The 288,358-nt window shown below is 46.5% G+C and overlaps 5 protein-coding genes across 6 annotated transcripts; 2 read left to right on the top strand and 3 right to left on the bottom strand.

Moving 5' to 3' along the window:
* Positions 1 to 74,896: 74,896 nt before the first annotated feature.
* LOC8042180 (atypical protein kinase C) lies at positions 74,897 to 131,110 on the bottom strand. The gene is made up of 18 exons (XM_029983194.4): positions 130,742 to 131,110; positions 121,226 to 121,347; positions 116,756 to 116,845; positions 116,605 to 116,655; positions 114,808 to 114,893; positions 113,996 to 114,127; positions 111,427 to 111,544; positions 110,234 to 110,358; positions 109,736 to 109,897; positions 108,963 to 109,060; positions 104,635 to 104,771; positions 102,135 to 102,220; positions 99,145 to 99,232; positions 95,651 to 95,776; positions 94,046 to 94,125; positions 93,136 to 93,225; positions 89,311 to 89,426; positions 74,897 to 77,374 (listed from the first exon to the last, which is right to left on the bottom strand). Exons 1-18 carry the CDS (start codon positions 130,789 to 130,791, stop codon positions 77,287 to 77,289), a joined length of 1,845 nt encoding a protein of 614 aa, XP_029839054.1. The 5' UTR covers positions 130,792 to 131,110; the 3' UTR covers positions 74,897 to 77,286.
* A 780-nt stretch (positions 131,111 to 131,890) lies between these two features.
* LOC8042179 (acetyl-coenzyme A transporter 1) lies at positions 131,891 to 161,542 on the top strand. 2 transcript variants are annotated; one of them, XM_029983196.4, is made up of 10 exons: positions 131,891 to 132,062; positions 136,232 to 136,499; positions 143,151 to 143,455; positions 144,469 to 144,623; positions 151,017 to 151,216; positions 151,967 to 152,151; positions 155,731 to 155,851; positions 157,141 to 157,362; positions 160,068 to 160,247; positions 160,567 to 161,542. In XM_029983196.4, exons 1-9 carry the CDS (start codon positions 132,043 to 132,045, stop codon positions 160,224 to 160,226), a joined length of 1,635 nt encoding a protein of 544 aa, XP_029839056.3. In that variant the 5' UTR covers positions 131,891 to 132,042; the 3' UTR covers positions 160,227 to 160,247; positions 160,567 to 161,542. The 2 variants fall into 2 exon arrangements, with proteins under 2 accessions (XP_029839056.3, XP_040356058.2); XM_040500124.2 differs by having other exon boundaries at positions 131,922 to 132,062; positions 160,068 to 161,542.
* On the bottom strand, positions 161,491 to 188,974 carry LOC8042178 (transmembrane protein 201). Its single transcript, XM_002415297.5, has 10 exons — positions 188,764 to 188,974; positions 188,297 to 188,414; positions 185,119 to 185,310; positions 182,558 to 182,740; positions 181,362 to 181,594; positions 177,436 to 177,645; positions 170,084 to 170,340; positions 166,325 to 166,660; positions 164,785 to 165,111; positions 161,491 to 162,661 (listed from the first exon to the last, which is right to left on the bottom strand). The coding sequence occupies exons 1-10, from the start codon at positions 188,832 to 188,834 to the stop codon at positions 162,531 to 162,533; spliced, it is 2,058 nt and encodes a 685-aa protein (XP_002415342.4). The 5' UTR covers positions 188,835 to 188,974; the 3' UTR covers positions 161,491 to 162,530.
* A 2,357-nt stretch (positions 188,975 to 191,331) lies between these two features.
* LOC8042176 (4-hydroxybutyrate coenzyme A transferase) lies at positions 191,332 to 218,139 on the top strand. The gene is made up of 7 exons (XM_029976308.4): positions 191,332 to 191,852; positions 201,923 to 202,075; positions 204,998 to 205,237; positions 207,238 to 207,426; positions 209,012 to 209,227; positions 213,720 to 213,857; positions 217,056 to 218,139. The coding sequence occupies exons 1-7, from the start codon at positions 191,666 to 191,668 to the stop codon at positions 217,367 to 217,369; spliced, it is 1,437 nt and encodes a 478-aa protein (XP_029832168.1). The 5' UTR covers positions 191,332 to 191,665; the 3' UTR covers positions 217,370 to 218,139.
* An 8,667-nt stretch (positions 218,140 to 226,806) lies between these two features.
* Positions 226,807 to 281,635, bottom strand: LOC8042177 (arginine-glutamic acid dipeptide repeats protein). Its single transcript, XM_042290799.1, is given in 24 exon segments — positions 226,807 to 229,653; positions 234,743 to 234,915; positions 239,965 to 240,057; positions 240,059 to 240,210; positions 240,286 to 240,299; positions 241,989 to 242,291; positions 244,817 to 245,049; positions 246,770 to 246,886; positions 246,973 to 247,117; positions 248,041 to 248,576; positions 248,578 to 248,626; positions 248,628 to 249,089; positions 249,091 to 249,279; positions 249,281 to 249,505; positions 250,714 to 250,957; positions 253,059 to 253,380; positions 254,767 to 254,925; positions 256,521 to 256,744; positions 257,375 to 257,470; positions 257,730 to 257,874; positions 259,732 to 259,812; positions 261,862 to 262,060; positions 263,366 to 263,729; positions 281,510 to 281,635. Coding segments are annotated over 23 exon segments (4,383 nt in total). The 5' UTR covers positions 263,440 to 263,729; positions 281,510 to 281,635; the 3' UTR covers positions 226,807 to 229,505.
* Between the last annotated feature and the right edge of the window lie 6,723 nt (positions 281,636 to 288,358).

The raw sequence follows: 288,358 nt of genomic DNA, 5'->3' as shown, positions 1-288,358 counted from the left end.
TGGCCGTTTCGATCGGGATGAGCATCGTACCGGCGTGCGGTCGTGTATCACTACTGCGTGGTACACGTTTAAGACCCCAGGCTAGCGGTTGTACGATGCTGGCTAAATTGCTCATCTACAGCGATTGACTCGTAGCAATTTTGAAATGGCTGACCAACTACACGCTGTAATTATTATTTCCCAGCTTACCATGATGTGTTTCCGTAGATTAGAGTTTCTTCTTCCTGCTGATGGCAATGTGTTTTTTTTTTCTTTTTTTGTCAAGCAAAGTATGCGTCCTCCTTAATGCCTTGAATTTTAAACATTCCATTAAAAGATGACCATGGAAACGACGGGCATTCCATGACCGAAAACTCAACCAGTCAGAAAGAAAGTGGCGGTTACGGGTTATCGATCGCTCATGGCCCGTGGGTATGACTATCTCTAAAAAAAAAAGGGTGTCATGGGGTACACCCATAGGGGGTGTAAGTGCTTGTCACATATACTACACCCTTTGGGGGAATACAAGTGCACCCTAAATATGGGAGTACGTGTACACCCGTTGGTGTGGTGCACATGTACACCTTTTTCTACAGAAATCTCGCTCGAAGGGAACACAGGTGCACCCCATTCGATGGTGTACGGCTACACCTCTTTCTACACCCGCTTCACTCAAACGGAACACAGATGCACCCCAGTCGATGGTGTACCATTGCACCTCTTCATACACCCGCTTCACTCAAAGGGAACACAGACGCACCCCACTCAATAGTGTACCATTACTCCCCTTTCTACACCTACTGCTCTCAAAGGGAACACAGGAGCACCCCGCTCAATAGTGTACTGTTACACCTCTTTCTACAATCGCTGAAATCGAAGAGAACACAGATGCACCCGATTCAAAGGTGCATGGTTAAACCACTTTATGCACCCGTTTTATAACTTCATAAACCTATTTAAGACATCAAGAAAAACAGTAAAAAATGTATGCGCCCCGGTGATTGCAAAAAGGCAGGTAAACGGACACACGGTATTGTTTTCAAATCTCATAGAAGTTTATTAGACAGCCTATTCCGTAAACAAGTACAAACTTGCAACCAATCCGTGATATCTGAAGACGTACAAAGAAGATTTTACACAACTGAAAAGATTACTAAGCAAACAAGAACCGGGGGTGAGTCTTAGATAGTGTCCATTCTGCCAGCAGCCCGTAGATTTATTTCCACAAATATCCACCGGCGGTCGCCGTTAATTCATCAAACGACGTTTTGTCGACAGCTCAGATGAGCTTTTCTATTTTAGCTTCTCTCCTTTCTTTTCTTGTAACGAGCCGCCTCAGAATGTATCCGCAAAGTGACGTGTATAGGTAGGACAGGTGGGCTAACATTTTTGTAATGAGCCGCCGGAGACTGTCGCCACGAAGCGGCGCGAACGGGTCGGCTGGGTCAGTGAGCACGCGCCTCAGAGACACACGCGCGACAAAATGCCGCTACAGCGTTCATTTTGCGTAACGAGTGACGATGAAACGTTAGTGTCGATGAAACGTGTCTACAAAACGTGTATCGACAAAAACGTGTTTTCACAAAACGCCAGGAGAATAAGAAAGTCAGTATTCCACCTGCAGTTGTCACATGATTGTATGCAGCTAATGGCAGGCGACTGCCGATAGAATTTCGGGAAAATTATTCTCCCGGCTGATAGAAAATAGACACTGCCTAATTCTAGAGGTAATCCGGAACGGAACGGTCAATCGTTGCAAAGGAGTAGGTTGCAGTGCACTTACGATGAAAATACCGGACTTGATATATATGTAATCCGATATATATGTCGACACAGGCACTGCAGAACCACACAAACACAAAAACGAAAAGAAAGGGGTCCGTGAAGATTCAACACGATGTGACCGAAGCAGTAATTTGCCGAACCGAACACTAAACACATCACATAACTTCCTTGGGCTTTTTTGAAGAAATCTCCTGTTGCCGATACACGCGTAGGACTTTTCAAACACTGGAAATCTTGGTACACTCGAATACGTTGTCGCGGGCGAAATCTACGGCAGCCCCGCTGGTCGCAGCACAGCACACAAGCAACTAGGCCGGGAAGCAGACATTCCGAGGTCGAAAAAAGCTACTACGTCATCCGTGAAACCCTTACCACATGATCATGCTCCTGCTGTATCCGCGCTCAGACAGAGGAGTCGAGGGATAAAAAAAGCCTTCGGTTCATTGGTCCGGGAACTGCGCGCCTTCTTCCATGCTTTCAGCTTAGAGAGAGAAAGAAAAAAAAATGAGTATGAAAATTGCAGCTCCTTCAAGGCCAAAAGGGGCCACCCTCGCAAAGGCTTATCTTCAGGGGCAACCCAACAATGAAAGGATTTGTCGCTTATATGCTCTTAAAAGTTCGAGCCAAAGTTAATAGTGCAGTGGATGCTATTCGTGGCCTTGGCCTTGAGGCTGGTGCCGTGCTCTGCCTTATCTCCAGCTTGGAGACTGTAGTCACGTGATCCTACCCGGAGACCCGACTGGCCTAAAACAAGCACAGCGCCCACTCTACTGTCAATACCGAGGGAACACGATAGCTCCGTACTTCCTAAGAAACTGCCCATCCCAAAGAGTGACCCCCATGGGGGAATCCAAGCACAAGCTGATCGGGGCGCGTGGCTAGCGTGGCGGTGCATTGGTACACCTAGATGTTTTTGAGGGAGAGGAGGATGCTCAATGTCGGTGTACAAGCACACTGGCTGGGCAACGGAGGGTGCGTCTATCAGGAAAAGGGTGCATGAGCGCCTGATGCACCCGACTACACCCTTTTTTTCTTAGAGTGTGAACTTAGGTAGCCTCAACGGGCGACTTGTCTCTCAGCTGTAGATGAGCAATTTAGCCAATGCAGTACAACCGCAAACCTGGGGTTTCTAACGTGCACCACGCACTGCAGTAGTGATACACGACCGCATGCCGTTACGATGCTCATCCAGTGCGAAACGGGCCGGCAGCGGTGGGGATTGAACCCGGGAACCCTGGGTAAGCTGAGACTAGACGCTCCGCCTTCAGCGCAAGATCGCTGGCTTCCGAAGTGCTTTGGTTGCGCGTGCCCACCCGTTCACACTTGTGTTAGCAAGGGCATGCAGCTCGCGATGAAGGCAGAGCTTCTAGTCTCAGCATGAACGGAGTATACTGCATAGACCACTGGGCCACCGATCTCCCTAGAAAATGCGTGCTGAGCTCCAGACATTGTTCGGCTATTCTGATCACGGCAGTGGTTGGACGCGAGCCGCTATACACTCACTACCCGAGTGTCCGCCGAGGCATTGATTGTTTCGAGTCAAACTCGAGCGCTCACGCAGTTGGTTTCGATGCCACAATTATGTCATCAAGCTTTGTGAAGGCAAGACTAAAAGAAATAGTCCCCTTTTATCCTCGCAATTTCACCGCGAGAAAGAAGCTTCTGGATCAGTGGCGATCTGTGCGAGTATACTTGGGCCAAAATAGGACCAAGCGTGCCTCCGCAAAGTCATGAACATTCCAACCCGATATCGTTTCATGACCCCTTTAACACCACTCTAACTCGGCTTCAAGCTAACCAGGTTAGCTCTCCGCCTTCCATTTTCTTTTCGGTTGTTCCCCTTTCTGCTTACATCGGATGTGCCCGATGTAGGCAGGAGTCTAATAACATTCAGTCCTTGAAACTTCCCGAGTCAGCTTCGCAGTTCGCGCGAGCTGTCGCATAGGTTTCATCGAAACGGCCCGAATCTGATTGGTTTTGGCCCGATCGACCGAACGCTTCCCGCGTCTTGTTTGCCATCCCGCGGATCAAGTCGGCTCGCTCGATCGCCGCGTTCGGACTCTGCGTGCCGCGTTGGCTTCGGTCAGCGCGGTCTGCCCATCGTCCGCGATAGGCTCTGGCGGCGGTGTGTGCGCTGGACACGCAAGGCAAAGATCGAGATTACGCCGCTGCAGGCTTTCCGCTCCCTCCCACTTCCCCTGGCCCTCTGCTTTTTCTCTCGCTTTTTTTCCTTTCGTTATTTTAGTTGTTTGGCTCCGCTCTCTGGTAGTTGTGCGTAGAGCCGCGTTGTTGTTTGCGTCTGCCTCCGTTTTACGCTGCTCTGCAGAAGCTCGCCGGGGAACGCGCAAACAGATTGCGGGGACTGCACGGAGCTGCGCGCGAAGTTGTGCAGGAGAGCGGCTTTCATATCGCCTGTCTTTTGTTTGTTTGTTGTTTGCTGCTCTTCGCCTCGCGATGCGCGGGGCTTGTGTTTGTTTGTTGGGCGCTCGCTGAGCCGGAACTTTCGCACTGATCCTTCCATTTTCTTTTACGTGTTTTGTGCTCGCTACGCACACGGCGCGGGGGCACGAAATGAGGAAAAGGGTGCGCGCGCACCGCACTGCGCAGAAAAGTGCGGCCGAGTGCACGCACTAGGGAGCCTTCAAGCACGTACAACATAGAAACACGCGAGTCCGCGCACGCGCACGCACGCGCTCACGCGCGCACGTGCGAGACGCCTACATCTTGTAGGCGGGCGCGCACACACGAACGCAACGGAGATAAACGCTTACACGAACTTACACACAGACATGTATGTGTGTTCACACAGGCACATACACGCACAGCACCGTACGTACAGATAAACATGGGTGCATCTGCTCCAAGTGCAACCAACCAATTGGCGAAAAAAAGAAAACACCAAGCGAACACGGATGCTGAACAGCAAAGAAAAGTTCAGCGATCGATTAAATGTACGAAATCTGGTCTCTCTCGCTCGCTTGTTGAGTCGATCTAGCTGGCCGGAAACGGTTATCTGAAACAGATTTAAATGTAGTGATACCAGTGAGTAGCGGACGATAATACAGACCAGTGTCTGCCCTGTTCCATGGGCGCCGCCATTTATTTTTTTATTTTTTTATTTTTTTTAGTCTTATTGGGGGAAAGGGGCTGCGAGTTTTGCATGACTCCGTTTCTTGAGGAACATTTGCACATGTCGTAGTGCAAGGACATAAATGCATAATCACGAAGCCCCAAGATCTCGAAGCTCCAAGAACAACACCTATGCCAAGAATGTTGTAGGAAGCAAAACTATCCTTATATGCGTAGCCCCTGTCTTCATAAGAGGGGCTGCGCATAAAACAAGTTTTGGCCCCTTTTGCTCAGCCCCTCTTGAGCTTGAGATAACAATTTCTTCTTATCTCTGGACGCTAGGAATTCGGACACTCCCCCCCCCCTCCCCTCCACAAACACACACACACACACACACATGCCTAGAAAAGCTTTCATTTTCTACGACGGTTGCTTCGGCTACTACGGCGAGCAGGCGGGGTGCTGATTCTGCAGAAAGAAAGCCAAGGAGCAAAAACAGGAAGTCTCTTCGTGGACAATTTTTTTCTTTTTGCGAACAACATTGACGCTTGTTCGCAGTTCTCATCTGTTCGGTATAAAAAAAAAAATAATGAAAACAAAAAGGAAAGACAGTCCCCGCTTAGCTTCCGAGGAAGATCGAAAAAAAAAAAAAGCACGCACAAAAAAAAGTGCTTCCCCTTTTACCTTTGTCGGCTGACGTCAAGAACTGAAGCGACGGAAGCAATGGCTGGGACGTACGCAGCTTACCGAGACATTTTATCCACTCTCCATTAAAAACCAACGCTAAAAAAAAAAAAAAAAAAAAATCAATTGTCTTATATATATATGTTTTGTTATGTTAGTAATTTCAAATATAATTGAATAAAAGCACTAAAACTGCATTTAAAACGAACATAGTAGCGCGAAATTTGCCAAAACCCGACATTCACGTTCAAGAAAAAAAAAAGTCTCTTCGTGGCAGCGGTTTATTCCAAATAAATGTTGGCTGCTTTTAACGTATTTTACGGGTTGACGGAAAACGGGAAAAAAACATTATTATTATTATTATTATTATTATTATTATAGTCATTGCCGGCGTATAAGAAACGTGGGGCATGGCATATCATATGTCTTCATTATATGCGCCCCACCCCTTTTCTCACAACAAAACTAAAATTTACAAAAAAAAAGGACACGCTTTCACACAGTATTTTTTTCAATAGAACATGTAACGCTCTATTATATTGATAACAACGCATTATATGTGTGCGCATGATGTGCCGCTTATGTGTGTGTGCGTTCGTGAGTGTGAGTGCGTGCGATCACGCGTGTGTGTTTGTGTCCGCGTATGTTTGTGTGCGCTTGTGTGTCTGTGTGTGTGAGTGCGTGTCCGACCTAAAAGTTATCGCATTTCTCCTGCCCCGAGATTCGAGACTCCGTCTCCCCCGAAGTAACATATCTGCAAGTAAACAAGTGGATTTAGAAAAGACGTAGATGATCAAAAACAAGAACACACTTTATGTAAAAAAAAGTTGTTGAGTAACCTGGAGGAGAAGAGAAGAGTAGATAATTTCGCTACACTTCCCCGGTTGTGTCTAAGCACTGCATGCTTACAAGTTTTACGCCTTTTTTGTTTTGCGTGGATATATCGTTTGTTTATTAAACTTCAAGTGGTGCACTGGCCCAAACTGCTTCCCTCCATTTTTCTAACAAGACCTCCAAAATTCGAGCAGAAGGGTATTGAAAGTTGGAAGCGTGCCTCCGCTAAAGGAGGAGAGCTACAGTATCGCCTGCTATAGGGCCTGCATTACAGAGTGTCCAACTGTTCGATCCAGGTCAGGTGGTGTATGGGCCGCGTTTGCAATACGAGCGGCGAGGAAGTGCATTACGCGTCGATCGTCTGCAAACGTCTGTCCGCTTGACCGTCTGCTTTCCACCCCGGTACGCAAAAACGCAGCGCATGCGCACTTGTGCACTTGCGACCAATCTCCTCAAGAGGTGTCACTCCATTATAAACTCTCTCTCCCTCTTCACTTATAGCCTCTTCAACGAATACTAACGAATGCCTCCCCGATCGCATCAACGGACGCCAACTTTGCAGCGTTTCCTGTAGTTCATTCAAAAATTATAAGCAATTTTTTTCTTTTACGTTTTCGATAAGAAACTTTTGTCCATTTCCGGTAGCAGAAAACTTTAATCTCCATGTATTGCGCGCTTCGTTGGCCGCCATCTTCTCTTTGAGACAACCGTATATGTCCCCTATCGTTTGAATGAGACAACCGTATGTTCCGAAATTTTGGTATCATGGTTCCAACTGCTAGGACTTTTCAAGGCTTTTAAAATGTTTTATTATGTTTGATTGTTTTTTTTAAGCAATAGAAACAAATTGAAAACTGCAATCTATACTTTCGCAACAAGAAAAACTAAAACGCTACTGGCAGGTGCCATCTTGAAAGCTGTTGAGTAAGGCGTGTGCCATAGAGTTATTATAATGCGAAACGCGCGCCGCTTTTGAGTCGAAAAGATTGTCTGCTAAAGACGCTGGCTCTCGGCGCCGTATGCTCGTTCGTTGCGCCATCTCTTGTGTCCCGTGCGAAACGGCGCCGTGCTCTTTGAAGACCGGTGGCGACGCAGCGTTTCCATAGGAGCTAAGCCTTTTTTTTTTTTTTTTTTTTTTACTTTTTCCTTGGGAAAATTCGCTCTTTGCAAATTTTACAAAAAAAAAAAAAAAAAAGAAATGCACCATCTGTGGGCAACGCTGCACTAAGTCGGAGCGCGATAGGTTAAGAAACCGAATTTTTTCGGTCGATTTAAAGAGCCTGGCGTCTCCTTGTATCACCCTGTAGTACGCACAGATGTACGTATACTTTCTCAGGTTCTCTTCCTTGATCCGCACTCTTTCTTTCCGGTTAATATGACCCTAAGCTTCGAGAATGCACTCTCAACGCTAACAGTGGACACTGGCAGGCTGAGGAGATGAAGCGCTGCCTGAGACAAAATCGGACAATCAACCGATTGTGACCGCCGAAAGAGACATGCACGGTGCGACGTTTTGAGGTACAACACAACACGCAGAGCTTGCATCAAGTCAGTCTTCCTTACAACGAGTTTGAAAACACGCTAGTGCATGGCGAAGTCATGGGGCATTTCGGTCTTCACGTTCCGATCGATGATGTGCACATTAAACGAAAACGTCGTGATGGCATCCGTGCATCCCATACAACCTGACACGTTTCGATAGGCACTCGTTCCACTTTTGCCACGGCTCTGCGGTGCGACAGGCCTTTTCCGGTTAAAACTGAATTTTAGAAAATGAATTCGACAAACTTTTATCGGTTTAAATCGAAAATGCCAAACCTAAAAACTGACCTTTTCGGTTAAAACGGAATTTCCGAAAATAGATTCGGCGTACTTTCATCGGTTTTTATTGGTTTAAACCGAAAACTCCGAACCCTAGTTATATGTAAACGGGGGCTCACGTAGAAATTTTGTCTTTTCTCTCGTATCCTTCGATATGTAACTTCTTTTTATCACCACCGTTCACGCCCCGTTCTCACGCAATTTTAGCTTTCTGCGATGCGTATAGCGAGTATTCACTGGCGGCGATAGATGTGTGCGCGAACGCTGAGCGCGTGCTAAAGGCGAGCATGCACAGTTCTTTTGCAACGCGCATTCCGCACCATCAAGAGCGCCGGTCTTAGCAGCCTATTGATGTGAGCTCGTTCTGAGCATGCGCTCTAAACAGCACCCACAAATATGGCGCCTAACGAATACTTTATGTGGGCCGAAAAGACGGGTTTCATACCCGGTATTTTTCAGATATTCCAAGCGTAATGCGGTACTCTCGAGGCATATACTTCCAGCGTACTTCTTTTTTGCTTCATGACAATGCACAATTAATCCACTTTTTTTTTTTGCGTATCTTTTTTTTTTTTTGTTAACGTCCTTTCTTTTCCGCACTGCCGCAGCGACCGGGCATCGCATGGAGCGATCATCAGAGGCGCAATAACCATTTCCCGCGTCAAAGCCTCCCTTTGTTAGCAGATGGAGCGGAGCGCGGACAAGCAGACGACGACGACGTCAACGACGAACCACCCGCGGCGGAGTGCAGCGTGACCGAGAAAAAATGACTGGCAATCCGTGCTCCTCGCTGCTGCCTTATGTGTCTATACTCTATTTCATCTTATGATGTACCGCAAGAAAGGCTACAAGCGCGAGCTCCTTGCTCTGGGGCCACGTGTCTGGGGCGGATCTTGGCGGCACAAGCTCTCGTGCATTAGGGGCAGCTGCCAAAGCTATGATCTCGCGCTTCTAGCCTTCGCTGCGTTACAACATAAGGTGAAACGGAGTATAGATCCGAGAGTACGATTCTAAATATTCAGTCGGGATCACGTGGTTTATGGGCCGTGTTTGAAGCTGCGATGATTAATTTCGGCAAAAGCCGCAACACCTCCTCGATATATAAAGCTGACGGGACCAATGATACAGAATCAAAAACGCACAAACATTGTGTTCGTCACGTTTCTGTACATGTTCCATATAATCGCTGAACCAATCATGTACAGGGAAAACACGGTGACTTGGGATTTTGACACTGATTGACCCCATCAGCTCGCGGAGCGTCGTCTGCGTCCAGACTACACCGCCTTCCGAACGCAGCAAAACGACATTTGTCGTAGAATTTTGCTGCGTTATTAAGGGACCCACAGATTGGACACGACTGCTGAGCGTTTGGTTCGGACTCGTGTACCCCCTGATTGATCACGAGTTCCGGCAGAATTAACGCTGAAGCAGCATTCGTGTCGACTGTGGGCGATGGCCTTCTTTAGTGACGCAGGACCATTCGGCACCAACGCGTGAAACACGCGCGAGCAAAAACCGCGTCGCGTCGCGCTGCTGAGCGGCGTAACCAATAGCAACCGGTACTGACGCTGTGACGTGGTGGCGCGCCGCAGCGCCGCCGAGCGACGTATTGCGCGCGGAAAATCGCGCAGCAAAAGTATACTTGTAGTTCATCACACCCAGCACCACTTGTAACCACTTGTCACCGATCGCGATGCACATGGTTCTTTAACCATATTAAAAAAAAAAAAAAAAAAAAAACATCTGAATAGGGTGCGATTCGGAGAACTTGAAATCTAGCCAAACACGACATACAAGCAACATATACTAGAATAATATTTATGAGATTTGACAATGAAGAAAACGCCGTGACAAAATAAGGCGTTGACGAACGCCCGTACAAATTGCTTTTCAAAAGTCAGTCACCTTATAGTAGTCCCAAAAGCTCGAATATAGACCCCTTTCGATATTCACGTGCCGATTATTAGAAAGTCGAAAGCACTGCACAATGGCGGAACAACTGCATCGAAGAACGTGCGAGTCATGCCATAAGATAGCAAACGTCGGAGCGGGGCCAACGCTACGAGCCGACGAGCCACTCAAACAGCGTCGAAAGTGCAACGTCATCGCGCTCATCACCTTTTTCTGTGGGTTTGTTCTTTAGCGAGTGCGAATAACTGTTAGAATTGAATAGCACTGCGTCATTTATAGCCTTCAGAGCTCCACACTCTAAGAAAAAAACGGGTGTAGTCGGGTGTATCAGCAGCACATGCACCCCTTTCCTGAAAGATGCACCCTCCGTTGCCCAGCCAGTGTATTAGTGCACCGACAATGAGCATCCTCCTCTCCCTTAAAAACCTCTAGGTGTACGCGCCCCAACCAGCCTGTGCTTGGATGCCTTCTTGGGGGTCACTTTTGGGTTGGGCAGTTTCTTAGGAAGTATTGAACTGCTTTGTTCACTCGGTATTGACAGTAGAGCAGACGCTATGCTTGTTTTAGGCCAATCGGGGCTCCGCGTAGGATCACGTGACTACAGTCTCTAAGCTAGAGATAAGGCAGAGCACGGCACCTGCCTGAAGGCCAAGGCCACGGGTAGCATCCACTGCGCTGTTAACTTTGGGTCGAACTTTCAAGAGGATATAGGGGACAAATCCTCTAGCTGCGTTCATTGTAGGGATAACCCTGAAGATAAGCCTTCGCGAGGGCAGCCACTTTTGGCCTTGAAGGAGCTGCTATTTTCGTATACTCCTCTCCTTTCTTTCTCTCCCTAAGCTGAAAGCGTGGAAGAGGCTACGCAGTCGTCGGACCAATGGACCGGAGGATTTTTTTATCCCTTGAGTCCGCTGTCTGGGCGCGCGTAATGGCAGGAGCGTGATCATGTGGCAAAGGTTTCACGGGTGACGTAGTAGCTCTTTCCGATCCGGGAATGTCTGATTCTCGTCCTAGTTTCATCTGTACTGTGCTGCGACCAGCGGGGCTGCCAGAGATTTCGTCCGTGACAACGTATTCGAGTGTACCAAGGCTTCCAGTGCTTGAAAAGTCTAACGTACATCGGCAACAAGCGATTTCTTCAAAAAAGCCCAAGGAATTCATGTGATGCGTTTAGTGTTCGGTTTGGCAAATTACTTCTTCTGCCAAATCGTGTTGAATCTTCACAGACCCCTTTCTTTCCGTGTTTGTGTTTGTGTAGTTCTGCAGTGCCCGTGTCAACATCTATCTCGGATTACATATTTCAAGCCCGGTATTTTCATCGTAAGTGCGCTGCAACCTACTCGTTTGCAGCAATTGACCGTTCCGTTCCGGATTACGTCTGAACTTAGGCAATGTCTATTTCCTAGCAGCCGGGAGAATAATTTCTCCGAAATTCTATCGGCAGTCGCCGGCCATTAGCTGTCTACAATCATGTGATAACTGCAGGTGACATTCTTATTCTCCCGGGCGTTTTGTGAACACGCGTTTCATGGACACCTTTTCGTTGATACACGTTTTCTAGACACGTTTCGTCGACATTAACGTTTCACCGTTGCTCGTTACGCGAAATACACGCTGTAGGGACATTTAGTCGTGCGTGTGTCTCTGAGGCGCGTGCTCACCGACCCAGCCCACCCGTTCCCGTCGCTTCTTGGCGACAGTATGTGGCGGCTCATTAAAAAAATGTTTACCCTACCTGTGATACCCGTATATATCACCTCGCGCATATAGTCTGGGGCGGCTCATTGCAAAAAGAAAAAAAGAAGAGATGCTTATAGAGGAAAGCTAACCTCAGCTGTCGATGAATCGTCGTTCGATGAAGTGATTATATCGCCAATGAGTGACGACTGCCGCCACGATTTCAGGCAAATAATTCTGCCGGCTGCCGAGACAATAGACACTACACTCTAAGAAAAAAGATGGTCTCAAAGGACTAACGGCAGCATTTGGTCCTCTGAACCCCCATTTGCTCCCCGAAGAGACCATCTGGTTCGAGCTAGGTACCGTGCGCAAATCCTGGGGACTAACTGTACTCGACCAGGACTAACCAAAAGGCGCGCGGCAGCAAAAGCAGCGAAAGGCGCGGGGGAGCAAGAGCGCGGGAGCAAAAGACGCGCGGACAAGATGGCGGCGTCTGCTTCATCGCCGATGGCCCAGGTTAGCCACGCACTTACTGTTTCGGAACGCATAGGGAAGTATCCACAGACAATCGTAGCATCAAAAATTGCAAGAGGGGGCATGTTTAATGGTTGAAGCTGACTTTATAACGATCGCAGCCTCCGTACCAGCACGTCGTGGAAGCCGCCGCTGACTCAAGCGCAGCCATTGTTGATGCACTGGCCATTTTGAGCATTGTCCTGGCGTCCTTCCCCTTCGCATACTTTTTAACGTGCTTTGAAAGCGTTTATATTTTCTTTTTGGTTTAACTGGAACGTAGAAAAATGTTTTTACCACTTAGCACGTGGTAAAAACATTTCCAAAGCCAAAAAAGATGAATTCTGGTTTCTTTTTTTTTTTTCTTTACAATCTTTTTTTTTTTTTTTTTTTTTTCGCAAGAGACGATGGGGTTGCCACGGAGACGCGCATGCGCGCAGTGGGGGAGCTATGCGGGGAAGCGAGAACATGGCTGCTGGGAGCCTATGGGGACGCTGTTTTATAGACTGTCACAAATAATTACTGCGTGTACCTTTACCTCTTAGTAAGAGATACACTCCTTGAAAAGTTTAGCAACAATATTGGAGAACAATATTAGTGCGAAAGCAGCACCATATTTGTAACGTCGTTCACGGTTGAGATGGTCACTGACAAAACGACTCCTCTCATATGATCGGTATAAAAGGCGCATGGGTAGGCTTTGGTGAGACGATTGAAATAGCGTGTCGTCGCGTGTGTGTTGTGTGTGTCATCTGTGTTCTAATTCCTTGTCTATGTTAAAATGTGTATAACGTGTGCAAATGTGAAATAAGCGTTGTTCGTATGTGAATGTAATGAGCGCGGAAACGATCTGCCCCAGCGATACTATATTTTTTTACAAACTTTGAATTTTACGTTGACTAGCGCCACCTGGGTGTGTAAGCGCGCAATTTGGTACTAAATAAGGTAAGGGCGCAACATTTAGTCCCAGGGGCCTAAATGTAAGGCTGCAAAAGTTACTCCTGGCGGTTCAACTTTGAGGGACTAACGGTAGGGGAGCAAGGGTTGCTCCCGTCACCGTTGCTCCCTTAGGGGACCAATGGTTGTGTCAGCACATTTGCTCCCTTGGGGGTGCAAGTCACACTCCCATTTCTCTTAGAGTGTACCTAAGAATCACCCCGGTTCTTGTTCGCTCAGTAATCTCCGCAGTTGTGTAACAGCTTCGTTGTACATCTTCACATATTACAGATTGCTTGCACGTTTGTACTTGTTTACGGAAGACTGTCTAATAAACTTATAGGAGATTTGAAAACAATTCGTTGTGTCTGTTTACCTGCCTTTTTGCAACCACCTGGGCGCGTACATTTTTTACAGGTTTCCTTGAGGTGGGTGCACAAAGTGGTGTAATGGTACATCATTGAATGAGGTGTATGTATGTCGCATATGAGTTGGTGAGTGTAAAAAACGGTGTAATAGTAAACCCTGTTGGCGGGTGTATCTCTGTTCCCTATGAGCGGCGTAGGTGTAAACAGCGGTGTAATAGCAAACCCTGTTGGTGGGTGTAGAGAAGAGAATACTTGTACACCTTAAATTGGGGTGTACCTGCACACCGAAACGACAGTGAGTGTGTAAGAGAGGAGTAGTGACACACCCCAGTATGGGGTGTATCTGTGCACCCCCGAATGCTGAAGGTGTATAAAAGGGTGCACATATGCACCCCTAAGGAGGGTGTATATATGCACCTCGTTTTGAGGTGTACTTGTTATGGCGCACCGTGAATTCACGAGGGCGCCCATCAAACCATTCGGCCAATCTTGGCCGCGACACGATCACATGGTCGTGTTGCCGCGGGGTCGATCGGGATCTCGAATTCGGCTCCCGACGCGCCGCTTTCTCTCCTAGCCACTGGAGGGCGCTGCAGGCGCCCCCGTGGCAGGCGAGGAGAAACCTCCTCGCCCATCGAGATATATACTCGGTGGGGCAGGGGGCGAGAGGCCTCAAAGAACTCCGGACGAGACGGAGACGCAGGCAGGCAAGTGGGTGGCGACCGGATCTAGGATATCGCGGGACGCGAGGCCTAAGGCCTTCTTTGTGTTTAGCGTTGGGCTTAACGCGCGGTTGTAAATATTTGTATAATGTAACTTGTATTTGTATTTTAGATTGAGTGTTTTGTAGCGTTGTGTGTTTTTGTACCAATAAACTGGGAGCGGAATCCCGCTCCCGTGAAAGAACCAGGCTGGACTCGGGTTGTTGACGGACCACGTGGGAAACGGCGAATCGGCGGCGGTACGCGAATTCCTACAAATGGCGCATCAACGTTGGGGCAGGCGAGCCGTAATTACGGTCGCAACGTCCGTCGACGACACTGCGTGAAAGTTCACGCGGGGCGGTCCCCCTGGTTGGCGGGTCTATACCGCGGCACTTTGAAGTTGGAAAAGGCACGTCCAAACAAGTGTTCGGGATGGCCGCGGGTAATTTCGCGCTAACAGATTTGATGTTTTTGGCTGACGTCGCGACGACACAAGCGGAAAAAGAGCGACGGCTCTCGGGGTTGGCGGAGGGGAACGCCGCGGAGATGACCGTAGTGCGGAGTCCGGAAACGCCGGCGGTATCGCCAGTAGTGTCTATGCCGCAAAGCACGGAGATGTCCCGTGAATCCACGGCGTTGGTTGCGGCGTTCGCTCAGGCCTTACAGAGCATGCAGAGGCAAACGCCACCGCCGAAAACCCTCATCCGCATTCCGGTGCCGGAGTACAGCGGACACAGCGATCGAGCTCTGAGCGCGACCGACTTCTTGCTGGAAATCCAGCGATATCGGAAGGCTACCGGCCTGACCGAGACGGAGACGCTAGGCAGGGTTCTGCCGGTGGCTCTTGTAGGCCCAGCAGCCAGGTGGCATCGCCTTGTGGGCGCGTCAGCCGGAACACTCGACGAGTTCACGGCCCTCTTCCGGCAAGAGTTCTTGCCGGCAGACTACCTGCCAAGAATGCGCAGGGAACTGGAGGAAAGAACGCAGGCTCCCGCTGAGCCCTTTGCTGAGTACCTGCGGGCAATGCAGGAACTCCTGCAGATCGCCGATCCGAATGCTACGAACCAGGAGCAGGTCGAGCGGGTGGTGAGGCAGGCGCATCCCACCTTTTCGCGGTATCTGCGTGGGCGCCCATTCGGAAGTCTGAGTGAGCTCGCGCAGGAGGCACGCAAGGTTCAGGCCGACATACTGGCGGAGCGCAGGTACCACCTTCCCCCAGCACCAATCGACACGCTCGAACCCCGATGCGCGTGGCACGGGCCGGTGCCACGTGGGTGTCGACGGGGGGAAGCCGCAATGGCGGCGGCCAGCGGCTTCCCCCCCGCCAACCCCGAGCGGGAATCCCTGGGAGCTCACAGATGACGCCTTGGAGCCAGGATCACGCCGAGGAGGGAGCGCGGCCGTCCACGCGGCGGAATTCCGGCCGACCGGCGCACCACGGATCGCCGCAGCCCAGGAGCAGTCTGCCGCCGACCCGCTGCCACAAAGGGGTGAGCGCATCGCACGTCCCACTGGGGAGAGTCCTATCCCAGGTTGGCGAGGCCGCTGCTTTCGGTGCCACGAAATCGGGCACTATAGGCGCGACTGCACAAGGGAGATACCGGGAAACGGAGGAGGCCGCCGATAAAGTTATCGGCGGCGAAACAGACCAACGAGCGGGTCCCCGACACCCCATCGACTGTATGCGTGCCGACGGCGTATCGAGTCGGAACAGTGACAAGCACCGCGGCCCCATTTATTTCCCTGACGGTGGCGGGAAAGGAGTTCGCAGCTCTTCTGGATAGCGGGGCTAGTGCGTCGCTAATTGGGGACGAGGTCCTCAGGCATCTCCAACAGAAGTCCGTTCGGGTGAGGCATGGGGAGACCACTTTCCAGTTGGCTTGTGGGTCGACGACCTCGAGGGGAGCAGTGCGTCTCGTGGTACGTTGGAATCAACGGGCGCAGAGACAGCGGTTCGTCCATTTGGCCGGGCTGACAGTACCCATCATTCTGGGACGGGATTTCCTGGCCCACACCGGCATCATCATTGACGTGGCAAGTGGCGGGTACCGAGAGGGGGCACATGCACCCCTTTCAAGTTTCCGAGAGCACTCTATGGGGGCCATGGCGGCAGCGCTGAGAAAAGCGACAGAACAGGAAAGAACCGACCGCGACGACGCCATGAGTCACCCAACTCCGAGCTCCGCTGAGCACTGCGACGGAATGGGCCACCCGTTGGCCAATGCCGATGGACTGTCTCGACCAGAGCGAGAGAGGTTGGCGGCTTTGCTGCACAACTTTGACGAAATGTTTACCGAACAGCCGGGCTGCACTAAGCAGGTGCAACATCGCATTGAAACTGGGGACGCACGCCCTTGGAAGTCCAATCCGCGTCCTGTGAGCCTGGCGAAGCGAAAAGCGATAGATGCCGCAGTCGATGAGCTCCTGAAGTCGGGAATCATTCGCCGGTCATCAGGACCCTGGGGATTCCCGGTGGTTTTGGTGCCCAAGAAGAACGGAACATCGAGACTCTGCGTCGATTATCGGCGCTTGAACGCGGTGACCGTAAAAGATGCGTATCCATTTCCGAGCATCGAAGAAATCATCTCGAATCTGGGGAAGGCGAAGTATTTCACTACCCTCGACGCAAGCAAAGGCTACCTCCAAGTGGAGATGAGCCCGGGCGACGAAAGCAAAACTGCATTCGTGTGTCACCGAGGCTTGTTCGAGTTCACTCGGATGCCGTTCGGATTAACAGGTGCACCGATGACATTTCAGCGGTTGATCGACGGGGTGCTCGGAGATGCCAAGTGGCAGCACGCGCTCGCGTACCTGGACGACATCATTGTGTACTCGGAAACTTTCGAGGACCACCTTCGTCACCTCGAGGACGTGTTGCGCAAACTGCGGATCGCCGGCCTCACACTTAACCCGACTAAAGCCCAAATTGGAGCTTCTGAGATCAGCTTGTTGGGATTCCGGATCGAGAGAGGAAAGGTTTCCCCCGACGCGGACAAGTTGCGGGCGATCTTGGAGTTCCCAGTCCCTACCGATGTCGGGGGAGTGCGCCGTTTTCTCGGCATGATAGGATACTACCGAGCCTACATCCCGAACTGTGCAGCCATGCAGGCACCCCTCACGCAATTGCTGAGGAAAGCGGCTCCCTAGAGCTGGGTGGCGGCGCAGGAGGAGGCGTTCCTCCAGCTGACCGAGGCCTTGGCGCGTACAGCATCCCTCAAACTGCCAGACCTGAATAGGCCCTTCACGATCCAGACGGACGCCAGCGACCAGGGACTCGGCGCGGTACTCTTGCAGGAGACAGAGGGAGAGATCCGCCCGGTGGCATTTGCCAGCCGGGCGCTGAACCCGGCAGAGAAGAACTACACGGTGAGTGAGCGCGAATGCCTCGCCATCATTTTTGCTCTTAAGAAGTTCGATCATTATGTCGAGGGGACGGAATTCACGATCGAGACGGACCATATGGCCCTCGCGTGGCTCTCCCGAATCAAGGAACCCGCCGGAAGACTGGCGCGCTGGGCCTTGACACTGCAGAAGTACGAGTACCGAATTCGGTACCGGAAGGGCACGACAAATGTGGTGGCCGACGCGCTCTCCCGCGCACCCGTGGATCCCCCACCGCGCGAGACAGCAGACTGCGGAGGCGGGGCCATCCCCCGGGAGACGGGAAATCCCGCCTCGAGCTCCGCTCGCCACTGTGGCGGCGTCGCGCAGCTGGCTGAGGCGATTACCTCACTGGGACCGGCGTTCAACCGAACGGAACTGTTCGAAGCGCAGCAGCGCGATTCTTTTTGTCGCGCTATCTTCGACCGGCTCAGGCAAGAGATGGATCCTGACCAGACAGGCGGAGAGACGCTGCGGCACTCCGGAACACCGAGAGGGCCAAGTGCCACCGCCCAGGAGTCAGACATTGAAGCAGGTGAGCTGGAGTCTTACCTGATCGATGGGGACGGCGTCCTGCTGCGCTACTTCCCGGAAGAGAGCGATTCAAGTGAGTCGTTCAAGACCGTGATTCCCCGCGATCTCAGAGTGGCAGCGCTGCGTCACTACCACGATGCGGACGGTCACGGCAGTGCACCGAAGTCGTGGCATAAGCTGCGCCGTTTCGCTACCTGGCCGGGCATGAAGGGGCAGCTGTGCCGTTATGTCCGTAGCTGCGCAGTGTGCCAAGAGCGCAAGCCCAGGGGCGGCAGACCACCCGGCCTGCTCGAGCCCATCGTGAGTACGCGGCCATGGGAGATCGCGGCCTGCGACTTGATGGGACCCCTGCCGCGGTCAAGCGGAGGCTATCAACATGTGTTGGTAGTCACTTGCCACTTCACCGGATTCGTCGAGATGTTTCCAATGCGGAAGGTGACAGCCAAGGGAGTCCTGAGCAGGCTGTCCGAAGTCTGGTGTCGCTACGGGTTCCCCGAGAGACTGGTGAGTGACAACGCCTCGATATTTTGCTCGAAAGTCTTCGCGGCAACCTGCCAGGCCCTCGGAATTAAGCATTGTAAGACTTCGTGTTACCATCCACAAGCAAATGTGACCGAGCGGCGGAACCGCGACATCAAGCCGCTGCTCGGGGCGTATGCTCGTAAGCAGCGGGACTGGGATCTGCACTTGGATTCGATTTCGTTTGCATTGCGGTCCAACCTCAACCGCAGCACTGGGTTCACGCCGGCGCTTTTGAACTTCGGCAGAGAACTCTCTACGCCGACCGATGCGGTTCTTCGCCCGCGACAGAGCGCGGCCAGGGCGGTGCCCTCGCACGAGGATTTCGCGACGCGCACAAGAGAGCGACTGTCGCGGGCGCTGGACGCCGCCCGCGGAAACAGGGCTCGCGCGCGGGCGGAGCAGAAGAACACCTATGACAAAGCGCACCGCGATGCGCAGTTCGAGGTGGGCGACACCGTTCTGCGGCGAAGTCACGTGCAGAGTGATGCGAGTAAGTTCTTCTCGGCGGCGTTGGCTCCCAAGTGGGTTGGCCCCTTTGTCATCGATTCCAAGAAGTCTCGACTGACATACACGCTGAGGGACCAGAATTCTGATCTCGTCCGCGGGACAGTTCACATCGGCGAACTGAAACCCTTTTTCCCCAGAGAAGGAAATGAGCCGGTCAAGCGGCCGCAAAGGGGCATTCGCGGGCACCAACGATCTCAGGAGTTCCTGGGACCACCGCGGCACAGCTACAACACGCGTAGCCGGAGGCAACCCGATGGGATCGGAACCTCGTAGAGTGCGTGGCCCGGGAAAGGGAAGAAGAGGGGGGAACGATCCGAAATCGGCGTTCCCGGCATTGTGTTTTTGTTTTTCTTTGTGGGTGGGGGAGGGGTGTCTCGGAACCCTCAGTGTTAGTTTTTGTTTCTTGTTTTGCTGTGGAATGTTTTTCTTTTTTTTTTTTTGTTTGTGCGGCGTTGCTGTTGGTGTTGGGGTACTGCTCCCTCGCTGGGCGCGCGCCTTGGACTTTTCCCAGCTTGTGCGTCATCGGCCCTGCGGCTGCTGCTTCGAGACGCAACGTGGTGTGCACCAAATGGTCCTCTCTGGGAGAGGATGAAAGGAGGAGTCGCCGTTTGGACAAACACCAGCCTGGGCTGAACTCCTCGTCTTCGGGCAGCGTATTCCCCGGCCGGAACCACAGCTCGGGGAGCCTCGTTGGACGCCCGCGACGCCACACAGGACGCCGGGGTGCAGTTCTCAGTGACATTGGACTTCCAGCCCCACATCGCTCAGGGAGGGCTGTCGCAGCTGGGTCGCAACCACAGTCCCTCTCCAGTGCAGCACTTCCTGGGGGGGGGGGGGGGGGGCAGTCTCATGGTGGCCAGGCACACTGCTGAAGGACCCCGTTGCCCCGGAGGTTGCCGCCAAGCCGAAGTCGACAAAGTCTACTGTGAGGTGTGCGGTGGCCGCGCACCCCAGGTCTCGGGCGAACTGATGGACCTCAGTGAGGACGACCCATGGGACCAGCGGTGTGTGTGTGCGTGTGGGGGGGTCTCCAGGCCAAACCAAGCGACGGTGTTGTCAGCAGCCTAGCCGTACGTCTGAATTCCGGCGTACTTCGATTTTTAGGAGAGGGGAGTATGGCGCACCGTGAATTCACGAGGGCGCCCATCAAACCATTCGGCCAATCTTGGCCGCGACACGATCACATGGTCGTGTTGCCGCGGGGTCGATCGGGATCTCGAATTCGGCTCCCGACGCGCCGCTTTCTCTCCTAGCCACTGGAGGGCGCTGCAGGCGCCCCCGTGGCAGGCGAGGAGAAACCTCCTCGCCCATCGAGATATATACTCGGTGGGGCAGGGGGCGAGAGGCCTCAAAGAACTCCGGACGAGACGGAGACGCAGGCAGGCAAGTGGGTGGCGACCGGATCTAGGATATCGCGGGACGCGAGGCCTAAGGCCTTCTTTGTGTTTAGCGTTGGGCTTAACGCGCGGTTGTAAATATTTGTATAATGTAACTTGTATTTGTATTTTAGATTGAGTGTTTTGTAGCGTTGTGTGTTTTTGTACCAATAAACTGGGAGCGGAATCCCGCTCCCGTGAAAGAACCAGGCTGGACTCGGGTTGTTGACGGACCACGTGGGAAACGGCGAATCGGCGGCGGTACGCGAATTCCTACATTGTACACCTTTATGGGTGTAGTACATGTGGCAGCACTTACACCCCCTGTGGGTGTACCCACTACACCCTTTTTTTTAGAGTGCAGGGGAAAGCAAAACCTACTGATTCTCTTTGCAGTGTTGATGCTGGGAATGAAGCTGCGCTGTTCGATTCGAACCACTATATTCGTACACCCCTACAATGTTTTTTTTTTTTTTTTTTTTTTTTTTTAGTGTGCCGTGACGTTGAGGTTTTAGTCCGCCACTGTGCAGCTAGGGATTCCACGGCTGCCATAAAAGGGCAGTATTTCGAAAGGGGTCTATTGCCGCTCCAACGGCGGTGATAAAAGATCATGCTCGGCCACGGTGTGCTCGACTAAATCAAGCCCCCTCGATTTAGTGAATCGAAGGTAACGAAAAAGGACCAGCGTCTTTTCCCCTCTCAGCTTTCTGCTTTCGAAGACGTTCGCTTTTTCTGGTGTGGAGAAGCTGTGCAGCGCCGCCATTAGAGGGTCTGGTTGGGCTCAGCACAGGCCGGGTAGACTGAGGTAGGCTGCCTCAATGTCCTACACAGGGTGATGCCACCCTTTGTGGTAACCACGGTGGCAGTAACCGATGCTGACAGCACGCGCTCACGGGTAAAATACAAAGAAATCGACGAAAACAAAATGTCGCCATAGCACAGCCACCGCCACAAACTCGTGCAGGGGCACGCTCTTTCACGCGCTTTTGAAAAAAAAAAAAAAATGTGTAACACAAATTGCCCAGATGTCTCCAACCCACCGTGCTCCACCCGTCTCCACCCTAAGCAAAGCACATATGAAGGCACCCTAGACTGAGGCTTTCGGAAATTATCTATTACTTCCTACTGCGTTGACTACTGCAGAGCATAGCGTGTAACTACGCTCCTAGCGTGTTTTTTGGTGATTTGCAAAATTTAGCAGTCTGTGCAGTACGCATTTCAGGGTATCATGTGAATTCTTGGAATGCCCACATTCGGCACAAACCAGACAGCTTAAAATAACAAACCGATGAACGAGATCTCGTCGGTTGCAAACAAGGCATCGGGCCGCCGCCATGTTCCCACTCGTATGAGGAAGCACGTGCAACCTCAAGCTTGCCAAAGCTACATTCACGCGCACGCCGCACGAGCTTGCACGTATGGGGCACCAGTCGGGACGCCATGTTTGCGAACGTATATAGACCCTTTCAGGCAACATTTCATGGGCGCCGCCATCTTGGCGTCACGTGACCCTGCCGCCATAGCCGCCCTTCAGTTTCTCGCCGTTCCTCCGCGCTGTGTGCTGCACCGGCCCCTACCGGAGCTTTGTTTTCGCGTTCTTTTACGTTCCGCGTTGAAATCTTGTGTTTTCTTTAGGTCTTTTCGATATTTCGGGCTTTCATTTAATCATTTGATATCTATATTTTAACATATCTCTTGTAATTTCTTATTTATGAAATGGAATCGGACAGCGAACGGATCGACGATGCACGATTATGGCTTCAGAGACCATGTAAGTTCATCCCATTCAAACGTTTTTCTCGCTAATAAAGGCAGTCAACACCATTGCGACATATGCAAATTTCAACTGACGTATTAAGGCTATCCAGTCGTGCTTCTCGCTGCATGTGCGCGCTTGTTTCCGTAAAGCCGACCTGCATGTAAGCGATTTAGGGTGCGACGAGACGAGCGACGGCGACAACGACGAGAGTCAGCGACGAAGATTTCTCACTGTCGCCTGTTGCATCGCTCGGTTTTTTGGGTTTTTAGAAAACGTCGCTCACCGTCTTGGTCGCTTGCTCCCGTCGCTTGCATGCGGTTTGCCTCGTCGCGCGAGTGCCCGAGCGACAGCGAAGGGGGTCACCGTCGCTTGTCTCGTTACTCGCCGAATCGCTTGCACGCGGTTTATACTTAATATCGAGGCGCCAATGGTTCACTGCTGTGTGCATGGAAATTAATTGAGTATAAACCGCATGTAAGTGATTTGGCGAGCGACCAGATAAGCGACGGCGACCCGCTTTGCTGTCGCTCTGTCAGTCGCGCGACGAGGCAAACCGCATGAAAGTGACGGAGCAAGCGACCAAGACGGTAAGCGACGTTCTCTAACCCCCCCCCCCCCCCCCCCCCCAAAAAAAAAAAAAAAAAAAAAACGAGCGATGCAACAGGCGACAGTATTTGTAAATAAAAAAAATCTCCGTCGCTCGTCTCGTCGCACGCTAAATCGCTGACATGCGGGTCGGCTTTACGGAAACGAGCGCGCACATGCAGCGAGAAGCACGACCGCGATAGCCTTACTGCGTCAGTTGCAATTTGCATATATCGTAATAGTGTTGACTGCCCTTTATTAGCGACAAAAACGTAAGACTGGGATGAACTTACATGGTCATTGAAGCCTCATAAGTATCGTCGACCCATTCGCTGTCCGATTCCATTCCATAAATAGAGAGTTTTAGTAGATCGTTCCCATGACTCCGATAATGATACCCGATACTCCGCCACCGCTTTCCTTTCGCATGAATAGTATCGTTATCGGGGCTATCGGAGGTATCGGAACGATCTACTAAAACTCTCTAATAAGAAAATACAAGAGCTATGTCGAAATATAAATATCAAGTGATTAAATGAAAGTTCTAAATAGTGAAAAGACCCAAAGAAAGTGCAAGATTTCAACGCGGAACGTAAATGAACACGAAAACGAAGCTCCGGTAGTGGCCTGTGCAGCACACAACGCGGAGCAACGGCGAGGAACTGAAGGTCGGCTATGGCGGCCCGGAAAGCGCGCGAAGGGCGCGCCGACTGGTGGCAGCTCGAGTAACTGACTCGCTGAAAGCGTCTATAGCTTATTAAAAAGCTAAAAAAAAAAAACCGGCGGCTGAAAGAAAAGAAAAAAAGCGCAGACACAAAAGTAGTTATCGAATGACGAATGAAAGAGGTCCGAAAAAACGTCTTTACTCTGTGTCACTACTCGTGTGCAGAGTAGGCGAAGCCAGCGCCAGGCGAAGAGAGAGAAAGAGAGAGCGAGCACTAGGAAGGCGGGACAGGAGGGGAGGGCAGTGGAGGGCGAGGGGAGAAAGGAAGAGCACTAGGAACATTAGAGAGGAGAGGAGGCTTCTCTTTTCCTCCCCAGCTCTCCTGTAGTGCTTGCCCTTACCCCCCTCGCCTGGCGTTGTCTTCACCTGTACTGCACGCAACTAGTGGCACGGAGTATAGTAAGGATGTCGTACCACGCCCCGGTACACAGCCGTACTGTGGAGATGAGATTATACGACGATTATCAAGAAAACTGGCTATGGAAGCCAAAATGTGCTTTTCTAGAATTTGCGATATGCAGGACAGAATCGAAATGGGGCGATATGAGGACAGCAGATTACGAGGGCAACCTTTGTAGATAGGTACCACGATTGCAGTTTTTAGATCGCGTCAGGTAAACAACCAGAACGCATGAATCCGTTTATCATGGCTTCCAAAACGTTTCTGACGCGCAGCTCTCGTAGGAGAGCAACGTCGTCCCGTGTTGAAAATCGCAGTCGCGAGGATGCCGCATGGCTACTAGAACATCTGCAAGCGCATCAAAATGATCGCAGAAGTCTATGGTAGATATACCATCAACTCCTGGCGATTTGTTTCTTTTGAAAGCAAATAAAATAGACTGTAACTCAGCTCGCGAAAGTGTAGGAAGAAAAGCAGATGACGGGAGTTATATTCGTGTCATAAGCATTGGAAACATTGTCCCCTGAGTATTAGAAATGGAAGTGGCGAAATGTTGAACGAAGGAATTTGCAGTGGTGGCTAAACTGGACCCAAAGTTATTTTTTAGCAGGTCAGAGACACTTTTTTGAGCGACTCCGTGAAGCTCTATAATTATGGACCCTGTCTCCCCAGAGTTGAAGCGAGCGTTGAAAAATTTTTGGAGTCAAATGATTACGTTTAACAGAACCTATTAGCGCATCTACAAGAATACGAGAGGCCTTGAATTCCGCTCTCAACTCCTCATTTCTGGGCGCACGTAAGCTACGTTTTCATAGAACTTCTTTATTTTTGATAGTCAAGCCATATGTCCCGATCTAGGCTTTTTACTTTAAAGGGATGGTGAAACAAGATTTGGATTTCAGAAAACAATGCAGGAGATGTAGGCGGGACGCTACAATCCATACAAAACTACTCGCAAAGCGATATCTCGAATGAACGGCTGTATTTTTGAAAGAAGAAATCGAGATCGAACCAGGCCGACGAGGCGCGTGACGTCAAGATACCTGTCTCTTTGCTTCGCTCCCTCAAGGCGGCGAGGCGGAGAAGACGCGAGGCCGTTGCCTCTCCTTCTCGGAGAAACATGATTTCTGTCAAATGCGCCTCCTTAAAAAAGAAAAAAAAAAAAAAAATACGGTCGTTCGTTCGAGATACGCTATATGAGTGATGTTTTGGTGTTTGTAGTATCCCGCTGCACGCTTTTGCCGCGAGTTTCGTGGAATTCAGATTTCGGTTCAGCATCCCTTTAAAAAACGTGGGGTGCTTTTTTTCTTTCTTGTTTTTTGTTTGATGAGTTTCCGAAGGTCGCCAACAGGTTTTTGAAAAGAAAGACTCCGGCGACTCAACTACATGCGACTCCTCGTGCAAATGGTCGCTCGCCTTTCTGCACCGGCGCCTCCTCCTCCTCGCGTCTTTTCCTTCTCGCAGCTGTATGACGTACTCGGTTTTCTCCGGAGATAAAGATATCACGTGCGAATACACCATTAGGGACGGTAAATGAGTCTTCGCTTGTTCGAGAAAGCTAGGTAATCAACCTTGTGTGCATGACAACAAACTCACAAGGATTTCGACTACCCCGTTTTTGAGAATGGATTAAGACAAAACGGAAAGAGCCCGCGGAGTGACTCCTGGTTCGGAGGTGCCGTACGATCGTGCTTGCGTCCCGATAACGTGCGGCGGCATCTCGTGTTCGCCACTCATTCGTTAAACACACCACCTGTTTTTACCGGTAGCTTTCTGCACCGTTGTTTTCTACGTTTACAATCTAACGAAGTTCGTGCCCACGACTGGTCACACAAAGCAAGACTATCGAGCTTTTTCTCATAGCCTTTGCTCCCTCGCCAAGTGAAATGCGGGTAAGAGACACCTCAAACGTAGATGCTGGCGAGCTTGTACCACCCAATGCTTTAAAATCTGGATCGAAGGTACAAACAACGAACAGAAACATGCCATAATCTAACATCGGTAAGCACATTTCCAATCTGTAGACTAATGCCTCGTTTACGAACATATTCCAGAAATATTTGCCGGAGTAAAAAGCCAATTTATGAACAGTAAAAAAACAAGCCGCGCAACTCGCGATGCACCAAAAAGCAGGAACAACGTGATTTGTATGCGCACAAAGCAAATGTTGCTCAGCATGTTTGTCAGCAAACCATCGAAGTATTTACGTTGCAAGAGCTTACACTAAACGCCAGCCTTATCTTAAACAAACAGTCCGGCGGAGCCTTCTAGTTACATCGACAAATGTCGGGCACAAAAGATTGTGCAACATTGATTGTTGCTTCCTGGGGGCCGGGGCGTGTTTATTCATTGGTTCATTCATTTATTGATACTGTAATCCCTTGCACGGGGCTATTACAGGGATGAAAAAAAAAAAGACGACAACAAACAAACATGTACGCTTACATGCAAGCCTACACAAAGTAATTTCGGCAGTTTACGGAACGGATCACTTCGTGGTTTTGAAACATTTCTTTGCACAAGCTATAGGGGTTTTAATTTGTAGCACATACAACAATATCAGTCATATGCTCCAGAAATTCATTTAGCGACACAGATGACACAGCGGAAATCATGTAACATATTCCAATCTTTTAATAACCCCCGGTAAAAAAAAAAAAATACTGTACTCGAAGCAATCGTTTTTAACAGATGGATTAGGAATGTATATGCTATGACGATGTCTTGAGGATTCGGTGGAGCAAATTTCAAAGTAACCAGATTTCTTCATCTTTACGCAATTATGAATATTCTGAAAACGAAATGTTAACTTTTGATATTTCGTTCTTGATTCAAATGTAGGTCAAATGCGAGTTCACATAGTTTTGTGGGAGAATGAACGTGGCTGGTATTTAATAAAAATAAACCTGGATGGCGAGTCGCTGAATTTTCTCCAGCTCAGTGCAATTTGAAACGGTATATGGGTCCCATAAAATTTTAAAATACTCGATGACGGGTCCCACCAGTGTCGTATAAGCCAGACTTTTTATTTCAGGAGTTGCAATAGTCAAGATTCATCGAAGGCATCACATCCTTTATTAGCTCTGATGCATCCGCTATCAATGTGAGTGTTTCATTTTAGATCTGGAGTAAACATTAAGCCTAAGTATTTATGTTGTATTACTCTTTCAAGCTCAGCGCCCGCAATGCAATAATTATAAGCCAAAACATTTTTCTTTTTTGTAATAGACATGAACGCTGATTTTCAGGGTTTAGCACCATTTGCCAATTGTTACACCACTCCTTAATTTATTCTAAGTCACAGTTTAATTCGATTTGATCATCTGGTGTTTCAATATTATTTTAAACCACACAATTGTCGGCGAATAGTTTGATTGGAACTGAGATGTCATTACGCAGATCATTAATAAAAAATAAAAAAATAACAGGACCCAAGACACTCCCCTGAGGTACGCCTGAAACAACTGGGGACAGAGTGGATTTGCTTCCCCCAAATTTAACATATATACTGTCCGCGTGATTAAAGATAGAGAGGAAAACCACTTCGTGATGGCTGGATTTTTAAAGGCAGCACTGAATTAACAATTTTGGGTGAGATACTTTGTCAAACGCTTTTGCGAAATCCAGAAATACTATATCAGTTTGACCACGACAGTTTATCCTTTGAGTGAGATGAACGAAACCACACGCACATGCCAATCAAACACGGCACTAACATGCGTGGAGTCAAATTGCGTCTGTGGTGATATCCTGCAATATTCCCTCCTAAACGCTGGAATTTAAATTTGCGGCCAACGCATAAGACAAGCCGGTGCCCCTTTGAGTGGGTCGCGTGTTCAAATACCAGGGATTGAAAAAGAAGTTGGACAGCATACTGATATTTTCTTAGAGTAAAATAAAGCTGAATACTTCTGCTTGTCGCATGACGGTGTCATGCGACAAAGGCAGTGGTGCACGTGAACTTTGCCAGTGCAGTTGTATTGCACTGGTTAAATTTCTTCTCTAGAGCTGAGAGGCAGGTCACCCGTTGAGGCGTACCAACTTAAACAACACAATTTGTTTATATGGAATTCGTAAATGAGGGTGCGTGATTGGTTTTGATTGGTGTTGGCTGTTATGTATATATGTGTTCTGTTTCTATATGCCAGTGTATTGTATAAATTTAGAGCTAAAATGGGCAGGTAATTATCAGCGAACTACATCTCTGGTATTAATCGCTTTAAAACTTTTCTTTCAACCTAAAAAAAGGAAAAAAAACTTTTTATATTGATATATATATTACCCTGTCCACGTTTCCCTGTTTGCTCCTTCCCCAGGATGAGGAGGATCTTCTGCCTTGCAGAATCTCTTGTCTGGTCGTCGGCCTTTAAAAAAAAAAAATAAGATGGGTTTAACTTTCTGATTTTTATTACTTGTATATGTTAGTAATAACAGAAAAGCGCTGCTCAACAAAAAACAACAACAACGACAAGCAACGCGTTTTTGAGCGAGCGCGCGTCACGCTGTCCAGAAAGGGCCTGCCCGGAGGACAGCTAGCGGCATCTATCGAGCTTTCTGAGCGGAAAATGATGTCTACATCGGATGAGACTCGCCACAAAAGTGACGTCACGCGATAATGTCACGTGTCTGATACGTTTATGCTTCGCTACAGTTCAATCCCCACCCCTGCCCGTTTCGATCTGGATGAGCATCGTACCGGCGTGCGGTTTTGTATCACTACTGCGTGGTGCACGTTAAAGACCCCAGGCTAGCGGTTGTACTGCACTGGTTAAATTGCTCATGCACGGCGAGTGACTCGTCGCAACTTTGGAATGGCTGACCAATTACACGCTGTCTAAAAATCCACACAACCCCAATTATTATTATTTCTGCTGCTCTGTCGACTGCAGCGCTGCAATTGTTGTTTAAGGCCCGTTCACACTCTTGCGACCTAGTAAGACCGAGACAGACCAGACCGGTTTTTAAGCTTTTTGCGACTCCTTAGGACCGGATGCGATGCAGCGGAGCCGGTCCTAAGAGATAGCAAGAGGCTTAAAAACCGGTCTGGTCTCTCTCGGTCTTACTCGGTCGCAAGAGTGTGAACGGGTTTTTACACGCGCAGCCTCACAAGTTCCCGATGTCGAGTCGCGCCGGTCCAAACACTCCCACGTATTCTAGTACACTGTAGTAGAGTCTATATAACGTACGTGAATGTACGCTAGATGTTCAACTGGCGCTAGTGCCTGTCTATGCGTCTTCCGGGAGGAAAATTGAAGCAGATAGCAGGCAGCCAGTCTATACTTTTGCGGTGCTACTGTGCATTCCTATGGGAAAACGCCCGTGCATTTTGTCTCTTCGCTGGAAAATAACATGGATAACCTTTGTTATTTGGGTCGTACATAATATTATGTACCTTTATTAACATTGTAAAATTGTAATTGCCTTAGTTACAGCGTTTTTCTTTCCCAGTGAACGACGTTGAACTTCCAAACCTCCGTTCCATAGCAGGCATGTGAAAACGAGCGACGATTCTGAGCAAAGTAACAATCAAAAGGAATGTAGATTATTTTCAAAGTTCGCCAGCATTCCGGTGATGCTTATATATTGCTAATATGCAAGTCGTCACATAAATGAAAATGACCCCGTCGTGCATTTTCAGGGCGGTTAAAAACATTCAAAACGCAAAGAACAAGGTATGCGAGCCACGCCAGGTGTGTTCTCTTATTACTTCCTATGCCGGGCAGCTTTTATCGGGCGCGTGTTCTCTCGCTTTTGGAGTGCAGCTCTTAAGCGCGATCCAAACCAACGCTTCTTTTTGCGCCTGTAGGTCGCGCGGCTGCGGATGTGACGTATTTTCGTGACGTCGCGCCGCTTCTTCGCTCCTTCCGGGCGCGCACAAGAAAGTTGGTTGATTTCAACTTCTTTCTCAACGCGCACAAAAACGCGCGGTGACGTAGCAGGGCGCTCCTGTGTCCCGGCCAATCGGTGGAGGGCAAGCTAGTTCCGGCTCCGCGTTTCTCGCCGTCTGGCTGCCCTCTCCTCCCCCCCTTTTATTCTCTTCCAACATGACAACGCGATCTCTCTCTCTCTCTTTCTCTCGCCGTCTGGCCGGCCAGTCTGTCGCAGTTGCACTTTGCTTGTGCGCTCGTGCCTGCGTGCGCGCGTGCGCGCTCGCCCGAAGTTTCGCCCGTCCAAACCAAAGCGCATGGTTCTGACTCAGAAAGCGCGCCCGGAAACAGCGAAAACGCCACGAAATGCGTCACATCCGCAGCCGCACGACCTACAGGCGCAAAAAGAAGCGTTGGTTTGGATCGCGCTTTAGGGGCCCGTTTCCAGCCTGAGCGGCGTCGGCATCGGCGTCGGCGTAACCGGGGGGGGGGGGGGGGGGGGGGGTCACGTGACCCCCCCCGTCACGTGACCCCCTCCCCCGAGATCACGTGACCCCCGGGATCACGTGACTACCCGCAGGTGACGTGACCCCTTTCAGTACCCTTCCCTACTCCTCCTCAAGAGCTGCGCTCCAATTCGGCGTTACAGGGATTTGTAAACGGCTTTCATTTTTTTCCTTTTTTTTTTTTTAAGATTTCGAGCGTTCGAGTGATATTCTGAACGCAGAACAAGCATCTTCGCACACATGCATGAGCAGAAAGACTTATTTATTTTTTTGTTTTTATCGTCTGCTTGCACAAGGAGTTACTTATCCAGTGTTACTGCGTAGTTCTTGCTGTCTCTCTTGGTTTTCCCCACGTCCTTCGTTCGTTTGGCACGTATATCCCCTATGCTGGAAAGCGCCGACGCCGTGTTCGCGCTGTGTCCGACAGTGCACATTTATACATCTACGAAGCGGTTTTGGCACCTTTTTTAATGCCATAAATTTGAAGGAAAAAAAAAAAAAAAACTGCCGAACTGACCAGTGATTTTGTGTGCCTGATTGAGAAATTTTCCAATCTACCTAGTGCATACGAATTATTCGTGATCTCTGCTCTTATAATCGTGCGCAGAAAAAAGATGCACTCGTTTTTTTTTATATATATATATCTATATATAGAAATACATCATCGGAAGTCAATTTCCCACTGGTTCTGTTCGTTCTGTTTCTTCGACTTTTATGTTTTTTTCTACCCCAGTCTCAGGTATATTCAACATGGTTCCCACTGGTTGCTGTCTCAAAGTGCTGGATATCCTAACTTATCCAAGTACCGCTATTGTTTGATCTTGCCGCGGGCGCTCCTATTGGGTGCCGGCGACGCGTCGCCATATTTGCAACTGCACACTAACGCCATTTCAACCTCTAGCGTGCATTATAATAACTCTATGTTCCGCAAGCATCTCCAGACCCTTCCCAGCCTCTACGCCCACTTTCCTCCTCGTCACGCCGCTACGTCACGCATGCGCTCTCGCGACCAATCTCCGCAGGAGGTGTCCGCCATTAAATTGCAAACGTTCCCCAAGATTTGAGTTGCTTCCTCCTTTAAATCGAGGCTCTCTAGTCGCTGCTGCCGCTGCATACGCCGCCTGGCGTCACCATGCGTCGGTGCTGACAGAGTCCACCGTCAATAATGGTTGCAGGGCGCGCGAGGCGGACCTGCTGTAACAAAGCTGCCGCCGCACGCGACATTACATAAAGAGGACAACGGGAACAAGGACGTATACGGTCCCATCCACATCCCTTCAATGGCGGCTGCAGCGGAGATGTCGAGATAAAGCTAATCACCCGCCACAGCCGGATGCGAGTGGGCACGGAACGCTGCGCACTCCCCGCAAGGTGCAAGCGACAACAACCCTTTGGGCACGCCATAAAAACCCCTTCACCTTTTCTTTTTTTTCGGTCATTTTGTTAGTGTGTGGACTTCTACCGAAATATGACGTTTCGTGAGAGCGTGAATAATGTTTTGCGAAAAAGAAGAAAAAACATACAATAAACGTCTACAAAAAAAAAAGTAAATAATAATGATTTGAGCAGATGAGAGGCGGGAGGTCGTCGGTCCGCCTTTGAGGTGTTGCGATGGCACTGGTTCACTGCGCCGCATGGATACTTGGTACTTTTGGTTACATACCTACTTCGGTATGTCTACATCCACACCGCTTCCACCGCATTGTGGCCTGCAGTATCCTGTAAACAAATAAAATATATAAAAAAAATTCTGTCTGAGCAGGATAAATATGGCTGCTAACCTGGGGTCTTTAAGCTGCACAGCGTAGTACTCATCAGACGACATCTCAAAGTAAGCGAACTTGCGCAGTTCTCACTTTTGCCTGCTGGTTCTCTTCTTTTTTTTTTTTTTCGGAGGGGGGGGGGGGGGGGGGGGTCATTGCCGGGCGGCGGAGAAAAGCTCACCGGAGAAAAGCTCACCGGAGAAAAGCTCACCGGAGATAAGCTCACCGGAGAAAAGCTCACCGCAAAACCGGCAAATGCGGAGAAAAGCTCACCAGCCTCTGAGCGAATGCAAAAAAAAGCTCACCGATTGAATCACCCATTCTGTATATTAATGATGCCGCAAGGGAGGGCACAAAATCAGAACATCGTAAACCGGTAAAAAAGACAACAATTATTTGACAACTGACAGTGTGCCGTTGGTAGCTCTGTCAAATAAAGAGGTTTGTTCTTTGCGAGCTAATATGAATAGCGGTGTGTGAACCGTTTCAGTTCCGAATGTTGTGTAGTGCCTAATAGATAAGTAGGTGTTTGTTGATGTAATCAGTGTCGGCTACGTCGTGTTCTTTCTGTTAATTCCACTAACAAAACTTTAGTTGCGAGAACAGATTCGTCCTGTCGTGTTTGTTGCCTTCACTCCGTCGTCGTCGCTCGAGCGGTTTTCATCATGTATGACGTTTACCAACTCGCCCTATTCGTATACCTTACAGAAGACTACTTCTGAGTAACAATGGTGCCAGTGTGCAGCTCTGAAGGTCATGGGTAACTCGCCGTAGAAGGGCACTATCACACGAAGGGAACGTCTGGAAACGCCAGCACGTTTTGTAGCCGTTCCGGCTACAAAACGTGCATGTCCGTGGAAGACGTTCTATCCTGTTTTCAAAGGTTAACAAAAGCTTCAAAGAGGAATTCAGGTACCGCGTTGTTGCGCACGCACTTTCGGAAGTTCACCATTGACAGTTTTGCATCTGAGATTTTATGCAGACATTAAATTTTCGAACTTTTTCCTGTTCTTCAAGTTCATAATCTTTTGAGTTGGGCTTTCGTTGCCTACAGAGTAAGCCACAGAAAACACTCGCCCGCAATTATTAATTTGGGAGAAATATACCCAATAAGCTTAACAAATAATACAAAAAAGGGCATTTTTTTTTACAAAGCTGACGAATTTTAATGATAATAAATTGATATATGTTACGCATGATCCAAAAGCCTCCATATAAAGAGAGGAAAAAAAAATCGGTCAGCTTTCCTCCGCATACGCTCAATGGCCGGTGAGCTTTTCTCCGCATCCGCCGGTTTTGCGGTGAGCTTTTCTCCGGTGAGCTTATCTCCGGTGAGCTTTTCTCCGGTGAGCTTTTCTTCGGGATTCGTCATTGCCAGTGCCTCGTTACTGACTTTAATGCGTTCATTGCGATGATTCCTGGTCCTTGGCTCTCAGAAACACGTGTCCGTTGTTCTAGGTGACGGAAGCCCTACCTGGCAGTATCTGACCAAACTTGGGGCGGTAAAATGGCCGAAATCTGAAACGAGCCTCTGTACGAATGGAATTCAACACCTCGCCATTTCGACTGACGAATGTCACGACACATCTTGCGCTTTTCCGTGTGTCGTGTGCGTGCGTGTGCGTGTATGTGTGCGTTTACGTGTATGTATGTTCGTGTGCATGTTTGCCTGTGTATGCGGGCGTGTGTGTGTGACACTGTATACTTATGTGTGTGCGTGTGTTTCTCTCTCACCTTACAGATGTAACTGCTCGATCGAAGCACCGACGCACACTTTTTGCCTATGACCTCTGAACCAATGACATCGATGTGCGTGCGCGTGTGTGTGTGTATTACTTCTTTTTGTGTCTGTTTTTATGGCCCGTTTTATGCTGGGTCTGCTCCCACGAGCCCCCACAGGCATTGATCACTTTTGACGCTCAACTCGACGTAACTGCACACGTGGTTAACGACTACGACTACAATTATCGCAATTAATTATAATCGCTAAATTACATTTCCGTCTTCTGTGCTTCCCGTAGCCAGGATCAGCCCACATTCCAACGCTGTATATATCTGGCAAAACGATCGTTCCCGCAGGTCGGTCTTGCTGCAACCGTGGCTAATGTTCCCAACCTCAAAATCTCGCAGCATTACAGGTCGTCGCACTCACCAAAAATAAAACAGATGTTGTACAAAAAAAAGAAAAAAGTCGAGCATTTTGGAGATTGTTTTTTCTGGTTATATAAGTGTTTTATGCCACCACACAACACACGGCCCCCCCCCCCCCCCCCCCTTTTCTTTCAACAAAACATTTGAATCGGTATAATTTTATTTCAATATCGATCTTTTTCTCTTCCTTTTGATAGTAATAAATGTGATTATTTATTCAGAATATACAGTAGAATTTACCCTTATACAAATAACATGCCAGTCTTGTGGATTGTCCTTATATCTCACTGACGAACTAAAAAAAAAAAGATGAGTGTATAAGACGTATGGAAGACATGCTGAGAAACTCAGGCACAGGAGGAGACGAGAACGCGCGAGGACTTCAAAGCGCCGAACTCTGATTGGAAGGATTAGTGAATAGAGGCAAACCCTAGCAGCACAGATGTCCTATACACATCCACAGGACATCCCTGGAACGTCAGGACATCCTGAGGATATCCGGAGGACCATATGTGCTGCTTGGCAAGACTAGCTCCCTCTGCCCTCCTCAAAACAGAGCGAACTAGGGTGCCTACATGTTTCCGCTAACGGCGGAAACACCCCTGGAGCGAACTACATAGAAGAGAGTCGTCCGCTCCTCGCGCGTTTTCTCGCGTTCGAACGCCGGACGTCGGCGTTCTGCGTTTGGCATTCGAACGCCAGTCCCTGCGGGAAGAGCGGACAGCGCTCTTGTTCTCTCTGATTGAATGGAGGCTTCGGGTAGAGAGACATAGGCATCTGGATTTTTCGTCCACTTACTGAGCCTCCCTCTCAGAGCTCGACTCTCTGACGACCCCGCGCGCGCTCTCGTCAACTTTTTTGTTGGACGCTGTCAAGGCTAGCGGAGTTTCCGCAGCGTCGTTCCAACGCACACAACGCTGCCAAAGGTATGCGGCGAGCAAGTTCGTCTGCTTTTTGCGCAGGAGTTGCGGTGACGTCAGAAAGAAGCCGAGCTCCGATTGGCTCTGATTGAAGGACAGTGGCTCAAGGCAGCCTGCCTTTGTGGTCTACCCACCATCATTCAATCAGAGCTCGTCGTTCTGACGTCACCACAACACCCGCAAAAGAAGCAGACGAACTTGCGCTCCGCTTAAATATGCGCGAGCGCGTGGCTTCGTCTGGCGTCCCCTAATAGCGGCGAGATGTTTCGGTGGCGCCCTCGTTTGGTTACCTTTCGTGACGTCGTTACCTTGTGAACAACAAGTTCGATGGTGCATGTAATGGGCATGGTGGAAGCCTCAAATCATGGCGCTCTCAAAGCAACACTGCCAACACCGTCGAAATTGAAGTTCTTACATTCCTCTTATTTCCGTCAATGAGACATCCTTTGCTGACGTCATAGTCAGCATTCGGCCAATTGGGATGGGCCGACCAGAGCGACGCTTTCGATCGCTAACGTCGCCGAATGAGGCGCAAGACGACGCACGTGTTCGCGTAGCAGTTTTTGCGGCTACAGCACTCTATACGCGTGGCCTTGACGTCCTACAGAATATTTTTCCGCATAATTTCTTTGAGGTTTTGTAGGTATCGAGTAAGAGCGTTTGGCACTCTGTGAGTCGGCGGGTATAAGCCTCTGCACTCTGTTAGAAAAAAATAAATAAATACGCATACAGGTGTTGGTCAGGATCTCACGCCGATGTTACTCCATAAAGCCACACGCTCCAGATTGAGCCGCTATTGCCGACCTTCTCTTGTCTTACCAAGATGCAGAGCCACTGAAGCGGGAGTTGACGAGCCTCCACAAAGGCCTATGCTGGGGACAAGGACACAGTAGCACCTAAAGTGGCAATAACCTGCCCTACTGTGGCAATGATGAGGTGAAACGAACGGAATAAGAGGAAACCTGAAGGTCGGTTATGGGAGCGCCCATGCACAGCTGCCTGAAAACGTCTATAAAGGAAGCCGTGGCACAAGTGGCTGGCACGGAAACCGAAACGCAAGAAAACGCAGACGGCGATACTTCTTGTTAAACATGGCGTAATTCCTAAAAAAAGAAAAAGAAAGTTACACCACAGAAAGCCAAAATGACAATTATCAAAAAAAAAAAAAAAAAAAAAACCCACAAGAAACGGGGGAAAAAAGGGAGAAACATCTGCGAGGAAGGCAAACAAGCGGTCGCCGACGCAGAAGACGATTACGAAGGCAGTAGGTGGCGGTAATGAGCAGACGGGAAGGCGATTGAGAAATGGAGGCGGAAGAAAACGAGTAAAATGAAACGGCAGACGCGTCTCTGAGCCGCGAGGCGCCAGACAATCGGGGAAAGTGGGCACGATAAAGTTCATTCCAGTTATCTTCTTTATATCCGGCATCCCCGCCGACTTCAGAGAACCGGTTCGATGAGCGCTGCCTTTGTTTTTTTCACGCGATAGTCACGCTGGATGGATGGGTACACATGCCTTCGGCTGAATTCCATCTTAATCGGGCTGCGGCTTGCGTCACCTAGCCAGTGTTTTTAATTTCGACAGTTCACCTCTGCCTAACATAAACGAGGATTTGCGGCGAAAAGTTTGGGTATCGCCACCTGGTGGACTTTTTTCACAACCCAGAGTGAGGATACTTGATCTTCTTCTGCTGGTGCAAGCACGTGCAATGCCAAGCTGCTATGCACTATAAAGATTAAGACATAACCGCTTGGGTAGCACGTGCACTACCCACAGTGATGACAAAAGAAGCGTCCCAAGCGAGCTTCTCACCGCGAATAAAGTGCGGATAGAAACGGAGGGGGAGAATGAAATGAGAGCGGACGTCAGAGGGCGAGCTCTGATTGGAAGGAGACCCGAATGCTTTGTCTCTTTCTCTCCAATCAGAGCGAACAAGAGCCGTCGTCTGTTCTTAGCTAGCTTTTCTACCCACTAATCTTTCCCACCGAAGCTCGGCACTCTTGATGTCTCTGCGCGCTCTCATTTTCTCCCCTCCCTCAGTTTCTCTCAGCATATGCGACGGACGTGCCTTTTCGCAACCGGGTATCAGCTCTTTCCATCCCGTGGATTGACAGGAAAATAATAAGAAATTTGTATTCTTCTTTCGACATACGCCACCAGCCACCAGTAAGACAACCTAATCCTTGGTTGTCTCCGCCTTCTAAGCGTCTGCTTTCCCCTGGCTGTTCTCAAACTTGAATGCATTTAGCTAGAGTGCCTTCATGTGCGCTTCGCATAGAGTGATGCCAACTGCCTGTTTCCCTTTCCCACACCCTCTTCCACCGCCATTTTGTTTCTCTCATTGTTTCCCCGTGCGCCGAAAAGTGGCCTTTGTGTCCATCGGTAATCCCATCCGAGGGGGAAAATGCTAATCCTCCCTGCGTGGGTTCCACAACGCTGCTCCGAACTTCTGAGATAAGGTGCTTGTTTCCGGGAGGGTTATAAGCCCCACGGATTATCGTCGAGGAACAAAATGGCTGCTGGTTTGTCGGCGAGTGGTATTACAAAGGATGGCATCACCCTAGCAAAGCGCACATGAAGGCTCCCTACATTTAGCAAATCAGTCTCGCTTGGGGAACTGTGGCATGACGCGCTTTAAAAAAATTATGTTCGAGTGGTCCGGTTGTAGCACCCCGAGAGGCAATCGCTTGCGAATGAGAAAGCTTTATCGGGCAAAAAGATGCTCCGCTGACAGGCGCCATATATGTGGTCAGTGCAAGGTGTCATTTAAATCGTGGCTGGTCTATGGCGCCGCTTCGTTGCGAATACCAGCGAAACGACCCCAGCTTTGGAGTCTAGATTTACTTCAGCATATCTAATTACTCGGAAACGCAGTAGATGGCGCCGGTCAGGAGCTCTTCATTAAACGACAGTGTATTATAGAGCGCTCCGATCACGTGAAGCCTTAGTCCAGATCAGGCCGCAGGTCGCTGACCCAGAATCACATGCTATAATCTGGTTTCAGCCTAAGAGGAACGGGCGTTGTAAGCAGTGTCCCTCAATGACACGGTATAATTTTTTCTCCTTCCATATTCTGTGTAGTTTTAAAAATATCAAGGCTCAAAGTTTGGTTTCAGGCGTGTATACGGCAAAGCCGAAACTATCTGCTAGTGGGATGGCATCACTAATCATCAGCCGTTGTGCTGGAAATGCGACATGCGCGTAAGGTTGTGCTAGATTCTCGGCGACTGGCGGTGAACGTTAATTCTGTGTATAAACTCTGAGAATCACTAGAAAAAACATGATTACAGCGCTGGTCGAATACCTGAATGTGGACACTTCCGAGGTAATACCACGGCACAAAAATCGCAGGGTATGAGCATTCTCTTGTTTATTAATTTGATTGCCATTAAAGCAATAATTTGCTAAATGCATCACCAAGAGAATAGAGAACCTTACGCACACACCGTAGATGGGTACTTGTTGACAGCAAGGTTCTTTCTTGGTATCTTCTGTTTTCACGTGGTGCTTAGGGATTCATCGCTGAGCAGCCGGAGGAAAGGCACGCCAGGAGTCTTCCCCGATGTTGACAGACGATTCGGGACGCAACAATACACCATTGGACCACGAGAAACAGACCCCTTTGTGCTGCAGGGTTAGCAGGGTGGAACAGCGAGAGTAGTTTAAGAATAGTAGGGTGGCAGCACCCCCATGCAGAGAGATACACTTGCTTTGTCTGGTGACGGAAAAGGCCGCATGAAAAAGAAGCGTGCGAATCCAGTCCGGCCGTGGCGGTACAACCAATCAACCGCAGCTCCACCGCGACGTGACGTCACGGGAATGCTGCGCCAGTGTTCATTGACTAAAAGCTAACCCGCTTGCCGCCCGCTAGAGAGCGCTGGTCGCATCTTTAAAATCGGTTTTAAGGGAGTACTCGGCTTCAGTTTAACGTAATTTTTCAGCCGTGATCATATTTCATCCCACTAAAGCGATACCAGTCATTTATTTTGGTTTCGCTTTCGACCGTAGTTGCTCTTAAAGGGGCGGTGCAATGATTTTAACACTGAACGAATGTGCAGCTTGTATTTTTTATATTGTTTACTTCGGCATAAGTAAGAGAAAAGTGCCACCATACCCCAAAATACCTCTATTTCGCTGCGTAATCGCAAAATAAAAAACGCTTTTTTTCCCAACCTGCGGCCACATGGTGGCCGCAAATGGAACCTGTGGTGTGACGTCATTCGGAGTGGTTTTTGTAAGTGATAGTGTTAGGCAATTGTAAGCTTGATTTAAGGTAAAGTTTAAAAAAATCTTGTTGTTTAGGCATGCAGAAACGCTTCAAAAGCCTAATATTGCCGCTAAAAGGGTATGAATTATTTGTGGCGCCATCTACCGCAAGTCAACAAAACCTGCCGTCGCCGACATATCCGTCGACGCTCGAGGCGCCTACGGCGGCTACACGAGCAACCCGGATGTTTTGTCTTTCCCTCGCTCGACGGAGTGCGTTGGTCGTGGTCCGTAGTATCGTGGTATCGTTATTGTTCCTGGTGTCTCGACCTCGACTTCGACTTCGACTGCCCGCCGCGTCGCAAGCATCTTGCGCTCGACGTCGCTCAGGCCGTCCGCCCATGCCGCCATGTTGGTCGGGAATCGGCGGGAGAGCGGGAGAGCGGCGAGGCCTGGCGAGCCGGCGAGCGCTGGGGAAACAGGAGCCAGAAGAACCCAACCGGAAACCAACGCCACTCCGAATGACGTCACAGGCGAAGCTGGTGCCGCTTCAATGTTGAGTTGAGGGGTGCCGGAGATACCAATTTCTTTTATTTTTTTTAATGAAAACTAGGGCAAGCATGAAAGAATAGTTTTCGGTCCTTCGTTTTATATGTGGCCGGGATCAATTCCCGCAATTAATTAGCCAAAGTCCGCAAATTGTTGCATCGCCTCGCGCGCCCGAAGTCACTCTCAAACCCAAGGGCCCCTAATACCGTACACAATATTATTGTACAAGTCAAAGAGCAAGCAAGCATGATGAGGCATACTTTGGGGATGGATCTATATTTTATGATTGTATTTTACCTATATTGATTAAAGTGAAATGTTCTTTGGTTAGTTGCTCCGGATTTCGTGAAGCCGCATTTCTCGAGGCCGCGGCCCGTGATGTCCCATAACGCAACGCGCGCAGTGTTGCATTATGGGGCATCACAAACCTACAAACCAATTCAGTTTCTCAGCTAAATTTAGCGGGGAAGTTGAATTGGTGTATACGTCACGTTACGTCAATTTCCCTCTAAATTTAGCGGTAAAATTAACGTCCCGTGATCTACACACCAATTCAATTTCCCCGCTAAATTTAGCGGGGAAATTGACGTCACGTGACCTGATGCCACATGTTCTATACGTTGATTTAATTTCTCCTCTAAATTTTGCAGAAAAATTAACGCTACGTGACCTGCACACCAATTGAGTTTTCCAGCTAAATTTAGCGTGGATATTGACGTCACGTGACTTGGAGTCATGTGATGCTAGAACGTCTCACGTATGCAACACAATTGCCCAGCAGTAATTCGCCATAGAGTTTTTTTAGTAATCATTTTAGCTTGTTTTTGTATATTTTGCTTTTTTGCTGTCACGTATACATTTTTGTTATATTTTTCTATTTCGTCTACTGCCCCCCCCTCCTCCCCTCCTCCTTGGAGGGTTTTGGGGGGCATTTCGAACAGCTAAATTAATGAGAACATATGATGTCTTCATTTTTCAGCTCCTTCAGCTTCTACTCTACGTTGCGATTTGGTTAATAAAACCCGCACTGTCACGCCAGTATATGCGCCGCGGAGAAATGTCACTGCTCATGAGAAGCACGCGGAAGTGCGTCTTTTGTCTAAGAACTTCAGTCAAAATGTCTTAGTGCGAACTGCGAAAGCGTTGTCCCGTGCAGCTCTTCGTTCGTATTGTCGTCGCACATGGACACTTGAACGCCACCGACGCAGAGCAGGCAAACAAGCGGTGAAGGCAAACGAACCAACGAACAATGCAGACCATTGTCCCGTGAATCTCCGTTATCATGGCACGAAGTGTGCATAAGAAAAGAACTCTCATCAAGCCATGTTACAGTGAGAGTAAAGTTACTGATCCGTTGCTTCGTTGGGAGGAAGAGCAACTTGTCCCCACGTATACCTCGGCGAAGCAAAGGCAGACATTTTGGAGACAGACAGCTGTTTGATAGGATGAGAGTAAAAACAAAGTTGTGTTTTCTCTTCAAACCATCAGAGGATATACGTACCAGGGCTTTTTGCTACAACTACGTGCACGGCACGGAGTTGTAGCAAAAATTGCCACTGCCCTCCTTGCTATGTACTTCACCTTTTCGACTTCCCCAGATAAAAGCATGCAGTTAATCCAACCACAGGCGTTCGCCCGTCCCCTCTCTCTGAGTGATCCACTGCGCAGATCCCAGCGCGATGGACGCAGTCTTCGCTCTGGCCCATTCACAACGTGCTGCTTGGGATGCGACTGCGTATTGCAGTAGCAGCGCGACGGTGCGGTGCGACGAACGGCGACTGCCGAGCACAAAGTCCGGGTTCCTTGACGACGGTCCGCGCGTGTTCAAGAAATTCCTCCGCGGGTCGGCGGTCGGCCGCGTTGGTGACGCGCAGTGACGCCGGAATCCTTCGCTTGCTATTCGCTGACGCGTAAAGAGATGCCCCTCCCTTTTTCCGGGCTCATCTCAGAAAGGGGGGCGTGCCGGGGACTTTGATAGCAATTTTAGCAGGGAAATCCGCCGCGCATGACCGTAATTTTATGATTTTTAGGATCCTTAGGGCATGTAGATTGAGTTACCGCCATAAATAGATCATCGCAGAACGATCCGGAGGGCCCCTTTAACTAATGTCAAACCTGAATATTTGATGGAGTTCAAATACTACCACCGTACCAACTCGCCCGGTTATTCTTTCTGTCAAAGAATAATAGCCAATAGTAATAAACAAATAAATGCGAACTATTAGTTGGTTACAAAGACGTAATTGGTGCAGTGCAGCCCTACGCTACTCTACTCTTTTAATGATATCAAATAATGTGTAAATGTATAGGGCAGTTCATAGCAACCATTTATGCCCGACCCACTATATTGAGTTTTTTCTTTATATAAAAGTTATATGAAAAAAAGTGCTCTTCCTAAATTAAGCCGCACCACTGAATGTACAATAGCGTGTAACGTTTATGTATGTTCTCAGCAAAAGAAAAGGATGCATTAAAAAAAGGCCAATCATTTTGTTTTCTCTCTGTTAGAGCTTCTTTCACGTACACGCACAATGTGGGTGCCTACGTCTAAAAGAGTGGAATTGACATTTCCTGCAGGGCTGGAAGGCCTGACTCAGTTTGGCTAGCAGCTTGAAACCTATGGGAACCTGGGGAACTGAACCACAAGAGTGAGAGTGACACCCGCCTTGCACTCCTGAACGATGGCACCATGAGGAAGGGGGAGCTGCCCTAAAGTGAATGCAATAGCAGATGGGTCGTTCCAGTGTACCCCTATACAGATGATACCAAGCAGAAAATAATTAATAAATGTGTTATTAAAAACATGGAATGTGAATGGCACGGACAAGAAGCAGGAGATCAAAACAGCGCTGTGTTGTGTTCATATCCTCTGTTCCCATATTCTTCATGATTTCTTTTCAATAATTGGCTACTAACTAGTCCAATCATCACCACTAGTCAATAAAAGTATGCTGCTCTTTATTAGTATGCATTAACACCGTGCTTGCAGTTGAATCCTACAGTCATTTATTAATGGTCAAAAACAAAAAGGGGGGTGCAAGCTAGCTAAACAGGCTAAACACATAATTTATTAAAGACGGGTTCTCTGAAGGATGACACAAACGCAGAGAAGTATCAAACACAGCTGAGTATTAATGGGAAAAAATGAATAGGCGACCCATAAAAGAAAACGCAGGAGAAGACATGAAGTCAGTCTTTACAATTCCTCTTCTGCTTGCCACCACTTTACAAAGGGAATTCCTTCCTGGGCCTTACAGCGTTTTACTGTTCACAACCCCTGACATACCCAAGGACAGTAAACATAAAAAAGCAACCTACTAACATTTGGGTAAATATGGTTGAACAAACAACAGGGAATGCCTTGAGTTTTCAACCTAGGAAATAAAAAATATGCACAACATCAAGATTACAAAAAAAACAAAAAAAAAACAGACGGACGCATCACACCTGTTTCTAACAAAAATATAGGCCAAGAAACTTCTTCCACTCAATGGCAAAACACAGGGAAGGCACTAATAGATTTCTAGGTTTCATTATTGTTAGTGATTCTTTCAGTATACCCTTGTGGTCACTCTCTTTAGTCAAAATTATTTCATCATCATCATTCATTAAATCATCATCACGGTTGTGTTCTTTAAAGGGGTACGGAAACAAAAATTGAAATATTCAAGTTTCGTTCGGAAGCGAATCAAGTATGAGGGATAATAACCGTAAATGATAATCGCACGTTTGTATTTTGAACGACTGGCTATATTTTTCGTTCCAAACGGTGCACTCGAGCAAACGCTCGAAGAGAAGCGAACGGAGAGCGCGATGCGTCATGGGATATCCGGCGCAAACGAAAGCAGAAATAAAAGATTCCCCGCTTTCGTGGAGTAGCAAGGCAGGCGTGGTTATCAGCTTTGCCCTTGGTGGCGCTGGCAGCGTTGTGGTGGTGTCAATAGGGAGTTTTCGTAGATCGTTTTCGCCGTCCCGCAACGCCCTCCGCAATCCGCTACGATAGCGGGAACTCCACAGTCAAGGCTATCGGCGCGCAGGCGCAGTAGCAACTTTTTCGTTGCGGAACGCCTAGCGGAGGGGGCAGCGCGGTCTACGAAAACTCCCTAATAGCGTCAGCGCGTTACAACCGAGCCGTTCGAAGTACCCGTGGCGTGACGAGCGTGTGGGTGGCCCACGTGGGCTGGCCCAACGAGCACGTAGCTTCCACAACACTGTCAGCTTAGGGCTGAACGGGGTGGGGAAAGCAACTTTTGTTCGAGTTTTAAGCGACGGGCTAATCTTCTAGGGGGAGAATGGCTGTTTCCGGCTGCACGAACGGGGGTCCGAAAATGAGGGGAGTCCATCCTTTCCGTCTTCTTGGACCGTGTGGTACAATGCGCGATTTGTGAGTTGAGCCAGATGCGCGTAGGAGACAAGTGATAAGCGAAGCGTGGGTTGCCTGCAATCCTCTGATGGTGAATTCCGCTCGCAGATCTCGAGCGCTCCAAAAGCGCTCCATTTGGAGCGCGCATATTCCGCTCGCAGATCTGGCTCGAGTTGGTCATCTTCCGCTCGTAGATCTCTGGCAGCGCCCGCTCCACGGAGCGCCCCAAACCCCGCCGAACTTGCTATGCGGGAGTTGACAGATCTCTCCGGAAGTTGACAGGGCGGCCCACGTGATTTCCGTCTAAATTGGCAGTGCGCATGCGCGGCGAGGTTGGAGAGGACTCGGCGGGCCGGTCGTGGCGTCGAGTTGGATCTGTGTGGGTGCGTCGGTTGTCTACGCGGGATTGTGACGGCTCGAACGCTTCTACCTCGCGTACATCAGGGATACAAAGCCGGGACTGTGGAGCGTGGTAAATCGTAAGCGCTGACATCTGTGATCGTGAGAGGAAGAACGACAGAAAAGCCGGGGGCAGACGCAAGGTTAGGCCTGTTCATTCTGCAGCCATGATTGTTTACCTTTTTACACTGCATTCCGCCGGCGCTTTACCGTGAAATAAAGCAAGAAGTGACTAGGCAACGACCGCACAAGTGATTGTTTCTTACCTGTGTCTTTATTAAAGTCGTACCAGAAATCTGAACTCCACCGCTGGCAATCGTTCTTCGTGCCCCGCCGCTTCGAGGCGGCCGAAAGGTATGCGACGGTACCGAACGCGGACATTCGTGATTTGTGACATGGGCGCCGTGGTATGTATAATTTCGCCCGGCCTGTGTCGCGTGTTATTTCTGCAGCTAAGCAGTGACAGTCGTCACTGGTCATCGGAAAGATCAGTCGGTTGAGGCGTTGGTGGGCTTGTCAAGTTCGAGCAGCGGCCATTTTTAACGGCGGAGGGGGAAGCCGGGAAGCGGTGGGAAGGAGGGGTGTGGGGGAGGTCGCTCCAAAAATGCAAGTTTATCTTCCCCTCGTCGATTCGGAGCGGGTCCCAGGGAGCGAAATTTTGCCTCCCTCGCGGATTTTTTAAAGCGCTCCGGATCTACGAGTGGAATTCACCATGAGACAAACAAAACATGTCACTTGATCTCCAAACAGGAAAGCTTTACATGCTTCGTTTGTGGCAGACCATGATGTTCACAATGGTTTAGCCGTGCAGTGCGATGCTTGGGGCCACTGCTTGCTCACTTAGAGTTTGAGAAAGGGGGGTGCCGTAGCACTTCCCAATAGACCGATCTCACGAGGAGTTGCGCGACGCCACCGCTGCCGCGGTGCATCCTGGTACCTGTAGTTCTCCCCAGTTTTCCGGCCGCGTCGGCGCGCATTGTACGCCCGGCGTTTGGGAATTTTCGGGTTAGCACGAGACTTTTAGCCAGGTGTTGACTCATGGTTTTCAATCGGTGGCTTCACATGGTTGTATGCCACGGAGCTATAATAACAGCACCAGGCAAAAAGGCGCAAGAAAGAAGCATGGCAAAGAAAGGTCGACAGAGCCGGATAGAGCGGCAGGAAAAATAGCGTTTTACGATTTGTTTCGCGGTTTACTTCATAATTTATATCCAATTATTGCACGTCAGCTAAAATATGTAAGATTACAGGGCACGAGACATAGACCGTGCCGAAGTGTTCCGTAAGCTGGAATCTCTCTGACCATTTGCTCCGTAGCAGCCTAATCGTTGGTCTATCTCAAATAGGACCTCCACACTGCTTTGCGGAGGCCGTTTATAATACACTTCTTACCTGGTGTATTCTGGTGGTTATAACTGTTATTGCGACGACATGTTTCAAGCACAACTGTGCTTCAAAAGATCAGGACAATCACTAAAAAAGAGCAGCGATTCTCGATATGCACCACTTGATATAAAACAACTTTTTTCGAAAGCAGCCTTCATTTTTTTCCCATGCCAACGCGAAAAGATTACATAACGCAATTTAGAAGTGCAACACGTACTTACCGCCAAAAAATATAACAATTACACATATATATAACAATTACAATATATAACATTACAATATAACAACCCATTTTGTGGTGGTCTATTAGGCTGGTGTTACTGATCCATTCTGCATTAGCACCAGTCGAGACCGCAGAAAAAAGCTTCCCCCGTCGGGCGACTGTTAGCGTTCGGATCTTGCGCAAAGAAAATAAAACTGAATAGAAACTGTGCACGAAAAATCCTCTCCACCCCAAGCTTTCAGGTATCTGGCATGGTTGCTTCTTTTTGATAGATGCCAATTATTACGGCGCGTGAGGCATGGCCTTTCTGTAGATCAGTTCTTTGTGTGCAGGCTTCTCCCGCTGTTTATCTGTACTCTGTCACACAGGCGTCAGCCAGAATGCAACAACTTTTAGAAAACTATCGCTGACCGAAAGTCTATTTAGCTCCTCTTACTTGATGGCTGATTAAACGTTATGCACAAGACTGAGCACCACCAAGCTCAGTTTTTCATAATATTTGATGCTGTTCCGTGGTGCTACACCGAGCCGATGGTCCCTCGAATTTTTTTGTTTTTTGCTATTGCACTAGATGTTCACTTTTTTGCAAGGTAATTGAGACGTCCAAGGAGTCAAAATGCTCAAGTAGTATCGCCGTTTTTTTTTTTTTTTTTTTTTCGCGGCCGCAGTGGGATTACTTTGTGAACGGCAGTGGGCTCACGCGTTCACGAAGATGAAGAAGCAGACGACGACGAAGCAGACGACAAAGCGATTCTAAAGCGATAAGACGACTGAAACTGCTTTTCTGCACTTGCTGAGGGAGGTAAGGCATCACAAACAACACAATCTTATGAAGTCAAAACATGCAAGAGAATCAAGGTGATACCGGGGCGTGCCAAATGATAATCTATGATGATGTACGTGCGCGCAGCCGTATGTAGCCGGGAAGCCGGGAAGGGATGACTATAAGTAGCATGGCGGCGGCACCACTTCCGGGATGCGCGCGCCTGCGCAGTTCGCTTGGTGACATCGGTCGGGGTTTATGATGTGGCTTGCAAGGAGCTCTTTTGTATTACTTTATGAAGTGAGTTGTGTTTAGTGTGACTCATTATTTCTTTATCACATGCCTCGTATGTGGTGATGTGGCAATCCCTCTAAGTGAAAAAAGTGTAAATGTGTTCAGTAAACATGATAAGCTGTAAATCATGTAATAATAATATAAGAATATGCAATACCATATATGATTTTTGTACAATTTACAAGTTCTGATATATGTATTGGACACATTCCAATGAAATCTTCACTGGGGTCTATACTTCATTTCATCCTTCGTCCGAGCGCGGCGGAAGCTACCAGCCAATCCAGCGCCGAGAGAGCGTCATGTGACCTTGTACTCCATATAACCAAAACGTCGCATGATACTCTCCCGTCGCCAGATTGGCTGGAGTGGCCCAGCATCCACTGGGCCACCCCAGCAGGTGCCCATTTCATGCCAAGCACCCTTTACCAAGGGTGTTAGCAAGCACCCTTTATGAAGGGTGCTTGCCTGAACGCCATATATAAGGGTGTTAGCCCAGGGACAAACTGATTTACACCCTTAAGTGTGTAAAAACTTTTACTGTGTACTCAAGGCTTTTCTTTCCCATTAGTGCCAGTAAGCTTGTGTAAACTGAAAAATATTGTAACTGAAGAGTAGAGAGTTTTAGTAGATCGCTCCCATGACTCCGATAACGATACCCGATACTCCGCCACCACCTCCCTTGCGCATGCATAGTATCGTTATCGGGGCTATCGAGGTATCGGAACGATCTACTAAAACTCTCTATTGTTGCACTGTCCCTTCACCTAAAGTTACTTCTTTTTATTTTTTCTTTACTGCTGCACTACCGGGGGCTCTTAATGGTGGGACAACATACCATCCCTGAACCCACGACGACTGGAATGGTGGTCGCAACCAGCGTCGTAAGACTTAGTACTCAAAAAGGTCCAATAAATATTGAGCAGACTTGCAGCAGCTTCGCGTGTCATTACTATGTAAAAGTTTCTGGGGTTGAGTTCTCAAACTTGACCTCCCGAAACTCTTGACAGTCTTCTGAGGAACTCCCGAATTTTCTGGCAGTCTGTCATAAATTATGTATTAAGTGTATAACTACAGCCACTTTCGGCCAGTGACTGGCCGGAAGTCAATGGCTAGTGGCTGGTCAAACGTGAATGGCCAGTGGCTGGCCGAAAGTGACTGCCAAAGGTGAATGGCCATTCTCTGGCCTAAAGTGATTGGCCAGCCACTGGACAAAGGTGAATGGCCAGTCACTGGCCTAAAGTGAATGGCCAGTCACTGGCCTAAAGTGAATGGCCAGCGACTGGCATAAAGTGAATGGCAAGTCACCAGACGAGGACGAAAACACTGCTATTGCCGAGCACTTTGGCCAAGCTTGGGCCATCGAAAATCTGGTTGGCCATAGTACACTTGCCAGCGATGGCCCATTCACAACGTGCTGCTTGGGTCCTCCCCAATCCGCGGTACCCATCTGCGGGGACACCAAGACGCGCGGCGCCAGATGCATGATAGACGGGAGCCTCTGGTTCCAGGCTCGCCCAGTTCGCCGAACTGTCTGACTCGTGGCGCTGGCTCTAACCTTGAAGGCATCAACCTCAGGGAAGGAACGCAGGCATTGGAATTTCAAGCCGACCCCTTGGGGTGCTATGACCAAGCCTATGTTTCTACGATATACAGGTTTTCCCAGCACCTAATATTTCGACGAGTCTCGCACGGATAGCATGCTTTCTTGGCCATCCGGTGGCCGTTTTTCTATTTCTTTTCTGATCACGGATCTAAGTTTGAAAACATCAGACTGACGGATTTTTTTTTTCTAGGGAAGAAAAATAGCTTTCAATTCATAACCAGAGAAACTATACGTGTTTGCTCGACTTAGTGAAGCCTTTTATATATGTAGCAGCGTTGCCATTGGGCGGTCAGTGAAAGTAGTCAGAACACAAGTCGAAAGTAGCCAAAAGTAGCCATATTATTGATGTTTGCTCCGAATTTGTCGCCACCGTGTTTCTAAAAAAAAAAAAAAAAGCGACGAGGATTTGCAGATTGTCAGATGGCGAGGACGTTTTCATGTGCAGCCTCAGTCCGAACTTCAGTCGTCCGGTTTCATCTTGCTCTCAGTTAAATTTTTGTTACCGAAATTTGAGAAAACGCGCACTCAGAATCTTGATATGAAAGTGAGAGCATTTTTCAGAGTACCTTTTGCGAAATGGGGAAAAGAAAATACGCCAGAAACGGCCGAAATTCATGCCAGTAGGTTAGACAGGTTGTTTAGTCCAAGGCGCTATATAGTGCCGGATTTCAGATTCTCTCATGAGAAGAACATCCCAAAAAAGTGAGACGGTAGTTTCATTATGTGTGCGCGGCCCTTGGCACTCGCTGTGGTTTCTGCGTTCATGGCAGGGAGCCTTCGCTAGTGCGGACGGAGCAAAATTGGCAGCCGTAGTTGCATCTGTAGCCAAAAGGAGCAAGGAAGCCAACTTCAATTTTTGAAACAATATGTACCGTAAAACCAGAACAATAGAAGGACACAACACGAAGCGTTTATCGCTTTGTGTTGTGTCCCTTTTCTTTTGGGTCTGTTTATGGCGCACATTGTTCTGAGGATCATGTACCAACCAGCCCATCTTCCCATTTTAACTCCATTTTTGGTCGCCAGACATGCTCGAAAGTAGCCAATTTGGCGCAAACTAGCTACCAACGTCAACACTTATCTGTAAAGACATGCCGGTTCGAAATGAGAGAGAGAGAGAGAGAGAGAGAGAGGAGAGGAGAGAGGGAGGAGTATAGGGGGTACCACGGTACCACTCAGAGCCATATATACGACTCTGATACCACTGGTACCATATACAGCTGAGACAGACATTGAGACACTCCATTGGCGCTGACTAATTTCCCACCGTCTAAATATACATACAACTAATTTTAAGATGGTTGTCGGTGGCTAGGGCACGATACTGCCAAACGAAGGCCTGAAAAGACGGGCTCCAAGACGCTAGTGATGCTTTCACTACAGGTGACGAGAAAGGTAGATAAGGCCGAAATGATGCAACAGTTGTCCGACGAGCGCAACCGGAAGGAATGATCCGCGACTTGACGGGACAGAGAGCTCATACCCCATAATCTTATCGCGTATCTACACGTGGTTGACGTGCAATGCTTCACGTAGTCGGGAAAATTTGTTACGCAATGTCACTTTTAGATTACAACGTCCACGCGTCCTTGCCAGTCACAACCGGGATAAACTCAAGGAGAAGTGAAAGGTTTTTGACTTGGGCCGACGTGATCATCAGCAAGCGACGCTTGGGAGTCGCCAACAAGCGACAAATGAACATATTCTCAGTGCTGGGAAGGACTCAAAGTACATTAGTACTACTCCAAGTAGGTTTAGAAAACTTGTACTTAACTTGAAGTGCATTCTCTTACTATGGTACTTTCCGAGGAAAGTACAACTCCAGACTTCAAAGTACATTCACAGCATTCTTGTTAAATTTGTTTACCAAAATACCGCTTCATAAACTCTGAGGCCGGTTTACTTTACCTAATACCTATTCACCGCCGTTTCCGATAATATACTGATACACTCGCGATTACACCTGGGGCAATGCACAGCGGTTTAAAAAAAGAACACTGTACAGGGGAATGGGAGGGCATCATGATACCTATATTGTGTTAAAGGGTACTTGTAGTTTACTTTGAAAGCACATTGCGCCCGATGTACTTACTACTTTACTTCAAGTACACAACCTTTCATTTACTTTGTACTTGAAGTGCTTTTTAAATGTACTTTATCCAGAACTGGATGTTTGAGAGATTTCTAGAGAAGATTGTTCGGGTTGCCAAAAGGCCGGTGTTACGAGCCACAAACAAATTTTACGTGGGACCATATTGCAAGCTGGGGGTCGGGCTTGGCTATTTTGGGCCAGATAAGGTTAAGTTAGGTTAAGTTAATTCTTGTGATTATTAGCGACGAAATTAAACTATCTGAGGCGGCTTGTCCAGCTTGTTTCCCACAGAGGTCGGTGCTTTGGCGACTTGCAAGATCGACGGCACCTAGCGGCTGGAACAGAAAGCGACATGTTCGCACACTGGCCTTTTGGCACAGCTCCTGGCGGTGTAAAGACAAAGCCGTGAAAGTACGTGCGAAAACACGTGATGAAAATCGCCATAACCCAACACAAGACATTGAAGACTCCAGCGAAACCCAAGCCCCATAGCAGTAACCGCCGAGAAGCAGAGAAAGTCGTTTCGCCACTGTCGTCTGCTTGGCTCTCGTATGAGCTTCACGCGCTAAGCAATTGCGGTTCACCGGTGTCGCAATAAAATAAGGAAAGAACAAAGACATGAAAACATATTTGTACAATTTCCTTCATTCGCGAAATGAAAAACAAAACCTCGCAAAACTTGTAGTTAGAACCACCAGCTGGAGTAGATTTACGAGATAAAGGTGGCCACAAAAGATGTCCCAGCAAAAGAGAAACCTATACGAATGCCTAGAAACTGTTTTTTTTTTTATTTGTTAACCAAGGCGAATATTAGAGCCTTGCGCATTTGAAACATCCATCAATTCAGATGTCATTACACAGGTTATCTAACGTCATTGGTCGTGCTAATAAGTCAGGCAAAACGTAAATATTGCGAATATTTAGAATTTCCTCTTCGCATAGTATCGGTTTAAATTCGCATATACACCCATCTATAGGCTATCACGTAACTTTTTGTAGGTTCCCAATCAAAATGATAATTGAAATATAATAAGCCATAAATCAGAACACGAGCCTACCCGAACAACTCTATTTCTTGCCATCGCCATTTTATGCCGAAGTGTAGTCGGGTCATATCTTACCATCACGCCCCTGAGACTTTTCGACCCAACTGCTAGAATCAAGCTTTCTCTTGAAAAAGAACGTGCCCCGTGGACTTGTAATTCGGCGAATCCGATAAAACCGGGGCACGGCGGCCTAATCGCAACCGGCCACAACGCCTCGACACATATAGGGCTAAATTCCAGGAAATAGACATTCTGTGCGACGTATGCAACCGCGGATTTGGAGGGGGCACTGGGTTTTCCGGACATGGATCGACGAATGGACAGGGAAAGAATTGCGGTAAGAGGAGATTGGAAGATATGTGGAAAAGATTTAGGGAGGGGTGAAAATACAGATAAAAGTAAGCAAGGGTAACACTTTAAAAAGCGGGGGGGGGGGGGGGGGGGGGGTGTTGTTGTGTAAAAACAAAATTTATACAAATTAAAAAAAAATCATGAAATGTTAGGCTAGGTGGCGCAAGCTGCCGCCCGTTGCAAAGGGTATAGCCATTACCATCCATCCATCCACTATCTTATAGCATCTTCGATCAACTCGCACCGGAATCGCCCTGAAACCAGCACAGTGCACAGCGCTCCTCGGTCGTGCAGCGCGATGTCGGTGCAACATCGAGGACAAACTGCGCCGCGCCGGTGCACCGCGGCGAGCTCCACCTTGCGTCACTTCGCGTTTTGTTCGTTTATTTTGCGTAGGTCAGCGCACGATGCCCGTCTGCTGTCAATTTCTTTTATTTTTTTACTCGCGGATTTGGCGGTCCCACAGAAATAAACATCGTGGACGTGATTGTCGATGGGTTCACGAAGCGAGTGACAATTCCACATGTATATGTTGGCCATCATTATTAGTTCAAGAAAACGAAACGCCAGATAATAGAGAGTTTTAGTAGATCGTTCCCATGACTCCGATAACGATACCCGATACTCCACCACCGCCTCCCTTGAGCATGCATAGTATCGTTATCGGGGCTATCGGAGGTATCGGAACGATCTACTAAAACTCTCTAATACCGTACCTCGCTGTCATCGAAACGCCTCGCGCCGCTTTCCACGAAGTTCGTGCTTTTCGGGCGCTCCTTGCCACCGCAGCAATCGCCAGTAATCGCGACGATGGTGAGAAGCTCGTCGTCTCGCCGTCAGAAGACCCGAGGAAATCATCTAGTGCAGCTGCAAGGCGTGTTCGTTTTTGCAAGATCGCCATCTCGATAGTCTGCGCGTCTGCTACTCCCGCCATCTTCTCGATTCCCGCTTCCGGCCACAATGCCTGATGGGACTGCACCCCGGCGCACCGCCGATTTTCTTGGTGCGCGTTGGGGCAACGAAAAGCCGCACCGGGAGGGTGCGCTTCGTTGATCGAGGACGTACGGTGCGCACCGGTGCACTTGATCGAAGATGAAGGGGCGCACCTCAGTGCCCCGGTGCGCACCGGTGCGGATGTTAGAGGAAGCGTTGATATGAAGCTCGATCCTGGGCTTCGTTTTTGGGCTTGGGACAGCGGTCCTAGAGCATTGCACGGGCCAACCCAAAAGCTCAGGCCCGGCCCGGCCCGCGGGTCGGGCCAGGTAGTTGGTATTGCTCACTCTCGAGGTACCTCCAGCCGGGTCGGGCTCGGGTCGGGCTGTATCAGGTACGCATTCCATCGGACCGGGCCCGGGTCAACGGGCTGCAGGGCCGGGTCGGGCCTCGAAAAGTAGACCCGTGCAGTGCTCTGGTTTGTACTTGATTACAAAATGTTTACCAACTTATCAAGGTCATTCACTGTTTTGTTGGGACGTGAACACGAGGACGAAGTTGGGAGAGCATCGGACGAAGTGAACGCGAACCCCAATCCAGACTCTGACGGCCCTGCAGAGGACGATACTTATGGCGAATTCGGGTGGTCGCTTCTCTGACCTTGATTCAACAGAGCGCCCCTTCCTGGCCGCCAGAGCTACTTGGGATACTTTTCAGCCTATTGCAACTGCTGGGCTCAGGCGCTCTGACATTCTCGGACCAGTCACGGAAGTAAAACTTTTCAATAATCAATAAAAGAAAAATTACAGCGTACGATGGACGATTGAGCAAATTTTACACTGGCAGCGTGATGCAATAACGGCTGTGACGGACTAAACTGTCCTACGCGTCAACCGAACGCCAATGTTTGGAGCTATAGTTGTCAACCCATGGCGTTTTCGACAGTGAACGCTGTGCGATAGCGGTCATCCGTACGGCAGAAGGGGCAAATATCAAATGGTTAATAAACCGTATTTTTACGTATCGCCACGTGACACAAATCACAGTGCGTTATAGTTGACTCTGCCTTTATTTTTCAACACAAACCTTTGAACGCCCTTTTACCGAACCTGACCCTTCCTTGCAGCGTCCACAAAAGCCGGTTCTTCTCCCTCTACACACTTGTCGTCTTGGGAGACCGATGTTGTGCGGCCCGTGCGAGGAGCCGGGCGGTCCATCAGCCACACACGGCGGCAGATCCGAGCAGAAAATCGGAGGAAGCGGAAGCGACGGCGCCAGGCGCCCACGCGGACACAAAGCGCCGCAACGATTACCAGAAGGGAGACGACAAAGTCTGCAGCGTCAGATCGCGGGAAAGAAAAGAGGCCGACAAGTGGGCACCTCCTCTCCCCTTCCTTTATTTTTTTTTATATTTTTACATTTTATTATTTAGTATTCATGCAGACACATAGATCAAACTGAATTCATCCAACTTTATCACCATATAGTAGTAACTCAAACCTGAAAGGTAAATGAAAATAAATAACCTCTGGGTTACAGTAACCATAAAACCAGAACATCAGTTTCGTTTTTTTTTTTCTTTCTTTTTCTTTTTTTCTGAGTTTGGGTTGCCATTTGGTTACTGGCTTAGCGTTCTCCCGAAGTCGGTTTATTTCGGTTCTGTTCGAGATAGAAAGCTACTTATGCAAGTTGCCATGAAAGCAACATCGTTTTGAAAATGTCACGGAATTGCCCTAGCTGTGCTTCTTCAGTATGTTTTATTCGAAAGCTAAATCAAGCGATCTCCTAGTTATTGCAGCAAACCAAACATCTATTTATATTAAAAAAAAAAATGCGGGTCGAGTGGATGAAACCTTTTTTAAATGATAATAAATATCTCGTAACGTGATAAAAAAAAATTATTTTCCGCAGAGGTTTTCTTAGCGTATTTGTTTAGCGTAAATATATCCTGCGAAGCTGTAACCTGCATCAAGCCGCAGTTATAAGCATCAGCCGAACGTAAAAATATGTCTAGCCGTCGGGAATTTTTATTTAGAAACAACCGAGGAAGGAAAGGAACGCAAGTCAAACAAAATGGCCCAGTCGCCAACGGCGACGTTTGTCACTTTAGACTGAAATTGGACACCTGTGGGACGTGGACAACTTTCCAAGTTGGGCGGTTGAAGTTTCGCGCACTGTACATACGCTGTGCGAAGTAGTTCTTACGAGGTTTCGCTGTCTGGGGAAGAAACGATGCTTATGGCGTTTAAAACGTGTACGTCTTAATTAGATAGCGTGTGGATAATCTAAAATGCACCTATAACGCAAACGCACATCGCTTTCGTTTGCTTCTGTGTGCAATACTAGAACTCTCCAGTAAGGTACAATCCCATACCGGGTGCAGCACTACGTTGGGACAGTGAAGAGTGTTGTTTGCATTCGGAAATGACATTTCGCGAGCCACGATCGCGAGCAGTTCCGCCGTGCCCGCTGAGCAGGAGAATCGGGGTACCCTCACTAGAGCGTTTCCTTTTTCCGCCGTGGTAGGGCGAGCGTCGAGCTGGAGACGCGAATAAACTCTGTCGGGCACCACGCAAGCATCTCTGATCCCACGCAAAATAAAAATATCAGCGGAAAAGGAGTGAGGTAAAGGAAACAAATTGTCTTCTTGTGTCGTGCCCCCGACCCCTGGAAATTCAGACGCCCCCTATAATTTTAATTCCTAAGTAAACCCCTGCCCCGCGCGATGGCCCACTGTAGATGACGTAGGAAGTCCAGCGCGTCGGCCTTGCTATCTAGGAGGACGTGTTCAGGCTCGCTTCACTGTTGCCCCGGGTTTGAGGAATTTCACTGCGCACGTCGCGCCAGTGCCACGCTCATTTGACGCGATGCCCGCGGCGTCGATTCCCGACAACCCAGTGACGTCCGTCACTTGCAACCGATTCTCATTCCATTCGCGTGTTCCCGAGAAATGCGACGACGACAGCTTCCTTGGGCTCGTGCTTTTGTCTGGTGGAAGTGAACTGAACAAAGGTATGACGTCTGACCAGAAAGTCCCTTACTGTTTGTATAACGACGAAAGGCCACATCACTACCGGCCACCTGTTGTTTGTGCGTGTGGGTGAGGTGCATGCTGCTTACAGCGAGCTTTGGTGGCCTTCTTTTGTTGCGTGCGTCGCTTAGACACAACTTTGTCATTGACTCCAGCTTCGCGCCTCCACGGCGGCAAGAACAGTTTTGTGAACACGTTGAAGCGGAGAGATCTCTGTCGCGGCGTTCAGACCAGCGTCCGTCAAGCTCAGAATAATCTCGAGCAGGGGTTGCCAGACGGTTTGGCCAAGGGGCCGGATTGGGGACCTGTCGCAGTCTCGAGGGCCGTAAAATAGATAAGACAGTGTGAATGAGGAAATGCTAGATACATAAGCCTAAGTAAGCATTTAAATACGTAAATTTAAACTAGATCAATAATAATAATAAGAAGAAGAAGTAAGGGGGATGAATACATGTGCTTTATTTCCAAATGCCGCTAATTAGGACATTATAATATAATTGTGAACTAGAGAATTTGGCAGGCAAAAATCAAAGCGCATTGAAACTTCGCCATATTCACACAGGGCAGAAGACGAATGAGGCCTCGTTAGGCTTTGCAGCTTTTTGCCTCTGCCTTCCTCTCATCCGGATGTAGTTCGAAAAAAGAAAGACAAAAAAATAATTTAAGACGTTTACAATTCTTTGTAATGTCGAATTAGAGCGCAGCTCTTGAGGAGGAGAAGGGGGAGGGTACGGAGGGGAGGTTATGCCCCTCCTCCCCCTCCATACCCTTCTCTCCTCCTCGCCATGCTGCCTTCCCATTTAGAGGAAAATTTTCGCTAAATTTTCCGCTAAATTTCTCCGCAAACATTTCCGGGGAAATTTCCCCGCTAAATTTAGCGGGATAATTCACCCGTTTAATTTAGTGGAAAATTTTGTCCGCTAAATTTAGCGGGAAAATTTTCTATTATGCAAGGCGCGCGGTTACGCCGACGCCGCTCATCCCTGAAACGGGCACCTAAGAGCTGCGCTCTAGAAAAATAATGAGTATATGCAATAGTTATGACACAAGGGACAATGCACGATACCTGAAAATGCAAAGGAATTTTGTGATAGTTAAAGAGCCAGGAAGCAGGAAAAGTATACGAATAGTTGGTGATTATATATAATGCACAACAAAAAATATGGCGAGGATCCGCGTTCCAATACAGTTTTCTCTCGTTACAGACTGCACTAGTTTTAGAAGCGAAAAAAAAAGGGGGGGGGGGGGGTGGGTGGCTCGGTTTTTTTAGAAAGTTAAGGAAAATTTCCCCACCGTACCCTGCGCCTACATCTCCGTATGTCATCATTATTTTAACTTCACGTTTTGCATATTGAGTGAACCCATGGTTTGTACGCGTATAAACCGTAGATGTGCGATGTATATGTTCCGTATGCTTGCTGTTGACCAGTGAAAGGGGCCCGCGAGGACCAGTCAAGCATAGCTTTTTTCTTTTCATCCCCCATTTTATGATGGAAATAAAATAATAATAATAATAATAGTAATTATAATTATGATCATCATCTTCGCTTGCGCTCTCGGGTGCGCGTCTCGGCGCCGTTGTCTTTACGCGCGTATATTTTTACGTTTCGGGCCGCGGGCCAAGCGTCACTGGAAAGACGTCGACCGCCCGCGAGCCGTGGTTTGGAGGCCCCTGGTCTCCAGTGTTCTAGCCTCCTCGTCATCGTGCTCTCCCTGCGCGTTCGCTATGTCAACTCTTGATTGGCGTGACACTCTGTGCGTTCCGATGCGCCAAGGACCAGCACCTCCTAGACAGCTTTGAAGCCTGCGCGTTATGTCACATGACGTCACATCCGGGAGGCCGGCACAGGCGTTGATTAGATGCGAGTGCCACGTCAGTGTTCGCGTGGGACTGTGATAGGAAACGAGCCCCACGGTCGAACGCTGATGCGGCACTCACATCCAGTCAGCGCCCGTGCGGGACCCCCGGACGTGACGTCATGTGACGTAACGCGCAGGCTTTGCTGTCTAGGAGGTGCTGCAAGGACCCGCTTTGGAACACTTGCTTGCCGTGACTCCGCGTCTGCTTACAAACAAGCATTCGCGTGACCAGAGCACGAGGAGACTTTTATCGCCGCTTGCTTCAGCATCTTTTTCTGCGCTCACCGTCCTTGTGCCAGGTTATCGCGTAAACTGGCCTGTTTATCGGGAACCGCTCGAAAATGCGCCGTTATAACAATGACGTCACGACGCCAGGGCCCCATTGCCTTCGCAGACACGCGCACCGTCGTACCTCCCCTTTCCCGCGCGCACTCGTTTTAATGCGGAATTGCATTCTTACTGAAGTTAACTTTGATTTAGCCTTGAAAAGTGAAGCGTGCCAAGGCAAGCCTCGGTCGGCTGCCAAACACCCGCGCCGCGAGCTCCACCGGCCACAAAACACAACTGTCAAAAAAAAAAAAAAAAAAAAAAATTAAGAGTGAAGGTTTGTTCACACTCTTGCGACCGAGTAAGACCGAGAGAGACGAGACCGGTTTTTAAGCCTCTTGCGATCTCTTAGGACCAGCTCCGCTGCAGCGCAATGATCCGGTCCTAAGAAGTTGCAAAAGGCTTAAAAACCGGTCTGGTCTCTCTCGGTCTTACTCGGTCGCAAGAGTGTGATCGGCGCTTTAGGGGAGAGGACTTTGAGAGGCTTCGAGAAAACTTCGCCAGCTGAAAAAGCTTTGAAAAAAAAAATAGAAACTGTACAAAAAAGACGTTGCGGCGTTAGACAAGGCAACGCGTGGCTGGAAGGCTGAGACTGGAGCACGGTGTAGGATACTCCTCCATAGGTTATCTACAGCACGGCGAACGCTGTGACGCGATCAACCAGATAAAGTCTTATAAAAGACCACTAAAAAGAAGAAAGGAAATTTTGTTCAATCTGGTTTGGACGCGCAGATAAAAAAAAAATAATTTTACGCAATTTTTTAAATTTTTTTTTAGAGCAATATTGTTTGTTTTCTTTGTTGGCACTTCGGGCGCGTGGAGGAGAGAAGCTGTGGCAATGAGAAGCTGTGGTTATCACGTTGAGGTGGAGAGAGTGTATGACCACCTCGTTGAGGTGGAAGGAGTGTGTGACCATTCCGTGACGTCATGGGCTTTGCGTGCATAATTCAGACGCAACTAAAATGAATCTTTCGCGCCACTATTGCTCTAATTTTTTTTTCGCCTAAAAATAAGTATTTTGAGACGCGTGTCCCAACCAGATTGTTAAAAAAAATCTTTTCTCTTTTTAGCGCCTTTTTAAGCCCTAAGTAGTCTATGCCGACAGCGTCTCCTCTGCCGGCCAGACCGTACAACAGGAGCGTCTGCTTTCTGACCCAGGGACAAAGACGGGAGCGAGACGCGCGGTAAGTCGTAACATCGGTGGACCCAGAGAAGGAACGAAAATGAGAGCGACAGAAGAGCAATATTTAAACAAATAAATAAAGCAGACGATAGTTTGGGTGTCGAAAATAACCCCCGGGGAGAAAGGGAACAAGGGGGAGTCCAACTCGCTCGCACCTTCGCATTAACTGTTTCATCATCAGGTGGGGTGTGTGGAAGTTTTCGAGCGCTTGTCAACTTCATTTATTTTTTGTCCAGCTTGCGACGCCGCCGGTGGTTTTCATTAAGTACAAAATAAAGCTAGGAAAACAATAAGTGCATACCTTGCAAGTGATGTTTGCCTGTTTCTTTGTGTATATCAGTGACGGAAGCAGCATTTGACCTTTTGAAGCAGGCAAAACCTTGGGTTGGAGCAGTCGCTGCCGCTTTTGGAGCAGATGCCAACATCTGTTAACACATCGCGGTTATAAGAAAAAAAAAAAAAAGATTGCATCGATTGTTATATAAGTTCATCTTTGATGATGATTAGAGTTTACTCTTCAATGCCGGAAGCATATTATTTATTATGTTTTGTTAAAAGTATAGATATGACAAAGAAGGAACACACAACCTTCTTTTTTTTTTTTTGAAATAAGGCTGCTTATAAAGAAGGTTTCGTTAACAATGAGTATTAAAAAGTGAGGTTTATTTTTTGTCGAAAATTCAAAGTTTACTTTTGTTTGATCCTCAATTTTTCGAAATTCGGAGTTTAATTTCGCAGTGTTTTCTATCAAAATAAATAAATAAATATTATCTAAGTTTAAACGTATGCTCAATAAAAAAAAATAATAAAACGCGCTTGTATCAATTAATATTTCTTCAGCTGGATTTGGCTTTGGTGCCATTGCAATTGGCAATACTAATTTGTTCCACGACAAAAGTTGCACAGAAGTGTTGCTTCCATAAACGTCGACACTTTAAAACCAATTAACTCCTGAAGGTTGTTGCTGGGAAGCTCGTATTCATCCCATCCTATTTCACCCGCCTACCCCACGGCCGCGCGAGGTGGAGTGGTAAATGATACAATAGAAAAGAGAAGGAGTGGTATAAGATGAAATATAAAAGGTGGTGAGGCTCTTCAAGCAGTATAAACTTTTTGTTTTGTTTTGTTTTTTTCTCGCCACCCTGGTTTGTCTTTACAAACTCCCGGTCACACGAGCACTTTCCCTCATAAGAGAAACGGAACGAGTTTTAAATTGAAAGACAGGTTGCGGTTTGGTAGTCTTGTGCTACTACTTCCTTATGTAAAGTTGAACTGCTTTTGACTCGGATAGATTGAAAGTAGTTTGAGTATCGTTTATTTCTCTGGACAAAAGTTTGCCAGCCCGTACCGCGTATCATGGCGTCGTATCGTGCGTCGTAGGGCTCGAGGGCTGGACGGCGATGGCGGCGGACGACGGCAGTGGCACCTCTACTTCAGCACTGTCGTTCGCGGTACCGGCGAATTTGTCTTTCTTCGAAAGAGAACACGCCCGACCACGTAGCCTATTCGCACGAAGACGTCGCCGAGTCGTCGCCCCCTTCTCGTGGCTGAAGACATCGCTCGGGCAGTTGTCCCCTAACTCGTATAAAACGATTTGTCAAAACGACTACATAAAACTGTAGAGTAGCTCAGTGGAAAGGTGCCCCCTTTACAGGCAGCGGACCAGGGTTCAATACAAAGCGTTACAAACTATATTTTTTTTTTACAATTATTATTGAAAAATACAAATGTGGACGAAACGTCGCTGAACTAAATGGTATATGGGACTCCTTTTTTGACACCTGCGACCTCTATGTAGTCACTTTCCACAAAATGCAAGCAGCATATAAATCTGGTAGCGTCCGCTTTCCGAAGTGCCCGTAACTGTTCTGCCGGAATTGCAGCCAGACATTGGTCCCAATCCCGTTGATCTTTCGGAAACTTCTGCAGACTCTGCCGCACAATGCCACTTTTGGTACGCAGAATCTGTGAGGCAGCTTTTCACGCAACATCCTGGGGTACTTCTTTTCGGAGCCGATAACGGGCATTCAGTGTTGGGAAGTACTTTAAGTACATTGTACTTAAAGTACAACTTCAAGTAGGTTTAAAAAACTTGTACTTTACTTGAAGTACGTTCTCTGAGTATGTACTTGTACTTTACTTAAAGTATTTTTTCTGGTACTTTCCGAGGAAAGTACGGTTCCCGACTTCACAGTATACATTCCCCAAATTTGGTTTTGTTAAATTTCTGTCACGAAATGATGTTTTGTCAACTCCGAAGAAAAACTAGGAGGGATATTCTACTCTTGCCAGAAACGTGAGCAGACGACGCATCGCTCCATTTGTTCCGGTAGCGGCTTTCCCGTAGCTCTTTGAACTCTCGCTACTTCTCGGTCGGTCAGCGCAAGCGAGGAGGTTTAAAATATTAGGAGAGAAATATTAATCGTAATGTAGCACCTGAGACTGTGGTGCGGAAAAATTAAAATTTCAAGTCGAAGTAAAAGACAACAAAGGAGAACGTCACAATGTTTTGCGACATACTCTTTTGTCTTTTTCTTCTACTTGAAAGTTCCTTAATTTTTTCGTACCCCAATCTCAGTTGTCACATTATGATTAATTACCACCAGCGCGCTTGCACACTCACTGTTTTTTGCATTAAGGAGAGGACACTCCTCTATGAGAGGATTGTTCGCAGAAGCTACACTGTTAGCAAAAATAACACGCCCAGACGTGTAAACCGTTGTCCCATAGCGGACACGTCGAAACGTGTTCGTTTTACACGAGGCCATCTGTGTTTTTCGTCTACACATGAGTTGCTGTGTAAACTTAACACGCTACACCGTGTCTGCCTTCCGCAAAACCGTTTCGAGCGTGTTCCTTATGAAACATGGCGGCCAGCGGCCGAGAACAGGCGAGAGACGAGCCCAGCGAGCCGCGCGCCTTTCAGCCGAATTGAAAGCACACAGGGCGCGTTAGTTCTCGTTCGATGTCTTTTATACACAGTAAAGTCTCCAAGCGGCGGACGTAGCTACTTGCAAAGGTACGTACGTGTGTTGTCGGCGGTCGGCGGCGTCAATAGCTTCAACGAGCCGCTAGACAAAAAATAAAAAAACGAATGCCGAACTCACATGAATAAATAACTTGAGCAAACTATTTAGAATCGGGCGGTAACTTGCGCCACCTATCGAGATTTCTAGCAGCCTGTTTTTTAAAAAAAAAGGAGTCTGTTAAAGGGGCCCTGCAATGACTTTTTGACTGGTTTTTAATTTGCACTGAACCTGAGCGTACTGAACGTAGTAACTTGATCCAACTTTTCTCAAATTTCGCTTTATTTTAAATAGTTATAGGCAAATTAGAATTACAAAAACAAGCAAAAAATAACCTCCTTCATGACGTCGTAGGTCCTGGCTTGAGTGGCCTTGAACTAGAGGAGGAGTAGTGAGCTCATCGAGCTATGGTGAGCGCACACGGCTGCCGCACTCCGTGTCGACGGCTCGAGGGGGCGCCACTAAAGCACGTGTTGGATAGGCTGTATGAAGCGGGCGGCCAGGGCAGCTCGCATTGCATTTGCAGCGCGACTAAACACTAATTCGGCATAACATTTCATTGGCCACAAACGACAGCAAACACGGGGTAAAGATCAGTTCAAAACGGGAGCCACTTCGCGCTGACGCACCGCCAAATAACCAAATCGCCAGCAGGGCCCGCGCCGAAGGCCTTCGGAACGCTCGGAACCGGTCGGATCCTCGAGCCGGTATACGACCACAGCGCCGCCGCGTACATCCGGGACCTTTCTACACTCCTCGTTTGTCGGAGCCTCATCCCACTAGCCTTTTCTAGTATGCGCCGTTTTTTTCCGCCGCTTGGTAGCGGGTATGTCGACGGGTCATTTCTCGTTTCCATACTTTCTAAACTGCATTTGTTTCTTTTCTGATCTAAAATAGTGGACAAAAGCTACTTTCATACATATTTGAAACGGTTCGCGACACTTATATTTTGTATCTCGACTAAAAAAAAACTCTTAGCGGCTTTGACCAGTGGCAAGCCCAAGACCAAAGACGTCACATTTTGCGCGCTTTCGGTACCGCGGGTCGCCCTCGTCGGTGGAGGAGGTTTCCGCGTCGTCCGGTTAAAATATGACGCACTGATATTTAGTTACTCTCTCCGTGCCCGCTGACTTGCCCCAACCCCAAGAGACGTGGAAACCGCAAAAAAGGTAGACGCTTAAATATGATTGCAGGGCCCCTTTAACACTGTGAACGACCACGGCCACACAGCAACCCTACATACAACGCAGGCAACACAGCACACAGCTACACGGCACCAACATATACACAAACACAATAACCGACACAACGCCCGACACTTCCTACTCGATATCCATTTCTCTCCGCGGCGCATATAAGCTTGACATGTGCGGGTGAGCTCCTTGGTCACTGACCATTACAGATTTATAGAAGAATACACAAAACACGGCGCAATGGACAGCCGTGTGTTAGAACTGTTTGCATTTAAAAAGTATGGAGGCAAAATCTATAATGTTAGTCCGTTGCAATAAATAATGATATGTTAACAATAAATCTTAAACTGGTCATGAAAAAGTTCAAATTTTTGTTATTTTCTTGCTTGACCAGTGTTATGAGCAGTCCGACTAGCATGAATCAGATAGAAAAACAAATTATTGGGATTTTGTCATTACGTATACAATAATAAATGAAAATTATCCTTGCGCAAAGCATTTTTTATATATTTTTGTGAAGGACATCCGGACATCCGCCCAACACTTCACTTCCGCTAGTTGCAGCAGTTGCAGTACGGGAGCAGACGCCTTCACTTTTGGGGCGTTTTGATGCAGTTTGTGGTCGTATGTCGTGTCGGTGTCGAGAAGAGCGGTGGGGCTTGGGAGTTTGTGACCGGTGTTATTCGTGAACACTGGTGTGGGGCGCTGATGCGTCTTTTTTTTATACTGCCACCACCCCGAACTTTGAAGATACACGGGCCCGTAGCAGTGTATTATGCTGAATCGCGAGCTCCTTCTCTGTTGACGTCGCTTTCCCGGTACCACTCGTGGATACTGCAAGCGTTTAAACAGTGTGCACCGTCTCGCCTACATCCCCGGTGACGTACTCGACCTGTTGAAACTTATTGCTTCCGTCATTTTAGAGTACGCAAGGCAGTTATCTCGTTGGTCTGGTTTCGGTAATAAAAGCAAGGCAAAACGCTCGTAGTTCCCGCCCTCAGTACACGTTGGACATCTTCCGCACTTTGACACCGGATAACTGAATGAACGAGGATTTACATTCACTTCCGAGGTTACTCTCGCCGCTTCCTCACCGTTGAGCAGCAGGATGAGCTGGCGACAAGCCGCGGATGAAAGGCTGGAGCATCAACAGCCCAAGCGCACTCGGTGCCGATGCGGGCGACGCGGGTTTCTGTCAACCGGGAGGCCAGCACAAACCGTGACCATTCCAGCTCTTCGTCATGACACGGTGTTGCAGAGAGCAGGGTAAAATACAGCTACACGGATCACCGAAGCAAACGACTGCTATCTTAAATCTTGGCTTGTGATTGTGCCTTTGTAGTAAATCATCTTATTCGTTTTGCTGGAGAGACGCAAACGACGGTTATAACAAAATCGCTTGCATATTCCGCATATCTCACAAAAGCATTTACCCTGTCACCTTGCGAAAAGCGCGAAACACGGAGTCCGCACCGTCCTAAGCTTCCCGTTTTTTACCTGCTTTAGAGCAGTTTGTACCTGCTAGTAGATATGCCTACTGAAACTGAAACAGGGCAGTGCCAGAGAGAAAGAGACAAAGTTGAGAAAGCTTGCTCGCTCTCTAATTCCTCAACTCTCAAGTGATTGTACCATAATAAATGCACCAACGCGTCTTCCAAAATAAAGAAAGAGCACTACGTTCACAACATAAAAAATGGTCTCAGTACATGCATCTGTGGGCAGGTAGGAAACCTTGCCCTTATTTATTCACGCCGCATGATTGCCGCAACAAACTCGTTGCAGGACCGAATCATACTCGAGCGGTGTGCGTCGCTATGCAAACGCAGTCCAACACGAAGCATAAAAAACGGAAGATTTAAGACAACAATCCGGAGTCCATTATTCAATTAAAACAACGTAATTTTGTTGAAAACGCCCGCTGCTTCTTACTCACGGTATGTGTCGGGATACTTCCACAGTTTGAAACGGAACGAGGGAAGATTTACTTTTAAAAACTCTCGCTGCGTCCTCCCGGACCAGCTGGACCGGATCAGCTGACGACGACGGGACTGTACCCGTTGAACCTCCACCACGCAACAAACAATTTGCGCTCCGTGTTAAAAGCGTGGTTCAAACAGACCCGGAATACAAAGCACCGCACCACACACGACGAATGTTTCAGCTCTTTTTCGCATCGCCGGGTTGCACCAAACAGAACGAGATCGCCGAAGTCAACGCCGCGCTGTCGTGAACCTTGGCTTGTGGTTGCGAACTCCTGGACCCTGTGACTCCCTTCGCTTTCAAAGCACACACGACGATTACGAATGCTACTTTCCGTCTTCCAGGAACATCACAGGGGCACTTCTCCGGTCACGTCTTCACTATGTGCTCGCAAACCCCGAAGCTCTATGCGAAGCTTCTCGCGTCCCGTCAAACCAAAACAGTAGCGGCGCCATGCGTACTTGCCAGATTTTCTCCGGTCAAACCAAAAACAACGAAAGCCAACCGGCGCTTGCTTCCAGCGTACATCGGCGTTGCGCTTGCGCCATGGCCAGATCGCCAGATCGCTTGCAGTTGAAGGTTGAAGCAAAAACGAAACCAACTGCAATGTCACGTGTTCACATCGAGGACACGCTTTTTATATCCATTTTAACTGTTTGGAACGAATAATTAGACCCATAACTTTATTTGTGGTGTCTAAGAAACTGTTATCAGGACCCCTAAACTAAATACAAACATGGGCGACATGAAGCAAGCCGCATTGCCATCGACCAGAAGATGGCGGCGAGCCCGGTAAGCGTGGGTTTCGAAAACGTCCTGCGACATGGCGCAATTGCTTTTGGTGCATATCTGTCTCCGAGACATGTTTCTTTCCGCGGCATTTGTCTCGACGGTCCTTTCTAAGTGTGTCCCCAAGCATTCCGGTGCTTCGATAGCCGGCAATGCCGCGGTCGTCGCCGGGGGCGATGCGTGTTTTCGAGGTCGGCTACACGGTTATGCGTGTACGACCGAACCAAAACACGTTTTTTACAACCTCGCATGATTTCTGAACGAATTATCCGTTACTCATCGTGTAAATTTATGGTAATTTGTGTAAATGGCGTGTTTTTCACCCCAAATATTCGCCAAATACACGGGACTTGCTAACAGTGTACGGGGCTGACTTCATGCTCTCTCCTTGTACATTTAGCCCCCTTGAGTCCAACAATGCAGTGCAAGCGGCGCCAAATTCAGAAGACGGACTTCCGAATTTAGTACCATTCCTGAAAGTAACTACTCTGTGGCCACTTGACTTTATCAAATATTCGCCACTGTTTTTGAAAATGGGCCATTCACCCCTGATTATCCCTGGGCAATGCATACCAGTTAAAAAATCATTGTATAGGGGAATGAAAGGGCACCATGAAAGATTGTGTTAAAATACTGGTACTTTGAAAGTACATTGTATTAATAGTACTTTACTTCAAGTACCATTGCACCCAGTGTACTTAATGCTTTACTTAAAGTACATCACGTCTCATCTACTTTGTACTTGAAGTACTTTTTAGATGCACTTTACCCAACACTGCGGGCATTCACCACAGGTACTCAGTACTCACTACTCATTTCTAACTAACAGCGAGCGGAACAAACTTACATAACTGCAAAGCAATCGCACGGCACACACACACAAACACACACACACACACACACACACACACACACACACACACACACACACACACACACACACACACACACACACGCACACACACATAAGCAACGAAAAAAAAAAAAGCGCGGTCGGGTGTAGTCACGTTATTTCCGACACTCACTCACTCTATTTCTCCGATCTCCGTGCGCAGGTTTCGGTTTTGGTGCCGAGCAGTTGCTTTTCTTGTCTTTGTTAAAATATACGTGACTCTGTAGCAAAATATTAATAGTTTAGTCTCCTGACACCAAATTGAATCCTAGCAAAAAAAAAAAAAGTTTTTTGGGTGTGTCAGGAATAACCGTAGCGGACGCCACGAGCGGACGCCACAAGACCTCAACCCCAATTCAGTTTCCCCACTAAATTTTGCAGGGAAAATGACGTCACAAGATTTAGTGTCACGTTACATATGAACAAATTCAGTTTCTTCGCTAGATTTAGCAGGAAAATTGACGTCACAGACCCACACACCAATACAGTTTCCCCGCTAAATTTAGCAGGGAATTGAATAGACCATATGCAAAAAGAAGCGCCATCTAGTGTATTCATGACGAAGTATCAGATTTCCTTCATATTGGGGGGTTCTCGTACCGATGGTTTCGCCCGTTTCACAATAGTGCCGGCAAAATGGAAGTCATAGAACTAAAGTATGATCACCTGATGCTGGTTCAGTACGAACCCTTCACAGACGTCTTCAAGAAATACCGTTCATTGACCTGGATGGCCCAGTTCACTGCTTGAGTGAAGACTGTTACGACTTCATTGCTGACAATTCCTTTTCCAGAATTTTGCGGCCGTCTTTCTTTTCTTCTTTGAACCGAAACTAACCAGCAAGCAGTTGAGTGTACAAATAAACTGCCCTAATATTATGGAAACCAAGATAAATGTAGATGCGCCTCGTCCACAACTGGAAGATGTGATAAACCCCCCAATATGGCGGCTCCTAATGACATGATGATGATAGCTGGTAAGGATTTTGCATATGGCCTATTGGTGTTGAGGTCACGTGACGTCAATTTTTCCGCTAAATCTAGCGGAGAAACTAAATTTGTTCATGGTGACGAGACATTAAGTCATATGACGTCATTTTCCCTGCTAAATTAAGCAGGGAAACTGAATGGTGTTGAGGTCGCATGGCGTCAATTTTCCCGCTAAATTTAGCGCGCTTACGCCAACGCCATGAAACACGGAAACGGGCGCCTAAGAGCTGCGCTCTAAAACGGCGGAAGGCTTCGTGAACAGGCAGAAAACACCCCTCGCCCGACCAAAACCCTGAAAGGACTTCTTGCCTAGCCAGCGGTTCCTTCAAATAAAATAATAAAAAAAAGCATTAAGATGTTACATCCGAGGACAATTACTCATAAGGGTTTTCCTTCAACGAGGCAGCAGCCCAGACGACACGCCACGCGGAGGAAACCCCCTTGCTATCACAATGTTAAGGTTATTTACTTCAACCAATAAAAAAAGAAAAAGAGAGATCGAGGTACACCTGTGAATGCGAAAACATGCAAGCCGCTCGTCCGCTCACTTTTTCATCTGCTGCGTACTTTTCGTCGCCGGCCAGCGCGCGTGCTCCTCTGGCGACCTTGGACCCTCCGTGTTAACAGCGCGCTGTAGCCTCCCTAGCGCGCTGATGGACACGCAGCGCCATGAGGTGAGCGGTCGTGGAAACTGACGAGCGCAACGGCCAATGGGAGCCCCGTCGACGCGCGCCAGTCAATGGAACCGAAGGAAACTAGATGCCGTTTTCGCACTTCAAACTGATGACGTCAGCTCGCTTCATTAAAGGGCAACTCCGGTCCATACTTTCGATTTTGGGATTATGACTGCTTTTAGTGCAGTCAGCGTCCCTGAATTGCAAGGTGTAAGTTTTTTCTCGTTACTGTGCGTAGTTTTAAAGATATCGACGCCTAAAAGGTTTGTTTGTGGCGCGGCCAACAAAACCGAAACTAGCCGCTCGAGGCCCCGGCAGCACTGAAAATCAGCCGCTATGTGAACGTGACGTCAGGATCGTTCTCGTTCAACGAGTACGCGGGCCGAGCGCCACCTACCTCTGTTACGCTAGCCGTCTAAAGATAGGAGGTAAGCTGATTTTGTTTTGATTCTGTATACGTGGCAGTTATCGAGCATATGTAGCAAGAGTTAGTGTGTATACCCAAAAGATAGCGACTAAAAAACCCGTGAACTCGTACGGTGCCGTACTCGGCGGCCACCGCCGTGCGTGCGCTATGCCGTACTCGTCGCTTGTATACCCAAAAGCTGGCGACTGGAAAACAAGTGAACTCGTTCGGTGCCGTACTCGGCGGCTGTCGCCGTGCGTGTGGTCTTCCGTACTCGTCGCTAGGCCTAAATTGTCATCTGGGCTCCGTGGATGGAGCGGCTTTGCTTTACGCCGCGCTGGCAGTGACGTACAGTACTGGGGGCCTTCTCGCTTTCGCGCTGCTGGTCAGTCCCAGACACGAAGGTTTGAGGCTCTCCGGCGCGGGCCGCGGCGCCCGAACACACGTGTGCTGGGCTGTACACGACTGTTTTCTCGTTCTTTTTTTCATCGGGCGCGTAAAAGCCGAAGTCCAAAGTCAACTCGTCGAACAGCGTTCACCCACACCTTCTTCAATTTCCGGTCCGTCGGACACTTGTGAAAAAGCACCTCCGTGTTACGCAGCGGGTTGTTTGAGCAGCCCACATTGCTACAAGTTGCACTCGGCATCTTTCGAGGAACAGCTGGGCAGTCTTGGGCGCACCGAGTTGCTCGCTAAAACGAGTCTTAAAGTCCTCACAAGACAATAAACAAAAGGCTATACCGAAGCTACACGGGCTACAGATAAAAGCAACTGCTAAACACGCCAATCACAAGCCGAAGTAGCGGTGGTAGCGGCTCAAAGAAGCGCACTCCGCGCAACGCCCGGACCGGAGGAAAAAAAGAGAACGATACGAACGTCACGGCCCAATGTTGCTTTAGCGATCGGCAACCCGCTGGCCGCCCGCTAAGGAGCAGCGGCTCGCGGCGGGTCGCATTTTTGTTATCGGCACTAGTTGAGAATACGGCGTCCTACGGACGTAATATTTTGGCTGGGGTCGTGTTTTGTGTCACTACAGCGATACCAGTAATTTATTTCATTTTGACTTTTGGCCGGAGTTGCCCTTTAAACAGTTAATGCTTTTGCATAAAAAAAGAAGAAAAAAAAAAAAAAAGAAAGCTTGGTTGACAAAAGGTATGCAACGGCGTTCGTGCGACGGCAGACTGAAAAGGGTTCCTGGTTTTCGCCCTTTACCTTTGACGGGAAGCGGCCAATGCTCGCGCGCAAAGAAAGGTAGCATTCGATTAGAATCATTAGATAATTGGATTTCTGCTTACTACAGAAGTAACGGTTATTTTTACGGTGACTTTGCAGGGTCACGTTGTCCTGATCGTAACCCCACGCCACGGGTTTGCATGTAGCAGATTGCAGCAAAGGTTTATAGTAACCACACTCGTCAAGGAAAGCTAACCGGTTTTATTAATGGTACTTCTAATATAAGTATAATAATAATATCATCACAAACTTCAACAAAAAATAAAAAGAAATCGCTGTAAAAAAAACGTTGTAAAAAAAACGCCGTTAAAATATTGTTTAAAGGGATACTCCACAGGTTTTTTTATTGCCTCCGATTTGCTTGAAATTTTTCTAAACTAATCGACAAACATTGCTAAAATAGTATCCCAAATATTATGTCGAAATATTTTTTTTTCGCGAAGTTATTGAATTTACAGTTTTGATCCTTACCGTGTTTTTCAAAATGAAAGTCTCTACTGGCAGCAATGAAAAAGTGACGTCGGTGGAAGGCAGGGATTCACTCTTTGGACTGTAGAATTTGTACCCAACTGATTCGAAGCAGTTTCATGGTGTCAAATCAATGCTTTGGAAGCTTGCTCTAGTACCCGCACTCCAGCACGGAACAAATGATTGGCATATTCTAAGAATTTTAGACTGCTTGCTCGACTGGCAAGCCTGCCTGCCACTGACGTCACGGCACTGAAAAGTGCGCGTATATTTGAATGTTGGTTTTTGCATCATTTTCATTTGCCGATTTCACAATACCTATTATGAATTTCGCGGTATTAAAGAGCATACTAGAAAGGCTAAAGGCCGGGGAGTCAGAAAATATAGTTAGTTGAGGTCGCTCAAAAAAATCTGTGGGGGGTACTCCACAAATTTTTTTCAACTACCTCAACTAACTATATTTTCTGACTCCCCGGCCTTTACTCCACAGATTTTTTTGAGCTACCTCAACTAACTATATTTTCTGACTCCCCGGCCTTTAGCCTTTCCAATATCCTATTTAGCATCGCGAAATTCATAATAGGTATTGTGAAATCGGCAAATAAAAATGGTGCAAAAACCAATATTCAAATATTCGCGCACTTTTCAGTGCCGTGACGTCAGTGGAAGGCAGGCTTGTCAGTCGGGCAAGCAGTCTAAAAAATAGAACATGCCAATCATTTGTTCCGTGCTGGAGCGCAGATACGGGAGCGAGCTTCCAAAGCACTCATTTGACACCAAGAAACTGCTTCAAATCCGTTGGGAACAACTTCTGTAGTCTAAAAAGTTAACCCCTGCCTTCCACTGACGTCATTTTTTCGTTGTTGCCAGTAGAGACTTTCAGTTTGAAAACCATGGTGAAGACCAAAACTGTAAATTCAATAACTTCGCGAAAAAACAATATTTTGACCTAGTATTCGGGACATTATTTGAGCAATGTTTGTTGGTTAGTTTAGCAAAATTTCAAGCAAATCGGAGACAATGAAAAAAACGGTGGAGTTATGACACACTCTATAGCTGCTTTTGGAGTTTTTTTTCCACATTACGAGTCGCACAGTCGGGACTCTTTCTTCTTTTCTCGAAACTGCTTCTTGGCATCTCGGTTTTTCCTTTGCAGTCCTGTCGCATTCTCATGCGATCCGAACCCTTTTGCACGTTCAACCGAAACCGTATAAGCGTCTGCCTTCCACGAGAACGCCAGAGTTCGACCCTAGACAGATGGGCAGTCTGTTGTGTCTGCGTCTACAGCATGCAAGACAATCCCCTACGAGGCTCCTCACGTTTGATAATGAGTCAGACCACTGATCAGTGATGAGGAGCTGTTGCGCGGTATTGTGTAAACCGTCTAACAATAAAAATAAAGGCGGGCCCAATGACGTCACGAGGGTCAGCGGCACGCCGGCACCAGGGGCGGCAGCCAGCCACGACACTCCCCCCCCCCCCCCCACCCCCCTCCCCTTCCTGAGCGCTGCACCCGGGGCGGTCCGCCGCCCCCCCCCCCCCCCCCCCCCCCCTTGTGACGCCACTGGACGAGCCCCCCCTCTCTTTTCCGTCGCCCCTGGACGTTGGACAAAGCTCGTTTCTGGGATGCGAGTGCCGGAAGTTACAAATACAGTCGTCAGAGTAAAGTAAAACGCTGCTCTAGAGGCACATACGGCTTCACGCACATTGCACTCGCAAATCACATCCACACGGCGTCGAATGGTGGGAAACGTGGGCTTGTTTTGTAAACGTCAGGGCCGCGTGTTGGCGCCGCCATCTTGACGTCACGTGACCCTGCCGCCATAGCCGACCTTCAGTTTCTCGCCGTTGCTTCGCGCTGTGTGCTGCACCGGCCACCACCGGAGCTTTGTTTTCGAGTTGTTTTACGTTCCGCGTTGAAATCGTGTTTTCTTTAGGTATTTTCAATATTTGGGGCTTTCATTTAATCATCTGATATGTATATTTTAACATAGCTCTTGTATTTTATTTATGGAATGGAATCGGACAGCGAACGAATCGACGATACAAGATTATGGCCTAAGTTTTAGAGACCATGTAAGTTCATCAAATTCTTTCGTTTTCGTCGCTAAGAAAGGGCAGTCAACACCATTGCGACATATGGAAATTTCAACTGACGCAGTAAGGCTATCGCAGTCGTGTCGTTTCCGTAAGTAAAAGCCGAACCGCATCGATAACGATACCTCCTCTCCCCTCCGGCGGCCTTGGACATGCGTCGTATCGTTATCGGGGCGAAAAAACGATCTACTGAAACTCTCTAATATATAAATAAAACGCGCGAGGGCTGCGAGGTCTGAAAAATTGAAGAAAAACTGCCCTGCAATCATGTTTAAGCGTCTACCTTTTTTGCCGTTTCCACATCTCTTGTGGTTCGGGCAAGGAGTAACTAAATATCAGTGCGTCATATTTTAACCAGGCGACGCGGAAGCCTCCTCCACCTACGGGGACGCCCCGTGATACCAACGCGCGCAATATGTGACGACATCGTGACGTTTTAGGTCCTGGCCTTTCTACTGGTCAGAGCCGCTAAACCTTCTTTTTAGTCGAAGTGGCGCGAGCTGTTTCAATTATTTATGAAAGTAATTTTTGTTCAGTATTTTAGAACAGAAAAGAACCAAGCGCCGTTTATAAAGTACGGAAACAAGAAATGACCAGTCGACATACCCGCCACCAAGCGGTGGAAAAGGCGCTGCATACTACCGGGTGTCCCAAATTGCGGTCAGCCTTTTTAAATCGACCGCAAAATTCGGTTTCTTAACCTATCGCGCTACGATTTTCTGCAGCGTTGCCCACAGATGGTGATAGTGGGGTCAGGCACTGACGCGGAAAGGCCCCGGATGTACGCGGCGGCGCTGCGGTCGTACGTGTTGAAGGATCCGACTGGTTCCAAGCGTTCCGAAGGCTTTCGGCGAGCAGGTTTGGCTTGCGGTCTGACTACATCGCACAGCGCGAAGTGTCATGCCGAATTAGTGTCTAGTCACGCAGCAAATGCAATGCAGCCAGCCCTGGTCACCCGCTTCATCCAGCACATACTTTAGTAGCGCCCTCTCAATCAAGCCGTCGACACGGAGTGCGGCAGCCGCGAGTGCTCGCCGAGCTCACTATCCCTCCTCTAGTTCGCGGCCACCCAAGCTAGGACCAGGGACGTCATGAACGAGGTTCCTTTTTCCTTGTTTTTGTAATTTTAATTCGCCGATAACTTTTAAAATAAAGCGAAATTCGAGAAAGTTTTACTAAGTTACTATGTTCAGTGCGCTCAGGTTCGGTCAAATTAAAAACCAGTCAAAAAGGAATGAAATGCAAAAACAGGTGCTGTGTATCTCTGTACAATACTTTATTTTCTAAGGAGTACAGCTATGGAATTAGTAAGAGCTAGCGCAGTAAATGTGCAAGTCACCAACAACTCTTGTACAACTTCCTTGAAGATCACCATCAATTTGTTAAGCAACACTGTGGTAAACAATCTCCATAAAACACTGGCATATAAAATAATGCATATAGTTGAAATGTACTTGATATGCACACTTTGAAGAAAAAGCACAGCCCTCCAAAAAATAAAAATAAAATAGAGAGAAAGGGAAAGAAAAGGCCACTGTGCTCATGATCCCATACTGCAAACTGGCAGTGTCCTCCGAACAATGCAACTAAAATAAAACCAAAATAAACGGAGACAATTTAATTAACACAATGAACCCCAACTGTAGCAGTAATCTGAAGCACATACAAAAGTTAAAATGGACAGCAGATGATGTGCTCTCATCTGTTTACGACAGCCCCATGCTGTATACCTTCGGAGATAACGGGGCTGACTGAATAATTTTGGCTCAGTTTCAAGGCTAACAGCCAAGGAGAAAGACAGCAACCGCTAAAAAAAGGAATAAAGGGGATCATAAACACTCATAAATACTTTGCGGTCAAGACATGTCCAACCTCCACATTTTGAACTTACCAGCAGCTGAAGCACGACTGACAACTGGAACTCTCGGGGCAAACAAAACAAACACTCTCCGAACACTCGAGGTGTTTCCTCTACATGCGACCCAGAAACAGTCAGGCGACCTGAGACCCATAGGCTAGGCCTACACGACGTTAGAATGATGAGGCTACAATCCATCACCGGTGAGGCCTTTGGTGTCGCTCCTAAGCTAAACGGTGCGATGTTGCTCGACTTGTCTGCTGTGAAGTTGTGATGTCTGAGGAAGCGACCGGACTGTCCTTTCGGATTTGAAACTATGTTCACGAGGTACGCCTAACTTTTTGCTACGTAAAAACACGCAGACGGTTCTACGTCCTAGACGAAAGGTAAATATTCAAAATGCTCTAAAAGATTCGGGCGGGATGTAAATGCAGTGTTCTGTGTTGACGGATTATCCTGGGGGCAGCTAACCCTCCCCTTTTTGCTAGAGAAACTTTCTAGGCTGCAGATCGATTAGAGGACGAGCGGGGTAAAGAAATCCAAGATGGCTTCTGCCCGGCCTTGCCATCAAAGCTTGACGAAACATTGAAACGGGAGAACCGCGTTGACATTCCGTTTCCAAGAGAAAGCAACCGCGCGCTTGGGACGGGGTTATCTCGTCTACCGAGAGAACTACCCTTGTTGACCTCAATCTGCCTGCTCTTCAGATACTGCCCGCTCTTCCTGTCACAAACAGCTTATCAAAGGACGCCCTGTAACGTAATACCAACAGGCAGCCAGATAAAAAAAAAGCAAAAAAAAAAGATGACAACCCAGCCGCCACCCCGGCGTGCAAAACGAGTTTAGGGTCCCTTAGAAGCGTGTCTCAGATAGCACTTGCGAGAAAGGGGACAGAATTGTTTTGGCATGCATGCAAAAACAGCAAGTAGGCGCTTTGCTTTTTAACGAGTTCCAAAAGGTAGCTAAGCAATGCAGCTGATGAATAAAAAGAGGAAATTCATTGCAGACCTGAAATTTATGCAAAACAAATTAGGAAACAAACACTGTCACGGAGTGCTTCAACTTTCTTCACGAGGGTAAGGGGGGGGGGGGGGGGGGAATGTACACAGAGTCTGACGTATAAGGCGGCGCTGGAATGTACACGAGGACCAGGGCTGGGCAACCCCAGAGTAAATATATACGTTATATATATATATATATTTTTAGAGTACCATACTTGATGTAACACCTTCCTCCGGCCGTAACAACTACGGCGAGAGGCTGTGGTCCGGCCTTCGAGGCAATTATGACGATAGTACACCGATACAACAATACAATTGGAAAAGCGAACGGTCTTGAGGCAATGCAGGTGTATACTTTGCGGGGCAACCCTACGATGAGGGAATGCTGGCAGCAAAGGCGTCAACAAAAAAAAGAATGTGCGCACCAGAGGACGAAGGGTCCCCCTCGGGATCCTACCGGCCGATCGTATGCACCTTCAAAACGTGGCGAAAAGCAACTTCTGGCTGTCCTCCAAACGCCAAGAGCAGACACTGCTATGGATGGGTTCCTATCCTGAGCAACTGTCGTACGCTACACTTTCTGCTAACAAACATTAAAACTCTCAACCTCCAAAACTCCAAACGTCCACTTCGTCGTTTGAGATAACTCGCGCAAATACTGTGCCCCGTGGACCACAACAATTTACAGGAGGGAGAGGCGCCATTGAGGGCTCGCCTGCTCCCAACGCTGGTCCCAGCTCGGCTATGGGCGGCGACAGGGGGTGCATTGGAAGATGGGGAGGCCGTCTAGACACAGTCCTCCAATGACATCAGCAGCGGGTTGACATACTCGAAACCTTCGAATTCTGACTGGTCAATCTTCGAGATGAGTCTCCTGGAAGGAAAAGAGGAAGCATAGATCGAATTAGAGTAGCTTCTGACAGACACAGAAGAAAGAGTGCATCGGCATCGCCTAAATCGGTGTAACATTATGATAGTGCCACATCAGCTTGCTTACATTTCAAAATATTAACTTCTCTTTTCGCTCCTGAAAGATTGGGTTGGCTTCCTTATCTGCAAAAGGTGAGTCTACACCTAGTTTATAAATGGTGACATAGAGGAATGACATTACTACACACCCCGACAACTTTTTTAACAATGCAGTGGAAGGTACGGGCACGCGTTCCCTCTCCCAATTTGAGCACTGAATAAAGCTGTGCGCGGGCTCTCCTCCTCTCCCTGGGAATGCCAAAAAAAGTTGTCGCGGAGTATAAGTTGGAAGTTAATGTGGATTTCCCTCGTCGAATCAAAAATGATCAAGGTCCATAGGCTGCATGCAACAGGGTCATATGGGTTATTTTCTAGTCTCCCTAAAATTTTGCTTTTCACCAGAACCAGATGGTCTTCAAAATCAACAAACTATGCAGAAGTTAGGCAAAATGGCAAATCATGACCTAGTCCAAATCACGATTTGCCTTTTTGCACATCATGATTGTAAATCATGGCAAAATGGCAAACCATGGCCAAATCATGATTTGCCGAAATGGCAAATCATGGCTTGAAACCTTACCAACTGATACGGTTGTTTTGATACTAAATGTAGTTTTCCATTCTCACTACCCATTTGTTCGTGGTGCTCTACATTCCAACACTAATTTGGCACATGGGCAAGGAAGAGACAGACCAGAAGCCAAAACTACTGGTCGTTATTGGAATGGTGGACAAAGCAATATATTATACGAGCATTTTTGACTCTTAGTTCCTTCGTATAACCTTCCATGCTTTGACCACTCGTACAAGTTGTGCCCTGCATTTTGATGACAGACGCTGGAACTCATTCGCCTACCCCCTGTGACTAGACGATACCCGTAGGCTGGTTTCCATAGTACCTCTTCCCTATCATATATACAAATTGCAGAAACAGCAATTGTATGTTCCTGCTAAAGGCAATCACAATCTGAGATGCACATCTGCCATATCTACTATAAGAAAGTTCACTATAGGGCTGAAACTTTCTCCAAATGTAGTCATATTTTTACTCGAAGACAACGGGAGGCTCGGAGGAAAGTTTACAAGAGGCAGCTTGAGCAGCTCCCCAATCTTTTTTAATACCATGGGGGAGTGCCAACCGACGGGCCGCTCAATGCTGTATCACAGAGCAGCGCGGCAAACTGAGCAGAAATAAAGCCGTACGCGCAGATCGCATTTGTATGTGAGGATCACCTGCCAGGATTTTCTGCTGACTGCACACAGCTCCTGCGGTGAACAGCTCTACAAACAGGTAAGGAACAGGGGCTGTGCGCAGCCAGCAGAACAACCTAGCGAACAACGCTCGTGCATCTATTTTATTTGGCCTCAAAGGTATCTAGCAACACATTAAGTGAGCAGGAAAGCAAGGAAGTGGGAAAAGTGCACGAATGCGCTTTGTGCACGCGCTCTCATTCCCTCTCACGTCGCCGCAGCACTCCACGATGCGGCACCGATCGGGCTGCCAATCGATGCTCCCGCAATATTATTAAAAAATCGGACAGCCAAACGTGTGTTTAGGACGCGGCCGAGTCTTGGGTCGCAAGAACGAGACGAGTCAGTTCTATTTTTGGACTTCCGAGTGAATTCCGAAACGTGGCTGCAACACAGCCGTCGATGCCACTCTCTTGGTACAGTAAGAGCGACAGATAATTCGGCAGACAAGAGAGCGACCTCGCGTGCCTTGGGACAGGGTGCCGGCCCTGCTATCTCGCCCGTTGTGACGTACGGGACGAGTGTGCGCGATAACCTCGAGTTGCATCGGCCGGTGACAACAATGGAGGGGGGTCGCCCGAGACTACTCCAGCACCGGCGCGACGCACGAATGTGCAGACAAAAAGAAAACAAGCGCAACATGTCCCACCCTTTAATATGCATTTCTGCCGATGCGCAGATACAGGAAACCTATCTGCTGAATCGAGGGCTTCGAGTGTGGAGTGACTAAAACTCCCCTCTGGACTCTTGACAGTGCAACAGAGTGCCCCCATGGCCCCAGTCTCGTAAAAGACGCTGTGAGCATTTCGAGTATCCTGGAGCTGCCCAAATTGGTAAAGGGGAAAACTGTGGTACTGCTCGACGTCAATGCGGAAGTAGCGTGTTGCAAGAATGGGGTCACACAAAGTCCGTCACACAGAAAAATACTAGATGTCACTGGGACTCGTGGGCCCCAGTCAATCGAAAATCGGCAAGGAGCAAAATCAGCTGGTCCATCCAGAGTCCCTTCTCAACCACGATCGTGCTTCTAATTGCGTCGAGGCACCTGACACCAAGACCCCAGATTCCCGGGCACAATGCCAATCTGCTCCAACACACGTTTACCGATGACGCACACTTTTGATTTGAAGCAATGACCACCATATTCAGTGATATGATTTGCAGAACCAGTGCCACAGTTCCTCTCTAAGAAAGTTAATTTATTCCTGTATTATTTCGTAACCTTAGAAACCGAAGCAAATTTATTATCAGCCGATATAGACTTACAAGGCCACTCTTGCCTTCACCCTAAATTTTTTTGTTTCAACCTTTCCTTCGAGACCTCCAGTACAAATAAAACAAAAGTATCACGAGAAAACTAAACCCACAAAGTTATTAATCCATTACTGCCCCTTCAACAGACTCTTGAAAGAGGCTAACAAAATACTTGCAACCGATTTTTCTTCATTCGAGAATCTTTTAGCACGTCTGTCAAGTTTTGACAAGTAGGCAGTTCTGCGAGACCGACCTTGAACTGGTGTGCCAGAAACAGCAATCTCGAGTTGTTCCGATTTCTGCGGGTTTTCCCGCCGATTTCAGCACAAGGTAAACGGAAATGGAGGAGTCTTCTTTTTTTTGTGTGCATGCTTATCTCATAAAATGTTTACGCCATATCCTATCTCGTTCCCAGTTCACTGCTGACTGCCATTATACTATTTCAGACTTTTTTTGGGTTGCTACCACAGTGAATAGCTTTCCGCAACATGCGGGTTAATTAATTGCCTGGGATAGCATATCGAACACTGCCCAGTGTGGGAAAAGTTATAAGAAATGCGGCACAACTAAGCTGTCGTTACAAGCCCACTGGATTTCGCATGAAGTACAAGCTCAGAATGGGGTAAGGAAAGGAAAAGACTCAGAAAAAACAACAACTTCCTTTGATACTTTGCCCAGCCAACTGATGCAGAATGCGTAGTGTATTTGTGTCAAACTGCTTGAGTCTATATGGATTTATTTCGCCTGTACTGCCCACTTCCCTTTTGAAGCAACCTAAGGATGCCGACACAAACACACGATGCATTTTGCGTCAGACGGCTTTATCCGAAGTATTAAAGGGACACTGACAGGGTATTTATGCTCGCCGAGGTTTTTAGTTGTACGTGACATATGAGAGCCCAACTATCCAGAATAGAATTTGCGGCTCGAAATTCGGTTTCTTTCCGCCCGGAAACCGCCGATCGAGAACTGGCCAGTTTGAGTGTCACTCACTCTCTTTTCCGTGGTGGTCACGGGCTGTTTTCTAAGGTTTCGACACGACCACCAAATTTAATCAAAGTCGTGGGTCACTGAAGGCACACAATCAATACTAAAAACAGAAAAAATATGCAACCCATTTTTTGTGGCTTCCAAAAAGCTGCAAATACGTTGATTGAAAAAAAAAAAAAAAAGGTTGCACAGGCAACCAAAAACATTCTGTGCATTCACTGCATAATTCTCAACATGGTATCGTTTCGCGTTTCGTGGGACTCATGGGTTGCAGCGGACGACGGGCGTGGGACCTCTACTTCAGAACTGTCGTTCACGGTACCGGCGAATTTTGTCTTCCTTCAAAAAAGAAATTTTGGACCGATCAAAAGAATTTATATTCATCCTGTACGACACGCCCGACCAGCAAAACGATTGCACGAAGACGTCGCCGAGCCGTCGTCCCTTCTCGCGGCTGAAGACATTGCTCGCTCAAACGTCAAGCATGAAGTGCGTACATTGTGCTAAATACGCATGCCTATGGTTTCTTTACTTGGTGCGAATGTGGCCAATGCGTGGTGCTGCCCGACTTCAAGCCGGGAGTGCATGTACTGGAGGGAAATCGGCAGCAAACTTTCCAACATACAGTCGACCGGATGCATTACTACGAACGAAAGAGTTCCTTCAGTAGCTCAGAGGAAAGATGTCCGCTTCACATGCAGCGGGCACGGGTTCAATCCTTAGTGTGGGCGTACCATTTTTTTTTTCTTTTCAAACATTATGTGATGTTTACATTTTTTCTTTTTTTACAATTACCACCGAAATAAAAAAAAAAAAAAATGTGGTGGACGATACATTGAACTAAATGGTATGGGATTCCATTTTTGACACCTCTGCCACACAATGCCATTTTCCGATGTGAGGCAGCTCTTCACGCAACATCTTGAAAGTATTCTTTTCGGAGGAGATCATGGAAATTCACCAGGGGCACTCACTACTAATTGCCAACACTTAAATGTACAAAACAACTAATCTTGAAGTACAGAACAGCGAGCGGAACAAACATAACTGCAAAGGAATCGCACGGCGACACCCAAAAGAAAAAAAAACAAAAATGCACAGTCGGGTGTAGCCACGCAACTTCCGCCAAGCACTCTCTCCTCTCCACATCTCCGTGCGGTGCGTGGGTTTCGGTTTCAGTTTCGAGCAGTTGAGTTTTTCTGCTTTATTAAAAAAATATGTGACTCCGTAGCAAAATATTAATCGGGTAGTATTCCGACACCACCATAATGAATCGCCTGGCAAAAAATGAGGAAAAATTTTTGGGGGGTGTCAGTGTCCCCTTAAGGTAAGCTAAAATTTTTGTGACTGACCTACGACAAGCCATTACAGATCTCTTTGTAGTACAAACGCTCGACTAACGGCAGAGACATTTTCAAGTTTCTGATCGTCTTCATTATTGGTGTTTTCAAACGAACGGTTGTTCAGCTAAGGTGGCTTGTGATCTCCTACGTCAGGGGTCTTGTCTGAAACATGCGGCCCCCGGGCCGCTGGGGTGCGGCCTGCAGGCAACCAGCTACGAGTCCCGGTTCCCATGTCTCGAGCGCTAGAAATAGCATGTGCCATAGTAATCTCATCTTGTCGATTCATTTTCGCTCGAAAAGTAGATCTGGTATTTCAACATATTCACATATTTTATACTTATCTGTTTTCATTTGCCCTTTGTTTCGCTTTATTTTTTGCTTCCCAGCTTTCTGGGATGCAGAACAATTCCGCTAATAGGCTGCAGGCGCGAGCTATTCGTTGAAGGATACATCTCGGCTACGCGAACTCTTAATCAGCATGGCCAACTGCCAGAGATAAAGCTACGAGCTCGGGATTCTTAACTTCAAAACATTATCACCACTAAAATACAAGTATTTGTTCAGAGTGTTGTAATAAAAATCATCAGGAAAGCAACAACTGTCAAATTAACTGACAGTCTTTTAGAGACATGGTGAGCTTGGTTAATTCCTTCGTGAACTGAGCAACGAGAACGACAGTGTACTTGCTCTTTTGTTCCATTCAAAATGCCAGCACATTGGGGGTGCGATTTAATTCTTGTTATCACATCAGGTCAGATCCCAAAGTAGTCATAAAAACAAATTAATTAAAAAAAGATTTAGCTGGCAAAACTAAGGGTTTACAAAAAGCATAGAGCACGAGGTCCTTTCTCTTTAAAATCTTTTGACCCGACCCCCCTCCCCTGTCTTACGCTGGCCCTCGACATTTACGGTGTGGGCTATTTGGCCCCCACACTCAAATGAGTTTGAGACCACTGTACTACGCCATCAATGAAGATGGGTCATGTGATCATGTGAACACAAACTAGTGTCACGTGACATCACATGAATTGATGCCCCGTCACAAGAGCATGTGAAATTATATCACATAACTTTTAGTGATTACATGGTCACGTGACATCACGTAACCTCCTACCGACACATTGGGACAGCAAACCTTTTGTAACATCACGAGTATATACATCGCAGCTCTGATGAGGCACAGATGTAAAGCATTGGATGACGGTGCGAGAGTTCCGGGGTTTGATCCCTGGCAAGGGACGACGTGTTTTCATTGCAAAGATACTTGCTTGCGTCATCATATTCCCGTAACAACTTTTTGCGATGCTCTAAACCTGGAAACTGTCCTAAAACATATTCTGCTATAAGGCTAAACTCTGAAGAGCGAATAACGCACAAAATTTCGACCGGTGCCATTTGCTTTGCACACGGCATCAGAACAGTGGCTGTTGCATCGGGCACAAAATGAATGTGCAAATTGCCAAAGTTTGTCGGCTGTTTGCCGCACATTCATTCGCTGCATGGTCCTGTATCGTCTCTCTTTTCCTCTTTTGAATCTTTTGTTATCCTTACCCCAGGCTTTGTTTACATCACGGTAAACTTCAACTAGCCTGCCTGCACTCAAATCTTATGCTGCAGTTTCTTTTACAACACCCCAAACTTGCGCACAGCAACAGGCAGGAGAAAGCACAATGTCTCGGGCCCCGAGAGGAGGAGAGTGGTTCTTTGCCAACGACGGAGGAGAGGGTAGACCTTGGAACCGTTCGGTGCATCTGTCAAAACGACTGCCCACTCGTGCCAAGAGATAGACGCACCTTATCAGCGAGGGAAACGTGACAGCACAACCGTCCAGGAAGAAAGAACTGAGAGCCGCTGAGGACAAACCGCCGAGAAAAACGGCAGAGGTGAAAGAGAAACAGACAACAGAGCCACGAAGCGCCGGACAGCTTGTCGGGTACATACGGTGCTGCCATCTCTAAGAGGTTGCCAACAACCACAGTCTATCTGTAAAAGAGACCTTGTGTTTTTTTGTTTTTTTTTTTCCTCTGAAGGAAAACAATATATTTGGCTGTATTTTCCATTTCTGTTAATCCTTTAGGGCAAGGGTCTCAAACACGCGGCCCGCAGGCAACCAACCGGCTACGAGCCCCAGTTCTCACGTCTCCAGCACTAGAAATGGCATGCGCCATAGTGATCTCATCTCATTGATTTATTTTTGTTCACAAAGTAGCTCTGCTCTTTAAACGTGTTCACATAGTTTATTATACAAATCTGTGTTTATTTTCCCTTTGTTTGGCTTCATTTTTTGCTTCCTAGATTTTTGTAATGTACAACGATTCCGCTATTTGGCTGCAAGCGCGAGCTCTTCGTAGAAAAATGCACTTCAGCTGTGTACACTCTCCATCAGTTGGAGCAACTGCTCAAGATAAAGCTACAAGCTCGGGTATCACCATTAAAAGAAGATAAGTGTTTGTTCAGGGTGTAGTAATAAAAATTGTCAGGAAAGCAAGATCTGTCAAATTAACTGATTGTTTTTTTAGAGACATGTCGAGCTTTGTTAATTCCCAACTGAATTGAGCAATTGGAAAGACAGTGTACTTGCTCTCTCGTTCTATTAAAAATGCCAGCACGTTGGCGGTGCGGTGTCATTTTAATTCTTGTTATCACATCAGGTCAGGGTTGAAAGTAGTGATATAAACAAATCATACCTGAAGATGTCACTGGCAAAACTCTGAGTTGTGACCACTGCTTTAAGGCACATGAGACAGGCTTTTTCACAATTTTTAAATGTTTTTAGGAACCGTCCAGACAATAACACCACTGACCAAGATGCCACAAGCACTCACATTTTTCAAAAGCAATTAAAAACATGCTTCTGGTTTACCCCTGTAGAATTACTAGAGAAGGTGTTGTATTTGATGCTTTAGAGTGGCGTGCTTATTAATATTATGCTGTCATTCTCAATGGTTCCTGATGCATCCTAGATGCTTTAGTAAAGGAATCCCACTTGAGGATGCTAAAAATGCTGCCAGGTAATGTTTCAAGGTGACTAAGGTGTTCTGGCCAGGATAAACTGTAGCAGTCTCAGCCATACTGTCTTGATCTCGACAATACAATTCCATCGATCATGATCGCCCACTAAAACCTCAGCACATGAAAAACACGGTAATAGGTAGGGAATAAGCCAAGAAAAAAGTGAAAGGCATTTACAATTTCCTGTAATGTGAAATTAGAGTGCAGTTCTTGAGGAGAAGGAAGGAAGGGTATGCCTTTCCTCCCCCTCCATACCCTCCCCTCCTCGCCTCCCATTTAACAAGAAATTTTCGCTAAATCTCCCGCTAAATTTAGCAAAAATTTTTCCACCAAATTTAGCAAGAAATTTAGCGAAAAATTTCCTGCTATATTTAGCGGGTTAAAGGTTCATGAAACAAATTTTTGTCTGGGATAAATGAATTTAGATTGGCATTTTACTAATAGCATATCGCTTAGTGGGCCAAAAGAAAGAAGGCAGAATGTCCAAAAGCCTGATTTTCGGTACAAAAATTCGAAAACACAGCGGACCATTTCGTACCTCCTTCCCTTTGAAAGCTCTCTGCCTTTTCACTGTGATACATCCGCAATATCCCAAACCCCATCACCGCGCCCAAACGCAAGTCACATGACACCGGACCTCATTGATTCCTTCGCCCCTAAGCTGACAGTGCGGTGGAAGCTATGCGCTTGCCGGACCAATCAGCCGCCTCCTTTTCATCACCTGACAGCATTCTCTGCGCATAGGTGTGCTCGAGGGAGCGTGATCACATGGCAAAAGTGTGGCTGGCCCAATGAGCACATAGCTTCCACAGCACCGTCAGCTTAGGGGTGAATGGGGTGGGGAAAGCAACTTTTGTTCCAGTTTTGAGCGACAGGCTAATCTTCTAAGAGGAGAATGGCCCTTGTCCGGGTACACAAACAAAGGTCCGAGCATGAGGGGAGTCCTTCCTTTCTGTCTTCTTGAACTGTTTGGATCAGTGTGCTATTTGTGAGTTGAGGAGGAAAGCCTAAAAGGCAAAAGTTGAAAAATCGTTTCATGACCCCTTTAAGTTTCCCCACTAAATTTAGCGGGGAAATTGACGTCGCATGACCTCAACACCAATTCAGTTTCCATGCTAAATTTAGCGGGGAAACTGTGACGTCGCATAATGCAACGCGCGTGGTTACACTGACAGCAATGCCGCTCAACCCGGAAACAAGCGCCTAAATGCTGCGCCCTAAAAAGTAAACTGTAACCTACTTATACCCGTGTCAGACGGTGTTCTAAAGATCCTTTTCACTAAGCTCCTTTATCAAATCGGCGAACCAGTGCACGCCATAGGGCACATGTGCACTCAACATCGCAAGCAGATTGGCCGATTTTTTAAATTAGCTTAGTGAAAAGGAACTTTAGAACACCGTCTGACATGGGCATTAAAAGAGATGTCACCTTCATTACCTTTTCTCTACTGTAACAGAACTGAGAGCCATGATGGATATACCGACATCTCTACATGGTCCTTACTGCAGTGAGGCAGTGAATGATCTGATGGTCACATTCAACGGTACAGTGCAATCCGCTTATAACGATACTACATACAACAATGTACTGCATATAACAATCAATATCTAAAGAAGCATGCTTTTTTGCATTGGTGTAAAAATAAACCACATATAGCCAGGGGTGGACGCAGGTATTTCCAGAGGGGGGGGGGGGGGGGGGGGGGGGGGGGGGGGGGGCAGTGTATTATATGCTTGAGAACCAACTTCCCCACCCTCACAACCTCGTTCCCCACCCTAAATGTTTATACAAGCAGAATTTAAGAGGGGGGTCAGGACATCCGGACCCCACTCTGAATCCGCACTGCATATAGCAATGGAATATAATAGGCATATCGGCTACAGCAATCATAAATACGTCGATTTGCAAATATTAACAAAAAAAAAAAATCGGGCAATAAATGAAGTTATGTATCAATAAAAAGAACCGCCAAAGGAATGACACCCAATTTGCCATGCACATATCTCATACAAATGCACGTCAAAATTCACCGCGGATTGTCGCTGAGCACGACCTGAAGCCGACTGATATCATCATCATCGTCAGTGGTCACAGTTGAAAGATGGCACCGGCAAACTACATGCCCTGAAAATGCAAGTCTCAGCAGCTTCGGTGGAGATGGAACAAAACATACTGAAACATACGTGTCAAGGTTTAAAAAAAAGCCAGGAGCCTCGTCCGAATCTATTAGCTCTTCCCATGCACCATCTCTGCCACCTTGAGGCAACGTCGTGGCCCCACAACCTTGATCGCCGCTGTCACCGTTGACGAAAGTGGCCAGAGCGACAGTGATGTCGATGAAGAAATTTGCGACGATGTCAATGACATCATCTATCTGTGCCATCATTGATGATCGTCTGTCTCAATTTACTTTCAAGGTGTTTTCCTCGCGATTCGGTTACTGGTCGATTTTGTGCACACGATGAGACTGTGGGCGGCACACGTGTAAGAAGTGGATACGTGGCGCATCACAATCGCGTATGAAGCGTTAATTTTATGCCTTTTATGCAAAATTTTTTTTTTTTTTTTATTTTAACATACTATTAGTTCCTTACAGGACCAAGTTAGGGGTGGGATACAATGAACAGCCCAACAATCACAGTCTGCGGTGTCCTGCGCCGACACAACCAGAAGAGAAACAGCAGCAGAACAAAAGCAACGACAGTAAAATAATAGTAACCCAACTTTCCCCACCCTCACAACCTCAACAACCTGATAGATTTATCAAACATTTTTTCATACAAACTACTAAATAAAGGAAGAGTTGATTGATCTTCAAGCTGATATTGTATAATGTGATTAGTATGTTACATTGCTGAGTAACTCGCTTCATCCTGCAGCAAGGGGTATCATTTCGGGCACTTTTTGAGGCCAGTCCAGATACAACGATGATCGGCTATAATGATCGCATTTTCGGGTTTTCTCACTATCGTTATAAGTGGATTGCACTGTATATTGGTTTCAAAAAGCCAAACATGGTTGATACAGCTACTTGCAGAAGAAATTGTAGTCCTCAAATTAATTACATCACATCCATAAAGTGCCTTAAAGGTAGTATGTACATATTCCCTATGTAATTCTAAGGGTGAAAGCATATATTTTTCAGTCTACATTTTGAAACAGGACGTCCACCATTACAACCCCTTCAGAATTTGTTACCTTCCCATGTTTTCCCCATCTACACTTGAGCAAAATTCTTGGGACCTCAAGCAATAATACATATTTTTAAATGCGTAGCATTCATAGGGCCAGCTCTTAGTTTCTTCCTGTCCAAGTTTGGCAAGTAGACTTGATGGAGCAAGGAATGCGGAGCATGCATTGCTGAATGTACAATCTGTGTGTAATCGCCGAACGCTCTTGGAGCAGGGACTTTCCCAGTGAGCGCTTGGCGGCAGCAAAGAGGACTACGCACACTACGAAGGCCCTTGCTTGCAGGCTTCGTGTACGTGGCGTATAATGCGGTGCGAGGGTGACAACAGCGGGTACAGCGGGGTGAAGGTGGACGAGCGAAGTATGCGGCTGTGAAACTAAAGTTTTGCAACCGACCGGGCCCAGCAGCGACAGGAAACCGGCTGTCTTCACACAGCGGCCGACCGGCAATTCAAGTGATGCGTGCGACAGAATGTGGTTTCGGGTGACCAAGAGTAAAGGCATTCTAAAGGCTACGCATTCAAAACAGCACTGAGAACTGCCAAAGTGATAGCTATATCTTTTGTCGGTTGCCTTTTTGCAGACACTTTGATATATGGAAGGTGTAAAATTTGGAGCACACTTGTTAAAGGTGCATTCAAGATTCTGAACTGGGTTGTCAATGCTCATTCAATCAAACTGAGCTAGAATTTCTCACAAATGGCCGTGTATGCGAGCCTAGCTGTAGATGCGCGATGAACTGCGGCAGACCCAACTTTGCGCAGCGGCTGGTGAGTGGACAATGAACGGGTCGGGACTTACGTATCATCGGGAGTCAGCTGCACGGGCTCGCTGGTAAACTGGGGGTCGAAGTGCTCGAAGTCTCGCTCTGTGCCCAACTTGGGCTTGTACGGCGGCATCACTTGCTTGCCCTCCAACTGCGCAATAGGCGGGCACCCAATCAGACGCCCCGGCACCAGGGGCGGCACTTAAAGCCATTAATGTGGTAAATATTGCACTCAATCTCAGCCTGTCAGTGCAAATGTTTTTTATGCAACTGAGATTAGAAGCTTTATGACAGAAAACCAACTGTGCAGACTACTGTAAAATACCGGGCAAGCCTTGAGCTACATGCACGACGATGTGTGTGTGTATTTTTCTTTTATCTTCCTGTTTTCACTCATCTCGTGGTGTGACCGTGCTCATCTACTCGTATGTGCTGCCGACAGGTGGTGCAACGTGAGACACGAGAGGATGGGGCACATTGACTGAACGTCTTCGCACGAGAAATGGGGGGACCTAAGAGATTTAAATACCCGTTTTCATCATTAGTTTATTCAAGGACAATTACCACGCTTTGAAAGTCGCACATTAGAGAGAGAGGTGTGCAGCGCTGAAGGAAGCGTAATCAAAACTTTCGGAAGACTGTCCGCTAAGCTCGGTGCCGGTATGCCCTCGATGCTTCCGACATCTGTTGGCAGCATTCCGCGGACGGCACACATCGTCTGCGAATGCCGCCGTAGATTGCCCAAAACAGGTTAATCTTTTTTCTGTTTTGAAAAAGTCAAGTCCCTCTGATGATATTTTCACTCCAAACTACCACCACCTAGCCGCACCTGTGTAGTAAATCACAGCGCGATGCATTGAGAAACCAAACTTTGCGAACCGTCTAAAGCGGGTTCGGAGCTTTAGTGCACATGCTGCACATTTGTATTTGGCACACAAAAAACTTGAGATTTGCATTTTGTAAAATTATTGCATATTTTCAAAAAAGGCAGTTGCACTAAAATTATGCATTTTGTTAAAATTATTGCATATTTTCTAGAAAGACAAACGAGAGGTCATAAATATTTTTGTAATACACTTCCCATATTCCTTTATCAACATACCATTACGAGAAGAAAATTAAGGTTTCCAGTGGAAATGTAAGAAAATACAAAACAAGCATCAAATTCAAATTCTTTATTTGTACCCATCTTGAAAAATGGAGGTCGAGAAAAGAAGCAACTTGTTGGTTGCTCTTTTGCCGAAGAGTACATGAATTGTTCGACTTAGCAGTTATTGCCATAGAGAGACAAACTCAAAACCCTCTTCAATGGCCTTTTAAACTTCATTTCCCTTCTTCCTCTACAATTTTTCATGAAAAGGGTTCTGTGTGTTCGGTAAACATCGCTAAAGCCGGAAAATTAACTCCCCAGACGGTTTCATCAGCATCAACCTGGAACACGGACTCAACAAGCTGTCCGCAAGGTTGCTTCTAGCTTCAGAACCACACATCTCGTTTCTTTTTCTTGTCGATAGGGGCAAATTTTTCAATTATTCGGGTCACACATACGGTCTCGGGGGATGGGGACCCTGGGGGATGGAGAATCCCATATCTGCGTTTTACTTTCTTCGACATTAGCCCCGACAAGCCCCGATTTTTCATTCCAGAACAAATATTGACACCCAAAAGCACCATAATCTAAAAGAAAAAAAAAAAAAAAAAATCTTAAATTTGAATAAAAATAAATTTCCCAGACACAAAGCCCGGCTCATAAATCGCGCCTAGCAGGCCAGAAAGAGGGGACACAGATATTGCCACATAGCAGTAAAGTTAGCCTCTAAAGACAAGCCCATAGATCGAAACCACAGAATTGATAAAAACAACCTCCCTTTGGTCGACGACAGCGCATGAACAATTTCTCTTTATCAAGGCGTCGCTGAGCGCGTGGGTACGCCGTACGCGGCAAAAGAACTTCAGAGTGGGAGTAAAAAATGTGGGGGCAACAAACGTGCGACAGTCTAAACACGTTCCCGTGTTTATCGTCCTCGTTTTCACCCTCAGTTTAGGGTTCTTTCGAAGGGCACAAACTTTTCTTCCGTGGTTTTGCGATGACAGGACTACCTTAGGCTTTTCGCAAAAGTTTAAGCTCGTCTCGATCGTGTCCGATGAGCTGAAAGATGCGCAGAACATGGAGTAAATGAGTGACTGAGCTGGCACGTGATGTGGTGTGTCACGTGACACCCTGATGCAAAGGTCGTATAAGCAACATAGCCCCTAATGGGGCTATGTTGCATAATAGCCATAATGGGGCTATTATGTTGTTTATATGGTCTTGACCCGCGTGTTGGTCGAGCGTAACAAGCAGCTTTTGTCACTACAGTCGAGCCCGATTATATCAAGCCCATATCAAGCCCAGGTATTTCGAATTATTGTTCATGTCGAACGGTCCAAACATCACCTTGAAAATCACATGTAATAGTATAGGAGCATAGTTTTGCTGTACGAAACTCCCATGACAACTCCCATGGCGGGGACACTGGATACAGCGAACGAAGCAGCGGGCCGCGAGCACACATAGCTCGCATTGCAGGGCTGGCAGACCGCCCGCCAAGCCAGCATACGCGCATAGAGATATGCAGCAATAAAGCAATTGTAAAAAAAAAGTGAAAGCCGTTTACAACTCCCTGTAACGCCGAATTGGAGCGCAGCTCTTGAGGAGGAGGAGTGGAGGGTATATTCCTCCTCCTCCCTCGTGATCATGCCTGCTAGTCCTCCTCCCCTCCTGCTCCCCCTCCCTCTCCTTTACCACCTTTACTGGGCGGGGGAGGAGGGGGGAGGAGGAGGAGCGGAGGGGGAGGAGGAGGGGGAGGGGCGACGCCGATGCCGACGCCGCACAGGCTGGAAACGGGTCATGTGCCCCTCCCCCCGAGGTCACGTGACCCGCCCGGACCATACTACACAATGAGGGTAGGAGGAGGAGAAGGAGGGGGAGGAGGAGGAGGGGGGAGGAGGAGGAGGGGAGGAGGAGGAGAGGGAGGGGCGCGGTTACGCCGACGCCGCTCAGGCTGGAAACGGGCCCCTAAGAGCTGCGCTCTAAAAAGAGGAAAAAAAAAAAAAAAGAGCAGAGAATGTCAAAAGCAGGGGGAAAGGCACGCGCGCGGTTAAGGAGGGCAAGGAGTGCCCGCTGTCGGAACTGTTGGAATGGTAGAGTGCGCTCTTTCCCCGAACATTGCTGTCGCTGTGCGACCGTTCAGCCCCAAAATAAAATAAGCAAAAAAACAAAAAAAGTCTTTGTCAAGTCAAGTGTGTCGACAACAACGGTTGAGGAATCGCACTCCGAATGCCTTATCTTTGTTTACCTTTATCTTTCGCTGTTTTTTGCTTTGCCCATTTTTTCTTTTTGCCTTTCTTTTTTTGCTGCCTCATTTTAGTGAGGTTTCTTTTTCGTTGCTTGCTTAACTTTATTCTATGGATCAAAAGCTTTTTTTGTTGTTTTCTTTTATGCGGCTCGCTTTTTTGTATTTTAAAATTAATTTTCGTATTTTGTCGTTGGTGCTGTGTGGAGGTCGCGCGCGCGTAAACGATTGCAAACACTGTTGCGTAAACGCGGCGGCATTTGCGATCTTCACCAACTAAGCTCTACTGTATTTAGCGGCTCTTAGTAGCTCCATTTGGTAAGGTCCCGTTTGTCGCGGCCTTCGGTAGTAGCAGAGACGCGTGGAAATTTCAACTTGAACTTAGGTTAACATATTTTTGTATACCAAATTATCGATATATCAAACTATTTTACGATCCCCTTTGAATTCAATATATCCGGGTTCGACTGTATAACAGATTCCAAGTGCTTGGCTCATTTCCAGAAAAGGGGACTAGCCTCTCACCTGCTCCCAATTGATGCTCTTGAAGAAGGCGTGCGACATTATGTCGCTGAAGCCCGTGGTCGGATGGCAACCCAGGCGCTCCACGGGGTTCTGTCCAAAACAAGAGGAGACCCCAAGAGGCGAGAGGTCAGGCTAATCGTGCAAACCATTGCATACGCCGAGACCCAGCTATCCAACAGACCGGAGGGTCCGTCTCACGTCGAGCTCTCGGCGAGGCCCAAGTAATGAAGACGTCGGCGTTAGTAACCGCCAAAAACGAGTGTTTCACATATTGCTGCCCTATTAATCTCGTACCTCATCATTATTAAATTTCGTGACTTTTGAAAAAGTGCTATTTTTCTGTTGTTGTAGAACTCCAAGGGAATTAAGTAGAACTAGTGTAAACTTTGTCACATTCAAATAGTTCAGAAATGAGATACATATGCTGCAGTCCGTCATATTAACTTTTCGTCAACAAATAAGAGTATTAGTATCCTTCGAGGGATTAACAAATTCTGTACATAATCATTACAAAGGCAATTTAACCCACTGTTTTTAGTGGCACAAACAACCAAACTGCTAAAATAGCACTTTGCTGCAATAGACGACATTCACAATAAAGAAAAACCAATTTCTGTTCTGCCTCGATGTTCAGGACAGAATACTACCACAAGCTTCTGCTTTTACTCTTTCTCAACAAAAGTCAAAAAGTGTAAAAACAGACTTTGGTCTAAGAGTTTACACTTACTTAAGTTTGTGCTTAATTTTTTCCATACATACTGACAAAGCAGCGAACCTCGAATATAGAACTGCAGTAGCCCACACAAGAAACATAGCTTGGCTTTGTCATTCTCTAAGTTTGAGACTTTTTTTTAATGAAATATAACTGGAATTCGAGACTAAGAATGCTGAAGAGGCACGTTGCACCTACCTTGTTCAGGAACCCCTTGAGGACAGACTGGGCCTTCACCGAGATGGAGCGAGGAATACGAATCGTCTTCTCGAGGATCGCTGAGGTGGGAAGTACAGAAAGAACACTCTTGCTACCATCAGCAAGAACAACGCTTACATACACTCTCACAAAAATTGTGGACAGGAACAAGTGGCACGAGTTTTGTTCGTTACAAGAGCATAATTACCAACTCAGTCACAGTGTCCATTGGAGTTAAACTGCCTGCAACACTTGTCGCCAGTACAAGCGAAGAAAACTTGTTGTATTTTGTCCTTTGGTTTCACTTAACAATTTTCTCTTTGGCTTCGGTAAATGACGGCAAATAGGTGCACTTTAGAATGTATTTTGCTGCAGCGACTGGCACTCCTTTTCCATATCAGCGTAGTAAAGAGAGGGACGTACAGCTTCCCACGTTGGTCCTGGTAGGTGATTGGCACGCTTGAAATGCTCATTAGGACCTCTTTCGAAGATGGTCAATGTTTACATGCGTCCATTCCCCTAAGAAAACTTGCGGCTTTACTCTGGAGGCCACTTCGCATGTCTGCGTCTGAGTACAACCAAGTGCACCGTGACCGTCTGCGACTGCTAACAAGAAAGCACTTTGTCGCCATCTGTTGGGTAGCCCTTCAATACTTCCTATCTGCACATATTTTCTAATTTTAACACAAAATATGTTTTGCGAGTTCTTTTTTTAAAATAAAATTGTCACGAACGACTGTCAGGAATGAACGTCATGAACGATAGACAGGGACGAGCAAAGAACGACATAAACAAGAGTCATGAAGTGTTACATGGCGTTCAGGTTGTGTATAAAGAACTGCCTCCGCACCTAGGTCAGTGCGGAGGCAGTTGGATACTATAGCCACTGAGTTGCGCAGCACAGCTGCTCTGGAAAGATGGAGCTCCCGGCAAAACGTGCTGGTGAGAGTGATGTAACGTCATACCGCGCAACTGGTTCCCTCGTCAAGAGCCGTATAAGAGGCTCGTCCGATTTACCTGCACCGGTGCAGAAACGTGTAGGGCGCTGTACTTCTGGTCATATCTAGATACACAAACCAAAAGTACACTTTTCTGCACCGGTGCACGAGGTGCAGGCAAATCGAACAAGCCCAAGGTAGTGCCCGTATGGTGTACTCGGTCTTGCCCTGGCTAGCATCTGTGGTGTGCAATAAAAAAAAGCCACATGCACCTGTGCGGGACATTATGTACTCCCTGGTCTTTGTCAGCATGATAGAGCGAACGAGTCTTTTTGATCATTCATTTGCCACATGCTCAACTTTATTCTCACAAAGTTGTAAGTGTCTATTTATCATAGGTAGCACGTAGGTTTCATCTCAAATATACCGCAAAACTTTCGGCCCAGTTACATGCAGACTGGAAGAGTTCCGGGGCTAACTCAATAGAGGGCACCGATGTGCAGCGTTTTATCTTGTCGTAAGCGGTCACAACGCACTCCGTTGCATTAAAGCTCAAATATGACTGGTTTTTAGAAACCCCGACCTTCGCAAGACGAATCGTTCGACCAGATAGTATAGAAATACCCAAAGACACCCTCCCCGTGGACGGGACGGCTGCAGAACCTACCCTGGAAGAGGAAGTCCTCCGTGTTCTCGTCAGGGTTCTCGCTGGTACCCATGATGTCGAAGGGGGAGTGGCCGGCCAGCATCTCGTACAGCAGCACACCCAGGGCCCACCAGTCCACGCTGAAGTCTGCATGCGCGCAAACAGACGGGCACGTCAACGGGCCGTGTGTCGGCCCCCGCCTCGAAAGATTGTGCTCAACGCCATTTTCCACTCGATTAGTTTGAATCGAAGTGCATACGAGTATCGACCGCGACGCGGATAAGTGAAAATAAAATGCTTCTTTCCCCCTGACCTTTCCCTCGGAATTAAAAGGCCGCAATAGAAGTTGCTATATTTGCCGACGGAATTATAACGGTAGGGAGGTTCTCCGGCTGTAATGCCTCCAGCGCAAGCTTCATACTTTCCACGACACTTTGGTGCCCCGCGAGTGCCCGGCGTGCATGTGCGACTGAAGCACAGTGGAAGGCAAGGAGTGCATGGTGAAGGCCGGGTGTTCGGAAGAGACGTCCGGCTGTTCCCACCCCATCGGTGACTACAGTGCGGTAGAAAGGGCTCGTTCGGGGATCCAAGTTGAGTGGTAAAATTTGGCAACCGCCAGTACACCGTGTGATTAGGTACTAGCCAAAAAGCGCCAATGTCGAGCGGCGTACGTGCCATTACGGTAGAACCTTTATGATAAAGACCGATACCCCTTTAAGTTACTAGACTGAAATCACAATCCAAAGGTAAAGAATGCTTTCGGTATTGGTACGGGCGTTTGAGGTACTGATACTATAGTGAAGCTGCTCAAGAAAGAATGGAAAAGATTTGCATGGGACAGTTGCGCGCGTGGTCGGTTCTCTAGCAGACAATATTGAAATTTGCGCTCGACTTGTACTTTATATCTCTCACTAATACGCTAGTTAGCGCTCTCAACTGCCATTAAAGGACAACTCCGCTCAATTCCAGGAATTTGGGGTTTTTGGTTACATTAAGTATACATTAAGGTATACTTAATGTAACCGTTTATCAGTATACATTAAGGTATACTAATAAACGGCTAGACGTCGTTTGTTTCTCCAAAAAGGAAATAAAATTCTCGTAATCCTTCTTTGCTCCTGATCATGAACCGAAACCGAAACTGCGCCCGCGCCTGGCAACATTGGTCCCGCCTCGTCATTGTCTGGGACAACCCACGTGGTACGAACGTCACCGCACAACCTCGCCGACCGCACGGACGAACGGATCGGCGGAGCAAGCGTCGTCGCACCGTGTCGTCTGCTCCACCATCTCTGCTATCCAATGATGTGTGCACTACCGCGGCCGCAGAGTGTTTTGACGCAGAAAAAGGCAAGTTGTTTTAAAGTTATGTTTTGGAACCATAAGTAGTTGAAGTTAAGTAAACCACTCGTAATATGCGAGGCATCGCAGCACAAAACGTTGCTCCGAGACGCAGCAGGTTTGGTCTTCCCGACGACGAGCGCGGAGCGCTCGCTCAGACGCTCATCAGCGCATGCGCGTTTTGGATCACGTGGACATCGGTATGCACGCTGCTGGCGCCGCCTGTAGGCTGCGCCTCAATAAAGTAAAAAACAAGAAAAAAAGCGGTCCCAGACTATGACGTGCGGCGCAGTGTTGGCTGCGCCAACACGCGGTATTGACTGCGCTGTTCTCTGCGCCGCACATCGGCCGCTAGAATTAGCAGATTTCGGAGACTTGACGCATCTCAAACTTTGTTTACCAGTTTAACAAACTTTTAGGCTTACTTACATCGTAAAACTTGACGTGTAGTCTTTCTAGGTGATACTAAAGAGAACTGCGTTGTTTTTTCAGCATCGAAAATGAAGCGGAGTTGCCCTTTAAGCCAACGATCATTGGCATCTCTCAACTGTCACCGAGCTTAGCCAAGTTGTTCGGCGTTACATGGTACATAGGCCTAACAAACCCAATCGAGATGCGCATCACGGGACACAGTTGAAACCGAGACAAAACAAAAACTGATGTCGCATTACCTTTTTAAAAAAAATGATGCAACGATTATATGCACTTTTCATTCATTATCAACGTATAATAAAACAAAAATATATTAACTTTTTTGTTTTGTTTTTAGAGTAAAGAAACAATAATCGGAACGTTGCACACATAAGAAAGACATAAGAAAAGTGACCCAAAAGTCTTCTTGGCACCGACATTACAATGGCTGCCCTCGCCGAGCTTTAGCTTCCGCAATGGGTTGCAATCGTTCCAGCGGCAGCTCTGGCCCCAAACCATACCTCTTCCGACAATATTTGCTGCTACGATACTTTCTAGATACCTCCCCCAATCCTCTGCAACAGTAAGTGCTTTGCTGGTCCTAGCTATGGGCGGCGGTGACAGCTAATGACAGCTAAGAATGCTAGTGTAACTAGAGTATAAGATGTACTTTACATCTCTTACTAACATGTGCTTTACCTCTCACTAATAAAATGTAGTTTAAATCACTCATTAAATTGTACTTTACACCCCTCACTAAAGCGTAGTTTAAATCTCTCATTAAAATGTACTTTAAATCACTCATTAAACTGTAGTTTAAATCTCACTAAAATGTAATTTAAACCTCTCACTAAAATATACTTCACGTCTCACTAAAATGTACTTTACATTTCAGTAAAATGTACAATACATCTCTCATTAAAATGTAGTTTAAATTAGTCACTAAAAATAAATAAACATTGGGCACGATAAAAAAAATTGGTTAGTGTTGACTAAGTACACATTTCAAAAATACACATGTTCTCACCTTCACATGTGACAGAGTGCTTAGCAATCCCCGACCCCTCCATTGGATCCAGTGCAGCTCGAACGGGAGAATACACATGTCTTCTTACCTTTACAATATGCACTGAATTTGTTTGTCGTTTTAAATGTTGTAATAAAAATGAAATACTCCAACCAAGGCCCCAAAAAAGTGTCCCAATGTCTCGAAACCTGCTTAATTTTTTCTCCAGGGGTGACTGAATCGCATGGGGAAGCAACAGGGGAGAGTAGCAGCTCCCGTCTACGAAACCAAGCACGTTACGAAGTATGGGACATCTTTTAGGGCTATGATTAGAGTATTTAAATTTTTGTTACTACAGTTATACCCAATCAGACAGATTTCTGTCCAAGATGTTTGCACTCCAATATGTTGCAACATGCTGCCTGTATATTCAACAAAAAATACCCAAAATTACAAGCAGAAAAAAAAAAAAAAAAATGAAAGAAGCTTTAAAAAGCTAGAGCTACAAAAAGTTTCAACAAAAGTGTTAAATTCTCAGATGAACTGACAAGGTTTATCATTGACGGTTTGGTACCACAGCTTCAATAAAAGTGAAGATAATGCTCATTATCAATTGGAAGTCAGAGTTCAGAAAGTGATCAGAGCTAACAAAAGCCACAGCTGACATAGGCTAGGGTGCAGTTTACAGAGCTCCCTTGGTGTATGATGAAATTATTGACTTGAGGGGGGCGGGCGACGGAGGGGGTGTGGCACACACCATAGTCTTCACCGCGCAGAATCTCAGGGGCGATGTAGTTGGGTGTCCCACAGAACGTGCTTGTTGTGTCTCCGGGACGGATCCCTTCCTGCGACAACATCAGCGATTGATTATAATGAGACAAGAGAAGGGTCCCTCAGGTGACATCATGAGAACATGTTCAAGGCATCCTCGATTCGGGAGCACATGTTTGGAACGGTGTCGACCACCGAGACTAGTGTACAAGGACAGACTGCACGACAAGGAAGAGTGAGTTAACAGTCCAAATGCATTTGTCCGAAAAAAGTAGTAAAGTATAGCTTCTCACGGTTAAAGGGGAGCTCCGGCAAAATAATGATGGTCATTGATTTTTATAAAGTTTTCACCAAGCACTAAACATCCGCTCCTGAGTATACCTAGAGATTATCTTTTAGAAACAATAATTTTCTTTCGAGAAAACGTATTTTGAAGTTTACGCATACAGCTCTGAATTGCGGGCTGCCGCTCCACTGGCAACAACGAGCAGGGGTGCTCGTGACGTTAAACGTTGTATCCGAGAGCAGACGACGTTCCCTCTTCCACGGCGTTGTGGGTTGTGGCGATAGTGAGAGCCTGCGGTATGTTTTCCCAGATTGTGTCTGGTTTGGGCTGTTTGAGGCATGTGATGGAGGGTGGGAAGAATTGGCGATCTGCTGTGGGATGCAGTAGCACCACGAAGAGATGCAGCAGAGCTACATCTCGTCGGCTTCCAACCGAGAAGTCTCTGCCACGAAAGTGGGTCCAAGCCGGCCGACGCGAACGCTGGCTTCTTGCAATTGCATTGTGCTAGGAAACAGTTTGCACCGTGCTAGCAAACAAAGCCTTCTATAAGATCCTGCTTCTGAAGCGGCATGTGGGTCCACATGTCGGCAGACCGTGGATGTGGCCGCTATAGGTGGTCTCACCAATTTCTATGACAATTGCTGGATTGCACTACACCGCTCCGCAAATGCGGCCACCGGAAGTTCTGTGTCGGCCATCTTTGAAGTACCGAAAGCCGATCCTTTGGGAGACAGATTTCTGACTGTTTGCCGTCATCTGGCAAAAAATGTGTCTGAAAGACACGTTTTCTGATTATGTCTTTCAGAAAATGTCAGAAAACGTGTCTGAAAGACACACTTTCTGATTGTTTGCCGTCGTTTGCCAAAGAAGTTTCTTAACCTTGTGTAAACGGTCATAGTTGCCTTTGAGAACACGAGAAAACGTTTACGAAAGCGCAGCAACACAGGAAAAAGGCACAGCTCGTCGAACGCAAGTCTCGTGGCGTCACCAGAGAACACGCCTTGGCACGCTAGAGTGCTGCGTCTCTCTCTGCCTTTGCACGCTTGGCGACGCCGTGTGTGTTGTGCGTCATGGTGTATGTGCCTCACGAGCAGTGTTTTACTTCATTCCGACGACCGTACTTGTAACTTGCGGCACTTGCGGGCAAAAAATAAGTGATTCTGTGCAGACAGACCAGAGAGGGGACAGCGCAGCGGCGGCGGCGATCCTTCTTTGCGTTTGAGACATTTCTAGCAATCAGTTCAGAAGAAGGGAACAAAAATCTATCTTTCTCGGTCCCCCCCTGTCACCCAGAACGCTTCCCACGCCCCTGGTTCTATTGTTGAAAAGCAGCGATGTGGTTTGTAACCCACACTTATATGCGTTGCTCTATCTGTGCTTCTTAGTGATGCGAGTAATTCCCATCCATTTGAGCAGATTTTGAACACTGTTAATAGTGCATAACAGCAACCACTGATTGGTGCAGCTTACTGGAACAGCTAAACGATACAGAACTCTGCGAGCGATATGCGTGCGGCAAAAACTTGTACGCACGACGCACCTTCGAAAGTTTCCCGAAGGGTTAAAACATCCACACGGCGTCAATTCTTTATTTATATCCAAGCGTGAGATGGCAGAGACACGGCCCTTCGGCAAGCCAGTTGTTACCTGACAACGCTGCGAGACTTGCATTCAACGAGTTGCGCCCTTTTCCTGCGATGTTGTGCTTTCGTAAAAATTTCCACGTGTTCTCAAAGGTAACTACGACCGCTTACACAAGGTTTTAAAAAACTTTTTTGGCGAATGACGGCAAACAAGCACAGAACGCTTCTTCCAGCCCGCTGCCGCCCAGCCTCTGCAATGCTCCAAAAGGTCGACTTCTGGTACCTTCAAGCTGGTCGATACAGAACTTCTGGTGGCAGAACTCGCGCTGCAGCAACCAAGCGGGGAAGCACGATCACGCAAATTGTCATAGGGTGGGTGGTCCCCTCGGAGGCGATGCCGGTGGATCGAATGCGAGCGGTGAATCGTTTGGAATCTCATGCTGAAAATCTTATAATGTTTGCTGGCCATTGCTTGACTCAGACAAGCTTGATGAGTCATAGTTCATTAGTTCCCACAGACAACTGTGACCACCTTTTGACTGCTTCTGAAGCTGGGCGAAGCAGGCTCAATATGTCCCTGAACCAATGTTTATGCAACATCTGATGTCACAAGATGGCAGACCAGTAAAGTTGCAGGTTAGTTTCGGTATCAGTTTTATTGTTATTCTACTATTAAAAATTATTTATAAACTTTGAGGTAATTTACTTGCTGCTCTAGGTTCAGTTTCTTGCTCTCTTTCAGAAATATATTTACTTTAAAACTTCTAAATTGATGCCGGAACTCCAATTAAGCAGAAAAAGCTATGCTCTTGCTTGAGTAGCTTTTTTCGGGGGAGCTATGGAGATTTTCTCCTGGGTGGGGATTTGCCTCAATATTGTTTCAACACATCGATAGACTGAACTGAACTAGTTCTTCTTTGACATACGTTCATGCATTTTTTTTTAAACCTTATTTTTAGTAAATATTAAATATTTGCTCAAGATGAAAGATCTAACAATTTAGAACTTTGTACCCCAAGAAGAAGTAGTCTGGCGCAATTAAGATACCTGAAGAAACCCGCTCAGTTGATATGTGCATTTCCCCAAGACTAATGGTCTGTGCCTCACCTTGCACATGCCATAGTCAGTGAGCTTGATGTGGCCTTCGTGGTCCAGCAACACGTTGTCCAGCTTTAGGTCCCGGTAAATGATGCCTGCGTTACCCCGGCACCCACCACAACAGATCAAGCTTGATGCTCATTGTTCTGAAGCTTCATTCTCTATTCAAAGATAACCCATAGCACCTAAAGGCATTACTGTTAGGCATCGGGGGGTGGCATAATGCTTTAAAAAAAAGATTCAAAACCACTTCTGCCAGTAACCTAGAGAGAAGTCCAGTGCATACTCTGTATTTACCACAACCTGTTGGTTTTCTTGAACTTAAGTAACCCCTATTATTCTCACACAGCGACATCAATATTTAAATCTGCAAGACTATGTAGTAATATTCATGAAGATAGCGTCAATTAAATTTTTTAGGCCTAATAACATACAATCAACTTGGCTTTGTTGTTAAGTACTGTGGCGACATCTTGATTAAATTGATCAGCACGAGCGAGAAACCTCATCCGAAGCCACATTGATGATTGTCCGAAAACCTATGCGGACTAAGGCGCTTCGACTCGTAGAATACTCGAAAGGACAATGTGCGTAAGCACACTCTGATTGGTGCTTACTGTTCAATGAAAGTCTCATAAGGCTAATACAGTATTGACACCCATACAAGACTTGCTGGCCATGCAATGCAGACTATCTACACGTGAAGACAATACAATAATTTGCCATTTAACAAGATAAATTATTAGAGAGAGATGCGATGCATTTTATGGAATACATGCCTTGAAATACCAAGCATCTCCCCATTCTGAAAGTGCCCACCTCTCAACTTTCGTAACATTTGGAAAATACAACGGACATATCTTTACGCATCGTTGGCCTAACAAGTGCTCATGGTGATTATCTCCAAACTTTGAGTGTGCATTTGTTCGTGATCTTACGATATGCTGTAAAATCTTGCATGAATGCCCTTGCCTGAGAGACTGCCTGTCCTGTTTTTCTGGTTAAATATCCATAACACAAGTGTTTTTGATACATACCACCCCCCCTCCGATTCCCGTCGAACATTACGCAATGTCTGACGGGCGCAATATTGGTTTCTGTGACACACGAGTTGTTCTTGCGAGTACAGTCAAACCTGTTTATAACGAACAGCAGGAAACGGTACAATCAGTTTGATATAGCAAAAAAACATTTACAACGAACTTCCGCGATGAGTTCGTTGTAAGGCGAGAGCTTCTCTTTTTTCGTCATCTCTTCAGTTCCGCCTTGTAACAACGCGCAAGAAAGCTTTTTTTTTTTTTTTTTTTTTTTTTTTTTGTTTGTGTGCGAGCAGGGTATGTTTTTTTAGGTTATCTCCCCTTCTGAATCGCTTCTTTTCGTGGGCAAACGCTTTGGGATGAAAAATTTTTTTTTTCTGTGCAAAAGTGTGCAGAGTGTATTTTTCAGCTTTCTTCCCCTTCTGAATCGCTTCTCTTCGCTCAATTTTGTTCGCAACTTGAGCTTTTGAAATTTTCTTTCTTTCCTACTTCTTTTTTGGGGGAAGGGACAGGCTGGAAGAGGATTGTCTGCGCGTTTTTGGAAGTCTTCCCGGGGGGTTAAAAGTTAGATATAGCCAATACGTTATTCGTTATAAAACATACTTTTTACATGCAGTTTTATTTAAATATTCCGTGAGTTTGATATCGACAATATTTTGCTGTTTGTGGGTTCGTTCTAAACGGGCTTCACTGTACACTGCATCGCGAAATGCGAGCCTGCTGTGTCTGCGATCTGTGCCATCCGTTCCCGTGATATGCGAGATCGTAGAGGGTTCATGCGTTTTTGCTGCAATCTGCACATGCAATATCGATTCCCACACATTTCTTGCGCCAGAAAACTCGAATTTGCATATCTGTAGTATCTGTCCCCGTGAGATGCAAGTTCACCGTAAATTCCCACGCGTCCTTCGCACTGTGAAACGCCAATCGGCTGCGTCTGCAATCTGGAGTATCCTTTCCCGTGACACATGAGTTTGTAGCGAATTCCTGTGTGTTTATCACATTGTAAAACGTTAATTTGCCGTGTCCGCAATCTGAGGCATCGTTTCCCACGTCATGCCCCGGTATTTATCACTAACTTTTGATATAGTTTTGCTGTGGCAACCTCAAAGATGACTCAGCCCATGTTTTTCACCATTTATTTCTTTATTTCGGATGGGCGTTCTTACGGGATTTTATGAAAATGTTAATGGTTATTTCTATATCATACAAGTTTCCCCATGTATTAATAAAGTCAGCATTTTCAAAGGTGTGCTGTGCGAGAACTTCTCATGTGCAGAGTACGCACCATCTGCAGACTATCTAAAGAAAAACTCTTTTTTTCAGCCGGATGCTGACTGCAGTCCAAAAAATACGGCAATTCTTTTGGACTACCCCACAGCACCAGTGGCATTACTGCATGGAGGTAAGATTGCATATAAATAAAAGGAACAACTCAGATTTTTTACTATAGGGAGAGGAAGAGTGCTCACCCCTCTCATGAAGGAAGTTGAGGGCGAGGGAGATCTCGGCGGAGTAGAAGCGGGCGTGCTCCTCGGGCAGACGCCGCTGCCGCTGCATGTGAAACATCAGGTCCCCTCCTCGCACAAACTCTATCACAAAGAACAGCCTGCAAAGAAGACAAAGAAAGGGGGGCTTGGCGGAATGAATCACCTCTGCGACTGTGCCACACTTCTCAACTAAGACATTCCGTGAAAGAGTTATGATTTGTTTAACGATCTTTGACGTAGATTTTCAAAACATAAATTAATTACTGTAGTCAACATGGTAGAGAACAACACACAGGGACATGAACAAAGAACAATGCTCATCAATTGGCCCAAAAGCTACCAGCATGCACAGTGGCCAAATGAATGTGTCCTCAGGTGAGGACAGTATGTGACCAAGCATGTGGACATGTTAGAACCTAGCACCCGTGTACCAAACATTTATGTTGGACATGATACATCCCTAGCACCTCTCATCAGAGAAATACAAGCATCATTTTAAGTCGCTTGCTGAAAAAGTAGCTTTCTAAAGACACAGGTCCCATTGGTTACAAAGCCATCTGGCAAGCATCCCACTGCCAGCAGAGTACAGTCGAACCCATTCATAATGAACCCGGGAATAGCGAAATATTGGATATAGCAAACTAATTTTCATGTCACGCTCCTGCTGGTATACTATCAATGTAAGTTAAGCCCACTTCTGATGTACATAAGCTTCAACATAAATTTAAAAAAAAAAATCTTTTGTCCTTAATCGCAGCGCGCTTCGGCGCCGGGCGACTTCTTCCACAAAATTCACGGCGCCCTTCGCGCTCGCCGGGTTTGGCTTCTTTGCAACGCACACCTCGACGATGACCGATCTCGCGAAGTCTGGCGTCGAGCGCAACAAAGAGAAAAGAAAGGCGGGCAAAAGAACAAAATGCGCACGGGAAGGGAAGGGAACGGAATCCAAGTTCAGTCGCGTTGAACCCAAAACTAATCTGGCGTGGTCAGAATTCTGCACACTACCACTGAAATTAGAGCAAAGAGAATGAGGGGACACTAGTTTTTGTATGGAGTGTCTTTCTCTTCCATCGCGCGACCCCGACTGTTCAGCTGCCTCCTTTACATCGAACACACACTTAACCCGCCTCTTCTCGACATCGACTCGGCCCGCTTCATCGCATTGTAATCGTTGACAGTGTTGATAGTGCACCATCAACGCTGTCAATGATTATCAAGAATGGCGGCAAGATTGACAGAGTCCTCAACCATGATGCTGCCAATGGAGATTGGAAGAAGATCCAGAAGGCGACGTATTGCGACATCGAAGAGGCGCTCTACAAGTGGTTCCTCGACACCTGTGCGAAAGCTGCTCCTCTAGGCGGGCCAATTCTAGTGGGGAAAGCTTGGGACCTGGGGTTTGTCTTGAAACACAATGATTTCAATCTCGGAACTGGCTGGCTGCAACGACTCAAGGATTGCCACGGCATTGACTGCAAGAAGATTGTCGGCGAGGCTGCTACCGTAAGCGACGCGTCCCTTCAACCCTGGCTTCAGGAGAACCTCCAGAGAATTTTTGCCACCTGTGCAGATAGAGACATTTACAATGCGGACGAGACCCGGTTGTTTTATCAGCTGTTGCACACAAAGACGCCTGAAGCCAAAGGCGACAAATGCATTGGCGCGAAGCTCAGCAAAGAACGGTCAAGCTGTTGGTATGCGCCAACGCCGACAGATCCGACAAGCAGGAGCTGCTTGTTATCGGGCAGCCCAAGAAACCCCGTGGCTTCTTGGACATCCTGTCCTTCCCCGTCAAGTATGTCGACAACAAGAAAGCGTGGATGATTGGGGATCCGTTTCCGTGATTGGTTGGTCGCGTTCGACAAGGACATGGTCAAGCAGAAGAGGAAGGTGCTGTTATTGCTTCGTAACTGCAGTGCCCACCATGTGAACCTGCTCCTGAGTGCTGGGGAGGTTCTGTTCCTACCTACCAACACCACTGCAAAGCTCCAACCAATGGACCAGGGTGTGATCGCAAACTTGAGAGTTCACTACCATATCCACCTGATCGAACGCCTGCTGATGGATATTCGTACCAACAAGACTCCAAAAGAATGAAAAGTTACAATGGCCAAGGTAGTGTATTTCGCCAGTGGAGAGAGATGTCAAGCATGAGACCATTGCCCATTGCTTTGAGAGCGGAGGCTTCTTCCGAACACGGGCATCACAAGCGAACGACACGGCTGAGGCGACTACAGAAGGCAGTGGAACTGAAACTGCCCGCGAGCTCTCTGCACCCCTGGGCCCGTTTTCTCGAACGCGAACCGTGGGTTAAAGTTAACTATTGTCCCTAGAAGGGGAAATTCTAGGTCACGTGATTGGGCCAGTGATTGGGAGAGCAGGGGCGACGAGGGAGGAGCAGTACCTACAAGCAAAATGGCCGCGGCGTCGCTTAAGGGGGGACACTACCCAAAAAAGTAAATTTTTGAACCACTTGTCTGATTTAAATTATATTTACAGGGCTTGTTTCTGTTGATGTTGATAACATTTCTGCCAATTTTTGTTAACCTGGGTGAAGTACAAAAAAAATTGCAAACGTTCAAAGACGAAAGTGGGCGCGTCTGCTTAGGAAAACTATCGTTTTGAAATTACTTATAAATTTGTTGTTTTCATGTGTTACATTGCCTTAGGACAGTTCAGAGCAGATAACTATGGAGCTATATTTCTATGTTATAACATCTTTCATGACAAAAAAGCCACATAAACACAAATACAGTTTTTAAGATTTCCATCCTTTGTCCAAACTTTTAGTTCTTAAGCATGAAAAATGACAAAAATAAAAAATACAAGCTCATAGTTATCTTCCCCTTAAAATTTCACCCCAGAAACACTCACAAAAAGGATTCCAAGTTGCGTAATAACAAAATGATAGTTTTCCTAAAGTGAAATTTATGCCAGAAAATGGAATGGAGAAAAATGCGTTCAAAGTGCTCCAACCTCTACCTTTTCTTTAGCATCAGTGGACCGAAAATAATTTATAAAAAATTAACTATGCAGTGTAAACTAATGAAACTTTCTGGCAATACTCTCTAGATGTTGGTGGATGTAAATATGACATTTTTCAAAATCAACTTTTTTTGCAGAAATTGTTTTTTCTGGGTAGTGTCCCCCCTTAATGAGGGCTAATAGTTCTGCTTGGTTCTGCTGAACATTCATTTCGGTCCGGCTGTTATAATAATAACGCACCATCAACCTATTAGCACGTCAAGCAAATCGGTAGTTCAGAGGTACTACTAAACTAACCGACGGCAGCACTCCGCGGGTGCATCACTCTTCAGCAGTCCGGGATCCAAGACATATGAGGGTACATAAGCCTTGCAAGTGTTTTTATGGCGAGTAAAAAAATGTTTTGTGAACAAGTGTTGGTATATATTTATACTAACACGTTTAATTTGTTACACTATGCACACCAACTCGTGAGCAGCGATTACTTTGCGGAGAAAGGGGGTTATCCTCAATAAAGTCTTCGTTCCAGGTGAACAGCTGGGGCTTTGTCACCTGTTATGTTTCTCTAGTCATAAGCTCTCTTTTTCTCAGTCCGTTGAAAAGCTAGTCACAAGAGACTGCCGTATTTACCATGCCATGCTTCGAAGCCGTGCCGGCCGAATGTATGCAACCTGCTTATTTGCTGCTCCTCGCTTTCCCGCATTGTGCAAATTGTCAAAAGGAGAAGCGCACCTCCAAGCACGTTAACACACGCGTGCATGGCCGCAATTGTGATAAACAGAACTGCGGCTTTACTATAGTTACTTTACAGTGAAAATTTACAAAAGTAGGACAGTTATTATAAAAGCCTGCGTTATATGATGCATGCCACCAGTTGTCCTGTGCATAAAACAAATCGTGACTTTTTTGTAGATTTCAGATGTAACGAATTTCGGATATAACATATTTCTGATTCGTGTTGACTTCGTTATAACCGGGTTCAACTGTACAATAAATCATATAAGCACAAGATATCTTAAATCATACAAGCACAACATATCTTTGTTATATTTTTACCTTGTAGACTCTTCCTCCCCCCTCCCCCTAAAAGGAATGTTTTGTGGGACCAAAAACCTAGATACATGCTTAAAATGAAAGAACCCCACACAATTTTGTTCAGAGCATAATGCTTTCAACAATGAACTGCAATTTCAATCTGGCTTCTTCAGAAGCATCAGCTTTGTTCTGGCCTAATCCACTCGCTCCCTTCATTTATCCCAACGCCCACAAACAAATTGTGTGCCTTTCTCTCCCGCGCATCCAAGGTTGTGAATGAAGTGACTGACCGGCTCTCTGTCTGGAAGCACGAATGGAGCCCTACAAGGAATGGGTAGTTGGACGCCGTCTCAAAGACATGCTTCTCCGTCTGGATCCAGTCAATGTCCTGCAAAGACAATGGAACACACAAGATCCTGAGCCAGACCTACAACGGGTGGACAGAGATCTAATACCACCACTCCACCCCAATGAAACCTTCACTGTACTTTGTTCGCCCGTTTCGCCCAGAAAAGACACTATCGGCACTGAGAAATAGGGCTAGAAAATTATCAGGCCACCTAACATATTTAGATTCTAAAATGCCTAGACTTTTCTAGGCCTGAAGCGACTTAGACCAGATTGAATCCTGATCAAAGTGTCCGCAATTCGACAGTGGCTTAATTAAAGACTTTTTCACGTTGGTCTAGTTATCTTGTATCACAAACTTCCGCTATGGAAGCAAACACCACATCGCTCTCACCATGCCACGTTTTAAACGCGACTGGCACTCATTCTTGTTTTGCCCCTTCTATATTTTATTTTATTTGTTCCAAGTTCTAAGGTACTCCTTTCTTCTGTCCCCCACACCAGATACGGAAACTATGTGGCTGGGGACGAGGGCGAACGTAAAAACCAAGCTTTTGGTTGCATGTCAGAAGACCCCCAGATGGTCCGACCTAATCATCAATCCTTCGCTGGGTTATGCTGGACATCCGTCGTTGTACTGCTTCAAAACCCTCGATTTTTCATCTCATTTCACAGGTGAAGCTAGCAAAAGAGAAAGAAAGAGAGAGGAAAAGACCTCGTCGTCGGTGACCAGCTCCTTCTTGATGATCTTCATGGCGTAGATGCGGCTGGTCTTGCGCAGCTCCACCATGAGCACCTTGGCGTACGAGCCACGCCCAATCACCCGGATCAGGTCAAAGTCCTGCAGGCCGTACTGACGGGAATCCCCAGACTCCACCTGCCGAGAAAACGCCAGGCACGTTCAATTCACTCATTGTTCCCGTTTGCTTTTAAATTTACGACAAGAAAATTCCGTGGCACATTTGATGGCATAGAGTTAACAGCAGCTGCAAATTTTCAATTGGTCTTGAAAAATTCTGCGGTGCTTCTTGTGGCACTTAGATTATATTCTCACACCTACCGCGTTTTTGTGTGCTAAGCACAGACACGAGCTTATTTTTTTTTTTCTATCTAGCTTAGCTTTCAAGAAATGCACGACTTTATGGCAAACATCCTCAAAAGGCCTTGCAACACGGAGAAAGCACGCATGGTAAAAAGCAGGGTGCACGCTTACGCCTCCTGGCATTTGGTCGTCAATGTCCTGTCCCAGTGGGGTGGCGGCCCCGGCCCCAGAGTCGGTGGTGGACGCCAGGGCCGAGCTTGCCCGCTGGTGGTGCACCTTGTGCCTCGGAGTACCCGCTGCACCGAGGGAGTAACCACGGGGCAACTCACCACCCCTCTCTTGCAAAAGTTCTTGCATAAGCGACACCCAGAACACTGACCATGCTACGTTAGCCCCTAAGCTGACGGTGCGCTGGAAGCTACATCCCTTGCTGGACCAATCGTACCTATCTTTCGTCGCATGAGCACGCTCCAATCTATATCCACATCCAGAGAGCAATTGTGAGTTCTTGAGAGCATCAAAGTGCATTAGAGGCTACAGATCACAACACCGTGTTAGCTGCCATGCCAAATTTTCTGGGGAGCTTTTTTCCACCAAGCATAGATTGCATTGGTATCGTGGTTTTCTGTGTTTTTGCACTAGTAGGGTAACTCTCCTGACACCAGGGACAATTTGGTGGTGGAGCTGATGTCTTTATTTTAAGAGCACAAATCATGCAAGCTATAGGTGTCATGTGGTCCACTAGTTACATGATCACGCTACTTGATCCCATTATGCACCAATTAATCACAGTGGCATGTGATGTCATTGTTGCAGCATGGCATCATGTGACAACACAATGCAGCATGATGTCACGTGTCACCACAATGCAACATGCTGACAATGTCATGTAAGCACTGCCTGCTTACTCCTCTTTCTTTTCTGCTTCATTTCTTCATTGATTTTTTGTAGAGCTGGCAGTATGAATATAAAGAAACATGTCATTCCCTTTGTAGTTCCAAAACACTTCTTATAACTGAAAGGGCCTATGAGTGAACTTCTTTAAAAACGATACCCAAAACCGAGAAAAGACAGCACAATGTGCAGATACAAAACTAGGTGTGTGTTTGTGCATTGTACAGTCTTTATTCAGGTTCAGGCTTTGATGATTAACCTGCACCACCTGGTTTGCACCCTTACAATGCACTTCAACTGAAATATTTTCCTCCTATTATATTACCTGCCACTGAATTACTCATTCAACTCTCCGCCACACGGTTAAATCCAACCTAAGGTTTGCACTGCGGTTAAGACAGACGGACGCACAAAATAGCGATGAGTAGTCCTGGTCGGATGTCCAAGTAACAAGGACCAAGAGAACTAACTTCGGTTGATTCCTCCCGTGCCATTGAAGGCGTCGCCACCATTGGTGGTGGTGTCGCCGGTCCTGGAGGGCGCCGGGGTGGTAGGCGCAGATTCCGCAAACTGGTCCTGGTCGTTCTTCTGGAATGGAACCAGAGACAACCTCTCACTGTGTTGCTCCGCCTAGCTCTGGGTAAACAGGTGCTGAGCTAAAAAGGTATTTTTCTCTTTCTCTCATCTGTTTAGTTCCCATGTGGTCCCTACAACCACAACTACCCCAAACACTCAGATAAGATTGAATAGTAACCAGAGCGAAAAACAGTAGAGAAGGGCTCTGCCATAGCAAAGTCAGGGAAAAAAGAAGCTTGCTGCAGTGCAATCCACTTATAATGATAATGAAAAAACCTGAAAATTCAATCGTTACAACCACAGTTCCATGTTTTCGGTTTTTATTTTTTCAAAATTCGGCATACTTTTTTGTGTGATTATTTTAAAATTCATTTTTCGGTTTCTTTCAGTGTATATTTAATCCTCAAAAAGATTACTGGTTCCTTTCGGTGAATATGAACGAAACACCATCGGACACCAAATTAGATGATTCTTGTAGCTGTGATATTTGTGATCACTCAAAGAAAAACGGCACATATACGTATGTGGTCTTTGCTGCAACTTCCATCAGGACAAACCTCAAAATTGCGGAATTCGCGGGCATAACCTTTAACGCGCTTCTTTTTCCTTCCCATTCTGACGACGTGACCATCCAAGGTGATGACCGTACAGGAACCAGTGGAATGACAAAAAAAAAATCTATTGTATTTATGTTCTCAACCACAGGGAAGTTTGAGAGAGGGTGTTAAGAAAACCTCGATGTCCTTTGAAGTGCATGAAGCGAAAAACCTCACATCTGAACTCTTTTTTTAAGACCAGGAACTTGGACACACTTAGCCCAATCACAGAAAGGACACAGATGTCCCGCAAAGGCCAATCCAAGACCTCTTTTGTTGCATGTTGAACCTTGGAAGATGGCAATAACGAAGACGTCACACAATATCAAACCTTGCAAAGCCCTCTTGCTTTCTCCCTCCCTCCCCCACCAACCTCAACGCAGCCCTAAAAACCAACCTTTTTCGGTAAAAACCGAATTTTAGAAAACGGATTAGACGTGCTTTTATCGGTTTTAACCGAAAACGCCGAACCTACAAACTGACCTTTTTCAGTTAAAACCGAATTTCCGAAAATGGATTCGGCGTACTTTTATCATTTTTTTTTTTTTTTTTTCAGTTTAAACCGAAAACTCTGAAACCTAGTTATAACCAATTATTGTATGTGGACTAGACACTGAGCATTTCTAGTCTAGAAACCCCACAAACTGATCGTTATAAGCAGTACATTGTTATATGTGGTATCATTAGAAGTGGATTGCCCTGCATACCTTTATCATTATTACATGTGTACTTCAAGTTCTTGCAGTAGCACTGCAACCCTGTTGCAGCATTTTATGGTGTAAAGTTAAGTTTAGGTAACCCTGCAACATTGGTAGTACCAGTCCTTGAGGCGTTAAAAATTTGTTTGTAGAAAAGACGCCTTTATTCTGTAAGCTTACTTCACTACAGATAATCCTGCTACACTACGCAAATGAATGTAAACAAGGTCCATCAACTACACAAAGTAAAATATCAGCTCGTAGTCTACATATCTCTCTAAAGTCGGAAGCACCACCAATATAGTCCAATGGGTTTGATAGCAAGGTCATCTCAGTTTGAGAACCCACCTGAAATTTGAGAACCACTATCGCTGAATGTTTTGTGCGAGTTAAACATTTTGCATACCCATTGAATAATAGCCAGACGACCAAACATTTATGACTTCCTTAAAAGAGCCAAAAGCATAAAATGTCCGAGATTAAATTACGGCAACTTTTGCACAAAAATCTCCACAATATATACGCGAGAACGCAAATTAGGAACGACACCCTCCCTGTCACCATCCTGTTGGGTTTTTTCTGCATTTCAATTACCATGAACTCCACATTTTTCTACCAGGGCTATCCTTCGTAGCTCCTCTGTTACTCTTAAAGATAAGAAATAAAGCTGACTGGACCGATGACATAATTATGCCTCATTAGCAACGCTGGCCCAGCCCTGACATCAAGAATGACGCAGCAAATAAACTGCCGGTTTCTTGCAGTGCCTTGTCAACCAACCGAGGCCATAATCGACGAGCTGCACACAGTCTACACACAATCATTCTCCACCACCATTTAAATCTTGGTAAAGGTGAAAAGATTTTACACTGTCACGTGACACTGCGAAGAAACATGGTCATGTAACATCATGTGATGTCAGAGTAAGATGTGACGTCACAATTTTCTAAATAAATTTAGCAGAAAATTTAGCAAGAAAACAATTCACGTAATGTTCCAATATCACGTGACACTGTGATTCGCCGCTAAATGTATCAGGGAGCATTTCTGACTAAGTTTTAGTGGGCCTTGACTCAACACCACACACCAAACACACCTTGGGGTCCGCTGTGAAACCTCGGCAATAACGGCTGTCGCTGTAAGAATAGCGGGGGGAAAAGAAAACCAACCAGGGGTCCCGAGCAGGCCAGCTTGATGAGCTTGTGGCACTTCTTGTGCACCATGAGCTTGCAGTTGGTGCACTTGAAGCCCTGCCGTCCCAGGCCCCAGATGCGGTCCAGGCAGAAGGTGCAGAATGCACGCTGGACAGACACACACACACAGATCCATTAAAAGATCAATCACCGCATCAACTCATGCTTGAATAACATAGAAATTGATTGATACTATTGCAGGTGCTCATTCCTCCCTTTGAAAAGATACAATTATACAAATGTATGCTACTGCGCTCTTCATATTTTCTACAAACTACCATACGAATGCTTGCCAGCACAACCACTTCCAAGACCAGAACTTCCCAATTTACCTTGATGACGTAAACACCTATAAAAAGAACAGTAGTTAGAAAGGCTTGCAAACAACTTGACGTGGTTCAAATGCAAAATGCTATGAAGAATACTTATGACGTAATTCACAAAGGCCTTTACTTCATGAAAGCTAAAAGCCTTTCACAATCCTTGTGAAAGGCTGCCTTTACTTTATGAAGCAATTTACTTCCAGGATTAAAAGGTCCCAATAGTACCTCGCTGAAATAAACACCCGACAAAACGTTAGCAAGACTTGCAGTAGTGTCGTGATGGGGTTCAAAACTCCAAGTTCTGGGAGGAATACTTATGTTGTTTTTCATAAGCCTTTATGAAATCCTTTGTAAATGCTTAAAACCTTTCAGAGACACTCAACTGTGTGGCAAATAAAGTAACATATGAGCAAATGAGGTTACAGAAATTGAGAAAAGGGCCAACAAGTCGGCCAGAAGGTTTACCCGGTTGAAGCGCTTGGCCTGGAAGATGTGACCATTGATGCGGTAGAGCTTACGCCACCGGCGAGCTCCCCTTCGGTAGATGCTCTCTGAAATGCCGCCACGGTTTTGCCACTTTGTCACAAGCTGGCGAAGGTTTCCAACAAGCATCAACAGCGGCAACAACCTCACGGAGGCCCGAGTTTTGTTCACAGGCAAGTCCAAACTACCGTAAAATACAGTGGAAGTGCCTAGTTCGCTCCCCCAAGCGCCCACTATTAACATTTCCCAAACTTGGGAATTAGGCAAATTATACATTAAGCACCCGATTTGACCAGACAAGCGCCCTTGCCTCGATCAACCCAGTTTTCAGTGAAAGAAAGGAAGGTGGGCGCTCCGCCGGTATTTTACCGTAGCCGGTGTAGTGACTACCATAAAATCCCGTAAGGATGCCCCCCCCTCCCCCGGGAGATCACCCATCCCGTTTTTTTGGCTAAATATCTGTAACATAAAAATTCCGAAACATTGCCCCCGCCCACCGCCCGCCCCGCTCCACATTCCCGTCGAACATCAAGCTACGTCCGGCGAGAATCGCACATCAACGGTGCGATCTGCGGCACCGGTACGCGTGACATTGACTCCCGTAAGACGCAAATTGTTTCCACGTGTATATTGCATCGTGAAATGCGAATCTGCTGCGCTTGCGATCTGCGGTATCCGTTCCCAAGTTTGTGGCAAATTCCCGCGTTTTTTCTGTGCGTGCGATATTGATTTCTAGCTGTAACAGGCGCGAATTGTTCCCGCGTGTGTACTGCATCGTGAAATGTGATTCTGCTGCGTTCGCGACCAGCGGCATTAGCGAGCTTGTATCAGATCCCTGCATTTTCGTACGCAATCTGTGAGCGCAATATCGGTTTCTGTAACGGGCAAGCTTGTAGCGGGTCCCCACGTGTTTATTTCACCATAAAACTTATATCTGCTGCGTCTGCAATCTGCAGTATCAGTTCCCAAGAGATGCGAGTTCTTGGCAGATTTCCGCGGGTGCCTCGCACCGTGAGACGTGAATCTGCCACAACCTGCAGTATCCTTTCCCGTGACACAGGAGTTTGTAGCTAATTCCCGCATGTTTATCGCATCGTGAAATGCGAATTTACCCTGTACGCGATCTGCGGTATCAGTTCCCGCGTCACGTGATTTATAGCGGGTGCACCGGTGCTTATCAATACTTTTCCATAAAGTTTTGCTGTGGCAACCCCAAAGACAGCCCACCCCATATTTTTTACCATTTATCTCATTTTGGGTGGGCGTTCTTATGGGATTTTACGGTATGCATGTTTGCATTGGGGGGGGGGGGGGGGGGGGGTTTGTTTATGAGAGCTTTCTCCGACAAAGGGGTCAAACTAAGTACCATGACCAACAACTAATAAAGTAGACCCCTGCATGAGTTGGTTCACGACTCGGAACAAAAAGTACAACAGTACCAAAACGACAAGGGCATAGGGATACAAGTAGAAGCACTTCTTTCACTTTTTGGTGTTATTTGAGCTGGTCACTTGCATAAAACTGCTAATCTAAACAATTCAAAGGATTACCGTAAAATGCCGAGCATCCGCCCACTCCACAATGAGCGCCCTCCCCTCAATTTTGTAACATTTGCAAGATACACAAAGGACATACCTTTACATATTGTTGACCTAAAGAGTGCAAATTCCCCAGTTTTCTGTGATTATCTCAAATTTTGAGCAGGTGCCTGCTCGGGATTTTACGGTTAGAAATGTGGTAAATACAGAAAGATCCAAAAAGAATTGAATGTAGGCTCACTGTCTTCTCCGGCACAGGGCATTCCAGGGGCAACAGGGACATTAGGAAAAACTGTACAGGTGTAAAAAAAAAAGCACAAATGAAAAAAAAAAAAAAAAGAAAATCTCGCATTACGAGTACATTTGTCGGTTTAACTGTGACAACAGCGTACCGTGAATTGTTATCTCAGAATCTTTGTTGAGTTCGTACAGGCGTATGGCTTCGTTGAGTTCCTCTTGCGTTGATATTGTGCATGGATCACCTAGGAAATGCATAAAAAAATATAAAGTTAAAAACAATTCATGCTGTGAGATTTAAAAAGACCTATGATACTTGGAAATGTTTATGTACGCTTGGCTTGAACAGACAACTAGCATTAAGAGCCAGTATAGAGGTAGGTAAAGATAAAAATGCTTTGCAATGCAGCCACTGAAACCGAGCTGAAACTTTTTGAGCTTTAACCCATCAAGCTCGACTTCAATGACTGTGGTGAAGTTTGCTGGACTTCAAGCTCTGAAACAGAAGTCTGGAAAAACACTAACTTTTTTTCTCTTTGGAAATGACAATTTCGTAATTTACAGTTTTTTCTTCTGATCTTGATTTTCTGGATCAATATTTGAGCCAAAATGTCAATTTATAATACCTGTGTGAGTTGAAATTTCATTTAAGTTGTCACCAAAACTGCACTTTATCAAAATACAAACATTTTGGCACTTTGCACATTTTTATGGAGGATATCTCAACATCTAAAACAAATAAAAATATAACTTCTTTTTTTTTTTTTTTTTTGCGAAGTGCAGCTATTTGTAAGAAACATACAATGTTGAGAGCATACTTTTGAATAGGTTTAGGAAATTTTTCTATTAAACTGTTGTTTTATTGCTCGGTAGCCAGACATTGAACTCCATTGCATTGTGAAGTAAATAATAATGGATTTATTTGAAAGTGCTTCCAACACTGCATTCTTCCTACTTTGTAGTACCAGCCTTGTGTTAAACATAATGAACAGTTTAAAAGCACTAGCGTTAAGGAGCTCGTGTGGCAGAAAAGCCGACTTCGACATCAATGGCTTTGTGACGGGAAAATATGATTGGTTGACAGGGTCACGACGTCACAGTCACATGACCTCGTGCAGTAATTTAAACAACTCACAACGTTCACATGAAAGGTGACGTCATGCGTGGAATGAAAGTTATTAAAAAACATGACGTGTAATGCGAATTAAAGGTCGCTGCATGTCTCAAATGACTTCACTTCATAAAGTAATTAATTTGCCTTAAAGAAAAATTTGAATTTTAGGCAGGATTCGAACCCATGACCCATCGGTTGCAAGCCAGACATGCTACTGAGTAGACCATGTTCGCCGCACTTCCTGCTCACTGCAAGGAAGAGCATGAGAAGGCGATGCGAACGGGGCCCGATAACGCTATCACGTTGCACTCTTAAAGGCGAAGCTTAAGCATCCTACAATCTTTTCTGGCTGTTTCTGCAAACAAAAGCAGGCAAGTTACAATTATATCGAGAACTAGTGCACCGACTAAATATAGATAAGATATTTTAATTAAGTCAGGAAACAATGAACAAGCTTATGCTGTTTCATTGGGTTCGGTAAAAGAAAGAATGAAAAAAGCTCCAAGACCAGTGTTCCCCCTTGAAGTCTTTCTTTTCTTTTGTCAAAAGCACATGCTTCTTCAATCTTGCATTAAAAAAAGAAACAAAATATTTGGGTTATATTAGATTGCCGTATTGCCTGCTTGCCCACTGAGTGCCTAATATATAGTCCTCCACAAATGCTAATGTGGCCATTCATTTGGGCATGTAAACGAGGACGTAAAACAGCAGTACCTTTCCAGAAAGTATGACTGAAGTGCATTTGGGGCCAGGTTAGCAAAAGAACTTGTATAAAGATGCCGATGCCCAGCAGATAGAGTCACAGTTCAGAAAGCAAATGCTTGTCTATCAGCAAGCAAATTCTATGCTTCCGTTGGGTGACCTCAAGAACACAAAATTATCGCTGTTATTCTTTCCTAGACATTGCCGTTCTGAAGTGGAAACGTCCCCTCCACCACCAAAAGGATATCAGTGGTATGGCAGGCTTCCTATCAGTCATGCACAATTTTGGCAGCTGGCAGGACTTTTTTTCCCCTCTTTTCTGCCAAACCTTCTACCCTCGGCCGCCGCTTCCGAGAAGTCACTAGGCCCGGGACAATCTTCCTTATCTCGGCCATTTCGGACCACGGCGCCGAGAAGTCGATTTCCCAAGTTGTGCCATTGAGATGCAAAAATACAGCCATGGCTTTCCACAACCGCGGGTTTACGCTCTCTAACAACTCTAATGTAATTGGTATGCAGCTTGCTACCCTAGCTAAATGCCAGAACCATTATCACGCAGATGCGGGCAAGAATGACTTGTGCAACAACCCTTGGAAGTGATCATACAAGATACACGCATACACCAAACCGCAAACCACTCGGAGGTGCTGAAGTTCAAGGTGACGCTCCTATCATTGGTCAACATACATGTGATAGCAACTCCTGCTGGCTTCAGCTGATATACAACCAGAAGTTTACATTGATGCAATATTCGTGCCAGGCAAACTCAGGTGTTCACTTTAATTTAAAAATTCACTAAAACAAAAATAAACAAAAAAAGCCTTTATTTTTAAAAAGCTTTTCGGGACACTTTTTTTTTTAATTTTTTCATGAAATTTTTTTAGCAATATTTCTGTTGTTAGACCTAAACCTTAATATGTGTAAAAACATTACTCAACATTTCTCCCGTGGGACTACAATGCATTCGCATTCCTACACGTAAGCAGTCGTAAGTGTACTCCTGTAATTGTTTTTAGCAGCCATGTCATTGGAAGTTTGTTTGGGCAGTTGGGAGAGGGACCCTAATGTGGGGGAGACCCAAATGCCGAAAACATGCGTGTTTATATATGTTTTTGTACAGTTCAGTGTTTGTGCAGTGAATGCTCTTCCAGAGTACTAGCGGCGCGGCGTTAGTTTTCGTCACCTGCGGCGGCGCCGCCGTCGCAGTCACTTCTCCCCATCAACAAGTGCACATACACGCCTATGCATTGTGCACCCTCGTAGGCATAAACCATCTGTATGTATGAGTGCATGCACCCACATTATGGTGAAGAGGCTCCCCTCAGGGGTGTTTTTCCTAAACAGTTCCTCACAGACCGCAAAAAAGACGGCAGTATTTTTTAACATTTTTTTGTTGTATGCAGCAGGAGTGGAAAATTTAGAACTTCATCTGTTTTTTTTGTCCGAAGCCGTCACACGTTTCCTTTCCTTTTCAACTTTGACACATGATTCTGTCTACTGCTGCTTGCCATTTTTATTTTTCTGTTCTTTCCAACATGCGGGTTTAACCGCAAAAAGAACGATGAGGGTGATATTTTTTATTGAGCTGCCTAGACCCGCAAATTGGTCCAACTTAATATTAGCAAAAAAAAAAAAAAGGATATTTACTGCATTGACTATTGGGTACCGAATCAAACATGTCTAGCAGTGGCAAGCGAGCTGCCATGCAGTGCAATTTGTGAGCTATTCACACTGTGCGAAAATAAAGCGAGCCTCGGCAGGCCCGTGAAAATTAGTGTTGGGCCGGGCCGGCTGTCAAAAATTGACAATGGGCAGAGGGCGGACCCAGGCCCATGAGACGTCGGACCAGGCTGGGCCGGGCTCCTAAATACCGGCCCGTGCAAACGTCTACATAGAGCTACCGCTTTTACTGACTTGTTATCTTTTACTGACTTGTTATCTTTTAACAGTTTTAGGAAAGCAGATTTATATTTAAAGAGCCAGTGACACACAATGACAAGTATGATACGCAGCCAGCGAAATAGCTAGGCTATCCAAGACCCGGAATTCTTAGGTCTTTTGTTGTCGCTTGCCCCCGCCCCGCCCCGCCCACTGCCCCCCCCCCCCCCCCCCCTTTTCACTCCGCGACATTGCAAAGGTAATTCAAAGGGGAAGGCACCCCGTGTGACTGGGTTGCCTGATACATGGGGCCCACAGTGCCCCGGCTCCCCCGTTATTATGCCACCAATGATAAGCTCTTAGACTCCACTCTACAAAAAGAAAAATAAAGTATCTTGCCCGATGCTACTACTACATTTATCGAAACCAAGGCCTTGATCAATTGTTTTAGTTTGTTTTCTTGCATTCAACTGCATAATTTCATAGGTGCTCAAGCAATCAGCCTGTGTGATACCAGATAAAGAGTGTAAGAGCAGAGGTCAGCTAGCAACATGGAAAAGCCGGGACGAGTCTTCAACCAGTGTGTTCAGTGTCCCATACTGCCAGTTCGTTGAAGCGCTTCTGAAGTGGCAACAAAATATCTCGCAGAAGTTTGCACCTCATGATGCTGGATGTCATGATCCAAAAGGACCAGTGAAAAAGGCAAGCGGACGTAAGCGTCGCTGTCTTCACGACATCCTAACTTGTGGCCGCTCAACTTTCTCTTGACTGACCGGCTGCAGAGCGAACCACGGGAGAACAGGCGACCGCCGCGCCTACATCCACCTCCGTGCTACCAAGATGAAGGGCATCAAGACGAAAAATAAGATCTTCAAACACCACCAGACGACAGACTCTCTTAGGCAGTAAGTCCCCGGACCTTTCCCCTCACCTTCTTCGTCGACCCACTTCATTGTGAAGGGTTGCTCCTCGTTGAACTTGCAGATGTCCCTCATTTCCTTGCATAATTTCTCCAGGGCGATCGCCGGGTCGATGTACATCACCATTATTTCACTGAAAAAAGAAAAGCGGAATCGTCCTTCCATTATGCTAGCAAGACACACCTGTCATTTCGTCCCTATCTCCTGTCCTCTACGAACATACTTCTTGAGGAAATTCATCGCCTCATGTTACGGGGCATTAAAGAAAATAAAAACCAATACATTTCTGGTAGTTTAGCGGTTAGCACACCTGCCGAGACAGTGGGAAGCCCAAAGTTCAAATCCTGGCTCCGCCGTTTATTTTGACTTTCGGCAGTTTCGTAAAACTTTGATCCATTCGGTCAAGTATGGTTCATTCATCTGCATATTTCTGATTATATATATATATATATAGGAAAGGGTGGGGAGGGGTGAGGAGAAACCAGTGATTGATGTTTTTGCCCTTGGTCCACTGCTTCAATAAAACAGTTCTGCTGCTCTCTCATTCTCATTATTTCCCTCCTCCTGCCTAGGTAATAGCAAGAATTAATAGAACTAGCAATCAATTCTTGAAGCAACGAAATTTCTATTAAACATCAACACATCTAGTGACCTGCATTACCATAAAAAGCTGCCAAGAAAAAAAAAAACAAAAAAAACAGCCTTAGAGGCTAACATGCAGCATAGGAAGCTGCAGTGTCAGGGAAGGGGGGATTGGAGAGACTTGGTGAATTTTTCAACCTCAGGAAAGATGGCAGAAAGCAACGACAGAGTTTGCTAATGTCGGTTCCGCAAAACAAACAAAATGTTTAGCGTTCAATATACCGAGTAATTTGCTACCTTTGGCATTCATCTTATTGTCCTTACATGGCAAACACAGCATTGTCTTCCATCTCAAAAGGATGCTGAACCGAAATCTGGATTCCACAAAACACGGGGGCAAAAGCGTGCAACGGGATGCTACAAACACCAAAACATCACTCATACAGCGATGTCTTGAATGGATGACCATATTTTTCAAAAAAAGGAGGCGCATTTGACAGATATGTTTATGTCTTGTTTTTCCGATAAGGAGAGGGAACGGCCTCGCATCTTCTCCACCTCACTGCCTTGAGGGGGCCAAGCGAAGAGAGGAGGAGACAATATATTTTGACGTCACGCGCCTCGTCGGCCTTGTTCAATCTCAACCTCTTTTTTTGGAAAATATGGCCATCCATTCGAGATATTGCCTTACGAGTAGTGTTGTAGGGATCGTAGCGTCCCGCCTCCATCTCCTGCATTGCTTTTTTTTTTTTAAATCCAAATTTCAGTTCACCATCCCTTTAAAGCAAGCATGGCACCTCCTGTGGTCTTTTCACCTTAGTGGCTTCTGGCATAATCAAAGGAGGCAAGAAAGGAAGGACATCACTGTTTTTCATCTCCTCGGTCTCAAATTTTCACCATGAACCTATATCAACTTGCCTGCCTTATCAGATCACCTTTAAGCAAAAGTCTTTGTCAAAAAGGTGTGCTTTATCTCACACTGAGCCCAACAATGTTTGACTGCAACTGAGGTTGAGCATTGTTGAGAGGGCTGACAATCAATAGGATGCTGACCCACACTTCCAAGGAATACATCCTGGCATTATCAACTCTTTCTTATGGAGGTACTTTATAATTTCTTAAACTACTATGCAGGTGCTGAGGGGTAATCACTGCTTTGTTCACAAGGACATTGTCAAACACGGTATGACTATGATAAATACTCCTTTCAGTCCTTAGGTATTTTTTACCAAGCGCCTCCGTGCAGCACTGAAGGAGTCTCAGGCACCTAACTTGGGAAAAAGTTGGATGCATGTATGCCTTCCTGACATCCTGTGCAATCCTCTGGTGGCTTCACCTTCAAATAGTGGTGCAATCAAAGCCACAGGTGTGCACTCATGCCCACAACTCTAGTGTTTCATCCAACTACTGATTGCACTACATGTGAGTGAAATGGCACAACTTAGCATCCATTGCAAAAAACCACTGCATAACCTTAAACTGAAAGCTGGTTGTGAACAGAATGTTGATTGAACCGGAATGGAATTAAACCGAAAACCGGCACCAAACCGTCATTTTTATCCGAACCGGAACCGTACCGAACCAAACTTTTTGCCACCACTATGGAACAGAACCGGAACTGAGCCGGAAAAAATTATAACGGCAACCGGTTCAGAACGGTTTACAATAATTTTTCTTCTTTTTTTTTTTTTTTATGTATCACAAAATGATTATTTGAGAATAAAAAATTGGCAGCTGTATTTCTGTGTATTGATCAAATCATCAACATAGAGAACTACAATGCATGATAAATTCTGGGTTTTCGTGGCGCTTTTGCATTGGCCTGTGATTAATCATATGTCACGTGGTCATGTGACGTCAAGACGTGATGTCAAGTAATGTCACGCCATGTGGCACAGTGAAGTCACTCGACATACTCATGTGGCTCACAGCGTCAAATCGATTTAAATTGAGAATGTCACTAGATTTATTCCCGTTGCTGACACCGTGACGTCACATGACATCACGACTTCGCACCACAAGTCATGTTGCACGCTGAGGTACTCACTCGTCATGAGCTCGAGTCGAGTGCTCGGGTTCATGACAATCAACATCGCCAACATTCGCGTAATGGCTCGTGTTCAATTAAAGATGAGAATAGCCGAACTCTAGAAATGTCTGAAGCTCAGTCCATGCCCTAGGTTTGCTAACCCCAGCGTATGACTATGATGAACACTGACGGCCCGTCAGTTCACGTGTCCACTTATTCTAATAGACTACTTCCATAAAGCCCTGCATGCAACACGGCGCGCATTGCACTCTGGGAACTAGTTGGCCAGGGAGGAGAGTGTCATGGTTTCGGTTTCGATCGACACGACGACAAGAGATTACACACCGAGCATGGACTATTAACGGCCGTTATCTCATGTTTTCTGGCCCCGAGAGCGTCATTGGTGGTCTCTAAACTAACCTAGATGGTCAGACCTCGAAGCTTTAGCACAAGCCCGAGACGTATAGCCTTTCTTAACGCATGCTTGTTGTATTTTTGTACTTGAGCCTTTCCGTTAGCGTTCCAATCGAGGTATGTGGACGAGCCAGTGCTGGGAGTCTCAACGCTGCGAAGCTCGGGTGCTCGGGGATCTTGCTTGTGTACGAATCAACAAGCTGTAGCAAACAATAAGTATGCATACATCGAGCTCGCGCCTTTACATTAGTGTTGTTGATCAGGAAGTTTTTTTCGTGCGTCCATAGACGAAATATAGCTTTTTGCAATTATCGATTTTCTTAATACGCCTGTGTACGCGTGGTAAAACTCGGAGGTGCCATTGAATTATACCACACTTCTTATCTCTTATCTGTACTGACCCGCAGCACTGCACGAAGCGAAGCTTTCCCCACCCATTTGCATTTGACTAATATTCAACATCGCGTATGCGCGTAAAGTTATCCTGCAATCGTATAGGCACATTCGCGCATACAAACCGTTTTAAGAAAGCAAAAGTCGAGCACTTGTGTGCAAAATGTCACATTATTCGCCAGAAGTACGCCGGACGGGCATGAACCCCTATGCGGTGCGCCAAACAAACGAAATTATTCAAAGTGCATTTGGCGGTTGCTAATGTCCATAATATGTGTTATGTGTTTGCTTTCTTCCTGCCCGAGTATGCCGAGATAATTTCAGACAGACCGTTCAGGCACAGATCTTCGGCGTCAGTAAAAGCTCGTCCAAAAAGGCTTAGCGAGGAGTAGGGGACGCTTGGTCGTAGCTAGCCGAGGCTCAGCGTTTGCGAAAACTTAATCTTCTATCAGCATAAAATATGACTGGGGGATATATGATGACACGAGGACGACATCATAGTAACTTTGGTGCAATAGTGAGGTCGAATTTATTGCGTTTCCTTAAAAGTTCATGCGTCAACGCTGGGCTCAACTTTGATACTCCTGTGAGGATGCGGCTTACTTTTCGCCCAATGAAGTAACAAGAAGCGGACGTTTGGCAAACAAAATACGTGTAATGCTCCAGGTGACCGAATTTCACTTGTAGTTTACTGGTACTAGACGGGATTATTGAAATTGGACTCAAAGATGAGGTGACTAAGCCACGTCTTACTACGTTTGCATACGCACTCATAATATCCGGTGTTTCGGGAACCAAGGAAAGTGCCCCGGCCTTCGTTTTGTATCGCTCGAGAATGAGTGCATTGTACATTCGGAAAAAAAGTCAGATAATCGAAAACGCAAGCAGCGCGTTCGGTCAATACCACCTAGAAGACAAGGCCTGCGCATGACGTTTCGTTAGTAGATCCCCGACCCGCCCCGAGCGGCAAACAGCCCGAAGCTTGACGAGAGTAGGGGCCGCGTCGCAACTACGTCGCATTCACTTGCGGCCGCAGCTGTGTGCGTGACTGCTGTGCGCGAGCTGATAGCGAGCTTCCAATGCATTTGCGACGTGCACGCGAACGCTCCCTCGGCCAGGAGCGCGAGCTAGCACGCGCTCCTGGCTTTGAGACGCGCATTTCTAGCGCGCGCGCTCGTTCTGCGGTAGAACGCTTCGAAGCTAGCTACCCGAGTTATAAACAGCGCCCTCGAAAATGGCCTCCAGTGTCAGCGTCCAGCGTCCAACGAAGGGCTTTTCAGCCCTTTGCGCAGCAGTAAGGCAATTTCGCTCATGCATTTGACGCTCCACGTGAACGTCTAACTTCATCGTATGCTATTTGCAAGAGACACTCGGCGTGAGCATCTGTTTCATTATCTGTTACACAAACCACTGAAGCAGGCGATGGAGCAGACGATGTAGCAGACGATGTTGCTCATCCGGGCTAGCTAGGGGGCGCTGAGGGGATCTACTAGTGATGACGTTTAGAGGAGGAAACGCGCAGGCCTTGTGTTCTAGGTGGTATTGGTTCGGTCGCGCCGTGATAGCATGAGATGAATCTGCTCAGGCGAAACCGAAACTGAGTGGCCAATTAGTTCCAGAGTGCACTGCGTGGTATTTCGCCGCATTGGGGCGCGTCGGTTTTGGAAACAGTCCATTGTGAGTTGAGGAGGGGGAGTTGTTTTTTTCCTTTATTCTTTCTGTGTCTGCCATTGCGTGGAGAGGAAATGTAATGGGTGTTTTTGCAAGTTTTTGACGTCAGGGATTAGTTCTTAACAGTATTCACTGAAAGTACAAAAACCGAAGCACGACCCATTTTACACATACGCATCCTGAGTCACCCAAACATGTTTTCGTTGTTGCTGAACTGTTTCAGATAGTTGTCCCTGAGAATAGAAACATTGAAATGGCCGAATATGACTTATTAATCCGACGTTACATAGGGCTACAAGTGTGTATGGGAGGGATACCTGAGAAGAAAGATCCTAGTGGCCTCAGACAGACAGCTGAACGTTGCCAGCTGCACTAACTCTTACCGGAGTGTCATTCTCAAGTTCTTCCCTCAAGCTTCGACCACCTCCATATTTTGTTTAAACTTCAGTTCGAGGGTGCAAAATAATAGCAATGGAGGATTACTGTTAACAAGTGTCACAAGTAGAATTGTCAAATTAGCACCCCGTGAAGGGAGGAGGGAGCCCCTCAGGATAAAAAAGTATTCCTTGGAGGAGCAATGAAAATTAAAAAAGAGGGGGTTGGGGGTAGTTTTAAAAACATACTGTTTTGTGAAGGTTCCTCTGCCCAGATCTTCAGCACAGACCAGAAGGCGTGACCCCGGAAACTACTTTGTTTGCAAAAATAATCTTTCCAGAAAGCGCATTTTCGTGGTGCCAGATGCTAGCGTTGTTCCACACAACGCTGCACCAAGCAAGAATAATTTGTGAATCTCAAATACATGGCATGGCACTGAGCAAAAACCCCCTGCAGCATGCATTTTGCCAGTGTTGGGAAGTAAACTAAGTACATTGTACTTAAACTACTACTTCAAGTAGATTTAGGAAACCTGTACTTTACTTGAAGTACATTCTCTGGGTGTGTACTTGTACTTTACTTAAAGGGCAACTCCAGTCCATACTTTCGATTTTGGGATTATGACTCTTCTTAGTGCAGTCAGCGTCCCTGAATTGCAAGGTGTAATTTTTTTCTAGTTATTGTGCGTAGTTTTAAAGATATCGACGCCTGAAAGTTTTGTTTGGGGTGCGGCCAACAAAACCGAAACTAGCCGCTCGAGACCCTGGCAACACTGGAAATCAGCCGATATGTGAACGTGACGTCACGATCGTTCTCGTTCAACGAGTACACAGGCCTAGCGCCACCTACCTCTGTTGCGCTAGCCGTCTAAAGATAGGAGGTAAGCTGATTTTGTTTTAATTCTGTATACGTGGTAGTTATCGACCATATGTAGCAAAAGTTAGTGCGTATAACCAAAAGCTAGCGACTGGAAAACCCGTGAACTCATACGGTGCCGTACTCGGCGGCCACCGCCGTGCGTGCGCTATGCCGTACTCGTCGCTTGTATACCTAAAAGCTAGCGACTGGAAAACAAGTGAACTTGTTCGGTGCCGTACTCGGCGGCTGTTGCCGTGTGTGTGGTCTTCCGTACTCGTCGCCAGGCCTAAATTGTCATCTGGGCTTCGTGGATGGAGCGGCGTTGCTTTACGCGGCGCTGCCACTGACGTACAGTACTGGGGGCCCTCTCGCTTTCGAGCTGCAAGTCAGTCCCAGAGACAAAGGTTTTAGGCTCCGGCGCGGGCCGCGGCGCCCGAACACACGTGTGCTGGGCTGAACACGACTGCTTTTCGTTGTTTTTTCCTCGGGTGCGTAAAAGCCGAAGTCCAAAGTCCACTCGTCGAACAGCGTTCACCCACACCTTCTCCAATTTCCGGTCCGTCGGACACTTGTGAAAAAGCACCTCCGTGTTGCGCAGAGGGTTGTTTGAGCAGCCCACAGCACTACAAGTTGCACTCGGCATCTTTCGAGGAACAGCTGGGCAGTCTTGGGCTCACCGAGTTGCTCGCTAAAACGAGTCTTAAAGTCCTCACAAGCAAATTAACAAAAGGCTATACCGAAGCTACACGGGCTACAGATAAAAGCAACGGCTAAACACGCCAATCACAAGCCGAAGTAGCGGTGGTAGCGGCTCAAAGAAGCGCACTTTGCGCAACGCCCGCACCGGAGGAAAAAAAGAGAACGATACGGACATCACGGCGCAATGTTGCTTTAGCGATCGGCAACCCGCTGGCCGCCCGCTAAGGAGCGGCGGCTCGCGGCGGGTCGCATTTTTGTTATCGGCATTAGTTGAGAATGCGGCGTCCTACGGACGTAATATTTTGGCCGGAGTCGTATTTTGTGTCACTACAGCGATACCAGTAATTTATTTAATTTTGAGTTTTGGCCGGAGTTGCCCTTTAAAGAATTTTTTTCTGGTACTTTCCGAGGAAAGTACAATTCCCGACTTCAAAGTACATTCCCTAAATTTGATGATGTTAAATTTTTATTGTGAAATGATGCTTTGTCAACTCCGAACAAATGCTGGGAGGGATATTCTACTCTATCCAGAAACGTGAGCAGACGAAGCATCGCTTTGTTTGTTCTGGGCGTGGCTTTCCCGTAGCTTTTTGAACTCTCGCTACTTTTTGGTCGGTCAGTGCGAGCAAGGAGGTTTAAAATATTAGGAGAGTAATATTAATCATAATGTAGAACCTGAGACTGTGGTGCAGAAAAATTAAATTTTCAAATCGAAGGAAAACACAGCAGAGGGGAACATACATCACAATGTTTTGAGACATTCTCTTTTGTCTTTTCCTTCGACTTGAAAGTTTCTTAATTTTTTCGCACCCCAATTATCACCAGCTCGCTTGCACACTCACTGTTTTTTGTTTGTTTTTATTGATGAGAGGACACTTTTTTATGAGAAAATTGTTTGCGGAAGCTATGGGGCTGACATCATGCTCTCTGCTAGTAAATTTAACCCCTTTGGGTGCAACAACCCAGTGCAAGCGCGCCAAATTCACAGGAGAGACTTCCGAATTTGGCTACATTCCTGAAAATAACTATTCTGTGGCCACTTGACTTTATGGAGTATTCACCGCTGTTTTTAAAAATAGGCAATGCACCCCTGATTACCTCTGAGAATGCATACCATTAAAAAAATCACTGTATAGGGGAATGAATGAGCATCATGAAAGATTGTGTTAAAATGCTTGCATTTTACTTTGAAAGTACATTGTACTTTACTTCAAGTACATTGCACCCAGTGTACTTACTACTTTACTTGAAGTACATCACATCTAATTTACTTCGTACTTTACTTGAAGTACTTTTTAGATGTACTTTACCGAACACTGCATTTTGCACTACCTGATTTGATTTCTTGCTCCCCGGAATTGAATTGAGACTGAACCAAAAGCAGTGAACCCGAACCCGAACCGATAAAAAATTCGGTTCGACACTCTGGTTATGAATGGAAGTTGTGATACATAAGGGAACTACAACTACAGTTCAGACAGGTGCCTCGCAATCAGCGATTTCTCTCCAATTTCAGAAACAAAACCGCAACAACGGACGCTGAAACGGAACTAACAAAACACGGCGAAAAAATAAAATAATAAAAATAACGGCCATAACGTAGACAGCGAATCAATACAGGTCACGTGCTGGCTTTAAATAAACCTTCGGGCTTTCGTCATTAAACGACGCCAACCGACCGGGCTCCCTTATGAGTTTACGCGTGCCCAGAGTGGAAAAACTCGAGCCCGAATCAATGGGTAGATTGTCGTCTTGGGCGCGACCGACTTTGCCGCCGCCGCCGCCGAGACGGGACGACGCGCCTCCGCGGGTGCGGTCACGGAACACCGAGCAACAATTTGCCGTGACCGCGTGAACGAATTGCCGTGCGCAAACAACACCCAAACACTCCTGCAAACAGGAGCAGAGAGAAACAAGCGGAATGAGCGGGAGTCTAGGCGCTGCGCTCTGCCTTCGCGCTTCGGTGGGCCTTTGCGGTGGCCAACGACGATTTCACGGCACGGGCTGCACTACGGCGTGAGAGCCGCGGACATCGTGCGAGCGAACGGGAGATTACGTGTGGCGAGCCAGTGAGGATCTTGCAAATACGATACGCGGCAAGACTTGGGGTCTAAAGGAGGACAAACAGAATACAGCAAACAAAATTAATATGAAAAGAAAAAAAAAAAAAAGCTTTTTTTTTTACTCGCGGCTCAAAAAGAAACGTCTGAACCCGCGTCAGGTTTCCAGCAGCCGTCAAACACTGCTTAATTAACCGCAAAACTGCTGTTTCCATAGTACATGGGCTCATCTAAAGCGGCACAATAAAATCTTGTTTGGAAAATTAAAATCAGTGAGGTTGAAAAAAGAATAGGGAACGTGAAAAGTGCGGACGGGTGGAAACCAGCGCTGGAAACCAGCGCTGTCAACAGATGCAGCGCTGACACAACCAACGGTTTCGGAAATCTGTTGAGGCTGACAGCCGACAAACTACAAACGGGACAAAAACCAAAAGCGATGCGCTCACCCGTTGTATGCCGTCTTGACACGGATCTCGTTACCTTCACCGTCAGTCATCTTGAAGCCCGATTATTAGCGCAATCTAAATGTGATTGAATCAAGTCCGCTCCTGAAGCAACAGCAGTGGTGGGGGAAGGCAGTTCGCCTTGCGTCAAAAGCGACGTTCCTTTGAGAGAAGAGCTAGTGGAGACTCCAGCGTGCAGTTTGTGACATGTGTTGGAGCGTTAACGAGCGCCCTGACATTTTGATCGAGTTCCTACGGTGGTTGCTGTGCGCATAAAGGGACCTAAATTACCGTGAACGTGCTTCAATGAGTCAAAGCGAGAATTCCAGCGTCCGCCATGCTGGGGCTGTGCCAAGAACGGAAGCGGAAGTGCGCTTTCAAAATTCCGTCAGGCTCTGGAATTCTGGTTTTGTCACAACCAAACAGTTAACAATACTATCTTATAAAATTTTATTTTAGTTAACAAGAATGTTTTAATATAAAAATTGACCAGAAAAACTGCAAAAACGTCATAAACTATTATGGTAGATTATTATAAATGCCACAAGAGAACACCACATTACTTTTGTATGCTCGCTGCTCACTGGTGCTCGCTGGCTTTACATCTATTAGGCTATTAACTCCTCAATCCTCATAAGATTTTGTTGTACTTGTATAATTAGTGAAAGACAATTAGCTTGTTTTATATTCTAAACGCTGAGACAAAAATAATTAAAATAACGGACAAGGCGACAGTATATTTTTATTTTCCAGGAGTTACGAGTTGAAACCCATGATTAGCGAAATATGCTAATATGACGTCATATCGTTTATTGGTCTACGCATACTACAGATGTTGAGTTGTGTAGTTTGTGTAGTTTCTACTCAAATAAAGTGAACTATCTAGTTTATTTTAACTCAACCTCGTTGTTTTCACTGGTAGTTTCTCTCGAAGGTCGTGTTCCAAAATCAACGTTGTCCAAATTGTACTCGATTTTACTCCAGGGTAAAGGTTTTGTACCTTGGCGTTTCAAAACCTACCCGCGTCCAGCGCTTTTCAACCTGAGATTACACGTCAGACGACCCGCCGGGGTAGCTCGGATTCATTTGGGTAAGATTTGGAGATAGGAACACAGCCCAAGTGTCAGTTTCGATCACGTGCGCCTCCACTGCGATTTTATCATGGAAGACGGATAACCGAACACACCACACACCTTTCGGAAAACCTCGGAAGCAACTTTCGGAAGTACACGTATGTTCAGTGGGACCGATGAATTCGTCTGCTCTGCCTGGCTCTCCCCGACTGCGAACCAAACGCTGAATGAATGACAGGTGATTTCGACAGGTAAATACAGACCTTGCGGACCGATCAGTCGCTGAATAACTCCTCTTCGGCACGATTGCCGAAGGGCCGGGCTATGTTTTCGCCGATCCTGCACCATGATGAAGTTTATGCAACCGGCCCCAAGTTCCAAATCGATAGAACGGGCTATATTAACGGTCAGTTATTTCAGCAGATAGCATAGAGTGACCTGTTACTCTACATGTTTTGAAGCCCTACAGGATCAAAGCATTCGAAAAGTGGATGTTGCACATGCCATCAATATGCTCTGTGTTACACACCGAGCCCAAGATTGTTACTTAATTCTCTGTGGGATTGAGTAACGTGATCAAATCGTGAACAGAACGAAAACTATAAAGACGCGAAAATGACAGGGCAGGCGCCAAGATCGAAAATTTATGGACGTCTATACACGATAGAGCATTCCATGAATAGTGGATGAATTAAAACGACCGTTCCGGTAAAATGATAGTATACAAAATCACGGAGAGGCACGTCTGCAGCTGAAGATGTAAGGAAAGCGACATGTGGCAGGCACCTGCGCACCAAAAGCACTTGTTCGCCTGACCTTTTGTTGAATTCTTCGAAAGATCATGCAAAAGAACAATGGCGGATGGGCCATGCTATTATGATGTGGAACATGCATTCATTCTGTAGCTCCTCATCTGCTTACAAATTCATTACACGTTGGGTACAGACGAAACAAAGAAATGCTTTTGTGTGCGCTACACAAGCGCCCGGCACCAAATGGAGATTTTGGCCCAATGCAAGAGCAGTCTCTCCCTCCAGAAAAAAAAGGTGTGCTTTAATTAAACATATATGTACGGTGGGGCAAGGATCCTGGAAAGGAGGTCGTCTCCTCTCCAGTGTTTGCTCTGCTAAAGTGGAAAGAGGTGGGAGGAGCCTCCACTTTACTCTTAACCTGTCACCAATCTGTTCAATGACTCACAAATATATATGCCTCTTGTACAAAACAGTGGTTTATTCAGAAGAAAGCACCTCGGAAATCAATACAAAAGAGTGGTTCATGTTCATCTAAATGAACATGAACCAGCTAGCACAATTAGCTATTTTGTTGCAGTGGTTCAGGTCACATTCGATTTGGGGTTAGGGCTGTCCAGACAGAACACAAGTTGTGCCGTGCGAAGCAAAAAAGAAATTTTGTGCAATATTTAGTATTTGATCCGGCACGCATGTACGATTTCAGGGAGGACGAAACTCGCCGTTGTCTCGTCCCCTTTTTTTTGGGGAGGGGGGGGGGGAGTTTTGGGACTGATAACAGGAGTGCAAGCCGTGAGTAACAGAGGGTGTGAGTAACTGCATCCTGGGACCTACGTCATGAGCTTCTTTGAGGGACGCAAAGGGAGGGTTGCTTTCCCTTCAACAAAACTCGGTCCAAAGCAGACCAGAAGCGTCGAAAGAACCTCCGCCTCCATCCGACAAAAGTTGTGCGCGGCAGAAGCTGTGTCTAGCATGGACAGCCCTTGAAGGGATGGTGAACCGTAATTTGAATTTAAAAAAAAACAATGCAGGAGGTGTAGGCGGGGCGCTACAATCCCTACAACACTACTAGTAAGGCGATATCTCAAATGGACGGACGTATTTTTGGAAAAAGAAGTTGAGATTGAACCAGGCCGACGAGGCGCGTGACCGTCAAGATACCTAGTTTCCTCCTCTCTTTGCTTCGCTCCCTCAAGGCCGCGAGGCGGAGAAGACGCGAGGCCGTTCCCTCTCCTTCTCAAAGAAACATGACGTCAACATTCCTGCCAAATGCGCCTCTTTTTTTGAAAATTAAGGTCATCCGTTCGAGATATCGCTGTATGAGTGATGTTTTAATGTTTGTAGCATCCCGTTGCACGCTTTTGCCGCGTGTTTTGGGGAATCCAGATTTTGGCAAAGAAAAAAAATTGTATTTATAAACAGCCTAATTGGGGCAAGCATGTCACAAAACAATTTCTTCAACAAAAACAAGATATTTTACAGCAATATTTATCGCGCGGGACTGATTTTAGTTTGCGGCTATTTCGTCCGTTTTAAATTGCGCGCCACAAAGTTGGTATTATACGTCACGGAGTGGCTGCTCTACGTCACGGAGTGACGTATTCCAGCCACTCCGCGCGTGTCGAAAGAGCGGGAGTTTCAAATGTGGATAGGTTGTGACTCCGACTAAATTACGTCCTGTGGCGTAAATATTGCGAAAAAAATTTGTTTTTTTCGCGGAGGATTTGTTTTGTGACATGCTTGTCCCAATTAGGCTGTTTAAAAAACACTTTTTTTCTTTACAGTTACCCTTTATCTCTCTCTCCTGGTGTACATCCATGGTGCATCTTGTACCCAGATCGTAACAATATTTACCAGCACTAATGATAGTGTCTCTGCCAGATTTAAAAATTGGGTCAGAACAGTTCAACTAAGAGGATGACTTTTAATGTGGGCTGAAGTATATAGCTTATTGCCGCCGCAATCATCGTCACTAGATGCGATACTGCGGGCCACCATGATATGGGCTTTTCTGCAGTGCCGTGGCTCTTCTAAGCAAAAAATTAATATGATTGTAAGTCTCAAAAAAGCCAAATGGATGAAATTATAACTCTTTCAAAAACGAAAGTAAATTCAGTATTTTGGTGTCCATCGAGCTATAACTATAAGACTTTAGCTTTTGCTATCTATTTTTTATGGGACTTGGCATAATGAATCAACGTTTTAGTTCTGCAAAATTAAATCAGCCCTTACCAATATGCATTTTAAATAGCCATGACTCCTACTCGAGATGTCAATAAATAAATTATGTATAGTTAACCAAACAGCAATACCTGGGAAAGGTAATACAGTACATTAGACAACAAATAAGCCTCACATATTTTCACCTAGCTTGGTTGCTTGAGCCTTTTATATATTTCATAAAGTGCGGTCACATTTGATATAGGAAGCTTTGAGTTACTGAACACCTCAGTATATAAGAGACTTCCAGGGAACAGACCTCTGACGCGGTTTTATCCTCGACAGATGTTCTTACTAGTGTCAGCAGCCTTTGGCTCTAAATTGCCCTCTGCACTTCACTTGGTATCAAAAGATCTCCACAAAACCGTTTTAGAAAAACTGGTGCCCTCTTTTGTACATCATCCTCGTTAAAAGGACCAATCAATTCAGACTCTCGAGGTCTTGCTTACTATCAGCAAACATAAAATAAACAATAGTGAATCGGGATTTTGGTGCATCTTTTTCCATTGATATTTGTGCCATGTAACCAACCATTTGGTTGCATATCAAAGGTCCTCAGGTGATTAAAATTAATCCTCAGTACTTTGCTAGTACATGCCAGATGCCCTTCATTGACTTGGCGCGTAAAACTCCCAAATTTGACTTTTTCCATCATTTTTTCAGAACAATATTTTGTGTACATTTCTCGGTCTATCTGATAAGTATAGGAAAGTTTAAACCTTAGTTGTAATCGATACAAGAGTTACAAGCATTAGCGCAGCCATTGCACGAGGGGGAGAGAGCAGCAATGCACGAGACACAAGCGGAGGATGTACGAAGAACCTGCTCATACCGTCCCCAAACAGGAGGTGGGGGAGGATGGAGAGAGCGGGGAAGTTAACCCGGGGTATTTGTTTTGGTTCACCGATCCGTACTGGAAGATAGGGATGAGAAAAACAGAGGAGAGAATTAGAAAGATGAAAGGGAGCAGTGAACAAAATGAGCAAAAGTCAAAAGACTTGAATGCTACAAACAGTTCACCGACATGGAGATACATCTTCTATACACCGTGGGTTATTGACCTAGGGGTTCCTTAGAGCACCCTCATGGGTGCTCTAAGGAGGGCTGAAACTTCCGCAACTGTTCCCGCCCTCAAATGAAGTATTCTCCGGTTTGTGCAGCATTTTGGTAGGCCCGAGCCAACAATTGATGTATAACTGTGGGACCATGCACTCCCGTTACGTGCATTAGTGTTTGCGAGGTCTGCAAGCTTCTGCCCGGCTTTATTGCATTTATGCCAAGGCCGGAAAGGGTTCTCCGGCTATCCTTCGAAAAAGATGGGTGTTTCTTGAAGCTTTTGAGAACCCCTGTTTTACACCTACATCTTCAACAATGTCTCCAAGACGACACACACATCGTAGGCGGCATACTAGAGCTTCCCTCCGGCGACGGTTGGCTGTGTTCCTTCGCAGGAGCGCTCGGGGGGACATGGAGGCCCGGAAGCGTCCGGCGTCCGTGCCGCTCCTTGCTGAAGAGGAGCAGGGAGCAGACGGCAGGCTGCTGGAGGACGGACACCACAAGCACGAAGGCAACACGGCCGAGGCGAACATCCCGGGGGGCGTTCGGGAGGAGTGGCGCAGCATCCTGTTGCTGCTTTTCCTCTACATTCTGCAGGGCATTCCTCTGGGGCTGTGCTCTGCCGTGCCTCTCATGCTTCAGAACAGGCACGTCAGCTACAAGGTATGCCCCGCCATGCTTTGAGTCGCCGATCGTGCGTGGGTCATGCTGACCTACGGTATTCTTTCTTGTGGCACGACATGCTCCCCGTAATTGGTGTGAGCCAGTTTGATACACTAGATGGTGGGGGAGTTAAAACACTGGAGTTGTGCAGTGGGCAGGTGACTATGGGCACTGTAGAAGAACTTATCGTTGGGCTAGTTGGTGAACATTAGGAAGCATGGTGTAAGGTGCAAAAAACAACGGACACAAGGCAGAAGACACACACACAGGCGCCTATGTGCGTCTTCTTCCTTGTGTCCGTTGTTTTTTGCACCTTACACCATGCTTCATGACTATAGGCAGTTCAGCTCTTTTAATGCTTAGCTTTAAGGGGAAGGGGAGGAGGAATTTAAGGTTAGGCATACTTGGGTTCAGCATTGAGGCGCCAATGAGTTGTGTCGTATGCTCCGAAGTAGTATTGTTCCGCTGGTGTTCACTTTGTTTTTCATCTGTATAGCGTGCCTGTAGCACGAGTATATCCCAGAATCTACATTGGCAACAATTTGACCTTAAAGGGGCAGTGCAACAATTTGCGGACTTTGGCTAATTAATTGCGGGAATTGATCCCGGCTACATATAAAACGAAGGACCGAAAACTATTCTTTCCTGCTTGCCCTAGTTTTCATTAAAAAAAATAAAAGAAATTGGTATCTCTGGCACCCCTCAACTCAGCATTGAAGCGGCACCAGCTTCGCCTGTGACGTCACTCGGAGTGGCGTTGGTTTCCGGTTGGGTTCTTCTGGCTTCCGTTTCCCCTGCGCTCGCCGGCTCGCCAGGCTCGCCGCTCTCCCGCTTTCCCACTGATTCCCGACCAACATGGCGGCGTGAGCGGACGGCCTGAGCGACGTCGAGCGCAAGATGCTTGCGACGCGGCGGGCAGTCGAAGTCGAAGTCGAGGTCGAGACACCAGGAACAATAACGATACCACGATACTGCGGACCACGAGCAACGCACTCCGTCGAGCGAGGGAAAGACAAAACGTCCGGGTTGCTTGTGTAGCCACCGTAGGCGCCACGAGCGGCGACGGATGACGGCGACGGCAGGTTTTGTTAACTTGCGGTAGATGGCGCCACAAATAATTCATACCCTTTTAGCGGCAATATTAGGCTTTTGAAGCGTTTCTGCATGCCTAAACAACAAGATTTTTTAAACTTAACCTTAAATCAAGCTTAGAATTGCCTAACACTATCACTTACAAAAACCACTCCGAATGACGTCACACCACAGGTTCCATTTGCGGCCACCATGTGGCCACAGGTTGGGAAAAAAAGCGTTTTTTATTTTGCGATTACGCAGCGAAATAGAGGTATATCGGGGTATGGTGGCACTTTTTCTCTTACTTATGTCGAAGTAAACAATATAAAAAATAGAAGCTGCACATTCGTTCAGTGTTAAAATCATTGCACCGCCCCTTTAAAGGTTGACTTGAAACGAAGAGGGAGAAACCCACCCTCGGCTTTACTCCTTGCTATTCCTCCCACAAGAAAGGAGGAAACTTCTCCTTTCTTTCTTGCTGTTTTTCATAATTTTTTGCCTGCTTGATTTCCATTGTTCTGGACATGTGAGAAGTATATAAAAAGATGAGAAGGAAAATACAAAAAGGTGGAGAATTTCTGCCACGCAGGAAAATGTTTCTGTGGGGCGTCCTTCATAAACGAAAGCATATGATTCAATCTTATAGCCTTGATCACAATTTAATATGAGCAGTGGGGAACTGTACATTCATGTGTGGTATGAATCTTTGAAGAAAAATTAGCAATATTTCATTTCATTGAGAGCATTCCAGCTAGTTCATCATTTGCAAGACCAAAGGTACTAAATAGGATCAACATAAATTCAGTTTGTACGGGAAGGGAAGGTCGAGTGACATAAGAGAAGTGGAATCTAAAGCGCATATCGTGTTGAGTCTATTTCACGACTAAAACTTGCATGACTGTACATTTCTCTCTTTCTTAATTCTTTGTGCATCGTATGCACCACTACAGCACATTGGTTGTGGACTCGGTAAGTTCTAAAAATATGTTATATGATGATGACATACTTCCTCTCCGCCAAAGACGTGGTCTTGAAAGTAAGCAGGTAATCTTGCTCGACCATTCTTCTGGTGTCTTATTTTTGTTCTGATATATTTTTTTCTTTACTCCCAGTCGACTCGAAGTTCAAAAACGGAAAAGGTAACAACCCGCATCTGTCCATTTGCACCAACATCTCCTGCCTTGTGTTTAACATCTCGGAAGGTGGACAGTGTTCAGCCAGGTTCCATACAGAAGCGTTGTCGCTGGAGACCTTAGTGCTGAGCTTTCGTTTCAGAACCTTGCTATAGTCTGATCCATGTTTCTGACTCATGTTTCTGATCCATTCCAATGTGAAGTGAGAGTCGGTCCACATGGTATATTCATACACATAGCTTGGTGTGCTTGCTTTCCTTGGCATTCTTCAGATGTCTGGCTCCGATGACTGCTCCCATAAGTTCTAGACGAGGAAGCGTTTTTTGCTTGATCGGAGCTACTCGAGTCTTTGCTAATAAAAGCCTGGGTCGCTGTGGTGGCAATGACTTCTTAGTGTTCACTTTGTTGAACGCAAGTAAAAGCGCCGTGGGCGCTTTTACTTGCGTCTTAAAAAATATGTAGTTGAGCATCCCTGCAATGTCCTTCTTGAACACAAATCTGGGGATGGCAACTGCATGAATATTTGGCAAGTCATTACACCAGTCTTTCCACTCATTCCTCAGATCTTTGGGTAGGGGACTGTCCCAATTTATTCCTCTGGTTCATAGCTTTTGAAAAAGTGCCTTGACTTGAATCGAGAAGGGAGATAAAACTCCCAGTGGATAGAAAATCCTAGATGTCGCTTGCAAGACAAAGTGTTTTGTGAAAAGATTAATCTCCAGAAATATCAGTAGAGTTGTCATTAAAAGCCTCAAAATATCTTTCACTGGATCGCAAATGACTCCCAGAATTTTCATTGTTCCTTTTTTGAAGACAGTTGCTGCAGTTTTGTGCTGGCTAGACTCTTCTCGTTCTAGAACTTCTCTCAGAGTTTTGGAATTTAGTCCACTTTCTGAGAGTCATTCCTTAGTCTTGCACAATAAACTTGACGTCGTAGAAAAACCTGACGGCTCCTTTTCCGGTATCTGTGCCAGTCACCAAGTCGTCCACATAAAGGGAGGCGTGAAGCTCATCAGCAACATCCTTTTTCTGAAAATTTGGTTAAAGTGCAGGCGAGCTGGTGTAAGTTATACATGATGATTGGAACCTGAGACTGTGGTTTGAAAAACAAACTTATGAAGTAGGAAGAAAAAGGGACCGACAACGTCTCCGTAGGCCGATTTTTCGGGTGTGGGAGGATTGTAGCCATTAGGAGAAATAGGCTACGTGTTGCACCAAAAGATACCCTTCTCATCTTCCACATCTGCACTTCCCTTTCCTCAAACGTCAAAGAGGGTAGTTGTTGAAACCAAAGAAACCCAAATTAATTTCTGTCTGTCAGGAGTTTCGATAGAGGTTGTCTCCTTTCTCCAAATATTCATTCAGAGCCTTGCATCCAGCTGCATGAGAAGATGCATCGAAAACGACTTGCAATCGTGTCGTCAGTGCATTTTCTCGAATGTCCTCTCTGTCTGGCGTGTAAAGTAACCTGCCTCCATCGTCGGCAGTCTCGTAGCTCAACTGCATGACCTGCTGTCGAGTACTCTCCGAAAGCTTTGTCATAACAATAATTTAGGGAGTCATTCCTCGAGAGCTGACTTACTAGTTTCCGAAGTCTCGTCACCATTATGTCCTGCTTGCTGTCCTTGAGGTCGCCTTATTGTCTTTCCACAGGTATGACACTTTGTATTGTATGCCAGACTGACTGATGTTCTCTTCGAAATGCAGCATCACTTGACGCATTTCCAGTGTGTTGTCTTGTGAATCAATTATTCTCAGACTTTCTAACTCCCCAAAATGATTGAAGAATGCCGTCAGTTGGCTCTTTAATATTTGCAGAAGTACATTTCAGTTCTCTTGGGAGCCAGTCGTCGTGCAAACCGATGTGTTTTAGTGTTTGTGGAGGAGCACTCTTCTTTTTATCCATGCTGGGTCGCACATGGACTTAGCATGTCGTCCATCACAAGTAGCATGCCGATAGTGCGTCTGCAGTATTTAGCTCGATCACCACTGGGTGCGTATCTGAAACACCTGATTTGATAGACATTGCTTTTTCTGATCGAGCGGGAGACTGGAAGAGCAGTCTGGCAGTATTGTTGTTTGTCCCCTTGCAGAAACAGCATTTTACTTTGAGGGTCTGCTGTATAGTACCGGTGAGGTCGGTCTAGACGATTCTCGTCAATTTGTCTAGTCCCCATGCTTCGTGCTCTTGCGTCTTTAGTTTCTGTGGTCTTAAACCCTCTCTTCTCCAGACTTTCAACCTCCATGGATAAAAACATGAGTAGCTTATCCAGTTCTGAACAATCAGGCTGGTTTCTAGGACCAGCCATAGCAGTTGTTGCAGCCAAATATGTTGTTCTGTGGAAGTTCACAACAATGTCGCATAGAAGAGCTCGCATCAGAATGTCGCGGAGCATCGATGAAAAACTTTACTCATTGACGCCCAACACCTGGAGACCTTGCACATTGACCTGCACTTGGTCGAACATCGATCGTAGACCCGAGGTATTGTTGGATGATTTGACAGGTGGTAATCAGCCTCAGTCTCGAGAAGTGTTCCTGTTCTAAACATTTTTTGTCTCCAAAGCGGGGCTTGAGGATCTCCACGGCATCAGCATAGCATGCCTCAGTTCTTGGCATTACCTTGACTGCCGCTGATGCTTCCTCGGCAAAATACATTCGAAGGTAGACAAACTTTTCGCTGGTGGAGAAAGTCGGGTTCTTGTGAATGGTTTCGTCAAATTGCTCCCAGAACGCCGACCATTGTGAAATTTCAGCCATGAGTAGCGTAATGGTGAGCTTTCGCAGCCTGGTTCCCGTTAGTCTTGGGGCTTGGACATCGGTCGGTTGCAGAACAGGTCCTCTGCTTTCCCCTCGCAAGATCTGGTTTAGCAAATCTTTTCTGCATTTGAGATTGCTGGGGTGCGATTCGCTTCGTCTTCATACTCAACGACTGTCCCAAATTCAGTTTGGAAGGAACCGGCTGGTATATGGATTAAAATCTTTGTTTATCTGTCTGAGTGCACTGTTGTTAGCACGCAATCGTTTGACTATGGTGGTAATCTGGCTTATTGTTGAATCTTGATTTTGGAAAAGAGTGCTTGCCTCGTTAATGAGCCGTGTCTTTTGAGTCCATCGGGTCGTTCTCTTTGCCTCAAGTTTATCCAGGGATCCACTGAGCTGACGGGTTTTCTTGTACCTTTTTCGTAGCGTGATTCCCGGGCTTCAGTACCGCATTGTTGAATTGAAGACGAGGAAAAGCAGCGGCTTTACAAAGATTCGAGAGGTTTATTCCCACCGTCCGTTTTTCTCAGGATCAAAAAGGCTATATAAAGAAAGAGCCCCATGCCCTTCGTGCACAATCAGGCTTGCCATCCTCGTTGTTTTCGCTTATGCTTGATCGGTTTTAATTACACATTTTCAACAATTGTTGACTTTGCATACCAATTTGAATGCAGAGATATTCGAATCGGCCTTCTGATCAGACACGAGAGCCGCCGTGTTTCAGTAACAGGTGGAGTATCATAGATCTGGCAGGCAATCTCCCTTATCTTGCCGAAACAGATTCAGAAATAAGGCACTCTAGCCATGGTGCAATTAAACCTCAATAAAACTGGTAGATTATTAGCTCCATTGAGCGCACTTCTCCCGACACACCGGTGTATTGTGGCAAAGGAAGGCCAGCGGAGGCAGTGTTGAGTTGCCATTATCCCACTCTGTAGTAGTTTTTGCTGGAGGAAGCCCTTCCTTCAGGACATACAGTAGCCAGAGACTACGAGTTGGACAGCCAGGGGGGAAGAGAGACGGCATGCATGGTGCGTCGTAAAAGTAGGGTACAACCTGCATGGTAGTGTAAAGACAATTTACAATTAGAAACCCTTTACTATTTTATTTGTTTTATTATAAATCATTATGTCAAAGGCCTCTACCTGCATTACAAGCTTACCACAAGTTTGTTGTAAAGAAACTTGTGGCTTTGAGTGAAAATATAGACGTAGCAAAGAGAAATTGGGCCAAGCGCATAATGCTAGCCGAGGCGTTTGGAACATTGATCATGGAAAAATAGATTGACGTAGTAAGTTTGAATGTCCTTCTAAATTGACCGACAGTAGTGTACGTGGCTAGTAGTGACGCGACATCAGCTGCCATTGTGGTGACCTCGTTGCCGACCACGTACCTTCTGCAGCTTGCATTTTGCACCGCCAAACTTGTTTTTGTAGGCAAGAGCAAGTTGGAATGACCACCAGCATGGCACAGTGATGTCACATGTGCTAAAAAAATCGACCGGAACATGAGGATAACGAAACAAAAATGTGCATATTTGCCAGGTTTGTCCCCAAAATATTAGTCCATATAATGGGGTCCATATTATTGAGAAATTAATGTAGCGGAATCCTGCCGCGCTCCCGACAGCGAGCGAACCTCCCATTCACTGCTTCCGTGGCACGGTCTTGGCTCTAATCAGGAGCAGGCCCTGTTCAGCTTTGTGACGTGGCCGTTCAGCGTGAAGCTGCTCTGGGCACCCATCGTGGACTCTGTATACTCGTCGTCGTTTGGGCGCCGCAAGTCGTGGCTGGTGCCCACCCAGTATGCCATCGGCCTGTTCCTTTTCTGGCTGTCGGGCCATGCCAGGGCCCTGCTGGGGGACGACGGCGAAAGTGCCAGCGCCCCCGACATCCTGCTGCTCACCATCGTCTTCATGGCACTCAACTTCCTGGCTGCCACCCAGGACATTGCGGTGGATGGCTGGGCCCTCACCATGCTCTCCAGGTGGGTGGCGTGCCACCTCGCTTGTAGCACTGCGTTGCAAGGTCAGGTTGAATCGGAGGTGTAGACGCTGCAGCTCTCGCTTGGTCGTGAGGACTACTTCGATGAGTGCGAACCAGATGAAAACTTCTTGCTAGTCACAACTAGAACTCGCACTGAATTCGACGGATTCCTGTTACCGGCACGGGCCAGTTTGTATGGTGCCCCGCGATTTCACGAAGGCACCCGTCTCCTTAACTTTGGGCCCATGGGGTGGCTAACTAGTTAAACATGCATGCTTTGATAGAGTTCATCAACAGTCCCCTGTGTATCAAAAGGAAGAGAATAGTCTGCTCTTAGTTTTGAGACTGCAAGATGCAAGTGAAGCTCCGGGCTAACCACCATTGTGTTGTTGTGTCACCCCAAAATGAGATGGTTTATAAAATCCAATACAGAGTGTACCGTATTTACTCGCAGAATGAACACACTTTTTTTTCCGAAAAATCTATGCAAGGTTGGGGGGGGCATTCATTACGCGAAGTAAAAGTTTTGCGTCTGTATTTACTCGCATAATGAAGGGACCTTTTATCCTGCGAAATCGACGTAACTTCTAACCTCTTTGCGCGCGCCGTGCGACCCCGTAACTAAACTGGGCTGTGCAAAAGAAAAGAAAAAACCTCTTCGTTTTTTGTTTTTTCTCTTAATTCCGTGTTTTTTTTTTTTTTTTTTTTTACCGCCTTCCGCAAGCTGTTTCGTTTCACGCGAGTGAAAAAAAAAATCGAAATTTTGAGAGCCGACTTGGGGGGTGCGTTCATTACACGGGTGCGTTCATTGTGCGAGTAAATTATATTAAGGTCAGTGTCACATTCGAGCCGGCTGTGACATGAAGTGTACTTTCCAAATTGAAGCCTCATACCTATATCCTATCATTACCTGGGTTGTGTCCATTTCCTCTTCATACTGGAGGATTACCGCCGATGCAATTGGTGCCATATCGTTGAAAAAAGTATTTGTCCATCGCTGTCTTTTAATCGCAGGAGGCATGTTGGCTATGCGTCGACGTGCAACTCTGTCGGGCAGACTACAGGCTACTTCCTGGGCAATGTGGTCTTCCTGGCACTGGAGTCTGTGGACTTCTGCAACCGCTACCTCAGGGTCATCCCACAGAAAGAGGGAATTGTCACCCTCGAAGGTAGGGTGCCAGCTGTGGAAGCTGCATGCTCTATGCTGTGACCTGGGCCGCTTTAAAACCACAAACACAAAACTGATAGTGAAAGTAAACGGTCCCACTGAAAAATTGCTGCTGTAAATATGCCAAAAGCATGATTGCCATAGGTTTCCTTCTTTAAAACAGCAGCACTGCGACAGAGTGAATAAGAACTCGGTCTGCTTTACTCATTAAAGCAGAAGGATAGCATGACTGTCCATCCACTTCAATGAGCACCCATTGAAAGTGGACAGTGTGGTTCTTGTTTACTATTACAGTCTTGTATATTATAGCTTTAGTTGGAAAGTTACATAGTCAAAGTTTTCAGTAAATTTACACAACTGCAGTAATTGAAGTTTTTGAACCTTAGACTTCCATAATCCCAAACCAAAGCGTGCACCCTGCAGTGCATCCATCACACAGGAGCAAAGGTCCACGTGGACCTTTGCTCTAGATCAAAGGTCTCAAACACGCGGCCTGCGGGCTGCATGCGGCCCGCGACTTGCTGAGGCGCGGCCCGCAGGCAACCGGCTGAGAGTCCTGGTTCCTATGTCTCGAGCGCTAGAAATACTTCAAAGTAATTTCATGTTGTCGATTCATTTTCGTTCAAAAATTAACTGTGCTCATTTAACATAATCATATTGTTTATGCTTATCTGTGTTCATTTGCAATTTGTTTCGCTTTATTTTTTGTTTCCCAGCTTTTTGCAATGTACAACCATTCCACTACTAAGCTGAAAGCGCGAGCTATTCACTGAAGATGCATCTCGTCTGCCCGAACTCTGGATCAGCCGGAGCAACTGCCAAAAATAAAGCTACGAGCTCAAGATTCTTGCCTTCAAAAAAATATCCCAATTAAAAAACAAACTTTGTTTGACTGTTGCAAGAGAAATTGTCAGGAAAGCAAAAACTGTCAAATTAACTGATTTTATTTTTTAGAGACATGGGGAGCTTGATTAATTTTTGAGTGAATTGAGCAACGGGAACAGCAGTGTACTTGTTCTCTTGTCCTATTAAAAATGCCATCACGTTAGAGGGGCATTGTCATTTTAATTCTTGTTATCACATCAGGTCAGAGCCCAAAGTAGTCATATAAGCAAATCAAATCTAAAGATGGCACTGGCAGGTTCACAGCCCCCCCCCCCCCCCCCCCCCTTCCCTCGTCTTAGGCTGGCCCTCGACCTTTCCGGTGTGGGACATCTGGCACCCAGGCTCAAATGAGTTTGAGACCACTGCAGTTTACAGGTTTTCCCGCTCATTTTAATCCAAGTGACGACCAATTTAATCCCGGGGTCACTCAATTTAATCCAAGCGCCATACAATTTAATCCAAGCGCCAAACAATTTAATCCCGGGGTCAGTCATTTTAATCCACAATATATATATGCACTTATTGTGTTCAGTGGTCGTGTTTTGCTTAAACATTTGGTAACTTAATTGTTTATACAATTAGAATTTTGGGGGGGGGGCAATTAATAATTTGATTACTTTGAGTTACTAGTCCCACTATTGACGAGGCCTAATTGATGTGTTGGTTACTCTTTGTAGAGCGCAGCTCTTAGGCACCAGTTTCCTGCTTGAACGGCGTTGCCGTCGGCGTAATTACGCGGTGCATGATGGGTAAATTCCCCCCCTAAATTTAGCGGAAACATTTCCCCGCTACATCTAGCGGAAAGTTTTCCCTGCTAAATCTAGCGGAAAATATTCCCCACTAAATTTAGCGGAAAATTTTCCCCGTTAATTCTAGCGGGAAAGGTTTCTCCACTATATCTAGCGGAAAGTTTTCCCCGCTAAATCTAGCGGAAAATTTCCCCCGCTTTATTTAGCGGAAAACTTTCCCCGCTAAATGTAGCGGAAATTTTCTTCGCTAAATATAGCGGAAAATATTTAGCGGGAAATTTTCGCCGCTAAATCTAGCGGAAAATATTTAGCGGGAAATTTTCCCCGCTAAATCTAGCGGAAAATTTTCCCCGCTAAATCTAGCAGAAAATATTCCCCGCTATATTTAGTGGAAAATTTCTCTCGCTAAATCTAGCGGAAAATCGTCCCAGCTAGATTTAGCAGAAAATTTGACCCGCTATAGTTAGCGGAAAAATTTTCCTCGCTAAATCTAGCAGAAAAATTTTCTCGCTCAATTTAGCGGAAAATTTTCCCTGCTAATTGTAGCGGAAAATTTTCACCACTAAATCTAGAGGAAAATTTTCCCAGCTAGATTAAGCGAAACATTTTCCCCACTAAATCTAGCGGAAAATTTTCCCCGCTAAATTTAGTGCAAAATTTTCCCCGCTAAATCTAGGAAAAAATTTCCCAGCTAGATTTAGCGGAAAGCTTGGCCCGCTAAATCTAGCAGAAAATTTCCCCAGCTAGATTTAGCGAAAAATTAGCCCCGCTTAATCTGGTGGAAAATTTTCCCCTCTAAATCTAGTGGAATATTTTACCCGCTAAGTCTAGCGGAAAATTTTCCCAGCTAGATTAAGCGTAAAAATTTCCCCTCTAAATCTAGCGAAAAAGTTTCCCCGCTAAATTTAGCACAAAATTTTCCCCGCTAAATATAGCAGAAAATTTTCCCAGCTAGATTTAGCGGAAAGTTTGGCCCGCTAAATCTGGCGGAAAAATTTCCCAGCTAGATTTAGCGAAAAATTTGCCCCGCTATAGTGTAGTGAAAATTTTCCCTGCTAGATCTAGCGGAAAATTTTCTCGCTGAATTTAGTGGAAAACTTTCCCCGCTATATCTAGCGGAAAATTTTCCCACCTAGATTTAGTGGAAGATTTTCTCCGCTAAATCTAGCGGAAAATTTTCCCAGCTATATTAAGCGGAAAATTTTCCCCGCTAAATCTAACAGAAAATTTTCCCCGCTAAATTTAGCGCAAAATTTTCCCCGCTAAATCTAGCGGAAAATTTCCCCAGCTAGATTTAGCGGAAAGTTTGGCCCGCTAAATCTAGCGAAAAATTTTCCCAGCTAGATTTAGTGGAAAATTAGCCCCGCTTAATCTAGTGGAATCTTTTCCTCCCCTAATTCTAGCGGAATATTTTACCCACTAAATCTAGCGGATAATTTTCCCCGCTAAATCTAGCAGAAAATTTTCCCCGCTAAATTTAGCAGTAAAATTTCCCCGCTAAATTTAGCGCAAAATTTTCCCCGCTAAATCTAGCGGGAAATTTTCCCAGCTAGATTTAGCGGAAAGTTTGGCCCACTAAATCTAGCAAAAAATTTTCCCAGCTAGATTTAGCGGAAAATTTGCCCCGCTTAGTCAAGTCGAGAGTTTTCACCGCTAAATCTAGCGGAATATTTTTCCCGTTAAGTTTAGCGGAAAAGTTTTCGAGCCAAATTGATTTAGCAGAAAATTTGCCCCGCTACATTTAGATGGGAAAATTTTCCGCTAGATTTAGCGTGAAACATTTTCCGCTAAATACAAGCTGGGAAAATTTCCCACTAAATATAGCGGGGAATGTTTTCTGCTATATTTAGCGGGGGAAATTTTCCACTATATTTAGCAGGGCAAATTTTCCTCTAGACTTAGCGGGGAAAATTTCCCCCTAAATCTAGCTGGGAAGATTTTCCGCTAGATTTAGCGGGGGAAATTTTCTGCTAAATCTAGCTGGGAAGATTTTCCGCTAGATTTAGCGGGGGAATTTTTCCACTAGACTTAACGGGACAAATTTACCCCTAAATCTAGCTGGGAAGGTTTTCTGCTAGATTTAGCGGGGGAAATTTTTCGCTACACTTAGCGGGGCAAATTTCCCGCTAAATATAGCTGGGAAGATTTTCTGCTAGATTTAGCGGGGGAGATTTTCTACTAGACTTAGCAGAGAAAATTTCCCAGTAAATCTAACTGGGAAGATTTTCCGCTAGATTTAGCGGGGGAAATTTTTCGCTAGACTTAAAGGGGTACTCCGCCGTTTTCTTCATAGTCGCCAATTTGCCTAAAAGCTTGCTAGACACACCAACAAACATCGTTGAACTAGTAACCCAAATATTTGGACAAAATAACGTTTTTTCGTGCAGTTACAGAATTTACAATTTTGGACCTCATCGTGTTTTTCAAAGTGAAAAGCTCTACGGGCAACATTGAAAAAGTGACGTCATGGTTGGGTAGGAGTTCACTCTTTGGGCTGTAGACTTTGTTCACATCTGATTACAAACAGTTTCATGGTGTCAAATGAATGCTTTGGAAGGCAGCTCCAGCCCCCGCGCAGCAGCACGATACAAATGCTCGGCATAGTTCATATTTAGACTGCCTGCTCGAACTGCAATCCAGCCCAACCGTGACGTCAGGGCAATGAAAAGCGCGGGTATATTCGAATCTTCGTTTTGGCGTCGTTTTCATTTGCCGATTTCACAAAAACTATTCTGAATTTCGCAATACTAAATAGCATACCGAAAAGAGTAACGGACGGCGATTTCGAATATATGGTTAGTTGGGGTTGCTCAAAATATCGCCGGAGTTCCCCTTTAACGGGGCAAATCTACTGCTAAATCTAGCTGGAAAGATTTTCCGCTAGATTTAGCGGGGAAATTTTTCGCTAGACTTAGCGGGGCAAATTTCCCGCTAAATCTAGCTGGGAAGATTTTCTGCTCGATTTAGTGGGGGAGATTTTCCGCTAGACTTAGCGGGTCAAATTTCCCGCTAAATTTAGCTGGGAAGGTTTTCTGCTAGATTTAGCGGGGGAAATTTTCCGCTAGAGTTAGTGGGGTAAATTTCCCGCTAAAGTTAGCGGGGAAACTTTTTTGCTATATTTAGCGGGGCAAATTTTCCGCTAGATTTAGCGGGGCAAATTTCCTGCTAAATCTAGCTGGGTAGATTTTCCGCTAGATTTAGTGGGGGAATTTTTTCGCTTGACTTAACGGGGCAAATTTATCCCTAAATTTAGCTGGGAAGGTTTTCCGCTAGATTTAGCGGGGGAAATTTTCCGCTAGACTTAGCGGGGCAAATTTCCCGCTAAATATAGCTGGGAAGATTTTCTGCTAGATTTAGCGGGGGAGATTTTCCGCTAGACTTAGCGGAGCAAATTTCCCGCTAAATCTAGCTGGGAAGATTTCCCGCTAGATTTAGCGGGGGAAAGTTTCTGCTAAATTTAGCTGGGAAGACTTTTCGCTAGATTTAGCGGGGGAAATTTTCCGCTAGACTTAACGGGGCAAATTTACCGCTAAATCTAGCTCGGAAGATTTTCCGCTAGATTTAGCGGGGGAAATTTTTCGCTGCACTTAGCGGAGCAAATTTCCTGCTAAATCGAACTGGGAAGATTTTCTGCTAGATTTAGTGGGGGAGATTTTCCGCTAGACTTAGCGGGGCAAATTTCCCGCTAAATCTAGCTGGGAAAATTTTTCGCTAGATTTAGCGGGCCAAACTTTCCGCTAAATCTAGCTGGGGAAATTTTTCGCTAGATTTAGCGGTGCAAATTTTCCGCTAGACTTAGCAGGGCAAATTTCCCGCTAAATCTAGCTCGGAAGATTTTCTGCTAGATTTAGCGGGGAAACTTTTCCGCTAGATATAGCGGGGAAAATTTCCCGCTAAATTTAGCGGGGAAAAGTTTTTCTAGATTTAGTGGGCAAAATTTTCTGCTAGACTTAGGGGGGGAAATGTTCCGCTAAATTTAGCGGGGAAAATTTTCCACTATATTTAGCGGGGAAAATTTTCCGCTAGACTTAGCGGGGCTAATTTTCCGCTAAATCTAGCTGGGAAATTTTTCCGCTAGATTTAGCGGGAAAAATTTTTCGCTAAATATGTCGGGGAAAATTTTCCGCTACATTTAGCGGGGAAATTTTTCTCCTAAAATTAGCGGGGGAATTCGCCCATCATGTGCCGCATGTTAACGCCGACGGCGACGGCCACGTTGACGCCGCTCAAGTCGGAAACGGGGGCCTAACTCTAAAAAGAGTAACCAACAGATCAATCAAGCCTCGTCAACAGTGGGACTAGTAACTCAAAGTAATCACATTAGTGATCAAATTATCAATTGCCTCCCAAAAATTCTAATTGTATAAACAATTGTTTTAAGTTACCAAATGTTTAAGCGAAACACGACCACTGAACACAATAAGTGCATATATATATTGTGGATTAAATTGACTGACCCCGGGATTAAATTGTGTGGCCCTTGGATTAAATTGTATGGCGCTTGGATTAAATCGAGTGACCCCGGGATCAAATTGGTCGTCGCTTGGATTAAAATGAGCGGGAAAACCTGTAGATCATTGAGAGACTTAAGGCAGCTGCTCACAAACTTGCTTGTAATTGCAAGGAAAAGAAGGGATAGGCTTTACAGGCTCGAGCCTGGGCAATCGCTCGTCTTTCTCACCACCAACAAGTTGAAAACAGCGTGCCCGAGGTCAAACTTGCATCGGATTCAGGACGAGGCATTCTGTTCCTCATTACAGGGTTTATGTACTTCTGGGGGCTGGTGTTCCTGGTGACCACGACGCTGGTGGCAATGCTCAAGCACGAGCGGGGCCCCAGCCGGGGCAGCGCGGCCGAGGACGAGCCAGAGCTGGGCCTGGTGCAGACATACAGCATGGCTTTACGTATCTTCAAGCTACCCAGCATACAGACCTTCTGCATCTTCCTGCTCACCTGCAAGGTCTGTGATCGCCCGCAGGACGAGAACACTCGAGAGGTAGCAAGGACTAGCGGCGAGATTAATTTGTGACAGACACCGCCCCCTAGACAGCCCGTCACGAATGATAAATTTACTCAAGCTGGACTCGCCGCAGACACACCGGGAACAACTTAGACTGAATTTTTTACGCTTACCCTACCCATCACAGACGCATAAAAACGGACTGTTCCCCCTTCCCCAACTGCCCCGTTGGACTATGCGGTTCAACCGTAGTAGACCGCTAGAACCGTGCCGACAATAACATTTTTAAAAACTTTTTTTTTTTCTTGAACCATTGTTGAATGAAATTGCCCACCGAAAGAGATCGTTTACGCGGCCCATTGCCAGATGAGTTTTTCTCGAAGCTTAATGCATTTACATACTTGCCCGTCTTAATTTTTAGTTTATTTGTCATTTCCGACAATTTGTATCGAGGATGTTCCACTTTTTACTGTGTCCCATTTATTTGTGTCATGTCCACACTGTAAACGTAGTGTGTTCACGATCAGTGCCAGCAACAAGAACAACTTCTTTATTTTTGAGCGCGCACTCCTTTGGTCTCTTCGTGTGCACGCAGTGTTGCTTCCGCTAGCATATGGTATGCACACCTGCCCAGGCACCGTCGGGGCCTGCAGTATTGCAACGCAGTCAGGCGCGAAAATCTGAACCAGCCTCTCCAAGGACAGCACGAGTGGTGCAGGAGCAAGCTCATTTGGAGGTTATGCCGTGCAGGTCGGCTTTGCGGTGGCGGACGGCGTGACTGGCCTCAAGCTGCTGGAGGCCGGGGTGCACAAGGAGAACCTGGCACTGCTGGCCATCCCCATGGTGCCCATCCAGGTGGTGCTGCCTTTCCTCATCAGCAGGCACACGAGTGGCCACAGCCCACTGGACGTCTTCCTCAAGGCGTACCCTATCAGGTGAGGTGCCTGGCGGTGCCATGGCAGCAGCGGGGAGGTGGTTGTTACACTCTTGTTTGTAACTTTTATCCTCAAAATTTCGTAGTTTTTTCGGTCTATAAACTGCTGTTTCCACGGAAAGGGTGGTATGTAATTCACACCTTTGTGTAGGGTCGGTGCAGAAAATTGCATTGTTTGATAAGCCTGCATGTGTTCACTGTGATCAGGGGCAGACAGAGGTATTTCTAGAGGGGGAGGGGGGGGGGGGGGTCAGCATATTGGATGCTTTACAACCCCCCCCACCCCCTTGGTTTCCCTGCCCTCAATTTTTACATATGCAGAATTCAAGAAAACACCCGGCACCCCCCCCCCCCCCCCCCCCCCCCCCCCCTCTGAATCTGCCACTGATTGTGATCATGATGTATGCACAAGTTGAAGCCAGTTTCAATATTTTCATTGGTAAATTGAGCAAAAAATATAGCCCCCGCAGCCAGGGTGGAGAATAAAAATCAAGATGATTTAAATCACGATTTTTTAAATCATCATCTAAATTGGGCCAGTTTTAATATAATGATTTAATATAACCTTTCTCGCCAAAATAATTCCCCAAAATATTTCATTTGTTGTTTGTATATCATTTGATGCTTTCTATCTGCATTTGTTTTGTACTGAAATAAAAGAAAAAAAGAAATAATTTGGCAAGAGAGATTTATATTAAACTGAACGGTTCAACAAGCATTGCTCTTCTGAGAAAATCGGATCATTGAGCTTTATCTACCTTGCACTTTGTTCGTTAGTTACGTAATGTCTCATTGCAAGCAAATCAGAATGTGAAAGAATAAAAAATTAGAAAAAATAATGTCTTGAAATAAAATGAAAGAGTATTATAAGCAAAACTAAGCACAAAGAAAAGCTAACTAAAAAAATTCAGCTGTTTTTGTTCAGTTTGACTAGGGTTACATCAATAAAAAGTTGTTAATTAAACTGCATGAATCTAAAGTTACAGTAATTCTTCCGCATTGTTATCACTGATCGGACGGATCAACCCATGTTTAAAAATACATGTAGTAATAACGTCATGATTTTTAGCCGCAGTGATTTAAATAAAATTAATCCGATTTAAATCGAAGAAATCCGCATTTAATCAAATGAATTTGATTTAAATAATTGTTTTCTTAAAAATCATGATTTTTTTTACTACCATGCCCACAGCACAGTTAAGGTCCATACTTAAATAACAAAATGCATATAAAGCCGTATTCTGTAAGGTGCACCAGCGGAAATTCTGGAAAAAAGGCTCAAGGTAGACCCAAGCACTTCTTATGAGTTGTGAATGCGAAAGCATGAATGTCGTTTTTCGCTGCAGCCACTTCTGATCCTCTCGGCGCTGCGTGCTTGCGCCGGAGCAGAAACAGCAGAGGCGCTGAGAGAGGATCAGTGGGAGCCTCGGCCGTTTCTGCTCCGGCGTGGGCACACAGCGCCATGGGGTGGTGCTGCGTGCCCATGCAGCGCCACTCCATGGTGCTGTTTTGTGTGGCTTTCTGTGTGGTTTCAAAGCTGGGATGTCTCAGATCGCGGCTTCCGGAATTTATCTGCCGTTTGGCGCGGCTGATGACATCGGCTCGCACCATGGGACAGTTACGATGCACCGGAAAATATGGCACAATAAATGCGATGCGCCTTTGACAGTCTCACCTGCAGCAAGTTACTGCTATAACTAATGGGTTGGGGGAATCGTCAAACTTTGGGTAAAGCTTACTCCGTATAAGCTCAACTTCACGAACCACTGGGTTCGGTGGCGGTTAAGGGACTGCATAAATCAATTTTTTAACTTATCGCGCTGGGATTTACAACAGAGGTGCTTGAAGGTGTTGCATTCATTAATTGAGAGATGGATTCATGAAACCTCTGGAGTTAAAGGAAAGAAAATAAAAGCTGGTTTTGTTTGTGGAGAAATTATCACTAAGCCTTTTTTCTCAAAATTATCAGAAAATCGTTCTGGGTTATTCTGGCATTTATTACGACTGCAAAATTCGTGGAATGGAAAGGAAATACAATTGGCTTACCTATTCTTCACTGCAAAATTGGTGGAATGGAAAGAAAATACAATTGGCTTACCTATTCTTCACTTCATTTGGCCCAAATAAGTGCCAGGATGACAAAATATTTTCTTAAGTATACATGCATAGAGAAAACATAGTTTTTGGTTTTTCGTGGCTTACTTTTCACAATTTTAGTGAAAGCTTCCAGCATCTTTGGGCACCTTTGTAGTAAATCCTAGCGCGGTTTGTTAGGAAACCGATTTATGCAGTCCCCTCGAACAGCCATCAATCCTTTTGGCTCACGTCGTACATACTAGTGGTATAACAAATATATTTTGCAGAACCTGAAAGATGCTACGAGTAAGATATTTCTGGATTATGGCACTTTTAGTATCAATTGAGTCTCCCTGTGTCTTATTAGATGTAGATCACAGTGCAAAAGTTTGGGATGTCTAAAGGTGTACAGAAAACTGAGCCCTTATAAGCATCCGGCATACCTAGGTTTCACTAACCCTATCCCAACCTTTTGCAAGGTGGTGTCACCTTGCAAGAGGTGACACCAACTTGCCTGTCATTACCCTATGCGGTTCATGTGCGAGTTAATTGCTGCAAGATATTCTGATGCCTTTAACAGCTAAAATAAACCAGACAGCAGGAGTTTCAAGTAACATGCTTTCAACTAATTCATGATAAATATCAGAAAAATATCCATTTTACAGTGCTGCTTTCAATGTCTAACGAGTGTAATTTTCAAAATTTCTAGGTGCAAATGGTGCACTTTTCCCTTGCAACTTATACTACAACTGATTTGTTTTTACAATATTACATCTCTACTTTCGGCTCTTATGGTGCATGACCCTTTGTGTTATTATTCGTCACCTTACCTGAATGCTGAAAGTACTGACAGTAATGACACTGGGGCAGTTTGTTGATTGTTCTGTGGCCATGTTATGTCCTAACGTTGGCCAGGGTCTTGGAAGGGACAGCGCTTTCTGATCTACATCTGACTGAAACCTTTAAAAGGCATGCTATCTTTGATGTGTCATAAATCAGTGGTTCTCAACTGGGGGTACGCAGATCCCTTTAGGGTCCCTGAATCTCTCGACTGTCAGTTAAATCGAGTGATAGAACTTATTTTTTTTTATTGATACTGGCTCTTCCACAAAGCTAAACAGACAACACCTTGTGTGCCAAGTGAGTAGGGCTTCTTTGTTTCAGTGCTTCAAAGTTGCTTTCAAGTTGACTTTTGTCATTGTATTCATCCGAAATTCCATTGGTGGATGAAGTCCCCCATCGCTCCCACCAGTCTAGAACGGGTCCCCAAAACATTAGTGGTTGAGAACCATTGTCATAAATTATTAAAGCAATACATAAAAATTAATAGTAGCTGTTTTACAACTATACACTTCCTAGTACATTTGCAAGGCTGTCACTTTCATTTTTATTTGATTTTCAAATCAACTGCATTTCTTTGGGGGATGTTGATGAGTGTACTGTAGCATGCAACTTGTTAATTACAGGATAAAGTAGACCTTCCTTTTTTTTTCTTATCCCACAGATTACTATTTGGAGTACTATTTATGTTCCTGCTCAGTTGGACGTACAGAGTGAAGAATGTCGATGGCACTTTCCCCATCTACTACTACGTCGTCATCATCTGCGTCTATGCCGTTCATCAGGTATTCAGTGCACTTCCTACTTCACGCACATTTTTTTCTGGCTGAGAGAATATTCCACGAGACCGAAATTAAACGAAAGAACCAAAATAATGTGGCAATTTGTGTTCTTGCTTTATACCTTCGAATTGATAAAGTACTAGCATGAAAGGCTAATTTCGAGTAGGGTACCCCTGCCTTCACATAAGCTTTGGTTGTAGCATCACAAGGCTCAGACCTGCATGAAACAGGCTGCAGATTAGTGTTTCATGAGCCCCAGGCTAGTATAGACTTCTAATTAACTGTTGCATGAGCTCCAGATTAGTGTCAAATCAGCTTTAAACTAGTGGCACATGAGCCCCATACTCTATTTCATACATAGTGTACAATGCTGTCAAAGGTACTGGTGGGAGCACGCTGCCTCGTTATATATGCGTCTCATTCGCTTGTGCAAAGGAGATAGATATAGCGACATGCTCACACCAGTAGCTTTGACAGTGCCACACATTAAGTATGAAACAAAGTATTAGCTGTAATTAGTGTTGCATGAATAAGTTTTATACTAGTGTCAAATGAGCCCTAGACTAATGTCAGATAGACATGTAACTAGCGCTGCATGAGCTCCAGACTACCAGTGCAGAAACAGCCTCAGACTAGTGTCAGATGAGCAGTACAGTAGTGTCAGATGGACCCCTATACTCAGTCTCCTACGATGGACTAAGGCCCAATGCTACAGGCCGCCAGGTCCAATCACAGGCCCGTTAGAAACCATGTGGTATATTTGCTCCGTCGTACGTATCAGTGCACCAAGACACGTCATGTGGAGGCGAGTTTTTCATCTGCTTATCGAGCCCTTGCTTCGACATGGGAGCATATGTATGGACCATGTGCGGAAGGGAGATACGGGTGCGGGAAACTACATATAGATTGGATTGTTATGGCTAAGGCAAAATGACTTTGTCTGTGTTGCCTGCATGCCCTCCAACTTCTCCAAACAGTTGACATAATTATGAAACTAAATACCATGTACCTTTACTTCACCAATATAATATAGCGCTCTATCACAACAGAGAACCATATGCATAAGGCACGTTGGCGTAAGGTTAGTGCTCTTCATAATCTGCGTATCGGAATGTCACTTGTGCACTCTTTTGCAATGTGTATGCAAGCTTTTCTCAGGTAGTGCTCCGCCCGCCAGTCTTCGGGCCCTAGTCCATCGTAGAGTGAGACGGAGTATAATTATAGTGCTGCGCGAGCTCAAGAGTGCAGGATTGGCCTCAGACTGGTGTCGTGGTGTCTTTGGTCTCGCCCAGGTGACAGTGTACAGTATCTTTGTGTCCCTGATGGCGTTCCACGCGAGGGTGAGTGACCCGGCCATTGGGGGCACCTACATGACCCTGCTGAACACGGTCACCAACCTGGGGGGCAACTGGCCAGCCACCGTGTCCCTCTGGTTCGTGGACAACCTCACCTTCCAACACTGCAAGGGTGCCGGGGATGGCTGGACACAGTGTTCGTCCAAGGAGGACCAGGAGGTGGGTTGGCCTCCACCACTTCATCGTAAAGCAAAATGCACAAAAAAAGAAAGGCTTGAGGTACACTTAAAGGGACAATGAAGACAATTTTATTTAATTTTTTAAATGGTGTTTTTATGCTTCTTGGGAACATAGCATGCTGCCCAATTTTTTGTAGACATTTGTGACGCGTATTTCTGTGCCTACGAAAGAAGTAAGGAAACCGAAACTGAACAGTATCTATTCTCGTTTCTGGGCCTCCGAAAACGGAGGTGACGTAGGGAGTGACGTCAAGTGTGAATAGTCGCTATCAGTAGTATTTAGGAGATCAAGACTCTGGTTACCGCGGTGGGTTATAGCAGCGCGGCGGCGCAGTCATTCCTTCGAATCTGTCAACATGGACGGCAATGCCGCTTTCGCGAGCGAGTTCGAGCTTCCGTTCTGTAATCCAACACAAACGAAACGGGAGTACGTGTGTCGCGGCCTTTGTCGACGGAGACCGCCCAGCCGGTAAGGTGCGGCCCGCATGCCGAAGTGCCCACCGAAGTGCCCATAGTTGCTCGTTGGCCGTTTCGCGTTCAGCGTAGCAAAGAAAAAAGCAATTATGCTGCTTTATTTATGATTTAGTAATCATTTCCGGTCTGATTTGTACTTTTCATGGTTATTCAAGCGGAAATTAGAACAGTATTCCTAAAAATCGCGAACCAAAACGTGACCGAGGGCACGTCTCGTTTCGACCAATCGCTGACGCGTCTCTTGTGACGTCGCGCTTCTTGGCCCCAGATCGGTCACGTGAGCTCCGCTTCTCCTGGCTTCTCCCGCAACTCTCGGAGCGTCGCCCCAGTCGATCCCGGTACGATTATTACCGCGACTGTCTAATTGATATGCGCGGCACACAAGCGCCGGTTTCGGCTGAAATTTGGGCAATGTGGCCAGAGACGTCCCTGGAACCCAGTTCAATCGCCAAAAAGATGTCCGAAATTGCCTTCATTGTCCCTTTAAGCGCTTCTTACGAGTTGTAAATGCGAAAGCATGCATGCCGTTCTTCTGCTCCTGTGTTTCATTTGCGGCGTATTTGCGTCGGCCATGCAGGCGCTCTCCCAGCTTTCCTCGCAGCTGACCTTGGACGCTTCGTGTTACAGGCGCACTCGCGGCGCGGACACGCAGCGCCATGGGGTGGCGGTCGTTGAAATGGACGTGCGCAGCGGCCAATGGGAGCCTCGTCAACATGCGCTAGCCAATTGGACCGAAGGCGAAATTGATTAGCTTTAATCCGCTCCTTTGGGATCGAGGAAACTAGGTGCCGTTGTCTGGGCTTTTCGCGTGGTTTCATAGATGGGAGCTGGCTTACTTGGAGAAAGGATGTAAAGTGCAGTTTGGCACGCTTCAAACTGATAACGTCGGCTCGCTCCATGGGACAGCTAATGCTTTCACATTAATAAGTAACTTCAAGAGCCCATAGGAACCTCTTAAAAAAGTGCAAGCACCATGTGACTATAATGGCCAATCACATGACTCTAGTAGCCACTTTTCTGCGGGCTTCCATGGGCTCCCACGGGTGCCAACTACAAATTAGTTCCTCGCCATAAATATAGATCTAAAATAAAAAAAGTTTTTTTGTTGTAAATTTATTTTATGGCATCAATGTACCATTCAGGCTGTTAAAAGTTTTGTTTTTCTTTGCATATGTTTTTTAAGAGTTCCCATCACTTACAACTTTAGCTGAGTGAATGCCGGAGAAGAGGTCGCCCTCCTCCATATCCAATGTTTGCTCTGCCAAAGTGGAAAGGGGTGGGAGGAGCTTTTCCCAAACTTTGAACCCGTCACCGACTAGAGGAAGTGTTGGGCAAGTGCAGCCGCACCTATGGTGGAAGAGGGTGTGCGGGAGGCGGGAAGAAAGAGAACAAGCACCCACTTTGCAGGAGTAGACCCTTTGCGAAAATCCCAAAAGCCTATGCGAGCCGCGCGACGAATAATGGAAGTCCTTGGTATGCCCCTCCCACCCAAGTGGCATATGCCAGCAGGCGCAGGTTACCATGGCAACAACTTTTGAGCAGCCGAGTCGGGCGAGCGACGAGCCAACGGCTGCCCCTTTTTTTATCTCTCCTTTGTACCGGCTCGGTCGTCTGCTGCACCAATGCTTTGTCGAAATATGCCACGGTTGCGGTGCAAAAAAAGTGGATTCGGTGACACTTCAATACAAGAAGGCAAGTTACGACGAATAACGTATTCAAATAAGTTCACCTGTCGCGATGCCTTTATGCTGCCACAGATACGGTACGCCGCCAACGACATACGACTTCGGCAGATGGGCGGGATGGCGGATGGCTGCAACGGCTGCTGGCAATAGCTGCCGGGACGAGCGCGCAGTCGCAACGAGAAAGCGCATGATCTGTACCGAGGGTTCCCGAAATTCCCTGCCGTCGTGGTGCTGTACATTTTGCAACGGGCCTATTGGGGCGTTCCTCAGGGCCAAAGGTTTAAGAATCCTCACCTCGCAATATATTTATTGCGAGCATCAAGGTGGCCTTGAAGAGGTTTGAAGCCCGTCACATGCGCATTAATTGCCCAAACTTCCGGCATTTAAGCGTGCAATCTTTCCTTTAGCCTTTTTCAGTGCGGTAGAACGGCATGCTTGCTCCCCCAACCACAACCGTAGACTATGCCATAATGCAACACATGTGCCGGAAGGCTTTCGTCGAGCTCTCCCGTTGCTCCTCGCCCAGGCGTGTGCTGGTCAGGGGGGCACCTGCGAGACCACCCTGGACGGCTACTACATTGAGATGGTGCTCTGCATCCTGCTGGGCTTTGTGTGGCTCCTCTACGCCAGGCGGAGGGCCCGTTGGTTGCAGTCGCTGCCGCCAGCCGCCTGGAGGTGCTCCTGAACCGTCGGTCCGTTCGACGAGGTGGGCCGACACCCCGCAGCACTCGATCTGCGTCTTTGCCACGGCGCCGATTTTCGAAGAACTTAAGTCCTCGACGGAATGAGAATGGCAGGACGTGTCTTTTGAACGCCCGGCCTCCGGCAAGCGCTCCATGCCTTTCGCCGTGCTTTGGCTGTGCACGCACGCACTCCGGGTGCAAGAGATGTTGAAGCGTCGTTGAGGAGCTCGTACCAGAGGCGGGACAATGGAAGCTCCTCCCTGCGATTCTCACCCTGTCAGTGATTGCTGCCACCGGTGCTGTAATGGTGTTGAAGTGGTGAAACACGTCTTCTTCTTTCAGGACAAAGGTGCTGTGACCACCAATCTCCTCCTGTGTAAGGGGGTTGGGGCTCAGTCACCAATAGTTCCAACAGAGTTCACCACAAATCTCGTCGTCTGCGACACAACACCAACTGTGTTGACGGCCCCGGTGTTTGAACTATCCGAGTGGAAAAGAAACTCTTGCCAAACCTCAATCCATCAAGCAATGACAAGTGGGCATTCTCTTTTTCTTGCTTTATACCGGGTTGGCAAGCGTCGCAGTGTTTTGATGGTGAAAGGACCTTTAGACATCTGATGCCGGGAAACATTCCGTTTTTTTATGTTTTTCAAAGGGTCGTATAAGTTGAGTGTCTTGTGCAACTTTGCATTTTGCTGGTTACACCAGAAAACCTGTTTTTATTGGATTTGTGGGTCAATTTCTTCTTGTCTCAGGTGCTTCTTTCAATCTATTCGAATTTGGCTGGTGTACAAAACTCTCGCAGAAGTGCATTAAAAGCATAAACGAGTGTGAATATGTAAATGTACAGGGATATGAATTTTGTTGATGCCTTGGTGTCAGATACAACCATACTAATGTCGGGTGACCGTGCAAAATGTGGTGACCACCCAAAAGCTGCATTTTGCACACGTGCAAAATGCCGCTTCCAGGTGGTCACTAAAAAGATGGTGACTTTCAAACAGTCCCTAAGCTCTGGCACGCACCACTAATTGTGCTTTGTAGGACTAGCCAACCTAGACTCCTTAGTGTGGCATGTTTAAACATCTTTTATTGAAAAATGTTGATAATTGGAGCACAAGTGAGAGGAGATGCAATTGGAACAATTATACCATCTACAGTAAATTCAGTAAATGTGCAGACAACAAGCAACAAAAAACTCCACTTGGCAGATTGTGTTCCACCATGCTCAGACGCTCAATCGAAAGACTGACAAGCTGCAGCATGGCTCGCATCACTTCAATATTTATTTACCCCAATAAAATCTACACGAGTGTTCTCTGCATTGTTTTTCTGATCATACATGCACAATGGTTCATAATGGTAGTATGGTAGCCTACTCAAAAGGGCTTGCCGATCAAAAATGATTTTGGCCCCTGGTCAAAAACTATACAATTCATTCAGCTTTAAAAAGGCAGTGTTTTGGACATTCCATATAGAAATGGAACATTTCACTATAAACAAATCCTAGCAAAATTCTAAAAAAACTGAAAGTTGACTGGGTCACTTAAAAAGAAATATGCATATGTCAAAAAAGTATGAGGCAACATGTCGATTAGCTTACAAACACTGGTAAAAAAAACAAGCCTGGCGAAATATGGGAATGCACATTCCAAACAAAAATTTAGCTTTCGTCCAAAGTCTAGACAAGTGCAAAGAAATTGTGAAGAATGAGTTAGAAACAAAATATGTCGTCTTTTGAGGTGTGGTAGACAAATACAAAAACAATATAATAATGCGACTGACTACATCTCGCACATGCTTGAAATTTCGTGTTCATCATTAGACTCCGCGTCACGATTGTGCTTGGTGTTGCGGAGGGCACGGGCAAATTAAAGGTGAGCAATTGGCGGTTAAAAATTCAATAGGGTTGGGTGGTTCATCGTTTTCACGGCACAAAGAAGGCCAAGCTTATGGTTGCTTTACAATGGTTTGCCTTTGCGCTGCAAAAGTTATAATCATGCAGCACCGCTCCATTCTAACTATTGTTTATGCACCTCTAATCTCAAATGTACGAGAGCCACCGAAATGGTTTCCACGGCCATGTGCTAGCGTGTTCCACGACGCTGCACAGACTTCATAAAACAATTCATAAAGAGTGAGCCACATATGAACCAATGCTTACTGCTTACCACATAACCATGGTCGGCAATATTCCTCAGGCTCGCCGCGACACCACAACAAATGCAATGACTTGATTATCACAGCAAACTGCAGGTCAAGCAACCGCAAGAGCGGCGAATGACACCGCGAAAAGACTGGCGACCTCACTGCACTCCAATTCCGACGCAGGGGAGGGCAACAAAGTAGGCAAACAGCAGCACGTTGGCACCCACGCTGAGGAGCAGGAGCAGGCGAGTGCATGGGACGCGCTTCTTGGCTGGCGTCTGACAGTATCCTGCACAAAGGACAAACAGGGACCAAAAGATGAAAGAAGTTTACAATTCTCTGTAATGCCGAATTACAGCGCAGCTCTTTAGGAGTAGGAGGGAAGGGTATGGAGGGGAGAGGAATTTACCGGGAAATTGTGGGACAGTTTCCCGGTAAATTACCGCGCAAAATATAGCGGGGAAATTTCCCACAAAGTTCAGCTGGAAAATTTGCCAGCTACATTTGGCGAGAAAATTTCTCTGCTAAACTTGGCAAAAAAATTTCCCCGCTAAATTTGGCTGGAAAATTTCCCTGCAAAACCTAGCGGAAAAAATTGTCGGAGAAATTTCCTTGCTAAATTTAGCGCAAAAATTTCCCGCTGAATTCATAAAAAAAATTTCCCCGCTAAATTTAGTGGAAAAATTTTTCGCCTAATTTAGACGCCATGTGACGTCATTCAAGATTGCTGTGACGTCACAACTGATGTCATTATGGGAAACTTCCCATAACTCAATGCGCGGTTATGGCGACGGCACTCAAGTCTGAAACGGGTGCCTAAAAGCTGCGCTAAAGAGAACATTTTTGGATCATTCTCCATTTCATCATAACTCCAGACAGGCTGTTTTAACATTTCTGAAGGACGGAAGAGCTTCCTGCGATTTCAGATGGAGCTTCGGACACCTGGCAACAGTGACTTTAAGCACAAAGATGGCTGAAGTGTTGCCACTCTGAAGTGTAACATATTTAGCGTCTCCAGTCAAAGCGGGTCTCGAAGTTGCAGGCTCGTGCCTTTGCATTTGGTAAAACTGCACACAAGCCCTCCTTTTTTTTGGCTGTAGATTTTGAATGTGTCGTCACGGCAAATTCCACCCACTTTTCATTGTTGGAATGTGTACCCACCGGTACTATGCTCGTTGAGCCCGTTTCGTTAGTTGGTGATGCCATGACGCCTCAGGCACGTAACTGTATCAGCAGGGCTGGGTAGGTACCATTATTAAAGGGCCATTGTTAACTACAAACTAAAAAGTCACTTCGGTACCCCTTGAATACAAAGTCCATGAGGTGAAGGTAATCTTGCAGGAACACCGAAATCATTTTCAAACCAATTTTTTGGTCTATGTTAAAGGGACACTGACAGGGTATTTACGCTCGCCAAAGTTCTTACTTGTACATTACATATGAGAGCTCAGCTACCCAGAAAATAATTTGAGACTAAAAATTTGTTTTCTTTCTGACCGAAAACAGCCGATTGAGAATTGGCCGTTTTGAGTCGCGCTCACCCTCTTCTCCGTGGCCACGTGCCATTTTCTATGGTTTAGAGACAACCACCAAATATAATCAAAGCCGTAGGTCATCGAGACACAGACAATATTAAGAATAGAAAAGAAATATGACAATCATTTTTTGTAGCTCTTAAAAAGCTGGAAATGCGTTGTTTGGGGCAAAAAAGTATCACAGCCAGGTGACTTCCACCACCTCATTCCTCCTCCATGTTTCTTCTTCCTCTCCAGTCCGGTTTCGAGCAGTTGCATTTTTCTTTTATTTTATTAAAACTATATGTGACGCTGTAGCAAAATAGTAATTGGGTAGTCTTCTGACACCATAATGAATCGCCCGGCAACAAATAAAAATATAAATTTTGGTGGTGTCGGTGACCCTTTAATATCCCAAGAGGTGCCCCCTATTCTTGGCATGATTTGCTATTCTTTGAAAAACACAGAAAGGCAGATCATTTATAGTAAATACAGGGCCCTGGCCAATGGTGTTACTTAGCCAAGGCAGGAGATAGGTGGACATTGCTGACTGGGAACGACAGCAGTCTTCAGTACATCGCCCCCTCCCTGCAGTCACGAGTTTCGCAAGTCACAAAATCTAAAACTAACATTTTTTCAACCTTCTTTCTTTTTTTTTCTATCGCACACCGAAAGTTAGTTTACCCCCTATTTTCACCCGACTTGCTTTCAACTTCAGGAGGGCTATCTCTCGGGACATTACGGTAGTTCCAATACCAAGAGGAGACGGTTTCTTGCCCCACAACTTTAACCTTCAGCCGTTAGGTCCTCCTTTCCGTACCGATACGAGAAACCCTGTTCACGCGCTGACCCTTCAGCACAACGGGGCAGCACACGAGACGGGGCGGAGACAACTCACCGGCTGCTGTCGACTTTTCCAGTCCCCAGCGAGTGTTTTGGCTCACAGACGACCCGATGAAGCTCATCTTCTCGCAGTCGTCCTCATGTGGTGGGCTCCCATTTGCGCGCTGTCTTACGAAACACGTCCCACGATCCCCCTCCGCATTCGACGGAGAGCGGCCACCGAGCCAAGCCGATCTTTGGCTGGCAATCGCCGACGGCGGCGCCAGGGAGAAGCTGCCGGCCAGGGCCGGCAAAGAGCCGCTTGCCGAACTGGTAGACATCACGCTCCTTTTGATGATGGAGTTTGAGGAAGCCAGCATTGCTTGGGACGCCGGCTTTCGGGCTAGTCGAGAAAAGAGAGGAAGACCATCCGCTGAGCGCGTGCATAGCGGTAAGTCGCGAGAGTTAAAATAATTATTAATGGAACGAAGTAGGGAATGTCGTATAACGTTCATACTGGCAGCTACCATCCTTGGGGATAGTGATAATTGATGCGTTCAATTTACCCACATCTTTTCCGCTAGCTGCACCATGTGCGAGTTGCGATATTCAATTTACGAGCGGAACTGGTTTTAGAACAGCAATTCTCAAACTTTTGGCTTTCGCAGATCCCCCGACCCACTCGGAGGCTGTCTGGGGACCCCCAATACACTCTGCATCGGAGGTGTTGTACAATAACATAGGAAGGCTTTAGTCTAAAGTGTTCTTTTTTTTTTTATTTGGTGCAGGCTCCCATGAACGCTCTCGAGGACCCCTGCCCAAAAGTCAAATTTGGTGGTTTTACATGCCAAACCTACGACGGCATCTGGCACGCCCCAGCGGAGGACTGAGGATTAATTTGGACCACCTGGGGATCTTTTGACGTGCAACCAAAAGCTCGGTTACCACAGCGCCTTCTCCGCAATAAACTTCCGTCAAATTGCGGGCACCTCCGCCGGGATTCGAACCTCGAGGACCCCTGGGGGGTCCGCGGACCGCAGTTTGGGAACTGCCGTCTTAGCATGTACCGGAAGCATACTGCCCAGCACTTTTCCACACTGCGCTACACTTTTCTGCACCGATACGAAGGGCAGGCAAATCGAACAAGCCCGGTATTTATTGCGCATCGTAGTTCACTGCGGCGCTCGGCATACAGCTGGCCAGGAAAAGGCCCACACGCGTCAAGTTTCCCTGGCACCAACTGGGCAGCGCAAGACGAGTTAGTACAAAAACACACTTACAAAGACGCGCAAGCGTACAAATAAATATATGTGAATGTAAACGAGCCCCCAAAAAATGGGGGGAGGGCAGGTGGAGTTAGTCACTCTAAAGGCTGGTTCACACACGTGCTACTGCTTACGAAAAACTTCTGACAATGTTATCAACGACCCTTTCTCATAGATGGTACATACATTTGATCTCGCGAATGCTGCAAAACTTTCGCCCAAGTAAATTGTGGTTTTAGGGTCACTTCACAGGTGGCGCCAGTGTGCCAGTGTGTCGTCTCGTAAAAGACCACAAACACTCGGTCGTAAGCAAACGTAAGTGTGTGGACGGGCCTTGACGGTTAAACTCACTCAAGGCGGCAGAGTCCTTTCCCGTTGACCCCGCGAGCGAAGGGGGTGGCGTCAGCATGCCGAACGTCTGCTTCACTCCCCACAAAAACTCTGATCCGGCAGTCGAAAGCGGGCCCTTGCTGCTCGGCGAAGGACTTGCAACGCCTCCCGTAGTTGCAGAGAAGTTTCCGGCCGCCCGAGCTAATACGGACGACCCCGGCGTCGATGACTGGGGACTCGGGCGGAAGCCAGGGGGCCACAGCAACGGCCGTGCCGGCCCCGACGCGCAGCTGCCGTTTGGCGCGGAGGGACGTCCGGCCTTGCTTGGGGATTCGCGTCCCGGCGCGGACCGAGGCCCTGAAAGGAAGGCAGGTTGGAGCCTTTGAACGAGAATGTTACGGCGAAAACCTTTCCGCACTCGTGGAGCACGCTGGAAACTAAAATTTCACCAGAGTTAAGCGCCCGTCATGGGACATGCGACACTCCGGCGCTAAGCGAGCCTGTGGCTGCAAACTTTCTGGGAGGATTCCCGAGTGGATCCGAAATGTGACTACAATGCTCATGATGCTGTAAACGTTTGCAAACAAGAAATTTATGCATTCAAACATTTCCTGACTACTGGCTTGGCATGTTTTAAGCTTCCCAACCAAGTGGTTTGATAGATTTGCTGTTTTTAAGCCTACGTCCTGCAGTACAATGGGTTTCATGAACTTCGAACACTGCCGGGATTTGCAAAGGGTGACTGTCAATGATTTATAGCTAAGTAATACAAATAAAAAAAAACAAAAAAAACACACACACAAATAAAGCGAAAAGACAAGAGGAGCAAGAGTCGGACTGTGCAAATTCTGACAGGTTGTCGTCTATTTCCATGGGCTCATGTAAAACACAGAGTGCAAAAACTGAATCTCAGCATCCCCGTGAACAATCCTTGGTAACGCATTCCTTAGTCTTTTGAGCAATAGATGCAATTCACAATGCATGATCATGCATTTGCACCCCGCTGTACAATACAGTAAAACCTCTCTATGGCAAAGATTCATAGAATAGCAAAGAAGATATGGATATAGTGAAACAAAATTGAAGCATGCTTGTAATACTGGTGCAGGCATTCGTTCGACATACTGATATAGACAAGACGCCGATACGATGGTGAAGATTTTTGCTGAATGAAGAGTCTTTACCCTGGAGAAGACCTAATGTACAATGTGCAAAGAAAAGATCATCTGCTCCATATCCAGAGCTGCAAATTAATTATGACTGCATGGCACAGTGCATGTACACAAATATTTTTAAGGGGGCATTGAGTCCATTTTTGAGATCATCTATTTATGGCCATAACTCAGTCTATGGCCTCTAAGCATTCTAAAAAACCCAAGATTAGATTGACGTGCATCTAATTTCCCTATTAAAGACCAGATCAAAGAACACAACATACCCGTTTTCCCGCAATTCGGCACAGAAACTAGAGGGCATGGTCAGACATGCGATATCCAATCGTGAGCAATCGCTTCTCGCATGGCAAAAGGGCCGACCCTGACTTGTACATAACTTAAATACTCCGCTCAAGCTACCGCATCTTAAAGGGGCCCTGCAATCGTATTTAAGCGTCTACCTTTTTTGCGGTTTCCACGTCTCTTGGGGTTCGGGCAAGCCACCGGGCACGGAGAGAGTAACTAAATGTCAGTGCGTCATATTTTAACGAACGACGCAGAAACCTCCTCCACCTATGGGGGCGACCTGCGGCGCCGAAAGCGCGCGATATGTGACGTCTTTGGTCTTGGGCTTACTACTGGTCAGAGCCGCTAAGAACTTCTTTTTAGTCGAAATACAAAATATAAATGGCACAAACCATTTCAATTCTTTATAAAAGTAGTTTTTGTTCACTATTTTAGATCAGAAAAGAAACAAATGCAGTTTAGGAAGTAGGGAAACAAGAAATAACCCGTCGACATACCCGCCACCACGCGGTGGAAAAGGCGGCGCATACTAGAAAGGTGTAAAGCGGGATCAAGCACACACACGAGCGGCGAGCATAGAAAGGTCCTGGATGTACACGGCGGTGCTGCGATCGTATGGACTGGAGAATCCGACCGGTTCCGAGCACTCCCAAGGCCCTCGGCGAGCAGCTTTGGCTTGCGATTTGGCCTTTTGGAGGTATGGCAGTGCGAAGTGGCTCCCGTTCTGAACTGATCTTTACCCCCCGTGTTTGCTGTCGTTTGTGGCCAATGAAGTGTCATGTTGAATTAGCGTTTAATCGCGCAGCAAATGCAATGCGAGCCACCCTGGCTGCCCGCTTCATACAGCCTATCCAGAACATGCTTCAGTGGCGCCTTCTCGAGCCGTCGACACGGAGCGCAGAAGCCGTGACCGCATGCAGAGCTCACTACCCCTCTTCTAGTTCACGGCCACTCGAGCAACCAAGGACGTCATGAAGAAGGTTATTTTTTGCTTGTTTTTGTAGTTGTAATTTGCCTATAACTTTTAAAATGAAGGCGAAATTCGAGAAAAGAAAAGCTTTATTAAGTTACTACGTTCAGTGCGCTCAGGTTCGGTGCAAATTTAAAACCAGTAAAAAAGACCTTGCAGGGCCCCTTTAAATACTCTTGTAACTTGGTATTTTACAAATACTTTTGAAAGTGAGTATTTTGCAGTCAAACTTAAACACTTTTTGCAAGTAACTTATATTCACTTTGCAGTTACTCGCGAGTTACAGCTCAATTTGTAGACGTACGAGTGATCTCCCTTTTCTGTCTTCGTGGGGCACCTGTTTAGCGTCGGCGGATATGCGTTTAAGAAGAACAAAAAAAACAAGCAACTTGTCGGATGCAAATTTAGAAAAAAAGCTGCTCCTGCGAGCCATAAAGCATTTTGGTAAAGGCATTTTTTAATATTTTTTTCTTTTGCGGTTAGTTGTTTACCAGTATATTGCAGAATAAATTGTAACTTAAAAGCATCTTGAAAGTAACAAGCTACTTGTTTTGAGTATTTAGTACTCAAATACTTTTCAGCTCTGAAGGGATACTGAACTGAAATTTGGATTTTGTAAAATAAGGTGGCGGAAGCATTGAACGGGACACTACGAACCCCAAAACATCGCTCGCACATCGATATCTCAAACGGATGGCCGTACTTTTGGAAAAGAATAGCGTGATCAAGCGAGGTCTTTTACGTCACTGTCCTCCGGAAGAATTTGAGAATGAGGGGAAGCGACCTCACTTTTCTCCTCCTCGCTTCGGTTCATCAGCTCGACGGGACGTAGCGAAGAGGAGAGGGAATGGGAATCGTGACATCGCATACCTCGTTGGTCGTATTCAATCGTGCACTTATTTTCCAAAATACAACGATCCGTTCGAGATATCGCTGTATGAGTGATGTTTTTGGGTTTTACAGCGTCCCGCCTATCCATCCAGCCCTGATTTGTGAGGTCGAAATTTCGGTTCAGTATCCCTTTAAATGTATTTAGTACTCTACTCGGTTACTTTTCAACCTCGTACTCAGTTACTTAATTTAAATACAAGCCCGGGCCAACTAATGGCGGAATGATTTTTGAATGTGTGTGATTCGCACATGGGAAGCAATCACTTGCAATTGGCTGGCACACTTTCGATGGTCTTGTTTTTAATAGAGAAACTGTGCGTGCACGAATCTAATCTTGGGTTTCTAGAATGCTTAGAACCTGCAGACTGAACTAAAACTATAAACAGACAATCTTGGAAACCACTTTAGTGCCCCTTTAACACTACCAAGAAATGTGTAAGATTGTCAAACCAAACTTGCCACTGCTCCGAGGAACTTCACTGTCGGGTGAGATGTGAACCCGTTTGAGTAGATCTTGCAGTGGTTCGCCACGAGCAGTGGCAGTCTTGGCTGGAGGTACCTCAGTGCTCTGAATGACCTGGCTTTGGCTACGACTACGGCTGCTCAGTGTTTCCCAGTTGGGCTTGCAGGACGTGAAGGAGCCACTGCTCAGGCTTGCTCCACTTGCCCCACTCGGACTTGACGATAGACTTGTTCCAGGGAAGTTACCCAGCTTCCTGGACGGAGAGGAAAATTACCTTGGATGAAACCAGTACGGCTAGCACAATGTATTCCAAAACGAAGGAATACAACCGAAACTCCTGCCAGGTCTGCCAATAGCGAACTATTTTGTTGAAGGCCGACATGAGTATTACATACTCTAATATATGATTATCTCTGGTCAAGAACCGTTGAATAACGTAGCAATGAGTTTCCGTTAAAAATGACGCATGAATGTACCATTCACAACTTAACTAGAGCACTCCAAATAATTTGTCGCATTGCCCCGATAACCAGTGCCAGGGCAAAATGCCTTAGCTACCTTCAAGACTGGATGTTTGAAGTGGGATTACACATTGCTATAGGTGTACCTGCAGAGAACATTTTGCTGAACATATACACAACAAGTGAGTTGTACCAATTCAAACGTTGACAGTGACTACACATTTTGAGGGGCGAAGCTCCTTAGGGGCTAGCCATGTCCATATGTTCGTCCCCGCACGAGCAGGAGCTCACGAGCAGGAGCTCACGAGCTCCTGCTCCTGTGTTCAGCAGCGAGAGCAAGAAGAAAAAAAAAGGACAGAAAAAAAAAAAAAAAAAATAGGGGGCTCTGAGATGCCATCTTATCTAGAGTGCCCTCATACACACGCGCGCTTTTGCTTGAGTGGTGACATCTCAGCCATTTTCACGCCCAGTCGTTTTGTTTTATGCATTTTGAAGTGCGCGCAATACGGTGTTACTCAGCTCGAGCGCGCAGCTTTGGCTAATGCATAGACGCCATTTTACTACCCAAGTCACGCACCGAGTGCGCGAGAGTGTCACGCGCTGGCACATTCAGTGCAACAATGGATGTCTTCACCCTGAGACAGACAGACATGTAGGCACCCTAATCTTATCTGTCTTCTTAAAAAAAGAAAAAGAAAACCACACATTCTTCTACTGACATGAATGAAAATGGCACCATCAGCACTACCTATGACCAAAATCAGTATCAAGAAAAAGAAGAAAAAAAAAAGTAGGGGTTCTGAGTTGCCATCCCATCTGTCTTCTTAAAAAAAAAAAAAAAAAAAAAAGCCACACATTTTTCTATTGACATGAATGAAAACGGCACCATCAGCACTACGTTGACCAAAATCAGTATGAAGAAAAAGAAGAGAAAAAAAGATTAGGGGGTTCTGAGTTGCCATCCCATCTGTCTTCTTACGAGAAGAAAAAGAAAACCACACATTCTTCTACTGACATGAATGAAAACCGCACTATCAGTACTACCTAGTGCCACTAAATAAGCTACGCTTCAGAGTAACGACACTTGGCCATATTGTGGCTCAAAATCATGGTTGCCAGCTATCTGAAGCTTTATCTGAAATCACTGGAAACGCTTTTCCGTCCTTCACAAATGTTTTAAACAGTTCGCGACAGAGCAAAGCAATATTACATGAGCTTCCTAACACCGAATCTAATGCTGAGGAAGTCGCACTTTTGAATCATGACGATCGGCAGTTGCTTCTGCTCTGCACAAGTCCCAAAATGGCGGCGCCCACAGCAATGTCGAGGAAGGGAGTGCCTATACTCTAACCGTCGAATTCAGAAACCTCACTCAAACTACACTCAAACTGAAGGTCCCCTCCACTTCCTCGAGGAAGGCGCGAGGGCCGGCGCTGGCCAATCGCGACGGCAGATCCGTCCTCGCGATTGGCGAGAGCCGGCCCTTGAGCCTTCCTCGAGGAAGTGGAGGGGCCCTTCAGTTTGAGTGTAGTTTGAGTGAGGTTTCTGAATTCGGCGGTAAGCGCAGCTGATTTAGTGGCTCTAGTACTACCTATGATCAAAATCAGTATCAAGAAAAAGAAGAAAAAAAAAGAATAGGGGGTTCCGAGTTGCCATCCCACCTGTCTTCTTAAAAAAAAAAAAAGAAGAAAACCACACATTCTCCTACTGACATGAATGAAAACGGCACCATCAGCACTACCTATGACCAAAATCAGTATGAAGAAAAAGAAGAAAAAAAAATAGTAGGGGGTTCTGAGTTGCCATCCCACCTGTCTTCTTACAAGAAGAAAAAGAAAACCGCACATTCTTCTACTGACATGAATGAAAATGGCACCATCAGTACTACCTATGATCAAAATCAGTATCAAGAAAAAGAAGAAAAAAAAAGAGTAGGGGGTTCTGAGTTGCCATCCCGTCTGTCTTCTTAAAAAAAGAAAAAGAAGAAAACCACACATTCTCCTACTGACATGTGTCAGCAACAGGCCTTGACAAGACTCTGACCTAAGGTCGCAAACGTTGCCCGCCTTTTTTTTTTTTTTTCTATTTTCTAATTTATGTACTGCGCGTGCGTGTGAGTGTGTGTGTGGGCCTGAGATGGAACGCCTTCTTTTCATACCTATATCTTTCATTCCCTAACTCCCCTCCCCACTCAGAGTAGCCAGTCAGGAGATCAACTCCAGGCTAACATCTCTGATTTCCTTTCTCTACATCAAATAAAAAAAAAAAAAAAAAAACTACTGACATGAATGAAAACGGCACCATCAGCACTACCTATGACCAAAATCAGTATCATTAGCACCACCCGAGCTTCGCCCCAATCAACATCATTCACCACGTGGAAATGCGGTAATTTTTTTATTTATCCTTACAAGTTAATAATGTTTAGAAAACTGTTATATGAGAGTATACAACCTAAACGGTTGTAAATAGGGTTGTGGGGATATTATACAGCGTGTAGTTGGTCAGCCATTTAAAGTTGCGACGAGTCACACGCTGTAGATGAGCAATTTAGCCAGTGCAGTACAACCGCTAGCCTGGGGTCTTTAACGTGCACCACGCAGTAGTGATACACGACCGCACGCCGGTACGTTGGGTGAGCATCGTACCGGCGTGCGGTCGTGTATCACTACTGTGTAGTGATACACGACCGCTTCACGTACCTATGGGGAAGACAGTTCACCATCCGCACCGACCATCGCGCACTCGTCACCCTCATGTCTACGCAGGGCACCGGAGCCCGACCACTACGTATCAGCCGTTGGACAGCTCGTCTGTTCAACTACAACTTCATCATGGAGTATCGCAAGGGAGCTGACAACACAGTCGCAGACGCACTGTCCCGTCTGCCCGTCAGGGACACCGAAAATGGCACGAATTTTCCCGAAGAAGTAGTTTCCATTGTCTGCGCCTCACTAAACCAGCGAGACTTCCAAGATGCAACAGCTCGTGACCCCATTCTACTGAAGGTCATGGAGTACATCTCGACAACATGGCCAGCTGAAGACAAGCTGCCTCCAGGGTTCAAGCCCTGCTTCGCAGTCCGAGAACAGCTGGCCCAGGTGGATGGACTGCTGTTTAATGCCGAAAAGATTGTCGTGCCGACCAGTCTACGTGACCAGGTCATCGAGATAGCGCACGAAACGCATCAAGGGATCACTAGGACCACAGGTCTCATCAAAGAACTCTACTGGTGGCCTCAAGTATCTCTCCACATCAAGCAATATGTCCAACATTGCACCATCTGTCAGTCTACGGACAAACCTGCGAAGACATTCCGAGCACCCTTGCAGCCAGTCGATTTTCCATCTCGTCCTTGGACGAAGTTAGGTATGGACATCGTTGGTCCGTTGAAACGTGCTCCGCGCGACGAACGTTGCTTTGTAACCCTTGTGGACTACCACAGCAAGTGGCCAGAGGTCATGAGTGTCCACAACGTCACGACTGTGGACATTTAACCGAGGCTGAGGTCCCGCAGCCACCGTCCACGACGGACTTCAGTCCGTCCACCCATTTTTCTAATCCCTTTGGAACTTCGTCGTCGGCTGTTCCCACAGCCCAAGGTCCGTCGACCTCGTCCAGTAATCGCTCCCCTCGTCGGTGAGCGACTGTTCCAAGCTTCCTCCCGGTTTCGAGGAGTTTGAAGATCTTTTTTCGTCCGAGTTGGGTCTGGTCGTAAACCAGACACATACCATCACGGTCCGTCATCATGTTCTGCCTGTTCAGGCGAAGCTTCGTTGTTTACCATTCACGCTGCGCGAGTCCGTAACGGCCGAGATCCAGAAGCTCGAACGTCAGGGCGTGATCGAGCGCGTCAGCGCCTCAGAGTGGGTCTCGCCGATCGTAGTCGTAAAGAAGAGAGACGGCGGTATCCGCATGTGCGTTGATCTTCGGGCTCCCAACCGCGCGGTCGTGGTCGACTCGTTCCCACTACCGCACATCGACGAGCTCCTGAACTCGCTCAAAGGAGCATCTTGCTTTTCCAAACTCGACCTTGCGTCGGCTTACCATCAAGTGCGACTCTACCCCAAGAGTCGAGACCTCACAGCGTTCATTACGCATGAGGGTTTGTTTCGCTTCAAGCGAGTCTGCTTCGGCCTGGCCTCCGCGCCAGCCGCGTTCCAACAAGTTATGTCAAAGATTCTCAAGGACTGCCCCGGCGTACAGTTCTACCTAGATGACGTGATTGTCTACGGATCGACACCCCAAGAGCATGACGCACACCTGCGTGAAGTTCTCAGACGGATCAAGTCCGCTGGCATGAAGCTGAACCAAAAGGCGGTTTTCCGTGTTCCAACTTTGTCTTTTCTCGGCCATAGTCTATCCGCGGAAGGCGTAGCGCCCCTTCCGTCCAAGATAGATGCCGTTCTAAACTTTCCTACACCGTCCGATCCGACGCAACTCAAGGCATGCCTTGGTCTAGTGGAATATTATAGCAAATTCATTCCACACTGTGCGACAGTAGTCAAACCGATGCGTCGTTTGTTGCGCAAAGGCAACTCTTTTTCTTGGACTCCTGACGTCAAGAGCGCCTTCCAGGAAGTCAAGACTGCTCTCCAGAAAGCACCCATCTTAACGATGTTCGACCCGACGTTACCGGTCATCGTGTCGACCGATGCCTCGAACTACGGCCTTGGAGCAGTTCTGCAACAACAGCACGGGCAGAAGCTCAAGACTGTGGCTTTTGCAGGCCGTTCCTTGACGGACACCGAGCGAAGTTACTCCGTGGGAGAAAAGGAGGCCCTGGCGATCCTGTGGTTGTGCGAGAAGTGGCATACGTACCTATGGGGAAGACAGTTCACCATCCGCACCGATCACCGCGCACTCGTCACCCTCATCGTTCACTTCTCTCAAGAAAAAAACGGACGAGGAAAATTGCCGATACTTTGTTCACGCAAACTTCGTGAAGCAGTGTAGCGTAGCTATGTTTTTAAAATGTCAAATTACTATTCTTTGTCATGTTAAAAAAAATGAGCCCCAAAGAATTATTTGAAGTGGCAGCCCGTGCTAAAGCACCGATACAAGCAACGTTGAACGGTAACAGAACACGCTAAGTTTCCCAATAGGGGTTTAATACTGCATTTTCCGTTCCAATAGCCGTGCTCAATAAAGAATGCTCACAGCAAGCCAAGCTTATATATTGTTGTGAAGTACGCTTATCGGAGAGCTAAAAACAATCCCATAAAACTTCCCTAATATCGACACTCACCCTTGCTGCTCTTTCAACTCATGTGGTTGTAAGGATCTGTCAATATAAATTTCATCCCCTTGCTGCCCTTTCAACTCATGTGGTTGTTTGGATGTGTAAATATAAATTTCATCCACATTTCATTGGCCATCATATCCTGCGAGTTAGGCAGACAAAAAATTGTGTGCACTGTACGAAAACAGAGATCCGCTAAGATGCCCGCACCTAGTGCACATTTAACTTTTCCATCGTTCCCCATTAGAGGCAGGTTTGAGCATGATAGGCTGGCTTTTTGAGGATGCTGAATGCTTTGTGAACATGTAAATCATGCTCACATATTGAAATTACCACATCTCGTGCATGTGTTCTGCACCCCTTATATCAGAAACCGAGAATAAGTAAGAAAAAAAGTATGCTCAATTGGTATGGAGACGCATCGCAGCTTTCCAGTAAGTGTTTACTTTGCCACAGGCTACAGCCAAACAACTTTGACAGCTCAAATGGGTGACCGCCAGGGCGCAGCCTTCCAGCTTTGTTTAACATCCACCCGGAGGGTAGGCTTTGCGAGGGGCTAAAAATTCTGCTTATCCTAGGTGAATCCTCGCAGAGGAAGCCGGTACAAAAGAGGATCTCCCCCCCCCCCCCCCCCACGCCTCGCCCTGCCGTTAGACAAGAGGGAAAGGGAAAAAAAAGATGGCGAGAAGGACTTTCCGCCAGGCGGAAGAATATTTCTGCAGGACCCTCTTTAAAAGGAAACTGACAGGGTATTTATGTTCACTAAGATTTTTATTTGTACATGACATATGACAGCCCAACTACCCAGAACACAATTTGCGGCTCGAAATTCATATTCTTTTCGCCCGAAAACTGGCCGGTTTGAGTCGCGCACACTCTCCTCTTTGTGGTCACGTGCCGTTTTCTATGGTTTAGACACAGACACCAAATATAATCAAAGTTGGGGGTGATTGAAAGCACACACTCAATATTAAAAATAGAAAAGAAATATGATACCCATCTTTTTTGTGGCTTAAAAGCTGCAAATATGTTGATCAAAGAAAAAAAGTTGCACTGCCACATGATTTCCGCCAACTCTCTCCTCCTTTATATTTCTTCTTCCTTCCCAGTCCAGTTTCGGCTCACGCACTCGGCTCCAGAGGAGCGTGTGTTGTCGTCGTCGTCTTGTCTCAGTTCCCATTAAGAACATAAAACCTTTTTTCGCCAGAAAAAACTAAATATCAACGTAAAAGTCTTTTGCCGAATCCTTAGAAAAGTTTGGCGCTACCGAATCCCAACATTTGGCGCCGAACTTTCGATTCGGCAGAAGTTCGGCCCATCGCTACTTGCTATGCCACGAATGCGGGGAATCTTTTTTTTTTTCCGTTTTTGTTAGCACCGGATTTTCAATGACACATCACGCTCTCTGTTCGCTTCTCTTCGAGCGCTTGCTCGAGTGCACCGTTTGGAACGAAAAATATAACCAGTCATTCAAAATACAAACGTGCAATTATCATTTACGCTTATTATTTGTCATGCTTGACTCATTTCCGAATGAAATTTGTATATTTCATATATTGTTTCCGTACCTCTTTAATCACTACTACCCGCGAATTCAGATGCGCAAGCGTGCCGCCAAGAATGCGGGAAAAAGAAGTCTGCCTGCCTGACGACCAGCTGGCCTTCCCTCCAGCGCCTCCTGTGCAGCAGCAGCAGTGCTGTCGTCCGAGCGGCGCCCAGGGTGGTCGTGACTCCCGCCAGGGCGGCCCCGAGCCAGAGCAGCTGCCGGTGCCCCATGGCCCTGGCCGTCCAGGGCAGCCCGAACAGTAGCACCAACAGCCAGAACCAGCACAGTGCCACCTCCAGGGTGCCAAACCTAAGAGAGGAGCAAAAGGTACAAAACATTATACATGCTCGATCATGCCGACAAAGACTAGGGAGCGCAGAATCTGTCCCGCACAAACGACAGACTTCCGTGTGTTGTTTGTGCTAAAATTTTAGAGCACAGCTCTTAAGCACCAGTTTCCGGCTTGAGCAGCGTCGGCGTAACGCGTCGGCGTCACAGGAACCGCACGGCGCATTATGGGAAACGTCCCATAATGCACCGCGGTGACGCACACGTTGCATTATGGGACATTTTCCATAATGCACCGCGCGGGAGGGAGGGAGAAGGAGGGGGAGGAGGAGGTGAGGAGCAGGGGAGAACTAGATGAGGAGGGAGGAGAGGCATACCGTCCCCTCCGTACCCTCCTCAAGAGCTGCACTCTAATTTGGCATTACAGGGAGTTGTAAACGTCTCATGTTTTTATTTTTTTATATATATATATTCTTTTACTTTATTATTTTCTTTGGAAACGTACAGCTCTCACCAGCACAGTTTCAATCACATAAAATAATTTTCTCTTCACAGCAGTTGTGCTACGCAGCTCAGTGGATATAGTGACCGACTTCCACCGCCACCGCAGTGACCCAGGTTTAAACCCCGCTGGGGCGCCTATCTTATGTTGATTTTGCGGATGTTCATGAAGCTTTTTCCTGACGTTCCTTTCTGACGCTCGTTCATGACAGTCATTCATGACAATTTTCTCATGGAAAATGAATCATAACATGCATTCTGCGTTAAACAAATCGCAAACAACCACACAAACAACCGGAAAGAATAAACACAAAGTTCGGGACGCAAACAGACGATACAACTCTTTCAACTCTCAACGACATTTATTTCGTCTCCGTTCAAACGACGGCCATCGAGCAGGTTCTGGGGAGGGAGCAGAGAAGGAAAAAAGGGAGGGGGGGGGTTGAAAAAGGAGGAGGGGAAAAAAAACGGGTTATTCGCGGCCTTCCCTCAAGGTCTCTGGTCTCTTCCGGCCAGTTCGGGACGGAGGAATTTCATCTCCCTGTCGGAAAGGGCCAGAGAGGCCGAGGCGACGTTAGTTACCGAGCTCTTGATGGCGTACGACTCGGCGACTTCCCTGCCAAATCTCTGACGGTGTCCTCCCAATACGCGCGTACCTTCGTATCTGGGCGAACAACCGTCGCACGTCATACGGTGTACAACTATTGGGTGCGTGGAGTCTTCGGGGGGTTCGCTCACCTCCCGAGAGTGTTCCCTCAGGCGGTCATTTAGGCACCTCCCGGTCTGCCCTATATACTCCCCGCCACACGAAAAAGGGACGGCATAGACCACCTCCTTCCTGCACTTAACAAACTGCTGTCCGCGCTTCTTGTTGCAATGTGTTTATTCTTTCCGGTTGTTTATGTATTTACCAACACGTTCGTTTTTAATGTTAACCACACAAAGTGTGCTGCAAATGACAGTGGTAGTTGCTGCATGGTGGAATGGCATGTTGAAGGAGATTTTCCTTCATCCAGTGAGCTGTACAATGTTTGCAATGAGTTCTTTGCTTTCGGTGGAATTGATGTAGATGTGTGCTTTAGTGGAACGATTGCAAGAGATGTTGCATGTGTTGGAGAAAAACACAAGACATTTTTTTTTTGACGGGAAACGTCTTTCGTTTCGGTCAGTTGGGCATTCCTTGCTAAAACCATATGTAACGAAAACATGTAACACTATTACCACTTATATCTTTGCAACCATACTACCCGCCCACTTTACTTTGGTATTGTTTTGTAGAGGAAAGAAGCCGTTACACAATTATGAATGTGTGGCATCTGCACATAGCGCCGTCGTCACGCCACACATGAAGCAATTGGGGCTAAATTTAACCTCGCGCACGATGTTCACAGATGAATAGCTTGGCAGTATGTCATTCAATCCGAGCAGGAGCAGTTGCGTATAAAAGAACCCACCCTGCCATATTAGGTATAATTCATCGAACTCAAACCAGTGCTCATCAGGAGTTATAAGTCTTACAAGTGTGTCATTTGTTGAACGAATTTGACGGTTGTTCAGCTATGGCACCCCCGCGTTCGACGCACTGGGTCCAGAAATGGTGCAAAGAGACTCGGGCAGCAAGACAGAGGGATGTCAATCCTCGCCCAACCCCTTTGACATCGGCGGAATGTGTCCATCTCCATAGGGAGCAAGCACAATTAAACCGCAAGGCCTCCACTAGTTAAGCATATGAGCTTTGTATTCAGTGACGTAATTTTTGCACCCTGATGTCCATACACCCTCTGCAGCATGCGCAAAACATTTCACACACCCCACTGCAGCTGCGTCCTCGGTACAGCCTGTCCAATTTTTATTTTTTCTGAAATGCTCTTTCGGAACAGGGTCACCCTACAGCACCTCCGGTGGAAGTGAAAGCGTGTATGCGAGCTGTCTTGTACAGGCGCAGAGCGCCTCTACAGAACAGCTTCCGTACATACTTTGGGCAGCGGCAGGGGGGAAGAGAGGAAGCGTGTTTGCACGGCGTGACCACGTGGGTATTTTGCAACCGCGGCTGCAAGAGAGGTTGGGGGAGAGCATTTTTCCTGAGATCAAGTGTTCTTTTTTTCTTCGGAACAGGGGCGGTCTACAGGGGGTGGAGTGAGTGATTGCCATGGCTACTGCCGTAAAAAATTCAAATTTGGGGCTTTATGTGCGAAAGTAACAAAGGGCACGTGGCACGCCCCAGTTTAGGACTGAGGAAGAATTTCGACCACTTGGGGATCTTCTGACGTGCAACCGAAAGCTGGGTTGCACGTCCGCAATAAGCCCTCGTCTTATCGTGGGCACGTCGGCCAAGATTGTGACCCCCCACCTGGGGACTCGTAGGCTGGCGCTTTGCCTCGGAGTGACCGAGGCGGCTAAAAGCAAAAAGGGCAGTGCGGAAAAAGAAGTGTTAAAAGAAAGGCAGGACAAGAGGCCCCTTAATGCTACCTGCAATCTCCGACAAAAGAATACACTAATGTCGTGGGATAACCAAATACAGCCATGTCTCGGTATTATACACCCCTCCGTAAGCCCCAAAAATTCCTCATAATAACGTAGACAGAAATGCACGTTCATCCCCAAAAATCAAAGAGACAATCCGTATCAAGGAGACAGGACAGTGTCAAACCTCTTTGCGACGACTGAAAGCACTGCCGAAGGGGCAATCCAAATTAAGTTACTGCACATATCTCGGCCCAACCTCGTGGGTGCATTAGAACATCAACGACATTGCACAAGTAGCGCACTAAGGCAATGTGTTTGCACGTGAAAAGAATGGAAACACTGTCAGGGGCATAGGAACTAATGACTCGACATCAATAGTTAGAGTCAAGCAGATATGCAAAGACATACAAACAAAATAATCCTGAATACAGTAGGATCACCTCACGGTTACCCAAATCAAAGGTTTGTACTAGGGAAAGCCTTACTCCCAAACAAATCGCAGCAACAATACCCGTAAGAATCTACGACGACGTTCCCTCTTCATAAGCCGCGGTCAAAAATTCTTCAGCACCCTTCTCAATGCGACTATACTCCGTTTCACCTTACGACGGGCCACAACGGACATTACGAGCCACGTTGGCCAATCGAATGCTCTATGCGGGCAGTGCTACTTTACGCTCCGGGCTCTGGATCCCTTGCAGCAGCTCATAGAGTGCGTTGCAGTACGTCGTGAGGTGAAACGGAATACAACGAGGCTGCGATGAACTCACCGCCGTGGGCCGGCGAGCAGCACGGAGCCCGCGGCCAGGGTCATGCCCGTCACGCGCAGCACCAAAGGAGAGGGGGGCCGACTCCCGAGCAGGGGGGCCAGGTCCCACCTGCCACCGGGGCCCCCGAGCAAGCTCCAGCTGTCCAGGAGCACCAGAAGCAGCGAGAAGGAGACGAGCAGCCCCAGCACGGAGGAGAGCACCGACAGGAGCAGCCGCACACGCTCCCTGAAACACTGCGGACGAGGAGAGAGTGGTCGACGGGGCTTCCCGCAAAACCAAGGCCTTCGAGACAACAAAACCAGAGTGCCGAATTTTTTGCACCACCTAAAGCGGGCCGACGCGGGGTGGATTGGACACGACTGGCACGTCGGCGCTCGGCTGAAAGTCGGGTTCTCACTGAAAGAAGACAAGTCTCGGTCGAATGCCAACACGGTGCTCGTTTCCGATCCCTGACCGGTCTTGGCCCCCCTTAGGCGATGCAGAAAATTTGGCGCTACGGATCTTTTGTCTGGGATGTGTCAGCAAGATGCTCGTAATTTTTAGAAAGACTGAGCGTGTGGGAAGCGGAGCAGTGTGCTAAAGCTACCGCTCGTGCAACAGGCACAAGGCTGGCGGTGAGGAAACAAGGATGATAAAACGCGCAGGCTCATTATCACATTGGTAGCCTTGCTCCCACTGCACGAGTGGTAACTTTAGCGTTCTACCGTGCCTCGCACGTGCTCCGAGTCTTTCTAAAATTAACCGATTTAGTGGTTTTCTATGATGCTAGGCAAGTTCTTAATAGAAACCGCATGCTTATTTTCACCAATTAAAAAGTCAAATTAACATATTTTAGTTCCTTAGCCCATTATTGTGACGATTGGCCCCCATATTGTCACCCTTGTCGTATAACTCACCTGAACACACCGTATTAGTCTAACTTTTACTGTTTTTTTTTTGACAAATCTGCAAAAGCATAAAAACGCGCAGCCAAAGCACAGCCAGGAGGCAAGGAGGCCCGGCATCGGGAAGAAATGCCCTGCCATCCTCATCCTGCCAATGGCCACAGTACTGGTATCTGAGGTACCGACATATAAAGAACACATATTGGTGTGGTAATTTTTTTATTTACCGACACTGCCTTCACTGGGACGAGGCTCTAGGCCGCCATGTCCTTCATTTCACCCACTCATTTGACTAGTTGTCGAGATGCTTACGACGGTCCTCCGCAACGTCCTTTGCCAGGGAGGCCTGTACCAGGGCTGACCGAAGAGCTGCGGCCGCAGGAGAGAGTCCTGCTCGTTCAGCCGGTGCCGTAGCCGCTGCGTGCAGGCTCCGCACAAGGCGTACACCTCCTCGAGGCGTTTGTGGTATTCCTCCACCTCAGAGTCAAAGCGGTCCTGGAAAACCGCAAGGTCAGAGAATGGGTTTTTGAGAAAACAGCGAGGAAAAGACAATTTTACTTTTAGGGCACGGGTTCTCAAACTTTTTGACCTGTCGGAACGCCCATCTGCCTCGAACGAAAGTCGAGGAGCCCTTCAGTCATCAGATTAATACCATAAAGTAGTTACAAAGTCTACAGACCTTGTAGACAACAATGCACAAACGAGAATGTTTAGCTCGTAGGTCACGCATGCCTCGGTAACTCGGATCGCCTAAAGCGGTGCTTAAACTAGAAAAACATTTCATTAAGGGTGGGGACAGTCAACTAATAATGGGAGCTTGGGGAACCAATCAGGCTGCTCCAAGGAACCCCTGGTTTCCTATAGTTTGTTTCAGCTAAAGTACAGAAGCAGCCGATGCTACGAGCTGATGGAAACAATCAGGCAGCGTCAAAAGCGCACCATTATGGTGTTCGTCGTGTTTTTGCAAGTGTTTTATTATTGCTGAACCAATCATAAACAGAAAAGTTCCTACGACTTGTGTGTTTGACGCTGCTTGATTGGTCCCGTTGCCACACAGAATCGGCTGCATCTGGTCTTAAGCTGAAGCAAAGTATAGCAACCCAGTTTAAGAACCTTTACCTTAGGACACTTCAGTTCTGGGCTGCTCACATTGCCTGCTTTAGTGGACTAAAATAAACCCACACAACAAAGTAAACAAGATAAACCTACACACAAAAATTGCCTTTGGGCCATTAGTCCGCATAAAGATGTTGCAGTTTACATTAATTTCACTAACATTTCGTTAAAAACTTTACTCTCGTGTATACTGTAAACGACTTAATTTTTGCAAGGACCTTATTTTCGCAAACCACCTACAGATCGCGAAAAATAGGTCTTGCGAACAATTCCAGTAAAATGTAAACACATTGGAATTTATATTGAGATCCCACCACGTCGCGAAAATTAGAACCCGCAAATTATTCCAAAACTTCAGCTTTGACCTAAATCCTGAAATATTGAGCCTGCAAAAAATAAGTTGTTTACAGCATATCATGTTGTAAAACAAACTACCCCACATCTGTTCACTGTTCAACTTTATTTTCCTAAAAAAACAAAAAAAACAATGAAGGATAGTTAAAGGAGCAGTGCAACGGTTTTAATGCTGAAAGGATTGCCAGTTTGCATTTTTTATATTGTTCATACAAGCCCAAGTGACCAAAAACGCGTCACCTTTCCCCCAAAAAAAAAACTGCTAATCTGCTGCGCAATCGCAAGGCAAAAAACGAATTATTTGCCGATCTGCAGCCGCCGGTGGCGGCTACGGGAACTAAAATGACGGCGTCTCTGGGGGATACGCGGAAGTCAACAAACCCTGTCCCCCTTTGCTGCTACACTCGCCGTCAGCCCCGTGGTAAACCGTCCTTTGTGTCCATCACTCGCCGCGACCTTCGACGAGGCTAATCCTTTGAAAGTCGACAATAGCGGAGGAAGCGGCTGGGGTCTCTGAAGAGAGGGCCCAAGGGAAAACCACGTGCACCCCCAGAGACGTCACTCGAAAGTCGGCGTGGAGAGTTGAGGCACTTCGACCTTCGATTTGTTTCATTTTTTTCAAACAAGAACTAGCGCTCGCAAGAAAATGCAGCTTTCGGTTTTTCGTTCCATAGGTGACGCAGATTAATTTCCGCAGTTAATTGGCCAAGGTCTGAAAATCGTTGCACTGCCCCTTTAAGCACAATGAGGGGCTTGCAAGAATGTTAGACACTGGAAGAAACAGTCCTCGGCATTTCTTTTTTTAAATTCTTTTTGCTCGCATTCCTTCTACTGAAAAGCACGGTGAAAGAGCCAGAACACTGGACAGACACCTAATCTTAGCACATCACCACACCCTACTGCATGAAAAAGACCACCTGGTCTGGTCACCATGGCAACAAAGCATTGACTAACGACGGCTGAAGCCAGCAAATGCTGACATAGCATGCTCGGGCTCTTTTGCCATGTTTCTCAATCAGCAGAATGCAAACGAAGAGAGTTAGAAATAAGGACTTAATGCTGAGGGCTTGTTTTCTCCAGTGCCTAATATTTGGCAATCCTTGTACGTAACACCACGTTTTCTTTTCGTAATCCTGTGGCCGCTTTGTTGTTGTTTTTTCACCCATATGACAGGGTTTAACAATTTGACTACCAAAAGGCCACCTCCTAGAAATCATTGTTGCCTGGACTCAATCAATATGTCAAATCCTCATGAGATTTTAGGGCAGGTGATAGAGCAAATAACAAAGTCATACTTTTTTTTATTCAAGGTTAGCCCATCTCTTTTTTTTTTAACCAGCTCTGTCTCAAAGAGGGGGGAGCAACCTTTCAGGATTTTACTATTTTCATCATATGTTGCTCACCTCTCTGGTCGGTGTGAAGTCGGCCAGTAGGCGTATTTTTATCAGCTGGTGATAGTTGCAGGTAGAGCAGAGCCCATTTTCCCAATCCGACTTGATTGATCCCAACGAGGACTCAGCCAGGTGGCCGGCGGTCGAAGCGAAGTTCAGGGCTTCGTCATACTGCGCTGGAATCGGCTTGTTGTAATCACCATCCTGGGAGAGTAATAAAAAAAATTTTTGAGGCTCCACAATGAAAGCAACGAAGGGCAACATGTACGCTGACAATCGGAGCTGAGCAGTGTGATACAGTACCTCAGCACAAAGAGCAGACGAACTTGCTCACCATGTAAGCATCGCGACACTGATAATCAGACAAATTGGAAGACTCAGGTCATGCAAAATGCCTCCAATGTTATTTGAACGAGGCATGTTGATTGGCTAGTGGGTGATGAATGAATCATAGCAGTTAGCCTGGATGCTTGTCCTAGCCGGCTGAAAGAAGGCCTGTCCAAACAGGACACTCCAGATATGGTGAGGCGACATGACGCCGACAAAAATCTTAAAAGCTGAAGCGTCTAGCAGCCTGATGTCTGTTTGAACACCACCGAGCCAAAATCGTGATTTTCCTACTCGCTTTTCGGTGAGCTCGGTGGTCGTCAGACTTGGCGTCACACGCCAACTGCCAATGCTCTCCATCTGTTCTGCCAGGCCCTCGTATCATTGGACGTGTTCCAAAATTTACACGATCTTACTCCAGGGTAAAGGTATCGTACCTCTGCGTCTGAAAACCTACCCGCGTCCAGCGTTGCTCTATATATGCTATCAGGTGACACGACCCGCAGGAGTAGCTCGGATCTATTTGAGCAAGATTTTGGACACGGCCCTTCCCTTTTTTGTTTTCAGGGCCTGAAGAGAAGCGGAGGCCGTGAGCGATTGACCGATAGTCAACAGAGCTTGTGAGTGGCTCTCTGGACCCACGCAATGAGCATGCTCAAGGCTCCTGTGGAGGACACGGGACAAATTTGACAAAGGGAACTTTCACCCCAGCTAAAAAAGAAAGCAGACCGCTGTCCGGCTTATGTCGGAGTAGTACGTCCCCTCACGATTCCTGTCTCGACAGGCCTAGAGACAGCTACAAGGAAACACGGCGGAGTGCGGGTTCATCTGCTCCTTGCACAGGGGTCGCAATCAGTTGCAATAATGTTAACTCTCATTGGCGTATTAAAAAAAAAAAAAAGATAATGGGCAATTTTAAGGCATCTAGCATTAAAGGGACACTGACACCCCCCAAAATTTTTTTTTAATTTTTTGCCAGGCGCTTCATTATGGTGTCGGAGGACTACCCAATTAATATTTTGCAACAGAGTAGCGTATTTTTTTAATAAAGCCAAAAGACGCAACTGCTCGAAACCGAAACCGAAACCCGACGGAGGTCGGAGAAGTGGAGAGAAGAGAGTGAGCGGCGGAAGTCACGTGGCTACACCCGACCGTGTGCTTTTTTTTTTTTTCTCCTTCCCGGTAGCAGACGACATGCGGCGTACGGGAACTGTTCGCCGTGGGATTCTTTTGCAGTTATGTATGTTCCGCTCGTCGTTCTGTACTCCAAGATGAGTTGTTTTGTACATTGAGGAGTTGGAGATGAGTAGTGAGTGCCCGTGGTGAATTTTGATCGGCTCCGAAAAGAATACACCCAAGATGTTGCGTGAAGAGCTGGCTCACATGTCCTGCGTCCGAAACAGAAGTGGCATTGTGCGACAGAGTTTCCGAAAGATCAACGGGATCGGGACCAACGGCTGGCTGCAATTCCTGAAGAACATATACGGGCACCTCGGAAAGCGGACGTTACCTGATTTATATGCTCCTTGCATTTTGTGGAAAGTGATTACATTGAGCTCGCAGGTGTCAAAACGGAAATCCCATACCATTTAAATCAGCGAAGTATCGTCCACAACATTAGTTTGTTATTTTTTTGTTTGTTTCTTCAGTGATGATTGTAAAAAGAAAAATATATCTAAACATCGGAAAACGTTTAAAAAAAAAAAAAAAGAAGTTTCACAGGGGATCGAACCCGGTCCTACCGCGTGTGAACCGGATGTCTTTCCCACTGAGCTACTGGGGCATTTTTTTTTCTTTATTGGATTTTTTTTTGCGGTGGATCTCTTTCTTTAGTAATAATTCAGCCGGTAAACTGTAAGTTGGAAAGTTTGCTGTCGATTTTTCTCTAGCAAAAGCACTCCCGGGTCGAAGTCGGGAAGCACCACGCTTTGGGGACATTCGCACCTAGTAAAGAAATCGTACGCGTGCATATTCAACTCGAAGTAGACACGTCGTGCTTGACGAAATTTGCGCGAGCGATGTCTTCAGCCACGAGAAGGGAGCGACGGCTCGGCGACGTCTTCGTGCAAATCGGCTTGGTGGTCGGGTGTGTCGTACAAGATGAATACCAATTCTTTTGATTAGTCCCAAATTTCTCTTTTAAAAGCAGACAAACTTCGCCGGTACCGCGAACGACAGTTCTGAAATAGAGGTCCCACGCCCGTCGTCCGCTGCCATCGCCGTCCCTGCGAGTCCCACGATACGCGAAACGACGCACGCACAGAATGCTTCCGGTTGTCTGTGGAACTTTTTTTTCAATCAACGTATTTGCAGGTTTTTAGAAGCCACAAAAAATGGGTTTCATATTTTTTTCTATTTTTAATACTGAGTGTTTGCCTTCAGTGACCCACGACTTTGATTAAATTTGGTGGTCGCATCGATACCTTAGAAAACGGCCCGTGATCGCGGAAAAGAGAGTGAGCGAGACTCGAACCGGCCAGTCCTTGATCGGCGGTTTTCGGGCGGAAAGAAACCGAATTTCGAGCCGCAAATTCTGTTCTGGGTAGTTGAGCTCTCATATGTCACGTACAACTAAAAACCTCGGCGAGCATAAATACCCTGTCAGTGTCCCTTTAAGGTCTTCTATGCACTATCCTTTCAATTAAAACCAATCAGAGCTCGGCGTCGCTCTGACGTCATCGCAACCCCTGTGCAAGAAGCAGACGACATGCTCTCTCATAATTATGATGATGTTTACATGTCCATCATAATGATGGACGATGTTTACCTGTCCAGAACTTCGGCATTACCTCCCTTCATCATTGAACACACGTTGTTTCCCTTTTTCCCCAAACAAAAAAAAAGGTTTCCGTCGCCTCGTTACCTCCTTGAATCCATTGTACTGCTCGCAGGAAGGACAGTCCCAGCAGTTGATGTTGCCGTACGGGACGACAGTCGTGTTCCCGCAGAACCAACAGTTAACCTTCACCGAAAATAGCGGCCTGCAAAGTTAAAAAAAGAAAAAAAAAAAGTCATCGTAAACAACAAGACTCTCACAATAACACACGCGCGTTCGAGCAGTCTCTGTGCCAATTTCACAACCCGGCTTTCAAAACAGGGGGGAAAACAACAAAAAATTCTACCCTCCTTCCACACTGGACTCAAAAACCAACAGCACTGGCGGAGTAATACCAAAAGCCACAGCGAAGTGACTGAATAAATATAGTCGTTGAATGCCCGTGTGGAATCTCTTGAAAGGTTATTAACCGCTTATTTACATGTCAGGCAAAAAATTACAAAAAAGGTAGAGCCAAGCCATAACACGTGGTGATCGTGCGGACACGGACTTACCGAATCTTTCGGTACAAAGTCAGAACGGCTGGCACACCGAGGATCAGGCATATCAGCACCGGTAAAATCATGAAAACCGAACCGATAATTGTCTGAGGTGCCTTCTCCAAGCTCTCAGGTGTCCCACCGAACTCCAGAAAGTACACACGTGAAAAACGTTCCGCACTCCCGCCCTCCCGCCGCTGCCGCCGCTCTCCGACACCGGCAAGCCAGGCCAGTGGCCTCCGTCCGGCAAAAATTCCCTTTGATGATGATGATGATGGTGGTGGTTGGCGGGCAACTTGGCGGGATAGCGAAAAGCGCGGAAAGCCTTAAAATACATTCAAATATAATCAAAAGATGGCGCCACCATTTCATTCAAATTATCGCGCGGTAGTTTAAAAAGGTCAAATTAAAGCGCACGCCAAAAACAGCGCCCTAAAGGGAGATTTTTTTAATGTTTCGTGCATATTTGTCCGAAACGTGACGAAAAAAGTTCCCTAAACAACTAAACCAACCTTTGATCGCTTTTTATGATATTTTGTTTTTTGCAAGTAAACTGTTGTGCGCTCCTGAAATTTGACATAAACTCAAACTGAAAAAAAAAGAAAGAAAAAGGATTATAAAAAAAGGAAGTCGTTTACAATCCCCTGTAACGCCGAATTAGAGCGCAGCTCTTGAGGAGGATAAGGGGAAGGAACGGAGAGGAGGGTATGCCACTTCTCCTCATCCATAGCCTCCTCTCCTGCTCCTCTCCCATTTAGCGGGAAAGTTCTGCTAAATTTCCCGCTAAATTTAGCGAGAATGTTTTTCCGGTACATTACTTTTTCCTCAGGTAAGTTCGCTCTTCGCTAATTTTTCAAAAAAAAAAAAAAAAAAAGCACCATCTCTGGGCAAACCGAATTTTCCGGTCGATTTAAAGAGCTTGGCGTGTTTCACCCTGTAGAAACCTTCTCTTCACTGAGTACCTTTTGTTCTCCGATTACAATCTCCGGTTTCAACAACCCGGTTTAACTTACACCAGCTCGCCTGCGCTTTAACTATCTACGTATATAAATGTCATCAGTTTGAAGTGCGGAGATCCCGAAGCGCGCGCGCGCTAGTACGCAGCAGACGACAAAGGGCGCGGACGAGCGGCTTGCATGCTTTCGCATTCATAACTCATCAGAAATGCTTAGGTGTATCTCGAGCTTTTTTCTTTCCTACGCGCATACAGATGTACACACTCAAAATTAACTCTACAGGAATCCTTATGGGAAGAGGGGAGGGGGCTTCAGCTCCACTTCCCCCCCTTCCAGATATTTCCGACTGTTAAAGAAAACAATACGGGGAAAGAGGGCGTGGTCGAGCTTAGATCAGTGGTCGCTCTTCACTGCATAAAAGATCGCGTAGATGGTCATTGTTAGAAACTCGTTGTCAGAAGGCACCACTACTCGTCACATGCTTAGTGGTTCGGAAGTTCAAAGCTATGACTTTACGACCTAAATAACTGTGCCAATGGTAAAAAAAAGAAAAAGAAAATAATAATAATAATAACAAAATGAAAAAAAAAAAAAAAAAAAAAACATATTAATAAGGCGGGGATAAAAAGTTGGAGAAAAAAAAATATCAAGAATTCGCCGGAATGTTGTATTCTTGCTATTCTTGCATATTCAGAGGTTCAGAACTTCGAAACACGTTTCTCCTACCAAGATGTGTACAGGCTAAAAGAAACACGTCCCAAAAACGCGAAGCGAAAAAAAAAAAAAAAGTTTTCTTTTAATGACGTGCTGAACTTGAACAATATTAGAAATCTTCTCTTCTAAGTTAATTTATTCCTTAACGTGAAAAAACATTAAATACATCATTTTGTATTCTGCAGATGACAATGTAATGTACTGTCTGTGGTGTTAATTTCAATGCGATACCTCAAACAACTTAGACGAAAATAAATACCAAGTTTTTGGCATAATTGCATGTAGATACATGTTTGGACATTTCTCTTAAGACGACACTTACCTAGGCTATGCATAGATCATTCTTAAAAAAGTATAACATCTCGACTACAGCGCGCTTCAAATCTGGCACGAACGATAATCGTCAGAAACCCGTCGTCCTTCCTCGCCCCTTCGGGAATTTATTTCTTTAAAACTAAGCTTGCCAGATGATCGAAATAAACGGCATTGTATTTCGCAAGGAATGCGGCACCCCATGTGAAATTGCGAAAAAAACATTACGAATGTACCTCACTGCTTGAATCCAAATGAAACCGCCCGCCGGTCTTTCGAAGTTCGACGAACGTCGAACTTTTACCCTAAAAGGTCGAAGTTCGTCGAACCTCTGACTTTTCAAGATTCGAAAGTTCGAACTTTTCGAATTCTCTTGATAAATAAGGTCGAAAGTTCGAAAATTATCGAATTCCTTAGCATAGGAAATTTGAAAGTTCGAAAAGCTTCGACCTTTTTGGTGCAAGAAATTCGAAAGGTCGAAAATCATCAAATTTTTTGGTCAGTCAAGTTCGGAAGTTCGACAAGCATCGATTTTTGCAGCGTGATAAGGTCGAAAGTTCGAAAAGGATTGAATTTTTTTAGCGTAATAAGTTCGATCATCGAAACTTCGGTTCGAAAAAAAGTTCGCGGCATCCCTAATCATGGTTCCTCCTGGACGAACTCTCGACTCTCGACGCCAGCTGAGCCGCTGACGTTGGCTGACGTTATTCACCCACACTCCCACACGCTTTTTATGCGCGACCTGCCGCGGCACCCTATCCTCTCCACAACGCCGCAACGACCTCGGGTCCTCGGTCTGTGGACGACGCGTTCGTCGTAGTGTTTATCGGCGCTGTGTGCATATATCTTTTTTGGCAGCTCTTCATCGTCTTTGCCGCTGGAGGAGTCGTGCCGTCTCTGTTGTCATCCTCGACGTCGCGCTGCGCTTTCTTGCAATGGTTTTGAAGTCGAAAGCTACGTCTCTCTGCTGCCGACTAGTCCGCGCCCAGCTAGCGCCGAAAAGCCAGCTGAAGGCACCCGCCCGGCGAAGCTACTACTCGTACTGCAATGAGCCCTTCCAGCCCCTGAACCGTGAACCACCGTGGATGAAAGCCGAAGAAGCTGTCAGTGCCATAAAGTCCGGTAAGGGTCAATCCCCGCGTACAACGGATCGCTTTCTTCTCGTGGACATCTTAAAATTGTTTTTAAAATGTCTACGATCGAGAAAACGGGATTTTACGATTAGGAGACAACTCTCTGATCAGCTCGATAAGTTAACCGTTAACAATTACGTCAATTTCAATTCAGTGCCTCGTTAAATGAATATCAACGAGAAGAATCATCGAGCATATCGACTCGCCCTACTACGCCGCAAAAACAAGACATTTGTCAAGGGCGTCTTCACTCTTCTACGACTTCGTGTAGGATTATCTGCTCCGCGTTTCACCCGCTTCCTGTATGCTGATTGTGCTGTTCTCGAACGCGTTCGGTTCCGGAAACGATTACGATATGTTATCTTTCGAGATTTCTGCCTCCGTGTGGTCACTGTTATCGCAGAGAGTGCACCGCACCCCAGTCACCCCAGTACTAAACACGGATCGTTTAAAAAAAGAACGCGGATGGATCATCCTTTGTGCAACGACGCGGGAGATCGTTCCAAGTGCGGCTAAGACCAAAACACGGAAGGAAAAATAAACCCGCTCGAAAGAAACTGAGAGAACAACAGAACAAAAGAAAAGCGGTTTCTTCAATGTCATTCGTGTTCGAGGCTTCTGATTCGATGCGCGGTGTCGTCTGCTCGGGTGAAAAATAAAAATTCATTTCGTCCGCTCTGCACCCCACCGCTGTTCTAGCAAAGGTTTTATTATCTATTGTGTGTTTATTTTAGCTTTATTTTTTCGTAAAGGGAGAGTAAGAACGCCTGTTACCCTGCTTGCCTAGTTCCCGCATATGCAAAAGATTGCTTCCAGCGCCATGGCCACGGGAGTCACCGCTTCGCTGGCGCGGGTCGCAAATATCCAAAATAGATCCAGCATTTTTTCTTTCGAACCGTGCACTTTACCTCTCCCTGCGCGTGAAGCAGGTATATTTATGCTGCACACTGCGACGTCACTCGTGACGTGCAGTCTCGGAAGTAGGGTTTCGTTTCGTCCTGCGAGGTTCAAATGATTTGTTTGCTTGACTTCTCCGAGTAGATTCAGAATGCTCAATTGATTTATTGCATTCCTAATGGCAAAACGCAGTAGTCTCCTTGCGCACACGGTCAAGGCAAGATATGGCATTATAGTGCAATCTTCGATTCGATGTGTGCATCATTTGTGGGAAATGAATTCGATCTGTAATGCTTTATGCGTTGGTCAATATTTCTCCTAATAAGCATTTATTGAAACGGGCCGACATAACCCGACCAGCAGTTTAGAGGATGGAATTGTGTTGGTCGATAACTTCAGATCATGCAGTAGAGAATAGCAGTTTTCAGCGGTGCTTCATAATTTCATTCCTCTTTTCAGCGGTGCTAATTATAATTTCATTCCTTTTTAACTTCTCATAATCTTTTATCTCGACAGCCTAGTTTAAATCAATTAAAAGTGTGGAGCTCTGTTCTTAATCCATGGCAGATTAGCTGGAACCTTGAGCTTGGAATTTGCATCCAGCGATTATCACTTGCATGGAAATTAATTTGGCCAGTGACATTTAAGCGACTCCACAAATGATGACATGCTCCCACATTTCTGCTGTGCTTGACTTTTCCATCGCAGCAATGTTTTTTCGCACCTTGGTCAGCCCTTATCCTTGAGGTGTTTATGTCAGAGAAAGACGAAAAGACAGGCTACGGTACAACGAGATTGACATCAAGCACTCCTCTGGCACGCTTGCTCTGCCGTGTTAACTTATCGTGGAGTCCTCTGTTCATTCTTGTTTTGTTCTTTTGCAAGTGCAGTGAACTTGAGACAAGTGCTGTAGAGGACGAAGAAAATAAAATGGAAGGGAAGGGGCACCGGATGGTCTTTCTACCGTAGAAGTGCTGGGATTTTTAATTTCCATCCAGTCTGCTCTTGTTTTTTGATTCCTGGCTCAGGGCCAGCCTATATCAAAAGCGGACAGAGTGCTTGGATATCTGTTTTCCTTTTTCGTGCCAAGAATCTTGCGCAATATCAGCCTCTGTCTTGACCTGCACATAGGCTAATTATAGCGCGTATTCACTGGATGCCATGTTTAAGTGTGGTGTTTAGAGCGCATGCTCCAAACGTGCTCACATAAATGGGCTGCTAAGACTGGCAATCTTGATGGTATGCACATTGCAGAAGAACTGTGGAGGCTCGCAGTCAGTAGTTGAGCACACAGCTGCAAATACTCCCCATAGAATGGCAAGCGCATCCTTGCCGCTTCTGTTCATATGCCCCTCCTTAGTTTTTTTTGTTTTCTTTTAATTTCACATTTGGGTAGGGTTTCACAATGTATCTGTAAGCCTGGATCAATCAGGTGTTCACCGCTGGTAGCAACACTATTTTCTTCTCACTTTCAATGAAAACTTTGCACTTTATGATGGGGACGTATGCAAGCATACTCAACTCCTTGGGGCATTGAGAGGGCTGGGAAGGAATTCTAAAAATTTCAGTATGGATGGCAACATCCCAACGAGTGTTAGGGTAATGGACATGTTGCTGTACTTTAATAGATACTGTAAAAAAAAAAAAAAAAAAGGTGTATTTTTGGGCTTTATATTCCACAGATTTGTCAAAACACTGCCTTTCCGAATAACTGCAACAGTACTTAAAAAACAAGCAAGCTGGTGGTGATTCATTGTAATAAAAGCCCAAGACTCAGGAACACAGTAAAAAAAATTTAAGTAAACTGTTAAAAAAAAGAATTATTACATTTTTTATTAATACTGTCAGCCCTATTGGGCCACATCAGGAGTGGGGGATTCAGATACAATTGGGAAATTTTTAACCGTAATAAAACAACAAAATTTGTGTGTGCATCCTCCTTTTTCTACAATATATTCATCTGCATTCAGCAATAATTTTTTTTTTTTTTTTCAGTATTTGACAGAGCACAGTTGATGTTACAATATTACATGCATTTATACCCATTGGTGCCCTCGTGTGGGCTATATGTTTTCATATGATAAATGTTTTGCGATTACTTGTATGCATTTAAATTTGTAAAATTTTAATCGCTGGCAGAAATATGAGTCGTTTACCGGAGCCCGTTGCAGCTGTCTGCAGGCGATTCAATCTGTAAATGGAGCAAGGCCAGAGGTTGGGGCCGCGCAGCCGTCATTGCACAGGCTAGGCTTGCAGCTGCTTATGTACAGGCCTCATTGCTTGTGCACCAATGCGATGCCTACGTCGCGCCTGTTAGACTGATGCTTGTAAGCCGCCGTCTGGCATAGCCTCTGAATCATTTCGTTGCATTATGTATAGACACCAGGGAATAGGAGACATGTTTGATGTTGAAGTGGTTCCGATAAATTCAGTCTCTATTATTTCAAAACTTTTTGACCTCTCATTGCATTTTTTTGTTCTATAAATGCTAGGCATTGAAATTTCTTTATAACACATAAAAAAGGAAAGATTTCAATTGTAGGCCTTTTTCCTCTATATCAAGTCAATGTAGTATTTATGTTTATTAATGTGAAATATTCCTTGGCTCGTCAGGTAGGGTGGGGGGGGAGTCGCCAGATTTAGTGAATCCCAAAGGATCTACCGTGAAGCTTGATGCTGATTGGCTGGTGGGAAGGTCACATGATCAATGCTGATTGGGTGATTTCGATGGGTATAAAATGTTCTGGAAAACCGCCAGGCTTTAAAACCCTACTGGCGCGAGTTTCTTCGTTTCTTCGTTCCAAGAACTGCTATCAAGTTTATATGCCCCGTGTTTAAGTTATCTGATGAAGAGCGCCGTGAGCGAAGGGGCCAAGCTCGGTAACGTTCCAGAGCATTACCGGAATATTTCCCGTGTAAGACGATTGCCCAGCAGTTTGCTGCACATTTTTATGGATGTTTTAAATTGAGTTTTGACGCAGTGAAGTCTGTCTTGGACACTTAACTGTGTCAGCAGGTGTGGAATTTCACCATTAAGGAGTATCTTTCATCAACTAAAATTGAAAACCACTTTAGCGTCTCTTTAGCATGACACAGGCTGCCTGACAGCAGAGCGAACATGCCTTTTCCAGGGAATTCAGCTTCGTAAGTAGAGTGACACAGTTAGTGAGAACATGCCATCTTCTCAGTTTTGTTATAAAGAAAACTAGTGCCGTGATGGAACACGGGTTTGCACTATATAGGATGCAAATAAATTCTAGCGTTCAACATTTACCCAAATCTTTGCAATTCGTACGAGTCGTATTCTAGAAAGTGTGGCTGTCGTGTCTGTGCTAACTGTATTTTGTTCGGTACATGGTTTGTCAACTTGAGATGAAGTGATGGAGGAGCGACTGCCTCGTCCGTCACTCCACGTCAGGTTTACTACGCCTGGCTGCTTGCACAAGCCCCTGCTTCCGGAGTTTGGGAACTTCACTTATGTTATGTATAATATTGCCAAGATAGCCAAATTCTCATTCCACAAAGTGCTAGGAGCATTCCACAAGGAAAACATGGACATTTGCACATACTGGCCCCCAACAGATGTTGGAACTGAAAACATAAAAGCATAGCACATCACCATCATTTATTTTCTTGAGGACCCTCAAGAGGTATTACACAAGGGAGTTGGCATATATATACAGGGTGTTTGATTTTAATCCAGATTTTTTTTAGGAAAAGGAGAGGAAGTTTGGACAAGTGCCGTCTTCACCTTGTATTTATCAGGCTCGGTAAACATTAGATAAGCGAATAATCGTGACGGTAGGTTGACTAATTAAATAAAATATGTTGACTAACTTTATAATTATTGGTTTTACGGGTCATATTGCAAGCGCAATATTTACGACAATCACTATTAAAGGCCAGACCACATTGAATAACTTGTGAAAAGGTAATACTTTTTTTTATAGTAATCAATCGATTCCCGAGTTCTTTGCCCCAATTTAGAAATTGCATGAAAAAAGAGTACTGCAAGCTCTGCCCACAATTATGCTTAGAAGAGTGACATAGTCGTGTATGTCACGTCGTTATTTGTGTTGTTGGTGAATCCAACAAAGACATGCTGCCGACATGGGACGACATGATTGAAACGACTACGTCACATTTCCAAGCATCACTGTGGGCAGGGCTTGCAGTGCTCTTTTTAAGCACAACTTCTAAATCAGGCAAAAAAACGTGAAAATCAATCAGTTAATATTTCGAAAACCGTTACCCTTTTAAAAATTCTTTAGATTTCCAACATGACCCCTAAAGCCAATAATTAAAAAGTTAATTAACATACCTTAGTTAATTAGCCAACCTACCATGATGATCATCCTCTCATCTAATGTCTGCCGAGCCTGATTAATACATGATGAAGACGGCACTTGTTTAACCATTGCTCCCATTAAAAAAGAAAAAATCTGAATGAAAAATAAATTTTTGTATATATTTAAAAAAGATCAACACAACATGAACACAATACTAAAACACTGGAATCTAATTAGAGGGGTTAAAGAGGAAAATGATAGTGGCTGCTGCAAATGTATTAGCATGTCATTTATGGAAACAATGTTGCCAGGTAGTGCATTCCAGTCTTTTATTATGTAGACGAAATTTCATGTTGAAATTTCACATAATTTCTAAAAATGGTCACGATCAGGGAAAATACAGGGAGGAGGTGATAGCAAAGATTCTGTGAGATGGTTTGGATAAGATTTGATGACTGACTGATGACCATAGCGGCGGAGAGAAAATGTGTCTAGGTTAGCTGACTGGCGTAATCCCGATATGCTAGTATATGAAGAGTAGTCAGAATCCTCATATGCTAGTATATGAAGAGTAGTCAGAATAAATGAAAGGAAGGGATCTAATTGCACATGATTGTCATTCCTTGGATATGCACTTGCATGTAGTCTGGCTTCCTAAATGCACCATAAATATTAGGGTGTCAGAAGTTAAGCAAGTATCCATCCATAGATAAGGGATGCAAAACCTCCAGCCATCAGGCCAACTTTGACATGGTGTGTGGTTGTTGAAGGGATATGCCGGTAGTTTTAGTAGACTGAAATTCTTTGGCACAATTAATAAAATAATAATAAAAAAAAAACTAAATATTTTTTTTTATTTTGAAACTTTTGGTTGACTTATTTATATTATTCACGTTGGTCTAAAGATAGTCGCTTGGAACTGTGTCTGTGGGTGCCTTAGTCAAGGCAACCTGTCTTTTGCCGTGCAAACTTCTTTTTTTTTTTTTTTGCTTCACGTTGCTGGAAGGTGCTACCACCTAAATAATGGAGCTGGCACCATTTCCAGAACCCTCAGCCTCCATCATTCTAACGTCTGTTCCTGTGAAGTGTCAACTTGAGCGCATCTGTTTTTAGAGTTCACTAGTGCAATATTTCACCAACCTTTAATGTTCACTGAAGCAGTGTTGTTGTATGAATAATTCCCTAAGAAGGTTTTGATACGCACATCAGAAATTTACTGCAGCACTTAGGTCTGTGCATTTTCTGCTATTGAACAAAAACAGACTGATGAACCGACTAATCATCAAAAACCCTCGTGCCGTAAAGCTTTGGTTCATGACGTGATCAACGAGACCTGAGGCTATTATAGTGTGTGATAAATCTGCAAGAATGGACAGTTGATCTAGTTGGTAAACGTTCATGATGAAAACAGCCCAAAACACAAGGACACAGAGGAGAGAAATACATACACACAGAACAAGGCGCTGACTATCAGCTTTCTTATTTTGAAGACGCGCGAGTATGAGGTCTTCTTTTTCTTTCACTGTGGTATTGCTTCTTCCTTTACCCTGGAGATGCTTCTTTTTCGTTTTATTCGAAGAAGAAGTTATCCAAAGTCCAAGAAAGCCATCTCACTGTCCCTGAGGTTCACTGATAGTTGACTCATGCACATTGTTTTTTTTTTTCTATATGGTAGACCTCAATAATCTTCCTAGATTACTGAGTTTTGTGTTTGTACAAGATATTTGTGTCATTAAACCGTGTTTCACAGCCGCAGTCCCGGCAATGTATTGCTAAATGGGAGTATGCTCCACCTTTTAATGAACTGTGATGTTCGCAAAGTCTGATGTTTAAGCATCTCCCCGTTGGACCAATGTATGAGTGTCCGCAGGAGAATGGGGTTTTATAGACTGTCCCCATTTTGCAAGGAACAAATGCCACATAAGGCACGGCATGAAGCTAGTTCTTTGCAAAAAAAAGGGCAGGCTTAAACATCAGACTTTGCAAACATCGCAGTTTGTTAAAAGGTGGAGCATACTACCATTTAGCAATACACTGCCAGGACTGTGGCTGCGAACCACGGTTCAGTGACACAAATATCTTGTACAAACACAAGACTCAGTTATCTAGGGAGATTATTGAGGCTTACCATATAGAAAAAAAGAAAACAATGTGCGTGAGCCAACCATCAGTGAACCTCAGGGATAGTGAGATGGCTTTTTTCGACTTTAGGTAACTAACGAAGAAAACGAAAAGGAAGCGACCCAATGGCGATACTCCAGTGGAAGGAAAAGACCTCATATCCGCGCCAGTTTCAAGATAAGAAAGTTGATAGTCAGCGCCTTGTCCTGCATATATTTCTCTCCATGGGCGTCCGCAGAGGGGTGCAAGGGGGGGCAGTTGCCCCCCTTTGGAATTTCGAGGGGGGTGCAGGAAGGGGGGGGGGGGGGGGGGAGCTGCACCCACTCCAGTTAAAGGGTACTCCGGTGGTTTTTTGACTACCCAAACTAACTACATTTTCTGAATAATATGGACTTACTGTTCCCGGCAGGCTATTTTTTATCTAGAAATTCAAAATGGCTATTGAAAAAACGGCAAATCTAAAGGGCAAAAAAAAAAAGAAAAAGAAAAGATAGTGTTAAGGAAGTTTTGACTACGTCGCGAGACCGGCAAAACTTGCTTTCGACGCGTTGTGTCTTTTTTCTGCGGCACCGCGCTTCCGTAAAAATTTCCACGTGTTCTCAACGGCAAGTCTCACGGCTTACGGAGGGTTTTAAAAACTCCTTCGACGAATGATGACGAACGAGTAGAAAATGTGTCTTCAGCACGCTGCCGCTAGCCTCCGCAACGCTCCAAAAACGCGATTTTTCGACATGCAGGATGGCCGCCCAGTGGCTATAATGGTTATAATGGTTATAATGTACGCTAGAGGTTATAATGTACGCTAGAGGTTCAACTGGCTCTAGTGTCTATGCGACTTCCGGGAGGCAAATTGAAGCAGACAGCAACCAGTCTACTTTTGCGGTGCTCCCGTGCATTCCTATGGGAAATCGTGCGTGAATTTTGTCTCTTCGCCAGAAAATAACACGAACAACTTCTGTTATTTTGGTTGTAAAGGATAGTATGTACCTTTAGTAATATTGTAAAAGTGTAACTGCTTTAATTACAGTATTTTTCTTCACCACTGAACGATGTTAAGCTGCTTTATATTTCAGGATTAAACCTCTGTTCCATGGCAGGTATGTTAGAACGAGCGACGATTCTAAGCAAACTAACGATCGAAAGGAGTGGAGAGTGTGTTCAAGCTTCGCTAGCATTCCGGTGGCGCTTATATGTTGCTAATATACCGGTCCTGTCACTCTATGAAAATGACTCCGTCGTGCATCTTTACGATCGGTTAAAAAACTTTCGAATGTAAAAAATAAAGTAAGTGGGCTACGAAAGGTGCGTCTTTTTATTATTTCCTATGTCAGGCAGTTTTTATCGGGAACTTTTTCTCTGACTTCTCCTTATTTGCGAAGATTTGCAGCGTGCGGTTGATGATTTGAACCCAGAACATGCATGTTGGCACATATTCATGACCAGAAAGAATAAAGCAGCACTTATTCATTGCAAATATAACTATACTACGTGGCTTTCAATTAATTTTGATCGCCTGCATGCACAAGGAGTTACTTATCCAGTGTTACTGCGTAGTTCTTACCGTCTCTCTTGATTTCCTACATGGACTTCGTTCGTTTGACACGTATATCCCCCATGGTGGAAAGCGCCGACGCCGTGTTCGCGCTAACAGTGTCCGACAGTGCACAAAAGTACATGTACGGAGCGGTTTTAACACCGTTTTTCATGCCACGAATTTTAAGTAAAAACGCTGTAACTGACCAATTATTTCGTCTGCGTGACTGAGAAATGTTCCAGGCTACCTAGTACGTACGAATAATTCGTGATATTTGCTGTTATAATCGAGCGCAGAGAGAAAATGCACTCGCCTTCTTTCCATAGAAATGCATTACCGGAAGTCAATTTTCGACTGGTTGCTGTTTGCTTCAATTTGCAGCAGCACTCTAGCGCCAGTTTAACCCCTAGCGTACATTATTATAACTTTATGGTGGCTTCACTCGCGGAAGCGGGAAGCGCGATCCAGCAATTGTCATAGAGATCAACGGGCGTGCAGTCCAAAATCCAGGGCGCGGCCGTGAAAGCAGGTAGAGAGTAACGTGGAAACATGCTGAAAATAGCCAACATAGCTAACATCCCCGGGGGGGGGATAAGTGTGCACCCCCCTGGAAAAAGTTCTGCGGACGCCCATGTTTCTCTCCTCTGTGTCCTTGTGCTTTGTGCTGTTTTTTATCATGATAAATTTGAACAACTTATTAATAAAATAAGTGTGAATTGGTACTGCATCATACTCCAACTTTAATTGCTGGGTCATGCTATAATGCTGAACAAAAATTATGTTCCTTTAGTCAAAAAAGTTGCACCTGCATGCCATGCACTTTCGATTGTACTTGTTGTTCTTCTGCCAGTTTCCCTCTGCATAGCCTACATGCAAAGTGAAATTGGGAAATTCTAAAAAAAAGTTAATGCTCCTGGAGTAAGCTAATGCTGCTTGGTATGTTAGAAAGCTGAACTGTAAGCCACCAAGTGCACAGATGACAACATCATTGACTGATGGCATCACCTGCGGTTCTCCAAAAAGATTTTCTGCCGAATTGGCGGGAAGGTTACAGATACAGCGAAAAGACCTGGATAAGCCAAAGGTTTAAGGTTGTAAGAGTGCCCAATTTTTTTTTTTCTTTTCTTACCCATTAAGTTTGCTTCGTCATTCCGCACGTCTTCAACTGGAGGACTTGGGCAGGAGCCAGGCTCTGATCTCCCTGGGCTTATGTTCCAGGTGACACGGTGTTCATTCATGGTGCTGCGGCAACTCCGAGGGGCTTGATACCGGCCATGGTGGAACATGGCAAGAAGGCCGGCCTCAAGAATGTCACGGTGTGCCACATCCACACCGAAGGTGCTGCCGAGTACAATGCCCCAGACTGTCAAGGTGTGTCTCTCACTCTGCCTCATGACAGACATTTTCAATTTTGTGATCTTGATCGCTCTCGTCACAGCGGTGTGTTGGACGCATAAATAGTCTTGCCGTCTGTTTGCTTGTTTTTATTATTAAGCAATGATTGATGGAGCCCAAATCAGCTTAGGTAGAAGTAGCAGAAACTGCAAAAAAAATTTAGCAGTAGCAGAAACTGCAAAAAAAATTGTAATTTTGTCAGAAGTTACTATCTTGCAATCTTGACAGTCCCGAGTCCTCACAAGATGTGAATACTCAAGTCAGTCTCTAGTTGTTCTGAAGACAGTAAACTAAAAGTGTCAATAAACCCGATTTAAAGCATGCAAGAAAATTAGTGATTTTTTCGGCTTAATTTTTGTTATTGGCGAGAGGTCTTTGCTTTATGAAGGTTTTGACGATGTTTTCATGAGTTGTTTTCAGTGAATATTGTAATGTTCCTTTCTGAAATAATTAAACTGTATCTTAAACCTTTACTTTTTGCCCAAAACTTAGTAGGTGAGAGATTTTATTAGCTTCAACTTAGGGTTATTGTCATTTTATTGTTTTCCTCACGAAATGGGAATCTGGAATGCAGTAGTTTCTAACATTTTATGTTTAGAATGTATGGTGGCCTATTAGAAATGATTAAATACGTTATAAGACAACTTACATTATAAGAAATCTCACTAATATCCTCCGATATGATCTATGTAGGATGCTATATATTCTGCCATATCTTTTTTTGTATAAATTTTTCAAATGTAATATCAGACTCAAAATCTGCATTAAGAACTACATCTACATGCATGACAGGTGTGAATAAATAACAAAAAAAAAAAGTTAAAGATCCTAATTCATATTATTTATGAAAGGCAAATGTCCTTGCCAATTAAAAGTCATTGTGCATAGTGACCATATCATACCACAGTCTCATAAAAATGTTACATTAGTTGACATTAACTTTGTTCTTGCGAGCTTAGCCAAGCATATTGTCTGAACTTGCGCAGCATTCTGGTGCCACTCATAATTGCCAAAAGTGTGCTTGTTCTTTTTTCCATCAAGAACAATTGGCATTGGATAACCTTTTTGAATTGCGCAATGATAGTCCACGCTGAATGTGTCCTGTGGCAAGAAATATTGTGGAACCAACAGTTCAAGAAAGTGAAGAGCTAAGTTAGAAAAGCACTTCTGTATGAACGAATGAAGGGTACTGCAACATCTCCTTGACATCTTCAGTTTCTCTGTGTGGGTTCAGCGTACATTTCTTGTTGTGAATACTTCTAGTGTACATGTTTGGGATTAAATTTAGGTCTGAAGAGGCCATAAATGAAGCGACTTCGGGCTTATCTCAACCCGTCCAGGTCGTGTAAAACCGGTCTGGCCAGCCTGCCTGGAGTTCAATGGCCCTTGCATTGCAAGTGCATTTCAACAGAAAGCTGCTGGGATGGGCTCTTTACTTTGAAGAAGCTACTTGTTTGCTTGCATCAATGGGAAAATATTTGTTGCTGTGGAATATTTGTATGTTTACATAATAGAAATATTCAAGTGTGTTTAGATTATTGAAGTTACTAAAAGATTAACAGCAGTGCTCAGAAGTTTGTTGTTAATTTCTTATATATAGCTTAGAAAAGCTTTGCATGCCATAAGGACAGTTTGGTTGCAATAATAAAAATAACAAAGCCAACTGCTATAAAAAAACTATAGTTCTGAAAAAAAAGCTATAACTCTGAAAAGTTGTAAATTTTATCCATGCAAAAAATAGCACAAGGGCAAAAAAAGAAGCAAGCAATGATATTAATTGGACAGCATTTAAGATTTCGTTTCCATATTTCTTTTTGTCCAAATTTGGAAATCAAAATAAATAACATTTTTTTTGTGGAAACTGTAAATTGATAAAATGGTAAAAATTTTAGTTTCTGGAGCTAAAAGGTATTAAACTGAAAAGAGAAAAATAACTATGTTTACATGCTGCCTCATCTGAAGGCTTATGGCACAAGATAGGAACCAGATAAAGAGTTAGAGAGAATGGTCCTTTTAATTTAATTACACCATATAGAAAAGATAAAATAATATATAAATACAAATTCCACAACTTTTTTTTCTCATCAAAGATGGTTTTGACAAACATACTTTGCTTACAGGTTTGCATCCCAGCATGTGTCTGATCAGCTGTCGACTGTTTTGGGATGAAATACTCTATTCTTCTGCATGTCTTCAGTGTTCTCCTAGCTCCAAGGTTTCTTGCAGTCTCATGGTGTAACACTGTTTGAATACCCGTATGTGGCCTTGACTGTATCAAAACTGGGCCTGTTCTTCTGCTGAGCGACAAGCACATGCTGCAGTTCACCACAAGAAAAAAAAATGCAGCCACCAAAGCACAGTGTCACATGTTGAGTCTGTCGTGATCCTTAAGTTCAGAAAATGCCTAGAAAGTAAGCAAGAATGCAGAATTTTTTTCCCCCCAAAAAAACCAAGCAATGCCCATAAAAAAAAAAAATCCAGATTGCAAAACGAAGACTATTGGTGCCAGGGCCCCTAAGAAAAGCTAAAACAGTTCATCTCGCATGCACCATCGATAGATGCATGCGAGCTGTCTGAAACATCTTCGTCTAGTCAGGTTGCAAGATGAACTTCAGTATATCTCTGACTTTTGGTGCTGCATTGGCTCTAAAAAAAAGAAAGGTTAAAAAATTTAGTTATGTCTCGATCACATCGTTTAAACTTGGAGACGCACAGAATGGTGTGTACAATGTCGCGCAACTTCATGGTATCACGTGACTTCACAGTGTCATGTAAGCTTATGTGACTTTGATCTGTGCGTCAGTTGAGCACGTGTCGCTTTTGTCATGAAATTCAGCGCCATAACGCATTCTGCGTTAACAGACGGGTTTCATCTTGTGTTGTCCATGGCCTTTTCAGGGATCTTCCGCAGCATGTCGTTCTTTGTGGGCGCCAACTGCCGGGAGGCGATCAACAGCGGGCGTGCGGACTTTGTGCCCATCTTCCTCAACGAGATCCCGCTGGTGTTCCACAAGGGTGTCCTGCCCGTCGATGTGGCCCTGGTCCACGTGACTCCGCCGGACATCCACGGCTACTGCAGCATGGGCACCAGCGTGGACTGCGCACGTGCCGCCCTCACCCACGCCAAGTACATCGTCGGTCAGGCACTTTTCGGCTTCTCGGTCGCGGTTCCCCCGTTCCTCCCGAGCCCTCTTCCCACGCACGCGACATACCCTGCACGCGATGCTGTCAGTGCGAGCGCGATACCAGCATTTACAGTCTAAGCTCGTTACAACAGATTTAGTTACTACAGACATTTGGATATAACGTACTGATTTGTGAAGTTCATTTAGTTTTCCTCTATGTACCACTGACTCAACTTCATATTTGCATACAACATACTCCTTTTACAACAGAAATAGAGCTTATACTCCATTTCATATTTTATTTCGGAAGGGGATTGGCAGGCACCAAATTTTTTTTGCCGAGCTTTGTGTCCCAAATGAGCACTTTCACCGCACTGGCAGTTTTGGTGAAAGCCTTTTGATTCTAAGAAAAAAGAAAAAAGAATTCGGTGATTGCTTATTTGCGCTAAGAATGTTGTGCTGTGCACATTTAATGATTCCAGAATGAAAGTGGTTGGTTCTTGTTACAGGCAGTCTTTTATACGGTTACAAACTGGTGTGAACTGACGAACCAGTTTGTTTGATATACTATAAGTCTCCTTCGAAACATGCCCGATTTTAGAGGCAAAAATTTGAAGTTTGTACATCATTAGCTTGCTGACGGAGGCATAACTGCTCACAAAGGCGTTTTTTTTCTACGATGGGTTTAGCATATTGGAGTTTCAGAAGTCTGTCTCACCCAGCTGACAAACTTTTGATGACGAACCTAAATTAGCAGTCATTTTGTGCTGGTCAGACCAATCCTCTGTACGGCACGGGTTCTCAAACTTTTCCATCTCGAGGAACCTCCATATACCTCGAGTGGCAGCCAAGGAACCCTTCCTAGTCTTGGGATGGATGCAGTAAAGCAGTTAAAAAACCTGCAGACCTTTTTGGAAATCACGACATGCATACTAGGCAGTTTCCAGCACGTTGTTACGCATCCAGATGGTTCGGATCTTCTAAAATAGCGCTTAAACTGAAAGAACACTTCACCGGGGGGCAGGGACGGTCGAGGAAACTTGGGAGCTCGGGGAACCCACAAGGGTATTCTGGGGAACCCCCGGGTTCTTAAAAACCCAGTTTGAGAACCTGTGCTGTACGACGGTGAAACAGTTTTTCACATCTCATGAAAATACCATGCTGGACACACATTCCTCCACAATTTTCACAAAGTTCATCAATCTATGCTTGTGCAGTTTACTACAAGACCTAATACATTGACGAGCTGATTTTTAAGGTTAAATGAAAGTCCCATTATGTCCACTAAACGAACGGTTAAATTTGTTTTGTGGAAGTTTAGACAGTGGAAGTAAAGTCTCAGTGGTCCGAGCTGTAGTTTGAGCACCCATGAACAAGTCCCCATTATTGTCCTTGTTTATTAAATGCCAGCAGCACTATAAGCTGGCCCAGTTTACTGATAGCCAAAAGCGGTAAAATGCGCCATCCGGCATGCTAAGCTATGAAACCGACCACTGCATTGCGACAGTGGCAGAGCAGTCCAACCTCTTTTTTAACAGCTTAATGTGCCCGAGGCTCCCGAAAGCTTTTGTGCCACCTTGGCCCGAAAGCCGCTGGGACAACTTGTACAGCTTGGTGATATACTGTGCTCAATAAACAGACAGAGAGGCAGGTAAACAAGACGAGCACCAAACTTCAACTAAACATTAATTGAAACTGTCCAACGAAGAAAAGAAAACCACCACACCACAATCGCGTCGACATCTGCTCATAAAGGAAATATCTTTTTAGTGTAAATAAACCAAAGATTGGCTTAAGCTTTTATCCTCCCCTCTTCCTCTTATCTCCTGTACTTCCAAAAGTTCTCTGGCAGTCCTGTCATCCCCCTCCCCGAAATCGTGATGTTCCCAATTTTCGGTAGACACCTGCGTGTGCCACATGCATTTTCAATTTGCTGCGCCCTGTACACTCCGAAAGTTGTGCTGTAACACGGCACAATGAAGTGATTCCCACACATGTATTTGCATTGGACAGGCCAGGTGAACGAGCACATGCCCCGGACATACGGTGACGGCAACATCCACGTGTCTCACTTCGACGCCCTAGTGCAGCACAATGCGAAGCTGCCCGAGCACAAGCCCTCCCAGCTGACCGACGTCGAGGTCAAGATCGGCAAGAACATCGCCGAAAACCTGGTCGACAACGGGGCTACCCTGCAGATGGGTGGGCACTGGCGTTCATTTCTTTGTTCACTCGTTTGTTACGGGTTAAGAAACAGCTTCTAAAGAAGTCCACCCTTATTTTCTATGCCGGTGCAAAAACTAATGCTTGTTGTCCAACTTTGCCGTCAAGCTGTGCAGACATGAATTTCGGAAATCTTGTCTCGGCAAAAATGCGATGGTGCAAGTTATCTAAATTTGCGTGTTGGAGAATGAAAACGTAGGACATAGTGCATGTGTAGCTTCCCGATTCTTGCAATATAATCCGTGATATTTCCGAGGTTGAAATATTTTAACCGCTATGGATGAAGTCGGGAGACACAGCATGTGTAGTGCATGTCAAACTCCTGCCACCATTCATATTTGCAGCAGCATGAGTACATAGCAACTCTAACAATGCTAACCAAGGCTGCTCCACAATCAGATTACTGAGTGGTTTGATGGCACACGTTTTTTGTTTTTTTTTGTAGACGCTTGGCTTAGGCTCGGAAATCATTCCCAAAATGCACTCCGAGTTAAACATTTCTTGAAGGCTTAGTCGCACAAGCAGGGAAAATTATAGTTTGGAAGCGTAAAGACATGTGGCCATGGAAATGAAGGGACTCTGAGTGGTCCAAGCTGAGCCGGAGATGCTCATCCTTCATTTTAATTATCAGGATGAAGGATGAAGCATTATATGGAAAGGTCCGGCCGGCTTGTATTAATTTTACAGATACGCTGCACGTTAGGTCCCAGCTGTTGACGTGGAGCGACTTCCGGTTGTTTTTTGTTGAATTGTAGATCGCAACCGTTCTGTCAGTCTTTGGGGGGAGCACGTTTTTCAGCATTGTTTCAGTCGGTACATAAACGTGTTGTATGAACATTGCAGTACCATTTAAGGCCCGTTCACTCCCTTGCGACCTCTTAAAACTGGGTTCCTTAAAACCTCTTACAACAAGAGGACACACTGGCGCCATCTATTGGGTAACAGCGTAAACTTGGCGGTCTGGCATATTTTCTATTTCTCTCGCGCATTATTCTTTCTTTCTTGGCCCGAAAAACTTTTGTCAACGTTATAAACGAGCCTTTCTTATAGGTATTACGCACATTTGACCTCAGAAATACCGCAAAACCTTCGCTCTTGTGAAATGCAGTTCCAGGGTCACCGCATAGATGGCGCCAGCATGCCAGTCTGTTTTCTCGTCCCAAGAAATTTTAAGAAGTTTTAACAAGTCTCGTCTCTCTCGGTCGTACTCGGTTGCAAGAGTGTGAACGGGCCTTTATAGTTCTTCACAGGGTGTAATAATTACAATAATTAATGAAGCAATGGTGAGGGTGCTGGTTCTCATTCTGGCTTGTCGGCCAAACTAAAAAAGGGTCTCAGTCTCCCCCTCCTGGAATGTGTGTGTGTGGATCATATGGGACCGCCTCCGAAATATAGGACTCCCACCCACAATTTCTGGTTATTGATCAGCCGCCTGCAGTTGATAGCCGAGGAACCTCAATTCTCTTGCAGTGCATCGATTGAGAAAGCTTTGAGCTGCCGCGACTGTTGGTTGGTGGCATTGGCCTTTTAACACGAGTCTCTCGTCCTTCTCGGGGTGCTGCAGGCATTGGCAGCATCCCGGATGCGGTGCTGAACGTGCTGAAGGGCCACAAGGACCTGGGCATCCACTCCGAGATGTTCAGCGATGGCGTGGTGGACCTGGTGGAGGCCGGCTGTATTACCAACAACAAGAAGGTCATTGAGAGGGGCAGGATCGTGGGCAGCTTCTGCATCGGCACCCAAAGGCTCTTCGACTTCATGAACTGCAACGCGGGGCTCGGTGAGGGGCCGGTTACCTCTTCCGCCGTGGTAATCTTGTTGTGCGCATGTTAAGGCGGCGGGAAGTTGGTCAGCCCCAACGCGTGTTTGGTGTCTCTGCTGTAGGTGAGAAATTTACCCAGTGCAATGCCACTGCTAGCCCAGGGGTCTTTAACGTGGTTTGTGCTGCGGTGATACGCGACCGCACACCAGTACAGTGCTCATCCAGGTTGAAACGGGCATGGCTGGGTATTGCACCCAGGATCTCTGGGTTCTGCAGCGCGATCTTCAGCTCTATGTGGTCAAAGTTGCAGTGCGCCGACACATTCAGCCACCGATCCGCTCTTCCATCGTTTCTCTTGTCTAGATCCAAAATGGGCTTTGTTGGAGGTGCGTGAGGGATGAGAGCGGCTACACAAGCTGCCGAGCCAAGTTCGAGGCAGAGCACCATAGATATGTCTATACTACTTTGTTTCACCTTAAAATAAAGCTTAACTTGAAAAGAAAACGAAACAAGTTAGAGGTGAATTTTCAACATTGTAAAACCCGAGACTTGGGACAAAAGAAGAAGAAAAAAGGGGACAACACAGACACAGGTGAATTTTGGTGTATTTTTATCCTGTGAATCTGAATAACATTTTCTTGAAAATGTAACTAAATGCGAAAAAACACGAAAAACTTCCGACCAGTCGTGACGTCATACTAGGATCTTTGGGCCGCCAAGTTCAACGTTACTAGATCCCTTCAGTTATCAAACTCCCCCGGCGGCGACTGTCGATGCGTGGCCCATTTTCGTTTCCGCTAGCCAGATGGCGCGGCGGCCACCGTTAGCCCGGTGCCCTGCGCTTCGTAGCGCGACGCGCTGGCGGTTTGTGCAGCAAATGGAATTATTTACAAAAACGTTAGGGCACAAACGAGCTGGTGAAGGTTTAACATAATTTTAGACAAACCCTCCAAGACTGGGGAAAAGACGAAGGACAGCACAACACACAGAGTCTCAACTCTGTGTGACACTCGGTGTATTGTGTTGTCCTTCATCTTTTCCCCATTCTCGAGAGTTTGTCTAAAATTACGGCATTCTTTGCCTAGAAATTGTGTCATGCAATGCACCACCGATTTTTGCAGTCATTAGGGACCTCTTCAGACGTTAGGGAGAGGCTCTAAATGAGCGGAATGAACAGGAGAAAGCAGCAGCGGCGAAGCTGCCCGGAAAGTATCACCGCCACTCTTTGCGTACACTCGTTACTGAAAACAAAAAATAAGCAAAGCAAAGAAACTTTATTCTTTCGGTGGCGCGAAAAGCACTTTGTGCGAGGCACAAAAACGCACACACAATGCAATTGTTGAACACGGTTTCATAATAGACGAGCTTTTTTGCTGGCGATGGCGACTCTCTCAAGAATTGCAGGTGACTGTTGACATCCCTCGCGTAAAAATACATCCGCGTGGCAAAAAAAAAAAAAATAAATACAACACTTGGCACATGAACGTGGGCTTGTGCTGATCACAACCCAGCCGCATTACATCGCACTCATCCAGCTCGTCCAGAACCTTCCAAAACAAGTCTCCACAGAGACCTTCCTCATCACGAGCGAGTGAAACTGATTCATATACAACTCTCACGAAGTGTAGCCTCTTGATGCTGGGGTGCCTCAGGCTGCCTTCCTTGAAGCTCCGATATATGGTCAAGTATGCGTCAGAACCGACGACAGGAGCTGCTGAACTAATGTCATGCAGGCACAACTGGCACTCTGTGCGCTTGCTCATTTTGTGAACAACATACCCAGATAGGTGATATGCAACACTGCCGTTTGGTGAACCTCTAAAGTAGCTGTGCTCATCACTCATTTGGTCAGGAGTAACACATGGAAATGTCATTTCCAGTAGCCTAGCCTGAATCTCATTGCTCAAGCTAGCTCTGTTTGATCGACGAGCCTCTCCAGCGGTCTTCAATGCGTCCTCCACACGAACAAGTACAACATTCGGCTCGCCTTGAACTGCTGCAATCGACCGCTCACCTTGTTCTTTTCGGCGCCTGCATTTTGCCGGGGACAGTCTGCGAGTAGGTGCTTTGCGTTTCCGTGTCGGTTTAAAAAAATACTTGGGATGATTCGGGAACAGGCGAGGCACGGCGTCGTGCTTCAGTGCCCATTTGTCGCACGGTATCGCTACCACATCACCACAAACGTTGTGCTCGAAGACCTTCAAGATGTCATCATCGTGGAAGTGAAGATCGCAAACGGAAGACGAGCTCGAAAGCTTTTTGTCCAGCCTTGGTACTGCGCGCTTCCAGAGCTCAAGGCGGTCAGCGTCGCTGGGTGGCCTGAAAAAAATGTCTCTTCTCTCCAGCAGATCGCACAGAATCGTACCCGCTTTTACACCGTTGCACGAGAGAGCGTGGCATAGTTCATGCAGTCGCAGAACGATGAACAAACACCACACACGCGGTACGAGCACAAACGGAAACACCACCGTTGCACACTACCCGCAACATGTTTCACGTGTTGCTATGCCGGGTCGGCCGTGGGGTTTGGCGCCTTGCCGGGCAAACTCCGTCGCGCGCGCCCCCAAGCGGAGCGCAACAGATAGGCATCAGGCGGAGCTCCGCAGTTTGAGAACTGAAGAGTATCTAGTAACGTTGGCCAAGTGGGCGTCGCTCGTGTGGGCAGCGCTTGCAATTGCAAGCTTGCCGGGTATATTTTTACGCACTGACACCAGTCGTGAAGTCTATTTCCGACCTTTATGAAAATAGCAAGAGCGCGGGTGCATAACTTCGACAGGCACTGAAGATGCGCGAGAGCAGGGATTCTAAAAAGTCCTAGTATGTGTCACGCCCCGGGAAGAAGGGGCTTCGGCGGTACTTTAAAAATTAATTCCTGCAGCCTCCGTGCACCAAATTGAAAAATAATTTCGATATTTGTAACGCTCGAGGTCAAATGAAGACGATTTAGGTGTTTTTCTTCAAATACAGAACCGCTTAGTCTCCCTTTAAATCCAGATGCAGCCTATATGCTACGAGTAGCTGACCAATCGAATAACTTCAGCGTACCGGATCGGTGTTCATCATGTTTTTGCGAGTGTTCTTTTATCGCTGAAACAATTGTGTGCGGGGAACGTCCAGTGACTCACACTTTTGACACTGTTTGATTGGTTCCATGACCTTGTAGCATCAGCTACGTCTGGTCTTGAGATGAAACGAAGTACATCTATTGAAAAAACAAACCTGGAGAAGGACCATGGCAGTACAGAAACTGACAGTGAGCCACTAGCATTATTTGTGTTGTCTTACTAATGCCAAATTCAGGAGCTAGATTAAAGGAGTACTCTGGTGTCTTCTTCATGTTCCCCGATTTGACTGAAAATTGGCTAAACACACCAACACGCCCATCGTAATGTTCCGAGAGATGCCCCACCCCTATTTTTGGTATGATTTGCTATATTTTTGCACAAACTCCGAAAGATAGCCCACTTCTACTAATTGCAGGGTCCCAGGCAATCGTGACCTCGGCAGGAACGGTGTCACTTAGCCACAGCAGGAGATAAGCAAACACTGCCGACTAGGAAGGACAGTCGTCTTTGGTTTATCGCTCCTCCCTGCAATTACAAGTTTTGCAAATCAGAGGATCTAAAATTAGCATTTTTGAAACTTTTTTTTTGATCGCACACTGAAAGATTGCCAGCTCCTTATTTTCATCCGATTTTCTTCCGATTTTCGGTGGGCCATCTCTCGAGATATTACGGTAGCTGAATTCGTATGGTAACTCGAATATTAGGCCAAAATAATTTTCGTTTGCAAAGTTATTGGATTTGCACGTTTGGTCGTCACCAGAATGTAAGATAGGCAGGTGGGGAAACGGCCCATAGAAGCCTATCGCAGCGCCGTGACCAAATTGTGTAATCGTTTGCTTGTGGGTACCCCCGATTTGCGACAGATGGCGCTGCGGCGAGAGGAAAAAAATCGGAATCGGATTTGCATGGAACTTTATGGGAGAGTGCGCAAAATAAACCGAGAGCACGACAGTCCTCTATTGAAAATCCACGAGAAACCATCTCCATCAGTTTAGCCGGTCACCACCGGTCGCCCACCTGGGGTAAGAGTTTGCGGTGCTCCACATAGATGGCACCACAGAAAAAGAGAAAACCGAGGGGGACAGAATCCGGTCGCTCATTTGGCTCTCGTTTCCACCCCTGTCTGTCTTACACCCTGGTCGTCACCCTGTTTTTCAAACTGAAAGTCTAGTGGCAACGATGAAAAAGGGATGCCAGTGGAAGGCCCACCTTTTAGACTGTAGAATTTGTTCCCAACTGATTGCAAGCAGTTTCATGGTGTCAAACGAATGCTTTGGAAGCTTGCTCTAGCACACTCCTTGATCAAGCTCCGTGTTCTTCCAAACAGTGCCCCTACATGAACACTGAACGTAAGGCCTGTTTTCTACGTCTTCTGCCTAGGACGTTTGCATTGTACTGTCGTTTTATGAACTGCTACTTGATGATACCAATATTCTGCTTTGCAGTGATGCTGGACGTTGGCTATGTCAACAACCCTCAGATAATCTGCGAAAACCCCAAGGTGACTGCCATCAACTCGTGCATTGAGGTGGACATCTGTGGCCAAGTGGTGTCCGACTCCATTGGACCAAGGATCTACTCGGGTTTGTATTAACAGAGCCAGCCGACTCAATGAAACCTGACTTGTTAGTGATGGGTCAATATGAAAGCACATAAGAAGTGACTGCTGGTGATGCCTATACCTTGCCTACAAGATTTTAAGCACTTTTCGGCTCTAGCTCTTGCAAGGCGAGCGTTGGAAAACCTAAGCTTGTAGGCAAATCACTGCAAACAAGTTGCAACTCGTGACCATTTTGAAAATAAAGGGGGTGATAAGGATCAGGTAAGGGGACTTAGAATTAAGGAAATAATTAATTGTTTGACTAGATCATCCTTATACTGTATCAGTTTGGTTGTGTAGATGGTTGAAAAAAAACCCGAGACTGCGGGTAAACAACACAACACTAAAAAGTCTCTAACACAGCTGTGTTAGAGACGTTTTAGTGTTGTGTCGTTTACCCGCAGTCTCGGGGTTTTCTCAACCATGTACACCAGCTCATTTGCGCCCTTACTTTTTGGTTATGTAGATTCTTTAATATCATATAGTGGATATAACGGAGCAGCTGGCATAATTTGAGGCACAATATTGCTTTCGGCTGAATCGAGCATGAAACTTTGTCGGTCGGTAGCAGTGTGCAGTTGCCTTCCTACAGGAATCAACTCTTTGCCGGCAATAGTATCTGTTCAGTGCATTTTCGTTTCAAAGGCAGGGAGACCGGTCTATACAGGCTAGACTGAAGTTATTTTGTCTTTGCCATGCCATATTTGAGGTGAGCGTGACTTGTCAATCACTGGGCACCCTCCTTAAGGTGCAGTAGTTGACTCTTCGCCTGCTCTGCAGGGAAGTAGACACAAGGAACCATCCCAGAGTGCAGGAGTGCATTTTAACTATGAAAGCTGCGACAAGCCCAATTGACTTTGCGCATATATTCCTCGTTGCACATCTGCCAATGTAAAATCGAGCCTAGTAGTTCGGTTCCCTGCCCTATTGCCAACAGGCTGTGGTTGGGGTGACCGAATTTCATGATTGGTAGCCCACACCAAGGGATGGTACATGATGGCATTCCTGTCCCATTTGCATTCTCCTTCTCAGCTGCAGTGTCTGACGCTTAGGATATGGCACTCCCAAAACATTCTTGATTTTCTAAAATAAACACTAAACCTAGGAAAAAAAAAATTTTTTTTCTACCTGGTTGGGACAGACATGCCTCAAAATTAACATGTTAATTAAAAAAAAAAAAATTTTGTTACAATTTGAATTTTTCGTTTTGTTGGTGAAACCGATACTGTAAAATCCTGAGAGGTCGCTGCTTTGAAGCGTTCTTCCACAGAACAAGCGCTCGCGCTAAAAATGCATGTCTGAAGGCCAGGAACCTGGGCTAGCTTGCGCTTGTAGCTTTGGATGCAGTCTCAGCATAAAAGTAAACATAGTATAGTTGAGTACAAACGCTATCATCATCCCACAGACAAAGCTTCGGTTTCACTCACAAATAGAAAAATTTGTATTGTAACATAAATATTGAACAAGAAAAAAAAATTTTTCAATTTTTCTTTAAACATGTTTGTCTTGATTAGTGGGTAAATTTTTTTTTTCTTTTCCTAGGTTCAGCGTTTCTTCAAGTGCCTGTACACAAGTTGCAAAATGAACTTCCCTAAATAAAAAAAAAAAATCTTTATTGCAATATTGCATCCCTCTAACGAAGCGGAAAAGCGTGCCTCGCCGAACTGGCCTTAAAGGGGCACCACCAGGTTATTTATGCTCGCCAAGGTTTTTATTTGTACATGACATACGAGACTACCCAGAACACAATTTGTGGCTGAAAATTTTTCTTTCCACCCGAAAACTGCCAATTGAGAACTGGCCGGTTTGAGTAGTGCTCACTCTTCTCTGCGGTCACGTGCCGTTTTCTATGGTTCAGACACGACTACCAGACATAATCAAAGTCGTGGGTCATCTATGGCACACACCCAATATTAAAAATAGGAAAAAAAAATGAAAGCCGTTTACAACTCCCTGTAACGCCGAAATAGAGCGCAGCTCTTGAGGAGGAGGAGGGAAGGGAACTGGGGGGGGAGTTAGTCAAGTGACCTCGGGTGGCGGAGGGGTCACGTGACCTTGGGGGGGGGTCACGTGACCGTGGGGTGTCACGTGACCTGGGGGGTCAAGAGACGTCAACAGCGACATAACTGATGACGTCATCAGTGATGATGATGATGACGATGCGGATGCCGGTGACGTCATCAGTGACGTCAATGATGACGTCATCATTGATGATGACGATGACGATGCGGATGCCGGTGACGTCATCAGTGACGTTACTGATGACGTCATCAGTGGCGATGACGTCAATGGGGGTCACAAGACTTCGGGAGGGGGGTCACGTGACCTTGGGGAGGTCACGTGACACCGGGGGGTCCCGTGACCTGGGTAACCATCGTGAGGGTAACCCTAGTAACCCTTGTGAGGGTAACTCTCGTGACCCTCGTGAGGGTAACTCTCATAACCCGCGTGAGGGTAACTCTCATAACCCTCGTGAGGATAACTCTCATAACCCTCGTGAGGGTAACCCTTATGAGGGTAACTAACCCTCGTAACCCTGGGTTACGAGGGTTAGTAACCCTCGTAGCCCTCGTGAGGGTAACCCTCGTGAGAGTAACCCTCGTAATCCTCACGAGGGTTATGAGGGTTACTCGCGGTTACGCCGACGCCGACACCGACAGCGACGCCGCTCAAGCCGGGAACGGGCGCCTAAGAGCTGCGCTCTAAAATCATGTACTAGTTCCCATTTTATCGGGCTTTTGAAAAACTGCAATACATTGACTGAAAAACAAAACGAGACATCATTACTGCCTGATGCACGTTAAAGATCCCAGGCTAGCGGCTGTACTGCACTGGTTAAATTTTTCATCTACAGCTGGGAGACAAGTTGCCCGTTCCAAACTGTATAGACATACACACACCCCAATTTGTTTTTATTTTTTAAAGAAAAAGTTGTACAGTTATGTGACTTCTGGCAACTCTCTCCTCCTCTATATTTCTTCTTCCTCCCCAGACCAGTTTCGGTTTCAGATTCGAGCAGCTGCGTTTTTCCACTTTATTAAAAATATGTGCGATGCTATAGCAAAATATTGATTGGGTAGTCTTCTGATAGCATAATAATTTGCCTGGCGAAAAATTTAAAACATATTTTGGGCGGTGGGAGTGTCCCTTTAACGGCGAGGGTGTGCGGCTGCGTTGGCAGGTTTCGGGGGCCAGGTGGACTTCCTGCGGGGCGCGGCCATCTGCAAGGACGGCAAGGGCAAGCCCATCCTGGCCATGCCCTCGGTGTCCCCCAAGGGCATCAGCAAGATCTGCACCTACATCAAGCAGGGCGCCGGCGTAGTCACCACCCGGGCGCACGCGCACTACATCGTCACCGAGTACGGCATCGCCTCGCTCTTCGGCAAGAGCATCCGACAGCGCGCTCACGCCCTCATCAACATTGCCCACCCCGACCACCGCGAGACGCTCGAGAAGGAGGCCTTCGAGAGGCTCAAGTGCATGCCTTCCCCGTGAGCAGCTGCCTATATCCACCATGCAGTCGCGCCAATAGAGGTACTTACGTTTTGCAGCAAAAGGTTTACTCCCTCTTTGTCTTTCCAGTCAGTTAATTTTTCCGTCAGAAATTTATTTGCCATAAGGCGGATTCGGCAGCACGTTTGAGTCGTCCGTTTCGATTCCCTCATTCTAAAGCGCTGGGAAAACGGCGCGTGCCGCAGTCTCCTGTTGTTATCTTGCACTTCTTGTTATTAGGGAGGGGAGCCCGTTTTTTTAATTTGTTTGTATAGATCCTTTGGCCCAATCGGCAATAGCCGTTTCGGCCATATGTGCGCGGTGCACCTTAACAACGTTATGCTTTCTGCGAGCACAAAAAGGGGCAGGTTTTTATCGTTGCCTTCAGTCTTTGGTGCATACGTCCTAGATATGAACCGGCATTTAAAGAGTCTTGCACGTTATAACGTTGTTACTCGAAACTGGTTTGTTAGCACTGCCAATTATCACGCTCAATGTGGAAAAGAGGAAACGATATGCAAGATTGGTTTGGATTCGAGTCTTCCAAGTTTGCCGCGAGAAAGTAATTGGCACCTGTGCCGTACTAGTAGCTACGGCATGGAAGCTTTCGAGGCACAAGCACCTTGCCTGTACCACCCTTTACTCCTCTCCGTAGTGAAAGCTACGTGTCGTGTCCTTTTCGACGTTACAACTTCCGCTGCATGGGATCATATCTGGAAGGCAATTAGAGACCTGTCAAGCACCCTTACGAATAAAGTGATATTTTAGGAAAACCTTTCGTTGCTTTGGTCTCATTGACGCCTCTCCCCAACAGGAGATAAGGCTACGAGTACAACTTCGGTCCAAATTTTGTACACATGGGCTGCTTTTCAGTTGGGAAAAGTAAATGAAAATCAAGTCCTTTTCACATCTTTTTGGGAGCTTGTATACTTGTAACGAGGCAAATATTTCCTCATTCTCGGTGCCCATACAGCTGCTGCAATCTAAAAAAAGAACAAGCTGCAATATTTTTTTAAAGCTAGCCACAATGGACCAGACATGGAGCCCACCTTTCATTTTTTCAATTGTACCAAGAGCCAGTAATTAGGGTTGTGTGCAAATAGTCCTTCGAATTGAATAACGCTCCGTCATTCATAGCCTTGACAATGCAATGGAAAGCCAAGACTGCCGGTTCCTTCAGCGGCAGAAGCTAGGAATGCTCTGTGCTTTTTGGTTCCAACCACTATTCGCACACCCCTCCTGGTAATGACAAAATGTTTGGTGCATACAGGACAGAACCATTTACTTGAAATAATGTCAAAACTTGGGCCTTTCCTGCACTATGGTGAAAAAGGCAGATGTAACATGTAATGTATTGCGTGTTGCTTTGCGGCCATGTTGCACAGATGCGTTTGGTACATATTTTGTGCCTCGATAGCACGAACGTTGTGCACAGTGTCTCTGAAAGTAAGCCTTGCCAAAGCGATCCCACGGAAGCGGAACGCAGAGTTTGCTTTCCTTTGATTGCGCACTCTAGGTTTGACCCTTCCATTTCTTGTCTTTTCATTTCCTCCAAAGCATGTTATTGCTTTCCTACTCTCCTCCTGCACACACCCTAATCATACATGCAAGCTGAGGCCAGCTCGGGACGTAGACTGGACTCAAGTGCTGCGTTGTCGTTCAGCCTGGACTTGTATTCAATCAGGGTACAAGTTCCAGTTGAATGCTGATGCAGCACTTGAATCCAAATTTGGTGCAATGCTCTTTCGTTACAGGAAACTGCTAGGAACCGACCACATAACACATTCTGTGTTAAGAGAAAAGATCTAACATATTGAGCCAAAAACAACTGTTATTACTGACGAGGATGCAAAATGGTGCTTATGAGGAAACCAAAATGCTTGTGCAGAAATATGTGCTCCTGATGGGGGAAGGATTAACATGGGCATGGAAGTGGGGAGTTAAACTGCCTTTTGAGTGGTAAAAGGGGAGTAACACTTAATTGGAATCCCATGAGGTGCATTGTGGAATTTGAGGGAGTATGAACTGCAACGTACAACGGATAGTACATGTTTACTGCAGATAATGCTATCAACTGAAACTCGTGGTGTTATCAAATTAATTTGTGGACTTAGAACAAATGGGAGCATTTTTGTCCAGTTTTAGAGCACTCTATCCACTGACAGCCATATTCGAAGTAGCAGGCAGAAAAGTATCACAGTACCAAACATTGAGTACTTACCAACACATAATGTCGTTGACACATTAATGGAGTACTATACAGAACAGTCAACCTGAACATGTTTTGCATTTTGCTCAAACAGCTACAGTGATGCTAGGGGCATTTGACCTTTTGTAGCAGGCGAAATATTGGCTTGGAGCGGTCACTGATGCTTTTGGAGCAGATGCCAACATCTGTTAGCTCGTCACTTGAAAATTTGACGATGATTGCACTGTTAAATGAGTCGATCTTTGATAACGAGTGAGGGTTTCTCCGATATTGAAGCTTATTACCTGTTATATTTGTAGTAAAGATAGATTGGATGCAGAACAAACACACAGCCTTCTTTTTAGAAATGAAGTTCAGGCCAGAGTACCATTTACAATGGGTATATTAAAAAGACGGCTGAAAACTGAATCATGGTTTTATTTACAGGTTAAATAAAATGCTTGGCATTTTATTTAGCCTGTAAATATGATTTCTGTAAAATGCTGGTAAAAACCAGCATATCCGCTAGAATGTCCATCAACGAAAATGTTCCCCCAACTTTTATGAACCTACTTAAGATTCTAATATCATAACTGGAAAAACCACCACCCTCAAATATTGTGAAACCTACACTTAAGTTTCGAAAGTGACACTGCACTTTAGCAGCGTTGGAACCAGAGTTAAGTTCAAGTTCGCTTTGGATCGACTGCTGCACGCCAACCATTTTAACAACCGTATTTGTCAGATGCGTTAGCATTTATTGGCTTGGTGCATGCAGCATTCTTTTGTTTGGGCGATCAAGACTTGGTTTCGACTGGACCGGTTTTGTGAAGCCCGCGGCACAGTGCACGGTTCCTGCCATGCTTTTTCGCTCCGTTTGTTTGCTCATGGGAGCAGGAGAGGGGGGAACGTATTAATTAAATAATTCCTCAAAGGCCCGGGAGGAGGGGGGGGGGGTATTACATGAAGGCTGGGCACACAGCAAAAATTCCCAAAACCTGGGTGCAGAATACAAAAAGAGAACATCTCTATCAAAAAAGACAGGGAGAGCACAATTGCAAGCATGAAATTCACTATTACGAAACCATGAGTGATTCAGTACTATAAAAGCTTTTTTTTAATTTATCCAAGTCCCTAAGCTGTACTATGTTTTTCAGATCGTTCCCATCTTTAGCTGTTATAATAAAAAGAATTTCCAAATCGATCTGCGTTTGGGCGAGGGTTTGGCACTTTTTGGGAACTGCGACTTGAAAAGTGTGAACGGAGCGCAGTGCAAGGGTTCGGTGACAATGTGTGATAATGTCGATAAAACAGTGACAGTCTGGTAATCCTTAGACGGCGACTTAGCAAAGACAGGGCGGCGCGCTTCTTTAGCTGGGCGACACTGGTAAGACAAATGGTCGGAGTATATGAATCTTACAGCACGGCTTTGGATGGCTTCTAAGTTCTTGATAAGGTAGTTTTGGTATGGATCCCATATCGCTGCGGCATATTCTAGTCTAAGGCAGATGAGTGTTGTGTAGGCGACCAGTTTTCAAGTTTTTAAGGTACGCTGCAGATAACCAAGGGATTTACTTGAAGTGAAAATGATACTGTTTATGAGGATGGACCATGAAAGGTCTTTACTGACGTGCATGCCAACATATTTGTAAGACTAGCTGGTTATAAGACAGAACTACCGATGGAGTAATTATAAGTAAATGGCAGTAAAAGTTGATGTGAGCAGTGCAAGTGCCATGGCACGCTGTAAACACGGCTTGAAGGCGTGCAACAAATCTGATAATCAAGGGACCACATCAGGAGTAAAAGACCCTGGTTCTGCCATCCCGCCATTTTGCAAGTCTTTCTCAATACTTTTAGCTCCAGACATTGCCAACGTCTAGAAATTCATACGATGACGGGGCCAGCGCGGTTCAAGTGATATCCATACTTAGTTTTACGTTAAGAGGAAGTGCAGCAGACGCTACGAGCCAATAGGACAAATTAATTAGTGTCAAAAGCATGACATCATGGGATTCGTCAACTTTCTGTGCTACCTCATCGGCTAAACTAACCAAGCATAGCGAATGCCCCGCAACTTGCGCTTATAGTATCTGTGTGCGTAACTGTATGTGTTAGACCCTTGGACTGTGCTCAGACCAGAGATAAGCAAATTGTACAGACACTCAAATATATATTTGTACCATTCTCCCCTCTTCTCTTCTCTGAATGTTAGGGTCAACCAGTAACAAAATATCTACTTTTTCATTTGTCTTGGCATAAGTGTAGCAAATTTTGGCATAACTGGCAGTTTGGCACATGATGTAGCAGACTTTCGTTCATGGCACAATTTGGCACAGCACTTCCATCACTGCAGCTATAATTCCTCTAATTTTTTTGCACATTACCAGAAGACTACAACCTCTCACTGTTGAAGATGAGTCCAACTCATCCATCAGTGTAAGCTTCTATCCATGCACTATGCTACAATACATATTTTGTTTTGGAATGCATGTCGGCTGCACAAGTGAAATAAATTGTCAGAACTACAATCACGTTTCTGCAACCTCAGTTTCATGCGGAGAGCAAGTCGTCTGCTTCGTGCGCAAGAGTTGCGGTTACATCACTACGCCGCCGATCTCAGATTGGCTTTGATTGAAAGAATAGTGGGTAGACCTCGATGGATGCCTTGAGGTCTACCCACTATTTTTTTCAGTCGGCCAATGACAGCTCGGCAGTCTGACACCATCGCAACCCCTGTGCAAGAAGCAGACAAACTTGTGCTCTGCGTAGAAACTTGTTCCACAGCTACCAGACTGCACCCAAAGCTCCTATTGACAGATCAAACAGTATACAGACAAAATCTTTTTATGACAGTGACAGTCGAGCTGTTAGTGTATTGCTAAATGCATACATGCCCAACGAACACTAGTTAAGTCATCACTACAGAGAAGTACCAACAAATACTTTTGAAGTATTGTTCGAACTACCAATTGCAGCAGTCACTGTCAAACCAGTTGTATCCTCTTATCCATTCCGTGTCTAAGAGAAGACATTGGTATTGAACCTTGTGTTGTTTATGACCCTATTTAGTGCAATTTACCACAAAACGATTTCACAATTCAACTTTAATTTTTTACTTTAAGGGGGATTACCTGCTTGTCACTCTGTGGGCAAATTTCACTGCACAAACCTGCATTTCAAGAATGAACCAGAGAATTGATTATTTTTAAGGTTCATTATGAAGATGTAACGAAGGTCATACAACGATTGGATATTCCCCAGAGAGGGCAGGAGACATTTAATAAAATACATAATTATGACCATTTTGACTGCTTCGAGTTCACTTTGAGGCAATTTTGAAATTAAAATCACTTGGAGGACAAAACCAATGCTAGTACATACTAGAGGTGTCTCCTATCTTAATTTTAAGACACGGGAAGCCCAAATGTCTTCGTATTTGTGTAAATAAATTTGACAGGGCCGTTTTCGCTAATTTATTTTCTATGGGTTCAATGAGATGGCGACACCAGTACCAAATACCCGAAGACAGTGCATTTGTTGTTGTTGCTGCCGTTTTCACGAGCTTGCCCGTACGGCGACTTTCAACACCAGTCGTTTGCTCAACACCGCCGAGATCAGTTTTTGCCATTTTGCCAGAGAACGGTCTGTGTGAGATTTCTGTCTGCTGCACCACACAAACATAGTGATGCCCTGGCAATGTGCTGTCTCGCTGCTGTTGCCACGGCATCACAAACGCCAATGCACAAGCTCGTGCGACACTTGGAAGCAAATGGCGGCGGCGGCGCAGCACTAAAATGAGCAGTTTCGCAGTGGGCTCTGCAAGAACTGGTGCGGCTCTTGCCCATTGTCTCATGGTACACCTCTCGCGTGTTTACCAATCAAAGGTCGTCGGTTCTTGTAAGAAACGCCAAGCGTGAATTTTATCCAGGGACTTTAGCTCACAGCGCTGGTCTGGCTTCCCTGGCTTCTATTGGCCGCTTCACATCTCAGTCATTTACATGTGCAGAGACTTATTTCAACGCGAGAGCTCGGGCCAGATTATATTTAATCATCCACCCGTGTAGAAATGCCACGTTTTCACATTCGGTACATGCGTGAACCAAGTCTGGCGTTGACGATGATCTCGTGACAGAATTTAATCTGGTCGTCCAACAGAGCTCTTTGATTCTACGACGTTGCGTAGCTCAAGAGGCAAGGAGACTCAAGTTTGGCCGAGGTATCGCTTCACATGGCTTGCACGTAACGTCCTTGCATTATGCCGGTGTGCATTATACTTCCTTTTGCAAAAAACAAATGCTATAGTACCCATCATTGAAAGAAAACCGGAGACTGGGACAAATAAAAAGACTGACAGCACAACACAGAATTTAGAACACAGTTGAGCTTATTCGCAGGAGGATGCCAATAAATACCTGTCCACACAAAAACAGGAAGGAAGAAGGAGGAAAGGGACCTCTCTCACGGGCCTTGACAGACAGACTAGAGTACTGCATGGGCTGGAATCTCTAGGCCCGACTTGACCCCTCCCGGGGTCAAGTCAGGCCTAGACCTGGCCCGAGTCCGACAGTTTTGACATAAGCCCCAACCTAACCGGAGCCCTACAATTTTTTTTTTTAAATATGAGCCGGAGGCCGGCTTGGGCCCTACAGATTGTAAACATGAGCCCGAAAAAGTTTGCCGGTTTTAACCTAACAACTGTCCAAACATAGGGCGAGCATATTTGATAGAAATTTCTTTTAAACTTCGACAGTTTTTAGTTGCACTATAAATATTACGCAATACAGTGCACCTTCAAGGGCTGCATAAACATAAAATTATCTAAGGTGCAGCCTTTTGAAGATGCACTATAAATTACACAATATTTATAGTGTAACAAAAAACTCTGTCCAAGTTTAAATTAAATTTAAATCAAATATGCTTGCTCTATTCTATGCTTAGACAGTTTTTAGGTTAAAGCCTGCAAACTTTTTCGGGCTCATGTTAACAATCTGTCTGCCTCAAGCTGGCCCGAAGCTCATACTTAAAAAATAAAAAAAAAATAAAAAAAAAAAATTGTTGGGCTCCGGTTGGGTTTGGGCTTATGTTTAAAAATTCAGTCGGTACTCGGGCCAGGCCCGGGCAGTGTCTCTATTGGGCCGGGTCGGGTCAGGCCTAGAAATTAAATATTCCGTCGGGCTTGGGCCGGGTAGTGTCAGGCCTAGAAATTCTGGCCTGTGCAGTGCTCTAGTCTGTCTGTCTAGCTCCGTGGGGAAGGTCTTTCTTTCTTTCTTCCAGTTTTCGTGTGCACGGGTATTTATTTGCGTCCTCCTGCGATTAAATTCTGCTGCGTTTTAGATTCTGCGTCGTGCTGTCTTCTTCATTTGTCTGTCTTTCTTTCAATGATGTTATCTAACCAGCTTGCCTGCGTACTTTCCTTCCTTGCGATAGTATGCAGTTTACGCTGCAGAATGTACCAAGGCCACCAGGACAGCAGCTGGTGCGATGTCAGTGCAGGCCAGGACACCATTCAGCTTGTGCCTTCGGCTTTGCTTGCACTTATGGTAAATAGAGCCTGGAGTATAGACGCTTTAGGCATGCGCCAGATTACAGCCGCCATTGCTGGCTTCCTCTTGTCTTACCGACATACCAAACCACTGAAACGGGTGTTGACGAGCCTCTTCACAAAGGCCAAAGCTGGGAAAGACACACTAGAATCTAAAATGGAAATAACCTGACCTACTATGGTAATGATGAAGTGAAGTAATAGGGATAACAGGAAACAAAAATGCAAGGCATATGTTTGGCGGCTGCCATGCACAGTTGCCGAGATGCAAAAGTCCGTGTAATTGGCAAACACATAAAAAAAGGGGCCACTGAATAGTAGAGATGTATAACGAGGACACTACAAGCCATCAGAGTCAATCCAGCACTGAGGGGATGCGACTGTCTGGGCTTACCTTGCGATTCCCAGAGCTCTAGTTCATGTGGTGCTGAACTGGCCGTTACAGGCTGCATTTACATGAATAGGACTTCCAACCAAATGGTGGCGCTGCGCTCATGTCGAATTTGTGCCTTCGCTCAATCTCATTGTGATGACATCAAACTCTAATGCACAGGCTTTGATTGTTTTAGGTAAATTTATTCACACCCATTCTTAGACGGCAAAAAAAAAAAAATTCTGCAGCTATATGACAAAATTGATATCGCCCAAGCCAGTGTCAAGCTACGGCGCATGCCGTGCACCATTTGATTGGCACAAATGTAGCACAACTTTCCCTGGCCATGAAGCCAATGCTACAGGCACCCATGCATTGCACAGTTTTGAGCGTCGCTCAAAGCTGTACGTCCGTGCTCTTCACTTCTTCAGAAATGCCTTGCGCCCCAGCACGCTCGCTCACGTTACACGCGGGCAGTAAACGTGAAATAAAAATAAGAATTACAAAAAAGCAGGAAAAAACCATTGTTAGCATTTCAATAAGACGCTATATGTGGTAGTTTCTTTGTTTTTTTTTTTTACGCTTCATTAGCACTGGAGCACATGCTTAAAAAATGCTTATAACCTGTTTCCATGTTTAAAAAATCACACCCCAGAGACTGCTACGATTTTTTGTCATTTTGAAAAGTGAGCGAGGTTGGAGTTCACCTCGAGCGTCTGACCTGCATACACAGCTGCGAGCATGCAACTTGTTTGTTCCTAAAATTCTGCGCCATCTATGAGGAAAAGGCTGCAAATAAATTGCGGGTGAAAACAAAACATGCATGGCCGTGATGGCAGACTTCCTCTTACTGGCGATGCTTTTTTTATTCTTCCCAAGGCATTGTAGTAAAGTGTGGAAATGCATATGGTATGTAAAGCTTCAAAGATCATAGTTTGTCTTTAAAATAATTTTTGAACAAAGATGCCACCACATAGGTTCAATCAACAAAAACTAAACAATACCAAGTTTATGGCTGTCACATAAAGATAACCTTCCCCTGCCAAGCAAATTCTAAGCATGCCAGAAACAGTTTTCACAATGTGAATTCTTTTAAAACTGTTTGGCCATTAAGCTTTGTCCATACTTTTCATGAGTAGTTACAACATTGTGTATACACAGCAGTTCCACTGTTCAGCATTCATCTCTGCTAATCTTTAACCCCAACCAGCTGACAGCACATGCCGATCTTGCCTTCGAGCTGTGTAGCACACTTTACATCTAAAACATAGTTTCAGCAGTGCTGCATTTTTCCCCAACGACATGCCTCCGAGGATTTCCATTGAAACAGTCAGTTGCAGGGGAAGAAGTAATGCATGTTTATTGTTTGTGTGATACAAGTTTACATGGAACTCTCGGGGGGTGGGGAGGGGTGCCCAGATAGAAGTTATAAAATTACAGTCACCTCACGCTTCACAAGATGTACACCACGCAATGGGACGAGATCAGAAAAGAGTCGTGGGAAGCAGTACGACAAAGAATAAAAGGAAAATAAAAAAACACAACTAAATGTACCACGCGAAGTAGTGCTGCCACAATGTCATAGGGCAGCTTTATAAAATCTTAGGCTTGAAGAAAGAAAAGGAAAAAGCAAGCAACTGAAGAAGGAAAGGCAAAATGAGCGCCCTGAAAATTGCTGCATTGCTCCGCGCAAAATGGGAAGAAGCCACCAGAGAAAAGAGAGCAGCTCGTGTCGTTTTCTTCCTTTGTTTTGTTAAAAAGGCACCAGTAGACAATGTTTGCGAAAAGTGTAAATAAAGCGAGGAAGGAGCCGGCCGAAGACTTTGTGCCGCTCCGACGATTGGAGCGGTGACTGCGAGCGGCCGCGCAAGCGTTGCCTTTGCTTGTACTACGGGAGTTTATTGGTATAGTGCGACGGCGAGATTTGGCAGCCCTACACACATGGGAGACTCATACTGTTCGTGTGCCGCTTGCATTATGTACACTGATTGGCAATAAATACACAAACATGGAAGTGGCAGCAGCAGAGGCACTACAAAGACGCAGAAGCCACTCAACTAAAAAACAAAAATATGTGATACTTTTCTAAAGGCAGGGAATACCGAAAAGGAAGTAGGGAAGGCAGGGAGTCTTCAAAATGAGCGCAGATGGTATGTACACGCAAGTGCGCGTGGGTGAAAGTTGGTGTGGCGTCGACGGGCATTTGAACCACTCGCCGCGGGTCGTGCGACGCAATTCCGCGTGGACGCACCGATCGAGGGGAGGGGAAAAAAAAGTAGGAAATGCGCGGGATGGGACGTACTGTACAGATGCGTTTTAGTATGTATCCCCGCTTTCGGGAGGCGCTGATGTTTTGCTCTTGTACTGTGTTGGTCGACGTTGCTTTCTTTTGCATTGCTCTCGTAGCTTCTTTTGTGTCCCGGCCGTCAAAGGCCGGCTCGACTTTGTGTGTTCGCTGTTTGGGAAGGGGGACCAAACGCTCGCGTTGCATACGGTTGCATTTTCTGTAGAGTGTGCATTCTGCGGAGACAACGGAAGCGTGCAGACAATGCCACGAGAGAACGGTATGTACGGTATGTGTGAAGCGAACAGAAAGAAAGGAAGAAAGGAAAATATCTCGATCATGGAGTGATACGGAGGTTCGTTGGTAATTTTCCAGCCTAGCCTCTTCATTGACGAAAGGAAGTCTTTCAGATGCACACCCTCGTCCATAAAGTTATGTACAGGACACATACCACATCTTCGTTATGCACACATACACACGCACATACACACACTTCTATGCTCCTCCACACCCGAACACAATGGTTTGCAATTTGCGAGCGAGCCCTGCAAGGGAAGAAAGTGCGAGCTGCGGCTGTAACCGCGGCCCTCTCCCTGCTTCGCCGTGTCCAATGCCAATATGTCTGCCCAATAAACCTCCCCCCTCCCCCTTTTCTCCTCCTTGCAAAATGCAATTTCTCTCTTGTACTTGCAAGATGGGAATGATGGACCCTAGTATAGACAATGATTGCTCCTTTCCACGACAAAAACTGGCCGCAATCGCGGCAACCGAGTCACCCAAGAGGAATTCAAAACCATTAAAAACGAAAGTGGACACACATTAAGGAAGGTGCCTCGGCGTAGTCTTTAAAAACGTGGAGAACCCCTCCGCAAGAGGTCCACCGGGAAAACTGGCCTCAGTCGATGCCGTTTTAACCGGGCAACGATCGGCATGGGCCACGTTACGCAGCCCTAAGACACGACGCACGACCCCTCCCCGTCTCCGAAATAATAATTAGGGTAAAAACGCTGCTCTCAATGACAGAAACAGGTTCTTTGCACAGCTATGGAACAGGCACACGTTTGAAAACGGGGGTCAAACAAGATGCCGAGGGAATTGCGAACCCTTTTTAAGACCTAAGCTCGCACTGCATCGTCCGTAGGAACCCCCCCTCTCCCCAAGGAGTCAAAACAAAGGAGGGATTCGCGTGGCCTCGTGGGCGAGGAGGGACGACACAATGTCTGGGGGCGGGTCAGGGAAGGAGGGCAAGTTCTCGTGACTAGCAAGACCTCTACGAGTCTAAAACAAGGAGGACGAGACGACGGGAGAGGGGGCACACGGGTGGGCAGGCCGTGCGCCGGAAGGGCAGTGACGCACGCCGCCCTTGCGGCCAGCCAGTTGCACTCTTTACACACAAAAAAGTTGAACATCTCCTAAGAACGAAACAAACGTAGACGGTGCACTAAAACAAAACCGAGTCACGTTGCGTCCTCGCGTTTACGAGTACTCGAACGCGCGCCTCCCCTTCGTTCGATCGGGGAAGCGGCAGTCGAACGAACAACCGTCTTCGAAATGCCGTCGTGGCATCTTCTTGGTGCGACCCGACGCTTCCTCCGAACGTTGGCGGCGACGTCGGTCGTGACTACCCGTTTGCGAGAGGAACCACGACAAAACGAGCTTTCACGACGGGACGGGAGGGTCCAGCGTCCCGTCGCTTTCTCCCCGGGCAACGGGGAAGGGAGGGGCACGAGGTGAGGGGGGTGCGGGGCCTCAGTTGATGGGGGGCCGTCCTCCGCGTGCGGCCTCTTCCAGGGTCCTCAGCTTGAGCTCCCGCTCCCGCTGCTGTTGCTGGCTGCAGCGGCGCACCGAGGCACCACAGTCGCTGGACAAGTCTTGCCTTGGGACTGTGGGGCGCCATCTGCGTCGGCCACGGCGCTATTTAACGGGCGCGAGGGCTTCCGAGGGGCCAAAGAACGCCAGTCCTACGTGATCAAAGGTCAACAGCTCCCGTCATAAACGGAGAGTAGAGTTGGCCATTGTTATGGCACCCGGAATGCGACTCCGACCGGTGCGCATGGTGTCCTGCACCACTCGTGTATCGAAAGCGGTCCCAAAGTGGCAACGAATTATGTCGTGGGAGCCAGCACGTCATGCCATCGGATGTCGCGATCCTGGCAGTTACGTTCCGACAAAAAAGACCAGCAAATGTAATATCGCCGTCGTCATGGCGATCCAACTCCCGGTGGCTGGTGAACTCCCGGTGGTATCCGCAAATACTGTCGCACTGGAGAGCGACCCATGGCAGGCAACTGCAGTATCCACCTCCGCCCCTGGGACACTATCAGGATCGTGGCGGGCTATGGCGCAATGCAACCGTGACATTATCCGGCAGAAATCGAGGGACCGGAAACGACGATGCGGTAAGAACGCCGGTCGGAGATGCACTCCAGGCACCATGCTACAGGTGTAGATGGCTTGGAAAAGAGAGGACACCGTCCCACATCTCGCAGTAATCTCACGAGTTGTGCACGGTGCTTTTACCACGACCATGTTTCTTTATTCCCCAAATGTGTCAGCACTTCTTCGACTCTCTTAGAAAAAATATAATTAACTAATTTAGTGGAATGAAAATGTCCAACTTTTCAATGATGACACTCATGGCACGTCAAGCTTGTGAACAGCGACACCTTGTAAGCTCAAATAAGTTGAAGTTCATGTATCCTATCCTTGGGGCATATTAACTCCTTGCCTACTAACCACGAGCGTCACAAGTGCCACCCCCTATGAGCCATAAAGCCCGACCACGAGTGTGACTCGCATTTCGGCTTTGGTGTTTGCTCAGCGCGCTCGCTGGTAGATGGCAGAACCACCCCTGTTGCTCGATTTACCTTGGGTAGTTTGCTCATTTGTTTTGCGATCTGACACCGAGAGAATGCTCCATTTAACTGAGAAAAACAAAGTCGCTCGTGAGCGTTCCCGCTAAAACAACGTGGCCTTGGTGCGGAGTTTTGCTTTAGCCAACAAAGAGATACAAAACATTCTTTTTGAAAGGAATTAATGCTCAGGCATATGCGACAACAAATCCTTCAGCCTTTCTGATTTACAGGAATCAGACAATAGTCTGATGTGCGGAGACAGGGGTGACGAAAACGATGTGAATCCTGCAAGCATTTGATCAACTTCGGCGTCTGCTTGTCAGTGGGACTCGGACCAGAAGTCCTGGCTTTAGAGCAAGGCATGACACCCGAAAGTCGAGGCAATGCTTTTGTCTAGTTCTAATGCAAATTGCCCGCTTAACGATTTTTTTTTACTGTGCCTACCTTGAAGAAAAAAAATTGAGACGTTTACAGATCTTTATAATTCGAAATTAGAGCTCAGCTCTTGAAATATTTTGATTTTGCAATATACCGTGCTACAGAATTTGAGGAAGAAATATCTATATGTACTCCTGCATACATAATATAAATTATATATGTAAATATATAAATATGATTATTCATTATAATATTATATATATAAGGAAGAGGGGAGGGTACGGGGGCCCCCATCCTCTCCTTTTCTCTCCTCCTCCCACAGTTTCCCCGCTAAATTTAGCCAGAAAATTAAAGCCACGTCACATCACCTCAACACAATTCAGTTTCCCCACTAAATTTAGCGGAAAAAATGACATCACATGACTTTGTGTCACGTCACGTATAAACAAATTCAGTTTCTCCGCTAGACTTAGCAGGAAAATTGATGTCACAGGACCTCCACACCAAATCAATTCCCCGCTAAATTTAGCGGGGAAACTGAATTGGTGTTGAGGTCATGTGATGTCAGTTTTATCGGTGAATTTAGAGGCAAAACTGAATGCGCGGTGTCACATTATGGGATGTCACAGACCTACACACCAATTCAGTTTCTTCGCTAAATTTAGTGAGGGAACTGAATTGGTGTATAATTCTGTGATGTCCCATAATGCATCGCACGCGGTTATGCCGCAGGCAACGGCGATGCCGCGAAACACGGGAACGACCGCCTAGAAGCTGCGCCTTAAAATGATAAAATGAGTAATGAGTAGGCAAGGGGTTAATTAACATTGCTGTACAGAGAGATGTTACGTGCAGAAGCCCCGAATCCATGTCAAATTAAACATGCCATCCGACTGTTCCAGAAAAAGGATTTCCAACAATTCCAGACTGGAAAGCACCTGGCTTTCCACCTTCTCAACAGCATGGACGCTTACCCGTAGCCCCGGGGGACATCTTTTTAGCGCAGGAGCGCGTGCAAACGATTTGCTCTGCAAAGCTGCACTCTTGTGTCTGCATGTTTGCTGGCATCTTACACAATGTGTCAGTTGATGTACTGCTAGTTGCCTTTTATGAGTTGGCCATGCACAAATATTCAAAGAGTGTGCAATGCTCAAGTACCACTGAAGGGCTCTTGAATAAGACAATCCCTGCCATTCAAAATCTGTAAATACCTATAAAAGATCTAAATATAAACCAAGGGGGGCAATGTTGGCCATGGCAGTGGCTCATTTGCACGCCCAAACGCTCTTACAAAGTTGGATCTGCAGGAATACCTCACATTACCCCCAGTCTGGGTCACATCAGTATTACTATATATACAGTTGAACCTTGATTTAACGAAACCCGATTTTACGAATTTCCCAATTTAATGAAGAAATTTGCATTCCCCGCGGAGCCTATGGGCGAGGTCTCCCTTTCTCGATTTTACGAAGTTCCCGATTTAACAAAGAAATTAGCGGGTCCCGGTGACTTTGTTAAATCGAGGTTCAACTGTACAGGGTGTTTCACGAAAGGTGGACAAATTTGACGTTGTGAAAACTATGCATTGCACCAAAAAAAGGCTTGTGTCGTTTTAGTCCTAGGCCAGGGGCCTATTTAGGGAAATGATTAAAGTTTGGGATACTTAGGTTGTTAATTATTTTTGCATAATTAACTTTTTTAGTATTGTGTTTAAAGGCCGACGACCAGACTCGAGATTCTGCAAGGCAGAAGATCCTCCTCATCATCGGGGAGGAGGAAACAGGCAACGGTGGACAGGGTAGAAGGGGGAGAGGAGGAAGTGAGGGAAAAAGTGGAAAGCGCGAAATGGTCGTCGGTTTTTAAGGGCATGGTTTCAATTACAAAATTGCTCAGCATCATCGAAAAACACTAAATAAAAAAATTGCAAAATGATAGAAGGCACGTGCGGTATTTTACGGCTTTCTGAAAAACCGCACAACTTCGACAGGTTTCTAAGTTTCGGTTTGCAATCGGAGCGCTTCTCGGCACCGATGGCGCCGCACCCCTTGGAGAAATGATGCAACCAGCCTCTGCTGCCTTGCGCGAGGACAGCGCAGCAGAAGGTAAATGCACTATTTCTCCTCGGGGTGCAGTGCCGTCCGTGCCGAGAAGCACTCCGATTGCAAACCGAAATTTAAAAACCTGTCGAAGTTGTGCGTTTTTACAGAGAGCTGTAAAATACCGCGCATGCCTTCCATCATTCTGCAATTTGTTGATTTAGTGTTTTTCGATGATGCTGAGCAAGATTATAATTGAAACTATGCCCTTCAACTCAATATTAAAAAAATAATGAAAATAATTACCAACCAAATTATCCCAAACTTTAATAATTTTCCTAAATAGGCCCCTGGCCTAGGACCAAAACGACACAAGCCTTTTTTTGGTGCGACGCATAGTTTTCGCAATATCGAATTGGTCCACCTTTCGTGAAACACCCTGTATATATACTATAAAAATATAAATATATATATATATATAAATAAATTGGATGTTTAATACATGCTAAAGCAACTCAGGACATCGGGAAGCCCCAGCAGAGGATTGAGGATTAATTTCAACCACCCGGGGATGTTTTGACGTGCAACTGAAATGTCGTCTACACGGTGCCCTCTCCGTTGCGTTGGATTGCAGGCACCTTGGCCCCAAGACCCGTGGGCCGGCGCCTTGCCTCGGTGCCACCGATACTTCAAGCCAACCAAGCGTTTGAGTGGCAAAGCAATCGAAGCGAACACTTCCCAGCCATTTGAACCAATTTTCCTTTGCTGTGGCATCGGGATGCGAACAGGCGAGCATTTCTAGCCGGTCGACACCAAGACCGAGAGAGTCAACCGCCGAACATTCGCCCCATTTCCACTCCGTAAGACTGCGGGCTCGGCAAGGACAAGCCGTCCCAGGTCCTTTCACAACGTTGATCGCCATTGCCTGCAGGACGAAAACGGCAGGGAGAGGCTCCGGTCGTCCCGCCTCAGACACAAGCTTTCCACCTTCGGTAATGACTCGGCACCTGGTGCACAGGCAAAGTACGGCGGAAGCCACAGAGTGCGTGTGTTGGAGGCCGAGCATCCCAAATATGCGCCCTACCGTTCTGTCAGCGACTCTAGCAGTGACGCTACCTTAGACTTGACGGGAACGTGTTGGACCGTTCGCTTCATTCTTGTAGGAACAGGAGAAAGTGTGCTGCTTAACTGTCTACAATTTTTGACAAAAAAATAAAAATATAAATTATACGAGCTTGATGATGCCAACAAATACGGGAAGAGAGGAATATGTCCCACATAAACCAGACTTTGTGCATCCTTTCTGCTACAGTTTTCACATTTTTATTGTCTTTTTATTTATTTGTTTATTTAGTTTTGTTTATTCGTAAATTTTATCATTTTCATTCAAAACGTGCCACTCTTGCCTGCACGTTATCGTGCAAATAAACATCATTTACTCTTCCAGAGAAGCTGCGCTACGCGGCTCAATGTCTCGTGTCCGACTGCCACCGCGCCAACCCGGGTTTGAGTCCCGCCTGGCGCGTCTTTCTTACATAGATTTCACGGGATCCCCGGCAAACTATACATATTGCCCCGATGTCGTGTAGCACTGCCAGCGCTTTGCTCGTTCGTGACGCCCCTCCATGCTGATCGTTCCCGATGCTCGTTTGCAACAATTTTGGGTAGAAAACAACTCGTGAAATACGTTGCACAATAAAAAAAGTGAGAGCCTCACCGTAGAAACTCCTCGTGCTGGGGCAGGAGCTGGGCGGCCGTGGCAGCCCCCTGGTGGGAGGCGGCCGCGTGGGCTGCCCCGAGGGCGCTCAGGTGAGCCAACCGCTCCCGCTCCAGCAGGAACTGGCGCTGCAGTTGCTCCTGCTGCTGGGCCGCCACCTGGGCCGCATTGATCTGCGCACGCCACGGGACACGTGCAGAGCCCCGCAGGAGCCCCGTTGCCTCGCAGCGAGGGGGACCCCGAAATTGTTCACGCCCTCCTCGTCGTGTGGGCCGAATTCGTCGGATCTCTCGCTAGGACGCCGCTAAGGGCTGGAAACGCCCAAAGAAATCGCCTCCCGAGAACTGAGCAGACGTGGCCCCGCAGTTTTTGATGCGGAACACGTTTAGTGGAAGTGGAGTTGGCATTTGCGTAGCCGTGCCGTCGTGTCGCCGAACCGTGCCAAGCTAAATTTAGGACGCCCCCTACGGGTCACGTGGTCGCGTGTCCGATGCCACTACGGGTCACATGGTCACGTGACCGTGGGGCGACACGCCGGGTCGCTCCAAGCCGTGTGGTGCGGCGTCAACGATGTTATTTTGTCTGCTAATATTTTGTGTCGAGTTGTGGTGTAACGCGACACGACACCATGAGTTGATGGCGTGGCATCACGCTGCCCAGATTTGCATATACTCGGGTGTTCGGGCAAAGACTTTAGAAAATCCCTAAAAATAGGGTGGTTAAGAAAATAATAAAATCCTTATGGGAACAAAGTGCCAGTCACGGCGAACACCGGGTATCGCAAAATATGTGCTAATTAACTAATAATATATTAAAATTTACTAGCAAACGTTTTTGATTAGTGAAGATAAATGTATGATTTCAATTAGAAGCCTGCCGAGCATCGCCGAAAACCACTAAATCAACTCGTTTTAGAAAGATATAAGGCAGGTGCTGCATTTTATGCCATGTTTCTATGTTTCGGTTTCCTATCGGGGCCATCTTTGCCCTGGCGGTGCTGCTTCCTGCTGACCGAGGTGCGCAACGCACATGTGCCATGTTTCCTTGCATCCTACGAGGGAGCCAAGGTGGCCGCTTTGCACCTTGTCTGTCAAATGACACATGAGGTGCAGGACAGCTGGCACAAAAATGCTCTCCGACAGAAAACTAAAAACACAGAAACGCGTTCAAATCTAGCGTTTCTTTGAATTGCCTTGAAACATTGCACCTGTGTTATATCTTTCTAGAATGAGTTAATTTAGCGGTTTTCAACGAGCTCAAGAAGGTTCTAATTGGACTTACTATTTAAAGATTAGTAGACTTTAGTTAATTATTCACCATATTTACTCCAATCTAACGAGTTGCTTTTCCAAATACTTCTTGTTACCAGATGTTTCCTCTTGCGTGATAATCGAGTGACCGCAAAATTGGCCTCAATGGTGCCACCATTTTGTTATAACTGCAATTTTCAGAGTTTGAATGGATTTTCAACCTCATGCTGGCAGCATATACCTATATGGCAGCTTAAAATAAAATCTATGGAATCCAGATCCATCAGAAGATTGTAAAACCTGTCATTCTTTCTTCTAATCATTCTGGCGGATTTGTTCCACCTTGTTTTTTGCCTTTCGCGCTTCCGCGACGTCCTGATATTTAGTGCTTCTGCAGCGTCAGACATTTTTGCACCAAATCAATGGCAGTGCAACATGTGCAGCACAATGCCAGATTCAAGAATGAGGCAATTTTGATGGCCATAGTTGGGAAACTCCACCGCAACTCGGCAACTAGACGTAAACGAATCCACAAATCGCAGAGAGGGGCTCCAGAGGAATGTGCTTTTCAAATGTGAACGAAACTGGAAAGTCTTCCGTGAACTTCGTAGTGGCCATCACAGGGAATCGGCAAAAACATTTCCGAGAGAGGACTGGGTCTCAATGCCTTCAGAAATAATCAAGCGACCGTACGCATCAAAAATCGCTCAATGGGTGCATGCTGCGTGGTACGGCCTCCCACATGGCATGGTTGTTTGTGCGTTTAAAAAGTGTTTGACATTGAATGACCTCAACAATGCGAAGACAAGACATTGTCTGGGAAGAAGAAAGCAAGAAAAACTCCACCTCCGAAGACGACGACAAGTGACGAGGAAATCATTACCTCAAAACTGGCCAGTATTGGTCACCATCTCTTTAAGAGGAAGGTGCTCGTTTATTCCTCCGTCGGTCTCGCATTAGAATCACCATTTTATTTTGGAGCGCGGCTCTTAGGCGCTTGTTTCCGAATTGATCGGTGTCGCTGTCGGCATAACTGCATGCTAAATTAGGGGATGTTTCCCATAATGACGTTACACGTGACGTCACGGTGGTCACAAGTGACGTCATGAGGGGGGAGGGAGGAAGGAGGAGGGCGGGGGAAGAGGAGGAGGGAAGGGTACCCTCCTCCTCCTGAAATGCTGCGCTGATTCGGCATTACAGGGATTGTAACGGGGCGTAATGGAAAGTTGCCCCTCACATTACAATCGTGGTCGCGCTAGAATCGAGTAAATACAGCAGCTAATTCGTACGTCTTTTGCAGTGATTGACGTCCAATTTTCGCTGAAACACTTGGTACTATGTTGGCAATGCATTATGCATTGGCAATGCATCAAATAGATGAAAGGAGTGCCTTAATTTTTTTTATCCTCACATTGTATAGAGCAGTGGTTTTCAACCATTGATGTTTTGCGGACCCCTTGTAGATCGGCGGAGATGATGGACGACCACGTTTGAGGTGAGAGGGGAGAAAAAATATAGGTTAAATATAATAATGATTCCATAAATGGATATAACTAAGGGCCAGTGTGAAGTACCATATTCATTTGAATATAAATCTACCTTTTCTTTTCGGAGATGTAGTCAAAAATTAAGGGTTGACATAATTGTAACCAAAGGATTTCGACCAACATTCGCAACCAAATTTTGCGACCCTACCGGGGGCATACAGCATTCACTGAGCCATGGTCACAGTAGAGCCGTGCCGCTTCTTGTTTCAAAAAGCTTTTGGTGCATGAAAACAACCAAAACAGCAGCAGTTGACGGCCAGCCTGCGGTGGCCGCACCTCGCGCACATCCCTCGGGCGTCGGGTTTCGCCATTGCGCCTGCAGCGTTCCCCTCGCTGGGCAAGGGGAGGGAGAGGAACGCGATGCACCATGCACTTTGCCCTCCAACTCTCTCCCTCGCAAAGGCGCACACAAAAAAAAAAAAAAGAAAAAAGAAAAGAAAATAGAGGTTATTTTTCTTGTTGCTTCAGGCAGCTCGCGCGTTGCTCACGGGGACTCGCGGAGTTGCTAGCGTCTTTGTATTTGGTCTTTCGTCGATTCGCCCGTCTCTACCTTCTTTCGTTTCTTCTTGTCGCGGCGTTGCTAGCGTTTTTGTATTTGGTCTTTCTTGGTCTAACGTTGCTTTGCCTGTCCCCACCTTCTTTCGTTTCTTCTTCTTGTTATTTTACAACGGTGTCAGTGCGAACTTGCTAGGATGTCTACCAAGCTGACGAAGCTTCGGACGACGATGACATGTCCGGAAGTTCTGACGATGATTAAGTTTTTGGCGTCACCCTCTGATTTAGCTGACAGTGCTGTAAATAAAAATTTGTTTCTTTCTTTTGCCCAAACTTCCCTGTTCTCTCAAAAAAAAAAAATTGACATATATTTGATTTTTTTTTTTTTTTTTTTAAATTCTCGGTGGGTTTAATAAATAGGAGTCGACCTATTTTCGTGGTTGGCCTATTTTCGGGTAAATACGGTAGATTTCCCTTATTGATATACACACGAGAAAACTTGCCCGAAAAGTGAAACATTTCTTCTCGACCTGAAAAAAGACAACTTTTATTGCCGGGCTTGACTGATGAAGCAGGGCTTTGCGGGCCCCTAGACAGCTTTCGCGGACCCCCATTTGAGAACCACTGGTGTAGGGCACTGCACTCTTATAGAATGTCACCGGCTTGGATGTGATGCAAGTAAGTAAAATTTGGAGCAGTACACCACTCCTTCCAATCAGGCGCCTTCAGGGTGTCCCGTCTTGTCGAAGCACAACGTCCAATAGAATCCGAAGAGGAATAGCTTGCAGACAAAGAGCTCACCCGCAAGAAAAAGAAACTACGAGACCAGCATATCTCCAAAGTCGCAAGTGCGACAGTGAGAAGAAGCTGAGCAATGACGACGAGTACAGTCAAAACGTACACTATATTTTCCCAATTCTCGTCCCCTTTTCATTTCTGCTATGCTCTCGAGTGCGGTAACTTTACATTTGCCTAATAGTAATAATTTTTTCTTTCTTTTTAGGGGCTTCAAAATTTACTTTCGCATTATATTCGTGCAAATACAGTATGCAGAAGCTCGAAAACCAGAACAAATGTGTCGATGTACTGGCTATCATTTGTCTAACAGTCCAATATGGCTGTTGAAACAAAAACCGACAAAAACTAAACATAATTGTGTTATATTTCAGCGACGAGGTCAAGGGCAACACGCATAACAAGAGGCGGATATGCTTTGCCAGGCGAAATCCCACTATGCTTGACAGCCTCAAGTACTAGTTCATTAGCTCCTCATTAATGAAGGATATGTCCTAGTGGTCTCCAAAACCGTCCTTGGCTGGCAAGTCGAAAAAAAAAAAAGTAACAACTGTCCTCGGCTGGCAGGCAGGAAGAAAAAAATAAAACGGGCAAAATTGTTTGCACGTGCCCCACCTGCAAATGCGCAAGTGCTTGCGGGTCCAAATTTTTGATAGCGACGAGTCTAGATTGAACAGTTTCCCAGAAGACGGCGGAATAATTTCGGAGTCCCCTAACTCATACCGCCTCGACGACACGAGCCCAGTCTGCGCCAGCTCGACGAAAAGCGTGCGTGACAAGAACCCAGCCAGAAACCGTCGCCGCGACGAGAGCCAACGGCGGGCACGCCGGTCATCCAGTCAACCCACCGCCGAGTCGGCGTAAACTGGCAACACTTACCAGATAACCCGGCCGTGGTGCCGAATTTTCAACGTCACTCAAAAACGCAAATGCGGGGACGGATTGGACGTGAGCGCTGCATCACCATTCGGCTCAGACCGATCAAACTGGAACTGGAGCGTTGACTATAGAGGGTTTTGGCTCTATAGGCGACGTTGAAAATTTGGCACGGCGACCCGATTACCTAGGTGCCGAAACTGGCCCCCAGTGGGGTGCACGAGGGAAAAAAAAAGCGGAGAGAGAGGGGCACCCTGACCTGGTGGGCGAGCTGCTCCTCGTAGGATGAGCGCATGAGGGCGGCAGCGGCTGGGTGCATCAGGTCCTGGGGCCTGAGTCCCGCCGGGTGGGTGGGGGGGGCCTGGGGAGGCCCCCCAGGGTGGGGCCCCCCCACGCCCGGGCGGGGCCCTTGCGCCCCCCCGGGCCCCCCCCCCAGGAGGGTAGGCCTGGTACTGCTGGGAGGGGTCCCCGCCGGGGCCCCCCGGGGGCATCGCCATGGCCACGGCTGCTGAGAGCGGGTCGTGAGGATGCAGGTGCAGATGTGTGTGGGCGTGCGCATGCGTGTGGGCGTGCAGCTCACCTGCCATCTGCAACCTGCAACAGATACGCGCACGTGGGGGTCACTCCCCGTGCCGCCACGAGAGGGGAAAGGCGACGGACATAGTGGCAGGCGCGAAAAAGCTGACAAATTCCGTATAGACCGACACGCTGTTTACAAACAAGCCCGCGTTTGCCCACACCAGGTGTGGGCACTGCGCATGCGCAGAAACCGAATTCGAGTGGACTGAAGCTGCTGCGCATGCGCAGTGCCGTCGACAGCGCCACCGCAGCTGCGTGACGTCAGGGACGCGTGTTGGTCTATACGGCCGTGTCTGGTTAATGTAAACACCTCCATTCACCCCCAAGAATGGACTGCAATGTGGGTCGTCCATCGTAACAAGACAAAAATGTATTTACCCAGATTGTCCCCAGAGGTTTTGTCTATGTAGTGGGGCGCCCATATAAACGAGACACGACTGCAGAAGGTTCTTGCATTCATGTCAGCCTTGTCAATACAGTCGCCGACCAATTTTCCGGACGCTGATAATTCGGACTTGTTCGATATTTCCGACCTAAAGAAGGAATTATGACCAACGCGGTAGAAATAGTGCATATTCATGACTGATGTTTCAGACAGCTTGAAGTCCGAAAGTTCAATTTTTCTGACAAAATCGTTGCGAGCGTTCAGCGGGAAACACCATCAAGAGGCCATTTTGGATTCTATGTTGGCTGCACATGGATTGGCTTGGTTTGGCAGCACTACCTGAGTACTGCTAGGTCTTACCGCTAGGTGATGCTGTACAGCTTTTTTTTTTCTCTAGCTGCGAGTCATTATCGTCATCATTGTTACCAATTTGCTTTGTTCATTCACCATTGCAGTCATGACTCGCACCTCACATCTCGATCTCGTCTCGGTGAATTGTGTTTTCGGACTATGCTGGCTTGGATGGTCTGCCCCATTTGTTCTTCTGCCGCCGCGATGTGTTGCTAAGAAGCACAAAAAGTACTCGACCATAACGCTAGAAAAGAAGGCAGCGATTCTCAAGCTAATGGAAAGTTGCTGAATGCAAATGGAGGCGTAACCTGAAACAAGGCGCGCAGGCATTACCTGAAGCAAGGAACTACATTAGGCTTTTTGCCTGCTTAGACGTAATAAAGGCAAGCTTTTTAATCTGCAGAGTTTCCGGACTGCTCCATTATTCTGACGTTTTCTCGATCCCTACAAAGTCCGAAAAATTGGTCGGCGAGTGCGCACAAAAAGAAATGAGTATGTCAAGCTATAGACCCTTTCTCTAAGGCAATAACATTGTTTTGCCGTCGCCATGTAGTAGAAGACGTTTAGGATATAAGCGTAACTGTCACACATTATCGTCTTGCCTCCCCCTTATTTTTTTACTGGTTACAGGTTGAAACGTTTTAGTATTTTTTCGTCGCCCATACCGGATACGCCTATTACGTGGCTGAGGACAAGAGTACACAAAGAGGGTCTATAAACACTCTTAATGCTACATCCTTTCCAGGGCCTTTAGAGACAAGTAAACGAGTAAATATATAAATATAGTGGCTGTTGCACCATGGAGGCCTGACGCTTGAGCAAATTCAAATGCCCAGAGTTGCAAACATGGGACATCTAGGAACCTTCGAAAAACACCCCCAAATGTGAAGAAAAATAAACTGTAAAAACACCCTAGCTACGAGTGGCACCCCAAGAACTCCCCGAGAAGGAAGAGAAGGGGGACACACCTCAGGAGGGGGTCAGCAGCGAGGGCGAGGCGTTCGGCCGACCCCGGGTGTAGCCGCTCGTCGGGGGCACCCATCTGGGCCAGGCGCTCCCTCTGGTCGGGCCCAGCTTGGTACAGTGAGAAGGGGGACATGCCGGGGGGTCCCAGGCCGGCCGCGTTGAGCCCCGCCGCTGCCGCATACCGCCGCTGCAGCTCCAGCCAGTGGGGGTCGTAGGCCGCCGGCAGGCGTGACTTCAGCTCCAGCTCCGCCTTCAACTTGTCGTGCAGCTCACGTTTCTCCATCTCCAGGTCCAGCCGCATGCTGCTGTGGAGTGCGGCGCCCCACTCAGAGCCGCAAGGGGGGGCCCGCCGCGGGAGTGTGCCCCCGCCCAAGGGCGGATTTAAGGGGGACGGAGGGGGGGCAATTGTCCCCCCAATCCCAAAACGTCCAATGGCAACTTCTTCTTTTAGGAAATGTTTAGTTTTTGGTGAAATGGCAAATGTTAGGTCAACAAAATAGATCTGGGCAACGCTTTGCCCGCGACGTAATGTCCGTCCGTGACGTCGGACATCTCTGCAAGTCGCTCCACCCCATGCCCGAGCCGTAAGTCTGCCCCCGCCCCCGCCCACCCGCCGAGACGCCGGCCCTGCTCTCAAACCATGCTAGCAAAAACCCGGAGCGCGCATGGTTACCAACGGGGCGAGAACGGCAGGGAAGAGCTCCGGTCGTCTGGCCTCCAGCGTGAGCTCCCGCCCTTCGACGACCCCTTGACATCTCCTGCATCTCGAGAGCCCGCGCGCACAGCCAAAGCGCAGTGGAAGGCAGAACGCACGTGCTGGAGGCCGGGCATTCGGAAGACTCACCCCGCTGGTTTCGTTCTGTCGGTGACTATGTGAGCAGCTGCCCAAACCTTCTCTACCTTTCTTACGCGTAAGTAGTGCTCCACCGAGCTTGGAGCGATTCGATCCCTCAAACATTATTTATACACTACCTTCGCTTTGCGCACGTATAAAACAACCACCTAAATCTTCTCTAGACGATAATCCGGCACTGTCGGGACGGGGAGGCCGATCCGTCCTGTTGCTAGCGTCGAACTTTAACATTGGGTGGCACATTTCAATCTGGGTTCACACAGTGTTTTCAATATCTCGGAAACCAGGGACACCCCTCTGTTTGTCCCTGGTCTCGAGTTTCCAAGATGTTGAAATTACACCAGCTTGCCTGTATATTCTCCTTTATTTCTATCTTACACCGTATGTGCAGTGGGATATACCGAGCGTTTTTTGGAAGTGCGGGCGAAATCGCTCCTGCGAAAACTATGCGTCAGTGGTTTCGGCCGAAGAGCCCAAAAAACTGTTTGCGTTCGGCATAACTCAGTAATTAATTAATTTTATATAATTAAGTTTTTAATTATTAACTTTAAAGGTACAGTTTCAAGTATACACTTGATGCAAATCATCCAAAATTACTAAATCCACCCATATTACAAGGATACGATGTGTGGCAGCATTTAGGGCGCTCCGAAAAATTGCCAATTTTGGACGCGTTTCAAGTTTAGGTTTTTTTATCCGAGTGTATCTCTGCACCCGCAAACCTGCCTTCCCATGGCCCAAACACGCAATGTGCGTGCACCGCCACGCATGGCACATAAAGATGAGTCTCCATGCTGGTACCGACGTCACAAACCTGGTCCGGAGTCTGTAGGCTTTCTTACCTAGCCTCTTCTACACGGGATGCGTGCCAGTGCATGTACCTTGCGTGTTTTGGGCACGGAAAGCGGGATCACTGGTGCGGAGATGCGCTCCTATCAAACCCTAGGAATGCGTTTAAATTAAGCATTTTCTTTGGAACGCCGTAAAATTTTGTGCGTGCCTGATGCCATTGCAACGTGGGTGGATTTAGTAGTTCTCTATGATTCCCAGAGTTTCTCATTAAAACAGTGCTTTTGAAATTATTAAAATTTAATGAATGAAAAGTGAATAATTACTCACTTGTAGTGAACACTAATCATTTCCCTTAATGGGTCCTTTGGCACGAACCCCTACGACATCAACCTTTTTCCTCTGCAACGCATAGTTTTCGCAGGAGCCGATTTGACCAGAGTTTTCAAAAACGCCCCATATATGGGTGCAGACGTGCAGTGCGGCAAATGCTGCGAAACGATTGACTGGATAAAATCCCATTGGTGCACATTCTGGTAGTCTATTCCAGCGGCGTCTCTGCCGGCCGGACAATGCAACCAAGCAAAAAAAAAAAAAAACAAAAAAAAACACACACACAAGAAAACATTGCATTGCTACGGCACTTTGGCAGACGAGCTTTTCGCTCGGCACATTCGCTCCGACCTCGACGAACACAGACTCGAATGTTGCGCTCGAGATTTGTCCGCTTCGACACGTTCGTAAAACCGCTCTTGCCGCCTAAGCTGCGCCTAAGCAACTTGCGTGGCACAAGTGGCAAGTTCTATGTGACGCAGCACATCCGGAAAATGACCTTGAAGAAGAGTGAGCCGTCCGTAAAGAATCGTATTAAACCTAACTCGCGACAGACAACCGCTAGCCAATTGTCGAAGAGTCTTCCAGTGGTACCGCTTGCAACCGAGGCGAGGAAAGCACTTCATCTGGCTGCTGCGACGTGCGCAGCGTTAGCACGCGGCGTCTACATTTATACGCATCTTACATTGTGGACGAATGTCACAAGCTACCTTGGTATGGTCATCATAGAGGCCTCGAAGCTTCGATTCAGCAACAAGGCAGGGCACAATAAGCGGCGACGTAAAGATATACAATGGAGGCTGCCGTCGTAAAAAAAAACCCCAACTCTGCCACCGAGAGAGAGAGAGTACGTACTTCTCCCGCGAGGCGGCAGCCGCCGCGGCGTACATGCCAAGCTGGTAGTGCAGCATCATGGGATCCATGGCTGCCGCGGCAGCCGCTGCAGCAGCTGCAGGGTGGGCCCTCGCCCCGGGGTAGCCCCCGGGCGAGAAGGCCGCGTGGGGGCGGGCGTACTCGCTCAGCTGCCGCAGGGCGGGGGTGTCCGCCCCTCCGTACGGGTGCTGCGCCGACGGGGCGTTGCGGGGGTTCTGCGCGGGGAACATCGAGGCACCCACTGTGAAGCTGCCACACCGGGTTCCTCGTGGTGCCCTCTCACGGTAACAATACAGACAGAGTCGGTTCGAAAGGATGTGCGGGAAAATTTGAAATCCCGGAAAGTAGATTTTCCCTCGAAGTAACAGTAGCAAAGATGAAAAGACGCGGAGGCTTTGGGCCCACAACGTTACCCGAGTCAAGAGCTACGAGGAATTTTGAAAGATTTCAGTGAGAAGATGCCACCCATTGTTAAGAGCAGGTGCTACTACTCATCCACTTATATTTGTAGATGGGTTATTTCCCTCATGAATTACACTTAATCGTAACTTTTAGTGGATGCAGAAGCTCCCATTTTATTGAAACTTCAGCGTGTTATCACCACTGCTTGATGCATTACTTCAGGTTAGCAGTCTTACTGCAACGGCCAAATTGCCCGTCTACAGCAAAGACACCAGGTGCGATTTCAGGCCACACTCACTTCCCGACGCCCAAATTTTTGACACTTTGATATGCATCTCATCGCCACCACCATTCATTATCTTCAAAAAATGGGGGTTTGTGCTCTGCAATGGGCAATTCATTTCTGCAATGAAAAAGGATGACCATAACATAGATTAGAATTCCTGAATGTTCCTAGAGACCGAATTCCATTCAGTCCACTTACCGAAAGTCAACCCCGCAGAATCCAGTTTTGATTGACTGATTTAGCCCGTGGCGGAAGTAACCAGTCGACCATTTTGTGGATCGACCCAAAACGACAAAAACATATATAAAACGTTTCCGCATTACCATGGTGGGAGCTCTGGGCATCGATAAGTTAGTACCAAACGGAAGGTGCATTGATTTTCTCTAGTGATTTTTTTATATCATATGGCCACTAATCTGGTCCGCTAGAGGATATTGCCGGCTAATTTGCTCGCTCCGGTTGCACTCGTGCTGAGTTTCGAACTCCACGCCTCACATGCTAAGCCTAACACTCAACTTCAATGCGTTTCGAGGCGAGAGAGCGAGATGAGGCAGAGAGGAGGAAGTCACGCACCGCTCGGAGCGAAGGAAAGAGCTCTATAAATAAACAAATCAGTGTCGCCACAGGCCAAGGACGTGGACTGAAGAGCTCGCACGAGAACAAATGCCACGCTGTACACGCTCCGTTTCGACTGCACAGGGCAGCACCATATTGGGGATCGCTACTGCTGCTCCGCAACTCCGTTTTGAAATGAAGCTTGGGAGTTTCAACACTCTGGGAACACTCAGTAACTCTAATGTAGGCTATGTCTTCACTGCAAGCTTATTGGGTCAGGTGACATGGTCACCTCTTGTGCCATCTGAACACTATTCTTCTAAGTTGAGCACAATTGACTGTGCCATTTCAGCTTCAGCCATTTTGACGCACATTTTGTTTTACAATACATGACGGCATCCACAGCACCCCATTCTAAGTCTCATACTGACCGCTTTGCTTTACATCGCACAAATAGTAGACAAACCAAAAATAATTGGCAAGGCTACAAAAAAAAAAGAAAAGGGCAAGTTTGGCATCGATTTTGCACTATTAGTTTGAAAAAGAGGCAACAAGAAAGCATGGAAATAGGAGAAAAACCATGGTTTGTGCCCGTCATACGACATGCGGGGAAAAGCAAGCTTCATTCGTGCTCTCTCACGTTCCCTGTCCCAGGTCCGGATGTCTCCCATTTGAGATTTCGTGGCACCCACCTGGGGAACCCCCCGTGACTGGTAAGGTCCTCCAGGGAAATCGCAGGGGTGGCTGCTCGAGCCCGCCTTGCCCTCCCCGGAAAGGCCGCCCCGGTGGTCGAGGGAGCTCAGCCGCTGCTGCGCACATGCGAGACAAAAAATGATTCGTCACCCTCCGCCGGCAGTCCGTTGGGCGACTCCTAGGGGAAAAAGGGAAGTCCCACCTTGGCCTCCTCCCTCTCCTTCTCGGCTGCCTTGCGTGCCCTCTCCTCCCTTTTCCTCGCCAGCTTCGAATCGGGGACGGGTTTGAACGTCAAGTCCGTCCGAGCACAAGAGTTGAATTCCCCTCGACTCCAGTGACGCAGAAAGCTGCAAGCAACGGGGAAGGCCGTTTAAAGACAACTTCACTCCTTGAACCGCAAGACCCCAGTTCTTGTATAATAGACCTTTTGCCACATTACCCAAGCATTAAGGAGAATGCTGGGAACGTAGGTACTCAAGCCGCAACCACTCACCTTATCGCTATAAAAGATTTTAAGTAAATAACTGAAATTAGGTATTGACAAATGCACACTCAAACTGGTATTTGTTCTTCTTGCTTTTCAACAGCTACTGCTGCAGATGCCAGCATGAGCTTAGTGTTTAACTGCACTCGCAGTCACACGCCGTCCCAAAACACAGCTACTGATTTTGCTTCACTTCACAAATTTTATACAATCGTCTAACCTCCCCGCAACAAGGTAATAATAAAAAAAAAATCCCACTGCAATGAGGCAATGAATTTTTTTTCTTGTGTTCCCCGTTAGCTTGTTGCGAGGAGGTTGCCATCCTCATAAGGGTAGACGATGTGAAATAAAATCAGTAGCTGTCTTATAAGATGGCACATGTGCTTGTCTTGATTATTTATATGTTCCCAGTAAGACAGTGCGAGGGGGAAAAAGGGTGTGCACGAGAAAAGCCAGGGTGGAAAGAGGGTCACTCCTCTTCACCTCAACTTTCCTGGTTTCTGTCCTTTTCCCCCTCGCACTGTCTTTTTTATGTTGTATCCGACTATAGTGCCCCTTCCTGTAAAAAATACTCGTGAGTGAACGCAACACCTGACTACAGCAGAGGCACTGCTCTCCTACTCCCCGTCGTTCCCCACAAATGCATGCCAACTGCGGCAAGGCGCGCTCTCTCACTCACTCGCTGCATTGTATTTGCTGTATCAAACAGCCATAATATACAAACAGCCAGCTGAACTGGAAGAAAAGAAAAAAAAAAGGTGCACAGGAATGGGAAGAGAGACGCACATGGCGGACTGGCTGCGGTGGCATTCGCTGTCTTCAACCTTGGGCTCTGGGCTGGGTCCCCTCACCAGCTGCTGGGCCTCGGGCTCCTCCTCCTCCTCCTCCCCCGGGTGGTGGTGGTGGGAAGGAGGGCCCCCGTGGTGGGAGGGGTGGGCCCCTCCGTGGTGGGAGGGAGGGGGGTGGTGGGAGGGCCCCAGCCGATGGGGGGAGCCCTCCAGGGGCAGCTGCGGGGGAAGGGGCATGGACACCGGGGCCCGGGAGGGGGGCGGGGCCTTGGAGCTGGACCCGCCTGACGACGACGGGTGGTGCTGGGGGGGGCCCTGGTGGGCCGGGGGAGGTGGTGGGGCAAACTGGGGAGGGAAGTGCAGGTGGGGGGAGTACAGCTGCGGGCTGAAGTAGGCCGGGTACGGAAAGCCAGGGTGCATGCTCGGGTGGGGTGCCGGAGGGGGCGGGGCAGGCCCGCCCCCGGCCCTGGAGGTTGTCAGGGAGGCCGGGTAGCCACCCCCCAGGGGGGACGACGTCGACACGACGGCGGCGGGGGGACGCCGCGAAGAGCGGCGCGGGGAACGGGTACTGGTGGTGAGAGGGGGGGCATGGCTGGGGAAGGGGACGGGGTCGAGGAGGACTTGGGGTGCGGGGAGGGGTGGTGCGGGGAGGGAGGGGGCGGGGTAGGCAGCCCCGGCCGCTCCTTGGGAGGGGACGGAGGGGGCTCCGTTTTGACGTGGTGCGGGGGAGGACCCGGGTAGTCCACCAGGGGCGCCAGCGAAGCCGACGGGGAGGACCGAGGGGGCGCCGAGGCACCAGCGGCCGCCAGAGAAGATGCTGGCAAGCACGGGGAGGACGAGGGCGAGGGGACCGGCCCCCGTGGAGGGGCCCCCGAGGAGAGCAGGGGGGGCTCCCGCGAGGGCATGGGGGGCCCCTCCTGCGGCAGTAGCAGCGTCGGGGGCAGCTCCTCCTTGACGCGTACCAAGTGCTTCTTCATGCCCGCTGGTAGAAGCGACTCCACGGGGGGAGGCAGCACCGACAGGGCCACCAGCGACGGGCTCAACCCCACGGGGGGGCGAGGGGCGGCCCCGGGACAGCGGGGAGGACACCAGCCGCAGGGGCCGGGGCTCCTCCATCTCCATCTTGATGAAGGACAGGGGCTCCGGGCCACCGGGGGACCGGGTGCGGCCGCTCTCCGGCAACGACAGAAGCGGCGCCTGTGGAAGCAGCTGGTCGAACTTGTCGTCCGCCAGGGTGGGGGACGGGGGCCAGGGGCCCCAAGGGGCCCAGTGGCTGCCCCAGGGGGGTGAGGCCCCGGCCCATGGGCAGCTGGTGGGCCGGAGGGGGCACGGGCGACGACCGCGGCGGCACCGGACTGTGGCTCGGCGCCGAGCCCATCAGAGGCGACGGGCAGGGTGGACGCGCCAGCAGCGGGAGCGCCACGTCTTGCCCCATTGCCGGACTCCGTGCCTCCCTCGACATGCTGCGCAGAAGGTGGGAGGAGGCAATTGTCTTGCGTCCAAAAACAAAAAAAATTGTGGCGGCTTAGCTCGGCTATGCCAGGATATACGTAGCGTGAGCTTATGAGCACAAAATGAGAGGCGCTATCAAGCGGCTCCGGTGCAGAGTCAGGCTTGGCTACTGCGCAACGGAGGCGGACAGCTGGGAACGCGGCGGTGCCAGTGCATCTGCCGTGGTTATGACGTCACTCCTCTGGAATGTGCAGACCGGCGAGGCGTGCGCGGTGGCGGCGGAGCACGCGGCTGCGGCGTCTCCGGAGCGCCAGCTGTGCGCCGCGCGACGTCACTGCTCCTCGTGCTTGTGCAGCACAGAGCACGGCTCATTATGCGAGCCACGCGAAACTGCTCAACCTCGGCCAGTGTAGCTCACGCTACAAAAGCCACGACGAGAAGATGCAATGGCGTTTTTGATCCAGGCACGGGAGGGCAGGTGGCCGATACGAATAGGATTTTTATGTCACACCGTCTCTGCAATGACATTCCAACTGGAATGTTGGAGTTGCACGGAACCGCCGCGGCCACAAAGGCTAAGCCGTGGCGGCTGCCCAGACTTTGTGCAGTAGCAAAGTCGGGGCAAGACTTGTTGCTGGTTCGACATCCTCCAGAGCAATGCCCCACATCAACCACCAAGTAGAAAAAATTGACCACATCTCCACATGGTGAATGATGTTGATTGGGGCGAAGCTCTGGTGGTGCTTGTCTGCATAGACGCTGAGCCGCAGCATGCTGAGCCTTTCGTTCGTTTTTCATACATGTCAGAAAGAGAATGTGTGGTATAGAACGTGGGTTATATACGCATTTGAAATGTAGTTATATACACAATTGTTGCCGAAACGGCAACAAACGACGTCGCGAAAGACGGCGCATCACTTCGTTGGATGTCGCGATCCCGGTGCCCGATCGTGGCAATTACCACCAAGAAATATGAGCAAACGCAAATGTCGCCGTCATCGTGGCGTCCCGACATTTCCGTGGACCGTCAAACCACAGAAGCGACCTGCAAACAGAATGTCTGTCCGCCGCGTCACTGCCGGGAATCACTGCTGCGGGAGACGGCACGACGCTTCCACGCCGTCGGGTGGAAATCGAGGGACTGTGTTTGGGGATGGGGCGAATGCGCAGCTCAGCAAAGCATTCCAGGAACCGTGGTTGAGGAATGGTGATGGCGCACCTTTCGGGGGTCGGGGTGGCTCTCTCCACGATGGGGCTGGGCCTGGTGTCCTCCGGAACCGGCTGCAGGAGCGGCGGAGGCCCCGCGTTCTGCTGCGGCGGCACGGGGGGCTCCTCCGCGGCAGCGGGAGACGGTTGGAGCGCAGGAGGCGCAAGCGGCAGCACGGGGGCCGCCGCAGCGACGGGGCTGGGCGGCCGGCTGGAGGGACTGGTGGACTCCGCTTCGGGCTCCTCGGTCATGTTCTCTGGAGAGGAAAGAGAGGGAAAAGTGGCACGTAGGTTACGTTGGCCGAATCAAAGGAACGCCGAGAAGATGCACGAGCAAAAAATGGTGTTGCCAAGCATGTTTCAAGAGCCTCGCTCTAGCGATTGAAGACGGGAAAATCTAAATTTCCAGAGTACCGGTCCCTTCGCCCACCTGTGGCAGGCGGCGAACGAAATGGTCATGAACAAAAAGTAGATACCGCAATCAAACGTCTAGACGAAACGATGTGTACGGTGCAATTCACTCTTACATTTAGCAGTGGCGTAGCCAGGGACGAACCTGATAAACTTCAGGCCGGCCCCCCCCCCCCCCCCCCCCTTCCTTCCTTCCTTCCCCCCCCCCCCCCCCCCCCCCCCCCCCCCCCCCCCCCCCCCCCCCCCCCCCCCCCCCCCGCTGAAAAAAATTCCTGGGTACGCCACTGACATTTAGGGATGAAAAGTCGGATACAACTATTATAAACGACCTGCTTGAAAACTATTTCCTATAAAATTTGGGCAAAAATTATCTAAAAATAAAAAAAATATTACGAATAAAGTCTGGAGGACACGAAACATGCAGCATGTTTTGAGCTGCCCTGGGCGTTTATATAGGAGCATTTCTGAGGTCAGAAAAGCCTTTCTGAACTGCACATAATGTCTCTCCAGATATTATCCATAGGACAGATATATATTTAAATTCATTCTATCGCCGAGGCGCAACATGTTCGGCTTTATGCGGAGTCGAGATGTGTGAAACTTAACGAAACTGACCTGTGAGGAGCAACCACATCAGATGACCCACTGTAGTGCGACGTTCTAGAGACCACCTGACAGCATGTGGCAAACCAGTTACAGAATGCATGTAAAGATTTTTATCGAGTGAATGCTCAGAAAAGCATAGATTCTGGGCGTGCGTATCAGTGTGCAGAGATGCGTGTAACAATACATGTACCGTTACAACATACTACGTGTGGTCCGTAGCTTTGGCTGCAGTCAATGACAGTGAAAGATACTCTTAGGTGAGGGTGCTGGCGTGCACCCGAGTAACCTACGCTGACAGTGTCCCCGCCAACCAGACAATGCAAAAAATAAAAATAGAAAAGAGGCTGTATGAATGGCACTCTCTCGTAGTTTGAGTGCTGCCTAGGGCAGGATGACCCTTAGTCTTTTAGAGCCAGGGGTGAGTGGTGCTCTTAGTTAAGGAGGTGCCTAGGGCAGGTATAGAAACAATTATGTCATCAAATCACTTTCTCTCTGCATCGCTGCACGTGCTTGCATTTAGCACCACCCAGATACCAAGCCTTTGCATTGAATTTCCTGAATCACCAAGAGAGAGGAAGCGCGCTTTCCTGCCCTTCTCACTCCTGCTCGTTCTGCACACTCTTTTACACCACTTGTTCCTCCTTCTGTTATTTCTTGCACTTTCCAACCAATTCCTCTCTGCTCACTTCTCACACCCCCAGCTTCTTCTCCTCCCGTTCCTGCATGGCGAGATCGTAGCTCAGTCAACAGTGTGCTTGGCTTCCACGTTGGTGACTGAGGTTCTATCCCCTGCACTGGTTGTCGTTTTTTTTTTCCAAGATTGTTTAGCGTTTACGGGCTGACCAACCTACACATTTTGTGCTTACGCGGCTCCCGAGGTTGGTCGGCCCTATAAAGCTAGCACTTTAAAAGCGCCTCGTTGCGACGGCACCTGAGCGCACATGCTTTCCACTTGTCGCGTCTGCTCTGACCTCGACGGATGCCGGATCGAACACCGTGCTAGAAATCTCGCCGCTTCAACACGTTTATAAAACTGTTTTTGCCGCCGTTGAGGCACAAAACCAGGGTCAACGAAGAAGCTGTGTGTAAACAATGCGCGTAGCTCTACAAGACGCTGCAAACTAAGAAAACAACTTTATAAAGACAAGCACGTCTCCCTTAGAGAGTCATGGAAAACTCGACCCGCAACAGGCTACCACTAGCCACTAATTGAAGAGTCATTTGGTGGTACTGCTTGTGACCAAAGCAAGGGAAGGACTTTATCTGGCAACTGCTATGCGTTCTGCGACTACATACACCTTACACCACAGGCGAGACAAAGTGCAGCAGAAGCATCCTCACCCTCGTTGGATGCCGGGCCTCCCCCGGAGCTGCTGCTGCGGCTGGAGAGTGCTTCGGCTGGCCCCGGGGACTCGGCGGGGCTGTCGGCCCCCTCACTGCTGCCGCCCTTCTTCTTCTTGGCCGCCGAGGAGCAGAGCAACTTGTTGTCGTCGTCCTCGGCGCCCGATGGGGCGTTGGCCGCATTCTCCGAGGACGAGGATTCCTCGGGAGGGGAGGCCGCGTTGGCACTGGGCGTCGCGGCCGGGGCCGAGGCATTGCTTGTGGGTGTCGTCTCCTCCCTGCCCCTCTTCTTGCCCTTGGTGGGCGTCTCCGGGTTTCCCTTCTGGGCAACAGAGGGGAAGCACGTGAGCCCCCTCCGCCAAGTGAGGTGATCCGTCGTACGGTAAAATATGCTACAAACACCCGTCCTACTTTGAAGAGATAAATGGCGACAAATATTGGGTGGGCGATCTTTAAAAATGAGGCAGCAAAAGTTGCTAAAAAATGGCCGATAAACACCAAGGCTACCGCCATTAACCACATGACACAGGAACTGATACCGCAGACACGACAGATTCACGTTTCACGGTGCGATAAACAGATGGGATCTTGCCACAAACTCGCATATCACGGGAACCGATGTCGCGTGCGCATATCGCAGACAAGGCAAACCCTGGTTCCATGGTGCGACAAGAACACACAGGTCCTTGCTAAAGTTTGCGTGGCACGTGAACCGACATTGCAGATAATGGATGCAGCGGATTCGCGTTTCATGATGTGACAAGCACGTAAGAACCAACTAAAAACTTGCATGCCACGGGAGCCGATGTCATGAGCACAGATCGCGGACATGACGATTTCGGGTTCAACACGCGAGAACCTGCTACAAACTCGCTCATTGATGCGATTTTCAAACCCATGTCCCCTCTTAAAAGAAATATGCAAACACAAAACAAATTTTTAGTTGGCACCCGCGGAAGCCTGTGGACGAGTGGCAATAGCAGTCACATGACTAAAGATTGGCCATTTTCTGCTTGACGGGGTGTGGTGTCGCATGTTTTAGTTTCTAGCATGTCGGTTCCCCCAAAGCGACGCCGCTGCTCGCTTTAGGGGACTGGAGCCCTTCGTTGAGCAGCGGCGTCACTTTGGGGAAACTGACACGTTAGAAACTAAAATATGACACTGCTCCCATTCCAACAGAAAATAGTGAGTCTATTGCTTGTTATTGTACAAGTCAAAAAGAAAGTGATGATTTTCTTATACTTGTTTTTCAAGCATCAAAATATTTTGTTAAAAAAAGAAGTGTAACATAAAAACAATAATTAATAAGTAACTTTCAGAGCCCATAAGAAGCTCCTGAAAGAGTGCAAGCACCACATGACTAGTGGCCAGCTAGTTGCCACTTGTCCGCAGTCTCCCACAGGTGCCAACTACAAATTCGATTCGCACCCTAATTACAACAATTTCTTTTTTTATATAAATTTCTTTTATGAAAATTTTTTCCCATTCAAGCTGTTCAAAAAATTGTTTGTTTTTCCTTTGCCTATATTTGTTTGAAGCGCACGAGCCTAGAGATGCTGCAATACGTACTGCTCGCATTTGCAAGGTTCTCAAACGACTGCTGCTCAAAAAGAAAGTGACAGAGAGAGAGCACAGATTTCAATGTGACCTTATAAGTCATCAAACACGTTTCAAGAAGAGGGGTTAAGTGAGCAGGGGCACGACGCACCTTCTTCTTGTCCCTGTCCCCCGTGCTGGCGGCGGGAGACTTGCGCCCTCCCGGTGCCCGGCTGCTGTTGTTGGTGGCCAGGGCTCCGTCCAGGGCGTCCGGACTCGCCCCCTCATTGCCGCCCCCGTGCTTGCTCCGCCCCTTCGTGTGGTTCTGGTTCTGAGGGAAGAGGGGGTAGAACGAGCGTTGCAGACGACAAACCCGAAAGACAGGCGCCCACGTCGGTCCCCTCCTACGCTTTGTGCCAAGCCGACGGGGCAGTGGACACGGGCAGCACGCCAGAGCAATGCGTTACTCGGCCACAGTTCAGCGATCCCGGGGGCCCAACTGGGGCCTAATAGGGTTTTGCTCTATGGCATTAGTTAGTGCCAGACATGGAGGTAGGAAGCTTCTGAAGGTGACATGACGCCACCAGAGGTGAAGCCAGAAGTATGGAGAGACCCGCCCCCAACGACAACCAAAACAGTTCATACAGGAATCTTGTACAAACAAGTTTTAATACTTCCAGAAGTAATTGGGTTACTGTTGCAATTACTTCCTAATATATGTAATTAAATCATTACAAAATTACTCCAAAAAGTCATCAATTACGAGTAATTTGATTACTTGTAATGAGTAACCATAGAAGTCTGCAAGGAACTCTGCTACTTGGGGAAGCATCTCTTACCGGATCAACCACTTACCCTGCTTTTTAATTACCGAACCTCACACTCTGTGCGACAGTAAGTGCTCATCAATCATTGGAGTAAACAAAAAGCTGTGTGCAGCATTGCAAGAGGCACAGGTGTTGGCTTCAAATTTTAAGAATGCGCATACTTCGCGAGAGCGTGGTTGCAAAGCGAGCATCCTGAAACCTCCCCGTACAGTCAAGTCCAATTATATCGAACCTGGGTATTTCAAATTATTGTCTCTTTCAAACAGTTAAAACACTCCCCATGAGAATCTCATGCAAAAGTAGCCGTGTGCGTTTATATCAAACTTCGTCCTCCTGGGACATTCGACACACCCAACCGGGGGCTGAGCTTCCCCCGGTAAGGAGGCTTTCCCCGAACACGGTCGTCGCTGCTCTTGCGATTGGTTTGCGTGCGACAAAGCTGTACAAGGCAAGATCCTAACACGCGCCAGGAGCCACAAGCCGCGCGAAGGGACGCACGAAGCATGCTGGCTTATTGTTGGAGTTCGCAGCGAAAAGAACAAAAAGCAGAAAGGAAAACCAACACTTACTCGCCCCCCCCCCCCCCAACAACAAAAAAAAAAAAAAAAAAGAAAAAAAAAAAAAAGGCTTTAGCTTGTTGAGCATGTCAACAATCATACTTTGAATGACTTGTATCTTCGCTTATCATTTTGTTTTGCCGTCTTTTACGCTTAGTCTTTCGTCTTTTCTTGCTCTCTTTGATCCTATTGCTTTTTTTTTTTTTTTTTTTTTGCTAGTTTTGTTTTATGAATGAAGAGAGCGTTGCTTTTTTTAAACTTTTTTGTGCATCTCGCTTTTTCTTCCCCGCCCCCCCCCCCCCCTTTTTTTTTTCTTTTCGTGTATTGTCGCTTGTGTTGTTGAAGTGGTGACCATGCGTGCACAAATGCACATTGAAGTGACGGCGCGAGTGGCGGTGCTTGCGGTTCTTGCCAACTACGCTTTAACAGGTTTTAACAGTATTTGGAGGGGACCAACTGTCTTGCATTTACTGATAATTGAACAGGGTGGTGGCAGTCCCAGAGAAGCCGATTTTCGTGGAGTCAAAAGAAACCTTACGTACCTCCTTGTTCCGCCGGGTGCGCATGACGTGCTTTCCCCCGTGGACCCCGTCCCCGTCGACAGGTTTGAAGAGGAATGGGGAGGCCCCGTCGCCTCCCCCAGCCCCCTCCGGCAAGGGCCGGGCCGCCTCCAGGGGGCCCAGGGTGCCCTTCTTCTGCTGGCTCTGGCAGCAGTCCCAGCACAGCACAGAGCCCTCCTTGCCAGTCTGGAACCACTCCTTGGAACCTGCACGCCGGCCACGCCCCAATGCAGTGCTTGCCCGGGTTCGGAAAAGAGCCCTTGCTCCGCACCAATACGTTTGCCATTTAAAAAGACGTTGGCGCGAACAAGGTGGAAGCTAAGTTAGACAAAGTTTGTCGGAAGAACCTCGAGTTCTGGTGGGCCTTCCTGCACACAACTCAGGTAGACTCCCTGCTAACCAAACAAATTCTCCGGAATGTTTTCTGCAGTGGCAGAGCATTATTTCTGAAGGACACCTCGCTCAAAATACAAGCAAACTTTGGGTCAAAGAGTTGGCATTCTTGAGTTCTAGCCTCTTTTGTCCAGGCTCCCATGCACAAGAGTCACACAGGCCCAACTTGAATGGGGCAGGTGTCGGCGGCAGATCTACCAAACTTCCACAGGGAGGTGGCTTCTTTGGGCCTGCTAATACACCTAGTTAAGGGTCAGCAGCCGTTCCTAGTTTTCTCCAGCGGCTAAGCTCACAAAAGTCTAGCTCATTATATTCTTAAACTCGAAAAAGAAAAAAAGATATTACCTGGCAAAAAAAAAAAACTATTTCTAAACACATTACAGCAATATCACATCTGTGATGTCACTACGCCGACAGACTAGACGACAAAAAGGGAGACATACTGGTGGCGAGACAGGTGTGGCATGTGTAGGCCGGCACTTCCCGGGAATCAGAATCATCAGCAGACTCCTCCTCTTCGCTCGCTGAACTCGCATCCGCTGTTGGCAAAAGGTCAAAATAGGAAGCACTGAAAAAACTCACGAGCGAGTTACTAGGCAAGAGTTTCGACACAACTTCGACAAAAACCAGGGTCGAAACAGAGGTACGACACATTAGGAAAAATAATGCAGATAATTGCAGCTCATTAATCCAGTCAAAAAAAAACTTAAGGAGCGTTACCGACGGTAAAACTCGAGAATGGGCGACCTCTAAGCTTGCGTGTGACAACAACCATCAAAAGAGGGCGAGTGCACTGACCGAATTCATTTTGCGCCACTTTGGTCAGTCGGGATGATGGTCTGCTTCGCCGAAGCACGTTCTGTCGCCGGTGCCTCCGGTGAGGCCGGGAAGTCGCCGCACCTGGGGTCTTCTTCCACAGATAGTAGAACTCTACGAGGTCAGCCTGGGGCAGAAACGGGGCAAGGACAATTTAGACTGGATTAGCCTCAAGAAACAATTGAAACAACGTTCTTGGATACAGTAGAGGGCACTGATAGTAGCAGTGGGAAATGGTGACTGGCATGTCCTGGCAAATAAACAACAGACTCGCATTTCGGAGTTGCAAAACAAACGCTTCTTTGGCCTAAGGGAAGCTTTATAAACACGTGTTGGCCACACTCTTGTGCTATAAGAAGCGAGAGTTTTAATTTGTGCAACTTTTCCAAATTTAATGGGATATGCACAACTTGTCAACAACCGGTATTCTGTAGCATTAGGAGCCAAGTGCCATGCATTGTGTAAACACCTCTGTAAATAATAAACAATTGATATAAAAAAAAAAGGCTCGAGGTACACCTAAGCATCTCTTATGGGTTGTGAATGCAAGAGCATACATGCCGTTCCTCCACCCCCTTATTTCGTCTGCGGCGTACTTGCGTCGATGGCCGAGCGCACGCGCTCTCCTCGCCGCGCTGACTTTAGGCGTAGAGCGGTGGAGCCGCTGCCTCGCGGACACCCAGTGCCATGGGGGTGGCGCTAAGTGAAACCGACACTGCGGTGGCTTCATATCACTGCCGTTTTAGTGGACTTCTGCATGGTTTCAAAGCTGGGATTGCCCAGATCGCGGCTTCAGGAATTTATCTGCCGTTTGGCGCGGCTGACGACGTCAACTCACTCCATGAAACAGTTAATGCTTTCGCGTTAAAAGAAAAAAAGCACTTGCAGTGTTGCAATTACTTTAAAACATTTTGGAGGAACTTTCGGAGGTGCCAAAAGTCCACCTATTAGCAGCAAAAAAAATAACTGTTGCACAAGCAGACCCTTCATTCCACTGTAAACCCTATTTCAAGATTCATTTGTTGGCCTGTTCAAATAAAATAACACTGCTTCGAATTTGCCTTTTAACTTCAGTGCAACAACTCGTTAGCATCTATTGCAACGCATATAATTAAATTTCAAAAGTAATTTAGTTCAGCACATTAGTGGCTTCTTACACGTTGAGATTTAAGGTGGTGAAGTCAGCATGTGGAGAATAACATTGAACAAATTGTACTGTCACATATATGTGATCAGTCAGCATTCACCAACTTTTTTTCTTTAATACACGACAATCGGTTGTGTATTATTTCACCCTATAAGTGTGTTTTATATCCCTCAACACAAGGCTGCGCTGCGGACGCAGCTTCTCTCTAGTGCAACAGTGCGCGGTAAGAAGTGCATTCAACGGAGCTAATTAAACTGCCCGAACAGGCCACAAACAATGAGAAATATCTGGAAACTTCTGAGCACTGAGTTGCGTTGGATACGAAGATTGCATCAACTCGCAGCTTACTCAGAGCGACACACAAACACTTTTGAAAATTCGCACAAGCTTACAGTAACAATCTGGCAGTGCAGCGATGCCTGAAGTATTAATTTCTGTTTTGATAAAGTAAAATGAGCTTCTGGCACAGCACCGGCGCATATCACCCACATTTTGGTGAAATGCAGCAGGATGTAACAGGGTAAGCACTTTGGCACAGCAATCGCACCACTGCACTCGTTTAACTTCAACCTGGTTTTAAGAGTCTTAAAAAGATGTGCAGGAGGTTCTGGTGACATTAGCCGAGAGAAAATGTACATGCAGAATTGGCCATTAAGCATTTCAGGCATCCCAAGTTACAGCACCTGGCAATTGAGAGCTGCCCAGGCGTGAGAACTCTGGCCCCCTACAAATAATGGTTCCAGCCCAGAATCTGAATTCTACCAGGCAATGCTTCGGCAGTTTATAGATTCGACCGGAGTTGTTGACATTGGATAGCCAAGGACGCAAGGTACTCACCGTTTCCTTGTGAGAAAGCAGCTCCTTGCGGATTTTGAAGAAATTCTTGCCATACTGCCTCAATCCTTTCACAAAGCGTTTCTGTGACAGACAACAAAAACATCATTTAGAAGGAATGTGAGGTAGCAGTCAAAAATTGTTCCAGAATCACTTCCTTGTTTTCCATAATTCCCTTCACAGTTGTTAGAAATATTGTCATGTCATTGATACTACAGGTTCTTATGTGATTTCTAACTTTTATAGAAAATTCTTCACAATAAACTTCCCATTCCGCCGGTCTTTTTATTACAGCTGCCAACCGATTTTTCGGAAGCCGATAATTCAGACTTGTTCAATATTTCTGACCTACCTGATAGACATAGAAACTGTGTGACCTACCTGATAGAAATAGTGCATTATCATAACCAATGTTTTGGACAGCTTAAAGTCCGAAAGTTTGATTTTTCGGACAAAATCGTCGCGAGCAATCAGCGGGAAGGGACGCCTTCTTTTGGACTTTGTCAGGGTGCAGTCACGTGACAACAGGGATCACATTTTAGCCGCCATTTTAGATTCTATGTTGGCTGCACATGGATTGGCTTGGTTTGGCAGTGCTACTTGAGTCCTGTTAAGTCCTACCGCTAGGTGACGCTACGCTACAGATTTTTTTTTTTCTTCTCTAGCTGCATGTCATTATCGTCATCATTGTTACCATTTTTCTTTGTTCAGTCGCCACTCTGCAGTCGTGGACTTGTGCCTCTCATATCGCCTTCGTAAATCATAATTTCGGACTACGCTGGTGCTGCAAAGTGCCACTATAGTTGGTGACAGGTCAAGAAGGAAGTGGAAGCTCCTCCCACCTCTTTCCACTTCAGTAGAGTGAACACTGGAGAGGAGGTAGCCTGCTCTACAGCATTCGCTCTACCAAAGGGGAGAGAGGTAGGAGGAGCTTCCAAGCTCTCTTAACCTGTCACCAACTAGAAAAAGCGCAAAAAGTACTCGACCATAATGCTAGAAAAGAAGGCAGCGATTTTCAAGCTAATGGAAAGTGGCCTTACGCAAGCGGAGGCGTAACCTGAAAGCAAGGCACTATTGCTTAGACGTAATAAAGGTGAGTTTTTTTTGTTTGCTGATTTTTCGTGCTGCTCTATTATTCGGACGTTTTTTCGGTTCCTGCAAGTCCTAAAAATCAGTCGGCGACTGTATTATTATTTTTTATTTGAACTAGAGTGAAGGGCCACTTTGGGTAACTATTATCTTTTTTCTCCAGGTGTTTTACTGATGTGGTGTCTCAAGAAGCTTTTACCTTGACTGGAATTTCATATTTCATTTTCTTTGTCTCAGGTTTTTGTGGATGAATGGATGGATGGGTATTAACGACTGCACTCTTTATAATGGGCGGTAGCTTGCACCACCTAGCCTAAAAACAGATATTCTGACGGACAGTTCACTATAGGTTGCCAGAGCCTGCCGATTTCATTAAGGTTTCAGTGTACAAGCACTACGAAGAGTAAGAATCCTTGCTAGTGTTCCGCCGGAGATTAAGCCCAAGTGAGGCAGGTCTCTTACAAATGCTAAAGCCTCCAATAAAAAAATGAATTAAATAAGAGAGCCAGAAAGACAACAGAAAGGCAACGACTTTCTAAACTGCAGTGTATTTGAATTGGCTCCTGCAAACTTCCATTGATCGTTGTTGAGTCAATGACTCTTTCCTAGTTCAGTTCAGTCATGTTCCAGTACAGCCCCCAGCCTATTGCATTTCATATGCACCGCGTGCCTTGGTTCGTACCCGCTCCTGCAATGACTCTTTACTCCCTTCCCCTGTGGGACCTTCAATATCAAATAAACGAGAAAGAAGAGTGGTGGTTGATGAGCCCCACAGATGGCAACGAAAGGCTACCAGAGCCGACCGGTGCAGGTGAGCTGCTTGCACGGGACTTGAGCGGACACGAGGCACAAGCAATCATGGGCAGATTCCAACCTTCCTCGAAGCATCACAAAATCAGTTCCCAGCTCCCAAGATTATTAAAAGGTTGTTGGTAATGCAGAAGACAACCTTTCTTCCTGCACTACACAAGTATAGCTGGGGACAAAATCAAAGTACCCCCACCCCACCCCCTTTCCTCAATTTGGCACAAGAGGCCAGCCCACCTGGTCCTCATCCGTCCACTTCTTGTCCAGGCCCCTGGGCACAGGGTTCTTGACCAGGGCCTGCAGTGCTCTGCCCGTGTCGTAGTTGCTGTCGTGCAGCAGGTCCAGGGCGTTGATGGTTGTGTCGTCACGAGAGGCCGCCAAACAGCCGTCCTCTGCCGAGCCCCCGTCGCACATACCCGCAAACGCCGCCATGCTCCTGTGTGCCAACCCCGCCGCGCACGCATGCGTGTGTAGCATCGAGCAACGCGGAAAATTAACTCTAAGCACGTGACCGAGACGGTAGCAGCTCCGTACGGTTTCGTGCCAACCTAAGGCTTACTTTAGATAAAGCAATCTTTCCTGCAATGCCGGGGTTGCAATATTACTGGGATCGAAATTGACGAAATGGTTAGTGTAGGTTGGGAACATTTGAGGTGGCGGCAATCAATGACGAACGCAATATTGTGCTGCTCACTGGCACGCTCTCTGCCACCGAAGGAGCTTCGTCCTTGTCTTCCTAGCATTGAAGATTGTCTAGATGGAGGTTTGGGTGAGTTGGCGATTCGCAACAGTAGCAACGGCATAAAAAAGACAAGGACGAAAGGTGAAGACATGCAGAGGAGGACCAGAACTTTTGTTTGTCCTTCTGTGTGCATCTGCTCCTTTCGTCCTCGTCTTTTTTGAGCAGTTATTATTCCTAACCATATTTTCATTTAATTCCCTGTGGTGGTGGTGGTGGTGACCGACAACCGAGGATGGGGTTTAAGTTTGTCCTGGCACGCTACTAATCGCTCCGACAGGCTAAAGGCGCGTTCACACTCTTGCAACCGAGTACGACCGAGAAAGACTTCTTGGGACCGGATGCGCTGAGCGGAGCTGGTCCTAAGAGATCGCAAGAGGCTTAAAAACCGGTTTGGTCTCTCTCGGTCGTACTCGGTTGCAAGAGTGTGAACGGGCCTTAATGGCTCAGGCAGATCGGTTAGTAATAGACCTATTGCTAAATTACCCAAGCATCAAGGAGAATGCAGGGATTTGTGTTCCATGCGGCGCATGTGCTGGCATCAGCAGTAGTAATTTTTTCAAAGCAAATGCCTATAACAAATTGCATCTTGCACGCTCGTTCGTCAACGCTTTATTTTAGTTATTTTCTTAAAATCTTTTATACGGGGAAGGCGTGCAGATGTGGCACGTGGAACACCAATCCTTGCATTCTCCTTGATGCTTGGGTAATTTGGCAATAGGTCTATCGCGATGTGCGAGAGAGTGCCAGTTTGTAGATGATTGTGACAAAATGTAGCACACTGACGTGTGTCGACGTGGGAGGCCAGAGCTGCAGCTGTTTCATCGAAATGCCGGGGAAAGCACCATTGTGTGAAACCGGTCCGAGCAGAGGCAATCTGCCCAGTCAATGTGTTCCGACTCAAGTCTGCAGCATTCTCTCGTCTCGTGTCTCTCGAAACTGCATTGTAAGGGCAGGTCCGACCCCCCCAGTCCGGAAGAGGAGCAGAGAAAGGAGGCCCACCTGGCCGCCCTGAGGTACATCATGAGGTCGCAGTCGGGTACCCCGGGGGTCCAGCGCAGCTCCTCCTGGGGCATGCCCCCGGCCCCCTCGTGGCCTGGGGGTGCCGAGGCGGGCCTCAGCTCGGGCAGCCGCGCCTGGTGGCCCGGCCCCACCCGGATCTCGCCCCCGGGGGCTGGGGGCACCTGCGCTGCCGCCGGGGGCTGGGGGGGCACCGCTGCCCCCTCGCTGCCCCCCGCCACGGCTCCGCCTCAAGGGGGGGTGCCCGAGCCTCCTCCGCCTCCTCCTCAGCGGCCCCGCTCCTCCTCTGCGGCCACCCCGGGGGGGACAGCCTCCTCCGGCCGCGACGCACGTCCTCTCGCTGCTCCTGTTAACGATGCGGCTCTCATTAGCCTGCGGGACGTGCGACGGGTCCCATAGAAAAACATGGGCTAGCATGCATTTGCACAGCATCCCATTTTTAGTATTTCCTCCTTCGCGAGCCTTATCTCTCTCTCTCACACACACATCTGCAAATCTTCTGCAACAGTTGCACCACAAGGATTTGTAAAAAAGAGAGATGGAAAGATGATAGATATGTACTGTCTCTAAGAAAATTTTATCACCTCAAATGAGGCGCCTGCTACCGTATTCATAGATCTCGCGGGCGTCTCAAAGGTGGAAGCATAGCGTGGTAGACATTTGGTTGTATCGCCTGTACAAAAAGATACAGAGTTGATCCTACTAACCCCCAAATTAAGAAAAAAAAGAAAAATGCAGATTATTTTTATTGATGCATGAAGTTTCCCAAAGGGTCTGAGAGGGTTTTGAAAGTTTATTTGTTTCTTTCATTTAGCTTTCTTTTGCATGTTTGCCTGTGCAGTGTATCATTTGAACGTACATCCCGACATGGGGGTGAAATGGGAAAGGTTTTGCCTGAAGAAGCTCATGCCAAGGGAAAATCGGGGACAGATCTCTACACATAGAGTAGGAGACTGTTGCTCGTATGACAAAATATGCATTTGGCAGATATTACAATTTGTTCTGCTACACAACTGACACCTCATGATGGCATTCTACTCGAAATCTTTTACACCGATGTACCTTACATTTATTAGCCACCCCTCACTACACACAAACAATGTTAATGATGACAATAATGAAGAGGATTATTTGGAAGAAACTTAAAATAAATAAAGCTAGAACTGTTAGGTCCAAGGCTCATAACGGGTGTAATTAGCCACTGTGTCTTCTTAGAGTGGCGACATCAGGTCATTTTGCGGCACAATTCTTTACTCTGGCGAAAAAGAGCAGCTCTCAGCTCAAGTGCTTAGCTTTGACCGGCGCAACAGCGTAATTTTGGCTTATCTTATTTCTTTTTATTTGCATGTCATTGGCAATGGGTACTAGAAGGAATGGCATTGCCCTAAAAGAACACCATTCAGGTACCTTAGCGTCAAACGCACTTCAAGCTGGCCAACTCCCAAGTAAAAAAAAAGATATAATCAAATTGTATCTAAAAAGTTCTGAAAAGCTTGATCACCATTCAAACTACCAGACATACTTTTCTTATAGATTTGGTTTTCTGTTTTTTTAAATGCTTTTATAAAGGTGTCACCTGCTACGTGTAATGCGCCTGTCAAAAATGCCTTTGGGTAAATAAAACGAAAGAAAATGAAGGAATTGATACGCTTTGTGTAGTGCATCTGTCAAAAATGCCTTTGAGTAAATAAAACGAAAGGAAATGAAGGAATTGATAATGCGAAAATATGTATAACACAAACAATTTTTTGCAAAATCATTACGGACCTTAGATATCTGAAAGAACTTCTAGCCCTTGTTTGCCGTAAATGCGTCGTGTGTCAAATTTTTAGGTGGCATGACAAGCCTCAGGGCAACCACTTGAATAAAACATTCCACAATACATTCAAAAAAGGGCTTGCAATCGTTCTCCATGTCCCATTTGTGGAAGATAAGTTACGTACTGGGCCGAACCAATAAAGGCTTGATGCCCAACAACAGTCCCACTGCACGACCACGCTACAAGGAGAACAGTTGCCGTACGAGGTTCATTACTTGATTATAGGTACCTCTCCATTTAAAATGGCTGTCACACCATGCCCTAAGGCAGGGGTGCTTAATTCAAAAATGACGTGCGCCAAAAAATGTTCATTGGGAACTGCAAGGGTTTTCAATATCTGGCATCAATGCAATGGTTGCAGTTTTGGGCATATCTCGCAGTGCCATGTCAGCGGGCCGCATGTTGTGCACCCTTGCAAGCGATGAGTCGACAGATTAAGCATACACCTTCAGGATACTTTTTTTAAATGCAGTACCAATGGTGAAACATTAGGGCTTTGTGGCCTCTTCCATGGGCCACGTTTTTATGTCCATTGGTAACCAAGAACAGTGAATAATACTTTTTTTTTGGTTCCAACAACTTCCTGAGCACCACAGCCAAGATATAAAAAGACCCCAACAAAATGTCATGTTATGGACTCTGAAGCATGCCACACACATGGTAATAAGTGCTAGGCTCTCTTTAAGCCTGCAAATGAGCACAGAAACATGATGGCCATCCATGTTTGTCAGACTGTTAAAAACAGCAAATTCACACACACACACAAAAAAAAAAGCTCTGTCAACATCTTTTAGAAGTTCCCCGGTATTCCCCGTGTAATATAACTTGAGACAGAAGAAGCGAACAGACACAAACAGCCAGGAACAAGGTCTCAGCAGAATGAAGACTGACCGTGCTTTGCACTGTTTTTGTACTTCAGTGTGAGAACCTTACAAACATTGCAGCCTTCAGTTAATATCAGTTTATACCTCTTTCACGTATGCAAATCCTTAGACAAAAACAAAACAAGAACATGTCTACTCCAGTCAGTGGAATGTATGGTGCCCACAATGTCCACAAACTAATAAACATTTCAATCAAACCCTTTGGTACCTCGCTTATTCTTTTCGAAGTTCTAAAGGAGGCCAGACTTCCCAAATTTCTCCGAATTCTGCATCAAACCCCTACATTAAAAAAGGCACATTTACAGCAATGACGCTCCAATCTTTCAGGCACTCAGTCTAACTCTAACTCACCTCAAATGCTTTCAGACACTCACCGACCATGCCTGGAGGCATGGTCGGTGAGGCTCCATCTTTAAAAAATAACTTCTCAGCAACAACAAAAAGTACTCTTCATTTTTTTTTTTTTTTTCATATGTTGAACAGATGAGGTGGATTGAACTTTTGGCTATTTCAAAAGTTGCAGGCACCGTTGTCCACAATGCTTTTTCGGGTTCTCAATAAGGTCATTTTTGCATGAACTGAAAATTTTGTCATTCAATTAAAATGCAAAAAAAAACAAAAAAAAAACGTCTTTGGAACTTTAAGAGATGCAGTTCAATTGTTAGTTCTATGAGAACAAAAAAAAAAAAGAAAAAATTTGTAGTTAACACCCAACTCCAAGATGACTAAAATATTAATTTTTTTACACTGAAGGATGCCAAAATGGCATCCCTCAGTGTTTTTATTTTAATGAAACGTAAGGCATATTATTGAGTAATTACGTGCCCACCTAAATCTTCGTGGTAAACAATCGTTTCTTCAAAATGTTTTTTCTTAATTAGACAAGTTTTATGCAAATTCCAGAAGTTCAAGGCATAATATCATCAAAAATCTAATTTGTTCACAAAAAAAAAAAAAAAAAAAAAAAAAAATAATATATATATATATATATATATATATATATATATATATATATATATATATATATATATATATATATTAGTTTAAAGGTTTCTTTATCTACATTAATTTTTTTGTACATATCACAGACATGAGAAAATTGCTGCATCTCCTTTGGCATGGAATAACCCATGTGCTACTTGGCAGACAATCCCAACCACAAAACAAGGTTGCAGGCTTCTTGGGGATGGGATATGCAACAACGGAACACACTCGTTGTCCCCTGCTCTTCTTGCCAGCTGCCTCTTCATTCATAATACACAGGCGCTCCAAGGTTATCTGCAAGCTGACACCTCTCCTAGATAGTATTGCAGTGATGTGCTTTTTTTAGCTGCTGCCCTGTAGTGTTTGCTTGCTTGCACACTGCTTGTGTTTCCTTTTCTGCTCAAGTTTCTGTATGTTTAAAAGAGGACTAAGTCAACAGGATTGCACATTTCTTTCGGGTTTAACACAGAACATATTTTGTTGAATATGTTTTTTGTAAGGGTAACTTGGTGAAAACACAAGATGCAAAACCAAGATGCACAAGCATTATGCTAGCTGAATCTCCTCAGATGTGCATTCATTAGTGCATCATAACACAGGTGCCTTCTGGTCAGTACAGTGAAGGTAGTGGCATTACACCTTTTGTAGCAGGATTTGTAGCAGAAAAAAATATTGGTTTGGAGCAGCGACTGACATTTTTGGAGCAGGTGCCAACATCTGTTAGCAGGTCACTTCAACATGAAAATGTGATTGCATCGCTAATGAGTTCATATCTGATAATGATTGAGAGTTACTTTTGATACTAAAGCATATTACTTATTCTTTTTGTAGTAAGAACAGTGCTATGATGCAAAAAACACATAAGCTTCTTTAGAAATTAGGCTCAGGTCAGAGTAGGTTCAATTTAAAATGAGTATTTAAGATGTGTAGAAAAATAAAGCCTAGCACAAGACTTCAGTTAAGATAAGGCTCCTCTCTTCTTCTCTTTTACAGCGAATAGTTAAATTAGCCTGTAAATATAATTCCTGCAAAAATAAGCATATCTGCTAAAATGTCTATAAACCACCTTTTTCACGAAGTTTATAAACACTGAACTCAAGATTATAATTTTTATAAACTGCAAAAACAACAACCAGCAAATATTATGAAAAGCTACATTGGAGCTTTAAAAGCGACATTGCGCTTTAGCCGGCGTTTGAACCAGAATTGAGTCAAAGTTTGCTGCCCTTACGATTGACGACTGCACGGGAACTAACTTGACTAAAGTATTTATTCAAACAAAATTAGAGATCAACCTACAGTCAATAACAAACAAGGTCAATCTGTAATAGTACTAAGCATGATTTTCAAGCCAATCGTGCTAACCCAAGCGCTCTCCACATCAGCCGCTGCTCCTCGCACTTTGGTACAAAGCAGTGAAGCTCGAAGCATGCACGCTGGTGTAAGACTGTGAATGTTAACATGATCGGTACCAGTGCCACGGTAAACTGTACTCATGGCGTGGAGGCATGTGGCAGATACGATAATCAAGTGGTATCAACAGGAGCAAATGACCCTGGTTCTGTCTTGTTACAGTACTCGCTGTTCCATTATTTTGCACATTTTTCTCGCAATTTTTAGCTCCTGCGTCTGAAAATTCAGCCGAAGACGGGGCCAGCACAATTGACAGGCAACCTCTATACTTCGTTTTATCTTAGGTCAAAACACAGGCAACGCTATAAGCCAATGGTACAAATCAAACCATGATGTCGCGTCAAAGGTGCGACATCATGGCATTCGTCATCTATTTGTGCATGCTCTTTCATCGGCTATCGGCTAAGTCAACCATAAGCGCAGCGAGTACTTTCTGATAGTATGTGTTTGAGCCTTCGACTGTACTCTGATTTAACATGAAACAAACAATGCGGCGGGTTGGGCAGACGCTGTAAAACACAGTACCATTTTGGTTTCCTTCAATTTCTTTGAATAATGAAATTGACCAATAATAAAAAAAATTTAATTTTGAGCTTTCTTTAAGGCTGCCTCAGCGCAGCTGTGGTGCAATTTTTGGGAAAAAATGGTGCTTTGGCACAAGATATAGCAGACTTTCATTCATGGTGCAATGTAGCACAAATGGCGCAGCACTTTCATCATTGAGTATTATGCCCTTCATGTACAGGGCGTTTCTCTTTAAGCTTAAAGGGATCATGAAACGATTTTGAAATCAAATTTCATCCACTGCACTTCGTAAAAGGTGTGAAAACAAAACCAAAACACAAAAATAGAGATCCAATTTTTTAATTTTTTTCACTATAGAATTTTTAAAAGGAAAGCGGACCCTTTGCCTTTTCACTGCGATGCATGCGCGGTGCCAAAGCAAGTCAGCTAAATCCACGTTGCCTATTGGGTAAGAGCCTACCTCACCAGCACCATGATCATAAACAATAAATAGCCGGAGAATGTTTCAAAACTTTTGTTAAAGAATCTTCTGATCCACATTTTGTAGAATAATTAGCGATGTAACGAAAATTGACATATTTTATAATGCTCGGAGCTATGCGCCATCTATCGTGTGGTAAATGAAGCAAGAGAAAGATAAGACTGTGCATGCGCTGCTTTGCAGTTCCTGCTATCTGCTGAAAAGCACGGCGTCGGCGGTGATCGTTGACGTGTTCGGTGTGGTGTAAGCTCATTTTCCCGCATACATCGCTATTTTTGACTGAATTCTCGTCGTGTGTCGCGATGATAACCCAGCACATCCTAGATGGGAACAGTGTTGCGGAGTTGCCACTCCAGAGTTGGAATGATTCCGGAATCATTCAACATTTTGGCGACACCGGAATGGAATGGGAGTGATGGAATGACGGCAACGTTGAGGGGAATGGAATGGGAATGGAATTAGATGCTTTTTGCTACGTAATGAAATGGAAATAAAATGGGCCCAATTCTTTTCTTTTTTTTTTTCGTGGAGGGGGGGGGGGGGGGGGGGGGTTATGTTCAGCTAAACGGAGCCAGTCAGCGAGTCAGTTGCTCAGAAAAAAATGTGCGGGAAACTGCTAGCAATGCAAAAAAACAAGCGTCCGAGCAAAGACCAAAGGGGGGAGGGGGGAGGGGGAGAGAGAGAGATGGGTGGCAGTGGTGCCTTTCACAGACGTGCAGACGACTGGCTTCACTGGTGTTACACGAGAGCGAAACAAGAAACCAAGCAAAAGAAACGAAGGAAGCGGCAAAGAAAGAAACAGCCATGCAGGGCTCCTCATCGTCCCTCTTGTCTTTCTTTTTTTTTTTTTTCTACGGCATGGAGAATGCAGGCGCGCGCACAGACTGAGATCTGGGAGCGGGGGGCGGCTCATAACTCGCAGAGCTCTGATAACTCGTTGACCCGCACGCCGCCGCAGAAGGATGATCAGTTATTGTTTTCTTACAGCTCGAGGAGCGTTGTTTAGCAGGGGGCCAACCCTGCTGCCTGCCACGTTCCTTTGCGCGCACTCCTTTGAAGCGCGAAATCTGGGTTTGCTTCGGCATTAAAACAAAGCGAGATTCACTCCTCACTTGTCCTCTTGCGCTTTGCCTCAACGCTTGTTTTTTTTATACTGCATTTTTACGTGCAAGTCTGCCTTTTAATTGGTCTTTGTTTCGATGCTTGTTTTCTGTGTTATATGTTTTACATTCAAGTGGGTTAGGGTTACAACCAAGGTGGTGGATGCCCGCTCAATTCCTTTGACTTTAGTCTCTGCACGTTTCGTTTCACCTTGCAATGGATTGCTGCAGACGCTTCGAGTCACCCCAGGCAATCCAGCACCAAGATCAGTGCTTTTTTGAGGCATTTAGCATTTTTTTGCAATTGTCTATGCGTTTGACAATGTCAGCTTTATGCTGCTTATGCCGGAAACATTGCACAGCGTATCTGTCAAGTGCCAATTTTTATGTTTAGGAAGTAGAGGAATGGAATGGAACGATTCAGGCATTCCAGGAGTGGGAATGGGCCCAGTGCCCCCCAATCCCAGGAGTTGAAAGTAATTGAATCATCGAAAACTCTAACTCCCAGAACGGAATTGGAATGGAGTGGGGGTCAATGGATGGGAAGATCCATGTGCTCATGCGGCAATGTTGTGGCACAGCAGAAATGTTTGTGCCGTCGTGTTCTTTTACTTAGACTACAGCGATGCTTTCTTAGCATTTGTGTCCTCGAACATTGACCAGATTTCTTATTTCGTACATTCCATGTGTTTGCTCAAGTTCAAGGTATTACTGGTGCATAGTGTATTGAAAGGCATATATGAAGGATGCGAATTTGGATGCATTTTCATCACCTGAGAAAAGTTATTAGTGTTAGCATTCCTGAACGCTCGCAACGTCTCTGTGATCACGAAATCATATTTCTATGTTGCTATATCTCTGCTAAGATTACATTCTTTTGCCATCATAAAAAAGGCATGTGTTGAGATTTGTACTATCAGTAAAATCGTGATCGTCCAAGACAACGTGTTTTGCATCTTTTTCTTCTTTTTTTCATCCACTCTGCACTGCGAGCCTATCCTGACAAAATAAAAGTCGATAAAGCTTGAGTCCATAGAAAACCCTGTGCGTTTTCAGTGGCAGCGTGTCCCCTCCTTTTTAGAGATACCGTGGAAACGGCTGACGGCAGCGGAGAAGCGGCCGTCGTGCTGACGACCTGCTGCACTTGTTGAAGTGGTTACAGGAGTGTGTACGTGCAGCGCAGAGCAGTTGTTCTAGTCGCTCCGGCCACACCAGATGTAGTCGTAGCTAACGCACTTGTAAGTGCCCAAATTACAGTTTGTGCAGTCTAGAGCTTAAAAAATGAAAGTCGTTTACAATTCCCTGTAACGCCGAATTAGAGCGCAGCTCTTGAGGACGAGGATGGAAGCGTACTGAGGGATAGGTGACTTCTTAAGGTCACGTGACCTCAGGGGGGTCACGTGACCTTTGGGGGTCGCGTGACCTCGGGGAGGGGGATGGGGGGGGGTCACGTGACCTCAGGGCGGGTCATGTGGCCTCAGCGGGGTCACGCGACCTCAGGGGGAATCACATGACTTCAGGAGAATCTGTGACCTCGAGGGGTCACGTGACCTTGGGAGGTCATGTGACCTCGCGGTTACGGCAATGGCGACGCCGCTCAAGCCGGAAACAGGCCCTTAAGAGCTGCGCTCCAAAAAAAAAAAATGGCTGTAGTTTCACTGCCTGCCACTCGAGGAACCACGTCGGAGCACTTGGTACAGGCTCATCGGTTTGAGAAACCCCAGGTCTAAGGTCATCCGCGTCTGCTGGGAACATTCCGTACGTTGGAGTCGCCACACATCGTTGTCCGATTCCAACGAAGAACTGCCGGAGTCTTCGTCGAAAGACTTGCTGCACTCTCTAAAAGACGTATCGGCGCATGGGGCCAGTTCATTGCTGTCGCTGAAGCGCAACATATCTAATTGAATTTCATTCAGCTGCGATGTGTCCATGGCTATCGCGGTGATAAGAGGTACCGATTCAGAAAATATGTCGGTGGCATCGGCGCCATTAGCGCAGTAAAACCTTATGGTAAAACCTACCTGCGCACCGCCAGCTCACTGCTAACGCTCCCATTCTCCTAGTGCTGAGAGAATTTCCGGTGCCGGTGCCAAAACACGTCACGATCGTCAAAATTACCGCGCGGCTTGTTTTGTGGCAAGTTGGAGAGGAAGAAAAACTCAATATTTCAATCATTTTCGTGTAGCAGTTAATAGACCGATACAAAAACGGATGCCTGTTCATTGTTCAGTGAACATTGAAGGTCTAATGTAGAAGTTATTTGGCAAAAGTAAAAAAAATAATTTCATGGTCCCTTAAAGGGGTCATGAAACGCTTTTCCAACTTTTTCCTGTTCAGCTTTCCTCCTCAACTCATAAATCGCGCATTCCACCAAACAGTTAAAGAAGACGAAAAGGGGGAGCCCCCTCTTGCTCGCACCCTCGTTTGTGTAATCCGGACACATCCATTCTCCCCCTAGAAGATTAGCCCGTCACTCAAAATTCAGACAAAAGTTGCTTTCCCCACCCCGTTCATTCCGAAGCTGACAGTGCTGTCGAAGCTGTGTGCTCGTTGGGCCAGCCACACTTGCCACGTGAGCGTGGCAAATGTGGCTGCAGAGATTGAAGTCAGGTGATGAAAGGGAGGCGGCTGATTGGTCCGGCAAGCGCGTAGCTTCCACCACAATGTCAGCTTAGGGGTGAAGGGAATAAGTGAGGTCCGGTTGCGTGTGACGTCAGTTTGGACCCGACGACGCGCTTTTGGGACCGCGGATGTATCACAAAGAAAAGGCAGAGAGGTTGCGAAGGGGAGGAGGTACGAAATAGTCCGCTCTGTTTTCAAATTTTCGCACTGAAAGTCACGCTTTTGACTTTTCACTTTTTTTCTTTTGGTTCACTGAACGATGTGCTATTAGTAAAATCCCAATCTAAAATGATTTATCCCAACCCAAAAATCGTTTCATGGGCCCTTTAAACAGAATTGTTTAAAAAAAGCTGTGAAAGATGCACTGATGCGGTTTGTGCAGGCAAGTTATACGGCCAGGGGGACATAAGGGGGCTAATCATCACAATATGTTGAAGAATAATTACATTTTTTTAATTAACTTTTTATTAGTGAAAATAGACATTTGGTTCTGATGAGAAACTTGCTTAGCGTCATCAAAAACAACTAAATCAGTCATTTTTAGAAAGACTAAGCGCATGGGAAACGCAGTAGTGCACAAAAGTTACCGCTGGTGCAACAGACACAAGGCTGGGGTGAGAAAACGTGGATGATAAAAGGGACAGAAAAACCGAGCGGGCGCATTATTGCTGTGGTGGCCTTGCTCCTGCTGCATCAGAGTGGTAACTCTAGCTATCCATCGTGCTTCCCTACATGCTCCAAATCTTTTTAATGTTGACTGATTTAGTGGTTTTTAAAAGATGTCCAGCAAGTTTCTAATTAGAATCATATGTTTATTTTCAGTAATTAAAACCTCAATTAAGACATTTTAGTTAGCCATCTGACTGATCGTTACAATTAGCCCCCTATACTGTGTCCCCCTTGCCGCATAACTCGCCTGCACAAACCGGATTAGTGTGGCTTTCACAACATTTTAAAAGAGATATGTTAAGCTTAAAAAGAAACATATGGCAGGTATTGAATAAATATGTACAAGATGTTAATTTTTGGGTGTCCGTTTTTGCATGTGATCTACAATACTGACATTCGAGATGGAACATGGCAAGTTTCAAGCCTTAATAGGATCTATATAAACAGAATATAATGATTCTTAGTACTATTCTCTGATAAACCACTACAATACCATGCCAAAAAAAAAAAAAGCAACAAGTTTTTTTTTGTTTTTTTTTGCACAATTTTTACAGTAAATTTAAATGCATGTGACACACTCTCCCTCTCTCTCTCTTCAAGATACAATACAAATGTATAATGATAGAAAGAGCTCATTCTGAGCTTTCCAGAGATACCTACCTATACTAAAAGGACATGCACCAGGGAAAATTTAAAAACAAAATATTGATGATTAAATTAAAGTTTTTGCAGCTTATACTGCTTAATCTCCTTTATAATCTGATATTAGTTTTGATATAGCTTGCTTTTTTTCTTTTGTTCTATATATAATGCACATGCAGAAAAAACAATGTTTTCTTGCGCAAACATGGGGCATGGCAAGATGTCTAAAACAGCCAAGTGAAATAAACTAATTCACTTAATTTAAACCACTGAGTGCAATGAAAAACAAAAATAATGTGTGCAAGACCTATTTTATTTCAAAATAATTGAAAATTGTAAAAACACCTTTTCAAAGGGCTAACAAAAGTTCCTTAAACTTCACAAATATATATATATATATATATATATATCAGGGATGGGCAAAATACATGCAAATATGTATCGAAATACAAATACAAAATACTTCGTTAAAAATGTATTTAGTGACAAATCTAATTACATTTCCAAAAAAGCATTTAAGTACAAGATACAAATACCACCAAATGTATTTGGTCTCCTCCAAATTCTTTTCCAAATACATTCCTCAAAATTTGATTCAGCGACTTCAGGGCACCTGCACCGTTTTTCTGGGTATCTCATTTTAATTTTGTATCGCACACTCGAGACTTAGTGTGCGAGGCTCTAGTAACGTAATATGAATATAATCACAAAAAAAAAATGTAATCAGCTTGGACGTAATAGGTGAAAAAAGTACAGAGCTTCAAGCAGCTTTCTTTGTCGATTACATTTTGGTATAGACCAACAAAGAACCGAGACGACCAAGACGCGCAGCACAAGCTAGAGAATTTTTTTATTGTTGCAACTCGCACCAGTTACGAAAATCTGGACGACCCGCGCATTTAGAATGTTCCAGGAAAAAACATGGATGGAAATCAGGCTGGAAAACATCACAAGTTGTCGCAGGCACTTATTTTGCCAGTCTGCCTGTGAATGTCGATTTCGTCACTATTCTTGCCCCAGACAAGCGCCGTAATCACAAAGTGACTGAACACTTGTGCTTGATTGAGAGACACTGCATTCGGTGCAGAACGTAGTTTTCTTCCTGCTCTGGACAGTGACAATAAATTTTAGGGATGTATTTTCGCCCACAAAATTGTATTTAATTACAATTGTATTTAAAATACCCATGTTTTAGTATTTAAATACACACGTCAAATACATTACCAATTTATAATTAAATACAAAATACACAAAGTATTTGAAATACATATTTCAGATACTTTGTTTGTTTGTTTGTTTGTTTGTTTGTGTGTGTGTGTGTGTGTGTGCGCGTGTGTGCGTGCACGCGTGCGTGCGTGTGTGTGTCAGGGTGTCGAACCGGAACCGAACCGAACCGAAAACCGGAACCGAACCGGTATTTTTTCCGGAACTGAACCCGAACCGTTATATCGTTATCGCGATGAACCCGAACCGGAACTGAACCGGAAAAAAAATAACTGTTACCGGCTCATGTCAAAACGGTTCGGCCACGCGCTGTTGACAATGAATGTGCTATCGATGCCATTTGTTTTTTAACGGAGCAGTCAACTGACACACACCTCGCTTACATATTTTTCTTCTCCACTCAGTCTTAGGAATATAAACGCTGCATCAATGAATCTGGACAAACACTGCATCCATGAATCTTGACAAACGGTTACCTTCTCCCGCATCCCTTTAGACGTCCAGGAGTGCGGTGTAGTTTGTTTTGTGCGAGTGGCGGCCGCTGACGAAAGCTAGCACCACAATGCATCCGGTTTCGTATGGGCACTTAGAAGCTAACATATTTGTGAGACAGCGAACTCTTCTATTTTAATATTTATCCTATTATGCCATTCTGGCGTTGCGTTCGGTGAAGTGTTTTTCATCTTCCGTATCTTGTTTAATGAAAACTTCTTTAAGGGTCTACTTTGAGTTACCCAAGGCTAGTTCAAATAAAGAAAGCTGTATTTTCTCCCCACTGCTCCTTCAATTGCTTACACGCCGAGGTGGCGGGATAGTTAGCGAGTTCTACTTGTAAGTGGGTTTGTAAGGAGGTCGCGGATTTTACAGCTACTGCGTCGGACTCAATTAGATGAAGTCCGAATGCGTAAACGTCGGTGAGGTAACCTTTGAGTGCACATAAAGAAACCATTCCTGGTAGAAATCCCCGAGTCTTACACTACGATGTATCCCGTTTCGTATGTGCTGATTTCAGATGTTTTATTTGTAATTTATTTTGATGTTGCAATTTGTCATTTATAATTTCCAAACCGGTTGGCGAACCGGTTCAGCACCCCGAACCGGTTTGCGGATCGAATTAATCGAACCGGAACTGAACCGGAACAAAATTAATTTACCTGAACCGTAACCGAACCCGTATTTTTTTTCGGTTCGACACACTGATATATATATATATATATATACTAACCAAACCTGGGTAGTTGCATTCTACATATTCTAGAGTATATGCATGCAGAATTTGGTTGTGATAGGACAATATTGAGAACAAAAATTATTGTGCACAAACTGTGAAGATGCCCCAAACTACATAAAGAGAAAAATGTGTTTGAATGTTACCATAGATGTGTAGCACTTGTTTGTAGCAGTAAAAATATTTTGTTAATAACTGAGGTATCAGGCACTGCGATGGAGAGGAAACGGCAAGGCCAACACCACCTAGACAGAAGGCCTCCACACGCGTCATCATAGTCAGATCGATCGAGGCGAGAGATTGGGCACGAGTGCTGCGTCAGTGTTCGGCTGCGGCTCGTGGCCAATCAGCGCGTCGAAGGTCGGGCTCGGGTCTAATAGCCGACCGAGCGCGATCCGACTGTGATGACGTTTCATAGAGGAAGAGGAAACCATGCGGAGGCCTTCTGTCTAGGTGGTGTTGACAAGGCCCACTTCTCAACATAAATGTGATGACGGGTGACGTCACATTTTGAAGAACCACGCAGAGAAAAATGGCTCAAATATATGCCATTCTAGGTTTCTGGGCAGTCTTCGAATGTATATTTTACTAATCTTGCGGTCAACACCGGCACTTATTATCTTTATACATAAAATATGAAGATTCAAAGGTAATGAAACACTATAAAATCCAAAATCAGCTTTCTAGGGGCGAAGCTCCTTAGGGTCTAGCCTTGTCCTTCCGCCGTCCGTGCTCACATCGATCTTGCTGGTGCTCGTAAGCTCATATGCTCGTGTAAAAAAAAAAAAAAAAAAAGAGATAAAAAAAAAAGAAAATGTTTGTGCAGTCGACCCTGCAGTTTTATCAGTTTTCAGAGGCCTCCGGGGGGCACTGCATGTTTCGACGGCCACGCGCTACCACCGTCTTCGCATCTGATTTTAACCCAATAGTACATAAATGAAAGCACCACTTTTTCACCTCGGGCTTGAAATAATTTTGACGTTATATGCAATCCCTGCTCATAGATAGTAATTATAAGCAAATGGGAAATGTTCAAGGGCCACCTAATAAATGACGCCAGAATGTTCCCATGTCGCAAACAGTCCAGTGGTTGCAACTCTCAGTAGCACTCAGATGCAAATGTGCAGACAAGCCTTTACGGAAAAAGAAATCCGCTTTGCTGTCCCTTTACAGAAAAACATTAGATGATTCGAAATCTAAATTTTAAGAAAAGGCCTTAGAGAAGTTGTGGAACTAATATATACCCGCTGGTGACTTTTACGTTGATGCGTGCACCCATGGAAAACTCAGAATTTTCAGTTTAAGAACTTGTGGCTCAAACAAATTGAACAGCCAACATATCATCAATCAAGTCCAGTTTGTTGTTAACCTGTTTGTCATTGCATAGAAAGTTTTTTCGACTTTGCCTGTTTCATCATGCGCATCGTCATCAGTCGTTACGAGACCATTTCTTTACATTGCCTAACTACTACTCTTCCCGTGTGGACCACAGAATAAAGTTGGATTAACACGTTGCCAAACAAACACCTTTTTTATCCATTTCTCCCCGCATACATCAAATGACTGAAACCACCTTCCCAGCAGATATCGCAAATATACTGATTTTTTTTTTTTTTTGCCAATCTCTCTTTACATTTTTGTTTGATGAGCCAACTTGAGTCATTTGCTTTTGTTTATTTTGTTTGTAGCAGATGCTACTTTGGGCTTTTGCCAATCACAGTGAATTTTTAACGTTATTTTTTTATTTCTTGCCACAATTATTATTTTTTTTTTTTTATTGTTTTGCTTTACCCCTCCTCTTTACAATACTTTGGTGCTTGAGGGTATGTACAATAAATAAATAAAACTTAAGGTCTGTGGTTCTACAAAATGTTCGCTTTTTGACTACTGTGGTTCTACAAAATAGTTTGGTGCAATGGGGCTTTTCTTTTTTCTTTTCACAATTATCTGCTGACGCTTGGAGCTTTAAGGTGCCATTCTTGTTTGTACCATACAGCAATTTCCATAACACTACAAACTGTAGAGAATGTAATTACTACACTCAAAGTACTGCAAATCTATGATATATATTTTTTTATTTTTAATATCTTATAAATGTTTGCTTTGGCAACAGGAAAGAAAACCTACCTAGAACATTGTATCAATGTGAATACAAAAAAAAAAGGATACCAAAATGCTGTCATAGATGATTTCACAATTAGGCCATTCACATAACATACTATTCTAATTTCACAATGTTACAACTGATTCATGTACACTTTCCTAGCAACTTTGCCCAAACTGAAACTGATTTACTGCCCACGTCCGAACCAAGCACCTGTATCCGAACAATATTAGGGGAGGGCGTAATTTAAAGGATAAAAATTATACCACATAAATTAATCTCGGTAATTCATATCTGCATCCAGTTGAAACTGCATTTGGTCTTTATAAGTGAACATGCGAAACTAACACCATATTGTTCCTTGTGCCTTCTTCCTGCCTAAATGTCACCACACCCTCTCCTGTCAAATTGCATTGAAAGCTTCGCACTGCTTTCTCCCCAAAGACATTTAGCAGCCTATTGTCACCCCAGCTGTTTTTGCACACATGACTACACTTGGGAAGGACGCCAAAAACAGATATAAATAACAAACAAAACGGTCGCAAGTCGAGGCGCATTTCCTGCACATGACACGAAAAATTGACCTCGAGAACAAGGGAAAATCTAGGAGCCCGAGAAATAATATTAATGATAAAAAAGAAAAAAAAGGTCATAACGGCAAAACAAATGAGAAAGCGACAGCTGCAAACAACGGAGGGAGCCCTTTCGACAGGTGACAATACAAAAGGCTTTGTTTGCGTCTGTTCCTAAGGTTTTATCTGCAACTCAATAGCATGCCACAGAGAGGAAAAAAAAAAAATAAGGAAAAGCCGGGTTGGCACAGTGCTGAAGCAGGCTGAAACCGCAATCGCGTTATTCGTTATCTGCTTATGTGTGTTTTAGGCGCGAGGCGTTCCACTTGCCATCGCGCCGACAGTGCGAAAAAGTACCGCACCCTGTTTTTCCCCTCCCCCACGCCACTTCCAAAGCCGCAGAAAAAAAAGAGAGAAAAGAAAAAAAAAGTAGAGTAAAGGAATTACGAAGCGCAGAGCAAAAGCAATAAGAATCATTTTCCGATTTACTAATAAAAATTATAGTACAAAGTTTGATTAACAGAAAGGCGGACTTCATAAATGACGATACCCTCGTGATACGCACTCAGTAAAAAAAAAAAGAAAAAAAGAAACAACATAGATATTTAGTCTAAAACGCACATAACGAGAAAAAAAAAAAAAAAAAATCAAGCGCGGAAGTTTGCGGTTTGGTGATTATCTCATTCTCTGACATAAATAACGCACACGTTTTACGCCACGGCACCCGTGGTAGCACGTTCGTAGTCGGAAAATAAAGGTCAAGGCTCGCCCCACGGTAATAAGGCCCGTTCCTAATTGTTTTTTCGTTTTTCTCTCGCCCGTTTCCCGGCGAGTACGAACACCCAGTCTGTCGGTCGCTTCGCGAATGTTACCCCCGTAGTGCTTCTGCAAAAGCGGCGTACTTCTTTTCCGCTTGAACACATGGGATAGCAAATCGTGTCGGAGTAGGGGAAAGAGTTCGCCTCTGCAAGAGTTGCGCTTTGCGAGCAAAACGAGCTGCAAAATGTCAACAAAAAGAGGAAAAATAAAAAAAAATTCTGTCGGAAACTTTTTTTGTGTGTGTGTTTGTTCCACTTCCAGACCCACGCGTCGTCGATCGCTTTAGCAGCGACGTGCTTCAATGACCTGTCGAGGTGTCGATTGCTCTCGACAACTTCGTGCTTTGCTTGCGAGCGCTGCTCGATCCCCCCCCCCCCCCCCCCCCCCCTTTTTTTTCTTTTTTTTGTGTGCTTGGTTTGGTTTTTTACTGCCACCCGTTTGCCTCGCTTCTCAAGAGCGCAGAGGGAAACAACAGCGCGACCTTTGACGCCGAAAGGCAACAGCAAAAACGCCTGAGAAACGTCGGGTTTTCTGCATCAGCAAACAAGCTTCCGCGACACAGCGATCGCATCGACAAGCGTGCACGCAAACACCGCCACTGCGTTCGATTACTCATGTAAACATCTCGCGGGCGTCAACACAGGTTACGCCTTGCTCCTAAAAACAGCTTCGCGATTATGAAGCACTCGGATAGAATGCATTACTACGGCAAACGCGTGCTCTAGAAGGCTTATTGGCCGAGTAATTGCTCCCAGCCATTGATACAATTAAGTTTCCGTGCAAGCGATAGGGTGTCGTAACCAGCCCACGGACTGAAACCTGCACTGCCCCGTGCACTTCAGGGTCTGACGCGGTCGAATGAGGAAGCCAGAGACGCCGAGCACCGGTGCAAGCATCGCCGAATGCAACGGCTAGCGAGAAGCATCTCCAAAATACGTTAGGCCTAGTGAAACAACGCTTGCCAAGCGCAGTCAATTAGTGAGTCCGTCCCGCACGCACGAAAGGCGCTTACGCAATTCGTTCGTCGACGACCAGCTCACCTTTGTGTTGCGAGAAATGAATTCCACGGTGTCGGGTCATGCCTCCTTGGCCGAATCGATGATTCGGCTACAAAGAACACCCCAATCCATTAGTATTTACTACCAACACCTCCGCCATGTTGGAAAGATGTGTGACAAGTACACACGTCACAGCGACGTCACGCTCGACGAAAGCGATAACGATCCTCCCACCCCTAGTCGCTTTTTTTTGCGGTTTTTGCTCGGCGCTAATCGACGCTCGGCTGCGGTTACCACTTAATTGACACTCGGCGAAACAGTGTGCTCCCGCCGCGGCTTAGCGGAGAGGGAAATAAAAATACAGTAAAGCCGCTCGCGTAGCGCCATTCAGTACCTCGCGCGCAGTTTCCTCATCGGCCTCTTACGTTCCGAAACTGAAACCAATTACACCAGCGTTACGTGCGCTCCTTCTACACTGGTACTTGCGCAGTGATGAAATGAAGTACTCACATTTAGTGCAAATAAATCGTCAAATAAAAAAAAATAATGAAAAGGCATTTTATTAAAACTAGAAAGCTTAAGCAGCCTGCGAGACGCCCTTCAGGTTTCTCTTACGCGTCTCCCCTTGGATCAACTGGAAAGGCTACAAGCATGAGAGCCTCCTATTTGATCGCGACTCGACTGCGGGCGAGAACTCGTGCAGCGGAAATGCCAGTTCAAGCTACCCTCCCGCGCTTGTAATATTCGTGACCCCCCCCCCCCCCCCCCCCCCCCCCTAGTGGAATCTAAAGCACTTTCAAAAATCACGAAAATCAGTTTTGTAGGTGTGGATTTAGGGTGTCCCAAGGCTCGGTCGGCAAAAATGGACCGTAAAAACCCATGGTAAAAATCGAAGCCTGCACGTAGCAATCTAAACTTTTCGTCAAGGGTGTATTTCGTAGGCCGTTTCTTTTTTTTTTTTTTTTTTTTCTTGTAGGATTAGAAAGCGTAGTTCAAATCATGTAAAAAATAAAAAGAAGGGCAAAGAAACTTTTGAGGGTCACGGGCGGGCGGCGACAGACGACCAAGTCGAGTTGCGGGACGCGTTTGGCGCGCGTATTGATAGATGGCGTTGGGAGCGGCGTCGCAAGGAAGAAGGAGAGGGAGATATCGCCAAGCTCCATGCGGCCCTACCTTACCGAGGATGCTGCAGCAAAGGTGGCGGAACTTTTTGAGAAGAGCAAAGAAAGAATTAAGGCTGGAGGCTACATAGGATACGTCAATGTGCTTAAGCGTCTTATCAAGCGGCATTCGAGAATGCGCCCCAACGGACGCAGAAGAAGGAAACGTTGGTGGGACACTGAAGTAAAGACAGCGATTCAAGCTAGGCAGGCCGCAAACAGGGAACATCGCCAGTCCCTTCGAATGGGGCATGAGCACATGGTCGCACAAAACTGGAAGCTCTATCAAACGCGGAAGCAATACGCCAAACAGATCATCCAGGAAAAAATGAGGACGGCGGACCTACGTACTGTTCTTGACATTCGCTCCAGTGGAAAAGATGCTTCGAGGAAGTTTTGGAGCTACATGGGTACACTGGAGGGTCGAGACCAATCGACTCCCGTCCTCGATGAGTGCACAGGACAAGAAGTAGAAGACCTGGGTGCACACCTCACGACGTACCTGAAAGAGATGTTTTCTCCCGAGTGCATGCCCACTGCCACAAAAGCCGAATGGACAGCCGAGTCCTCATCCGACGGCAGCCGGTGGGAAATCGGTGAAGTGAGTGTAGTGCGTGCACTAATCCACCTTAAGAAGAACACCTCCCAAGGCCTGGATGGTGTCCCGGCAACGGTACTCAAAGCCCTAGGAAAGGACGCCCGACAACACCTCGCGTCTATACTAAACGACATCCTTTGTGGCACAGCATCTATACCAGATGATTGGAGGCTCGGCAAGGTGGTCTTGATCCCGAAAAAAGGGAACGATCGCCAACATCTCCGCAGCTACAGGCCTCTGACGGTGACGAGCACAATATACAGAGTATTCGCATACATGCTCAAGGAGAGGATGGTTGCATGGGCAGAAGAGGCTGGGCACCTTACTGAGCTACAGGGAGGCTTTCGTCGAGGGCGCCGACTTGAGGACAATCTGTTCACAATAACTCAGTGCATTGAGGTAGCCAGAAAGGAGAAAAGACAATTACTGTGCTGCTTTCTGGATATTGCCAAAGCATATGACAGTGTCCCTCATTCACTGCTCATTCAGTGTTTGGAACAACTAGACCTGCCACAACAGTGTGTTTCTCTCGTCCAATCTCTTTATGAGGGCAATAAGGTGAGGGCAGAAATGAAAGGGGTAGAATCCGAAGACGTGATAGTGACTAGGGGACTTCGACAGGGGTGTCCACTCTCCCCGCTCCTCTACATGCTTTACGTGGCTGGGATGGAGGAGAGGCTAATTCAGTCAAGAGTGGGCTTCTCTTTAACCCACCTAGAGGACGGCGAGGAGGTGAACTGGGTGCTTCCAGGGCTCACGTTCGCCGACGACATCGTTTTAATGGCTGAGACAGCGGAAGATATGCAGCGGCTATTGGATATATGCACTGCGGAGGCTGCTGTGCGACACCTAGGCTTCAACGCAAAAAAATCTGCGCTTGTACAGTTCTCAGGGGTCGAAGACACGCTTTGCTGCACACTTAAGTTGGGTGACGAGGTTGTGCCACTTGAGGACTCGTACAAATACTTGGGTGTCATCCTTGCCAATACGCCGGAATACCTTCGAGATCATTACGCTCATCTTCGCCAGTCAGCAGGGCGAGGGGCCAACGTCCTCCGAAAAAGAAGTCTCTGGAGCTGCAATAGGTTCCTAGTTACACGGGAAGTGTGGAAGGCAGTAATGGTTCCAGGCTTGACTTTCGCGAATGCTGTAGTGTGCGTCCCTGGTGAATTACGAGAATTTCTGGAGCGACGACAACGAGCAGTGGGACGACAGGCTCTGGCCTGCCACGGAAATGTGGCTAACGAAGCCGTCCAGGGAGACCTAGGATGGTCTAGCTTCGAAGCCAGGGAAGCCACCAGCAAGATAAGTTATGATACACGACTCCGCCACATGGATCGAAACCGATGGGCCAAAAAACTTTTTGTATACACTCACATGACTGGGACAAGAACAAGGTGGCAGAAGCGCCTTTATCAACTCCAAAAAAAGTATGGCTTCTTTGCAGAACCCTTAGAGGTAGTGACGGGCGAGAGGTTGGAGTCGAAAGTGAGAAGCAGAGTACGTGAGAGGGAAGTCTTCCAGTGGTTTGAAGCCGCTCAAGCGAAGCCAACGCTGCTGGTGTACAGTAAAAACAAGCAACTGATCGCGGCTGAAACCCTGCTCTATGACAACAGCTTGGGCAGCCGCCTTCTGTTCGAGGCGCGAGCGGGCGCTCTACGAACTCTGGTATACCGGGCGCGGTTTGACCCCAAGGTGGTTTCCACGATGTGCCGCGCGTGCAGAGAAGAACCTGAGACAGTTGAACACATAGTGCTCTACTGTGAGTGCCTGCTGCCAACCCCACTGGTAGATGGCCGGCTTCACTCAGAGGCGATGCTAGCATATGCACTGGGCTTTAAAACGACGGCTGACTCAAACAAACCCTACACGGGCGAAGCAGACGACCCTCCACAAGACAGGCATGAGATTTCTACCATGCAGTGCGTGCGAAGGACGAAAGCGCGTCTGGAACACTGGTGGAAGAAAATTTAGAACAGATAGCTTATAGTTTTTTTTTGGCTAGGGCACGAAGACTTTTCGAGCTCGCCCGGTATAAAGGGAAAAGCCGCATCATCATCATCATCATCATCAAGGTGCAGCCGACCAGCCAAAGAAAGCAGACGACACGCAGACGAAATCCGTTGGCAGCAGAAGTGTCGTCGTTATGCAGACCCGTTTTTTTTTAACTTAAATTTTTGTTTTTATTGTTTGCATTTTTCTTTAAACAAGGGTACATTACAAAAAGATTATAATAATTTTACTGAACCACGGTGGTCGCGAGCCGTCTCGATTAAAGCACATTCCGCTGGAACCTCCGAAATGGCGGCACTCAGTTTAAACCTCTGCTACACTGTACCTCTGCTGTGCGACGCTATTCGCTTCCTAAAACCTGCACCGTCACTCAGTCGACGCTTCAAAAAATGTCGCTACTTGTAGAAAGCTCTTATCTAGGCACTTTAGTTTCTATCAGAGAGCTCTGGTCTCGATTAGAGTTACTCTAGTCTCGTCTCGATCTGGTCTCGATAAGGAAGTAGCGCCATCTATTAATACGAGCGTCAAGCGCGCCCGCCACTCGACTCGGTCGTCTACATCGACGCCCGCCGTTGACACTGGCAAGTTTCTTGGCCCTATTTTTTACGGAAAGGGAGCTACACTTTTTAATTTTACAAGAAAAAACTGACCTGTGAAATACACATTTGACGAAAAGTTTAGATTGCTACATGCAGACGTCGATTTTTACGGTCCATTAAACGAATTACCACGGATAAGAGGAAGCGTAAAAGAGTGGATAAAAAAACAACAAATAAAAATGCGTTAGCATGACACTTGGGAAACGCGACACACGTCCGTCAAGGATCAACAAAAATGTTTTTATTTCTGTTTGTAACTAAAACTGCTGTATATATATATATATATATATATATAAAATCACCGCCTGGCTTATTTAGTACACCTTCGCAGTATTGCCGAAGCATATAAAACAAATTTTGGGCGATTTATTTTGAGTGGGTTACATAATCGTTCACTTGACCTACACAGCAGCAGTGGCGTGATCGGTCCGAGCCCTCATGGAGCATAAGAATACACACACTGTTTTCACTTATAGCAGTGTGAATATTATGTCACAAATCGTGTGTTGGCCTGTCCCAACTAAAATAGAACGTTTCCTCTGCCTTCCCGCTTCTGTGCAATTCCGTGTTAGCATCAACTGCCCGGAAGGTCCGGTTCCCACAAACACAAAACCAGCTGTTTAGATTCACGTAAAGGCACCAGGCACGGCAACAAGGTGCTGACAGATGAAGTCAGAAGTCAGAGTATGGACTGCTGTAAATAGTTATTTTAGAGAGAGAAAAAAAAGTCAAAAGAGAACTTTGGAGCAAGCACCCGAATTGCTGTTTTGTTTAAGTTCTAAAACTTGCAATAAAACAGTGCCTTAAAACAAAAACAACGCTTTGTCATTTAATAAGAACATGAATGGAAGTTTACATGTCAAACATCATGATAACAAAATATTCCAAGGGTCCCATCAACCGCTCCAAAGCCCGTTACAACTCAAGAAGGTAGCACGAGGGAAAGGAAGCAGACGCAGCACTGGAGAGGAAAGGTGGGAACCTGCTCCTCTTTCCAGCATTCTGTCTACTTCCTCCTCCCCGGACTTCCTTTCCCTCACCCTACCTTCTTGAGCTGTAACTTACTATATTTCATTTTAACTTCCACTGTTTATTGTGCTATCAAACAAATGAAATGCGTATAAAGGCAATAGATAACCGAGAAAGTTGATATATAAAAAATATATATATATATATATATATAGAGCAGTCCATTTCCTCGCAATACTAAAGTGTCCTAGCTAAATCCCAATATTGGAAGGTATGTATCGTCAGAATGCTGGTGTACTCTTCCCCCAGCGCGCAGGTGCACTGGGGCGAAGCAAGATATGCAAAATCGCGATGCCTACTCCACTGTTGTCACTTCACTGCAGCACACCAGTGCAAGGCAAGAAGCCCACTTCATGAAGCTACCCCACTAGATCAGACAACATGCGAAATATCGCATAACTTCTCAGTACTGTCAGAGTTTGATACAGAAATAAATTCAAATAATACTCTATTTGAAGTGATAATAAAAAAAAAAGTTCAGAAAATTCACCGAAGCCTATCGTCACAACCTGGTCGTGCAGTGGGGCCCGAGCTATCCTATTTTTAGTATCAGTGAAGTAAAATTAAGTTTTGGCGCAATATTTGTGCAAATTCAATCCTCACATTTTGGCGAAACTGCAGCTTGGCGCAAATGGCATAGCAATCGCATCACTTCAGTAGTTTCATGTACCGTTACCTATGACATGAAACGGTGCAAACATGGCAGCTTCAGGTTCACCCCGACTCAGCGGAGCCACATACGAGGGTCAACATCATTACTACTCACTTGCATCGCCAACTTCCCTTCGCATTCTCTCGACATGAATTCTACACCCTCGAATTATGACAAGGTAACAAATTATATACCCCCAAATGATGATGAAGTAACAAATTATATGCCCCCAAATGTTGACAAAGTATGAAATTATATGCCCTCAAATAATGACAAAGTGACAATAACAATCCGCAACCCCATTCATTTTTGCTCAGTCAAAAAAAAAAAAAAAAAAAAAACACTAAAGAAGTTTAATAAAAAAATGCGTCAGAGGCAATTTTTAGACTATTTTTATCCCGTGAATCTGAAAATCACCCTTTTTTATCTTAAGATGTTACTAGACGCGAGAAAACATGAAAAACATCTGACCAGTCGTTTTGTCATATTCGGATCTTTCGGCCGCCAAGAGCGTGTCACTTGTGTGGGCAACGCGTGCAATTGCAACTTTCCATTCCCTGCACTGGCACCAGCCGCGACGTCTTTTTGTGACCTTTCCTTGAAAATAGCAAGTGCACGTGCATAGCTTTGTTAGGCGCCGAAGATGCGCGAGAGTGAAGATTCCGAAAACTCCCAATATGAAGTCGTACTCCGGGAAGAGGGAGAGGGGGGGCTTTAGCAATACTTTGAAAATGATTTTCTGCACTCTCCATGCGCCAAATTAAAAAAAAAAAAAAAAATAATAATAATTTCAATATTCGTGACCCTGGAGGCCAAATGAAAGTGTTTTTCCTCAAATAC

The sequence above is a fragment of the Ixodes scapularis genome, unplaced genomic scaffold, assembly GCF_016920785.2.
Source record: "Ixodes scapularis isolate PalLabHiFi unplaced genomic scaffold, ASM1692078v2 PGA_scaffold1__304_contigs__length_218370807, whole genome shotgun sequence".
NCBI lineage: Eukaryota > Metazoa > Arthropoda > Arachnida > Ixodida > Ixodidae > Ixodes > Ixodes scapularis.
This window is presented reverse-complemented; position numbering and strand designations above follow the sequence as displayed.

Coding starts and splice junctions, on each gene's coding strand:
- LOC8042180 (XM_029983194.4), bottom strand. CDS start 130,791: ATGACTGACGGTGAAGGTAACGAGATCCGTGTCAAGACGGCATACAAC. Junction 121,348..130,741: donor GTCAAGACGGCATACAACGG/GTGAGCGCATCG, acceptor TTCTTTTTTCAG/TGAAATAATGGTGATGTACA. Junction 93,226..94,045: donor TCAAGGGGTTCCTGAACAAG/GTAGGTGCAACG, acceptor TGTTTTGGACAG/AACCCCGTGGAGCGCCTGGG.
- LOC8042179 (XM_029983196.4), top strand. CDS start 132,043: ATGACAGGTGATTTCGACAG. Junction 132,063..136,231: donor ATGACAGGTGATTTCGACAG/GTAAATACAGAC, acceptor GTTCCTTCGCAG/GAGCGCTCGGGGGGACATGG. Junction 143,456..144,468: donor GCCCTCACCATGCTCTCCAG/GTGGGTGGCGTG, acceptor TTTTAATCGCAG/GAGGCATGTTGGCTATGCGT.
- LOC8042178 (XM_002415297.5), bottom strand. CDS start 188,834: ATGATTTTACCGGTGCTGATATGCCTGATCCTCGGTGTGCCAGCCGTT. Junction 181,595..182,557: donor GGACGTTGCGGAGGACCGTC/GTAAGCATCTCG, acceptor CCTCGTCCGCAG/TGTTTCAGGGAGCGTGTGCG. Junction 166,661..170,083: donor TGAAGTTCCTCGGAGCAGTG/GCAAGTTTGGTT, acceptor CCTTCCTTTCAG/GGCCTCGGTCCGCGCCGGGA.
- LOC8042176 (XM_029976308.4), top strand. CDS start 191,666: ATGGTTTTGAAGTCGAAAGCTACGTCTCTCTGCTGCCGACTAGTCCGC. Junction 205,238..207,237: donor CCACGCCAAGTACATCGTCG/GTCAGGCACTTT, acceptor TGCATTGGACAG/GCCAGGTGAACGAGCACATG. Junction 209,228..213,719: donor GAACTGCAACGCGGGGCTCG/GTGAGGGGCCGG, acceptor TCTGCTTTGCAG/TGATGCTGGACGTTGGCTAT.